This window comes from Ranitomeya variabilis, chromosome 2 (genome assembly GCF_051348905.1).
Source record: "Ranitomeya variabilis isolate aRanVar5 chromosome 2, aRanVar5.hap1, whole genome shotgun sequence".
Classification (NCBI taxonomy): Eukaryota; Metazoa; Chordata; class Amphibia; order Anura; family Dendrobatidae; genus Ranitomeya; species Ranitomeya variabilis.
Genome location: NC_135233.1, coordinates 256569063 through 256789438, shown reverse-complemented (window position 1 = coordinate 256789438; position 220376 = coordinate 256569063). Strand labels below are relative to the sequence as shown.

Genomic DNA, 220376 nt, shown 5'->3' with positions numbered 1-220376 from the left:
CAACGGATCTTGGCGATTCTGACATTGTTTTCTCGTGACATATTGTACTTCATGATAGTGGTAAAATTTCTTCGATGTAAGTTGCATTTATTTGTGAAAAAAACGAATATTTGGCGAAAATTTTGAAAATTTCGCAATTTTCCAACTTTGAATTTTTATGCCCTTAAATCACAGAGATATGTCACGCAAAATACTTAATAAGTAACATTTACCACATGTCTACTTTACATCAGCACAATTTTGGAACCAAAATTTTTTTTTGTGACGGAGTTATAAGGGTTAAAAGTTGACCAGCAATTTCTCATTTTTACAACACCATGTTTTTTTTAGGGACCACATCTCATTTGAAGTCATTTTGAGGGGTCTACATGATAGAAAATACCCAAGTGTGACACCATTCTAAAAACTGCACCCCTCAAGGTACTCAAAACCACTTTCAAGAAGTTTATTAACCCTTCAGGTGTTTCACAGGAATTTTTGGAATGTTTAAATAAAAATGAACATTTAACTTTTTTTCACACAAAATGTATTTCAGATCCAATTTGTTTTATTTTACCAAGGGTAACAGGAGAAAATAGACCCCAAAATTTGTTGTACAATTTGTCCTGAGTATGCTGATACCCCATATGTGGGGGTAATCCACTGTTTGGGCGCATGGCAGAGCTCGGAAGGAAAGGAGCGCCATTTGACTTTTCAATGCAAAATTGACTGGAATTGAGATGGGACGCCATGTTGCATTTGGAGAGCCCCTGATGTGCCTAAACATTGAAACCCCCCACAAGTGACACCATTTTGGAAAGTAGACCCCCTAAGGAACTTATCTAGATGTGTGGTGAGCACTTTGACCCAACAAGTGCTTCACAGAAGTTTATAATGCAGAGCGGTAAAAATAAAAAATCATATTTTTTCACAAAAATGATATTTTCGCCCCCAATTTTTTATTTTTCCAAGGGTAAGAGAAGAAATTGGACCCCAAAAATTGTTGTGCAATTTGTCCTGAGTACGCTGATACCCCATATGTGGGTGTAAACCATTGTTTGGGCGCAGGGCAGAGCTCGGAAGGGAAGGAGCGCCATTTGACTTTTCAATGCAAAATTGACAGGAATTGAGATGGGACGCCATGTTGCATTTGGAGAGCCCCTGATGTGCCTAAACATTGAAACCCCCCACAAGTGACACCATTTTGGAAAGTAGACCCCCTAAGGAACTTATCTAGATGTGTGGTGAGCACTTTGACCCAACAAGTGCTTCACAGAAGTTTATAATGCAGAGCGGTAAAAATAAAAAATCATATTTTTTCACAAAAATGATATTTTCGCCCCCAATTTTTTATTTTTCCAAGGGTAAGAGAAGAAATTGGACCCCAAAAATTGTTGTGCAATTTGTCCTGAGTACGCTGATACCCCATATGTGGGTGTAAACCATTGTTTGGGCGCAGGGCAGAGCTCGGAAGGGAAGGAGCGCCATTTGACTTTTCAATGCAAAATTGACAGGAATTGAGATGGGACGCCATGTTGCATTTGGAGAGCCCCTGATGTGCCTAAACATTGAAACCCCCCACAAGTGACACCATTTTGGAAAGTAGACCCCCTAAGGAACTTATCTAGATGTGTGGTGAGCACTTTGACCCAACAAGTGCTTCACAGAAGTTTATAATGCAGAGCCGTAAAAATAAAAAATCATATTTTTTCACAAAAATGATCTTTTCGCCCCCAATTTTTTATTTTCCCAAGGGTAAGAGAAGAAATTGGACCCCAAAAATTGTTGTGCAATTTGTCCTGAGTACGCTGATACCCCATATGTGGGTGTAAACCATTGTTTGGGCGCAGAGCAGAGCTCGGAAGGGAAGGAGCGCCATTTGACTTTTCAATGCAAAATTGACTGGAATTGAGATGGGATGTCATGTTGCGTTTGGAGAGCTCCTGATGTGCCTAAACATTGAAACCCCCCACAAGTGACACCATTTTGGAAAGTAGACCCCCTAAGGAACTTATCGAGATGTGTGGTGAGCACTTTGACCCAACAAGTGCTTCACAGAAGTTTATAATGCAGAGCAGTAAAAATAAAAAATAATATTTTTTCACAAAAATGATCTTTTCGCCCCCATTTTTTTATTTCCCCAAGGGTAAGAGAAGAAATTAGAGCACAAAAGTTGTTGTGCAATTTGTCCTGAGTACGACGATACCCCATATGTGGGGGTAAACCACTGTTTGGGCGCATAGCAGAGCTCGGAAGGGAAGGAGCGCTATTTTACTTTTCAATGCAAAATTGACTGGAATTAAGATGGGATGCCATGTTGCGTTTGCAGAGCCCCTGATGTGCCTAAACATTAAAAACCCCCACAAGTGACACCATTTTGGAAAGTAGACCCCCTAAGGAACTTATCTAGATGTGTTTTGAGAGCTTTGAACCCCCAAGTGTTTCACTACAGTTTATAACGCAGAGCCGTGAAAATAAATTCTTTTTTTTTTTCACAAAAATGATTTTTTAGCCCCCAGTTTTGTATTTTCACAAGGGTAACAGGATAAATTGGACCCCAAAATTTGTTGTCCAATTTGTCCTGAGTATGCTGATACCCGATATGTGGGGGGGAACCACTGTTTGGGCGCATGACAGAGCTCGGAAGGGAAGGAGCGCCATTTGGAATGCAGACTTAAATGGATTGGTCTGCAGGCGTCACGTTGCATTTGCAGAGCCCCTGATGTACCCAAACAGTACAAACCCCCCACAAGTGACCCCATATTGGAAACTAGACCCCCCAAGGAACTTATCTAGATGTGTTGTGAGAACTTTGAACCCCCAAGTGTTTCACTACAGTTTATAACGCAGAGCCGTGAAAATAAATTCTTTTTTTTTTTTTTCACAAAAATGATTTTTTAGCCCCCAGTTTTGTATTTTCACAAGGGTAACAGGATGAATTGGACCCCAAAATTTGTTGTCCAATTTGTCCTGAGTATGCTGATACCCGATATGTGGGGGGGAACCACTGTTTGGGCGCATGACAGAGTTCGGAAGGGAAGGAGCGCCATTTGGAATGCAGACTTAAATGGATTGGTCTGCAGGCGTCACGTTGCATTTGCAGAGCCCCTGATGTACCCAAACAGTACAAACCCCCCACAAGTGACCCCATATTGGAAACTAGACCCCCCAAGGAACTTATCTAGATGTGTTGTGAGAACTTTGAACCCCCAAGTGTTTCACTACAGTTTATAACGCAGAGCCGTGAAAATAAATTCTTTTTTTTTTTTCACAAAAATGATTTTTTAGCCCCCAGTTTTGTATTTTCACAAGGGTAACAGGATGAATTGGACCCCAAAATTTGTTGTCCAATTTGTCCTGAGTATGCTGATACCCGATATGTGGGGGGGAACCACTGTTTGGGCGCATGACAGAGCTCGGAAGGGAAGGAGCGCCATTTGGAATGCAGACTTAAATGGATTGGTCTGCAGGCGTCACGTTGCATTTGCAGAGCCCCTGATGTACCCAAACAGTACAAACCCCCCACAAGTGACCCCATATTGGAAACTAGACCCCCCAAGGAACTTATCTAGATGTGTTGTGAGAACTTTGAACCCCCAAGTGTTTCACTACAGTTTATAACGCAGAGCCGTGAAAATAAATTCTTTTTTTTTTTTCACAAAAATGATTTTTTAGCCCCCAGTTTTGTATTTTCACAAGGGTAACAGGATAAATTGGACCCCAAAATTTGTTGTCCAATTTGTCCTGAGTATGCTGATACCCGATATGTGGGGAAGAACCACTGTTTGGGCGCATGACAGAGCTCGGAAGGGAAGGAGCGCCATTTGGAATGCAGACTTAAATGGATTGGTCTGCAGGCGTCACGTTGCATTTGCAGAGCCCCTGATGTACCCAAACAGTACAAACCCCCCACACGTGACCCCATATTGGAAACTAGACCCCCCAAGGAACTTATCTAGATGTGTTGTGAGAACTTTGAACCCCCAAGTGTTTCACTACAGTTTATAACGCAGAGCCGTGAAAATAAATTATTATTTTTTTTTCACAAAAATGATTTTTTAGCCCCCAGTTTTGTATTTTCACAAGGGTAACAGGATAAATTGGACCCCAAAATTTGTTGTCCAATTTGTCCTGAGTATGCTGATACCCGATATGTGGGGAAGAACCACTGTTTGGGCGCATGACAGAGCTCGGAAGGGAAGGAGCGCCATTTGGAATGCAGACTTAAATGGATTGGTCTGCAGGCGTCACGTTGCATTTGCAGAGCCCCTGATGTACCCAAACAGTACAAACCCCCCACAAGTGACCCCATATTGGAAACTAGACCCCCCAAGGAACTTATCTAGATGTGTTGTGAGAACTTTGAACCCCCAAGTGTTTCACTACAGTTTATAACGCAGAGCCGTGAAAATAAATTCTTTTTTTTTTTCACAAAAATGATTTTTTAGCCCCCAGTTTTGTATTTTCACAAGGGTAACAGGATGAATTGGACCCCAAAATTTGTTGTCCAATTTGTCCTGAGTATGCTGATACCCGATATGTGGGGGGGAACCACTGTTTGGGCGCATGACAGAGCTCGGAAGGGAAGGAGCGCCATTTGGAATGCAGACTTAAATGGATTGGTCTGCAGGCGTCACGTTGCATTTGCAGAGCCCCTGATGTACCCAAACAGTACAAACCCCCCACAAGTGACCCCATATTGGAAACTAGACCCCCCAAGGAACTTATCTAGATGTGTTGTGAGAACTTTGAACCCCCAAGTGTTTCACTACAGTTTATAACGCAGAGCCGTGAAAATAAATTCTTTTTTTTTTTTCACAAAAATGATTTTTTAGCCCCCAGTTTTGTATTTTCACAAGGGTAACAGGATAAATTGGACCCCAAAATTTGTTGTCCAATTTGTCCTGAGTATGCTGATACCCGATATGTGGGGAAGAACCACTGTTTGGGCGCATGACAGAGCTCGGAAGGGAAGGAGCGCCATTTGGAATGCAGACTTAAATGGATTGGTCTGCAGGCGTCACGTTGCATTTGCAGAGCCCCTGATGTACCCAAACAGTACAAACCCCCCACAAGTGACCCCATATTGGAAACTAGACCCCCCAAGGAACTTATCTAGATGTGTTGTGAGAACTTTGAACCCCCAAGTGTTTCACTACAGTTTATAACGCAGAGCCGTGAAAATAAATTCTTTTTTTTTTTCACAAAAATGATTTTTTAGCCCCCAGTTTTGTATTTTCACAAGGGTAACAGGATGAATTGGACCCCAAAATTTGTTGTCCAATTTGTCCTGAGTATGCTGATACCCGATATGTGGGGGGGAACCACTGTTTGGGCGCATGACAGAGCTCGGAAGGGAAGGAGCGCCATTTGGAATGCAGACTTAAATGGATTGGTCTGCAGGCGTCACGTTGCATTTGCAGAGCCCCTGATGTACCCAAACAGTACAAACCCCCCACAAGTGACCCCATATTGGAAACTAGACCCCCCAAGGAACTTATCTAGATGTGTTGTGAGAACTTTGAACCCCCAAGTGTTTCACTACAGTTTATAACGCAGAGCCGTGAAAATAAATTCTTTTTTTTTTTTCACAAAAATGATTTTTTAGCCCCCAGTTTTGTATTTTCACAAGGGTAACAGGATAAATTGGACCCCAAAATTTGTTGTCCAATTTGTCCTGAGTATGCTGATACCCGATATGTGGGGAAGAACCACTGTTTGGGCGCATGACAGAGCTCGGAAGGGAAGGAGCGCCATTTGGAATGCAGACTTAAATGGATTGGTCTGCAGGCGTCACGTTGCATTTGCAGAGCCCCTGATGTACCCAAACAGTACAAACCCCCCACACGTGACCCCATATTGGAAACTAGACCCCCCAAGGAACTTATCTAGATGTGTTGTGAGAACTTTGAACCCCCAAGTGTTTCACTACAGTTTATAACGCAGAGCCGTGAAAATAAATTCTTTTTTTTTTTTCACAAAAATGATTTTTTAGCCCCCAGTTTTGTATTTTCACAAGGGTAACAGGATAAATTGGACCCCAAAATTTGTTGTCCAATTTGTCCTGAGTATGCTGATACCCGATATGTGGGGAAGAACCACTGTTTGGGCGCATGACAGAGCTCGGAAGGGAAGGAGCGCCATTTGGAATGCAGACTTAAATGGATTGGTCTGCAGGCGTCACGTTGCATTTGCAGAGCCCCTGATGTACGCAAACAGTACAAACCCCCCACAAGTGACCCCATATCGGAAATTAGACCCCCCAAGGAACTTATCTAGATGTGTTGTGAGAACTTTGAACCCCCAAGTGTTTCACTACAGTTTACAACGCAGAGCCGTGAAAATAAAAAATCCTTTTTTTCCCACAAAACTTATTTTTTGGCCCCCAGTTTTGTATTTTCCCAAGGGTAGCAGGAGAAATTGGACCCCAAAAGATGATGTCCAATTTGTCCTGAGTACGCTGATACCCCATATGTTGGGGTAAACCCCTGTTTGGGCACACGGGTGTCATGATCTCTGCAGGCAGAGATCATAGCAAGCCTATAGAGGGACAAGCTCTCGGAAGATGGAACTATACTGACCATGAACTAAGCCTGCCGCGCAACTAGAAATAGCCAGGTAGCATTTCCTATTTATCGCTAGATGCCCAGCTCTGGCCTAAGAACTAAATAGCTAGCAGAGGGAAATATAAGACCTGGCTCACCTCTAGAGAAATATTCCAAAGAAGACAGTAGCCCCCCACATATAATGACGGTGAGTTCAGATGAAACAACAAACGCAGCAGGAAAATAGTCTTAGCAAATTTGAGGTCCGCTTACTAGATAGCAGAAGACAGATAGTATACTTTCATGGTCAGCAGAAAAACACTAACAAAACACCATCCAGAGATTACCTTAAACTCTGGCATTAACTCATAACGCCAGAGTAGCAATCCCTGATCAACGAGAGCTTTCCAGACACAGTAACAAAACTTCAGCTGTGAACTGGAACAAATAGGCAAAACAAACATGGACAAAAGTCCAACTTATCTAGTAGTTGTCTAGAAGCAGGAACAAGCACTGAGAGGCATCAGATAACATTGTTGACCGGCAAGAAACCACCAGAGAAATGAGCTTAAATAGCGACACCCACTACTGATGGAACCAGGTGAAACAGGAAAGAGGATGACAAGTCCAATTCCACAAGCGGCCACCGGGGGAGCCCAGAATCCAAATTCACAACAGTACCCCCCCCTCAAGGAGGGGGCACCGAACCCTCACCAGATCCACCAGGGCGACCAGGATGAGCCCTATGGAAGGCACGAACAAGATCAGAAGCATGAACATCAGATGCATTGACCCAAGAATTATCCTCCTGGCCGTAACCCTTCCAGTTGACCAGATACTGGAGTCTCCGTCTGGAAACACGAGAGTCCAAAATTTTCTCCACAACGTACTCCAACTCACCCTCAACCAACACCGGAGCAGGAGGCTCAACTGAAGGTACAACAGGTACCTCATACCTGCGCAATAACGACCGATGAAAAACGTTATGAATGGAAAAGGACGCAGGGAGGTCCAAACGGAAAGAAACAGGATTAAGAATCTCCAATATTCTATAAGGGCCGATGAACCGAGGTTTAAACTTAGGAGAAGAGACCCTCATAGGGACAAAACGAGAAGACAACCACACCAAATCTCCAACACAAAGCCGAGAACCAACACGACGATGACGGTTGGCAAAACGCTGAGTCTTCTCCTGGGACAACTTCAAATTGTCCATAACCTGCCCCCAGATGTGATGCAATCTCTCCACCACCGCATCCACTCCAGGACAATCCGAGGATTCCACCTGACCGGAGGAAAATCGAGGGTGAAACCCCGAATTACAGAAAAACGGGGACACCAAGGTGGAAGAGCTGGCCCGATTATTGAGGGCGAACTCTGCCAATGGCAAAAAAGCAACCCAATCATCCTGGTCAGCAGAGACAAAACACCTCAGATATGTCTCCAGGGTCTGATTAGTCCGCTCGGTCTGGCCATTAGTCTGAGGGTGAAAAGCAGATGAAAAAGACAAATCTATGCCCATCCTAGCACAGAATGCCCGCCAAAATCTAGACACAAATTGGGTACCTCTGTCAGAAACAATATTCTCAGGAATACCGTGCAATCGGACAACATTCTGAAAAAACAGAGGAACCAACTCAGAAGAAGAAGGCAACTTGGGCAGAGGAACCAAATGGACCATCTTAGAGAAACGGTCACAGACCACCCAGATGACAGACATCTTCTGGGAAACAGGCAGATCTGAAATAAAATCCATTCTTCCGTCTAAAATTCTGTCGCTCGCTCCTGGACAGAATTCTATCACACTGCATACTTTCTGGCGTCTTTTCCATAGACACCGCCAGATGGTGCACCGGTTTGCGCTCCCGCAGACGCCTATCAATCTGAATAGCCATTGTCATGGACTCATTCAGACCTGCAGGCACAGGGAACCCCACCATAACATCCTTAACGGCATCAGAGAGACCTTCTCTGAAAGTTGCCGCCAAGGCGCACTCATTCCACTGAGTAAGCACAGACCATTTACGGAATTTTTGGCAGAAAACTTCAGCTTCGTCTTGCCCCTGAGATAGTGCCATCAAAGTTTTTTCTGCCTGAATTTCCAAATGAGGTTCCTCATAAAGCAAGCCCAAGGCCAGAAAAAACGCATCCACATCGCGTAACGCAGGATCCCCTGCTGGCAATGAGAAGGCCCAATCTTGAGGGTCACCCCTGAGCAAGGAAATCACAATCCTAACCTGCTGAGCAGGGTCTCCAGCTGAACGAGACTTCAGGGACAAATAAAGCTTACAATTATTTCGGAAATTCTGGAAGCTAGCTCTATTCCCTGTGAAGAACTCCGGCAAAGGAATTCTCGGCTCAGATACCGGAGCATGTACCACAAAATCTTGTAAATTTTGTACTTTCGTGATGAGATTATTCAAACCCGCAGTTACACTCTGGAGATCCATTATTGTCAGGTGCACACAGAGCCATACAGAGATTAGGAGGAGAGAGAGAAAAAAGACTGCAGCAAGGCAGACTGGAGGAAAAAAAAAAAAAAAAAATTCCAGCAGACTTCTTATAACTCTCCTTTCTCAACCTGGGTCTTTAACACTTTACTGGCCGGTCAAACTGTCATGATCTCTGCAGGCAGAGATCATAGCAAGCCTATAGAGGGACAAGCTCTCGGAAGATGGAACTATACTGACCATGAACTAAGCCTGCCGCGCAACTAGAAATAGCCAGGTAGCATTTCCTATTTATCGCTAGATGCCCAGCTCTGGCCTAAGAACTAAATAGCTAGCAGAGGGAAATATAAGACCTGGCTCACCTCTAGAGAAATATTCCAAAGAAGACAGTAGCCCCCCACATATAATGACGGTGAGTTCAGATGAAACAACAAACGCAGCAGGAAAATAGTCTTAGCAAATTTGAGGTCCGCTTACTAGATAGCAGAAGACAGATAGTATACTTTCATGGTCAGCAGAAAAACACTAACAAAACACCATCCAGAGATTACCTTAAACTCTGGCATTAACTCATAACGCCAGAGTAGCAATCCCTGATCAACGAGAGCTTTCCAGACACAGTAACAAAACTTCAGCTGTGAACTGGAACAAATAGGCAAAACAAACATGGACAAAAGTCCAACTTATCTAGTAGTTGTCTAGAAGCAGGAACAAGCACTGAGAGGCATCAGATAACATTGTTGACCGGCAAGAAACCACCAGAGAAATGAGCTTAAATAGCGACACCCACTACTGATGGAACCAGGTGAAACAGGAAAGAGGATGACAAGTCCAATTCCACAAGCGGCCACCGGGGGAGCCCAGAATCCAAATTCACAACACACGGGAGAGCTCGGAAGGGAAGGAGCACTGTTTTCCTTTTTCAACGCAGAATTGGCTGGAATTCAGATCGGATGCCATATCCCGTTTGGAAAGCCCCTGATGTGCCCGAACAGTGGAAACCCCCCAATTATAACTGAAACCCTAATCCAAACACACCCCTTACCCTAATCCCAACATTAACCCTAACCACTCCTCTAACCCAGACACACCCAACCCTATTCCCAACCGTAAATGTAATCCAAACCCTAACCCTATCTTTAGCCCCAACCCTAACTGTAGCCCCAACCCTAGCCCCAACCCTAGCCCTAACCCTAGCAATAACCCTAGCCCTAACTCTAGTCCTAACTCTAGCCCTAACCCTAATGGGAAAATGGAAATAAATACATTTTTTAATTTTTTTATTTTTCCCTAACTAAGGGGGTGATGAAGGGGGGTTTGATTTACTTTTATAGCGGGTTTTTTAGCGGATGTTTATGATTGGCAGCCGTCACACACTGAAAGACGCTTTTCATTGCAAAAAATATTTTTTGCGTTACCACATTTTGAGAGCTGTAATTTTTCCATATTTGAGTCCACAGAGTCATGTGAGATCTTGTTTTTTGCGGGATGCGTTGACGTTTTTATTGGTAACATTTTCGGACACGTGACATTTTTTGATCGCTTTTTATTCCGATTTTTGTGAGGCAGAGTGATCAAAAACCAGCTATTCATGAATTTCTTTTTGGGGAGGCGTTTATACCGTTCCGCGTTTGGTAAAATTGATAAAGCAGTTTTATTCGTCGGGTCAGTACGATTACAGCGATATCTCATTTATATCATTTTTTTAATGTTTTGGCGCTTTTATACGATAAAAACTATTTTATAGAAAAAATAATTATTTTGGTATCGCTTTATTCTCAGGACTATAACTTTTTTATTTTTTTGCTGATGATGCTGTATGGCGGCTCGTTTTTTGCGGGACAAGATGACGTTTTCAGCGGTACCATGGTTATTTTTATCAGTCTTTTTGATCGCGTGTTATTCCACTTTTTGTTCGGCGGTATGATAATAAAGCGTTGTTTTTTGCCTCGTTTTTTTTTTTTTTTTCTTACGGTGTTTACTGAAGGGGTTAACTAGTGGGCCAGTTTTATAGGTCGGGTCGTTACGGACGCGGCGATACTAAATATGTGTACTTTTATTGTTTTTTTTATTTTATTTAGATAAAGAAATGTATTTATGGGAATAATATATTTTTTTTTTTTTCATTATTTTGGAATATTTTTTTTTTTTTTTTTTTTTACACATTTGGAAATTTTTTTTTTAACTTTTTTACTTTGCCCCAGGGGGGGACAATACAGATCGGTGATCTGCCAGTTTGCATAGCACTCTGACAGATCACCGATCTGAGAGAAGTGCAGGCTGCTTCACAGTGCCTGCTCTGAGCAGGCTTCTGTGAAGCCACCTCCCTCCCTGCAGGACCCGGATCCGCGGCCATCTTGGATCCGGGTCTGGAGCAGGCAGGGAGGGAGGTAAGACCCTCGCAGCAACGCGATCACATCGCGTTGCTGCGGGGGGCTCAGGGAAGCCCGCAGGGAGCCCCCTCCCTGTGCGATGCTTCCCTGCACCGCCGGCACATCGCGATCATGTTTGATCGCGGTGTGCCGGGGGTTAATGTGCCGGGGGCGGTCCGTGACCGCACCTGGCACATAGTGCCGGATGTCAGCTGCGATATGCAGCTGACACCCGGCCGCGATCGGCCGCGCTCCCCCCGTGAGCGCGGCCGATCGCGTATGACGTACTATTCCGTCCTTGGGAAGTAGGGCCCACCCCACATGGACGGAATAGTACGTCTAATGACAGAAAGGGGTTAAAGGGGTTGTCGGACGCTACATGTCTACAGACACTACGTGTGAATCCTCAAATCGTGCGCACTGTGCGCTGTGAAGAGTTTCTGGTGCCGGCAACAGGTGGTCTTGTGACTGCAAGCATGCGATATATATTCCCAGCCACATTCCGACTAGACTGTTTTGGGCCTTGTTCAATACAGTTGCATTAGGCCATGCAAGTCTAGTCGGCATGTGACCGCATGTATGCAAATCACAAACTTACAGCCACACACCCGCCAAATGACCACAGCACTGCTAGCAATGTGAGAAGCACAAGTCTGCAGTCACATAGAATGACACAGACACACGCACAGCCCCACTGTATAATGACAGGCACACAGCCCCACTGTATAATGACAGGCACAGCCCCACTGTATAATGACAGGCACACGCGCACAGCCCCACTGTATAATGACACACACACAGCCCCACTGTATAATGACACACACACAGCCCCACTGTATAATGACACACACGCGCACAGCCCCACTGTATAATGACAGGCACAGCCCCACTGTATAATGACAGGCACACGCGCACAGCCCCACTGTATAATGACACACACACAGCCCCACTGTATAATGACACACACACAGCCCCACTGTATAATGACACACACGCGCACAGCCCCACTGTATAATGACAGGCACAGCCCCACTGTATAGACAGGCACACGCACAGCCCCACTGTATAATGACAGGCACAGCCCCACTGTATAATGACAGGCACACGCACAGCCCCACTGTATAATGACACACACACAGCCCCACTGTATAATGACACACACACAGCCCCACTGTATAATGACACACACACAGCCCCACTGTATAATGACACACACACAGCCCCACTGTTTAATGACATACACACACACAGCCCCACTGTATAATTATACACACGCACAGCCACCCTTTGTATAATGACACACGCACAGCCCCACTGTATAATGACAGGCACACGCGCACAGCCCCACTGTATAATGACAGACACAGCCCCACTGTATAATGACACATGCACAGCCCCACTGTATAATGACACACACACACACAGCCCCACTGTATAATGACACACGCACAGCCCCACTGTATAATGACACACGCACAGCCCCACTGTATAATGACACACGCACAGCCCCACTGTATAATGACACACACGCACAGCCCCACTGTATAATGACACACGCAAAGCCCCACTGTTTAATGACACACACACACACACAGCCCCACTGTATAATGACACACACGCACAGCCCCACTGTATAATGACACACGCACAGCCCCACTGTATAATGACAGACACACGCACAGCCCCACTGTATGACAGACACACGCACAGCCCCACTGTATAATGACAGGCACACGCACAGCCCCACTGTATAATGACAGGCACAGCCCCACTGTATAATGACAGGCACACGCACAGCCCCACTGTATAATGACACACACACAGCCCCACTGTATAATGACACACACACAGCCCCACTGTATAATGACACACACACAGCCCCACTGTATAATGACACACACACAGCCCCACTGTATAATGACAGGCACAGCCCCACTGTATAATGACACATGCACAGCCCCACTGTATAATGACAGACACAGCCCCACTGTATAATGACACACACACAGCCCCACTGTATAATGACACACGCACAGCCCCACTGTTTAATGACATACACACACACAGCCCCACTGTATAATGATACACACGCACAGCCACCCTTTGTATAATGACACACGCACAGCCCCACTGTATAATGACAGGCACACGCGCACAGCCCCACTGTATAATGACAGACACAGCCCCACTGTATAATGACACACGCACAGCCCCACTGTATAATGACACACACACACAGCCCCACTGTATAATGACACACGCACAGCCCCACTGTATAATGACACACGCACAGCCCCACTGTATAATGACACACGCACAGCCCCACTGTATAATGACACACACACACAGCCCCACTGTATAATGACACACACGCACAGCCCCACTGTATAATGACACACGCACAGCCCCACTGTATAATGACACACGCAAAGCCCCACTGTTTAATGACACACACACACACACACAGCCCCACTGTATAATGACACACACGCACAGCCCCACTGTATAATGACACACGCACAGCCCCACTGTATAATGACAGACACACGCACAGCCCCACTGTATGACAGACACACGCACAGCCCCACTGTATAATGACACACGCACAGCCCCACTGTATAATGACACACACAGCCCCACTGTATAATGACACACACACAGCCCCACTGTATAATGACACACACGCACAGCCCCACTGTATAATGACAGACACACGCACAGCCCCACTGTATAATGACAGACACACGCACAGCCCCACTGTATAATGACAGGCACACAGCCCCACTGTATAATGACAGGCACACGCGCACAGCCCCACTGTATAATTACACACACACAGCCCCACTGTATAATGACAGACACAGCCCCACTGTATAATGACACACACGCACAGCCCCACTGTATAATGACACACACACACAGCCCCACTGTATAATGACACACGCACAGCCCCACTGTATAATGACACACACGCAAAGCCCCACTGTTTAATGACACACGCACAGCCCCACTGTATAATGACACACGCACAGCCCCACTGTATAATGACAGACACAAGCACAGCCCCACTGTATAATGACAGACACACGCACAGCCCCACTGTATAATGACACACGCACAGCCCCACTGTATAATGACACACGCACAGCCCCACTGTATAATGACACACACAGCCCCACTGTATAATGACACACACACAGCCCCACTGTATAATGACACACACGCACAGCCCCACTGTATAATGACAGACACACGCACAGCCCCACTGTATAATGACACACGCACAACCCCACTGCATAATGACACACACACAGCCCCACTGTATAATGACAGACACGCACAGCCCCACTGTATAATGACAGACACACGCACAGCCCCACTGTATAATGACACACGCACAACCCCACTGCATAATGACACACACACACAGCCCCACTGTATAATGACAGACACACGCACAGCCCCACTGTATAATGATACACGCACAGCCCCACTGTATAATGACACACACGCACAGCCCCACTGTATAATGACAGACACACGCACAGCCCCACTGTATAATGACAGACACACGCACAGCCCCACTGTATAATGACACACGCACAACCCCACTGCATAATGACACACACACACAGCCCCACTGTATAATGACAGACACACGCACAGCCCCACTGCTTAATGACACACGCACAACCCCACTGCATAATGACACACACGCACAGCCCCACTGTATAATGACAGACACACGCACAGCCCCACTGCATAATGACACGCACAGCCCCACTGTATAATGACAGACACACGCACAGCCCCACTGTATAATGACACACGCACAGCCCCACTGTATAATGACACACGCACAGCCCCACTGTATAATGACACACGCACAGCCCCACTGTATAATGACACACACGCACAGCACCACTGTATAATGACAGACACACGCACAGTCCCACTGTATAATGACAGACACACGCACAGCCCCACTGTATAATGACACACGCACAGCCCCACTGTATAATGACACACGCACAGCCCCACTGTATAATGACACACACGCACAGCCCCACTGTATAATGACACACGCACAGCCCCACTGTATAATGACACACACGCACTGCCCCACTGAATAATGACAGACACACAGCCCCACTGTATAATGACAGACACACGCACAGCCCCACTGCATAATGACACACACGCACAGCCCCACTGCATAATGACACACGCACAGCCCCACTGTATAATGACAGGCACATGCACAGCCCCACTGTATAATGACAGACACACACACAGCCCCACTGCATATTGATAGACACACGCACAGCCCCACTGCATAATGACACATGCACAGCCCCACTGTATAATGACAGGCACATGCACAGCCCCACTGTATAATGACAGACACGCACAGCCCCACTGCATAATGATAGACACACGCACAGCCCCACTCTATAATGACACACACACGCACAGCCCCACTGTTTAATGACACACACGCACAGCTCCACTGTATAATGACACACACACGCACAGCCCCACTGTATAATGACAGGCACATGCACAGCCCCACTGTATAATGACCCACACACAGCCCCACTGTATAATGACAGGCACATGCACAGCCCCACTGTATAATGACAGGCACATGCACAGCCCCACTGTACAATGACAGGCACATGCACAGCCCCACTGTATAATGACAGGCACATGCACAGCCCCACTGTTTAATGACATACACACACCCACAGCCCCACTGTATAATGACACACACGCACAACCCCACTACATAATGACACACGCACAGCCCCACTGTATAATGACACACGCACAGCCCCACTGTATAATGACACACACGCACAGCCCCACTGTATAATGACACACGCAAAGCCCCACTGTTTAATGACACACACACACACACAGCCCCACTGTATAATGACACACACGCACAGCCCCACTGTATAATGACACACGCACAGCCCCACTGTATAATGACAGACACACGCACAGCCCCACTGTATGACAGACACACGCACAGCCCCACTGTATAATGACAGGCACACGCACAGCCCCACTGTATAATGACAGGCACAGCCCCACTGTATAATGACAGGCACACGCACAGCCCCACTGTATAATGACAGACACACGCACAGCCCCACTGTATAATGACAGGCACACGCACAGCCCCACTGTATAATGACAGGCACAGCCCCACTGTATAATGACAGGCACACGCACAGCCCCACTGTATAATGACACACGCACAGCCCCACTGTATAATGACACACGCACAGCCCCACTGTATAATGACACACACGCACAGCACCACTGTATAATGACAGACACACGCACAGTCCCACTGTATAATGACAGACACACGCACAGCCCCACTGTATAATGACACACGCACAGCCCCACTGTATAATGACACACGCACAGCCCCACTGTATAATGACACACACGCACAGCCCCACTGTATAATGACACACGCACAGCCCCACTGTATAATGACACACACGCACTGCCCCACTGAATAATGACAGACACACAGCCCCACTGTATAATGACAGACACACGCACAGCCCCACTGCATAATGACACACACGCACAGCCCCACTGCATAATGACACACGCACAGCCCCACTGTATAATGACAGGCACATGCACAGCCCCACTGTATAATGACAGACACACACACAGCCCCACTGCATATTGATAGACACACGCACAGCCCCACTGCATAATGACACATGCACAGCCCCACTGTATAATGACAGGCACATGCACAGCCCCACTGTATAATGACAGACACGCACAGCCCCACTGCATAATGATAGACACACGCACAGCCCCACTCTATAATGACACACACACGCACAGCCCCACTGTTTAATGACACACACGCACAGCTCCACTGTATAATGACACACACACGCACAGCCCCACTGTATAATGACAGGCACATGCACAGCCCCACTGTATAATGACCCACACACAGCCCCACTGTATAATGACAGGCACATGCACAGCCCCACTGTATAATGACAGGCACATGCACAGCCCCACTGTACAATGACAGGCACATGCACAGCCCCACTGTATAATGACAGGCACATGCACAGCCCCACTGTTTAATGACATACACACACCCACAGCCCCACTGTATAATGACACACACGCACAACCCCACTACATAATGACAGGCACACACATCCCCACTGTATAATGACACACGAACAGCCCCACTGCATAATGACACACACGCACAGCCCCACTGTATGATGACACACACACATGCACAGCACCACTGTTTAATGACATACACACACAGCCCCACTGTATAATGGCAGGCACATGCACAGCCCCACTGTATAATGACACACACATGCAGCTCACACACACATGCAGCTCACATGCAGCTCACACACAGCTCACACACAGCTCACACACACACGCAGCTCACACACACGCAGCTCACGCACGCAGCTCACACACAGCTCACACACACACGCAGCTCACACACACACAGGCACAGCCCCACTGTATAATGACATACCCACACAGCCCCACTGTATAATGACCCACACACACAGCCCCACTGTATAATGACAGGCACATGCACAGCCCCACTGTATAATGACCCACACACATTGCCCCACTGTATAATGACACACACACAGCCCCACTGTATAATGACAGGCACACGCACAGCCCCACTGTATAATGACAGGCACACGCACAGCCCCACTGTATAATGACAGGCACACGCACAGCCCCACTGTAATGACAGGCACACGCACAACCCCACTGTATAATAACACACACACGCACAGCCCCACTGTATAATGACACACACATGCAGGTCACACACACGCACGCAGCTCACACACCCACAGCTCACACACACGCAGCTCACACACACACGCAGCTCACACACACACACGCAGCTCACACACGCACGCAGCTCACACACACGCAGCTCACACGCACACGCAGCTCACACACACAAGCAGCTCACACACACACGCAGCTCACACACACACAGCTCACACACGCATGCAGCTCACACACAGCTCACACACACAGCTCACACACACGCATGCAGCTCACACACAGCTCTCACACACACACACCAGTTACCTCATACACACATCACACACTCTCCTCTGTGGTGCAGGGGCGGCTGTTGTCCATGTGCAGCTCTTCAGTTTCTCCTGCTCACAGCTCTGCACTGTCCCAGCGGCACCTCCCCCGTCTCTCCTTCTCTGCCGGGATAACAGATAAGAGCAGGAGAAGCCGGAGCTCCGTGCACACACAGGCCGGTATGCTGACCTTTCATCTTGGCTGCTGGCTCCCTCAGAGTGGCAGTGGCGCATAGGAGCTTGCTCATCACGTACCCCTGCAGCCTGCATGTCAGGGCTGCTGGCGGGATGACACCACCGCGCACTACAGGTGCGCTATGTATAACAGTCACTGCCAGTCCTCCAGCGGCCCTGTGCTGCTGCTTAGACACCGGCCCGGGGGGCATATGCATTTCTGCAACCCGGCCCAGCCCGCCCCTGGAACCAATCATCTTTACATTCAAAAGCAGGGGCGTACATAGAGATTACGGGCAGAAGTCCTGATGGCCCCCACAAAAAATAGTATTCAGCGGAGTCGCATAAGAGCACATTTCACATCTCAGCATTGCAAAGTAATGTTCCTACTCTTGGAGCTCAGGATTCCCCTCTCATTGCCCCCTAAAGGATGATGCCAACAAAAGTGCCAAACAATCCCTGTATGATCCCCCACAGTGCCCTCCACACACGGTGTGCTGACCCTCCTGTATCCCTCCGGCCAAAGTATGGTGACCCCAACACAGTAGGATGCCCAACTGTGACCCCACACAGCCCTCCATGCAGTATAATAGTTAATGAAACCAAGAAAAAATGCAGCAGCACTCACCAGGAAGTGTAGTCCAATCTTTTATTGAAGCATATTCATAGCCGCGTCTTCATGGCTCGGGGGAGTGCAGGAAAAAGGAGGTGAGCAGGAGTGACGACGATCGTTTAGCGCTGGAGCAGCGCTTCAATGGTCAAAGGACCCGTTGAAGCGCTGCTCCAGCGCGAAACGATCGTCGTCACTCCTGCTCACTTCCTTTTTCCTGCACTCCCCCGAGCCGTGAAGACGCGGCTATGAATATGCTTCAATAAAAGATTGGACTACACTTCCTGGTGAGTGCTACCACATTTTTTCTTGGTTTCACTCATTGTTACACTGTTTCCATGCGAGCACCTCCAGTCCTGACGTCGGACTCTCCATTCACATCATATGTGAACCACGGTTCACTCCAGGGAAGCTAGGCTGTGCAGCACCATTTTTTTCTTTTTTCTTGATATTTATCACAGTATAATAGTTAATACTGGACCTCAATAGAGGTGCAGGGAGAGTTCCCCCTTTAATAACTATAATTTTTTATTTTAGGACATCTTGTCCTTTATTAGATAGATGAAAAGCCTGCAAATGATCTGCTGCATACAGTATAATCACAGAGTGACAGGTTAGGCTACTTTCACACTGATCCGTCTGTACGGGCCCGTCGCCATGCGTCGGGCCGATGTCCCGACGAACGCTGTGAATAACTGCAAGACGTGGGCAGCGGATGCAGTTTTACAATGCATCCGCTGCCCATTCTGCAGTCCGGGGAGGAGGGGGCGGAGTTTCGGCCACGCATGCGCGGTCGAAAATGGCGGATGCGACGCACAAAAAAAGTTACATGGAACTTTTTTTGTGCCGACGGTCCGCCAAAGCATGATGGATGCGATGAGTGTCACTCCGTCGCAATGCGTCGCTAATGCAAGTCTATGGAGAAATAACGCATCCTGCGGGCAACTTTGCAGGATGCGTTTTTTCTCCAAAATGACGTAATGCGACGGTCGTCACACAACACAAGTGTGAAAGTAGCCTGAGACTATACATACAGTGCCCGCACCTCTGCTAAACAGACCTATTTCACCAACCTTGTATCTTCATTATCCTACAACCCAAAACAACTCTCTCCTCCGCCCCCACTGCCACCTCCAACTCCCCTCATCTCTGCCGTGGACTTTGCCACCTACTTCAAAAATAAGATTGACCAAGCAAGGCAAACCTTTACTGTTCCACCACCCCAACCACTCCATCTACCAGACCACTGCCCTTCACTAATAACCTCCCTCTCCATCATCACTGTCACGATAATGTAAAAATGCCATGTTCTGAGTAAATCTTTAGAAGGTACCATGGTGGCAGACACACGCTGTGGGCTCTCTGACCCCCCCCCCCCTTCTCTCTGCCTGTCAGCAAGGTGAAATTCTAAGTCGCTCTTTTCCCCCCTCCGTCAGGAATATCTTTCTTTGCAAAGTTCTGTGAAACCGAAAGTAAAGAGTAGCAGCGCATGGCAATCCCTTTGTGTAGCTACAGTGGTCCTTTAAGACTAAATATATAAAAACATGATAGTCACAGAAATAGGTAGTTCGTATTTCTGGAAACGGCATGGACCGGGCTCCCAACTGGTGGGTATTGGGAGCTCAGCGCTTAGCAGAAATTGAGAAACGCATTACTGCTTAACCGGGACTCCTAGCCAAGACGTGTTTACAATTAAACGAACCCTCAGGTCTTGCGGCGCATAGTGATAACTTTGAGAACTTTGTCTTTCTTCTACGAGGTTCATACACCAAGCTATGGATAGAAATGGCTTGTCATAACTTTAAGAAAGGGGAGTATTCAGCCTCTGAATGAGGTCACCACAGGGGGAGTGCCTTGGTTTTGGGCACAGGGATAAGTGAGACCTCAGTCTTCACTAGTCTTTGTCCAAGGAACGAGCTGAGAGTCACATCTTTGATGCACTGGGTTATATGCCCCTCCCCCGCAACACATGGTCTGCTATGAAATAATATGAAAGAACTGTAAGTCTATTTTTTTCAGTTAAGCCCTTTTTATTTGTAATTGTCTGTACACAGGATACTCGTCTTCTTTTATAATATTCTTTTACCCTTTTGTAAACACTGCCTACCTTTTTGGAGTAAAATATATAAAATTACTAGCTTTGTTTCTCCTTGCTCTATAACGTACTGTCACGTCCTCTGAAGTGAATTACACTACTAATTGGGTTGGCTTCTGACCCGTTAATTCAGAGATAGGAGCTGGTGGCAGCGGATTTGTCCTGCTCCTTTGGGAAACCTGGTAGAGAAGAATGGCGTTGATAATTATTGTTCCCGCCTGAGTGAGAGTAGTTATATCGCCCTTGCTGCAGTGTGCCCATTAGCCAGTACATAGTAAGGCAGCCTTTCTAGCAACTAATTATCCTAGGTGCAGTAACCTGTCTGACCTAAGGGTAAGGGGGCGCTAGAGAGCTGCAAGTTCCAAACCGGACCTTGGAAGTGGGATATAGATAAATTCCCTTCAGAAAACAACTGGGGTAACTAAACAACCCCGGTTCATGACATATTGGGGTCAGCAGGGTGGGATGATAAAGTTATCCCCCTGTGATTCGTGGCAATCACTGAAGGAGAGCTTACTCACCTCCTTTCCAAATCACACCTCACCAGCTGTGCACTTGACCCCATCCCTTCCCACCTGCTCCCCAACCTCAATAACACGCTCATTCCAGCTCTAACCCATCTCTTCAACTTATCGCTGTCTTCTAGTACCTTCCTCTCTGCCTTCAAACATGCCACCACCACACCCATCCTCAAAAAAAAACCTTGACCTAACTGCTATGCCCAGCTATCGCCCCATATCACTGCTCCCATTTGCTTCCAAACTCCTTGAGCAGCATGTCCATGCCCAACTTTCCTCCTACTGCTACAGATTTTTTCTTTCCTTAGCATCAAAGGCCTTGCCCTGTCCTGGATCGCCTCATACCTTTTAGCGTTTCCCACTCCCACACTACCTCCTCACCCCGCCCTCTCTCTGTTGGAGTCCCTCAAGGCTGTGTCCTGGGGCCCCTACTTTTTTCCAGCTATACCCTCGGCCTAGGACAACTCATAAAATCCCATGGCTTCCAGTACCACCTGTATGCGGACGACACTCAGATCTACCTCTCTGGCCCAGATGTCACCTCCCTACTGTCCAGAATCCCGGAGTGTCTATCGGCCATATCCTCCTTCTTCCCCTCTCGCTTCCTAAAACTCAATGTAGACAAAACCAAACTCATCATCTTTCCTCCATCTCGTGTATCTCCCCTACCCGATCTATCTATTAAGGTAAATCACGCTCTCTCCCGCACCTGTAATCCGCTGCCTCGGAGTAACCCTTGACTGCCCTGTCGTTCAAACCGCACGTCCAAACTCTTGCCACATCCTGTCGCCTCCAACTCAAAAATATTTCCAGAATCCGTCCTTTCCTCAGCCCTCAATCTACAAAAACTCTTGTGAATGCCCTCATCATCTCCCACCTCGACTACTGCAACACCCTCCTCTGTGGCCTCCCGCTAACTCTCTTGCACCACTCCAGTCTGTCCTCAACTCTGCTGTCTGCCTAATCCACCTCTCTCTTCCCTACTCCCGTTTTTCCCCTCTGCAAATCCCTCCACTGGCTCCCAATTCTCCAATGAATCTATTTCAAACTACTAACACTGACCTACAAAGCCATCCATAACCTGTCCCCTCCTTATATCTCTGAACTAATCTCCCAATATCTTCCCTCACGTAATTGTTGATCCTCCCAAGACCTCCTTCTCTCCTCCACACTTATTCGCTCCTCACCCAACCGCCTCCAAGATTTCTCCCGAATATCCCCCATCCTCTGGAATTCTGTGCCTCAACACGTCCGATTATCCACCACCCTCGGATCCTTCAGATGGAACCTGAAAACCCATCTCTTCAGGAAAGCTTACAACCTGCGATAACCATTCTGCCTCCTCACCACCCGAGCTGCCGCCTCACCACCACCCGAGCTGCCGCCTCACCACCACCTGAGCTCCCGCCTCACCACCACCAGAGCTGCCGCCTCACCACCACCAGAGCTGCCACATCACCACCACCCGAGCTGCCGCGTCACCACTACCAGAGCTGCCGCGTCACCACCACCAGCGCTGCCGTCTCACAACCACCGGAGCTACTGCACCCCCGACCTGTCTGTTTCCCATTATCCCGTAGAATGTTAAGTCCGCAAGGACAGGGTCTTCTCCCCTCTGTACCAGTCTGTTATCATAAATTTGCTTACTATAAACGATATCTGTAACTTTGTAACCCCTTCTCATGTACAGTACCATGGAATTAATGGTGCTATATAAATAAATGATAATAATGGCCCCCACATAGCCCCCATACAGTATAATGGTCCCGACAAACCCACCGTACAGTGTAATGGCCCCCACACAGCCCCCATACAGCATAATGATCTCCACACAGCCCTCCATACAGTATAATGACCCCCACACATCCCTCCATACAGTATAATGGCCCCACACATCCCTTCAAACAGTATAATGGCCCCCTGTACATTATAATGGCCCCGCACAGCCCTCCATACAGTATAATGGCCCCCATACAGTATAATGGTCCCCACAGAGCCCTCCATACAGTATAATGACCCCCACACATCCCTCCATACAGTATACTGTAATGGCCCCACACATCCCTTCAAACAGTATAATGGCCCCCTGTACATTATAATGGCCACCCACAATGGCCCCCGCACAACCCTCCATACAGTATAATGGCCCCCCATACAGTATAATGGTCCCCACACAGCCCTCCATACAGTATAATGGCCTCCACACAGCCCTCCATACAGTATAATGGGCCCCACACAGCGCTCCAAACAGTATAATGGCCTCCACACAGCCCTCCATTCAGAATAATGGCTTACACACAGCCCTCCGTACAGTATAATGGCCCCCACACAGAAGGAAGATGAGACACCAGACCCAACAATGCAGACGAGCTGAAGGCTGCTATCAAAGCAACCTGGGCTTCCATAACCCCTCAGCAGTGCCACAGGCTGATCGCCTCCATGCCACGCCGCATTTATGCAGTAATTGATTCTCTGGCCCAGACGTCACCGCTTTGCTGTCCAGAATCCCAGAGTGCCTATCAGCCATATCCTCCTTCTTCTCCTCTCGCTTCCTCAAACACAATGTGGACAAATCTGAACTCATCATCTTTCCTCCATCCCATAGATCTTCCTTACCTGACCTATCTATCGCAATCAATGACATCATGATTTCCCCCGTACCGGAAGTCCGCTGCCTCAGAGTAACCTTCGACTCTGTCCTGTCCTTCAAACCGCACATCCAAGCTCTTTCCACCTCCTGTCGCCTCCAGCTCAAAAATATCTCCAGAATCCGTCCTTTCCTCAACCGTCAATCTACTAAAATGCTTGTGCATGCCCTCATCATCTCCCGCCTTGACTACTGCAACATCCTTTTTTGTGGCCTCCCTGCTAACACCCTTGCACCTCTCCAGTCCATCGTTAACTCTGCTGCCCGACTAATTAATCTCTCTCCTTGCTACTCCTCCGCTTCCCCCCTCTGCAAATCTCTTCACTGGCTCCCATTCCCTCAGCGTATCCAGTTCAAATTACTAATACTGACCTACAAAGCCATCCATAACCTGTCTCCTCCATATATCTCTGAACTAATCTCTCGATATCTTCCCTCACGTAATCTCCGGTCCTCCCAAGACCTCCTCCTCTCCTCCACACTTATTCGCTCCTCATCCAATCGCCTCCAAGACTTCTCCCGAATATCCCCCATCCTCTGGAATTCTTTGCCCCAACACGTCCGACTATCAACCACATTCGGATCCTTCAGACGAAACCTTAAAACCCATCTCTTCAGGAAAGCCTACAGCCTGCACTGACCCCACTGCCTCCTCATCACTACCGAAGCTACCGCCTCACTATCACCGGAGCTGCAGCAACCCCCAACCTACTGTCTCCTTCCCCACCATCCTGTAGAATGTAAGCCTGCAAGGGCAGGGTCCTCGCCCCTCTATATCAGTCTGTAATTGTTAGTTTGCTTACTGTAAGTGATATCTGTAACTTGTATGTAACCCCTTCTCATGTACAGCACCATGGAATCAATGGTGCTATATAAATAAATAATGATAATAATAATTGATGCAAAAGGAGCCCCAACCAAGTATTGAGTGCATTTACTGAACATACATTTCAGTAGGCCAACATTTCGGATTTTAAAATATTTTTTCAAGCTGGTGTTATAAAGTATTCTAATTTACTGAGATAATGGTGCAACACCCCAGGTAACCGGTTGTTGCAATGATGTTGCCTTCCCTCCGAGGAGGGTGATGTCACGCTTGGAGGCAAGGGAGATTCTTTCTATCAGGTAAGGCACTCGCATTCAACACATCTGAATCTAGGCCAGGAGGGGGAGCTCAGGACCCGGATTCAGGGGAGATTCCTTACACTTTATGTATCCTGGTCTGGAGGAGGGGCCAGTCACATCTTAGCCAGTCAGTGTTAGACAGTGGAGGGGGACAGTTGGTCTCCAGGAGTGAGAAGAAGGACGTCTGGAGCAGAAGTGGGGGCTGAGCAGCTATGAGGGAGCTGCAACCCCTAGAAAGAGGACTACTGAAAGAGTTGAATTGTGGAGGAGCTTAGAGAGAAGAAGCACAGAGGAGGAAGAGGCTCAGCAGGGGAACAGCGGAAGGACACCCTGGGAGCCAGAGCACAGAACTGGGTACCGGGAGCCCAAGGCTATAGTGTGACTCTAGTACACTTAGCAGAACCGGTGGGCATAGGACTGTATGTCAATTGCCTGCATCAAGTCTCGGGTGAAGCAGTGACTTTAGAGCCTGAGTCATGATAGAGACCCTATAAACAGGCTTGCACTGCCTATCGTACAGACATCTGTGTTAGGACAGGAGAGAGGGGACTTGCACAAAGCTTCAAGCGGCAGGGACCTAATCAACTAAAAAGCGCAAGTAGGAAAGGCTTACGGACCTTACCTGGGAGAGGGATCTATTGCCTCCAAGCCGGCCGGACTACAGCTACCCTGCACTTGGTACCCTGGACTGAGGACTACTACCATCAGTAAACCAGGTAAAGACTGCAAACCTGTGTCCGCGTTCTTTCCTATACCATCCACCACACCATCGGTGCCCTATACTTGGGAAGCGCTGGGGACCCCGCTTCCCCTGTGGGAAGCGTGACCATCTTGCTGCATACATCACCCCAGAGGACCCCTTTAAGCAGCGTCGGTCCCCACTGACCGAACACCACAGGTGGTGTCACGAACATAGACTTTCACAATACCCCTTAAAAGACCGTTCCCCTTTAATGGGGCGCCCAAGGCCACGGACCGGTTCACAGCCACTGTGACATCCCCTTTAAGACCGGACCCGGTACCGAGTATCCCCAGTGCCCTGGTAGGGCGATTCAATGACGTTTGGGTTTTCATTGGCTGTAAGCCATAATCATCAACATTAACAGAAATAAACACGTGAAATAGATCACTCTGTGTGTAATGACTCTATATAATATATGAGTTTCACTTTTTGTATTGAAGAACTGAAATAAATTAACTTTTTGATGATATTCTAATTTTGTGAGAAGCACCTGTATGTCAATAAAGTTCTGTCAAAGCAAAAAAAACAGGAAGTGTCAAAAGCTAAGCAGCTTTATTTACAGCACAACAAACTAACAAGAGACCAAAAATGCAGGTAAAAAAGGCAAGCAACCTAATGTAACTAATAGGTGCAGAAATTCTGCCACATTAGGCCGGCGTCACACTTGTGAGTGCCATGCGAGAAGCTCACACGAGTCTCTGGCATCAATCACTCGGGTCCGGCGCATGAGGCTGTATTTCTATGCCGGCGGCAGTGCCGGGTACTGATGCCAGAGACTCGCATTCATCTCACAAGTGCCACCTGGCCTTAGTGAGCGGCCTACATGACTGATCAGGGGGCTTTGTATGTCTCATCGCTGCTTCCAAGGAGTCTTAACTTTTCCCTCTTCAGCAGCCATCGCTGGGGAAAGGGGGAAAAAAGCAATTATGGGAGTTCTTCGTAACTTTTTTTTTCCAAATAAAAAAAAGTGTAAAATCCAGGATTCCTCATCTATAGGACATGGTGATGAGCACCGCACCTGATCGTATCTGTACTACAGGGCCTGGGGGGTGAGCCTATAAAAGGCACGTGCAGCAGAATGAAGCCCCTAGAGACCATAGTAAAGGGGATCAGAGGTCACTGAGGTCATTACCCAGAAGGCCTGGGCCACACAGCGGCTCCTGCACTGGAGGACTTGCTGCGACCTGCACAGCTGCACACAGACTCCCCCCCCCCCCGCCATGGACCAATCATAACGGTGCATTTCTTTCTGCCGTCACCAGAGGGAGCTCACTGCACTTAAATGATGCAGCTCACCTGCTCCCCCTGCTGGCGGGTACCTATTATTCTACTACGTGACTGTTGAGCTGAGCGTGGATTTCGGAGCAGTGTCTCTGAAAACTGGAGCAGCGACCCTCCCAGAAGAATGATGCATTAACACTTTACTGCCCATGTAGCCCTTTAACAGCAAATAAATGATGTAGACCACCAGTACAACACTACAGACCCCGTACACGTCTCTGTATGAACCATATGAGGTCATTCACGTAAATAGTTGAGGTACTCCGTATATCGGAGGCCTGCGCATTCGGACCTCAAATAACCATAATAATCCGAAATGTCGCTGTGCAGGTTTTGGCCACCAGGGGTCGTCGTAGCACCTTTGCCCATTGGTCTCCGGTAAACCGTTATAATGCGAGATCCGCGCTCCCGAGCTGTCAAATCTGAGCCCGCCCACTGAGCACCGCCTCCTATCACATATTATATGAGGGTGGAGCCTGTTGTCATAGTGGAGACGAGAAGGGTAACGCCTCTTTTTCGGTTCTGCCACTGAGTGACTCGGGGCGGAGCCTGTTACCACAGCACTGGCAGCAGACCACGCCCACCACCAGGACGCGCATCTCTCACAGTGCGCGTTCATGCGGTTCCTCCCGTACTGGCAGTGGTCCAGCTCCTGCGCTCCTTCAGGGGAGTCGCTACACCCGGATCCCGCGGACACAGGCAGGAGACCCGGGGACACCGGAGGGACGCCCGACACTGACCCCGGAGAGGGCACCGCAGAGACACGCCTCCCCGGACACTGCCCGTTATCCTGCGGCACTGAGCGGGTGACGGTCCCCGCCGCCCCCGGGACACCATGAGCTGGGGCACCGAGCTGTGGGTGAGGGGACGTCTGTATATACCGAGTGTATCGGATATACCGCATCATATACTGTATAAACCTACTATATGTACCTCTATATACCACACATACACCCGTATACTGCACCATATACTGTATATACCACACATACACCCTGTACACAACACCATATGCTGTATACACCTCTATATACCACACATACACCCTGTACACAACACCATATACTGTATACACCTCTATATACCACACATACACCCTGTACACAATACCATATACTGTGTACACCTCTATATACCACACATACACCCTGTACACAATACCATATACTGTGTACACCTCTATATACCACACATACACCCTGTACACAACACCATATACTGTATACACCTATATACCACACATACACCCGTATACTGCACCATATACTGTATATACCACACATACACCCTGTACACAACACCATATACTGTATACACCTCTATATACCGCACATACACCCTGTACACAACACCATATACTGTGTACACCTCTATATACCACACATACACCCTGTACACAACACCATATACTGTATACACCTCTATATACCACACATACACCCTGTACACAATACCATATACTGTGTACACCTCTATATACCACACATACACCCTGTACACAATACCATATACTGTGTACACCTCTATATACCACACATACACCCTGTACACAACACCATATACTGTATACACCTATATACCACACATACACCCGTATACTGCACCATATACTGTATATACCACACATACACCCTGTACACAACACCATATACTGTATACACCTCTATATACCGCACATACACCCTGTACACAACACCATATACTGTGTACACCTCTATATACCACACATACACCCTGTACACAACACCATATACTGTGTACACCTCTATATACCACACATACACCCTGTACACAATACCATATACTGTGTACACCTCTATATACCACACATACACCCTGTACACAATACCATATACTGTGTACACCTCTATATACCACACATACACCCTGTACACAACACCATATACTGTATACACCTATATACCACACATACACCCGTATACTGCACCATATACTGTATATACCACACATACACCCTGTACACAACACCATATACTGTATACACCTCTATATACCGCACATACACCCTGTACACAACACCATATACTGTGTACACCTCTATATACCACACATACACCCTGTACACAATACCATATACTGTATACACCTCTATATACCACACATACACCCTGTACACAATACCATATACTGTGTACACCTCTATATACCACACATACACCCTGTACACAACACCATATACTGTATACACCTCTATATACCACACATACACCCTGTACACAACACCATATACTGTATACACCTCTATATACCACACATACACCCGTATACTGCACCATATACTGTATATACCACACATACACCCTGTACACAACACCATATACTGTGTACACCTCTATATACCACACATACACCCGTATACTGCACCATATACTGTATATACCACACATACACCCTGTACACAACACCATATACTGTGTACACCTCTATATACCACACACCACCCCATATACTGCACCATGTACTGTATATACCTCTATATACCACACATACACCCTGTACACAACACCATATACTGTGTACACCTCTATATACCACACACCACCCCATATACTGCACCATGTACTGTATACACCTTTATATACCACACATACACCCTGTACACAACACCATATACTGTATACACCTTTATATACCACACATACACCCTGTACACAACACCATATACTGTGTACACCTCTATATACCACATATACACCCGTATACTGCACCATATACTGTATATACCACACATACACCCTGTACACAACACCATATACTGTATACACCTCTATATACCACATACACCCTGTACACAACACCATATACTGTGTACACCTCTATATACCGCACATACACCCTGTACACAACACCATATACTGTGTACACCTCTATATACCACACATACACCCTGTACACAACACCATATACTGTGTACACCTCTATATACCGCACATACACCCTGTACACAACACCATATACTGTGTACACCTCTATATACCACACATACACCCTGTACACAACACCATATACTGTATACACCTCTATATACCGCACATACACCCTGTACACAACACCATATACTGTGTACACCTCTATATACCACACATACACCCTGTACACAACACCATATACTGTATACACCTCTATATACCACACATACACCCTGTACACAACACCATATTCTGTATACACCTCTATATACCACACATACACCCTGTACACAACACCATATTCTGTATACACCTCTATATACCACACATACACCCTGTACACAACACCATCTACTGTATACACCTCTATATACCGCACATACACCCTGTACACAACACCATATACTGTGTACACCTCTATATATCACACATACTCCCTGTACACAACACCATATTCTGTATACACCTCTATATACCACACACCACCCCATATACTGCACCATGTACTGTATATACCTCTATATACCACACATACACCCTGTACACAACACCATATACTGTATACACCTCTATATACCACACATACACTCCGTATACTGTATACAGCTCTATATACCACACATACACCACGTATAGTGCACTATATACTGTATATACCTCTGTATACCACACATCACCCCGTATACTGCATTATATACCCCTGTATACCACACACCACCCCGTATATTGCACCATATACTGTGTACACCTCTATATACCACACATACACCACGTATACTGCACTATATACTGTATATACCTCTATATACCACACATCACCCTGTATACTGCATCATGTACAGTATACACCTCTATATACCACACATGTACCCTGTAAACAACACCATACACTGTATACACCTCTATATACCACACATCACCCCATATACTGCACCGTTTACTGTTTACACCTCTATATACCTCACACCCTGTATACTGCACCATGTACTGTATACACCTCTATATACCACACATCACCCCGTATACTGCACCATGTACTGTATACACCTCTATATACCACACATCACCCCGTATACTGCACCATGTACTGTATATACCTCTATATACCACACATCACCCCGTATACTGCACCATATACTGTATACACCTCTCTATACCACACATCACCCTGTATACTGCACCATATACTGTGTACAGCTTTATATGTCACACATCACCCCGTGCACCACACCGTATACTGTATACACCTCTATATACCAGTACCACACATACACCATGTATTGTATACACTTTTATATACCACATATCACCTTGTATACTGCACCCTGTACTGTATACACCTCTATATACCACACATCACCCCATATACTACACCATGTACTGTATGTACCTCTATATACCACACATCACCACGTATACTCCACCATATACTGTATATACCTCTATATACCGCACATGACCCTGTATACTGCACCATGTACTGTATACACCTCTATAACCTGTAACAGCATATTTCTCCTGTATATAATGTCCCTATACAGAGGCGACCCCTCCCCTGTATACAGTGTGTGTCTCCTGTTTATAGTGTCCATATACAGAGGTTACCCCTTGTGTACAGCTTATATCTCCTGTGTATAGTGTACTTATACAGAGGTGACCCCCGTGTGTTCAGCGTAGATCTACTGTATACAGAGGTGACCCCCACCCTGCTGTATACAGTGTATTTCTCCTGTATATCATGTTCTTATACAGAGGTGACCCCCCCTGCTGTATACAGTGTATATCTCCTGTATATAGTGTCCTTATACAGAGGTGACCCCTCCCCTGCATACAGCGTATATCTCCTGTATATAATGTCCTTATACAGAGGTGACCCCTCCCCTGCATACAGCGTATATCTCCTGTATATAATGTCCTTATACAGAGGTGACTCCTCCCCTGTATACAGTGTATATCTCCTGTATATAATGTCCTTATACAGAGGTGACTCCCCTATATACAGTGTATATCTCCTGTATATAATGTCCTTATACAGAGGTGACTCCCCTATATACAGTGTATATCTCCTGTATATAATGTCCTTATACAGAGGTGACTCCCCTATATACAGTGTATATCTCCTGTATATAGTGTCCTTATACAGAGGTGACCCCTCCCCTGCATACAGTGTATATCTCCCGTGTATAATGTCCTTATACAGAGGTGACCCCTCCCCTGCATACAGCGTATATCTCCTGTATATAATGTCCTTATACAGAGGTGACTCCCCTATATACAGCGTATATCTCCTGTATATAATGTCCTTATACAGAGGTGACCCCTCCCCTGTATACAGTGTATATCTCCTGTATATAGTGTCCTTATACAGAGGTGACCCCTCCCCTGCATACAGCGTATATCTCCTGTATATAATGTCCTTATACAGAGGTGACCCCTCCCCTGCATACAGCGTATATCTCCTGTATATAATGTCCTTATACAGAGGTGACCCCTCCCCTGCATACAGCGTATATCTCCTGTATATAATGTCCTTATACAGAGGTGACCCCTCCCCTGTATACAGTGTATATCTCCTGTATATAATGTCCTTATACAGAGGTGACCCCTCCCCTGTATACAGTGTATATCTCCTGTATATAGTGTCCTTATACAGAGGTGGCCCCTCCCCTGCATACAGTGTATATCTCCTGTATATAGTGTCCTTATACAGAGGTGACCCCTCCCCTGTATACAGTGTATATCTCCTGTATATAATGTCCTTATACAGAGGTGACCCCTCCCCTGCATACAGCGTATATCTCCTGTATATAGTGTCCTTATACAGAGGTGACCCCTCCCCTGCATACAGCGTATATCTCCTGTATATAATGTCCTGATACAGAGGTGACTCCCCTATATACAGCGTATATCTCCTGTATATAATGTCCTTATACAGAGGTGACCCCTCCCCTGCATACAGCGTATATCTCCTGTATATAATGTCCTTATACAGAGGTGACCCCTCCCCTGCATACAGCGTATATCTCCTGTATATAATGTCCTTATACAGAGGTGACCCCTCCCCTGTATACAGTGTATATCTCCTGTATATAATGTCCTTATACAGAGGTGACCCCTCCCCTGTATACAGTGTATATCTCCTGTATATAATGTCCTTATACAGAGGTGACCCCACCCCTGCATACAGCGTATATCTCCTGTATATAGTGTCCTTATACAGAGGTGACCCCTCCCCTGCATACAGTGTATATCTCCTGTATATAGTGTCCTTATACAGAGGTGACCCCTCCCCTGTATACAGTGTATATCTCCTGTATATAATGTCCTTATACAGAGGTGACCCCTCCCCTGCATACAGCGTATATCTCCTGTATATAGTGTCCTTATACAGAGGTGACCCCTCCCCTGCATACAGCGTATATCTCCTGTATATAATGTCCTGATACAGAGGTGACTCCCCTATATACAGCGTATATCTCCTGTATATAATGTCCTTATACAGAGGTGACCCCTCCCCTGTATACAGTGTATATCTCCTGTATATAGTGTCCTTATACAGAGGTGACCCCTCCCCTGCATACAGTGTATATCTCCTGTATATAATATCCTTATATAGAGGTGAACCTCCCCCCCGTATATTAGGCTGACCCTTTGTTCTGCTCTCAGCCCAGACCTATATACTGCATGAGGGGACATGGAGATGACTGCAGCCCATGGGACCCCCAAATGTCAGCTCAGCATGTAACAACCGGGTGGTGGGATGTCTCCTTATATAGTGCCGGGTGCTTTATCCCACCCTTCGTGTCTGTGCCTTGTACTCCCCTTCCTTATGTGTCCATGTCCTTGGGGGGCCTCGGGTATGCCACCATTTGCCTTCCTGTGTTGCCCACAGTTATACGCAGAGATCTCTGACTACTTGCTCAGACGTCTCCTGCAGTTGTCAGAGCTTCCATCACTGTCTGCTCTCAGCTGATTAGGTGACAGCGCTTGGAGCGGCCCATTACTGCCAGGACTGTGAGTTATCATAGAGCTGACCTCTGACCTTCATGGCCCCCTACACCATGACTGCTGCCTGCTGGAGGGGCACTCATTAGGAGGGCGTGTCTGTTCTGTGTCTCTGGGGGGAGTGAGGGGGCTTGTTACTTTGTATCTCATCCTTTCTGTTTTCCAAGAAGTATCATTTCTCCTTATGGAGACTGGCGTGCCGAGATGAGGAGACTTAAAGCCGCAATGCTCCTCTGGGTAATATGCTAATTATGCAAATAGTCTCTTTAGAGAGGAAGAGAGCTAGAACTCTAGTGCCACCAATTGGAAGGTAGCAATCCTACAAGCCAATATTGACCCTTTAATGAGCCTTGTCACATGACTTAGGATAATAGCTAAACCAGAATCTTAATTATCTTAAGTCCTTTCTGTTTGAAATCATTTGATAGAATGTACACTGTATCCTGCAAAGTTCTGACCAATAGGAACAGTTGTTGCAGGGGTGAGGGGGGGCAGTTTCTATGCCCTGACTAATAGGGAGTTTCCTCACTAGGGGTTCCCCTCTTTTGCTAATAGCTCATATGCATAGAGGTTGGCACAGCGGGCACCTCTTTAGTAATTTCCTGATTTCACTGGTTTTGGTAATTCTTTCCTTTATTTACCTTCTACTGATCTGGAATCTTCTACTCCAGTCACATGCAGCATTACTCTTCACTTCTCACAAGTTAATAGTTGGTGCAGTGACTGAAGTCACTAAAGATAAGAGGTGTCACATATATTCACTTGATGCTGATCTTCAACAATAGCTGTGTATGGCGTAAGGACTGGAGTCCTTGTGGCCCTAGTGACAGCAGCTCTGGATATGACTGGAGGAGAAGACACGATGTAACATTAGAATAGTGACTGCAGCTCTGGATATGACTGGAGGAGAAGACACGATGTAACATTAGAATAGTGACTGCAGCTCTGGAGGTGACTGGAATATAAGCCATGATGTAAAGGCAGCATTTTCACTGCAGCTTTGGAGGCGATTTGAGTACAAGACATGATGTAAGAGCAGAATATTGACTGCAGATCTGGAGGTGACTGGCGGAGAAGACACACTGTAAGAGCAGAATAGTGACTGCAGCTCTGTAGGTGACTGGATGCACCCTGATAATTGCTGGAGTAGACCCCCACTGACATGGGGAGGAGGTTTTGGGTGCAGTTCATTATTAGGCCATATAAGTGTATATTCTCTTGTGCGAGAGAATCAGGTCTGATTATGCAAAAGACAATTCGCTCTAACTCACTGTGCACTGTGCTCAGATTGTTTCGCATGACAAACCTAAATTTCTGTTAGAGCCGCTCGTACGCTTGCTATAGAGGCAAATCAGAGCTTTACTGTACAAGACTTTCAGAAAGATTTAGACTTTGGGGTTTTGTTACATTCATCTACTGTTCAGAGACACCTGCACAAATATGGCCCTCATGGTAGAGTCATAGAAGAAAACCTCTCCTGCGTACTCACCATAAAATTCAGCATCAGAAGTATGCAAAAGAATATCTAAACAAGCCTGATGCATTTTGGAAACAAGTCCTGTGGACTGATGAGGTGAAAATAGAACACTTTGGCCACAATGATCAAAGATATGTGTGGGGAAAAAAAGGGCGCAGAATTTCAGGAAAAGAGCATCTCACCAACCATTAAACATGGGGTTGGATCAATCATACTTTGGGGTTGTGTTGCAGCCCATGGCACGGGGAACATTTCACAGGTAGAGGGAAAAATGCATTCAATGAAATTTCAACAAATTTTTGATGCAGACATAAGAGCATCTGTAAAAAAGCTGAAGTTGAAAAGAGCATGGCTTCTACAAATGGATAATGATCCTAACACACGTCATAGTCCACAACAGACGACCTCAAAAGGTACAAGATGAAGGTTTTACAATGGCCCTCACAGTCCCCTGATATGAACATCGTTGAAAATCTGTGGCTAGACCTCAAAATAGCAGTACATGCAAGACGACCCAGGAATCTCACAGAACTGGAAGAATTTTCCAGGAAAGAATGGATGACAATCCCTCAAGCAAGAATTGAAAGAGATTGGCTGCTACTAAAAGCGTTTACAAGCTGTGATACTTACAAAAGGGAGTGCTAGTAGGTACTAACCATTCAGGGTGTCCAAGCTTTTGCATCGGGCCATTTCCCTCTTTTCATTTTTAAAATGTAAGACAAGAAAATATATATATATTTTTTTGCCTAAAATACAAAGAAAATATTTCATCTTTAGCTTTACTCCTTTTAGAGATCATTTCATCTTTAACTTGCTTAACTGTTATAACAGTAATACTAATAACAAGAACAGTCATTTTGACCAGGGGTGCCCAAACTTTTACATGCCACTGTTTCTGCTGGGGTCTGGGAGGTGATATCTGTTGTGGTCTGAGTGGTGATATCTGAAGGGTTTGGGGGATGATATCTGATTGGAATCTTGGTGGTGATATCTGTTTGGGGTCCGTGGGATGACATCTGTTTGGCGTCCGGGAGGTGACATCTGGAGGACTCATGGGTTATATTTCATTGTGGCCCGGGTGATGATATCTGGAGGGTTCAGGGGTCATATCTGTTTGGGGTCTGGGAGGTAATATCTCTTGGGGTTTGGATGGTGCTATCTGGTTGTGATCTTGGAGGTGATATCTGGTTGGGGTCTGTGGGTGATATCTATTGTGGTATAGGTGGTGATTTCTGGAGAGTTCAGGGGTCATATCTGGAGTGTCTGGGGATGATATTTGGTTGAGTTCCGGGGAGTCATATCTGGAGTGTCTGGGGGATAATATTTGGTTGAGTTCTGGGGGGTCATATCTGGAGTGTCTGGGGATGATATTTGGTTGAGTTCTGGGGGGTCATATCTGGAGTGTCTGGGGGATGATATTTGGTTGAGTTCTGGGGGATAATATTTGGTTGAGTTCTGGGGGGTCATATCTGGAGTGTCTGGGGGATGATATTTGGTTGAGGTCCAGGGGATGATATCTGGTTGGCGTCTGGAGGACGATATCTGGTTGAGGTTTGGGGGATGATATCTGGGCTGGAAGGGGGTCCTAGTGTGATGTCCTGCCTCCCCTTTGCTTGAAATGACCTGTTAATACCACAATACAGGGGTCAGAGTCTGGATCTGTTTCCTGTGATGATTAAGGAATAATCCAGGGGCCGCCACTGTGATCTTAATGCTCCCCCCACCATCTGCTACGCATCATATAATAATGTATCATGTGTCGCCTTCATCATTACATTGGACCGTCTTCTACATTGGGCTCTGTATATTATCTGTATACTATAAATAAAGCTCAGATCGTTTCTTTATAGCAAACTGCCCCCTGGGAATCGCAATTTTATGAAAGGGGACAACCCTTTTAACTTGTCTGCATCCTCTGTCACACTGCCGCTGTGTGTAATGTGCCGGGTTTCCTCTTGGCTGTGGCTTGTCATTTTTTGCAGAATTAATTTTTGCTGCTTCCTTTCCTGACAAATGTCCAAACAAGATCGGCACCGACAACCCACATGCCACAGTTATGGCATCCAGACCTGCAGCAGAGGAGCTGCATGAGAGAGTCCTAGACCCTAAGAAAGACTGGAGAGTTGAGCTGCATAAGAGGGTCTTAGACCCTGAGACTGGAGAGATGAGCTGCATGAGAGTGACCTCGACCCGAGACTGGAGAGATGAGCTGCATGAGGGTCCTCCACCCAAGACTGGAGAGATTAGCTGCATGAGAGGGATCTAGACCCAAAACTGGAGAGGGACCTTGACCCGAAACTGGAGAGAAGAGCTGTGTGAGAGGGACCTAGACCCAAAACTGGAGAGAGGAGCTGCATAAGAGGAACCCAGACCCAAAACTGGAGAGATCAGCTGTTTAAGAGGGACCTAGACCCAAGACTGGAGTTGTATGACGGATAAAAAAAATTTGTACGTAGAGGGGAGCATGTTGGTAGATAATCTATGTGCAGGTGTTGGGGTGCAGATTGGTAGATAATCTGTGTGCAGGTGTTGGGGTGCAGGTTGGTAGATAATCTGTGTGCAGGTCAGTAGAAAATCTGTGTGCAGGGGTTGGGGTGCAGGTTGGTAGATCTGCGTGCAGGGGTTGGGGTGGAGGGCGGTGGATAATCTGTGTGCAGGTTGGTAGATAATCTGTGTGCAGTAGTGATGAGCTAATATACTCGTTACTCGAGATTTCCCGAGCACGCTCGGGTGTCCTCCGAGTATTTGTAAGTGCTCTGAGATTTAGTTTTCCTTGCAGCAAACTTGTGTTTAGAATCATTATCCATTTGTATTTAGCCAGCTTGATTACATGTGGGTGCATGTCGGTAGATAATCTGTGTGCAGGTGTGTGTGTGCAGGTCAGTAGATAATCTGTGTGCAGGTGTTTGGGTGCAGGTTGGTAGATAATCTATGTGCAGGTGATGGGGTGCTGGTGGGTAGATAATCTGTTTGCAGCTGTTGGGGTGGAGGGCAGTAGATAATCTATGTGCATGTCGGTAGATAATCTGTGTGCAGGTGTTGGGGTGGAGGGCGGTAGATAATCTGTGCAGGTGTTGGGGTGGAGAGCGGTAGATAATCTGTGCAGGTGTTGGGGTGCAGGTCAGTAGATAATATGTGTGCAGGTGTTGGGGTGCAGGTCAGTAGATAATCTATGTGCAGGTGTTGGGGTGGAGGGCGGTAGATAATCTGTGTGCAGGTGTTGGGGTGGAGGGCGGTAGATAATCTGTGTGCAGGTGTTGGGGTGGAGGGCGGTAGATAATCTGTGTGCAGGTGTTGGGGTGGAGAGCGGTAGATAATCTGTGTGCAGGTGTTGGGGTGGAGGGCGGTAGATAATCTGTGTGCAGGTGTTGGGGTGGAGGGCGGTAGATAATCTGTGTGCAGGTGTTGGGATAGAGGGCGGTAGATAATCTATGTGCAGATGTTGGAGTGGAGGACGGTAGATAATTTGTGCAGGTGTTGGGGTGCAGGTCAGTCGGTGACCTATGTGCAAATTCAGGTGTTTTTAGGGTGGTAAATCGTCAGTGTGAAGATTTTGGGGTTCAGGTCCGCAGATGACCTGTGTGCAGGAGTTGGAGTGTCCGTCTTCCTCTCACCCTGTGCCTTCCTCGCCCTCTTCCTCCTCTGGATTCGCGGTATGCATACTGATGAGGGATGTGAGGAGCGGCACATTCACAGGATTAACCTTCAGTGATGAGTCAGTCACTGTTCCTGCTTCTAAGGCCTCTTTCACACTTCCGTCGTTTGGCCAACGTTGCAATGCGTCGTTTTGGAGAAACAATGCATCCTGCAAAGTTGCCCGCAGGATGCGTTTTTTCTCCATAGACTTGCATTAGCGACGCATTGCGACGTATGGCCACACGTCGCATCCGTCGTGCAACGGATGCGTCGTGTTTTTGAGGTCCGTCGTGATGAAAAAACGTTCAATGTAACGTTTTTTCGTCCGTCGGAACCACCATTTCCGCCCCCTCCTCTCCCCGGAACTCATAATGGGCAGCGGATGCGTCTGAAAACTGCATCCGTAACCAAAAAAGCCCTAGGCGCACTACAAAGGTGTACACAAAATAGTATGGGGTGCAAGTGAGTGATAAATCAAATGAATAATGAGAGAAAAAGCATCACTCCAAATATGCACACCACATACACAAAAATAAGAGACATGATAATAAATCATATATGAAAAAAACAAGATTTTTATTGACACACAATATAAAACATAATTAAAAACAGCAAAGAGCCTTGTCCATACACAATCATATAAATCTGAGTATAAGAGTGAATACCCAACAAAATAGTGTGATAAGGACTACCTGAATGCAAGCCTGTGCAGCTATAGGCAAAAGGGGTTAATAGAAGCAAGCCAGAAAACAGTCCTTCAGGCAAGCAATATAAAGCCCCCTAGCAACCATGATAGTAACACACTGGGCAATATAACGAGCCAATACCTAGATGGCAAAAAACTGCACCTACGTGGCTCATGGGATAAAAATACACCAAACTATCTAGCAAATAACAGTGGCCAAATGAACTCCAACATAAGTCCCAAGGTCACCATGAATATGGTGAGGAGATGCAGCAATACATAATGAAAGACCCCAGAAAATGCTGAGGCCAAGTTACCCAGTGCGAGGTAGCAACCCAAAAGCAGATCCACAGGAGAGCAGGTGGAGAGGACAAGGCCCAGTGCAGCCCCACACGTATCGCCCTCACTGATAGGGCTTCATCAGGGGAGAAAACTGAATCCGCCGCCCACGTTGTGCACTATTTGCACAACGTCCGTCGGGCCGACGGTTTGCGACGGCCCCGTACCGACAGAAATGTGAAAGAGACCTAAAGCGTAAAGTGGGCGCTCCAGATGCTGCACCTGTGGCTCTGCTGGACTCCTTTGACTGTTCATCCTGGGCCTGCTGGTTCTTGAGTACAATGCTAGATCTCCAGTGTGGACTGACATAGAGAGCTGGGCTGTAGATATTGATGCTACGTACGAGGGGGTGAGGTGTCACCTGCTGACCTAATTAGCAGTAATCTGGGCAGGGTGTGTGTCTGGAGTGCAGGATCCCTCGCCCCATTAATATTCATGTAATTCCTAGCGAGTTTGACATATTACCGTAACCCACATGGCAGAGATCACATCCCCGGAGCCAAGACCGCTGGCAGCTGGGATAAGGATTCTGGTACCGGTCTATCATTAGAACCTCGCTGCTGATACCAGAGAGCAGTAGTTTTCACTTTGAAGCTTGGCGGTACCTGACCTGGCGGTACCTGACCTTGCATGGTGTCGCATCTTCCCCTCCCTGCCGATCCCGAAGTGTAGGAGTCTGGGGTTGGCTCTTTTAGCGGTGCAGATGCTCCTAATAGTTCAGATTCTTCAGAGCCAGTTCTGTTTTCCTGTGACCCTTATTTTCCTGGGGTGTTGATTAGTTTCACACATGTTTAGCAGATCCTTCGTTTTTGTACATCTTTATCTCACATAACATAAGCCACCACCGACCCACGCTATCACGTAAAGGAGCCATGGTCCTGGATTAAAGGGATCCCGCAGGAGCATTCTGTCTCTTCTGCATTTACTGTTCAAGGCATGACGGCTCATTGTCCCCAGATATCAGCCTTTATTGGGGAGAGGTGACTGTTGGACAAGTGGGTACAACCTATTACTCCCTGTGATCAGCCATTACTAGGGAGAGGCTACTGTAGCACAGGTGAGTACAATTATTACTCCCTGTTATCAGCCATTACTGGGAAGAGGATGCCACTGTATTGTTCATCATTGAAATGAGAGGCATGAAGTGTAGATGCCTCCTTGCCCCCATGACAAATACTCCATGTCACTTATCTCCGGTGATCTCTACCTATATGTGTGATTGATAAACACCACTCTAGAATTTATAGTTAACTAGATGGTAGCCCGATTCTAACGCACCGGGTATTCTAGAATATGTATGTAGTTTATTTATGAAGATTTTAGAATAATACATTGAATACACAGGATTCGGACGGCCGCGACCAATTAGCGAAGCGTGGTTCAAATCCCGCCCCATTTCGCGGCCGTACTGCGCCTGTCGCTGATTGTTTGCGGCTGGCCATGTAGTATATAACAGCCCTAATAGGATATAGCACAGCCACGTAGTATATAGCACAGCCCACGGAGTATATAACACAGCCCACGGAGCATATAGCACAGCCATGTAGTATATAACACAGCCCACTGAGTATATAGCACAGCCACGTAGTATATAGCACAGCCCACGGAGTGTATAACAGCCCACATAGCATATAACACAGCCACGTAGCATATAAAACAGCTCACGTAGTATATAACACAGCCCACGCACGCAGTGTATAACACAGCCCACGCAGTGTATAACACAGCCCACGCAGTGTATAACACAGCCCACGCAGTGTATAACACAGCCCACGCAGTGTATAGCACAGCCCACGCAGTGTATAGCACAGCCCACGCAGTGTATAGCACAGCCCACGCAGTGTATAGCACAGCCCACGCAGTGTATAGCACAGCCCACGCAGTGTATAGCACAGCCCACGCAGTGTATAGCACAGCCCACGCAGTGTATAGCACAGCCCACGCAGTGTATAGCACAGCCCACGCAGTGTATAGCACAGCCCACGCAGTGTATAGCACAGCCCACGCAGTGTATAGCACAGCCCACGCAGTGTATAGCACAGCCCACGCAGTGTATAGCACAGCCCACGCAGTGTATAGCACAGCCCACGCAGTGTATAGCACAGCCCACGCAGTGTATAGCACAGCCCACGCAGTGTATAGCACAGCCCACGCAGTGTATAGCACAGCCCACGCAGTGTATAGCACAGCCCACGCAGTGTATAGCACAGCCCACGCAGTGTATAGCACAGCCCACGCAGTGTATAGCACAGCCCACGCAGTGTATAGCACAGCCCACGCAGTGTATAGCACAGCCCACGCAGTGTATAGCACAGCCCACGCAGTGTATAGCACAGCCCACGCAGTGTATAGCACAGCCCACGCAGTGTATAGCACAGCCCACGCAGTGTATAGCACAGCCCACGCAGTGTATAGCACAGCCCACGCAGTGTATAGCACAGCCCACGCAGTGTATAGCACAGCCCACGCAGTGTATAGCACAGCCCACGCAGTGTATAGCACAGCCCACGCAGTGTATAGCACAGCCCACGCAGTGTATAGCACAGCCCACGCAGTGTATAGCACAGCCCACGCAGTGTATAGCACAGCCCACGCAGTGTATAGCACAGCCCACGCAGTGTATAGCACAGCCCACGCAGTGTATAGCACAGCCCACGCAGTGTATAGCACAGCCCACGCAGTGTATAGCACAGCCCACGCAGTGTATAGCACAGCCCACGCAGTGTATAGCACAGCCCACGCAGTGTATAGCACAGCCCACGCAGTGTATAGCACAGCCCACGCAGTGTATAGCACAGCCCACGCAGTGTATAGCACAGCCCACGCAGTGTATAGCACAGCCCACGCAGTGTATAGCACAGCCCACGCAGTGTATAGCACAGCCCACGCAGTGTATAGCACAGCCCACGCAGTGTATAGCACAGCCCACGCAGTGTATAGCACAGCCCACGCAGTGTATAGCACAGCCCACGCAGTGTATAGCACAGCCCACGCAGTGTATAGCACAGCCCACGCAGTGTATAGCACAGCCCACGCAGTGTATAGCACAGCCCACGCAGTGTATAGCACAGCCCACGCAGTGTATAGCACAGCCCACGCAGTGTATAGCACAGCCCACGCAGTGTATAGCACAGCCCACGCAGTGTATAGCACAGCCCACGCAGTGTATAGCACAGCCCACGCAGTGTATAGCACAGCCCACGCAGTGTATAGCACAGCCCACGCAGTGTATAGCACAGCCCACGCAGTGTATAGCACAGCCCACGCAGTGTATAGCACAGCCCACGTAGTATATTGCACAGCCCATGCAGTATATAGCAATGTGGACATCATATCCCTGTTAAAAAAAAAAAAAGAATTAAAATAAAAAATAGTTATATACTCATACTACGTCATCATCTCGCGAGACCGCAATGCATGGAGCGGTCACCGGAGTGTCGCGAGGAGCAGGAAAGGCCGGTTCTGGATCCGAGGGTCCGACGGACGGTGAGTATGTAACGATTTTTTTATTATTTTTAACATTAGATCTTTTAACTATTGATGCCGCATAGGCAGCATCAATAGTAAAAAGTTGGTCACACAGGGTTAATAGCAGCGGTAACGGAGTGCATTACACCGCGGCATAACGCGGTCCGTTACCGCTGCCATTAACCCTGTGTGAGCGGTGACTGGAGGGGAGTATGGAGCGGGCACTGACTGCGGGGAGGAAGGAGCGGCCATTTTACCGCCGGACTGTGCCCGTCGCTGATTGGTCATGGCCGTTTTGCCACGACCAATCAGCGACTTGGATTTCCATGACAGACAGAGGCCGCGACCAATGAATATCCGTGACAGACAGACAGAAGGACAGACAGAAAGACGGAAGTGACCCTTAGACAATTATATAGTAGATGGCCCCTTAAAAGATGGGAAAAGCTGCAGCTCTGGGGCCCTGTGTTGTGAGTTATCAGGGACCACATCCCCAGGACGTCACTTTGTTCTGTGCTTTCCTCTTGTCCAGATGTGATGGCTGCCATGTTGGTTATCACCCAGTTTTTCCCGGAGCAGATAAGATATGAAGTGTTTCCTGGGGTCTGGGGCAGTGAAGGTCCACTGATGATTTATTCATGACCCTATTACACAGTAGCCGTGTTTTCTTTGTGGCCGCTCAGCACTTCTGTAAATGTCGCTCATTTTCTGCCCTCCCACGTTCACAACGGGCGCATTCCTCTCTGGCCAGAAACAATAAACCGCCTCTGTCCGTATCCCTGGCACAACGGCGGAGCCCGGGACCCGTGACGCCACTCAGTGAGATAATGTTATTGCACTGGAAGCGGCCGGATCCGCTCCGAGCAGCAGCTATATCTGTGTTGGGGAAAGCCTGGTAACTTTCAGTGCATCTCTGGTTCTGGCTCGTGTACTGGCATCCACCCAGCTTTCCCAGGTTCCAGAATGTCAGTTTAATGCTTACAATCGGGCGCTGCATCCTCACATCTGCTTATTGTTCCTTTGCACGTGGAGGATAGCCTGAGTGGCAGACGCTGATCATAAAGTAATGTTGCCCCTTTGTGGTGGCGGCTGCATTGCCTTTGCATGAATGGCGCAGTCTCCGGAGAGCTGGCGTCTGTTTACAAAGCAAGAATTAGGAAAATACAAACGTGTGATGCGTTCCAGCACAGACTGATCCCAGCTGAGCGTGAGTCACCCCGCAGGCCGCCAACCAAGAGAGAAGAGTAATGTGTGCCAAGCGGAAACAGTGATGTGAGGTCAGGGCTTGGAGGGGTTAATATTGATAACACTTCATCCTGAGCCTCCTGGTGCATGCTGAAAATGCTAGAATAGCAGTAAAGGCTGCAGAGACCTGTGTGTCATAAACAGTGCCTTCCCCCTTCCCACCAATCCCGTAATGAAAACACCGACAGGCCTGGATGGGTTGAACAGGTCGGTCACAGTTTATTAATTTGATAAGCAGAGAAGGGCAATTACCGTATTTTCCGGCGTATAAGACGACCCCCCAACTTTACCAGTTAAAAAATAAAATCTTCTTAAAAGTCGGGGGTCTTCTTATACACCCTATGTCGTCTTATAGGGCCGGTGAATATGTGCCTTTTGGGGGGGGGGGGGAGTGATCCTGATGACGACGAGGGGGCATCTCACAGGAGAGTCAGTATCCCCCATTACCTTATCATAGCGCTGCAGCGTGGGGTCTCTGTGCTGGGAGCGGCGGCTGCTGTGCTGTGGTGCGGCGGCTCCTCTTCTGCAGTGTGGGGCCTCTGTGCTGTGGGGTGGCGGCGGCGTATCTTTATGCAGTCGGGGCTCCTCCGGCATCTCATTAAAGCCTCTGTATTAAAGGGACAATGAAGCAGGAAGTGCTCCATGCTTTCCAGCATGGTAGCGCAAGCCTCACGGGGACAATTCCTTTCCTCAGTGCTCCTGTACTTCAAATTGTCCCTCACATACAACTTACCTTGGAAGCAGCGCCAAGTCAAGTCCCAATACTTCTTGGGGATCCTGCTAGAATTTAACAAACTTAACCCAACCTCTAGATCCCGACTTGGGCAGTCCTTGAGGACCAATGGTTTCTGAAAATGCGAAAGCAAGACCCGCATGTCGAGGAGTTTCCTCAGGAGGGACCTCACTTCCCACATTCCCAGACCCCACCGGCGCATCATTTTCAGAACCGGGGTAACATAAGCTGGGAGATGCCCGTGCGGTGTGCGAAGATCCTTCAATCTTCCCCCTGTCTCCCATTCCTGGAAGAAAGGCTGAAACCATCCCTTGCAGGAGAATACCCACGGAGGAGCCCTCTCTTTCCAGAGGTTTGCCACGTTAACTTTCAAAAAGGTGTTCACTAGGAACACCACGGGGTTCACCATATTCAACCACCCTTGTCTCCTCGTGCGGTAAGTACGGTGCGGTAAGAGTAATAGATTGTACTCACCTGTTCTACAGTCACCTCCCCCAGTAATGGCTGATAACAGGGAGTAATAGATTGTACTCACCTGTTCTACAGTCACCTCTCCCCAGTAATGGCTGATAACAGGGAGTAATAGATTGTACTCACCTGTCCTACAGTCTCCTCCCCAGTAATGGCTGATAACAGGGAGTAATAGATTGTACTCACCTGTCCTACAGTCTCCTCTCCCCAGTAATGGCTGATAACAGGGAGTAATAGATTGTACTCACCTGTTCTACAGTCACCTCTCCCCAGTAATGGCTGATAACAGGGAGTAATAGATTGTACTCACCTGTTCTACAGTCACCTCCCCCAGTAATGGCTGATACCAGGGAGTAATAGATTGTACTCACCTGTTCTACAGTCACCTCTCCCCAGTAATGGCTGATACCAGGGAGTAATAGATTGTACTCACCTGTTCTACAGTCACCTCTCCCCAGTAATGGCTGATAACAGGGAGTAATAGATTGTACTCACCTGTCCTACAGTCACCTCTCCCCAGTAATGGCTGATACCAGGGAGTAATAGATTGTACTCAGCTGTCCTACAGTCACCTCTCCCCAGTAATGGCTGATACCAGGGAGTAATAGATTGTACTCACCTGTCCTACAGTCACCTCTCCCCAGTAATGGCTTATAACAGGGAGTAGAAGCTCCTCGGCGGTGCTGTGTGCGGCCCTCGCCACTGACCCCATACTTTGGTGTGTCTGCAGTTTGGCCGCTGCTCTTCATTCCTTTTCCTCCCTCTGATCTGGATGAGTAAACCTTGTTTTTCTCCTCGGAGCTGCAGATGTGTGATCCCGGCCAGCGCTGAAGACTTTACATAACCACCAGCCACCACTACTATAACCCCCACCATCCACTCTCTGCTCTCAGACTCTGGAGCTGCCGATAATTTGGAAGCAATGAACACAGCGGCTTCATGTCTTAGGATGGAGATGAACTACATGCCACCCATCACCTCCAAATATACTGAGTACTCGTCGGCCGGCTCACAGCCATGAGTCCTATTCGCCTGTCGGCATTGCTCATCAGAGCCATCAGTCATCACCCATTATAACCAACATCATAATTTCTCATTTTTTTCCCGGTTTGCCCCTTTAATATCAGGCCTTTTATGACGTATGTAGGTCACCCTGTGTTTCCTGGCCCAGGGGTCACCCTAGAGGTCAGCGCTGACTGTTATGGACGCGTCGGCTGAGCTGATCTTGGCCAAGACTCAATGAGCCGGGAATCTTCACAATACATTCCTTCTAGATAAACTCAGCTAATGTTCTCTGAGTCACTGAGCCGTCGGGTGCGGTGAGAAGACTCCTGCAGTGTCACCGCCGCTTCCCGCAATCTGCAAATATTAATCATAACTGATAGTATGCAGTGGCTGCGGAACTGCACATCCTGCGACCACGTGCACCCCATCATCTTCCACAGATATTGGGTCTCTATGCCAGAAGGGCCTGTCTGGTCGTGGGCCGCCTTGTCTGCTACGTTGTTAACAGAATCGGTGTTCTCAAGACACCCATACGGTTAAGAGTTGTGATGGAGCACAAAGTTGCTGACTCCGTCACTTACCCACAGGCCATGGGTATTATTAGAAATATTGGTCTTGTAGTAAATCTTGCTTTCCTCCATCCAGGGTAATATATCCCATCTGGTTCATGGGGACGGGGACTGTGTGATTTCACATGCCAGGACTGAATTTCAGCCCCAGTCCATACCTGAGAGCTGATGTAGGGTTTTGGATATCCCCCGTGGTGACATCCATATCGTCCTATAAGTGAATGCTGGGATACTTGCGGCCTTTTCTGCATGGTCTTGGATGCTTCTTTCATAGAAATCGTTTTCTCCTGAACCGATTAATTTACCTCTGCCCCCGCCATGCTGCAGAGGTCCAGAGATAAGTGCTTGCTGATGTAGGATTTCTTGGCTCGGAGCTAACCATTATGCTATGAGATGAGAGATCATCAGATCTCCTTCTCAATTCTGCAATACTGCATCTACAGACTGATAGGCACTGACATGTAAAGGGAATTCCACCTTAACTAGAGCTGCACTCAGAGTTACATCCTGTATTATACCCCAGAGCTGAACTCACTATTCTGCTGGTGCAGTCATTGTGTACATACATTACATTACTAATCCTGAGTTACATCCTGTATTATACCCCAGAGCTGAACTCACTATTCTGCTGGTGCAGTCACTGTTGTACATCAATTTACATTACTGTTCCTGTACTAATCCTGAGTTACATCCTGTATTATACTCCAGAGCTGCACTCACTATTCTGCTGGTGCAGTCACTGTGTACATACATTACATTACTGATCCTGTACTGATCCTCAGTTACATCCTGTATTATACTCCAGAGCTGCACTCACTATTCTGCTGGTGCAGTCACTGTGTACATACATTACATTACTGATCCTGAGTTACATCCTGTATTATACTCCAGAGCTGCACTCACTATTCTGCTGGTGCAGTCATTGTGTACATACATTACATTACTGATCCTGAGTTACATCCTGTATTATACCCCAGAGCTGCACTCACTATTCTGCTGGTGCAGTCACTGTGTACATACATTACATTACTGATCCTGAGTTACATCCTGTATTATACTCCAGAGCTGCACTCACTATTCTGCTGGTGCAGTCACTGTGTACATACATTACATTACTGATCCTGAGTTACATCCTGTATATACCCCAGAGCTGCACTCACTATTCCGCTCCTTGTCCTTTTGTATGTGTAGTTTGGTCCATGGTGTAGCCGTCGCCCTCAGTTCAGATGGTCACCGCTCTCCCTCTTCTTGTCATGACAGGACCAGTTTGATAACCTGGAGAAGCACACGCAGTGGGGGATCGAGGTGCTGGAAAGATATATCAAATTTGTGAAGGAAAGAGCAGAAATCGAGATCAACTATGCAAAACAGCTGCGGTAAGTTGTCTGCACCTTACATATGGTCGGGGGGGCGCTGCACGAGAGAAGTCAGTGTGTCTTTATCCATGTATCATGGGCAAATTCTACAGCACAGGAGCAATCACTCCCATCATCCATGACCACAGGAGCTCGCACTCACCATACATTACACGCTGTGTATCACTCTCATGATTCCCGTCCCCAGGAGCTTACAGTCTAACCTCGTACACTGCATCAGGGCAGAGTATTGTGCAGCCACTGATCCGGGGAGCTGCTTCCTTCTCACTTTCTGCGTTTTTGGTTTATTTGGTTTACTTTTTATTTTAACACATGAAAATTTCAGCAGTAAGTGTGTTGGAGAGGTTGTGGGCAAAGGGGGACACTGGGTCATATGTGGTGGTCATGTCCGGTTATAGCTTTAATGTTGGGTAGATGTTGGTGATCTAATACGAGAGGTCCTTGGGGTACGGTTGGTTTGGAGTCCAGTATGGGAGTCTGACGTATTGGCATAGATAATGTACCGCAGGTGCTTAGAGGTTCTTTCTCGCATATTTTGATAGCAGCCAGGTTAGCTCTGTTGGGTAGGTGGAGGGGGACGGGTTTGCCATCCGTAAAAAAGGTAATTGAGACAGTTAATATACATTGCCAGTATGAATTGGCTCATTCCATCTCAGCCAAAAAGAGAATCCCGGGTATATGAGATCCATGGCTGGATAGCCAGAGGTCAGCCCCTGTTCACTGAAGATGGAAAACCTTATTTGGCCCTATGAAACTTTCATTATTGGGATGATGTCATCATGCTTTAGCCCGGGAGCTCCCGTGATGTCCCTGTGGGACGGTGAAGAAGTCACCTTTTAATGAGTATTCGTAGAATGTGTACAGGTACCTATTGGACTTTGTTATTGTATGTGTTTATGGGTTTTGTTTGACCCTTTGTGTGTCCAAACATTTTCTGAAAATGTAATAAAAAATTAATGGTTAAAAGAAAAAAAACTTTCAGCAGTAAATGTATCCTCTTAAAGGGTCCCCAACACTAACTACCATTTACGGGGGATCATAGGTAAAATATGAGTGGTGGCAGTGGTTCAGCCCAGCAAACTCATCAGTATCCACATTTTCCTACAGTCGCCTCCAGAGCTGCAGTCACTAGTTTTCTGTTACATCATGTCCTATCCTCCAGTTACACCCAGAGCTGCGGTCTCTATTCTGCTTTTACTTAATTTCTTATCCTCCAGTCACCTCCAGAGCTGCAGTCGCTATAATATTACATTGTGTCTTATCTTCCTGTCGCCTTCAGAGCTGCAGTTACTATTCTGTGGTTACATCATGTTATATACTCCAGTCACCCCCGGTGCTGCAGTCACCATTCTATTACATCATGTCTTATCTTCCTGTCACTTCCAGAACTGCAGTCACTATTCTGCTGTTACATTGTGTCTTATACTCCTGTCCCTATTCTATTACATCATGTCTTGTTTTCCAGTCACCTCCAGAGCTGCAGTCACTTTTGTCCTGTTACATTTTGTCTTACACTCCAGTCACCTCCAGAGCTGCAGTTGATATAATATTACATTGTGTCTTATCTTTCTGTCACCTCCGGAGCTGCAGTCACTATTCTTTGGTTACATCGTGTCTTATACTCCAGTCACCTCCGGAGCTTCACTCTCTATTCTATTACATCATGTCTTGTTTTCCAGTCACCTCCAAAGCTGCAGTCACTATTCTTTGGTTACATTGTGTCTTAGGCTACTTTCACACCAGCGTCGTTTGGCCTCCGTCGCAATGCGTCGTTTTGGAGAAAAAACGCATCCTGCAAAGTTGCCCGCAGGATGCGTTTTTTCTCCATAGACTTACATTAGCGACGCTTTGCGACGTATGGCCACACGTCGCATCCGTCGTGCGACGGATGCGTTGTGTTTTGGCGGACCGTCGGCACAAAAAAAGTTCCATGTAACTTTTTTTTGTGCGTCGTGTCCGCCATTTTTCACCGCGCATGCGCTGCCGAAACTCCGCCCCCTCCTCCCCGGACTGCAGAATGCGTTGAAAAACTGCATCCGCTGCCCACGTCTTGCAGTAATTTCACAGGTTCCGTCAGCCCGACGCATTGCGACGGGCCCGTACCGACTCAAGTGTGAAAGTAGCCTTATACTCCAGTCACCTCCAGAGCTGCAGTCACCATTCTATTACATCATGTCTTATCCTCTTGTCTCCTCCAGAGCTGCAGTCACTTTTCTGCTTTTACATCGTGTCTTATCCTCCAGTCGCCTCTGGAGCTGCAGTCACCATTCTGTTACATCATGTCTTATCCTCCAGTCACCTCCAGAGCTGGCAACTTACAAATTTCTTCTGTTGAGTGTATGAATGGGCCTGCACCGACCGATGGCCCCCGTTATTACTCTGCCGATCACAGTTTGTTTGTGTCTCATGCTGTCACGGTGAGGGGGGCCCGAGGCGTATGAGCCGGCGGATCTGCGTATCCATAACACAGCGACAGGTGTGGAATAACCATCACCAAGGCTCACCTATAGGTTGAGTGTTAAAGGGACAGTATCAGAATGAGGCCCAGTGGGGGTCCGAGCTCTAGCACCCCCTTCTCTTTCACAGCTATCTGTTTGGCTTCTTTTTGCAGTGACATTGGGGGGTCCTGTTCCCCACCCCGTTGTTGTGATTTCCGCGACTTTCTCCATCAGTGGTGTCGTTCTCGTGTTGCATTGTCGCCCCTGCGGCGGTTAGACGAGCTGGGCTGCAGATGATCTCATGTCAATCATGTCAGCCACATAAAGACTGTCACAGCCATGGATAGGTGTGCTGTCACCAGCGCTGGTTAGTGGCGTCCACCCTTCTGTACCTCATTTACTAGAATGACTGGAATCCTGTTTCTTACAAAAATTCCGACAGAGGTCCCTAGGGTCCAGCTGCCGCCCCCCACGTGTTACTATTACCTGCCCCGGGCAACAGCACTGATCCTCCCAGATGATTGCAGCTCTGAAGATGCGAGCTGTGGTCATAATGAGCGCAATTGTTTAGTAAGTATCAGCAATGACATCATCCGAAGGGAAAGCTGAGTGTCGGCTAACAGCTTTCCCAGACTCCTATAGCCATTGACCAGCGAGGAGGGATCAGGGGCAGACCTGCCTGTCAGGGTTCTGGGAAAGCTGGGTTATACATTTATAAGAAGAGGAGGGGGCACTGGAGAGTCACACCGGCTGCCTACATTATTTACAGTGATGCTCCCCAGGATGTTAAGGGGTGTTCTGGTGGCGACTGGCGCACGCCTCTCTGCCTGAGGGTTTCCTGCTTATTTACTCATTTTCCATCAGAGTCCTGTTCTCAAATGTCTCCATCCACACCCTGCTCGTCACATAGTGCACCTCCAAATTCCCAAGGAAAACCCCAGAATCTGGTAAGTTTTTTATCCGTTCTTGGGAAGGTTGAGTGATTGATCATGTTTGGAAGGCTTTTATTCCAGCTCTAAAAGGGATAGGGTCACCTAGCTTTCCCAGGAGCTGCTAAAACTGATCTGATCTGCCAGAGTGCTCACTTGTGACTACAATTTATATTTGCTCTTCTAAATCTTGGGAAAGCTGGATTCCCTACCACTTAAAGGTGAAGGTGGCTTTTCCTTTATTATTCCACCGTACTCTTTGGATCATTCTTCCTGATAGGATATTACAATATACGAACAATCCCCCACCCTCCACAACCACCACACTTTAAGATGGTAAAAATTATATATGTGTTCTCAGGAAAGCTGGGTGACTACCACAACTTGTTTAGCTTTTAAGGGGCATACTGAATTTTCCTTTCAGTTATGTAATGACAGATCTGCCCAGTGCGCAGGATGGGCTGTGTCATTTCATAACTGGAGTGATTCAGCTTTCCTGCTTCTGGGAAAGCTGAGTGATATCAGTGATGTGCCCTTTTAATAGCTTTTAAAGGGCCAAACCCAGCTTTCCTAAGAATTGTCAGTTGTGAGCAGATCTGACAGAGGAAGATATATCATTATAAAACTAGGACATTTTGACACTCATGGGCCCTGGGAAAGCAGTGTGACGACCAGTATGGGATACTAGCATTGCGCAGAGGTCTGGTCAGGTCTGGACTTCACTGATAATTTCTGTCTTGAGTCATTGTGAAACTAAGAATGAGAACCTCGTCCCCCCCGATGGATATGGAGCACTCTGGCCAGGTGGAGGGGAACTTGACTCTTTTGAGAAGTTTCGCTGATTTTTCAAGTTCTGATCGCCTTTGTTTCTTCTTCTTTTTTTTACAGAAATTTGTCAAAAAAATATCAAACCAAGAAAAACTCCAAAGAAGAGGAAGAGTCAAAGTGAGTGGTCCGGCGGGGGGGGGGGGAGGGTGCAGCCGTACAGATAGAAAGTCCCCACACTGCACTGTCCCTTAAAGGGACATTCCCAGTACAGTTTTAGAAGGTGTCAAGAAGTGCTGACTGGTGGGATGAGTACAGGACAACTCTGTTTTTCACCATTGAAATTAAAGGGGCGTCTGTACTTCTATCATCTCTCCAGTGCATCTAAAATAAAACACTGCTACAAGTTTGGCAGAGTTCTCTGTCGCTGTGGTAACAGACTACAAACAATCCCTTCGTAGTCAGGGGTAATCCTGCAGACGCGACAGATGGCACGGATCAGACTGGACAGGATTTGTCTGCTTGCAGAAGTTTTCTCACCCTTTCAGTCGTGAATTCATGCATTTTCCCCAGCTTGCATTCCTTCCGGTGGGGAGTTGGGGGCACATTTGGGGGGGGGGGGGGGGAGGGTTGGGGGGGTGAGTAACTCAGGAGTAGTCACTGACCGGCTGCTGTCATATGACAGGTACACATCATGTAAAGCCTTCCAGACCACGCTGAACGAGATGAACGACTACGCCGGGCAGCACGAGGTCGTCTCTGAGAACATGACGTCCATGATCATGGCGGAGCTGACGCGCTTTGTGCAGGAGCTGAAGCAGGAGAGGAAATCGGTGAGTGCGTCACATCTGATTGGTCGGGAGGATCTGCCCCTTCAAAGAATGTTCCACAGCTTATCAAGCACTCTGCAGTTCAGATTCTCACTACTGTCAAGTTTGATGCTTGCTGTCAGTGAATGGAAACTTCTTTGTTTTTATCCGAAAGCTGAAAATCAGGCTGGACCTTATACTTCTCACAGCTGAAGGGTTGTTTCAGTTGTAGCCACTCTGTGAGCTGAACACATCTGCACCAGTCTCTCCTCTGCCCTGATAGCTTGTTACAATAAGTCACAACCTCCATAAGAATGAATAAAAATCTGTTTTTATTTATGAAAAAAAATGCACAAACACCATAAAAATGCCATGCTGACTAGTGAATGGCATAATGAATAAGGGAACAATATCCGTACAATAATGATAGAGGTTAACAGCTCAAAAACAGGAGGCACAGAGGAAACATGGAATATAAAGGTGAAAAAAGGTTGTTTTGTATAGCTTTCAGTTATAAAGCCTGGACGTATGCACCATGGACAGTCACCGAGGCATATATGTAGGCATGTACAGTGTATTTAAGGTTCAATGCCAGAGTATATATATATATATATATATATATATATATATATATATATATATATATATATATATATATATATATATATATATATATATATATTAGGTGGCACTGACAGTATTGCTGTAAAAATATAATGTATCCAGGCAATCCCTCACTATAGTGCTGATTCACAGCCCATTTGGGAAATGGGTCAGCTCTACCCCCGTAGAAGCCCACGCAGAATGTGTGTTGGGGTATTGTGGAGTACACCCTGGGACATGGGTAAGGCGGTCTAACCTTTTCTATATGTTATATAGCATGCAGATTGCCTGTGTTTCTGGATTGCAACAATACAGGTATATACATATATACAGTATGGGCTGTGAATCGACACTATAGTGAGGGATTGCCTCATTATATCTTTACATCAATATTGTCAGTGCCACCTAATATATATATTTTTCCTTTCTATATCCTCTGGCACTGAACCTCAAATACACTGCATATGCCTACATATATGCCTTGGTGGCTATCCATGGTGTATACATCCAGGCTTTATAACTGAAAGATCTACAAAACAACCTTTTTTCACCTTTATTCCCATGTTTCCACTGTGCCTCCTGATTGAGCGCTATCTGTTAACCTCATCTATCATTTTTGTATGGATATTATTCCCTTATTCATTATGCCATCTACTAGCCAGTATGGCATTTTTATAGTGTTTGTGCTTTTTTTTTATTACTTAAAAACTGATTTGTATTTATTTATTTTTTTGGGAGGCTGTGACTTCTTAGTCTTTATAAGTTATATTCATTGTTGAGTCCTCTCCTGATTTAATGACAATACTGGTCCTGAAATTCATCTCTGTAGCTTGTTACACTGTATCAATCTGGAGCTCACAGAAGGGCATGCAACTGTAACAAACCCTCAGCTGTGAGAAGTATGAGGTCAGGATAGATAGCAGAGGTCACACTCTGCAGCGTTCACCATGATCTGCAGGCCACACAGTGTGATAGATAGCAAACTTTATAGATTGTTACAATGTGTCAGTCTGGAGTCTGCACTGGATGCAATTGTAACAGACCCTCAGCTACAGACAGGTTTTCAGGCCTTGGATGCTGACATTCACTCACATTAAGCAGGGGTCATTACTCTTATGAGGGATGCATTACAGTGATGCAGCGCTGACATCAGGCAGCGATTCCTCCGCAGGGCGGTATCATTACAGCCGTTGTCTGTGCAGCGGCGCCTCCCACTGCTCATCCCTATTTGCTCCTCAGCCACAGAGCTGGCCTTGTTAACCCCTGCAGGGGTGGGGGTGGCGACTGTAATCTACTGCAGACGTGAAATGAGCGCGATCCTGAACCTGCCGCAGGACACTCTGAACAATCAGAGGATGACTGTGCGCCGGACCACCGGAGGGGAGAACCCTCACGTATCAGGATGGGGGAGGGGCGGTCATGCGAGGCCATTCACGTCCTCTCAGCTGCACATAATGCATCATCATACAATGGAGGGACCAGCAGAGATGCCGAGGATGGCGCCGCTTGTTACTGTCCTGTCCTGTCAGAGAAGGCGGATGCTGCCGACCCATTGTCAGCCCGCATCTGCTAGCTCTCTGACAACAGCCCCACACCGGGATCATAAATAATGCACATATTGACCATGCACCGCTCTACAGAGTGAGCCACCTCCTCCGTGTTATCCTGTTCTCACTTGCAGGGTCAGGGGCCTCCTCCGTGTTATCCTCTGTGCACGGTTCTGCAGGGTGAGGGGCCTCCTCCGTGTTATCCTCTGTGCACGGTTCTGCAGGGTGAGGGGCCTCCTCCGTGTTATCCTCCGTGCACGGTTCTTTAGGGTGAGGGACCTCCTCCATGTTATCCTCCGTGCACGGTTCTGCAGGTTGAGGGGCCTCCTCCGTGTTATCCTCAGTACACGTTTCTGCAGGGTGAGGGGCCTCCTCCGTGTATGGTTCTGCAGGGTGAGGGACCTCCTCCGTGTTATCCTCCATGCACGGTTCTGCAGGGTCAGGGGCCTCCTCCGTGTTATCCTCCGTGCACGGTTCTGCAGGGTGAGGGGCCTCCTCCGTGTTATCCTCAGTGTTATCCTCCGTGCACGGTTCTGCAGGGTGAAGGGCCTCGTCCGTGTCATCCTCCGTGCACGGTTCTGCAGGGTGAAGGGCCTCCTCCGTGTTATCCTCCGTGCACGGTTCTGCAGGGTGAAGGGCCTCCTCCGTGTCATCCTCCGTGCACGGTTCTGCAGGGTGAAGGGCCTCCTCCGTGTTATCCTCCGTGCACTGTTCTGCAGGTTGAGGGGCCTCCTCCGTGTTATCCTCCGTGCACGGTTCTGCAGGTTGAGGGACCTCCTCCATGTTCTCCTCCGTGCACGGTTCTGCAGGTTGAGGGGCCTCCTCCGTGTTATCCTCCGTGCACGGTTCTGCAGGTTGAGGGGCCTCCTCCATGTTATCCTCCGTGCACGGTTCTGCAGGGTGAGGGGCCTCTTCCGTGTTATCCTCCGTGCACTGTTCTGCAGGGTGAGGGGCCTCCTCCGTGTTATCCTCCGTGCACGGTTCTGCAGGGTGAAGGGCCTCCTCCGTGTTATCCTCCGTGCACTGTTCTGCAGGGTGAGGGGCCTCCTCCGTGTTATCCTCCGTGCACGGTTCTGCAGGGTGAGGGGCCTCCTCCGTGTTATCCTCCGTGCACGGTTCTGCAGGGTGAAGGGCCTCCTCCATGTTATCCTCCGTGCACGGTTCTGCAGGGTGAGGGGCCTCCTCCGTGTTATCCTCCGTGCACGGTTCTGCAGGGTGAGGGGCCTCCTCCGTGTTTTCCTCCGTGCACGGTTCTGCAGGGTGAGGGGCCTCCTCCGTGTTATCCTCCGTACACGGTTCTGCAGGGTGAGGGGCCTTCTCCGTGTTATCTTCCGTACACGGTTCTGCAGGGTGAGGGGCCTCCTCCGTGTTATCCTCCGTACACGGTTCTGCAGGGTGAGGGGCCTCCTCCGTGTTATTCTCCGTGCACGGTTCTGCAGGGTGAGGGGCCTCCTCTGTGTTATTCTCCGTGCACGGTTCTGCAGGGTGAGGGGCCTTCTCCGTGTTATCCTCCGTACACGGTTCTGCAGGGTGAGGGGCCTTCTCCGTGTTATCCTCCGTACACGGTTCTGCAGGGTGAGGGGCCTCCTCCGTGTTAGGCTAGGTTCACATTACGTTAGGGCAATCCGTTTAGCGCTAGCGGATTGCGCTAATGCAATGTATTTGTAGGGGCCGTGTTTAGGGGTCGCGCTAACGTCCCCGCTCTCGCAGATCCCCGATCTGTGAGAGCGGGGAACGGACCTCGGGCGCGCCGCGGACGCTGCAAGCAGCGTCCGAGGCGCGCCACAAAAGAACGGCACATCGCTAGCGCGAGCCGAAAAAGGCACGCGCTAGCGATGCGCTTCAGGCTGAAACAACATTGCTGTCAATGGGTGCGCTAACGGACCCGTTGCACGGCGTTAATTGCGACATTTTCGCCGTGCAACGCTGTCCGTTAGCGATCACCCACTAACGCAATGTGAACTTCTCCGTGCACGGTTCTGCAGGGTGAGGGGCCTCCTCCGTGTTATTCTCCGTGCACGGTTCTGCAGGGTGAGGGGCCTCCTCCGTGCACGCTTTTACAGGGTGAGGGGCCTCCTCCGTGTTATTCTCCGTGCACGGTTCTGCAGGGTGAGGGGCCTCCTCCGTGCTCGCTTTTGCAGGGTGAGGGGCCTCCTCCGTGTTATTCTCCGTGCACTGTCCTGCAGGGTGAGGGGCCTCCTCCGTGTTATTCTCCGTGCACTGTCCTGCAGGGTGAGGGGCCTCCTCGGTGTTATCCTCCGTGCACAGTTCTGCAGGGTGAGGGGCCTCCTCCGTGTTATTCTCCGTGCACTGTCCTGCAGGGTGAGGGGCCTCCTCTGTGTTATCCTCCGTGCACGGTTCTGCAGGGTGAGGGGCCTCCTCCGTGTTATTCTCCGTGCACTGTCCTGCAGGGTGAGGGGCCTCCTCTGTGTTATCCTCCGTGCACGGTTCTGCAGGGTGAGGGGCCTCCTCCGTGTTATTCTCCGTGCACTGTCCTGCAGGGTGAGGGGCCTCCTCTGTGTTATTCTCCGTGCACGGTTCTGCAGGGTGAGGGGCCTCCTCCGTGTTATCCTCCGTACACGGTTCTGCAGGGTGAGGGGCCTCCTCCGTGTTATCCTCTGTGTTATCCTCCGTGAACAGTTCTGCAGGGTGAGGGGCCTCCTCCGTGTTATCCTCCGTACACGGTTCTGCAGGGTGAGCCTCCACCTTCCGCCCTCGGCTTTTCTTAGAATACCGGCTGCGTTTCCTGCATCGTTTTATGGCTTCCTGTTTGACTTTTGCTATTCTCGCGTTTCCTTGCACCTCGCGCTTCTTCTGTGTCCTGCATCAGGTGCTGCTCATCCTGAGCTTTTTTCCCTCATGAATGAACCTTACCCTTGCACATAGCGGGTCTTGTTTTGAAGTTAGGTTTTATTAGTTCTTCACCATATTCATCATTTTTGCTTTCTGTAAATTTTGGTTTCCTGCTAAAGCAGCATTCTGCTCACACAGCTGAGGGTTTGCTCGAATTCCATCCAACCCAGACAATCCTGTGAGCTCCAGTCTGGTACATTACACCTACACCGATATATTGTCACAAGCTGTCAGCAGGAGAGATTGATGCAGATGATTGCCTACAGCTGATACAATTGTCACAAACGCTCAGCTGTGAATAATGACAACTGGATCAGGAAATTTTTTATAGCCACAATGTATAATCTATTCACTGACAGCAAGTCGACATCTTGTAAATGATGATGTAACAAAATCTTACTCCGCCTTCACCATGTTTTCTTCAAGAGTGGAGAAATGCGACCAGCAGAGACCTTTTTTACGGTGCACTGGCCCTTTAAATACACTTGATCATTGTTCGCTTTTTCACCTCTGTTCTTTGCAGAGTTTTCCCCAGTTAGTTGCCGAATAATGTGCAAATCCATTGTGCTAGGTGGACCTAAAACTCTGTGCCTAAGAATGCTGGGAGTGATGGTTCGATCTTCCCACAGGGATTCAGTGATTGTTCCGCTCTCAGTGTGATGTCACATCGGCCGCTTGTCCTGTCAGTGCTCTGCAAATATGAGCAATCGCTGAGCTAATATTTACCATCAGCCTATTCTGTAATAATGTAATGGCTCTGGTGGGGATGGGGGTGAGGGCGCCGGTCTGTGAGGATGGGGGCGATGGCGCCGGTGGGGATGGGGGCGATGGCGCCGGTGGGGATGGGGGGGCGAGGGCGGGGATGGAATCGAGGGCGCCGGTGGGGATGGGAGCGAGGGCACTGGTGGAGATGGGGCAAGGGCAGTGGTGGGGATGGGGGTGATGGCAAAAGTGATGGTGAAGGCTATGGTGTTGGGGATCGGGGCGTGTGTGCAGATGGGGGGGGGGGTGATGGTACCAGGGAGGGTGGAGGCTATGGTTTTGGTGAGGGTAGGGGCAAGGGCGCTGGTGAGGATGAAGGTTGGTGGGGATGTGGGTGATGGCACCAGTGAGGGTGGAGGCTATGGCTTTGGTGAGGATGAAGGTCGGTGGGGATGTGGGTGATGGCACCAGGGAGGGTGGAGGCTATGCACAATAAAAAAAAGCAAAGAATCCGCACCACTGCAACAAGGGTTCACTGCACCTCACACTCACCACAGCCATGTGCCATAAACACCCCAAAAGGATCGGGAGCTCAATCTGAGAAAAGTATGCAGGAAAATTCCAATGAAAGAAGAAAACTGAGAGCACTCACCGTCCTAAAAATAGTCCTTTATTGCAATGGAAAAATCTTTAGCAGGGGAGAATGTGAATAGTGACAGACGACGGCCGTTTCGCGCTGCTGCGCTTCCACGGGTCCTACAGACGAAAGGAAGTGGAGAGGCTCCTATACCTGTTCAGGCATGGAGGTCGGTGGGGATGTGAGTTATGGCACCAGTGAGGGTAGAGGCTATGGTTTTGGTGAGGATGAATGTTGGTGGGGATGTGGGTGATGGCACCAGTGAGGGTGGAGGCTATGGTGTAGGTGAGGATGAAGGTCCGGTGGGTGATGGCACCAGTGAGGGTGCAGGCTAAGGTTTTGGTGAGGACAAAGGTTGGTGGGGATGTGGGTGATGGCACCAGTGAGGGTGGAGGCTATGGTGTAGGTGAGGATGAAGGTCGGTGGGCATGTGGGTGATGGCACCAGTGAGGGTGGAGGTTGTGGTGTAGGTGAGGATGAAGGTCTGTGGGGATGTGGGTGATGGCACCAGTGAGGGTGTAGGCTATGGTTTTTGTGAGGATGGTGGTCGGTGGAGATGTGGGTGATGGTACCAGTGAGGGTGGAGGCTATGGTTTAGTGAGGATGGAGGTCGGTGGAGATGTGGGTGATGGCACCAGTGAGGGTGCAGGCTATGGTTTTGGTGAGGATAGAGGTCGGTGGGGATGTGGGTGATGGCACCAGTGAGGGTGGAGGCTATGGTTTTGGTGAGGATGGAGGTCGGTGGAGATGTGGGTGATGGCACCAGTGAGGGTGGAGGCTATTGTTTTGGTGAGGATGGAGGTCGGTGGGTGATGGCACCAGTGAGGGTGGAGGCTATGGTTTTGGTGAGGATGGAGGTCGGTGGGGATGTGAGTTATGGCACCAGTGAGGGTGGAAGCTATGGTTTTGGTGAGGATGGAGGTCGGTGGGGATGTGGGTGATGGCACCAGTGAGGGTGGAGGCTATGGTTTTGATGAGGATGGAGGTCGGTGGAGATGTGGGTGGAGGCTATGGTTTTGGTGAGGATGGTGGTCGGTGGCGATGTGGGTGATGGCACCAGTGAGGGTGGAGGCTATGGTTTTAGTGAGGGTGTGGGTGGAGGCTATGGTTTTGGTGAGGATGGTGGTCGGTGGCGATGTGGGTGATGGCACCAGTGAGGGTGGAGGCTATGGTTTTGGTGAGGATGGTGGTCGGTGGCGATGTGGGTGATGGCACCAATGAGGGTGGAGGCTATGGTTTTGGTGGGTATGTGGGTGATGGCACCAGTGAGGGTGGAGGCTATGGTGCTGATGAGGTGTGTCTGTGAAAATGGGGATGGTCAGGATTAGGATGGTGGCGCTCATAATATTATATTAGGGAATTGTTACTTATGCATTTTTCTGCTAGACTACTAATAAAGTTCCATCCACAGTGGCGTTCCATTTTAAATGCCGCGGTACTGTGTCGGCAGCCTGGTGAACAGACCACCCTCCCCTCACCCCGGCCATAGGAAGCTCTGCAGGAAGTGACAGCGGTCACACTTTGGTTTTGTAGTGAGCGGCTGCAGGAAATGGATGATGAGAGTTGAAAGATGCCGATGGCGGGTTTGTCTAATTAAAGGAGAACTCTGCTCTGAGATTTCAGGATTTATCTCTTGCTCTACTAATGACTGACATCAGTGCTGACTGTTTTATGCAACAGGAGGCACTGGATGAGCCCAGCTATCCCTCCCTGCTAGTAGAGCGAGTTTTCATGTGTCTGCTATTTCTGGGCCTCGGTGATTAGATGCGCGGCCGCCATTGGTTCTGGTTGTTATCTGTGGAGTGTCCCCTGGAAGTGATGATGTATTCAGGGTCCAGGGGTCTTAAGTTTTCCTCTGTAACACGAGACGGTCGGACCCTGAATCCGAAATAGAAGAGAAGGAGGCGCTGTGCTGAGTAATTATAGACCCTGAGTCACAGCCAAGAAGAGCAGCGACAGGTTCCCTGAAGTGTTCACTGCCCCAAGCTCCAGCAATGATGGGGGTTATCTCTTAAACAGGCAGTCATGCCATAGTACTTCATATGTTGTGCATTTATGTGGAAGCTATTGTCCCCTGTTATCAGACATTCAGGCCTTAAAGGGACTCTGTCAGCACAGAATGACTGTTCTAAATCCCTCTGCTCAGTGCATAATGGTGCGGCCAGTCATGCACACCTGCTTGTTTTCCCTCTTTCTTCACCTCCTCTTCCTTGATTGACAGCTCTGGCTTCATAGAGCAAGAGAAAGGTGGAGATGGATGGAAAACAAGAAGGTGGGAAGGGGAATATAAATCAATGGCCGCACCATGGAGCGCCGAGCGCCTGTACTTTGTATGAGCAGTCGTTCTGTGCCGACAGTCCATTTAAAAGGACTGATTTTTGTATAAATGACCACAATCTTTTACTCCGTTATCAGCCATTACTGGGGAGATGTGACCATAGGACAGGAGAGTACAATCTATTACTCCCTGTTACCAGCCATTACTGCGGAGAGGAGACTGTAGGACAGGTGAGTACAATCTATTACTCCCTATTATCAGCCATTACTGGGGAGAGGAGACTGTAGGACAGGTTAGTACAATCTATTACTCCCTGTTATCAGCCATTACTGGGGAGAGGCGAATGTAGGATAGGTGACTACAATCTATTATTCCCGGCTATCAGCCATTTCAGGCTGGTACCATCCTGTACTGTATGCAGGTGTTGTATACCCTCCCCATGGTGGCCGTCTGTCACCGGTGAACCCCTCAGGCTGTGTGTGATCAGCAGCTGACACGTTTTGCTCTCCTATTGTTTGATCTGTACCCAACAGACTTCTCTTCACACCAGTGTCCCCCTGTCTGCGCACTATAATCCAGCCATGTCGCCTCCTTCCTGACACCTCATCATTATATCAGGTGTGGACAAACCGGATCAGTTCTGATCTAGTATGTGAATGACACTGGATGAGGCGCCACTATAATTTTGGTAAGAACACTCTTGTTCCTGCTGTCACATTACCAGGAGATGGAAAATATTTAATGTCTCATCCAGCCGCTGCACACACCGCAGATATTCTTGAGGCTTCACATCCAGATCTGCAGTCAATCATCTGTTAGATCAATTCACACACTCTAGTCCCTCCCAGAGCTGCCGTCACAGTTCTGCAGGTTCCTCACTCCTGCCCTACTAGTTCAATGTCTGCTCAGAGCTCATGCTATATGGAGATGCGGTGCTGGACTGGGGGTGCTGTAGGGCAGTGCTGCATGGGGGTGCTCTAGTGCAGTGTGATTCTGTACGAGGGGTGCTGTAGTGCAGTGCGATGCTGTAGGGGAGTACTTTAGTTCAGTGTGATGCTGTACAGGGGGTGCTGTAGTGCATTGCAATGGTGTGCAGGGGCTGCTGTAGTGCAGTGCAATGCTGTTCGGGGGTTACTGTGGTGCAGTGCGATGCTGTACGGGGGTGCTGTAGTGCAGTGCGATGCTGTATGCGGGTGCAGTGTGATGCTGTACAGGGAGTGTTGTAGTTCAGTGCAATGGTGTACAGGAGGCTGCTGTAGTGCAGTGCCATGCTGTACAGGGGGAAGCTGTAGTTCAGTGTGGTGCTGTACAGGGGGAAGCTGTAGTGCAGTACGATGCTGTACGGGGGTTGCTGTAGTGCAGTACGATGCTGCACGGGGGTTGCCGTAGTGCAGTGCGATACTGTACGGGGGTTGCTGTAGTGCAGTGCAATGGTGTACGGTAGTTGCTGTAGTGCAGTGCGATGCTGTACAAGAGGTGCTGTACTGCAGTGCTCTACAGGGTGTGCTGTACTAGAGATGCTGTAGTGCTATGCAGTTCAGTACAGGAGGTGCGGTGCTGTTCAAGAGGATGTTGTGATGCGGTGCTGTTCAAGAGGATGTTGTGATGCGGTGCTGTACAAGAGGATGTTGTGATGCGGTGCGTACGGGGAGTGAGGTGGTGCCGTGCGGGGTACGGTGTTGTACGGGTGTGATGTAGTGCAGTGGTGTACGAGGGTTGCTGAAATGCGGTGCTGTACAAGAGGTGCTGAAGTGCGGTGCTGTATGAGACGTGCTGTGGGGTGCTGAAGTGCACTGCTGTACGAGAGGTGCTGAAATGCACTGTTGTACAAGAGGTGCAATGCTGTATGAGAGGTGCTGAAGTGCAGTGCTGTATGAGAGGTGCTGTGCTGTATGGGGGTGCTGAATTGCAATGCGGTGCTGTACAGGGGTGCTGAAGTGCAGTGCTGTACGAGAGGTGCCGAAGTGCGGTGCTGTACGAGAGGTGCCGAAGTGCGGTGCTGTACGAGAGGTGCTGAAGTGCGGTGCTGTATTGAAAGGTGGTGTATTGTATAGGGGGTGTTGAAGTGCAGTACGAGAGGTGCTGTGCTGTACAGGGGGTGCTGAAGTGCAGTGCTATACAGGGGGTACTGAAGTTCAGTGCGGTGCTGTACAGGAGGTGCTGAAGTGCAGTGCTATACATGAGGTGCTGTGCTGTACAGGGGGTGCTGAAGTGCAGTGCTATACAGGGGGTACTGAAGTTCAGTGCGGTGCTGTACAGGAGGTGCTGAAGTGCAGTGCTATACATGAGGTGCTGTGCTGTACAGGGGGTGCTGAAGTGCAGTTCTGTACTGTACAGGGGATGCTGAAGTGCAGTGCTGTACAAGAGGTACTGTGCTGTACAAGGGGTGCTGAAGTGCAGTGCTGTACAAGAGGTACTGTGCTGTACAAGGGGCGCTGAAGTGCAGTGCTGTACGAAGGGCGCTGAAGTGCAGTGCTGTACGAAGGGCGCTGAAGTGCAGTGCTGTACGAAGGGCGCTGAAGTGCAGTGCTGTACGAAGGGCGCTGAAGTGCAGTGCTGTACGAAGGGCGCTGAAGTGCAGTGCTGTACGGAGGGCGCTGAAGTGCAGTGCTGTACGAAGGGCGCTGAAGTGCAGTGCTGTACGAAGGGCGCTGAAGTGCAGTGCTGTACGAAGGGCGCTGAAGTGCAGTGCTGTACGAAGGGCGCTGAAGTGCAGTGCTGTACGAAGGGCGCTGAGGTGCAGTGCTGTACGAGAAGTGCAGTGCTGTACGAGGCGCTGAAATGCAGTGCTGTACGAGAGGCGCTTAAGTTCGGTGCTGTACAAGAAGTGCAGTGCTGTATGAGGTGCTGAAGTCAATATACACAGATGACAACGAAGCATGGTAAAATACATATATATCAAAAATTAGTAACCATGCAAACGACAGGACATAAATAGCCTATCATCAACTACTACATAGAAAACCCCACACAAAGATGATTAGAAGGCAATATATAATATAATCAAATTTAATTTTATTAAAGTATTACAAAATTTTAAAAACCATATTGACAGCTTTGGGGAATAGGACAATATCCCTCTCCCATTACCAATGTTGACGTGCAGCAACAGGTGAAAAACAGGGTACATCCCATATCGGATGTTACAATAGGAAGCATTCACGCCATTAATAATTCAATAATAATTTAATCCATAGTAACCTCGTATAGTTCATCTATGACAGATATGCATCCATATATATGTACACCCTATCTCGCCCCACTCAGTAAAAAGTCTACACCGCTACCATAAATAAGGCACTAGCTATGTAAGATGTTACCATACAAGTAATAGGCGGTCAGAGGACCGGTATAATTACCTATTCCGAGGTAGAGACTGGGATGTGGGCTCCCCGCTGTCACCTGGACCCGCACGTCTGCCCCGACGCGCGTTTTGGACTCCTTTTTCAAGGGGCCCCTATATTGATATTGTCCTATTCCCCAAAGCTGTCAATATGGTTTTTAAAATTTTGTAATACTTTAATAAAATTAAATTTGATTATATTATATATTGCCTTCTAATCATCTTTGTGTGGGGTTTTCTATGAGGTGCTGAAGTGCAGTGCTGTACGAGAAGTGCAGTGCTGTACGAGAGGCGCTGAAGTGCAGTGCTGTATGAGAGGTGCTGAAATGCAGTGCTGTATGAGGTGCTGAAGTGCAGTGCTGTACGAGAAGTGCAGTGCTGTATGAGAGGTGCAGAAGGGCGGTGCTGTACAGTTTGTTATGTAGTGCTACGCTTTCTGCCGCGTGTGGACAGGTAATTGAAGGCTTTCCTCTGCGTCTTCCGGTGTCATTGTGGTTGGGGACAAGTGAGTAAATTATAGGTCGGCAATGACTGCGGTCACCACATGAGCATCTGGCGTCTGTTCACTGCAGGCTGCACAATCAATGCTGATCGATTCCTGCAGCCCCTGACATGTCCTCGTTTCTCCTAATAAGTCCTACGAATATATTTCACTAATTATAAGTATATCTGCTTCTGAGCTGCCCAGACTGTGCACTAATGATACATTGTAGCAAAGCATCTGCACAGAGGATTAACTAGACTAGAAGCAGCGTAACAGACCCTCAGTAGTTAGGTCAGACTAGGGTTAACAGTAGAATGTAAATAACATTTTTCCCATTCACTGACAGCAATCAGACTTATTCAAAAATGCCTAAGAATTGAAGGACATTAAGAAACTGATGTAGCAATAAAAGCCCCCTGGTGTCAGACCCACCACACGACCACAGAGCGTCTGCGTGTATATGAAGAATGGGGAAACTCATCCCCATCCAGTGTCCCAGTCCAATCGCCTGTCCCACTGCCAGCTCCGAGCAGCGCTGCCTTTTATGGAGCCCGTTCTCCTCCTGCCAAGAGCCTCAGTCATCCAAATCATCCAGAGGGAGTAACAGATTGTAGTCACCTGTCCTACTGTCGCCTCTCCCCGGTATTGGCTGATAACAGGGAGTAATAGATTGTAGTCGTATCTCCCGAGTAATGGCTGATATCAGGGAGTAACAGATTGTAGTCACCTGTCCTACAGTCTCCTCTCCCCAGTAATGGCTGATACCAGGGAGTAATAGATTGTAGTCTCATGTCTCATTATCACTCTCTGGATGCTGTGTGACTGTATGTTGGGGGGGATGTAATATTCAACTGTAGTCACCAAATATTGTGGGATTTCAGCTCTGAAGCAGAAGAATAGTGAGTGCAGCTCTGGGGTATAATACAGGATGTAATTCAGGATCAGTACAGGATCAGTAATGTAATGTATGTACACTGTACAGTGACTGCACCAGCAAAATAATGAGTGCAGCTCTGGGGTATAATACAGGATGTAATTCAGGATCAGTAATGTAATGTATGTACACAGTGACTGCACCAGCAGAATAGTGAGTGCAGCTCTGGGGTATAATACAGGATGTAATTCAGGATCAGTACAGGATCAGTAATGTAATGTATGTACAGTGACTGCACCAGCAAAATAGTGAGTGCAGCTCTGGGGTATAATACAGGATGTAATTCAGGATCAGTAATGTAATGTATGTACACAGTGACTGCACCAGCAGAATAGTGAGTGCAGCTCTGAGGTATAATACAGGATGTTACTCAGGATCAGTACAGGATAAGTAATGTATGTACACAGTGACTGCACCAGCAGAATAGTGAGTGCAGCTCTGAGGTATAATACAGGATGTAATTCAGGATCAGTACAGGATCAGTAATGTAATGTATGTACAGTGATTGCGCCAGCAGAATAGTGAGTGCAGCTCTGGGGTATAATACAGGATGTAATTCAGGATCAGTAATGTAATGTATGTACAGTGACTGCACCAGCAAAATAGTGAGTGCAGCTCAGGGGTATAATACAGGATGTAACTCAGGATCAGTACTGGATCAGTAATGTAATGTATGTACACAGTGACTCCACCAGCAGAATAGTGAGTGCAGCTCTGGAGTATAATACAGGATGTAACTCAGGATCAGTAATGTAATGTATGTACAGTGACTACACCAGCAGAATAGTGAGTGCAGCTCTGGGATATAGTACAGGATGTAACTCAGGATCAGTACAGGATCAGTAATGTAATGTATGTACACAGTGACTGCACCAGCAGAATAGTGAGTGCAGCTCTGGGGTATAGTACAGGATGTAACTCGGGATCAGTACAGGATCAGTAATGTAATGTATGTACACAGTGACTGCCCCAGCAGAATAGTGAGTGCAGCTCTGGAGTATGCAGGATGTGAGAATTATTTGTGGCCACTTTGAAGCCTCCGGCCTTCTCTGCTGGTGTCTGATCTTGCTTTTCCTGCTTTGTTTTCTGTTTTTCCATGTAATGCTGTCTCTTTCCTTTGCAGAATTTCCATGAAGGTCGGAAGGCGCAGCAGCACATGGAGACCTGCTGGAAGCAGCTGGAGTCGGTGAGTTGGGGAAATGCAGGTCGGGGGTCAGCACGCAGGTCACATGACCATACCACATATAGAGAAGAGGGCAGAGGATGAGGAAGGTCTGATGTAATGATCTGAACACTTCATCTGCAGGCGTTTCTCTATTTCTGCTGTTTACAATGTGTTAGTGCAGACTAGATGCCATTGTAACAAACCCTGTGCTGTGTGCAGCGGCGTCCAGTGTATATAGTCCTCTGTGAGCACAAGGCTTATATATACAGTGTAACAAATGATCGGGTGTGAGTATCTGGCAGAGCAATGACACGCTGCAGCTCGGTCCCGAATCTCACATTTCAGGATGGGGCACATATTTGTCTCCTCGGTCACTGAGCTCAGTCCTGTCAGCCGATGACCTGCAGAATTAGTGACTGCAACGGTCTGATCTGCGGCCTCCCCTCTCGCTGCTCTGCTGTGTTGCATTATGGGAGTTGTAGTGTTTTGTCTGTGTATTGCATGCAGGTCTGAGACCCTGGCCCAGCGGGGCACCCTGGCATGTGTGCAGTCAGCACGGGGGGGGGGGGGTGGACTACAATGGTCATTGTGTCCTGTGATTTTGCTTCTCATGTTTGGTGAATGCGGGCAGAAATCTGTGGTTTACTGCAGCTACAGAACTGTGTCACGTGCATGGAAGAGACCTCGAGACACACTGCAACGAACCCTCCCCTGTCAGCAGGAATATAGTGACCAGGATCCCTGGTAACAGTCCTCATCTGACCCCATGCTGCCATTATGACTGCACTTCCTGTAACAAACAATTTCCTGCAGTGATTAGTAATCCCCTCCCCCGTATCGGGGTTTATGTCTTATGTGTCTCAGATAATGAGCGCTCCTCTCCCTCCAGTGGCAACTACTAGGGATATGTGAAGGCTTGCTTGGAGTAGTAGTTCTCCCAGACTCACCGTCTGACATGGCGTGGGCTGCCTACATGAAAAGACAGACAAGCCTCTTTCTCTATTATGCAGGTCTGTGGGGAGCGATTGTGATAAGCTCTGCCCCTGCCTACGTACTTTCTAAGCCCCGCCCCAGAGGAGGCCTGATGGGGTACCAAGGGCGGAAGAAAGAAGCGTTCACACCATGAGGATCCTGCATGGAATGGTTTTAATGTTTTCATTTCATTTGTGTGTTTGTCGTTTTTGCTCAGAGTAAAAGAAGATTTGAGCGGGACTGTAAGGAGGCGGACCGGGCCCAGCAGTACTTCGAGAGGATGGATGCCGACATCAACGTCACGAAAGCAGATGTGGAGAAAGTGAGTATTAGGATTGGTCATGTGACCAGGGTTCGGAGCAACCGGTGGGTGACTGGCTTGCCCCGTGGTAGCCCTTGGGTCCTCTGTATAACAATCTCCTTATGTGTGCTGAGAGATTGGTTCGTACAGATGCTAGATGGTGTTGTCGGAACTTGCAGATGGTGTGGCGCCGGTGTCTGGTTCAGTGCATTGTATGTTGTGTGGGCAGGGTTGACTGGGCTGTGTGGGCAGGGTTGACTGGGCTGTGTGGGCAGGTTTGACTGGGCTGCGTGGGCAGGGTTGACTGGGCTGCGTGGGCAGGGTTGACTGGGCTGCGTGGGCAGGGTTGACTGGGCTGCGTGGGCAGGGTTGACTGGGCTGCGTGGGCAGGGTTGACTGGTTTGTGTCCACAGGGTTGGCGGCGCTGTGTCGGCAGGAGGGTGGCGGCGCTGTGTCGGCAGGAGAGTAGCGGCGCTTTGGCGGCAGGAGGGTGGCGGCGCTGTGTCGGCAGGAGAGAGTGGTGGCGCTTTGGCGGCAGGAGGGTGGCGGCGCTGTGCCAGCAGGTTGACGGCGCTGTGCTGGAGGGTAGATTTGATTGTTACCGGCTGTCACGGTTGCAGTGTGTGTGGCTGATTATCACACATATTTGATTGTACACAGCAGCTGTCCGTTATTGTTATCTGGTGTCTGTGAGGAGTTTCCTGGGGGTTATGATAATGATGGCGCAGGCGGTGCCTCTCAGCCTATGAATTGTGACTGATCGTGCCAGGGGGCGCAGCATGTGACCCCGTCGTTACATAACCCCTTAATTCAGCAGACCGGTCTGATGAAGGACTCATGTAAGCTTCCATTGTTCCTTGCGCCGCCGGATAATCACACGGATTGTGCGCTGCCCACGTGACTGTGCTGTCAGTGTCACCCCCTCACTCTGGCAGCAGGGACCCCCTTCATTTAGACAATGGGCATCCAGTCCTCCACATGAGATCATCAGCAGTTCTGCTCCGTGTTATATACTTAGCATTTTTAATTCCTTACATTTTTAAAAATCTTTGCTGTCAGTGAATGAAAACCTTCTAGTTTCCAATCTGAGTTGGATGCCGGTCCTCAATCTTTTCACAGCTGAGGGTTTGTTGCAGTTGTATCCTGTGTAGACAACACTTTGTGGACTCCAGACTGATCCATTGTAACAAACTGTCAGGGCAGGATTTTGGTTCTGATGGCTTCATCTCACAGAGAGTTGTCCAGACTAAAAACCTTGTGACAAGCCCTCAGCTGTGAGCAGTAGAATGTTCATCAACTGTTAAGAAACATGAATGTTTCCCGTCCCTGACAGAAAGCAGACATATTGAAAATGGTGGGGAATGAAATGCAAGTTCCTTTTTTATCATATAGTGCTGCCCTTTCTCACCAAGGTGGAGATGTCTGTTTGCTGTAAATGAATGAAATCTAATCCTGACCTAGTCCTGCTCACAGAGCTGAGCGTCTTGCTACAATGTCTCAGTGCCGCTGCCACCTCTTGAAAGGGGGAGATAATGTTCTACACTTGTTTTCATTCGCTCACAGCAAGCAGAATGGGCTTTATCCACGTGCTGCGTGAGGAAACCATCCTGTGTGAGAGGCGTAGAAGTTGTGTCAAAGATGGCAGCGTCTTCCTGGAGTGTATGTTGGGGGTTGTGACCACATCCGTGGCTCCAGTTCGTCTTCCTGTCACAACGGAGTCCTCCACTAGCTCCTCGGAGAAGCCGCTCCTGTGACTTGGCGCAGCTGCTGCAGGGAGGGGGCGCTGTGATGTCTATGTACAGTATAGCAGCTGTATGTACTACGGGAGGCAATGACCTGCCGTCTTATAGCGCCTCCATATACTGCAGCGCAGACACACAGGAAACATGCAGAACAGCAGGAACAATCCCTTGTGCCAACCCCAGGAGCTTACACTCTACAGGTAGGAGATGAGCCCGGCCCTGTGATAAAGCACTGTGCGAGAGGCAGCGCCCCCTGATGTCAGACTGAGTGGTGACTACTGCTGCTCGCTGAGCGCCCAGTGTAGGATCACAGGGCTCTCCGTGCACCTCATCAACTATCTATGACTATGAATTATCCATCAGAGCAGGCGGCGCTGTGTGATTACCCGCAGAGATGCCGTGCGGATCACCGGCGAGCGGAGACGACCTTCCATGTGCTGCCCATTATCTCATCGCTGATCGGTGATGCCACTTAACTGTACACTTTACCATTTTCAAGAGCTTTGTTTGCTGTAAGTGAATGAAAATACCCAGAGATTGAAAGCTATAGTCCAGTTACAATACTGAGTGTTTGTTCTGCTAGTTGTCAGTGCTGCAGGTTTGTTACAATGTACCCTGAGTTCTCATGGGATGGTAGACGAGATACAATTGTAACAGACAATCATCTGCGAGAAGTTTTAGTATTCGGGCAATTGGGGCATCTGGATGTAAGCAAGAAAGAAGCTGCTATTCAATGTCAGCAAACCGAGATCTTAAGACATTTAATTAAATGGGCAGTAACCGAGAAATCCAGAGAGAAGGAAGGGAATTGTGGACACTTCTAGAGGGGAACCTTGTGCAGGAAGATAACTCTCATCATCCCCCCATCCATAATCCATACTCCCAGATGTAATGGGGGATTCTATAGGACCCCACGAGGTGTGGAGGCTTTCATCTGCAGCTCTCCAGAGGGAGCCATTGTTTTCTGAACATTGACCAGAAGCCGCACTGATGTGTGGTCACCTTCGACTGACCGCATCCTCCACCGCCAGACAGCCCCGATGTGAGCTGTGCCTGCACAGTCACGGATGTCACCAAAGGGCAACTCTGCCTGGGCCGCAGTTAAAGGGCCCCTCCTATATAGGCCACCTTAACAGGCCCCTTCACCTGTGGTTTAAGGGCCCCTCAGACTGGTTAAAGGGCTTATCCCCTTTTGAAATACCCATATGTCGATGTACTTTGACAGTGTGAGTGGTATACAGGGGGTCAGGCCGACCTGTGCTGTGGACTGCAGGCCAGGAGATGGGGCACCACACAATCTGGCAGGGGAACATTAGCTGCCAGCGAATTGTTATATAAGCAGAGCCCTCGTGCCGGCCCCCAGTTGGAGCTGCACTTTAAGCAATGCCCGTGGTGTTGATGCCAGACACAGGGGTAAACGTCTTGTATGTATCATGTCTGCAGTGGAAGTGTTAATCCGGGAGGCATCGTCCTCCTGTAATCTCGTCTCATGAGCAGCGCTGCTAAATCTGGGTCTCCTTAATTAAAGCCATGCCGGTAATTAGCGAGCGGATGACTCTGCGGTAATCTCAGGAGGCCACAAACGCAGCATGTGACTGCTGGTGACGAGGCTTTAGGTCTCAGCGTCCCTGTAATCACCGATAGAGCTCATTTCTGTCCCTTTACTGAAATCCTCTGTGCTGCTGTGTGGCTCTGCTCTTTCCATTATCACCTGTTGATCTCTCATGAAATCATATCTTATAACCTTGTTACCTGAGTGAGCAGGTCACTACCTCCGACAATATCTGCTCACTGCACTCCTGAAATCCTCTGTGCTGCAGGCTGCACATATAGCTTTCCCTGCTGCCATCACATTCACTTGTCTGCAAGTGCAGAGACCTTTACATCACACGTGACTAATATCAGCCCATGACTTTGTGTTTTCTGTCCCCTTAAATCCTGCAGTGTGGCCGAGGAGCAGTCTCCAGTGGCGGGTACACGTTTTGTAATCACATAATGGGGGTTGTCATTCCCATAGCCTCGGCCACCTCAGATTTAGGGGTCCTGCCGGCTGATCCTCTTGCTCAGTCTTTTGAGTGTCTGTGCAGATGTTGGCTTGGACGCTGGTAATTGGCAGGCGGCACGGGCATGCTGGGCATTGGTATGCAGATGAGGTGCAGATTCCCACTCTCCTTGCCATATTGCTTCCTCCCGACCACAGCAAAGTCTTTTCAGAGCTGCGGGCCGCTGGCACAGGATTTGGGGCCAGTGAATTCCTTGCACACAGATCAGTGGAGCAGCCGCTCTGTGCCCATACAATGCCAGCATTACCCCCCGCACATAATGGGTAGCATTCAGCCACGGCTCCGCTCATCCTCTCACCAGGGTAATGAGGCAGGTATGTGGAGAGCAGCGGTGCCCGGGGCGCAGGGGAACAGGGGAACCTCACTCACATTTATGGAGGCAGACAGTTAGATTTATAGTGTTCAGCCAATCTGGCATCCCGGAAAGCTGGGTGAGCGGTGCGGTGGACGCTCAAGTCCATCAGGCGTCCTCACCCAGCAACAAGGCCGCTGACACCTGCAACAGGATGACATGGCGTGTATGGAGATAAGCGTCTGCACGGCTGTCCCGCTTCTGTCTGACCGCACCGTCCGTCTGTCGGGGAGACTGCTGTTTTCCCTGTATGTCGCAGGTGCCGTGCTCCGCTGGTAGCGATGCTGTAATTTGTGTGCCAGCTCCTCACATCCTCCGCAGTTACCATGTGACAGTAAATATTTGGGTCGGTACATATGTCTCCAGGGTTTGTGCCAGACGCCATTGAGCCCGGAGGATCGGCAAAGCAGTTGCCATAGCGACTCCCCGTGGTGGCAGCGGTAGCAAGGCATAAATCTCCATTCCTCAGTGAGAATTCGCAATACACGAGGCCGAGGATGTTATCAGGCACCGATACACAGTAACAAAGCTTCACCGATGAGAGCAGCATAGTGTTTATGACCATCGTCCTCCCCTTATATGTATGATCTCCATCATCCTCCCCTTGTACGTATGATCCCCATCATCCTCCCCTAGTATGTATGACCCCCATCATCCTCCCCTAGTATGTATGACCCCATCATCCTCCCCTAGTATGTATGACCCCCATCATCCTCCCCTAGTATGTGTGACCCCCATCATCCTCCCCTAGTATGTATGACCCCCATCATCCTCCCCTAGTATGTGTGACCCCCATCATCCTCCCCTAGTATGTATGACCCCCATCATCCTCCCCTAGTATGTATGACCCCCATCATCCTCCCCTAGTATGTGTGACCCCCATCATCCTCCTCTAGTATGTATTGCCCCCATCATCCTCCCCTAGTATGTGTGACCCCCATCATCCTCCCCTAGTATGTATGACCCCCATCATCCTCCCCTAGTATGTGTGACCCCCATCATCCTCCCCTAGTATGTGTGACCCCATCATCCTCCCCTAGTATGTATGACCCCATCATCCTCCCCTAGTATGTATGACCCCCATCATCCTCCCCTAGTATGTGTGACCCCCATCATCCTCCCCTAGTATGTATGACCCCCATCATCCTTTCATAGTATGTGTGACCCCCATCATCCTCCCCTAGTATGTGTGACCCCCATCATCCTCCCCTAGTATGTGTGACCCCCATCATCCTCCCCTAGTATGTGTGACCCCCATCATCCTCCCCTGGTATGTGTGACCCCCATCATCCTCCCCTAGTATGTGTGACCCCCATCATCCTCCCCTAGTATGTGTGACCCCCATCATCCTCCCCTAGTATGTGTGACCCCCATCATCCTCCCCTAGTATGTGTGACCCCCATCATCCTCCCCTAGTATGTGTGACCCCCATCATCCTCCCCTGGTATGTGTGACCCCCATCATCCTCCCCTAGTATGTGTGACCCCCATCATCCTCCCCTAGTATGTGTGACCCCCATCATCCTCCCCTAGTATGTGTGACCCCCATCATCCTCCCCTAGTATGTGTGACCCCTATCATCCTCCCCTAGTATGTATGGCCCCATTGTTTGCTCTTGGAGTGTAAGACCCCCATCATCGCACACATGGGAGCGGCCGCTCACGGAGTCTGTCTTTTTGGATTGTCTGTAACTTTCCGCTGCTGTTTTGGAGATTAGTAGTCCGTGCCCGCTCTGGCTTTCACTGCCCCTGACTCAGAGCGCCAATCGCCAGCAGATAGGGCAGAGATGCCACTGTGTGACTCCGGAGTCTTAGAAACCTGGGTGAGAACTTCTGTGCAAGAATCCCTTGTGTTGCAGGTTGTCAGGTGTTGCTACGTCTCCTCCACCAGTGCGGCCTGGGAATCTTGTTTGCCTGGCTTCTGGATTGTTGGGTGCTGGTTTATCGGATGCCCCCAGCGATTATATGTTTATGATGGTGGATTGTATCTGCTTCCCTCTCACTAATCCGGCTATTTACCTCCCGCAGGCGCGGCAGCAGGCGCAAATACGTCACCAGATGGCAGACGACAGCAAAGGAGATTACTCCTCCGTGTTACAGAAGTTCAACCACGAGCAGCAGGAGCACTACCACACGCACATCCCCACCATCTTCCAGGTGACTCTGTGCTTCACTTCTCATGGAACCACAAGTCTCAGCTGCCCAAATACCCAGTGTATAACAGCTGTACTGTCTACTCCCAGGGATGCATGGCATGCTGAGACTTGTAGCTCTAGCTCAGTTGGAGACTGTGTACAGCTGTGCTGTCTCCGCTCTGCTCCCAGGTGTAAACCCATCCACACACTGCAATGTATCATTCTGGAGCTCAGAGTGGATTGTCCAGACCGGACACATTGTAACAAACCCTCATCTATGAGCAAAACAGGATCATCCTCCTAATTGTCATTCCCCATAATCTCATGTTTCCCCTTAGAAACTGCAAGACATGGAGGAGAAGAGGATAGTGCGGATGGGGGATTCACTGAAAACCTATGCAGATATCGACCGCCAGGTGATCCCCATCATCGGGAAATGTCTGGACGGAATCACAAAGTCAGCAGACTCTATCAATGGGAAACAGGTATTAGTCAGAACATCGAGCGCAGCTCTGGAGAATAATGCAGAACATGTAATGTATGTAACTACTGACTCCAGTAGAATAGTGAGTGCAGCTCTGGAGTATAATACAGGATGTAACACATGATTATTAATGTATGTACACAGTGACTCCACCAGCAGAATAGTGAGTGCAGCTCTGGAGTATAATACAGGATGTAACTCTGGATCAGTACAGGATCAGTAATGTAACGTATGTGCACAGTGACTGCACCAGCAGAATAGTGAGTGCTGCTCTGGAGTATAATACAGGATGTAACTCTGGATCAGTACAGGATCAGTAATGTAACGTATGTGCACAGTGACTGCACCAGCAGAATAGTGAGTGCAGTTCTGGAGTATAATACAGCATGTAACTCAGGATCAGTAATGTATGTACACAGTGACTGCACCAGCAGAATAGTGAGTGCAACTCTGGGGTATAATACAGGAGGTAACTCGGGATCAGTACAGGATCAGTAATGTAATATATGTACACAGTGACTGCACCAGCAGAATAGTGAGCGCAGCTCTGGAGTATAATACAGGATGTAACTCAGGATCAGTACAGGATCAGTAATGTAATGTATGTGCACAGTGACTGCACCAGCAGAATAGTGAGTGCTGCTCTGGAGTATAATACAGGATGTAACTCTGGATCAATACAGGATCAGTAATGTAACGTATGTGCACAGTGACTGCACCAGCAGAATAGTGAGTGCTGCTCTGGAGTATAATACAGGATGTAACTCAGGATCAGTAATGTATGTACACAGTGACTGCACCAGCAGAATAGTGAGTGCAGCTCTGGAGTATAATACAGGATGTAACTCAGGATCAGTAATGTATGTACACAGTGACTGCACCAGCAGAATAGTGAGTGCAGCTCTGGGGTATAATACAGAATGTAACTCTGGAGCAGTGCAGGATCAGTAATGTATGTACACGGTGACTGCACCAGCACAATAGTGAGTGCAGCTCCGGAGTATAATACACAGGATGGCAATGCAGAGGCAGCTATGGAGGCCGTGCTCCTATGTGCTTCTACAGCCGTGTTGTCATGTGCGGTGTATGACCTCGGCCATTTTTCCTCTGGGCCGTCCACCAGGCTGCAGCCTCCATCCCTGCCATGGATATACCTGTATCAGTGCCAGACCTCCGGTTTCCTTCCTGAGCGCTTGGTGGAGATGTGTTTGTCGCCGTGTCTTATCTGTTGTTGAGTCCTGGGAAATCCTGCAGAGCGCTGAGGATGTGACACCTATCGATCAGGGAAAAAACATGATATGGCTCTCTGCTGTTCCAGCGCGCCCTGCTTTCCTGTTATTAGGTCAGCGGATTATCACCCCCATTATCTGCTGTTATTCTACTGTGAGGATCATTTTCCACTCATCTGACACTATTGCACATACGTTCTCATGTGTATATGCAAATCCACCATTTCATCATGTGAAATGATGACTGAGACGCTCCTCAGCACACTCTTCTCCTGAAATACTCTGTGCTTCTGCCACTAAGTAACTCTCTTGTAGCCTCCCACAAGGTGCGCACGCTCCCCTCCTGAAATACTCTGTGCCGCTGAAGGACGGTATTTCTTCCACCACTCCGTCTCTCAGTCATAGATGTGCCGAGTAGCTGAACCCCTTTTTTGCTCTGTGCACATGTGGATCTCATTACTATAAAGCCATGTTTAGTAAGAGCAGGCGTGCTGGGGACTGCTGCCCCTTCATTCCTGGTCACTGCCCCCCACTCATGTCAGTAGAGATTCCAGTGTAATGACACAATCCAACTTCTCGGGGGTCATTTCTCCTTTAAGACAAATTTTCCGGCAGCGTCTTATCATGACCGCAGAGCAATCTCCAGATGTTGGAGCCTCCATCACATGGACTGGAGACAGATGTGTTGAGATGACATCGCTGCGGTGGCGGCTACAATACGTCGCCCTCGTCCTCCATTATCCAGACCCTGAATACAAACCTCCCCTGTGGATGTCACTGTCACGAAGCCCCAGCAGTTGTAGCATCCAGTGATCCAGATGTCATATGCTGATGGAATATAGTATGAAATAGCACTACTTCTCCCATCATGTCGAGCACATGTGTAATGCCTCTTATAGAATCGGGGGAGGGGATGCAACAGCACATATATACGTCCCATGAGGTTCTTTTTTGCACTTTAGGGAGGCAGTGAAGAGTCAGTGCCTTTTCTCCTGGTTAATGGATGCTGCAAACCTGGAGCAGCAGCGACCTCCACAGGGTTCGGGATCATTGCAGTTGACATCTTCTCTCCATCATGTATAATGAGAGGGTAGAAGCTCCTAATCTGACCGCAGTGTGAAACAAGAAGCACACGCGGCTGCCATCACCCCACTGCTCTCCAGCTGTCCTGCAACACCTCCCCTGGGGGATGGGGTCCTGGCACTGCTCCTGGCATTGTCCCCTCCACCAGGCATCCCACTATTTATTCTCCATGTTTCTCATGTCACATTCCAGAAATGGTTACAGATCGTTAACGAGCGAGCGGCAATGATAGCACCCTGGATCGCTGCGCTCCAGCCAATGATAGCACCTCACAGTCTCTGGATCGCTGCGCTCCAGCCAATGATAGCGCCTCACAGTCTCTGGATCACTGCGCTCCAGCCAATGATAGCGCCTCACAGTCTCAGGATCGCTGCGCCCCAGCCAATAATAGCGCCTCACAGTCTCAGAATCGCTGCGCCCCAGCCAATAATGCCCCACAGTCCCAGGATCGCTGTGCCCCAGCCAATAATGCCCCACGGTCCCAGGATCGCTGTGCCCCAGCCAATGATATTGTCTCACAGTCCCAGGATCGCTGTGCCCCTGTCAATAATGCCACACAGTCCCAGGATTGCTGTGTCCTCGGCCAGTAATGTCCCACAGTCCCAGGATCGCTGTGTCCCAGCCAGTAATGCACCACAGTCCTTGGATAACTATGACCCGGCCAATAATGCCCCACAGTCCCAGGATCACTGTGTTCCGGCCAGTAATGCCCCACAGTCCCAGGATCGCCGTGTCCCTGGCTGTAATGCCCCACAGTCCCTGGATCGCTGTGCCCCAGCCAATAATGCCACACAGTCCCAGGATCGCTGTGTCCTCGGCCAGTAATGCCCCACAGTCCCAGAATCGCTGTTTCCCAGCCAGTAATGCCCCACAGTCCTAGGATAACTATGACCTGGCCAATAATGCCCCACAGTCTCCGGATAACTGTGCCCCGGCCAATAATGCACCACAGTCTCCGGATAACTATGACCCGGCCAATAATACCCCACAGTCTCAGGATAACTGTGTCCTCGGCCAGTAATGCCCCACAGTCCTAGGATCCCTGTGTCCTCGGGCAGTAATGCCCCACAGTCCCAGGATCCCTGTGTCCTCGGCCAGTAATGCCCCACAGCCCCAGGATCCCTGTGTCCTCTGCCAGTAATGCCCCACAGTCCCAGGATCCCTGTGTCCTCAGCCAGTAATGCCCCACAGTCCCAGGATCGCTGTGTCCTTGGCCAGTAATTCCCTACAGTCCCAGGATCACTGTGTCCTCAGCCAATAATGCCCCACGGTCCCAGGATCGCTGTGCCCCAGCCAATGATATTGTCTCACAGTCCCAGGATCGCTGTGCCCCAGTCAATAATGCCACACAGTCCCAGGATCGCTGTGTCCTAGCCAGTAATGCCCCACAGTCCCAGGATAACTATGACCCGGCCAGTAATGCCCCACAGTCCCAGGATCGCCGTGTCCCTGGCTGTAATGCCCCACAGTCCCTGGATCGCTGTGCCCCAGCCAATAATGCCACACAGTCCCAGAATCGCTGTGTCCCAGCCAGTAATGCCCCACAGTCCTAAGATAACTATGACCCGGCCAATAATGCCCCACAGTCTCCGGATAACTATGACCCGGCCAATAATGCCCCACAGTCTCCGGATAACTATGACCCGGCCAATAATGCCCCACAGTCTCCGGAATAACTATGACCCGGCCAATAATGCCCCACGGTCTCAGGATAACTGTGCCCCGGCCAATAATGCCCCACAGTCCCAGGATCGCTGTGTCCTTGGCCAGTAATTCCCCACAGTCCCAGGATCGCTGTGCCCTCGGCCAGTAATGCCCCACAGTCCCAGGATCACTGTGTCCTCGGCTAGTAATGCCCCACAGTCCCAGGATCACTGTGTCCTCGGCCAATAATGCCCCACGGTCTCAGGATAACTGTGCCCCGGCCAATAATGCCCCACAGTCCCAGGATCGCTGTGTCCTTGGCCAGTAATTCCCCACAGTCCCAGGATCGCTGTGCCCTCGGCCAGTAATGCCCCACAGTCCCAGGATCACTGTGTCCTCGGCCAGTAATGCCCCACAGTCCCAGGATCGCTGTGTCCTTGGCCAGTAATGCCCCACAGTCCCAGGATCACTGTGTCCTCAGCCAGTAATGCCCCACAGTCCGAGGATCGCTGTGCCCTTGGCCAGTAATGCCCCATAGTCCCAGGATCGCTGTGTCCTTGGCCAGTAATGCCCCACAGTCCCAGGATCACTGTGCCCTCAGCCAGTAATGCCTCACAGTCCCGGGATCACTGTGTCGTCGGCTAGTAATGCCCCACAGTCCCAGGATCACTGTGTCCTCGGCCAGTAATGCCCCACAGTCCCAGGATCGCTGTGCCCTTGGCCAGTAATGCCCCACAGTCCCAGGATCCCTGTGCCCTCAGCTAGTAATGCCCCACAGTCCCGGGATCACTGTGTCCTCGGCTAGTAATGCCCCACAGTCCCAGGATCACTGTGTCCACGGCCAGTAATGCCCCACAGTCCCAGGATCACTGTGTCCTCGGCTAGTAATGCCCCACAGTCCCGGGATCGCTGCGTCCTCAGCCAGTAATGTCCCACAGTCCTAGGATTGCTCTGCCCTTGTGTATTATCAGACAGTGATCAGGTTTCTGCCTGGCTTGGAGCAGTGATGATGTATCTACAAGGCGTTGTACCTCAGGGGCAGTGACGTGTGCACTGTAGACCCTAACAGACCATATCACCCCATGTTGTTCCTCCTCTGACATAAGGAGGTTACAATGGAGGTTCTCTGGGAATTATTTCCTGCGCGGTTCCTCCCCTCCTCGTGGTGCTCTTCTTCCCCTCGTGATGTCTTCTCTTTGGTTTTCATGCTGCACAGAGCAGTAGGATCGATCACCTCACGCTGCGGCTTCTTTCCGTTTTCCCTCAGGACTCTCAGACGGTCATTGAATCCTATAAGTCCGGCTTTGAGCCTCCTGGAGACGTTGACTTTGAGGACTTCACCCAGTCCATAAAGCGCACGGTCTCCGACACCAGCCTCACCAACAGCCGGGCCGATGGCAAGAGCGACCCCAAGATCTCCAGCAAATCCCGCGGCAAACTGTGGCCTTTCATCAAGAAAAACAAGGTACTGTGCGCTGGCTCCTGGACCGGTGCACCGTTACTGGATTTATTATGCTTTATTTATTTTTACATTTTTTTGTTGTTGATTTTCTTGATTGTTTTACCACATTTTCTCATCTTCACCATTAATTTAGATTAATCGCTATTAATCAGCGTTCCCCATCAGCATGCTAACAGCCCTCACCTCTGGGTACGGTTTATAGCAAGCGCTATAAACCCTGGATCTCTTCTCTGCATTTCATGGCACAAACCCGGGTGTTCCCCAGTCTCCACAGCTTGTAAAGTCAGGGCTGAAAGGGTTAATAATGAGTCTCACCGTCCCACATAGTAGAGGCTTCAGCTGGATCCCCGGGGTGTGACATCACAGTATGCAGTGGCCACTCCTCCCATTTCAGTGATATCATCAGTTTGATGCATGTTTATTGGCTGCAGGGTTGGGGGGCTATCGGACCATCGCTTTATGCCATGCTGATATTCTGGTAGACTTTTCCTACTTATACTTGATCTTGGTTTTGCGCGGTGCATGCTGACGCGCGCCATTCACCGCTACAGAAGTGTGGGGGAGGGGTGATATTTAATAGGGACCTATCCTACAGTCTCACCCCAGGGACTGATCTGCAGACCGTGCTGCAGGACTCTGTCCTCTGTGTAGCTCTTAATCGGAAATAAGGGAGACAGTGCCCTTAATTAAAGGGGTTGTCCAGGATTAGGAAAAGAAGGCTCTGTTTTCTTCCTAAAACAATGCCACCTCTAGGGATTATGGCTGGTATTGCAGCTTAGACGCATCAAAGTGAATAAGAGTAAAGTACAATACCGCACCGTTCTTAAGACGCAGTGCTGGACATCTTTTCCTTTAATAAATGTAAAAGGGTTACAAACACAGTGGGTGATACCTGATTACAGTAGCGAGGAAGTGCAGCAGGGCTATGAGTAGATGGTGTCCGCGGCATGCACACACAGGTGGCAGGTGCCGTTCAGGGAGGGGGGGGATGCTGCTGCAGGAAGTTTGCATGGCTTTGGAGCAGTTTCTTCGCGGGGTATCGCTTCTTCTTCTAACATTGCCGGCTTCCTTCCTCTGTCGCAGCCGTCACCACCTCCATGGAATCGCCTTTTTTTAAATTATTTCAGTTTGTCCTTTTTCTTGATTTGATGTCATTGGTTCGGATTTCATGTTGTTTTTAACCCTTTTGGTTTTGTGTTTTTATTATTTTTGTTTCTTTTGCTTTGGTTTCTCTTCTGTCACTGCTCCTTCTCTTACACATAGCTTATGTCCCTCTTAACGTCCCCTCATCAGCCCCCTCCTCCGCCCCCGGCCTCTGCCTCACCCTCTGCTGTTCCCAACGGCCCCCAGTCTCCCAAGCAGCAAAAGGAGCCCCTCTCCCATCGCCTCAACGACTTCATGACCTCCAAACCCAAAATCCACTGCTTCAGGAGTCTAAAGCGCGGGGTAAGTCGTGCTTTGGTGTGTCCCCTGTATGCTTCATCTGTACCCTCATCACCCGCGACTAACGATCACTCATCACTGTGGCCACCGGCTAGCTGAATGGTAATAGTGGAGAGCGCAAGTACTGGGCTGAGGTACTGGTGTGTAAAACTTAGATCACTGGCTGAGAATACCGCCTATCCATCACTAGAGATCAGCGGTGACATCACTGAGAATGCCTCCTATCCATCACTAGAGATCAGCGGTGACATCACTGAGAATGCCGCCTATCCATCGCTAGAGATCAGCGGTGACATCACTGAGAATGCCGCCTATCCATCACTAGAGATCAGCGGTGACATCACTGAGAATGCCGCCTATCCATCACTAGAGATCAGCGGTGACATCACTGAGAATGCCTCCTATCCATCACCAGAGATCAGCGGTGACATCACTGAGAATGCTGCCTATCCATCACTAGAGATCAACGGTGACATCACTGAGAATGCCGCCTATCCATCACTAGAGATCAGCGGTGACATCACTGAGAATGCCTCCTATCCATCACTAGAGATCAGCGGTGACATCACTGAGAAGCCTCCTATCCATCACTAGAGATCAGCGGTGACATCACTGAGAATGCTGCCTATCCATCACTAGAGATCAGCGGTGACATCACTGAGAAGCCTCCTATCCATCACTAGAGATCAGCGGTGACATCACTGAGAATGCCTCCTATCCATCACTAGAGATCAGCGGTGACATCACTGAGATTGCCTCCTATCCATCACTAGAGATCAGCGGTGACATCACTGAGAATGCCTGTTATCCATCACTAGAGATCAGTGGTGACATCACTGAGAATGCCTCCTATCCATAACTAGAGATCAGCGGTGACATCACTGAGAATGCTTCCTATCCATCACTAGAGATCAGCGGTGACATCACTGAGAATGCCGCCTATCCATCACTAGAGATCAGCGGTGACATCACTGAGATTGCCTCCTATCCATCACTAGAGATCAGCGGTGACATCACTGAGAATGCCTCCTATCCATCACTAGAGATCAGCGGTGACATCACTGAGATTGCCTCCTATCCATCACTAGAGATCAGCGGTGACATCACTGAGAATGCCTCCTATCCATCACTAGAGATCAGCGGTGACATCACTGAGAATGCCTCCTATCCATCACCAGAGATCAGCGGTGACATCACTGAGAATGCCTCCTATCCATCACTAGAGATCAGCGGAGACATCACTGAAGATCAGCGGTGAAGGCCCGCCAATAGCTCAACCCAGTACGCAGCTCCCTTCACTCAGTGATTTTGCTAATGTAATGATATTATTTTCAAATTGGGGGATGGAATGAGGGGTTGGGGGTCTGTATTTCTTACGTCGTTGAGAAGCCGTCGTCCTCCTCCTGGTGACGGACACCACGGTGCAGAATGTGAGGACCTCGCTGAGTGCAGCACAGACACACTGTATGATAAGCCACGCCCCTGAGGAGCTGAGCCTGGCAGCGTCTTCCTGCAGCTGTAGTCACAGCTGTGTCCTGTCTTATATGATCACATACATAGCTGTGGCTGTTGTCTTCTTGCAGAGCTGTGGTGCCTGTACAGTGTGACAGTGTGTCCCATGGAGACAGCAGGACTTCCCACGCATCACCCTGCACAGCGTTAGGTTACTGACATTACTACATTTTGTGCAGTTATCTCTTCATTTTCTGGTCTTGGGAAAGCTGGGTGACCAGTAATATGGACTGGAAGCAAATTGGCCCCCCGACACCACCAACCGGCAGGTGCTGGCGACCACCCTAACGCCTTTTTTGTTTTTGCTTTTGTCTCCTCGCTCACTCTGCCGCAGACTCAGTCTTTGTGTTTTCACAAGACAATGATGAAGAGGACGCTAGGAAAAGCCACGTGCGCCTTTGAGGCTAGGGACTATGTCGTAAGTGACGCAACGGCGATAGACCGGCGGCCGGCTCCTCCATTCACTGTGCTGACTGATCCGAGGAGATGAAGGGAACCGTGCGGCCTCCTGGATGTAAAGCGCCATCGCTGCCACTTTCTTACATTCTGCACCTCATGTTCATGCTCATTTCAAGACACCTGCTTGCTGTCATTGAAAGGAAGTATTTTTGTTTGTATTCAGCCTTGAGTTCAGCACAAGTCTCCCCCACTTCTTGACAGCAGGTTACCTTGTGCCCTCCTGGGGTCCGCAGGGGATTGTCCAGGCCGGATACAATTGTAGCACATCCTCAATTGTGAGAAGTATTCAGCATTGGGATGTGACAGTGTTCTCATTCTCCGACAGCAAGCAGTGATCTTAGGAGTGGTATGAAATAAATACACAGGGTGTGTTAGAAAGCTTTCTTCAGTTTTATGTCGATATGACAGGAGACCCCTCTAACACAAGTTTTTGCAAGCCGGCATGGACAAGACTGTTGTGCCATGTGATTTTGGGAGCTGGCGTATGACTCTCCTCATCGTTCTAGGAAAAGACGCAGTGTTCTGCAGACCTCCTGATCAGCGCCCCCACCGGTCAGTTATGTTTTGATTATTGCAGTGGGATACAAGGCGCGGTCGGTGCACATCATCAATAGTTATTTTTGGTTCATAAATAAAGTTGTAGAGCGAGGCATACAATGGGACCCCGATGTGTCTCATCACCTTTAATTGGGCTGGGAAGGTCTGCTCTATTTGAGCACCTTTAATCCTCCTTCCGCGCACCTTGGCGCTATCCTGCCACTTGTCACTGAATGTGCGGAGCCGGCCATGTCTGGACTATCACCAAAAGCTGAAATCCCTGTCCGCCATGACAGCCAAGAGGTGGAAGGTCCTGAAGGGCTCTAGAGCAGGCGGAGTACGTGTTCTCTGCCCCACATTAACACTTTGCTTGCAGAGTACGCTGGGTAGTCTGTGCGCCGCACTCCGTGTCTGCATCCTGCAGATGGCTTTGGACAGATTAGACGCTATTCAGTCCTCCCCTCCCTGTCCCGCCATAGACCGCGTTGTCACTCTCTCAGGGACGGGCCACATTTCACAGCTTGTTAGATGCGTGTTGGACATCTGCCCGCCATGTGCTCTCCATGTGAGGCCTGCACACATTGCAACATGCCTTTAAACGTGTCTGTGTGGCCCAGTCTTGAACATTGCGGGACCGGTGGCATTGACGTGCGGGTGGCGCACAAGCTCCGCAATTGCTTCGTAGGCAATTCCCAGGACATGTCCGCCTTCCTGCCATGTGTCTGTGCCCATCTCTGTCTGGATCTAGAAATGTGTTGAGCCGAGCCAAAGTTCACAAGCAGCAACAGCGGGCAAAACAACGGAAAATGATGGGATTTAGCCCAAAATGTGCCCTGTAGTGTTATACTGAGACAACGGGAGCTTATATCACAGCGCTGCACCAACTAATCACCCACTAATCCCGGGAACCCACAGACTAATCTATCACCCCCATCATCCCTGACCCCAGGAGCTCACAATCTAATCTATCACATAATGTATCACTACTCCCATCATCCCCAACCCAGGAGCTCACAATCTAATTAATCACACAATGTATCACTACTCCCATCATCCCCGACCCAAGAGCTCACAATCTAATCAATCACACAATGTATCACTACTCCCATCATCCCGACCCAGGAGCTCACAATCTAATCAATCACACAATGTATCACAACTCCCATCATCCCCGACCCAAGAGCTCACAATCTAATCAATCACACAATGTATCACTACTCCCATCATCCCGACCCAGGAGCTCACAATCAAATCAATCACACAGTGTATTACTACTCCCATCATCTCTGACCCCGGAGCTCACAATCTAATCAGTCACACAATGTATCACTACTCCCATCATCTGACACAGGAGCTCACAATCAAATCTCCAATCACACAATTTATCACTACTCCCATCATCCCCGACACCGGAGCTCACAATCTAATCAATCACACAATGTATCACTACTCCCATCATCCCGACCCAAGAGCTCACAATCTAATCAATCACACACACAATGTATTACTACTCCCATCATCCCGACCCAGGAGCTCACAATCTAATCAATCACACAATGTATTACTACTCCCATCATCCCGACCCAGGAGCTCACAATCTAATCAATCACACAATGAATCACTACTCCCATCATCCCGACCCAGGAGCTCACAATCTAATCAATCACACAATGTATTACTACTCCCATCATCCCCGACCACAGAGCTCACAATCTAATCAATCACACAATGTATCACTACTCCCATCATCCCGACCCAGGAGCTCACAATTTAATCTCCAATCACACAATGTATCACTACTCCCATCATCTCTGACCCCGGAGCTCACAATCTAATCAATCACACAATGTATCACTACTCCCATCATCTGACACAGGAGCTCACAATCAAATCTCCAATCACACAATTTATCACTACTCCCATCATCTCTGACCCCGGAGCTCACAATCTAATCAATCACACAATGTATCACTACTCCCATCATCCCGACCCAGGAGCTCACAATCTAATCAATCACACAATGTATCACTACTCCCATCATCCCGACCCAGGAGCTCACAATCTAATCAATCACACAATGTATTACTACTCCCATCATCCCCGACCCAAGAGCTCACAATCTAATCAATCACACAATGTATCACTACTCCCATCATCCCGACCCAGGAGCTCACAATCTAATCAATCACACAATGTATCACTACTCCCATCATCCCAACCCAGGAGCTCACAATCTAATCAATCACACAATGTATCACTACTACCATCATCCCGACCCAGGAGCTCACAATCTAATCAATCACACAATGTATCACTACTACCATCATCCCGACCCAGGAGCTCACAATCTAATCAATCACACAATGTATCACTACTACCATCATCCCCGACACAGGAGCTCACTGTCCTGCACTATCAGTCCCATCATCCTCCAGACCTGGCCTCTCCGGTGTGCACTGATCAGTGGTGGGGTTGTAGTTGGCACATATCCCCCCTCTTCGTGCAGCATGAGGTGGTGACCCCCCAGGCATCACTTGATGTGGGAGGATGGTAGATATTTCCCAGATCTCTGTGCCAGGCTGAGTGCCCACTCTGCTGTGTTTTGTATTCTCCTCCTGATGTCACTGCAGCGAGCTGTCACCATCTGTCACCCTGTGCCAGGAAGGTCACTGGCTGCAGAGCGCCCCCTGTCTGCAGGAGGTGGGGCCAGCAGTTTGACGCATCCCTCAGCTGTGCAGCACTGCTCACGGAGGATGGTCGCAGATGATGGTATTCCTACAGCAGTGCTTGCTGTTCATGAATGGAATGCCATAAGCGCAGTATCTTCTGACATCGGTAGAGCTGCAGACGATCGATTGGGAGGGAAGGATAGCAATCTTACCCTGTAGGTTTTATCCCCATGGCTCTTTCATGTGCTCTGTTTGTAGGTTGCGTTGTATTTTCAGCTCTGGGGGATTGATGCTGTGGAAACGAGTACGCTGCAGCAGCACAAGCATGTCCTCCAGTGATGACTCGCCCTGGCCTGCGGGGGGTGCTGTGCGGCTCTTGTGAACTTTGGCGCTGGCTATGTTTGGTGTGAGGGTCGGTGGCGACATTCATCCCTCTCTGACATGCACGTTCTCTTTCTCCTCTTTTTTTATCATTGTTTCTCTGATCTCCCGTGAAGCTTTCTCTGAAGTTGGTAAGAAATGTCTCAGCATGGACCCCAACACCCACGTCTAGTCCCAGAGGCACAAGCAGGCGCCTGTCCTCTGTTACCCACTGACCGCCCATGAAATAATGACATTGGCAGCTCCAGAGATTGATGCCATCCTCTAGTCACACCTTCCGTTGCTGGGACAGGCATGTTTTCCAGACAGCAGATTCTGCTGTGCATTCTGGGAGTTGTAGTGCTCACAGCAGGCACTATACATCCTCCAGGGGCTGGTGCAGCTCTGGATGTGACTGGAGTAGAATCATGTAATCATTACGTTTCCCTCAATGCAGCATAGCAGACACTGAACAAGCAGCTGCGCTGGGATGTGAGCTCCGCAGCTCTGGATGTGACTTAAACAGGTTATACTCGACAGTATTGGGATTCACACCTGGCGGGCCGCCTCATGTGCCCATGGCTGCTGGCACTTGTTGTTCCCCAGGGCAGTGGCTCGTGGCCTGCTTGTGCCTCTGGCGATGCCCCCTCACCCCTGATCATACATTTGCATGTGTCTGGTGTGTGTTCCCCTTCTCCAAGTGCCACCACCTTGTGTGTCCTGTGACCTGTAATCCACCGACTTCCCCAGTAAGTGTCATCAATGGGTGTGGCCATTAACGCACAACACAGACAGTCTGAGACTTGTAGTTCCCCACAGGCTGCCTTCAGAGCACAGAGAGGGTTGGATCTGTAGATACAATACATCACAACCAAATCTTATACTCCAGTGCCAACCAAAGCTGCATTCACAACTTGAGGACTTTTCAACAAAGTCCCATATAAAGAGGCAAAAATCCTCGTTCTCTGATAAAGCTTTACAGAGCAGCAGCCATTTTTGATGTCCCTCAGGTAGTTCCTCCTGGTGCTGTTTTACCAATATTACGTAATAAGATGGCGCATATAGCCAGCAATATGGCCGCCCTCTGGATGACAAGTTCATTATAAGCTTCATGGAGCAGAGGAACAACGTCAGTGCCTCCTAGAGGTCATTGTAGAAAGTTGCTTTATCTGAAAGGCCAAGGTAATAAATAATAATAAATATTATACCCATATGGAACATGCACATTCATTCAGAGGTCATAACTCTAAACTACAGGAACATGAACACGGCAACACCCAGAGTATATAAAACCAGAAGTCTTTATTAATATGTCATTAAAATCAACAATAAGTAGAAACATAGTGCTGCTATGAGCTTAAGGGATTCTGTCATCAATATTGCATTAAACCCCCATAAAGACCACTTTGCAAAATACAGTAGTGGATTTAACCCTTGGTCCAAAATATCACCTATGGTTACACATAGAAGAACTTCATAAATTTCACCATGTGATTCATATGGAGCAAAAAAAACGGCCACAATGGACAATAAAGTGGCAATTAAACATGCATGTACATATAAAGTGTTGGCATAAATAAGACACGCGTGATTAGTGTCTAAATAACAGGCCTATATAATACACACAGCTCTTGTTACAAAATTAGAATATAAGGTGACAAGTGGTAAAGTTAAATATAGTGAAGGTAAAAGCCATGGGTATAATCACTTGGTAAACCTAAGGCCATGTGCACACGATGCGGATTTGCTGCGGATCCGCAGTGGATTTTTCCACGCAGAAATGCTGCAGATCCGCACTGTGATTTACAGTACAATGTAAATCAATGGGTAAAAAAAAAGAAGTTGTGCAGATGGTGCGGAAAAATCAGTGCGGAATTGCTGCGGATTTAAAAGAAGTGCATGTCACTTCTTTTGTGCAGATCTGCAGCATTTCTGCACCCCTCCATGATAGAAATCCGCAGTGGCAAAAACTGCTTTAAAATCCGCACAAAATTCGCATCAATTCCGCGACAAATCCGCAGCTGCGGATTCTGCCAGGAGATGCGGATTTTGTGCAGAAAATTCTGCACCACATTTCCTACGTGTGCACATAGCCTAAGATGTGCCATGATGAGCACCAGCGATAGTGAAGTTCGGAGTAAACAATTACACTTTTGTGAGTAGAAGGTGGTGAGTAGGAAGCCCCCTCCACCCCAGCGCACGTTTTGCCCGCTCTTCATTAGGGGACTTGTGTTTAGGAAGAGTACTCAATCACAGTGTGCATAAAGTAATCCTCCACGTCTGTTTGCAGATGATGCTCTAGGTTAGTGGCACATGCATCATTGGGATCTGCCCTTCTGTGTATGGATATTTCCATTGTCAGGCCTGTGAACCGCAAGCATACCACCATTGCTATGCAACAACGCATGCACAGGTGTCCACCTCAGCTGCTTCCAAAAGATACATGGTTATCTCAACCGGGCATCTGCATAACCAAGTGTGTTCATCTGAAGGGGAAGTGCCGAGCTAATACATGTATTACATTCTAGAGTTGATAGTAACTATATAAGCCATATAGGCCATAAAACAGGCGTGATTGTTAATAACTCATTATGTAATGAGTCTGACGTAATAGTAAATATATTATACAATACATATTGTCAAGTATTGTTTTCTGCTATGTCTAAATCAAACAAAATAAACATTGTATGACTTAGTGCCTGCATTTGTCCATTATATAAATTCATAAGTCGAACATAATGGGTTATTATATTGATTTGGCTATTATGGTTTCATTGGTCATTGAATGTGTGTGTCGTGTATGTGTGTGTCTGTGTGTGTGTGTGTGTGTATGTATATATATATATATATATGTGTATAATATATATATATATATATATATATATATATATATATATATATATATATATATATATATATATATATATATATATACCGTGACATATGGTAATGTTTTGTAGTTGATTATTAGTGATATGTGTATGTAAATTAACTGTTTGTTTTGCATAATTGTAAGACCATTGATTTGTACCTGATACCAATGGCAGACCTCTCGGATTTTCAAAGAGGCCAAATTGTTGGTGCTCCTATGGCAGGCGCTAGTGTAACAGAAAGTGCCCGAATGCTTGGCGTGTCAAGAGGTACTGTCTCCAAAGTAATGACTGTGTTTGAAAGAGAAGGAAAAACGTCCGCAGCAAAGCACAGGTCCGGCCGAAAGTCAAAGTTGACTGAGAGAGACCGTCGGACTCTAAAGCGAATTGTGAGAGAGGATCGCAAGACCACAGCTCCGAAAATCACTGCTGAGCTCAATGAACACCTACAGAACCCAGTTTCCACGAAAACTGTTCTTCGGGAGCCGCACAAATCTGGATTCCACGGAAGAGCTGCAATTAGAAAACCGCTGCTCTCAATGACAAATGTTTCCAAGCGTTTAGAGTGGTGTAGAAACCTCCAGAATTGGTCCCGCGAGCAGTGGAAACGTGATATTCTCAGACGAATCATCGTTTACCCTATTTCCGACCTCCGGCCCAGTGTACGTTTGGAGACAGCCGAAAGAAGCATTCCATCCAGACTGCCTTCTCCCAACCGTAAAACATGGTGGAGGTTCTGTGATGATCTGGGGTGCTATTTAGTGGAGATCCGCCGGGCCAAAGATATCCCTTCATGGAAGAATTAACAGCCGAGATTATTTAGGCATTTTAGGCGACCAAGTGCATCCAATGGTTCAAGCACTGTTCCCGGAGGGGAACACCATCTTTCAGGATGATAATGCACCAATTCATACAGCTAGAATCGTTAAAGCATGGCACGAGGAACAATCTAATGAAGTTGAGCATCTCATCTGGCCCCCACAATCCCCAAACCTCAACATTATTGAGCATTTATGGTCAATTTTAGAGATTCAAGTTAGACGTCGATTTCCACTGCCGTCGTTGCTCAAAGAACTGGAGGGTGTTTTAACTGCAGAATGGGCTAAAATTCCTTTGGAAACAATTCACACCTTGTATGAATCCATACCTCGGAGAATTGAGGCTGTAATCGCCGCAAAAGGTGGACCTACACCATATTAAACAAACTTTTGTTGATGTTTCTAGGTGTTTCCATTATTTTGTCCAACCCCTGTATGTATGTGTATGTATATATGTGTGTGTGTATATATATATATATATATATATATATATATATATATATATATATATATATATATATATATATATATATATATATATATATATATATATATATATATATATATATATATATGTGTGTATATATATATATATATATATATATATACACACTCACTCACTGGCCACTTTATTAGGTACACCTGTCCAACTTCTTGTTAACACTTAATTTCTAATCAGCCAATCACATGGCGGCAACTCAGTGCATTTAGGCATGTAGACATGGTCAAGACAATCTCCTGCAGTTCAAACCGAGCATCAGTATGGGGAAGAAAGGTGATTTGAGTGCCTTTGAACGTGGCGTGTTTGTTGGTGCCAGAAGGGCTGGTCTGAGTATTTCAGAAACTGCTGATCTACTGGGATTTTCACGCACAACCATCTCTAGGGTTTACAGAGAATGGTCCGAAAAAGAAAAAAAATCCAGTGAGCGGCAGTTCTGTGGGCGGAAATGCCTTGTTGATGCCAGAGGTCAGAGGAGAATGGGCAGACTGGTTCGAGCTGATAGAAAGGCAACAGTGACTCAAATCGCCACCCGTTACAACCAAGGTAGGCCTAAGAGCATCTCTGAACGCACAGTGCGTCGAACTTTGAGGCAGATGGGCTACAGCAGCAGAAGACCACACCGGGTACCACTCCTTTCAGCTAAGAACAGGAAACTGAGGCTACAATTTGTACAAGCTCATCGAAATTGGACAGTAGAAGATTGGAAAAACGTTGCTTGGTCTGATGAGTCTCGATTTCTGCTGCGACATTCGGATGTTAGGGTCAGAATTTGGCGTAAACAACATGAAAGCATGGATCCATCCTGCCTTGTATCAACGGTTCAGGCTGGTGGTGGTGATGTGCAGCCGACAAATCTGCGGCAACTGTGTGATGCCATCATGTCAATATGGACCAAAATCTCTGAGGAATGCTTCCAGCACCTTGTTGAATCTATGCCACGAAGAATTGAGGCAGTTCTGAAGGCAAAAGGGGGTCCAACCCGTTACTAGCATGGTGTACCTAATAAAGTGGCCAGTGAGTGTATATATATGTATGTGTGTGTATATATATATATATATATAATATATACACACAAATCCATTTGTTCACTGAAAACCCTCTAGATATATTTACATGATTTGTAGATACAAATATAGATTTATTTCTATGTAAGGTATATAAATGTGCATAAATAATGGAGTATGAAATATGTTACATATGGGGCCTAGATAGTGTCATAATATGATAATACCTGTAATAAGTGCAGTTATGTAGTGAAAGTGCTGCAACACATAGTGTGAAAATTGTACTAGGTATAAGTTTGACGTCGACATGACCCCTGTGTTGTGTGAAGGAAATAAAAACTGCCCTAGAGATAATAGAATATACCAAGTACATATAGTGACTGAGTAAGGTGCATGAAAGTGTATAAAAGTAAATATGTGCAGATCAATACGAAAATATTAGTAAACGTATTTAAAGAGAGTTTAAAACATATGGTATGTATTGTCCGTATTAGAGTATGGAAACAATTGCATAGAGGTTAATCACCATAGACCTATATCGAAAACATCGATATGATGATAGTACAAGGACCCGTTGGGATCTGGCTATTCATCATCTCATACGCAGCATGAAATGGCCCCGTCGGGACAAGGCTTCTTATTGCTTCCCAAATGGTGTAAAAGGCAATAATGAGGCCAATCATTTTTTTATTATAATTATGCGCCTTATTAAAAATCAGATGCGTTTAAATAAGTATTATGTTCATCTCAAAAGCCGATTATAAATCTGATCGCCTGCCAAAGTAGATCTTATACATGTGCACAGTAGCTCAAAAGAGCTGCTGCAATAGTAATAAGTTTTTCATAATATAAAAATGTCCTCCAGAATAAATAGATATAAGCCAATGAGGATTGTCCAGGCTCCAAGACGTAAAAAAGTTCTTAGCTGCCATCATCTGCGGATATCCCTGATGCATGGACCAGACGATGATGTCTCATTTCAAGCAGACGTATGTCTTATTGATGCCATCACTTTATGTGTGATGTTTAATTGCACCCGACACTTTATTGTCCATTGTGGCCCTTTTTTTGCTCTATATGAATCACGTGGTGTAATTTATGAAGTTCTTCATGTGTAACCATAGGCGATATTTTGTACCAAGGGTTAAATCCACTACTGTATTTTGCAAAGGGGTCTTTATGGGGGTTTAATGCAATATTGATGACCGATCCCGCAGCTCATAGCAGCACTATGTCTCTACTTTATTAATTTATCATTAATATCAACATTTAAAGACTTATGGTTTAATATACTTGTATTCATGTTCCTTTATCTGAAAGGATATCTGATTTTTTGCACATAACCACTTTCCCTTTAAATGGCCCCTTAGTTACCGGACCCCCTATACCCCCTCTAATCATGTATCAGCCATGTCTTCTAATAATTGCCTGGCTATTAATGGACTCCTGTATCATACATGTAACCTGGGCAGGGATAAGAACGTTCCCCCACCCTACAGTGATGCCGGGCACCGAGACGGGCCGGGGGTATCGGCACAGAGCAGAGGCCGGCCAGGAATATGGGGTGACCCAGGGGGACAGAGGCTAGAAGACAAAGCTATTGTTCTCTGTCCTGCTTTGTGTCTGGGGTGTAGTGACACAAGATTCCGCGTGGACGGAGCGCCACCTAGTGCTGCGAGCCACTCACTGCAGCCACACACTGCTCAGAATATGTTATACCAATCAGGACACTGTTACCACCTGCCGCCTGGTGGGCAGATTCTTACTTTAACCCGTTCAATACCAGAAAGATCCTGCCAGCAGCATAAGGAGTTAGGAAGGGACGCCACCGCGCATGTGCGCAGGGAGGGGGTACTCAGTGCACTCTCCCCAGGCAGGTGAAGAGGAATGTTGTGTCACTCCGGTACTCAGCCGGGATACCGCCATGATGCACGCAGGAAACTGTGTCTGATCCTTGTATAATGGACAGTCCTGCTTGTAAGTCCAATCTTCTGAGCTAAACAGATGCAGGGCACCTGCGCTGGTACACTGTAGCAGACTACCATCAATGTGTGTACACGGCCCATGACTGTGACACTTAAGCTGCGGTGAAGTTTATTACAATGTCTCAGTCTGTAGTGAAGGCTGAATGTCCAGACTGTATTCAATGGGAACAATCCCTCCGTGCTGAGAATTGGGTCAGTGTCCATCACGGACAGGATGCAGGGATCTGGAGAATAGTGAAGAACGAAGTCTGGGAGTTAGACAGGCACAGAACATTTCACTACACAGCCACTCCCCAAGGTCCTATAGTCAGCGATGTGCAGAGTCCGGGCTGCAGGGACAGGAGGAATCCGCGCAGGAGGGGACAGCGCAGGAATACTTGTGTTTCTGCCACCTCTACGCTGGGTTGTGGTGGGCGCCTTCTCCTCCACTCCTGATTCTCCTTATTGCATGCGGTGCATGGGTGTAGTTGTGCATGCCACCTGAACGGATGGTAGACATGACATTTCAGTGTTTCGGCTTCCACCAGGGGGCGACACCGGAGGACTTCAGCAACCTGCCTCCCGAGCAGAGGAGGAAGAAGCTACAGCAAAAGGTGGATGAGCTGAACAAAGACATCCAGAAGGAGATTGACCAGAGGTGAGCAGAATAGTGAGTGCAGCTGTGGAGTATAATACAGGATGTAACTCAGGATCAGAAATGTAATGTATGTACACAGTGACTGCACCAGCAGAATAGTGAGTGCAGCTCTGGAGTATAATACAGGATGTAACTCGGGATCAGTACAGGATCAGTAATGTAATGTATGTACACAGTGACTGCACCAGCAGAATAGTGAGTGCAGCTCTGGAGTATAATACAGGATGTAACTCGGGATCAGTACAGGATCAGTAATGTATGTACACAGTGACTGCCCCAGCAGAATAGTGAGTGCAGCTCTGGGGTATAATACAGGATGTTACTCAGGATCAGTACAGGAACAGTAATGTATGTACACAGTGACTGCACCAGCAGAATAGTGAGTGCAGCTCTGGAGTATAATACAGGATGTAACTCAGGATCAGTAATGTAATGTATGTACAGAGTGACTGCACCAGCAGAATAGTGAGTGCAGCTCTTGGCTATTTACATGATAAGAATTAACCATTTCAGCTTACATCTGTTTTTGTCTTATACAGAGATGCATTGACAAAGATGAAGGACGTGTACATGAAGAATCCGCAGATGGGAGACCCCGCCAGTGTTGCACAGAGACTGATAGAAATCAGTAACAACATTGAAAAGCTTCGGGTCGAGGTGCAGAAGTTTGAGGCGAGTACGCATTGTACATTGCTCTGCCACAATCTCATCAATGACTGTTCTACCTTTTATTGATAACCCATCACTAGGACTGATTCTGTTACATTAGGATACAAGCATTGTGTGACCCCCATTCTCCTCGTCTCCACCTCTTGGTGCTGTTTCCCCTGGGCTCATTACATGAAATTGGGTCAGTCCTGGCTAGGATCATATTCACATTGTGTTTGAACCACCATTTCTCCAGGGGTGGCTAGCAGAAGTTGAAGGGCGGCTCCCTGCTCGCAACGACAACTCGCGCCGGCAGAGCGCTCTGTATGAAACACAGAACACCACGATGCCCGTCAGTAACTGCGCACAGGACCGCGAGAGGTACAGTATACTGGGCGTGAGGATGGGGGCTCTGATCCTGTCTCCTCAGGGGTTTGCCACCCAGCCAAAGGAACGTTTCATTTGCTGCATTATTTGGGGCCATGCACCAGGAGGGTCAGGGTGAGCAGTGCAGTTACTACGTATATGTACAGCTAGGTCCAGAAATATTTGGACAGTGACCCATCTCTGTGATTTTAGCTCTGCAGGCCGCAATTTTTTTTTTAAATGAAACACCTGAGATGTAATTGAAGTGGAGACTTTCAGGTTTAATTAAAGGGGTTGAATAAAAATATCCTGTGAAACATTTAGGAATTGCAACCATTTTTCTACAAAGCCTCCTCATTTCAGGGGCTCAAAAGTAACTGGACAAATTAACTTTACCATAAATAAAATGTTCATTGTTAATACTTTGTAGAGAATCCTATGCAGGTAATGATGGCCTGAATCCATGGACGTCACCAGACACTGGGTTTCCTCCTTTGTGATGTTTGCCGCATTTACTGCAGCTGACTTCAGTTACTTGTTTGAGGGTCTTTCCGCCTTATGTTTTGTCTTTAGCTTGTGAAATGCTGTTGGATGGGGTTGAGATCTGGTGATGATTCGGCCATTGCAGAATATTCCACTTCTTTCTTATAATCATAGAATGTTAGAGTTGGAAGGGACCTCCAGGGTCATCTTGTCCAACCCCCTGCTCAATACAGGATTCACTTAACCATCTCAGACTGATGTCTGTCAGGCCTCTGTTTGAAAACTTCCGTTGAAGGAGAACTCACCACCTCTCGTGGCAGCCTGTTCCACTCATTGATCACCCTCACTGTCAATAAGTTTTTTTTCTAATATTTAATCTATATTTTCTCCCTTTCTGTTTCATTCCATTGCTTCTCGTGTTTCCATGTGCAAATGAGGATGATCCCCCTACATTGTCACAACACTTCAGATATTTGAAGCCCTCTATTAAGTCTCCTCTTATCCTTCTTTTTTGCAAGCTAAACATTCCCAGGTCATTTATCCGTTTCTCGTAGGACATACAAGTGCTTCTCACAAAATTAGAATATCATCAAAAAGTTAATTTAATTCTGTTCTTCAATGCAAAAAGTGAAACCCATACATTATATAGAGTCATTACACACAGAGTGATCTACACTCACCGGCCACTTTATTAGGTACACCTGTCCAACTTCTTGTTAACACTTAATTTCTAATCAGCCAATCACATGGCGGCAACTCAGTGCATTTAGGCATGTAGACATGGTCAAGACAATCTCCTGCAGTTCAAACCGAGCATCAGTATGGGGAAGAAAGGTGATTTGAGTGCCTTTGAACGTGGCATGGTTGTTGGTGCCAGAAGGGCTGGTCTGAGTATTTCAGAAACTGCTGATCTACTGGGATTTTCACGCACAACCATCTCTAGGGTTTACAGAGAATGGTCCGAAAAAGAAAAAAAATCCAGTGAGCGGCAGTTCTGTGGGCGGAAATGCCTTGTTGATGCCAGAGGTCAGAGGAGAATGGGCAGACTGGTTCGAGCTGATAGAAAGGCAACAGTGACTCAAATCGCCACCCGTTACAACCAAGGTAGGCCTAAGAGCATCTCTGAACGCACAGTGCGTCGAACTTTGAGGCAGATGGGCTACAGCAGCAGAAGACCACACCGGGTACCACTCCTTTCAGCTAAGAACAGGAAACTGAGGCTACAATTTGTACAAGCTCATCGAAATTGGACAGTAGAAGATTGGAAAAACGTTGCTTGGTCTGATGAGTCTCGATTTCTGCTGCGACATTCGGATGGTAGGGTCAGAATTTGGCGTAAACAACATGAAAGCATGGATCCATCCTGCCTTGTATGGAGCATCTTTGGGATGTGCAGCCGACAAATCTGCGGCAACTGTGTGATGCCATCATGTCAATATGGACCAAAATCTCTGAGGAATGCTTCCAGCACCTTGTTGAATCTATGCCACGAAGAATTGAGGCAGTTCTGAAGGCAAAAGGGGGTCCAACCCGTTACTAGCATGGTGTACCTAATAAAGTGGCCGGTGAGTGTACATACATACACATATACACACACACACACACACACACACACACCCACACACACCCCACCAGACTCAGGCTTATAGCTCTCCCAGACTCCAATTACCAGTACAGAGCCCAACACTGTAGAATGTAATGTCATTTTACAGCACTGGCTCCAGTACGGATATGGAAATAAAGAAGACAGAGCAGGACACAAGACTAATGCAGAGTTAGGCCTCATTCACACTTTCGTATTTTGGTCACCATTCAGCATTGGGATTTGTAAGACAAAACTCAGAGCTGAACCCACACAGAATATAATAGAAAGATTCACATTTATTCTTCAAATTACTGACGAAAACATGTCAGTGCAGATGAGGCCTAATAAGCAGCTCACCGCACAGACCAGGAACTATATTTTGTGGGCTCGCTCACACAAGGGTATAACACGGCCGAGAGCTATGTGATGTTGTATTGGATAGCACTAGGCCCAGTATTCTACTATGGGATAGTGCAGATGTGCAATTATGGCAGCAAGGTGCAAGTGTATCTGATATTCGGATGACACGTACCCATACAAGTCTATAGGTGCATGCAGTAGTGTAACTAACGATAGGGGGCAGATTGTGCTGTTGGCCTGGGCCCCGCACTCTGAGGAGCCCACCTGGAGCTACACTACATTTAACTATTGGTGTGCACACAGCGCCATTATAGTTAAACTCTGCGACAGAGCGGGGAGAGTTTGAGTCGGACCAATTCTTTTGAATGAGAGAATTGATGGCCGTGTGAATGAACCCTGAACCTCACGATTGAAGATGTAGAGAACCCTGTTCCTAAATGTGAACATCAAGAAAACAATGACATCCCATCTATAAAAACATGAATGATCATTATTAATAATGGAAACAGGGGCACTACTCACAATTCTGAGGCTGAGATCTCAAAATTGAACTCACCCGTTAGATTGTCTGGTGTCGGCTCACTGTGGCAAGAAAAAGATAGAAGTAAGCAGAAAACAAAATACAGGTTCACAAGTTCAAGTTCCTGACATAATGACATTAGGCTTCCTATACAGGGTGGGCCATTTATATGGATACACCTAAATAAAATGGGAATGGTTGGTGATATCAACTTCCTGTTTGTGGCACATTAGTATATAAGAAGGGGAAAACCTTTCTCCCACTCTTGACACACTGGTAGCAACACCGCAGAGGAAATGCTATCACAGGCTTCCAGTATCTGTTGTCTCAAATGCTGCCCATCTCGTATCTTCACAGCATAGACAATTGCCTTCAGATGACCCCAAAGATAAAAGTCTAAGGGGGTCAGATCGGGAGACCTTGGTGGCCATTCAACTGGTCCATGACGAACAATCCACTTTCCAGGAAACTGTTCATGTAGGAATGCTCGGACCTGACACCCATAATGTGGTGGTGCACCATCTTGCTGGAAAAACTCAGGGAGCGTGCCATCTTCAGTGCATAAACACATCATCATGTAGCAATTTTAGATATCCAGTGGCATTGAGGTTTCCATTGATGAAGAATGGCCCCACTATCTTTGTACCATCTCATATACCACCCCATACAAAGATAGTGGGGCCATTCTTCATCCTCTTCTATGTTAGTGGGAAAACGTTCTCTCCCCCAGACGCAGAGAATGCCCCCTTGTGCCCGTCACCTTCCTTGGTATAAACAGATCCTCGGAGAGATATTTGTATTGTCCCCTTATATACTTATACATGTTATTAGATCGCCCCTCAGTTGTCTTTTTTTTTAGACTAAATAATCCTAATTTTGCTAATCTCTCTGGGTATTGTAGTTCCCCCATCCCCTTTATTAATTTTGTTAACCCTTTCATGATGGGGAAATTTTCCAGCTTTGAACTCCTCTAGTTTTGTGCTTCATTTTTTTTTTCCAAGAGCCATCATTTTTATTTTTATGTCCATATAGACCAGGGGTGGGCAATTAATTTTCCCAAGGGGCCACATGAGACCGTGGCTGCTGTGGAGGGCCGAACCAATAGGCCAAAATTAATTCTGCTCAATTTTAATATCAATATATTATAATTATTATACTATTGATCATTTTATTAATATTAATTGTATCACCTAATACTGAGCAGAATTAAGTTGATTAATTATGTTGACATCCCCCTATATATCATTTGAACCTGAGCACAGCCCCTTCTGTATATCGTATGAGCTTCCCATAGCCTCCCCCATATGCGGCATGAGCCCCACACAGCCTCCCCATATACACTGCTTGTCACCCCCATAGCCTCCCCATGTGCATCATGTTGCCCCCATAGCCTCCCCATGTGCAGCATGTTGCCCCCATAGCCTCCCCATGTGCAGCATGTTGCCCCCATAGCCTCCCCATGTGCAGCATGTTGCCCCCATAGCCTCCCCATGTGCAGCATGTTGCCCCCATAGCCTCCCCATGTGCAGCATGTTGCCCCCATAGCCTCCCCATGTGCAGCATGTCATCCCCATAGCCTCCCCTTGTGCAGCATGTCGCCCCCGTAGCCTCCCCATGTGCAGCATGTCGCCCCCATAACCTCCCCATGTGCAACATGTCGCCTCCAAGGGCAGCACCATGTGCAGCATGTCACCCCCTTATGCAACACCATGTCACCCCCTTATGCAACACCATGTCACACTCCCCATGCCCACCCAAATAGCCCATACACATGAGAAAAAAAAAAATGAACACCACATACTCACCTCGGTCCCGTTCCCTGGCGCTCTGCTTCTCTCCCTGCCTCCAGTGCGCTGACTCTTCGGGGTACACAGCTGACGCAATGAAGTGACATCATCGCATCAGCTGTTTCATACGCTGATTGGTGGAGGAATTGGCAGGAGGCCCCTCCTCCATCAGGAGTCAGCGGCGCAGCGCAGAGCCACAGATGGTGAGACAGTGAGCGGGCGGGCACTGTGTGGCCCATGGACCTCTGATTTCCAGCCCCACGGCTGTCTTGGTCCGCAGGATGGACTGAGACAGCCAGAGGGCTGGATGTGGCCCATGGGCCTCACTTTGCCCAGGTCTGAAATAGACATATGAGGGCTTGTTTTTTGCAGGACGAGTTGTACTTTTGAATGACACCATTGATTTTTACACATAGTGTACTTGAAAAAGGGAAACAAGTTCCAAGTTCAGTGAAATTGTGAAAAAAAAAAAATTCGGATTTTTTGTTTTTAATTGGGCATTTTGTGATAAAAATGACCTTGCAATATCATTCGGCTCATCAGTATGATGACGGCGATACCAAACGTCCATTTCTCCTTCGCCTCATTGGGGGACACAGACCGTGGGGTGTATGCTGCTGCCACTAGGAGGCTGACACTAAGTGATACAAAGAAAGTTCGCTCCTCCCCTGCAGTATACACCCTCCTGCTGGCTCTCAGCTAACCAGTTCTTGCTTAGTGTTTGTAGGAGGCACATGGGTCTGTTTCAGACCCCAACATTTTTATTTTATTTTTTACTTTTCTGTAAATTTTTATTTTTTTAATTAACGGAGTGAAGGGGGCGACGGTTCCTTTCAAGGTTCCGACCTCCCCCGAATCATCAACAGGCGAGCACGGCGAGTATACCTCCCCGTACCTTTCCTTTCATGGTCCCGATCTTCCCACACCAGCAACAGTCGACCACATGGAGTGTCGCCTCCATGTATCCTCTCCTGGAGCCAGGCCTAATGCCGGACAACTGGCCCTGTCCACCCGGGGGCTGAACTCCGTGGATGTACAGAGGCCCCTCTCTATGGCGTCCGAGCAGCCCCCACTGTCCCACCACTGTAAAAGCGGATGGCACAAGGAGGCGGAGGGTTCCTCTCCACCTCCCTAACAAAGGGATGGTCGATTGAGGTTTATCCCTGCACTGTCCACGCTGCACAGAATAGCGCTGAAACCCACATCCGCGGCGGCTCCATGCCGGGACACGCACCGTTGGTGAGTGGATTCATCTTCAGAGGGATATCTGACAGGCAGCCTCAGCCACTTTCCTGTGGCCCACCTCTCTGAGGTAACGCTGGCCGGCTGCAAAAATTTAGCCCCTGGCTTCGGCCGATGTGTAGGCCGCATCCCGGAAGTCTTGCCTAGAACGCCCCGCTGGTGTCGCCCGCCGGCTACAGAAATTTAGGCCCCGGCTTGGGCCCATTCAACATCGTGTCCGTGGCTCCGCCCCCGAATTGGCGCTTCTCGCTCTCTGCGAGATTTTATCAACTCTGCAACTCCCGGTGGCCATCTTGGTCCACCCGGCCGGCTCACACTGGGGCGACGGTTTTTTGCATTAAAGGGGCACATCCACTTTACATCAATTCCCTGGTCTTAAAGGCACATGACAGTATTCCCTGGTCTTAAAGGCACACGACCAGTATTCCCTGGTCTTAAAGGCACACGACCAGTATTCCCTGGTCTTAAAGGCATATGACCAGTATTCCCTGGTCTTAAAGGCGTATGACAAGTATTCCTTGGTCTTAAAGGTGCATGTCCAGTATTTTCTGGTCTTAAAGGCGCATGTCCAGTATTCTCTGTTCTTAAAGGCGCATAACCAGTATTCCCTGGTCTTAAGGGCGCATGACCAGTATTCCCTGGTCTTAAAGGCGCATGACCCGTATTCCCTGGTCTTAAAGGCGCATGACCAGTATTCCGTGGTCTTAAAGGCGCATGACCAGTATTCCCTGGTCTTAAAGGCGCATGACCAGTATTCCGTGGTCTTAAAGGCGCATGACCAGTATTCCCTGGTCTTAAAGGTGCATGTCCATTATTTTCTGGTATTAAAGGCGCATGACCAGTATTCTCTGTTCTTAAAGGCGCATGACCAGTATTCCCTGGTCTTAAAGGCGCATGACCAGTATTCCCTGGTCTTAAGCGTGCATGACCAGTATTCCCTGGTCTTAAAGGCGCATGACCAGTATTCCCTGGTCTTAAAGGCGCATCACCAATATTCCCTGGTCTTAAAGGCGCATGACCAGTATTCCTTGGTCTTAAAGGCGCATGACCAGTATTCTCTGTTCTTAAAGGCGCATGACCAGTATTCCCTGGTCTTAAAGGCGCATGACCAATGTTCTCTGTTCTTAAAGGCGCATGACCAGTATTCCCTGGTCTTTAAAGTGGCATGACCAGTATTCCCTGGTCTTAAAGGCGCATGACCAGTATTCCCTGGTCTTAAAGGCGCATGACCAGTATTCTCTGTCTTTAAAGGCGCATGACCAGTATTCCCTGGTCTTTAAAGGCGCATGACCAGTATTCCTTGGTCTTAAAGGCGCATGACCAGTATTCCCTGGTCTTAAAGGCGCGTGACCAATATTCTCTGTTCTTAAAGGCGCGTGACCAGTATTCCCTGGTCTTTAAAGGCGCATGACCAGTATTCCCTGGTCTTAAAGGCGCATGACCAATGTTCTCTGTTCTTAAAGGCGCATGACCAGTATTCCCTGGTCTTTAAAGTGGCATGACCAGTATTCCCTGGTCTTAAAGGCGCATGACCAGTATTCCCTGGTCTTAAAGGCGCATGACCAGTATTCTCTGTCTTTAAAGGCGCATGACCAGTATTCCCTGGTCTTTAAAGGCGCATGACCAGTATTCCCTGGTCTTAAAGGCGCATGACCAATATTCTCTGTTCTTAAAGGCGCATGACCAGTATTCCCTGGTCTTAAAGACGCATGACCAGTATTCCCTGGCCTTAAGGGCGCATGATCAATCCGAGGAACCCTCCACCGCCAACCCCAGCTTATCCTCTAGTTCCCCTCAGTGGACTTCGTCACTGACCGCAATCCATGGTTCTCTGACCAAGAGATTGAATCCCTCTGTGTACCCTCTGTGGCTCGGAGTGCTCGCAGGACCGATATACATGGTCCCTATCCTACATGGGAGCCGTCAGCTAGCAGGGGCCGCAAGTATTCTAGAAACGTACAGGTGTCTAGAAACATACAGGCATCTAGAAAACGGAAGTTTTCATTTCCTGCTCCCTCAACAATGATTTGATGACAACAAGTCTCTGAATATGGATTGGATATTGCCTGAAATTGCCAGAGCTTCAGAGAAGAGTAACCAATCTCGTTACATTGACGAAGACTCTGGTTCTGCTCTAGACTACGCAGTGTCCCTCAGAAGGAGACTAAACTCCCTCGTAGAGCATTTGCCATTCAGTTCGGATAAGCGATTCAATGGACAGAAGCCTCTACGTGTGATGCCATGCCTGGCCTGATTTTTAAGGGCGACGAGTCCTTTAAAGGGCACCGATCTCCCCACACCCCCCTCTGCATCACCACTATTTAGCGGATGATGCAAGAAGGCGGACAATTCCTCTCCAATTCCCTGTTAAGAGGTTGATGGATCGAGGGTTCCTAATTTTTATCTCTGCACCGTCAAAAGAGAGCGGCGATGGCAAGAGTCTATGACCTGCCGGATGCAGCCGCACATTCTGCCACGGGGCAGATTAACCGGGTAGAATCTCCTGTGGTATACCTACCAGTATCTCTACCCGATGGGTCATCAATTACAAATACCACGGACTGTCAGATAGAAAATCTGGTTCGTTGCGGCTTCGAGTTCAGCGTTCTATCCTCTCTAGCCGCCGCATGGATTGCTAGAGCAATGGTCTCCTGGCTGGAGACCTTAACTACCTTGATTCACACCAGTAACAACTGGCCAGTCAAATCTTTTGAGCGGGAGACTGACAAAGGATTGTATAAGGATTGTCCAGCACAGTCTAGATCTAAGGGATCTTGGTTCCAAAAAGGGGAACGAAAAGTAAAACCGACCCTGGACCTCCAACGTCTAACAACCTTTGACATGGTCCTCCTACGGATGGAGTTCCTCCCCTCAGTCATTACTTCAACAGAACAAGGTGCAGTTTCCGGCATCCATCGACATTCGGGATGCTTACCCTCTTCAAAAATTCCTTCACCTTTCCATTCGTGAACAGCATTTTCAAGTCACAACCTTGTCCTTCTGCCTTGCTTCCGCACCCAGAGTGTTCGCACGGGTCATGGCTGATGTCATGTTTTCTCTTGCACCCTAGAGGTGTGCTCGTCCTGCCCTGTTTGGTCAACTGTCTAGTCGCCCTTCCAGGACTACGCTAAGTCGTCTATATCACTTGCGATACCCTCTCACCTGGGCTGGCAGCTATACTTACACCTCCTCATTTCCAGCCCAGCAGTTATCCTTTTTGAGGATGATCGTGCACACTTCTAGAAGGATAGTAATTCTCCCTCGAGACAAGGTCATGGCCCTTCAACAGGGGGCTCACGCAAGGAGAGTTCTGAGGACTTGATTACTCTCCCCCTCATTTCATTCGATTTGCTAGGAGAGTTCTGAGGAAAAATGGTGACGACAATGGAAGCGGTTTCCTTCTCTCCGCTCGTTTTCAGCAAGTCAAACAGACTTTCAGACGATAGTCTCTGAGCCCCTTCTTCATCCAGGGCCTTTCTCCCGGTTCAATGGTTATAGTAACTACCAATGCCAGTCTTCTTCTCCCTATCATTGCTCTGGAGATCCGAACGGTAGTCCTACAGCAGGTCCACTGCCTTCTGGCGGGTCACCCTATCCGAATTCAATCGGATAATGCCACGGCGGTGCCATACGTCAATCATCTAACAGGTTCCCACGGTCAGGCGCTATGACTGAGGTACCTCACTTTCTCTGATGGGCCGAGATCTATCATTCGGTTATCTCTGCAGTATATATCCCAGGAGTAGAACTCTGGACGGCAAACAAATTCAGCCGTCTGGGTTTCGCCTCAAGTCAGTGGGAACTTCTCCCCGAGGTCTTCCATCAGATCTGCCTTCACTAGAGCTCTTCAGTTGTAGGTCAGATGACGTCCGGACTGAATCACAATGTACTCGTGTTCGTGGTTCAGCCTCGAGATCCAAGAGCCATCGCACTCCATGCTCTGGTTCTGCCGTGGTACCAGTTTCCATTCCTCCCGTTCCACTACTTCCAAAAGCCTTTCGGAAGCAGAAAGGGGGGCCCCAGTGATCCTCCGAGATCCGCACTGACCACGTTAGTTTTTGTTTGCGGTGCTAGTGTCTTCCCGCCTTATCGCAGCAAAACTGCAAGTAGGGACTTTCTCACAGGAAGTTTTCACATGTAGTTCTTCCCTATCGCATACCGTTAGATCATTGAGACCTTAATGGTCCTAGGAGCCTTACAGTAAACTCCTTTTCATTCGGGCAGACTTTACTATCAGGGAAAGTCACCCCTTTTTTCTCAGCAATATCCTCACTCTGACGAGTCTTTGGAGCTAGCTGCTCTGCTCTTTCAGACTTTTTTCCCTTATTACCTTCAAGGCAAGGTTGTCCTCAGGTCATCCCCATCCCTTGTTACCAAGGTGGTAATGTATTACAACTGTTATGAGGGCATAGTTCTTCCCTCATCTTTTTCGGCACCAGTCCACAAAATGGAATGAGTTCCCCATATTCTGGACGAAGTGAGTGCTCTGAGTAGGTACGTCTCGAGGTCGGCGTCCTTCCGACGGTTGGATGCTTTATTTTGGCTTCCTGACGGTAGAGGAAGGCTTCCTGACATTTTCAGGAAGGGTTTAGCCGTTTCATCTGCCATGATAACATGGTGAATTTGTTTCACCATCCAGGAGTCCTTCCGTGCTAGAGGTCAGCCTATCTCCCTGTCTATCGAGGGTTCTAGGCACCAGACGTCGGCAAGGCACGCCTGCAAGCTTGCGGATTCGTCCAGTCTGCATGCATTCCTGAAGCACTATAATTCCCACACTTCCACAGATGTGAGTCTGGGCAGGCGGACTCTGCAGGCCGCGGTGGCGCACTTGTAAGTAGCGGTTACACAGGGCCTGATCTGATGTCCCCACCCAGGGACTGCTGTGGGACGTCCCACGGTCTGTGTCCCCCAATGAGGCGAAGGAGAAATAGGGATTTTTGTGTACTCACCGTAAAATCCTTTTCTCCGAGCCAATCATTGGGGGACACAGCTCCCACCCTATTAGCTTGTGCTTGGTTTTTATATTCTGACATGCTATACTCTCATATATAATATGACATGCTATATGCTCATATGTTGTTATTGATCTCCTACTGCTTTTGCACTGAACTGGTTAGCCGAGAGCCAGCAGGAGGGTGTATACTGCAGGGGAGGAGCTAACTTTCTTTGTATCACTTAGTGTCAGCCTCCTAGTGGCAGCAGCATACACCCACGGTCTGTGTCCCCCAATGATTGGCTCGGAGAAAAGCATTTTACGGTGAGTACACAAAAATCCCTATTTTTGTTATTATTTTAGTAGTGAAAAAAACAGAAATTTGAGAAAAAAAAAGATTGTGTCACCTTTTTTTAACTTTTCACTGTTATTGTTATTGCCCTTGGGGGACTTAAAAATGCAATTGTCCGATCGCTTCTGCTGTTGGCAGCAATACCAAAGCATCGCTGCATAATGCAGGAATCAGTCTCCTGTGGAGTTTCAAAGGAGCTCCGTAATGACAGGCATAGGGGTTATCAGCTGACCCCTTGCTGTCATGGCAAAACATCGGCAACCTGCGTTCATGTAACAGGTGGGCCGATTTGCAAGAGAATTATGCGCACGCATGTCGGCGTCTCATGTTAAATGCTGCTGTCAGAGATTGAAAGCGGCATTTAACATGCGCCATACATGTAAGGTGGATGTTGTGAAGGGGTGAAATACCTGAGGGCCCACTTCCCCAGTGTTTCACCTAATTTCCTGAAGGCCCCCTTCCCCAGAGGTGAAACGGTGGGGGAGGAGGCCCACAAGAAATTAGGTGACACAGGGGGGAGGGGGCCCACAGGAAATTAGGTGACACAGTGGGGGAGGGGGCCCACAGGAAATTAGGTGACACAGTGGGGGAGGGGGCCCACAGGAAATTAGGTGACACAGTGGGGGTGGGGGCCACAGGAAATTAGGTGACACAGTGGGGGTGGGGGCCACAGGAAATTAGGTGACACAGTGGGGGAGGGGGCCCACAACAAATTTGGTGACACAGTGGGGGAGGGGGCCCACAAGAAATTAGGTGACACAATGGGGGGAGGGGGCCCACAGGAAATTAGAAATTTACAGTGGGAGCCCCACACCCCATGTCACCTTTAGGCTGCATGGGGCCACCCTCCCTAACTGCCTCAGTGGCTGGAGTAATAGTTATGCTGCAGGCATCATATATTTTACTTACAGGTACTTGCAAGTCACATTGCTGCAGTCATAAATGTTCCTCTGCTTCTCTATGATATCGCTGTGCTGCCTGCGCAGGACAGCCAACCAGTCACAGCACAGCTCCTTGCCTGAGCTGTGCTGTGATGTCACACAAAGAAAACTAATGCTGATTCGCTGCATTTCAGCCAATCAGCATTAGACCACCTCTGTCCTCGGTTTAGAGGATGAACAGCCAGAGACACCGCACAGGAACCAGGTGACTGCAGCGTGGGCTTGTTGTGTGCCTCCTCTGACTCAGCCTCACACAGTCAGCTGTACTGCCTCTGACTGTGCTGGCCGAAGTGAGGACTGCACACACACGCTGCGCACAGTTCTTAGCTCATCATCAATAGAAGCCGGCAGCAGCAGCAGCAGGTGATGTGAAGGAGCTGCCGCGCGGCTGCACTTCACATCATTTGTACAGCCTGCTCGTTGGTGCCAGCTATAGAATAATGTGTGCAGGGATGAATGAAGGAGGCTGGGGGCGGGCCCACCGGAGGATTCTCCGGTGTCCCGGTGCCCCAGTCCGACCCTGTTGGCTGTAAGCCATAATCATCAACAATAACAGAAATAAACACGAGAAATGGATCCCTCTCTTTGTAATGACTCTATATAATATACTGTATGAGTTTCACTTTTTGTACTGCGGAACTGAAATAAATTAACTTTTTGGTGATATTCTAATTTTGTGAGAAGCACCTGTAGCTCACAGTTCTCTCACCATCCTGGTAGCTCTTCTCTGAACTTGATCCAGTTTTTTTATGTCTTTTTTTTTTTTTTTTTTTTTTTAATGTGGTGCCTAGAACTGGATACAGTATTCCAGATGAAGGAGGAGTAGAAGGGGATAATTACTTCACGTGATCTAGACGCTATGCTTCTCTTAATACATCTTAGAACTGTATTTGCTTTTTATTCTTCTGCATCACACTGTTGACTCATGTGTAGCCTGTGATCTATTAGTATACCCAAATCTTTTTCACACGTGCTGTTGCTTAGTTCTGTTCCTCCCATTCTGTATTCTTGCATTTCTCCCTACTGAATACCATTTTGATTAGCCTGCTGCACATTGTTCAATCTTATCTAGATCCTTCTGAATCATTTCTCTCTTCTCTAGTGTTAGCTATCCCTCCTAGCGTTGCATCCTCTGCAAATTTTATCAGTTTAACTTTACTTACCTAGATCATTTATAAAAATGTTGAACAACCCTGGGGCCAGGACAGAGCCTTGTGGTACCCCACTTGAAAAACTCTTACAATTGGATGTGCAACAATTTATTACCATTCTTTGAGTTTGATCACTGAGCCAGTTATGAATCCACCTAACCGTAGCCTTGTCAATCCCATACTTGGTAATTTTTTCAATAAGGATAGTATGAGATACTTTATCATATGCTTTGCTGAAGTCGAGATATACTATATCTACCGCATTTCCCTCATCCACACCGTCAGCGATTCCATCATAGAAGGAAATTAGATTAGTCTGGCATGACTTGTTTGCTACAAACCCATGCTGGCTTTGGTTAATTACTATATTCTTATCCACGTACTTACATAGATTCTGTTTAATAACACAGGTCAACAAAAAAAAAAAAATTTTTCTGGTGTCCAAAATATTTTAATGAATTTGGGGTATTTTTGGGGTGCTGATTCTGAATATGTCATCAGTTTTGCCAGATTGGCTCAAGTTTTTGAGATTTTTGGTATCTTATTTATAGCACTTGTTGGTAAATGCGACGCATCATCTCATTAATTTCTTTGGATTAGTACTTGAACTGAGCAGTTCTCAATATAGTTTTGTGTTAATTAGTGTTCTAAAAGTTTGTTCATAGCTTGATTTTTGCACTAACTTTATGTTGTTGTCTGTTTTCCAGTGAAAAGCATGAACTCATCAAGAAGAAGTTGTCTTAACGATCCAGACTCATTCTGTTACATTTGTGGTGAATACACACTGCCAAAACATAGAAGAAACATAACAGACTTCGTAAAAAAAGTGTATTTTGCCTATTTTGGGGTTATGCTTGGGGACCAAGACAAGTTTTGGGCACCACACATAGTGTGCAAAGCATGTATCGAATTATTACGAAAATGGAGCAAAGGACAAAGAAAAAGCTTCAAATTTGGTGTTCCAATGGTGTGGAGAGAGCCAAAAAATTATCATGATGACTGTTATTTCTGTGCAGTGCAAGTGCAAGGATTCAATAAGCATAAGACACGAAAATGGGAGTAACATGGAATCTGCAAGAAGGTCTGTCCCTCATTGTGAAGATGTGCCTGTACCTGTGTTTACCATAAATAACAGTCATCATGATGATTTTTTGGCTCTCTCCACACCATTGGAACACCAAATTTGAAGCTTTTTCTTTGTCCTTTGCTCCATTTTCGTAATAATTCGATACATGCTTTGCACACTATGTGTGGTGCCCAAAACTTGTCTTGGTCCCCAAGCATAACCCCAAAATAGGCAAAATACACTTTTTTTACGAAGTCTGTTATGTTTCTTCTATGTTTTGGCAGTGTGTATTCACCACAAATGTAACAGAATGAGTCTGGATCGTTAAGACAACTTCTTCTTGATGAGTTCATGCTTTTCACTGGAAAACAGACAACAACATAAAGTTAGTGCAAAAATCAAGCTATGAACAAACTTTTAGAACACTAATTAACACAAAACTATATTGAGAACTGCTCAGTTCAAGTACTAATCCAAAGAAATTAATGAGATGATGCGTCGCATTTACCAACAAGTGCTATAAATAAGATACCAAAAATCTCAAAAACTTGAGCCAATCTGGCAAAACTGATGACATATTCAGAATCAGCACCCCAAAAATACCCTAAATTCGATGAAATATCTTTGGCACCAAAAATGCTGTTGACCAGTGTAATTTGTTTAGCAAAATCTTCCATCCTTCTAGGACATTTCTGTCCTTTAGAACATCCAGCTATTGGACCTTTCCTTCCCTTTTTGCGAGTCCATTAAAATATGCTTTTCTGAGGTCCAGCCTTAAAGTCTGAGTCCACGATGGTCTTCCTCCTCTTGTAATCCAAATTCGAGGATAGCATGATATCTGCCTCCTAAATTTCCAGCCAAATTTACTTACTCAACTACTCCTCTGTTGGTAAGAATTATGTGCTAGATTGCAGATCCTCTTATTCTCTATTCTACATTTTGAAAGATAAAGTTGTCAGCAAGAGAAGAAAAATTTTCTGGACCTGTGAATTTTTCCAGAAAGATATTCCCAACAAATATCTGGATAGTTAAATCTCCCATTATCACTATTATTATTATTATTTATTATTATAGCGCCATTTATTCGATGGCGCTTTACATGTGAGGAGGGGTGTACATAATAAAAATAAGTACAATAATCTTGAACAATACAAGTCACAACAGGTACAGGAGTCATACTTTTTTGAGAACAGAGACATCTAATGTAAAAAGAGTTAATTCATATCTTCATTCTGGCCAGATGGCATACAGTAAACACCGACAATAGTGTCCTTTCTGTGCTCTCCTTGAATTCTTACCCAAACAGTTTCTACAGAGCTACCAGTCTCTTAAGCTTGGATCTTTATGGAGATATACATTTTCCTAACATACAATGCAACACTTCCTCCCTTCTTGTTAATCCTGTTTCTAATAAATAAGTTGTAACCTTCAAGATTTGTATTCCAATCATGTGTATCATCCCACCAAGTTTCAGTGATGCCTGTGACATCATATCTCTTTTCCTCCAATTCTCCTTGTTTGCTTGCTATGCTCTGTGCATTTGCATAGGCACATTTTAGTTTGCACTCTATTTTCATTCAGAATTTGTTGTTTCTTTCTTTATTTCCCCTTTTAATAGCAGGGTTATCAAAAGAATTCATTAGCTGCATATCTCTTCCTGGCCGTATATATTTCTCATCCCATATTGCTCTTGTTTAAAGCTCTCCTAATGAGTGTAGCAAGGTGTCTACCAAACATGTGTGTTCCTGTTTTCGTAAGATGCAACTCATCTCTAGCAAGGAGTCCATCATACAGGTAATTCACTCCATGGCCATGAAACCAAAAACGTTGCTCACGGCTTCATCGACGTAGCCAATTGTTCACCTGTAAAATCCTGTTCAATCCCCTTGGTTCATATCCATCCATTGGATGGAAGGATGAGAAGACAATCTCTGCTCCCAGTTCGTTCACTTTCTGACCTAGGTCTTCAAAGTCTCTGCAGATAGTTTCCAGGTACTTTCTTGCGGTGTCATTTGTTGCTACATGTATTAATGCACTTGGGTAGTCGTCTGTAGCACTGAAGAGTCTTGATACCCTATCAGACACATCTTTGATTTGACAGTCAAGTGTATTACAGTCTCTGGGGAGCACAGAGGAAGCAGGTAGGTCGGATGGAATGAAAGGTCCACCGCAGCTCCAGCCGTGTGCTTCCAACGCAGGATGGGTGCAGTAGTAGAATGAAAAAAACGGTCCGAGGAGCGCTAGGAACTTGTCTGGTTATGCAAGCATGCATAACACTGTTGAAAGCATGTGTGTAGATTAAAATCCCATAAGCAGATCCTGCCACCAGAGATATCCTGGATATACCGTTCCTGCAGTAAGCAGCGTTATCCAGGTGGATATCTTTGATTTGGGCGCCTAGAAGACAGCACACTTCTCGTGAGGTAATGTCCAGTTGGCAGATGGAGACTTCTGTTCCTCTCAGTAGGGAAACCTCCACGACCACCACTCTCCTTTTGCTCTTCACCATGGCACTTCTTTTTTTCTCCTTTAAGAGTCTTATGATTTGGTACAGGGATGTTCTTTGTGGGCAAAGCTCTTTTTTATGTACATCTTCATGCTCGTCATGCGTGAGCGCTGGTATCGGTTCTTCAGCAGTATGGGTGATGACTGTCCTCATCCTCCTGCTTCTTTGGGTCATAAGCGTCCATTTCTCTTCTTCTGCAGGTACATTGAAAGATGCTTCTCTTCGAACATTCTGAATAGTTATTTCTACTCATTAGCTTCTACAGGAACACTGCAAAGTTCTTCTCTTGCAACATTCTGAAGAAAGTATTCTGCTCTGTCAAGGAAATCCTCATCTTCTTTGATGGGCTTCAGTGTAGCTATTCTCTCCTGAAGACTTTGCACCTTTTCCTCTCGGAGTCACAAGCTTGCATTTCTGGCATGTAAAATTTGTCTTTTCCTCTGGCAAGTCTGTAAACATATAGCACAGACTGAATCACACCATATGGGTAATCTCCTCCATGTTGAACAAAACGAATTTATATAGAATTGCTGTGAAGGTTTGACGATGTCCTCCAAGCAGCTCGATCCTGCTACCCCCAAAGATCCTCAGACTTGCAGCGACTCTTCACTGTTCCCAGAATGCACCAAGAATATGCATATTATCTCCCACAAGCTTCAGTTCCTTTGCCTTCTCCTGTGTTGCTTTCTCAGCATGTTTTGGGTCATAGTCCATCTGTGTTGTGAAGTGCCGTCCAATCAACCTTCCTGCATTTACTTGATTCTGAGCAGAAAGTATCGTCCTGTACACTCCAGAATTAATCTGGCTTCTTCTATCTTCAGTCACATCATCAATAAACACTAATGACCCAGCGCCATTGGAAGTCATACATGCCAGCGCCATCACACGGCCTCCACCATGTGTTACAGAGGGTGTGCTGTGCTTTGGATCATGAGCCGTTCCCAGCCTTCTCCATACCTTCTTCTTTTTAACATTCTGTTACAAGTTGATCTTAGTCTCACCTGTCCAGAGAATGATTTTCCAGAAATGGGCAGCTTCTTTAGATGATTTTTTTTGGCAAAGTGTAATCTGGCTTTTCTATTTTTATGGCTGATTAATGGTTTGCACCTTGTGCTGAACCCTCTGTATTTGCTGTCATGAAGTCTTCTCTATAATATAATAATTTTATTTATTTAGCACCAACATATTCCGCAGCACTTTACAATTAAGCGAGGACACGTACAGACAATAAAGACAATAGAAAGCAACACATTTCACCAGTTCCAGGAGGAGTGAGGGCCCTGCTGCTTACAAGCTATAAGGATATGGGAAGACACAATAGGTAGAACGTGCTGTTATGTTCGGTCCGCCCTCATTATAATAAATAAGGGTTTTCATATAAAGCTGTATGATCTGGTCATCAGGCAGGATCTGTCAGAGTCTAGTTACTGTGTGCTATTAGGTGCATGGAGGATGTGGAGACAGATTAGTAGGAGGGAGCAGATTATGATTAATATTTAGAAGGGAACAAGGGAGAGTTAGGTGAGTTGATGTGATAGGCTTGTCTAAGCAGATGTGTTTTTAAAGCACGCTTAAAAGCATGGGGTCTAAATATTAGTCGGATCATTTGGGGTAGTGCATTCCAGAAAACTGGCACAGCACAAGAGAAGTCTTGGAGATGGAGGTGCAAGGTTTAGCATTATGGATGATGTTAGTCTTGGATCAGTTGCAGAATGGAGCATGTGTAGGGCGATAGACAAAAATGAGCAATGAGATATGGGGAGGTGCAGAACTGTGGAGAGTGTGGGTGAGAGAGATGTTTGTATTGTATTCTGTAGTGAATGGGTAACCAGTGCAATGACTGGCACATGGTAGAAGCATCAGTGAAACGGCCTGATGTAAATACAACCCTGGCTGCTGCATTCAGGACAGATTGGAGAGGAGAGAGTTTGGTTAGAGAGAGACCGATCAGAAGAGAGTTGCAGTAGTAGGGATGAGGGTGAATAAGAGCGACAGTAAGAGATTTTGTGGTTTCAATGGTGAGAAAAGGTCAACCTCCGCAGGCACTTAGGCTAAGCATTCGACATGATGCCCCTGCTCAACGACGGCTGTCTCTGGTGTCCCCTAAAGTGAATACACATACATTAACAAAAACACATACACACAAACAATGGATACCAACATTAGTGCTCCAATATCTCTCAAATTACTGATTTTGTACAAATGTGTTAATAATAAATGTATTGATAGATAATGTTTTAGTAAACAGTGAAAATGACCAAACTTGTGTCACTGTCCAAATATTTGTGGACCTAACTCTATGTGTGGATATGTAGAGAGTGTAGGGCTCGGACAGGGGAGCCCCCTGCTGGCCGTGGGGTGTATTGCTATAGTGATTGTATGACTTTGTCTCTTGAGCAGTCCAGATGGGAGTTATACAGAAGATCAGAGCCAGGAGACGGAGGTGAAGGTGACGCCCACGGAGTTTGACGACGACTTCGATGACGAGGAGCCGCTCTCTACCATAGGAACCTGCAAGGCCTTATACCCCTTTGATGGTAATGTTTGTGCCCCCTCCCTGCATCGTGCGACCGTGTCATCTGACCGGATTGGTGCTGACACTCGGTCTTGTCCATCCAGGTGAAAACGAAGGAACCATCTCCGTGTCGGAGGGAGAAGTCCTGAGTGTCATTGAGGAAGACAAGGGTGACGGCTGGACGCGGATCCGCAGGAACGAGGAGGAGGAGGGCTACGTCCCCACGTCCTATATCGAAGTGTACCTGGACAAAAACGCCAAAGGTGCTAAGACCTATATCTAGGCCTGTCTGCCTGTGCAGGGGAGGGGAGTGGCACCCCGCCATTAAGACTCTGCGTTCATGGCTGCAATAATAACGGAGCAAAGGCTGTAAGTGCCCAGAATTGCCCCTAAATCCATAGCTCTGCCCCATAGTACCCCTCTCAGCCCCACTTCTCCAACATGATCATAGCTCGAGCTGGTAATGTTGGTGGGACGCACATATCCAGAAAAGTCTGATAATCTGCCATTCATCTCAACACGAATTACTGGAAATGTTGTGGCTTGGCGCGGACACGGTTGCATACTATAGTGCGCCTGTGAGACATGGTATTAAATGTGCGTTGCCGAGGACTCTGTGGCACCAAAAAAGGAGCCATTGTTAATGCCCACTGTGTGCGGCTGCCCGTGGATGCTCTTCGTACCCCGGGATGATGAGCGTATGAGGCTTAGTATGGACAGACGTCGTCCCATAGCAGAGGATCAGTGTTTCCGGATTATTGGACTGTGTATATGTGTATATTGTGCAGACAGGAGCGTATAGTGAGTCTTGTCATCGCCGTCCCCGAGCCTCTGCAGCATGTCTGCCCGTCTCTCCATGTTTGTTCTCGGTGGTCTTGCCATCCTTTGTGTAATATTGTGGCTCATAGTTTATTTTTTATCAAGGGGGCGACTCATCCAGCCTCATAATAAAGGACGTTATTTTTTACACTGGTCTGCAGATCATCGCTCCGAGGTAATGAAATGTAACCTCTATGCCAACCCTCCAGAGCTGCACTCACAATTCTGCCTCAAGATCAGTGCAGAAAAGGGGGCGCAGCATCAAGACAATGCACTGCAACATTTACCCTTTTAAGGTTTACCCTTGAATTGAAGTTGTAGTGTTCTTTGTGTTGAAGATCTCTGCTTGTTGTCAGTGAATAGAACAGGTCTTGGTTCCATGCTGAGGCCGATGACCCATCCTGACCTAACATTTTCTTGCAGCTGAGGGTTCATTACAGCCATGTCCAGCCTGGAATCTGAAACCATGTAACAAGCCATCATACCCTCAGTGAGGGGTCAGGGCAGGTTCTCCGACTCTTCCACTCACTGACAGCAAGCAGAGATTATGTCCGTGCTGTAAAAGTGCTGGCCGTATTGTGAGGCACCATGGCACCGATGACCAGTTGTTTTTGCCGCTCTCTAACATATTTCACGTGTGTTTTGTTGTAGATTCGTAGAGGTGTTGCTGATGTAAGGACCTCGGGGCGAGCAAATACAGGAGGAAAATAAGACCCCACACTCCTCCATATCAACCCGACTGTTGGACCGAGTAGCCAAATAACCCTCCTGACATAGGAGAATCCCGCAAGCGACCAGCGATACCGTAAAACGGACGCGGTTATCAGTGTTACAATGTATCCTGGTGCGGACCCCTCTATAGTTACCCCAAAATAACGCCCCACCCACAATACTGGGGGGTCACCCCTGTGTCATATAGCAGCAGACTGCAGGCTTTGCCGCCATGTTTAACCCACTAACCACCCCGACTTTATTTCCCCTCTCGTCTCCTCTTTTTCCCACCTTTTTTCCCCTTGCTGCTCCTTCCAGCTCCGCACTTCCTTTCTAGTCACTGCCCCTTTAAGGGCCGCTCTTCTTACACTTTGGTCACTCTTTTTTTTTTCCACCTGCATGCTCGCCCTGTCTCCTTGTCTATGCGCACCTTTAAGGGGCATCTCACCCTTAAATTTATTTTGGATTCTTCTTAACCTAGACCTGCTGCTGCATGTGCGCTAAAAAAAAAAAAAAAAAATAAGCATTCTCTTCTAAATCAAAAGCCCCCTGTTGAATTAAAGGGGCGGGGTGAGAATATTTTTATATCAATAGTTGGACAATGATGGCCGCCCAGAAGGGGCTGCAAATCAGAAGACAGAGGCGCGAGGTATCGTAGCCTCTAGACCGCACCTTTATATCATGGTCCTCGGATGAACCACTATCCTGTGAAGACAGGACTTCTGCTGCCTGTGTCCGTGTGCTTCGCCGTCACCGCCAAGATGGTGGCTCAGTCGTCCTCTCTCCGTTTATGTGCCGGCGGCTGGACTGGAGCTGCCTCTGTTGACTTAAAGGGCACCTCCATCTTTGCAGGAAATGGCTTAAATAGTTGTAGCCTTATATGGTGTAAATAGCAGAATGGCTTCCTGAGACCTCCAGATCTATAGGAATTGTCCTGTTTGTCCCCTGCAGGCTGCCGTAGTGTCCTTAGCACTGAAAGCCTCAGGTGACTTGCCTCCTGGTCTATGTTTTTTCCGCTCTCACGTCCATTGGGAGCAAATCTGTTACTAAAAATATATTAGGAAATCGCTACTTAGGTCCTTTCCTAAAATATTCCGCAGAGTGCCACGAAGGCAGGAGTGCCCCTTTAACCCCTCCCCTGCCAGCCCTTCCCCCTATAGCGTGGCTATTGTTAGTGTTTTAGCACGGCAATGACCTCTCGAGCTTCCCGTAGGTTCTGTGTCTCGGTGGACAGTATATTATTGTCAGCACTGGCGGCATCTCCAAGCTTTAGCGCTATACTCGTGTCTCATCGTCTACAGAAAGGAATAAAAAAAACACGTATCCTAATCTACAGAATGTAAAAAGTATAAAAATAGAAACTATTAACCCTGTCCCCCTCATAATGTGCACTGCACCCCTCCCCCGTGTGCACAGGATGCGATACCCTCGTCACGGCTGTTACATGTTCAGACTTTTGCGCTGTTTTATGTCTCGTCACCGGTTGTTTTTTTTCCACTTTTATGTTATTTTTAGAGATTAAAAAAAAAAAATCGTTTATCTATGAAATTACTGCCAAAATGTATAGATCTATTTTATTCTCCATGATCCTGAGTGGCCGCGCTCATCCCGTCCCCCGATAATTATCCACGTGCCATAAACCGTAAGATATAAAAACTCTGCTGTTCAGTGTTCCTGTGCCAATTAGTACTGGGCCCCGCCCCCGAGGAGCCAGGAGGTGGGGCTGAAGATGCCAGGAGTGTGCCATTACCCAGAGACCTCTGCATCTTGTGCGTTTCATTGTGTATCCGTAGAGCGCTCCCTCTTCACTTTCTGCATCTCTGTGGTAGAGACTGGGCCCGTGTACCCCAACAACTGCACCCCGACTGTTCGCTGGCACAGAGAAGCTTCCAGAAGTTTCCATCCGCATGATACAATATGCCATTCAGTTCTGAGAACTGCTGTACCGCTGGAAATAAAACGACTACCAGAACCCCCCCGGACCACGTCTCTTATTATCTGCTGGGTCTGATTGGCTACATTTACAGGACCCTCCACTAGGAAAAGTTTGTAACTTTATAAATACTTTGTAGCTTGTGCTTAGTTACATTTTGTCTTTTACTCCAGTCACCTCCAAAGCAGAAGCATCACAAGTCATGTGGGCTCCCACAATGCACTGCTCTCCAGCTCTGGATGTGACTGGAAGGTAAGAGGCATTATTATTGGGCTGCATAAATAAAGCTCGATGAGGTGAGCTCCCCCTAATGGTGCTTGCCGGTAGTGAGAACTTTTTTCAAGTAACTGCAAGGGATTTGGAACTGTGTGTCAGAATAATGAAGCTCCGATCATTACACATACTGGTGGCCTATGCATAGAAAAGATTCATTCAGCTGATAGGTGGGTCCCCGGGGGGGTCGGACCCTTGTCGGTCACATAAATCATATTTTATCCCAAATAACCCCCCTCCCCGGGATAATTATTGTATTTTGTGTTCATTTTATTCCCATTTTCAGGATCTCTGCTTGCTGTCAAAGGATGAACATTGCTTGTAACTGAATACATCTTACAGCTGAGGGTGTGTTGCAATTCTGACCCGAACTTGGCAGCATAAATCTTCGTCATGTTCTGGTTTGTTACAGTGTGTCAGACAGGATGCAATTGTAACAAACCCTCAGCTGTCTGTAGGCAATGTTAGGTCCAGACGGGTGTTGGTGTTTAAGGAATATTTTTTGATTCACGAACAGCAAACGGTGATGTTAAAAACATTGTTAATTGGAGACAAAAAAAGGAAAGGGAGTTGCGTCATACAATATTGGGGGGGGCGACACTGACTGAACATTGGCCGCATTGTGCCCCGCTACCTCGTGGTTGCACCCTGCTGTTTGTTTTGGGGGTCACTTAGTGGCCACAGATTTTTGGCCTGAAACTTGCAGATTCCTGGTTACGTAAGCGCCTGCCGGAGCCGTGCTGGTAATTATCCTATTACGATCAGTGTGCCGGATAACTGCTAATAGGAAGAGACAGCCGCTGCCTCGTCTTATCCGGAGCATCACGTCTCCCCTCACGCCCAACACCTGAGAATTTGGGGCGAGGACTCCGCAGCTGCTGTTTACAGCAAAGCAATCACCGTGATTAATGGGGTGACCGGAGGTCTCGCTCCACTCACCTGAGAGGTAAGTGCTTCTGTTTTTGGCCTTCACTGATACACCGGGACAACCTTGCAGCTGGGAATAATATTTGGTCTGTCAATGTTTTCCGTTGTTACAATTCACTGGCAGCAAGCAGAGATCATTAAAAAAAAAAGTGAGAAACCCAGAAGCTATAATAAAAAAAAGCGCATCCTTTTTCATTACACAGGAAAATTCCTTTAATCTGGCACAAATGAGACATACTATCAGTTATTCCAGATTATGGGATGGTCCTAGATAATGGTCCAGAAGATCGGCAGCGATTTCTCTGCTTGGGCTGAAGCCTCCAGATTATCAGATGCTGGAGTCTCACACGAGAGTATCGTCTGTGATCGGGTTATGGTACATGGTGGGGGTAGTGGTGGGTCTGAAGGTTACGCTGGGATTTGGGGCTGCTCCAGCGCTGTTGTAACCTGCTGACATGTCTGTCATTCTCAGGTGAAGTCAGATGACAGCGGCGGCAAACAGTGAGTGGCCTTGACACGGGACAACAGAGACATGATGTATCATCAACTAGAATAAAGGGGGGTTGTAGTGAGAATAGTGGGGAAGTTACTGCTCTTCACATCACTCATCCCATAACACAGTGGTCCCACATCCAGCTCCCACCCCCTCACAGTAGTGGCAACCAAAGCCCCCATTACAGGTATATAGATGACAAAAGCTTTTCCACAGAAATCACTCCGAGACATAGTAACATAGCAAGGCCGAAAAAAGACATTTGTCCATCCAGTTCAGCCTATATTCCGTCAGAATAAATTCCCAGATCTGCGTCCTTTTAAAGAACCTAAAAACTGTAGGATACAATATTGTTACGCTTCAGAAAGACATCCAGGCCTCTCTTGAACCCCTCAGCTGAGTTTGCCATCACCACCTCCTCAGGCAAGGAATTCCAGATTCTCACTGCCCTTAACCGTAAAGAATCCTCTTCTATGTTGGTGGGAAAACCTCTCCTCCAGACGCAGAGAATGCCCCCTTGTGACCGTCACCTTCCTTGGTATAAATAGATCTTCAGAGATATTTATATTGTCCCCTTATACTTATACATGGTTATTAGATCGCCCCTAAGTCGTCTTTTTTCTAGACTAAATAATCCTAATTTTGCTAATATCTCTGGGCACTGTAGTTCCCCCATCCTCTTTATTAATTTTATTGCCCTCCTTTGTACTCACTCTAGTTCCATTATATCCTTCCTGAGCACTGGTGCCCAATACTGTACACAGTACTCCATGTGCGGTCTAACCAGGGATTTGTACAGAGGCAGTATAATGCTCTCATCATGTGTATCCAGACCTCTTTTAATGCACCCCATGATCCTGTTTGCCTTGGCAGCCGCTGCCTGGCACTGGCTGCTCCAGGTAAGTTTATCATTAGCTAGGATCCCCAAGTCCTTCTCCATGTCAGATTTACCCAGTCATTTCCGTTCAGTATGTAATGGTGATATTGATTTCTTCTTCCCATGAACCTTACATTTATCAATGTTAAACCGCATCTGCCACCTTTCGGCCCAAGTTTCCAACTTATCCAGATCCATCTGTAGCAGAACATTATCTTCTCTTGTATTGACTGCTTTACATATAGTTTTGTATCATCTGCAAATATCGATATTTTACTGTGTAAACCTTCTACCAGATTGTTAATAAATGTGTTGAAGAGAATAGGTCCCAACACCGACCCCTGCGGTCCCCACTGGTCACAGCGACCCAGTTGGAGAACATACCATTTATAACCACCCTCTGCTTTCTATCACTAAGGTTTCTTTTACACATACCGCAAAATCGGCCAGCAAAAATTCCACCGTATGGCCATGAGGGCCATATTTGCAGCCGTGAAAAAAGATTGAGCCTCCTCGATCTCTTTCACGGCATACGGACACGGCCCCCATTGAAAATCAATGGGTGCTGCAAAAACAACTTGCGTTGTTTTTGCGGTGCACCGTCACTTCCGGTTCTGTAGAATGCCGTTTTTTTTCCCAATACTTCTTCCATAGTATTGGAAAACTGAAAAACGGCAGTCCGTTATTGCGGCAGACCGCCTTTTTTGCGACGATACGGGCCGCAAAAACACGGCAAGTGTAAAAGCAGCCTAAGCCAGTTACTTACCCATTTACACACACATTTCCCTCCAAACCCAGCATTCTCATTTTGTGTACCAACCTCTTGAGTGGCACGGTATCAAACGCTTTGGAAAAATCAAGATATACCACGTCCAATGACTCACCTTGGTCCAGGCTATAGCTTACCTCTTCATAAAAACTGATTTGACAGGAGCGATTCCTCATAAACCCATGCTGATATGGAGTTAAACAGTTATTCTCATTGAGATAATCCAGAATAACATCCCTCAGAAACCCTTCAAATATTTTACCAACAATAGAGGTTAGACTTACTGGCCTATAATTTCCAGGTTCACTTTTAGAGCCCTTTTTGAATATTGGTACCACATTTGCTATGCGCCAGTCCTGTGGAACAGACCCCGTCACTATAGAGTCCCTAAATATAAGAAATAATGGTTTGTCTAGTACATTTCTTAGTACTCGTGGGTGTATGCCATCCAGACCCGGAGATTTATCTATTTTAATCTTATTTAGCCGGTTTTGCACCTCTTCTTGGGTTAGATTGGTGACCCTTAATATAGGGTTTTCTTTGTCTCTCTGCAGTTCACCTAGCATTTAATTTTCCACCGTGAATACCGAGGCAGAATACTAACATCCAGGAGGTCCCACAGTACCCCCATTCAGTTTTCTCCCACCACACTGTCACATCGAGCATCTTCCGAGCCCCAGCTCACCAGACTTACATTATCTGTTAACCGTAACGCCAGTATATGTGCATCCAGATCTGCTCCTCTGTGCCGGCTACTCACAGTTCACCACTCAGATCTGCTCCTGTGCCGGCTACTCACAGTTCACCACTCAGATCTGCTCCTCTGTGCCGGCTATTCACAATTGACCACTCAGATCTGCTCCTCTGTGCAGGCAACTCACAATTCACCACTCAGATCTGCTCCTCTATAGTGGCTACTCACAATTCACTCAGATCTGCTCCTCTATAGTGGCTACTCACAATTCACCACTCAGATCTGCTCCTCTGGGTCGGCTACTCACAATTCACCACTCGGATCTGCTCCTCTATGGTGGCTACTCGCAATTCACCACTAAGATCTGCTCGTCTGTGCTGGCTACTCTCAATTCCTCTGTGCCTGCTACTTACAATTCACCACTCAGATCTGCTCCTCTGTGCCGGCTACTCACAATTTACCAGTCAGACCTGCTCCTCTGTACCGGCTACTCACAGTTCACCACTCAGATCTGCTCCTCTGTGCCGGCTACTCACAATTCACTACTCAGATCTGCTCCTCTGTGCCGGCTACTCACAATTCACCACTCAGATCTTCTCCTCTGTGCCGGCTACTCACAATTCACCACTCAAATCTGCTCCTCTGTGCCGGCTACTCACAATTCACTACTCAGATCTGGTCCTCTGTGCCAGCTACTCACAATTCACTACTCCAGATCTGCTCCTCTGTGCCGGCTACTCACAATTCACTACTCAGATCTGGTCCTCTGTGCCGGCTACTCACAATTCACTACTCCAGATCTGGTCCTCTGTGCCGGCTACTCACAATTCACTACTCGGATCTGGTCCTCTGTGCCGGCTACTCACAATTCACTACTCGGATCTGCTCCTCTGTGCTGGCTACTCACAATTCACCACTCGGATCTGCTCCTCTGTGCCGGCTACTCAGTTCACCATTCAGATCTTGTCCTCTGTGCCGGCTTCTCAGTTCACCACTCAGATCTGGTCCTCTGTGCCAGCTACTCACAATTCACCACTCAGATCTGCTCCTCTGTGCCGGCTACTCACAATTCACTACTCGGATCTGGTCCTCTGTGCCGGCTACTCAGTTCACCATTCAGATCTTGTTCTCTGTGCCGGCTACTCAGTTCACCACTCAGATCTTGTCCTCTGTGCCGGCTACTCACAATTCACCACTCTGATCTGTTTCTCTGTGCCGGCTACTCGCAATTAACCACTCTGATCTGCTCCTCTGTGCCCGGCTACTCGCAATTAACCACTGAAATCTGCTCCTCTGTGCTGCTCCTCTGTGCCGGTTACCCACAATTCACCACTCGGATCTGCTCCTCTATGGTGGCTACTCTTAATTCACCACTCAGATCTGCTCCTCTGTGCCGGCTACTCACAATTCACCCTCTCAGATCTGCTCCTCAGACCTGTCTGCTGGACCTGGAGCTAATGCACCAAGCTGGCCGACAGCCACAAGCCACCAGCCATGGGACCACGAAGTGAGAAATATGTGGCTCCTGAGCAACAGGATGGGGACCCCTGCCATGAAAGAATACTGCAGTCTTTCACCAGTAATGGCTGATAATAGGGAGTAATAGATTGTACTCACCCGTCCTACAGTCACCTCTCTCCAGTAATGGCTGATAACAGGGTGTAATAGATTGTACTCACCTGTCCTACAGTCACCTCTCCCCAGTAATGGCTGATAACAGGGAGTAATAGATTGTACTCACTTGTCCTACAGTCACCTTTCCCCAGTAATGGCTGATAACAGGGAGTAATAGATTGTACTCACCCGTCCTACAGTCACCTCTCTCCAGTAATGGCTGATAACAGGGTGTAATAGATTGTACTCACCTGTCCTACAGTCACCTCTCCCCAGTAATGGCTGATAACAGGGAGTAATAGATTGTACTCACTTGTCCTACAGTCACCTTTCCCCAGTAATGGCTGATAACAGGGAGTAATAGATTGTACTCACCCGTCCTACAGTCACCTCTCTCCAGTAATGGCTGATAACAGGGTGTAATAGATTGTACTCACCTGTCCTACAGTCACCTCTCCCCAGTAATGGCTGATACCAGGGAGTAATAGATTGTACTCACCTGTCCTACAGTCACCTCTCCCCAGTAATGGCTGATAACAGGGAGTAATAGATTGTACTCACCCGTCCTACAGTCACCTCTCTCCAGTAATGGCTGATAACAGGGTGTAATAGATTATACTCACCTGTCCTACAGTCACCTCTCCCCAGTAATGGCTGATAACAGAGAGTAATAGATTGTACTGACCTGTCCTACAGCTACCTCTCCCCAGTAATGGCTGATAACAGGGAGTAATAGATTGTACTCACCTGTCCTACAGTCACCTCTCCCCAGTAACGGCTGATACCGGAGAATAACAGATTGCAGTCACCTGTCCCCAGTAATGGTTGATAACGGAGATTAATTGTGGTGCCCATTATACAGTTCTGCAGAAGTTACAATAGATATGACTCATGTAATGTAAGAAGTGAAATCTTTGGCATTGTACTATGCCTATATTTCTTATCTGCGCATCATGAATTTGTGGTTTGTGTTAAAGGGGCCCACTAAGACTCTTTGGCCCGGGGCCCATGAAAATCTGGAGCCAGCTCTGTCTACAGGGCCAGAGTATGAATTTTGGGTTCCTACGTACTCCGGACATTGGCTCCCAGGGTCACCAGCTTATTTCCCAATTGCTGGCATCTTGCACAACCTAGTGGCACGCGGCCGGGCCCTGTTTGATCTGCAGTCACATTATCACCCGCTTCTTTCTAAATCTCACATCACATGATTGGTGTCTCTGGCTGTGGGGTCAGAGGTCACATCAACTGGGAGATAAAACAAGTGAAGGAGAGACGTGACCCCTAAACTGCAGGGAATCCAGAAAATCCCCCCATCTGTAGACTGATACATTGTAACACACTGTCAGGGGAGAGCTTTGTGGTGCGGATCTCTGGGGCACACAGGGTTGTCTGGACCAGATACAACTGTGACAAACCCTCAGCTGTGGGAAGTAAGAGGTCAAAATGAGAGCACAAATAATTCCATTCACTGACAGCAAGCAGTGGTCTAGAAAATAGTGACATCATGAAACATAAAGTATGTGAAAAAATGCCAAAAATAATTGAACTTTAATTGTAGAAGACGGGAGACCCTTTGGAGGCCAGGGACCCCCACCTACACACTACGTGATGCGCTGTTATGGGGGAGCTGTAGATGTGCTGTTATGGGGGATCTGTGCATGATGACCTGTTATGAGAGGATCTGCAGTTAACATGCTGTTATGGGGATTTGTGGGTGAGACACTATTATGGAGGAGCTGTATGTACTGCACTGTTATGGGTGGGGGATCTGTGGATGAGGCTCTTGTTATTAGGGAATCTGCGGATGACTTCCTGTTATTAGGGATCTGTGGAAGATGTGCAGTTTTGGGGGATCTGTATGTGATCCACTGTTATGGGGATCTGAGGATGGTGTGCTGTTATGGGGGATCTGCATATGATGCCCTTTTATTGGCGATCTGTTCATGGCGCTCTGTTATGAGGGATCTGTGGATAATGCGCTCGTATGTATGATCTGTATGTGACGCACTGTTATGCGGGAAATGTGGATGTTGCACTGATGTGGGGGTTCTGCAGATGATACACTGTTATGGGGGATCTGGGATCACGCACTGTTATGGGGGATCTGCAGATGACTCACTATTATAGGGGATTTCCGGATGATGCCTTGTTATGGGGAATCTGCAGATGAAACATTGTTATGGGATCTGTGGATTATGCATTTTTATGGGAAATCTGCAGATGGTGCACTGTTGTGGGGGATCTGTGGAAGGTTCACTGTAATGGAGGATCTGCGAATCATGCACTGTTGTGGGGGATCTGTGATGACGCATTGTTATGGGGGATCTGTGGATAATGCACTGTTACAGGGGGTCTGCGGATGACACACTGTAATGGGGGATTTGTAGATAAGCATTGTTATGGGCAGCTGGCTGATGAATGCTTCCAGGCAGGACGAGGTTAATATGATGATGAAGACTATTCCCAGAACTGTCCCTGCTGCCTGAGACTTTCCCAGGTGACCCCCCCCCTTCTCACTGGGGCAGGTACTGGGCACATGACGTCACACACACACCCCCGGCCCTCCCCTGCCCGCCTCTGCTATAAGGAACTACAGAAGGCAGCAGCACATGAGCCAGCAGCAGCACTAGCACTGTGAGTATTCTGCCCCTCTGTGTGCCCTGCTGTATCTGTCTCTGTGCCCGCCTGTATCTCTGTGCCCTCCTGTATCTCTGTGCCCTCCTGTATCTCTGTGCCCTCCTGTATCTCTGTGCCCTCCTGTATGTATCTCTGTGCCCTCCTGTATGTCTCTGTGCCCTCCTGTATGTCTCTGTGCCCTCCTGTATCTCTGTGCCCTCCAGTATGTCTCTGTGCCCTCCAGTATGTCTCTGTACCCTCCAGTATCTGTCTCTGTGCCCTCCTGTATGTCTGTGCCCTCCTGTATCTCTGTGCCCTCCAGTATGTCTCTGTACCCTCCAGTATCTGTCTCTGTGCCCTCCTGTATCTATCTCTGCGCCCTCCTGTATCTCTGCGCCCTCCTGTATCTCTGCGCCCTCCTGTATCTCTGCGCCCTCCTGTATCTCTGCGCCCTCCTGTATCTGTCTCTGCGCCCTCCTGTATCTGTCTCTGCGCCCTCCTGTATCTGTCTCTGCGCCCTCCTGTATCTATCTCTGCGCCCTCCTGTATCTATCTCTGCGCCCTCTGTATCTCTGCGCCCTCTGTATCTCTGCGCCCTCCTATATCTATCTCTGCGCCCTCCTGTATCTCTGCGCCCTCCTGTATCTCTGCGCCCCCCTGTATCTCTGCGCCCTCCTGTATCTCTGCGCCCTCCTGTATCTGTCTCTGCGCCCTCCTGTATCTGTCTCTGCGCCCTCCTGTATCTGTCTCTGCGCCCTCCTGTATCTATCTCTGCGCCCTCCTGTATCTATCTCTGCGCCCTCCGGTATCTCTGCACCCTCCGGTATCTATCTCTGCGCCCTCCGGTATCTCTGCACCCTCCGGTATCTATCTCTGCGCCCTCCTGTATCTATCTCTGCGCCCTCTGGTATATCTGCTCCCTCTGGTATCTCTGCGCCCTCCTGTATCTGTCTCTGCACCCTCCGGTATCTATCTCTGTGCCCTCCTGTATTTCTGCGCCCTCCGGTGTCTCTGCGCCCTCCGGTATCTCTGCGCCCTCCGATCTCTTTGCCTGTCTGAGCTGCTCTCATGTAGCATTGCGCGACACCTGACATATCCGCCTCCAGCTGCTTACCTCAGACTTTAGCCAACCTGTAGGTTTTCAGTTGCCATGAAGCTACTGATCTCATCATACATGATGCTGCATCTTCTACTTCTCCCTGGGAAATTTTGCAACCGTTCACAGGATACAATATAATGGAAGGAATTGTGATAAATCCGGGAATTGCTAGATAAGCGATTGTCTCCTAAGTCGTGGTCTGTGGCTCCTCACAAGGGATAGAAAGTCACTTCTATAGCATGTCAGTGCATGTGTCCTGCGCATTGTTTGGCATTTTAAGGGTTACTAGACCTGATTTTCTTGTCTGAGTTCAAAGGGTTTCTGGGTAACCGCAATTTCTAAGAATAGTGATTAAAAAAAATTCCCAGAAAAAACAAAGGTAATTACAGCACTTCCCTAAAGACAATGTTATTTCCTCCCCATACTTGTGAAAATAATGTATACCAGCAGCCACCACTAGGGGGAGCTCCCTGTATAGAGACATATAATAATATTCTGTTTGCAGCCACCACTAGGGGGAGCTCGCTGTATACCGATACATAAGATTCTGCTTTCAGGAAGCTCCACTGAACCTTATAATGTATCTCTGTTTGCAGGATGCTCCCCCTAGTGGTTATTGCAGACAGAACCGTATCATATATCTCTGTATACAGGGAGCTCCCCCTAGTGGTGGCTGCAGACAGGATCTTATCATGTATCTATATACAGGGAACTCCCCCTAGTGGTGGCTGCAGACAGAATCTTATCATGTATCTCTGTATACAGGGAGCTCCCTCTAGTGGTGGCTGCAGACATAATCTTATCATGTATCTCTGTATACAGGGAGCTCCCCCTAGTGGTGGCTGCACACAGAATCTTATGTATCTCTGTATACACGGAGCTCCCCCTAGTGGTGGCTGCAGACAGAATCTTATCCTGTATTTCTGTATACACGGAGCTCCCCCTAGTCGTGGCTGCAGACAGAATCTTATCATGTATCTCTGTATACAGGGAGCTCCCCTTAGTGGTGATTGCAGACAGAATCTTATCATGTATCTCTGTATACAGGGAGCTCCCCCTAGTGGTGGCTGCAGACAGGATCATATCATGTATCTCTGTATACAGGGAGCTCCCCTAGTGGTGGCTGCAGACAGGATCATATCATGTATCTCTGTATACAGGGAGCTCCGCCTAGTGGTGGCTGCAGACAGAATCTTATCATGTATCTCTGTATACAGGGAGCTCCGCCTAGTGGAGGCTGCAGACAGAATCTTATCATGTATCTCTGTATACAAGGAGCTCCCCCTAGTGGTGGCTGCAGACAGAATCTTATCATGTATCTCTGTATACAGGGAGCTCCGCCTAGTGGAGGCTGCAGACAGAATCTTATCATGTAACTCTGTATACAGGGAGCTCCTCCTAGTGGTGACTGCAGACAGAATCTTATCATGTATCTCTGTATACAGGGAGCTCCCTCTAGTGGTGGCTGTAGACAGAATCTTATCATGTATCTCTGTATACAGGGAGCTCCCCCTAGTGGTGGCTGCAGACAGGATCTTATCATGTATCTCTGTATACAGGGAGCTCCCTCTAGTGGTGGCTGCAGACAGGATCTTATCATGTATCTCTGTATACAGGGAGCTCCCCCTAGTGGTGGCTGCAGACAGGATCTTATCATGTATCTCTGTATACAGGGAGCTCCCCCTAGTGGTGACTACAGACAGAATCTTATCATGTATCTCTGTATACAGGGAGCTCCCCCTAGTGGTGACTACAGACAGAATCTTATCATGTATCTCTGTATACAGGGAGCTCCCCCTAGTGGTGGCTGCAGACAGGATCTTATCATGTATCTCTGTATACAGGGACCTCCCCCTAGTGGTGGCTGCAGACAGGATCTTATCATGTATCTCTGTATATAGGGAGCTCCCCTAGTGGTGACTGCAGGTACACTGAACTCTGCACCCTCTTCTTTTGTGTTATTTGCCATTGAATTTTTATCTAGTTGGAGAACTAGTAATTGCCTTGTATAACATTATCACTGGAATATCTATGTCTTACGAGCCTCTATATTATAGATGGAATTATACTAGTGGTTTACCACTCTGCCTGTAGTTCCTTCTGTCAAATAAATAAGGCAGCACGCTGTAGCGCTAAAACATGCAAACATGAAAGTTGAACTGCATTACTGCACTAGAAATATGAAAAAATGAGCGCGTTTAGCGCATAAATTGGCCAATTCATGTGTACCTGGTAGCCACATTAGGGCATCTCTCGTATACCAGGTCCTACACTTTGCTTTGCTCTTTTTGAAACTTGTAGTTCCTTCTGTGACCTCCAGATGGGGCTGTAGAAGGCTGTAATTTGTCAGCTCCGCGGGGCAGGCGTTTTGTATACCGCATCTTGTCGCTGTTCTCCCCTCACTCGCCGTATTTCTTTGAATCACTCTTTTCTATGAAGTTGGGAAAGTTTCAGCTGCTTTTTAGTCACTTCTGGGTCACTTGTTTATGAGGTTAATATTTGGCGCCGAGGTGTGGGTTAGTGGGGTCCGGGGGCCCGTTCCCTCTGCTGTTATTTCCAGATGAGTCGCTGTGTTATGGTTATTGCTCATTCTGCTCTAGCCCCTCACACGGACACACGTCCCATCGTCCTGACTATAATGTGAGCTGACATGTGCCATAGACTACACATGGCCGCCACTGGGGCTGCACCACCAGACATCACAAATCTACCTCCAGGCAATGTGCCCTCCGAGCTTTCATAGCTGGTGATCAAAGTGGTTTTGAGTCCGGGCGCTGATCCATCTAAGCCGAATAAGAAGCTCATGAAGTCCTAACTGTTAGCTGACAGGCAGGACAACATACCATCCACATGGAGCGTTATCGTCTACAGCCCTGGTGGTCTAGGACCCTGTAGGGGGTAATACAAGAATTACTTGTGGTCTAGGGCAATGTGGCGTTATATGTGAGGTGGTTTAGGGCTTTTTAAGGGTTAATGTGACTCTTAACTGTGGTGTAGGGCGGGTTTTATTGTGTATCCCTGGTGGTGTAGGGGTTAATATCAGCATCTTAAGCAGTGTAGAGGTTAATGTCAGGATATAAAGCAGGGTGGGGATTAATGCGAGTATCCCTGATGGTCTTTGGCAGTGAAGGGGTTAATGTCAGGATTTCTGGTGCTCTATGCATATAAACATAACTTACAGAATAGGAAGTAGCTGCAGTACCAGATGCGGCCACACTGGTACATGCGGTGCTGTGCTGGGTTACATAGTGACTGGTGAGTGCTGGGGCCCCTTTGTTCTGCTGATCTGGGGCGCCGGGGCCATGTATGTGTATATAGATCCCTGTATGATCGCATGTGCAGTAATGCTGCTGTGTGGTCTCCCTCGTCGTCCCCTTCCCGCTCTTTGTAGTTTCCCCTCCGGGTGATGGAGCGATCAGGGAATGTAATCCGTTTGCACTTCTGGTGTTTTATCCGGAAGCTCCACCCGGCACAGACCACTGCAATAGCTGGCGATTACCGCAGTGTCCCTGGTGGTCTAGGGCATTGTAGGGGTTAGTCCAATAGCTGGCGATTATCCCACCACAGTCACCCAGCTTTCCCAGACACAGGTATACTGAGGAAACTTATAGAAGACGTGAGGTCGATGGCAGATGGTAACCGCTGGTTCTCACTGGTCCCGGACCACCACAGTGACGGACGCGTTCCCCTCTTTTTTTTTTTTAGGAGGCCGGTGATCACACAGCTAATCAGTGAGAAGACAGATCATCTCCAGGCGCTAAGATCTGGGTAAGTTGTAGCAGAGAAGATGGGTGGGGGAGATGAGGTACATGGACACCTGAGCGGCAGCTCCTGCCAGGACGAGGCCAGTGTGCACAGGAGCTGACGTGCCCGCAGTATATATATGTATATGTGTGTGTATATATATATATATATATATATATATATATATATATATATATATATATGTACCAGAGAGTGCCCCGGCACCTGTACAGCAGAGACCCCCACTCACCCTTATTACACTGGTCAGCGTCCCATACCTGGGGGGCACGTGGCCGGTGGGTGCTCTGTCCGTGGCGCAGTTGCCAGTTCTCCGGTCACTGCTCACGTCTTGGCGCACGATGCTTATATTCCGCAGTCACAGCCGCTTGTACCTCATCACACTTGCTTAGATGTGGGATAAATAACGGCGCCATATTGCAGAGTTTCCTCCTGTCTCTACTACAGGCGAGATGTCGCAGAGTAAAGGCACGGTGGTCCTGGCGTACAGCGGTGGGCTCGACACCTCCTGTATCCTGGTGTGGCTGAAGGAGCAGGGCTATGACGTCATCGCTTACCTGGTGAGCGGATGGATTTTCCCTGAAGTGGGGGGGCGCTGGGTGACCTCATCATGATTTGTGGCAGGTTTGCCATTCAGGACCCTGGGAAAGCTGTGTGCTGGGCCCTGCAGGACCAGTGCTGGGCCCGACCTCCCCTGTCATAAGTGTGTACAAGTGTCGCCTGCCAGCTGTCCTGGGATCCTGCTGTCTCTGCAGATCTGGAGATAAACATTCACCTTTGGGACCAGTCTCACATTTGCTGTGCTGTCACTTTAAATAGCAGATAACAGAGGGGAGTTGCGGGCAGTTAAGTCTGAGCATGGGTGAATATTGGGGTCCCATGGCTTGGGGTCGCCCTCCTCACACCTTGATGCCTCGTAGATCCCATAAATCTGTCACTACTAAAGAGAGAGATCAGTTCCTGAGGAGCGGGGGAGGGGAAGTGACAATTAGAGAGTGCCTCAGTATAGCGTCTGGGGTTGTCAGCTTCTGATTAGATGTGGGGGAGGGGCGGCTCTGCAGTGTGGATTTTGGAGGAGCAGTAGCTGTGAGGTTTGGGCTCCACAATGAGGAAGCTGAGTCATTTCTCCGGGGCGGGAGCGGCGGACTCATTTCCTTCAGGTAAATCTTGGACGCCGCAGTCTGTACAGATGCCAGCGGGGAGCGACAGCCGGGCACCAGCAGGCTTGTGTCACAGCTCCCAGTGTCCTCTCGTCCCACGGTTCTTTTCATTAGTTTTAGTGCTGTTAGTGTTAATATTCCGAGTCTGAGCCGAATTCTTTTCACAGCTGAAGGTTTGTTACACTTGTACCAGCCTGCACAATCCTCTGTAAGGAACATCCAGAGCTCCCCCTTGTCCCCAGAGTCTGGACACTGATGTAACAAACCTCCACCTGTGAAAAGTACTGGGACAAAATGGCTTCTCAGCCTCTGAATGTAAATATTAACGTTTCCATTCAGTGACAGCGAGGAGAGATCTGGGCCACGGAGACCCCGATTCACGGAGACGTTTACTGGTGGAAGAAATGCTTAAATGTGGCCAGAATTCTGCGCGGGTCAGAAGTGCGGCAGACACTGTGCGACACTGGGCGTTTATCCCACCCAGATCCGCCGATGTAGGTGGGGCATAGGCAGAATGGGGCGTGGCTAAGCCCACCCGTATAAGTTGTGTCATAGGTGGGATCAGAGTCACCACTGTGGAGGCGCACGGCAGTAATAATGGCGGCACAGTACATGTCGCTGCAGAGAGGCGACAATCTCCCCATGCTGACCTCTGGTTGGCGAATATAGGGACAGGACCCCCATAGTTCCCCATAGGACAGAGGGGGGTCTCAATCAGTACTAGCCTAGGATTATGATGACTCCATATTAATCTTTGCCGCTGCCAGAGATCACATGACTCGTTACTAATTATCTGTCTCCACCACAGGCAAACATTGGGCAGAACGAAGACTTCGAGGAGGCGAGGAAGAAAGCACTGAGCCTGGGGGCGAAGAAGGTGAGACCACGAACATGACATAGGGGGCCGCTAACTAGAGATCAGAGGGTCCGGTCCAACATCCAGGTCAGTGGCACCGAGATGAGAGGCCCCCAAATCTCTAACCTTCTGGTGCATCACATTGCACATTGTGCCAGCCCCGACAAATACCGCACCGGGGACACCGGGAGGTCAGAGATTCCCAGGCCTCACATCTAGCTGCCAGGTGTCACTGACCCCAAATACTGCTCATCTCTCCCGGTAACTTGTATAACAATGCAGGGCCGACTGATATCACCCGGCCTCCAGTGGCTGATAACAGGGAGTAATAGATTGTAGGTCTTTTATTAAATAAAAAATACTTCACGTGACACTAACTATGATACATTACAAATAAAACACAACAGAACAAAACATAAGAACAAAGCTCTAATCAGACACAAATCACAAAGAAATAAACCAGAAACGGAAACAAAATGGAGAAAGTTCATGACCTACAAATCATGGACAGGAAAGAAAAAATTCATATAAAATAAAGAAAAAACAAAATAACTACAACTAAATACAATACAGTGTACAAAAATAACTTTTTTTTTTTTTTCCCATTTATTATTATTTTTTAAATATATATAAACACACACCTACGCTAACTATCCCGCCACCACTGATCCAGCTCTGGCCACAAAGTTCAGGAATTATCCGAGCTAGGATCAGGCCCCAAAGTTTTTCCCCAGGCGGGGCCTGGGCCAGGCCAGATCAGTCTCTTATCACAGCCGTTGAACCCTCCAAATCCCCCCACCCAACCTAACTAAGACCCTCTATTATACACAATATATACAATACATACAATACACTATATACAATATATACATAAACCAACGTCACAGAACACAAACTGCGTACTCATCACCCAAGGCTCAAGTTCGATGCTTGGAAACCTTCTATTCAGGGAACAGAAATACAAAACAAAAATCTAGGGTGTAAAGACATCAGCCCACCACCAGGATATAGGAGCGCTAACGGACTAAGGCACCCAGAAGGAGAAACCCCTCCAGAGATGGGCTGCCCTCCGGGCACCCAGTCCTCCGCACTCCAGAGAACGCACCTTCACCAGGGCACCTAGGATGCTGCTACAAACTTCATCTACACGGAGGATTTTACTCGAAAACTAAAACTCGTGCGTTCCACGTGAAGTACCTGACCACTGCGCTGACTGAGAATAAAGTGGCTCGGTCCCTTCTCCCGAGGTCTCTGAACGCTCCATAGGCCCACTCGGCATAGGACAGAGTGGCCAGCTGCGGCCAACCAATTGAAGCGCCCACCCTGTTGTACACCTCTGTATTAAAGGGACAACTTAGCAGGAAGTGCTCCATGCTTTCCACCATGGTAGCACAAGCCTCACAGGGACAATTCCTGTCCTCAGAGCTCCTGTACTTAAAATTTAACTTCACATACAACTTACCTTGGAAGCAGCGCCAAGTCAAGTCCCAATACTTCTTGGGGATCCTGCTAGAATTTAACAAACTCAACCCAACCTCTAGATCCCGACTTGGGCAGTCCTTGAGGACCAATTGTTTCTGAAAATGCGAAAGCAAGACCCGCACGTTGAGGAGTTTCCTCGGGAGGGACCTCACTTCCCACATTCCCAGACCCCACCGACGCATCATTTTCAGAACCGGGGTAACATAAGCCGGGAGATGCCCGTGCGGTGTGCGGAGATCCTTCAATCTTCCCCCTGTCTCCCATTCCTGGAAGAAAGGCTGAAACCATCCCTTGCAGGAGAATACCCACGGAGGAGCCCTCTCTTTCCAGAGGTTTGCCACGTTACCTTTCAAAAAGGTGTTCACTAGGAACACCACGGGGTTCACCATATTCAACCCCCCTAGTCTCCTCGTGCGGTAAGTGACCTCCCATTGACTATGTTCAGTCTATTCCCCCATAACATCTGGAAGAACAGACTGTAGACCCGTGTCCAGAGAGGCTCTGGCAAGACACAGACGCTGCCCAGGTAGATTAGCAAGGGGAGCAGGAAAGCTTTGCACAGGTCAACCCTTTCCCTCAGGGTCAAAGACCAACCCTTCCATTGGTCCACTCTTTGGGCGACACCTTTGATTTTGCCTTCCCAGTTTTTCGTGGGGTAATCGCCCTGGCCAAATTCGATGCCTAGGACTTTGGCATGTTCTTGGGGTTCGGGGAGGGTGTCCGGAAGATCAAACGTGGGATCCCTTCCTCCCAGCCAGAGACTCTCACACTTGTCCTGGTTGACCTTGGACCTGGATGCCTCCGAGTAGCTCTCTACTTCTGACATCACCAACATCGCCTCCTCTTGCGAAGAAACAAAGGCGGTGACGTCGTCCACGTAGGCCACAACCCTCAGAATAGCCTGCGGCGCCACCCCTGCCACCGGTCCACAATCGACCCTTCTGAGGAAGGGATCGATCGCAAACGCGTGAAGCAAAGGGCTAAGAGGGCAGCCCTGGCGGACACCAGAACATACCCCGAAAGGTTGTCCAATCCACCCGTTTACCAGATGGAAAGTCATAACCCCTGCAAACAAGGTCTAAAGCCAGTCCACAAACCCTCCAGGCAGACCATACCTCAAAAGAGTGGACCAGAGGTACTCGTGGTCGACCCGATCAAAGGCTTTTGCCTGATCCAGGGTCAGCAAGAACCCCTTCCAACGGCCCGCCCTGCCTTGCTCCACGGCCTCTCAGACACCCAGAACAGCACTGAAATTGGTATGGCAAGGAATGCAATAGTGCTGGGCCTCCGAAAGGAGCCGCGGTGCAAACTTCACCAGCCTGTTGAAGAGTATCTTAGCCAGAACCTTCCTGTCCACATTGAGAAGTGCTATGGGACGCCAATTCTCAATGCGTGACGGATCCTTACCCTTTGACAAAATGATCAAAGCTGACCTGCTTAATGATGGAGTAATAGATTGTACTCACCTGTCCTACAGTCACCCCTCCCCAGTAATGGCTGATAACAGGGAGTAATAGATAGTATTCACCACCTGTCCTACAGTCACCTTTCCACAGTAATGGTGGGTACATTCACCCTTGTACCTCAGCTCCTGCGCTATGTGCCCCCTTGTATCTCAGCTCCTGCGGCATGTGCCAACTTGTATCTCAGCTCCTGCAGTATGTGCCCCCTTGTATCTCAGCTCCTGCGCTATGTGCCCCCTTGTATCTCAGCTCCTGCGGTACGTGCCCCCTTGTATCTCAGCTCCTGCGGTACTTGCCCCCTTGTATCTCAGCTCCTGCGGTATGTGCCCCCTTGTATCTCAGCTCCTGCGGTATGTGCCCCCTTGTATCTCAGCTCCTGCGGTATCTACTTCCTTGTATCTCAGCTCCTGCGGTATGTGCCCCCTTATATCTCAGCTTTTGCGGTATGTACCCCCTTGTATCACGGCTCCGGCAAAATGTACCCCTTGTATCTCAGCTCCTGCTGTATGTTGCCCCTTGTATCTCGGCTCCTGCCTTATGTGCCCCCTTGTATCTCAGCTCTTCCAGTATGTGCCCCCTTGTATCTCAGTTTTGCTCCTTCTTCCCCTGCAGGTCTTTATTGAGGACATACGGAAGGAATTTGTGGAGGATTTCATCTGGCCGGCGGTCCAAGCCAACGCCATCTACGAGGACCGCTATTTGCTGGGCACCGCACTGGCCCGTCCTTGTATCGCCAAGAAACAGGTGGAGATCGCCAAAAGAGAGGGGGCAAAGTATGTCTCCCACGGGGCCACCGGGAAGGTAAGTATTACTGCTAATATTTCATTGTAGCGACCCTCCCCCCCCCAGATCACATCCTGCAGGACTTACAGGACAGGCAATCATTCCTGATCCCCTGACACCCCAGAGCATTGACCCGACACACCAGAGCGGTGCCCGCCCCTCGACACCCCAGAGCAGTTTACCCCTTTCCCTCCCCCCCGACACACCAGAGCAGGGACACCCCCTCCTTCCCGCCCGACACCCAAGAGCAGTGACTCCCCCCCCCCGACACACCAGAGCAGTGACCTTACCCCACTCCTCCTCCCCGACACCCCAGAGCAGTGGCCTCCTGACACCACTGATTATCTAATACCCGTGGACCTAGCATGAAAAACTCAAGTCATGTAATGCCTATGAGTGGCCACCAGATGGCGACGCAGATTAGCATTTCGTTTTCAGTTTGGCACATTAGAAGTCAAGGAGTGGTTCTCTCTTGAACAAGTACTGATTTATGTATAGGCTTACATAGCACCCGCTATATTATTTATATGTATATATCTATATCTAATATATATATATATATATATATATATATATATATATATATATATATATATATATATATATATATATATATATATTTATATACTAGATGGTGGCCCGATTCTAACGCATCAGGTATTCTAGAATATGTATATACAGTATGTATGTATGTATATAGCAGCCGCATAGTATATAGCACAGGCCATGTAGTATATAGGAGGCATGTAGTATATAGCAGACAAATAGTACGTGGCCTGTGCTATATACTATGTGGCTGCTATATACATACATATTCTAGAATACCCGATGCGTTAATACAGGCCACGCAGTACATACCACAGCTCATGTACTATATAACACAGCCCACGCAGTATATAGCAGCCACGCAGTATATAGCAGCCACGCAGTATATAACACAGGCCACGCAGTATATAACACAGGCCACGCAGTATATAACACAGGCCACGCAGTATATAACACAGGCCACGCAGTATATAACACAGGCCACGCAGTATATAACACAGGCCACGCAGTATATAACACAGGCCACGCAGTATATAACACAGGCCACGCAGTATATAACACAGGCCACGCAGTATATAACACAGGCCACGCAGTATATAACACAGGCCACGCAGTATATAACACAGGCCACGCAGTATATAACACAGGCCACGCAGTATATAACACAGGCCACGCAGTATATAACACAGGCCACGCAGTATATAACACAGGCCACGCAGTATATAACACAGGCCACGCAGTATATAACACAGGCCACGCAGTATATAACACAGGCCACGCAGTATATAACACAGGCCACGCAGTATATAACACAGGCCACGCAGTATATAACACAGGCCACGCAGTATATAACACAGGCCACGCAGTATATAACACAGGCCACGCAGTATATAACACAGGCCACGCAGTATATAACACAGGCCACGCAGTATATAACACAGGCCACGCAGTATATAACACAGGCCACGCAGTATATAACACAGGCCACGCAGTATAAAACACAGGCCACGCAGTATATAACACAGGCCACGCAGTATATAACACAGGCCACGCAGTATATAACACAGGCCACGCAGTATATAACACAGGCCACGCAGTATATAACACAGGCCACGCAGTATATAACACAGGCCACGCAGTATATAACACAGGCCACGCAGTATATAACACAGGCCACGCAGTATATAACACAGGCCACGCAGTATATAACACAGGCCACGCAGTATATAACACAGGCCACGCAGTATATAACACAGGCCACGCAGTATATAACACAGGCCACGCAGTATATAACACAGGCCACGCAGTATATAACACAGGCCACGCAGTATATAGCACTGCCCACGCAGTATATAGCACAGCCCCCGCAGTATATCACACTGCCCATGTAGTATATCACACTGCCCATGTAGTATATAGCACAGCCCTCGCAGTATATCACACAGCCCATGTAGTATATAGCACAGCCCTCGCAGTATATAGCACAGCCCCCGCAGTATATCACACTGCCCATGTAGTATATCACACTGCCCATGTAGTATATAGCACAGCCCTCGTAGTATATAGCACAGCCCTCGCAGTATATCACACAGCCCACGTAGTATATAGCACTGCCCACGCAGTATATAGCACAGCCCCCGCAGTATATCACACTGCCCATGTAGTATATCACACTGCCCATGTAGTATATAGCACAGCCCTCGCAGTATATCACACAGCCCATGTAGTATATAGCACAGCCCTCGCAGTATATAGCACAGCCCCCGCAGTATATCACACTGCCCATGTAGTATATCACACTGCCCATGTAGTATATAGCACAGCCCTCGTAGTATATAGCACAGCCCTCGCAGTATATCACACAGCCCATGTAGTATATAGCACTGCCCACGCAGTATATAGCACAGCCCCCGCAGTATATCACACTGCCCATGTAGTATATCACACTGCCCATGTAGTATATAGCACAGCCCTCGCAGTATATCACACAGCCCATGTAGTATATAGCACAGCCCTCGCAGTATATCACACAGCCCTCGCAGTATATCACACAGCCCTCGCAGTATATCACACAGCCCTCGCAGTATATCACACAGCCCTCGCAGTATATCACACTGCCCATGTAGTATATAGCACAGCCCTCGCAGTATATCACACAGCCCACGTAGTATTTAGCAGTGTCGGCACCATATCCCTGTTAAAAAAATAATTAAAATAAAAAATAGTGATATACTCACCCACTGGGATCCACTGAAGCTCTAGCGATGCGCGCGCGGCTGCCGCCATCTTCCGTTCCCAGGATGCACTGCGAAATTACCCAGAAGACTTAGCAGTCTCGCGAGACCGCTAAGTCTTTTGGGTAATTTCGCAATGCATCTCTGGGAACGGAAGATGGCGGCAGACGTGTGCGGCTCGGCGGACTACGGAGGGTGAGAATAGCATGTTTTTTTTATTATTTTTAACATTACATTTTTTTACTATTGATGCTGCATAGGCAGCATCAATAGTAAAAAGTTGGGGACGCACAGGGTTAATAGCAGCGGTAATGGAGTGCGTTACCCGCGGCATAACGCAGTCTGTTACCGCTGCCATTAACCCTGTGTGAGCGCTGACTGGAGAGAAGTATGGCGCGGGCGCCGGGCACTGACTGCGGGGAGTAAGGAGCGGCCATTTTGCCGCCGGACTGTGCCCGTCGCTGATTGGTCGTGGCCGTTTTGCCTCGACCAATCATCGACTTGGATTTCCATGACAGACAGAGGCCAATGAATATCCGTGACAGACAGACAGATGGAAGTGACCCTTAGACAATTATATAGTAGATATATATAATCTCCACTGTAGCACTTTCAGCACCACTGTGTGGACAGTTCCCAAAGGCACCAAAGCCAAAACCATCCTCCTGCCCCTCATTTACTAGTGATGGACAAACCCGAACAGTAAACTTCAGGGTCCGTGCACAGACCCCAAACCAGGACTTCTCCTAGTAGTCCGTGTTACTGTTCGGGTTCGGCAGCCCGAACAAAGCTTGTTGAAACCATGCAGCACAGCCAATCAACAAGCTTTTCCTGTGTAGGCACTTCCGGCTCCACTACAGCCGTGTATTATGGAGTATTGGCATGGCTGTGATTGGTCGGCACAATATGGGTCCCCTCTATTTTTTTTAGAACAAGCACAGGTAAAACAGACAACTGTGGACAGCAGCCCTCAGCTGTCTGGTTTATATTGGTTGGTTATCAAAAATAGAGTGATCTCCAAGCCATTAAAAAAAAAAAAAAAAGTGGGGTCCCCCCTATTTTTGATAACGAGCCAAGGTAAAGCAGACAGATGGGGGCTGGTATTCTCAGGATTGGAAGGTCCATGGATATTTGACCCTCCCCAGCAGAACAACAGCGGCCCACAGCTACCCAGAAAAGGCGCATCCATTACATGTGACAATTCTGTTGCATTGCCTGGCTCTTCCCACTTGCCCTAATGCGTTGCTAAGCGGGATAATGGTTTTGTGATTGATGTCCACCGACATCAAGCCGAGGGGTTAGTAATGCACAGGTTAATATAAGACACTTTCATTACTAACCCCGCAGTCAAAAGCAATAAACACACACATACACAAAAAAGTCCTTTAATTGTAGAAAGTTCTCCCTGACGCTCTTTTACCCATTTATTACCTTTAAAAAATAAAATAATCCAATGGGGTCCGTCATAAATCCATCCCAGGTTCCACGATGATTCCCGACTCTGCTACATCCGAATGCAGTGCTGAGCGGTGACCTCAGTAATGTGACTGCTCAGAAATGCTGCCTGGAGACCCTGACAGTAGCGTGTGAATCTGACTGCTGTGCTGAGCGGTGACCTCAGTAATGTGACTGCTCAGAAATGCTGCCTGGAGACCCTGACGGTAGCGTGTGAATCTGACTGCTGTGCTGAGCGGTGACCTCAGTAATGTGACTGCTCAGAAATGCTGCCTGGAGACACTGACGGTAGCGTGTGAATCTGACTGCTGTGCTGAGCGGTGACCTCAGTAATGTGACTGCTCAGAAATGCTGCCTGGAGACCCTGACGGTAGCGTGTGAATCTGACTGCTGTGCTGAGCGGTGACCTCAGTAATGTGACTGCTCAGAAATGCTGCCTGGAGACCCTGACAGTAGCGTGTGAATCTGACTGCTGTGCTGAGCGGTGACCTCAGTAATGTGACTGCTCAGAAATGCTGCCTGGAGACCCTGACAGTAGCGTGTGAATCTGACTGCTGTGCTGAGCGGTGACCTCAGTAATGTGACTGCTCAGAAATGCTGCCTGGAGACCCTGACAGTAGCGTGTGAATCTGACTGCTGTGCTGAGCGGTGACCGCGGTGACCTCAGTAATGTGACTGCTCAGAAATGCTGCCTGGAGACACTGACAGCAGCGTGTGAATCTGACTGCAGTGCTGAGCGGTGACCTCAGTAATGTGACTGCTCAGAAATGCTGCCTGGAGACCCTGACAGTAGCGTGTGAATCTGACTGCTGTGCTGAGCGGTGACCTCAGTAATGTGACTGCTCAGAAATGCTGCCTGGAGACACTGACGGTAGCGTGTGAATCTGACTGCTGTGCTGAGCGGTGACCTCAGTAATGTGACTGCTCAGAAATGCTGCCTGGAGACCCTGAAAGTAGCGTGTGAATCTGACTGCTGTGCTGAGCGGTGACCTCAGTAATGTGACTGCTCGGAAATGCTGCCTGGAGACCCTGACAGTAGCGTGTGAATCTGACTGCTGTGCTGAGCGGTGACCTCAGTAATGTGACTGCTCGGAAATGCTGCCTGGAGACCCTGACAGTAGCGTGTGAATCTGACTGCTGTGCTGAGCGGTAACCTCAGTAATGTGACTGCCCAGAAATGCTGCCTGGAGACCCTGACAGTAGCGTGTGAATCTGACTGCTGTGCTGAGCGGTGACCGCGGTGACCTCAGTAATGTGACTGCTCAGAAGTGCTGCCTGGAGACACTGACAGTAGCATGTGAATCTGACTGCTGTGACGAGCGGTGACGTCAGTAAGGTTATTGTAGTTCTCAGCTGATGAACTGCGGAAACCTTACTGATGACACCACTCGCAGTGTGAGAAATTTCATGGGATGATTTATGGTGGACCCCTTTGGATTATTTTATATTTTAAAGGTAATAATTGAGTAAAAGAGGGTAATTTTCGGGGAGTGCTTTTAACAATTAAAGGACTTTTCTGTGTGTGTTTATTGCTTTTGACTATGAGGTCAGTAATGGGGATGTCTTATATACGCCTCTCCATTACTTAACCCCAGGCTTGATGTTACACAGCTGACAACAACCCCAAAACCATTACCACGCTTGCCAATGCACCAGGGCAAGTGGGAAGAGACGAGGCTAAGCGCCAAAATTGGTGCATCTAATGGTTGCGCCATTTCTGGGGCGTCTGAGGGCTGGTGCTACTAGTCGGGTAGGGGCCAATATTCATGACCCCTTTCCAACCTATTAAGGGTACGTGTCCACGTTCAGGAAACGTTGCGTGTTTGACGCTGCGTGGGGCCGCAGCGTCAAACACGCAGCGTCCAGATGTTCCAGCATAGTGGAGGGGATTTTATGAAATCCCGTGTCCACTATGCGTGGAAACACGCATCCGTTGGCCCTGCGACTCCGGACATGCTGCGCATCTTTTCAGATCGCAGCATGTCCGTATTCCTTGTGGTGATGCTGCGCCGCCGCAAGACATAACACAGGGCCCTATGCGAGGAGTGCGATGATCCCGGATGTGTACAATGAACACATCCAGCATCATCGCGTCCCAGAAGGGGGCGGGGCTTAGCGCCGAGCGGGTTTGCCGCTCCGACGATACCGCCGGCCATCCTGAACGTGGACACGTACCCTAATAGCAGCCCGCAGCTGTCTGCTTATCCTTTGCTGATTATTAAAAATAGGTGGGGCCCCACGTCATTTGTTTTCGAGTGAGGCCCCCTTTTTAATAACCAGTAAAGGCTAAGCTGACAGTTGTGAGCTCTTATTAATAGGCTGGGAAGATCCATGGATATTGGCCGCTTCCCAGAATAATAACACCAGCTCACAACTGTCTGCTTTCCCTTGGCGTTTTTTTTTCATTTATTTATTAGTAATGAATGAAACAAACAGCGAGGGCCCCCATATTTTTAATAATCATCTAAGGGAAAGCTGACATCTGTTGGCTTATGTTAATAGGCTGTGAATGCCCATAGTTATTGGGCCATTCACAAACTATAAATATCAGCCAATTGTGGCACTTAGCCTCAGCTCTTCCCGTTTGCCCCGGTGCAGTGGCAATCGGGGTAATTGTTTTCGAGGTTAATAACGGAGGCGTCAGTCAGACATCCACATTACTAACCCAGTAATAAAAATAAACACACCACACACACAGAAAAAAAATGTATTTGAATAAAGACTCCCCCCACACTTCATATACCCATTTATTAATAAAATGATCCCTAGAAGTATTCCCCATTCCACTTCCATCTTCTTTGTCTCCAGCGCCTGTGAATAGCAGTAAAGCTACCACTATGCACAGGCGCCGGCTGGTGAATATGATCATCAGTGTCACCTGCTTTCGCTGCTATCAGCAAGAGCAGGCGATGCTGATGACAGTAGTCATCAGCCGACGCCTGACCAGTGGTAACATCTTCGCCGCTGGTCACAGGCGCTGGCTCACACACTGTCCTCTGGGAACCGCAATACCCAGCGGCAGTGACTTCATTAAGGTTACCGCCGGTCAGCGCTGGTGTTTCCTACGCTGTCACAGCGTGGGAACCGCCGGATGTTTGGGCCCCTATTCACTTGAATGTGGCCCGGGTTCAGGATCAAATTTGGGTACCATTGTGGTACCTGAACCAAACTTTGTATAAAGCATGGATAAACCCGAACATCCACCAGTCCGCCCATCCCTACTCATTACACAGCTGAGAAAAATACAGAAAGAAATGCGTGAATAGCAATTCTTCAATAACTTCTTATTAAAGGAATATTGATTCTCTCTGTCATCCTGGCAAATTAGGATAACCTGTGCTCTGACTGTGGGACCTTAGACACGGAATCTTATAAAATATCCAATCGCTACCGATGGGGTGCAGATAACCTCCATATTGTCAGATCCATCCTGCATATAGATGGGATTCTTTCATCAACAGCCTTTGTGCAGTGTCTCAGGTTATATCATGATATGACCACTAGAGGGAGACACAGACCACTCACCAGACAATTCTCTAATCTCAAGGGGGGTAATAGATAATGTAGTAGATGTCACCTGCAGTCCTATGTAACACTACAGATAACAGTGATAACTCTCTGAGAACAGATAATGTAGTAGATGTCACCTGCAGTCCTATGTAACACCTTAGATAACACCGTGATAACTCCAGTCTATGCAACAACACAGATAACACTCAGCTCTATCAGTACAGGGCACCCTGTGTTCTCATTTCAGCTCATTTTCTTGCAGGGGAATGACCAGATCCGCTTTGAACTGACCTGTTATTCTCTGTATCCAGAGGTGAAGGTAAATGATCATCATCCAATACGATATATAGGAGAGAGAAAATCCTTACATATTCTTTTTTGACTTTTTTTTCCCCTTTCCTTGTAGATCATTGCTCCATGGAGGATGCCAGAATTTTACAACCGTTTCAGAGGACGTACTGATTTAATGGACTATGCCAAGGTACAGAAATGATCTACTATATACATATAATGGGGCAGTATTATAGTAGTTACGGTATATTCTTGTACATAGGGGCAGTGTTATAGTAGTTATATTCTTGTACATAAGGGGCAGTATTATAGTAGTTATATTCTTGTACTTAGGGGCAGTATTATAGCAGTTATATTCTTGTATATAGGGGCAGTATTATAGCAGTTATATTCTTGTACATAGGGGGCAGTATTATAGTAGTTATATTCTTATACTTAGGGGCAGTATTATAGTAGTTATATTCTTGTACTTGGGGGCAGTATTATAGTAGTTATATTCTTGTACATAGGGAGAAGTATTATAGTAGTTATATTCTTGTACATAGGGGGCAGTATTATAGTAGTTATATTCTTGTACATAGGGGCAGTATTATAGTAGTTATATTCTTGTACATAGGGGCAGTATCCTTGTTATATTCTTGTACATAGGGGGCAGTATTATGGTAGTTGTATTCTTGTACATACGGGGCAGTATTATAGTAGTTATATTCTTGTACATAGGAACAGTATTATAGCAGTTATATTCTTGTACATAGGGGCAGTATTATAGCAGTGATATTCTTGTACATAGGGGGCAGTATTATAGTAGTTATATTCTTGTACATAGGGGCAGTATTATAGTAGTTATATTCTTGTACTTAGGGGCAGTATTATAGTAGTTATATTCTTGTACATAGGGGCAGTATTATAGTAGTTATATTCTTGTACATAGGGGGCAGTATTATAGTAGCTATATTCTTGTACATAGGGGCAGTACTATAGTAGTTATATTCTTGTACATAGGGGCAGTATTATAGTAGTTATATTCTTGTACATAGGGGCAGTATTATAGTAGCTATATTCTTGTACATAGGGGGCAGTATTATAGTAGCTATATTCTTGTACATAGGGGCAGTACTATAGTAGTTATATTCTTGTACATAGGGGCAGTATTATAGTAGTTATATTCTTGTACATAGGGGCAGTATTATAGTAGCTATATTCTTGTACATAGGGGCAGTATTATAGTAGTTATATTCTTGTACATAGGGGCAGTATTATAGTAGTTATATTCTTGTACATAGGGGCAGTATTATACTAGTCATTTATTCTTAGTAATATGTCATGTTTAGGATGATGATAGTGGTTGTGGCAGTTGTCCTATGCACAGGTTGTGTCGGTTTCACCTGACTGGTCTCTGTGCTGTATATGTGTAATGTGGATCAGTCAGTGACTGTAATGAATCCAGTGATCAATCATCATTAGTGAGGATTGCAGTTGTCATTGACTCCTCTCACCCCTGCTCCTGGCCGGGCTGCTACTGTGTCACATCTAGGGGGTCATTAGCTCTCATACAGATGATCAGTGAGTGGTGGTTGCAGGTTTTTTGTCTGTGTGTGGGATTGTGATGAGCTGGTGTCAGGATGTGACAGATTTGCCCCCTGGCACAGCCCGAGACCGCTGATTATTACCCATTCAGAATAAACAAAGGGCGTCATTAATTGACTAACAAGCTCTTGAAAACTAATGAGTCCAGAGCGGTGGAGCCGCTGGAGCGCAACGCTTTTCCAATTCTCCCTGTGTTACAGCAATGCTACAATCCGCTGCCCTGTCCCATCTGGGGTCCACACTGCCGGCCCAGCTGTGACATTCAAGTAAAAGAATGTCAGTCATTTCTTATCTCTGTCTGTTCCTAGGAAAGCTGGGTGTCGTGTAAGCCGGCCACCATGCTTTCCTGAGCTATCCACCTGTCCCAGAAGTAGATCAGTCTAGTAATTTAGTGAATCAGTATAACGGTATAATGTGGGCATTGTATAGTGGTATTATTTGGTAATATTATTGGAGTACGGTATAATGTGGGCACTGTATGCCAGTATTAGCTGAGTTTGAAAACTACTAGGAAGTAAAAAGTGCACAATATGGTGATATCCCAAATAATGTGGTGATCGAATGGTTGTGCCGCTCACCTGGTAGGGTTGTGAGACCCAACTCTGGTAAGGTAGTAAATAAGGTCTCAGCTGCTGCACCACCTCTGGGTGATAAATTCAGCGTAGTATTGTAGGAAATGAGATCGCGGGCGTTCGGCACTGTTGTTGTGCAATTAATAATGGGCGCGGAATCAAGACAAGATACAGACAGTGCGGTTTAATATCGACACATTCTGCTCTATTACAACTTCTTCTTCAGGAAGACCATTAAGATCTCTGTGGTTCTCCTGAAGAAGACATTGTAATACTTCGAAACGCGTCGAGATTAAACTGCACTGACTGTATCTTCTCTCGATTCCGACTCCTTATGGATTGCACAACACCCGCAATCTCCTTTCCTACAATATTAGGTGAGTATAGTACTTTGGTAAAATAATGTCTCTATACAGTGTCACACAATATCATGGTGCAATACCCACAGAACACTGCCATGAGATTTCCAAATTAAACCTTTATCCAGTTCCTCACCATATAACTAATACCTTTTATATAATGCCCTAATTATACCGCCATGTAGCCACGAATACTACCACCACAATGAGATATTATGTTTCTTTTTACAGAGGCATTATTTGGCCACCATATGGTGGTAGTATGGCACTGTAAAGTGATATAAATTGGGTAGTGCTATTGGGGTACAATATAACGGGATAATATTGGCCTGGTATGGCAGCATAAGTTACATAATAACATATTGCAATGCGGTACTTCGGGACACTATATAAGGCACTCTGCACGGTATGTCGGTATTATTTGGATACTGAATACTAATGGTTTATGTGCACTATATGGTCATTTCAATCCTATAAAGATTAGAGATCTTCCCCCCCCACAATGTCCTGTCCAGCACCCCCCCCCCCCCCACCCCACACACACACACAGATTGATTTGGTCCTGGATGAGTCGTGCATTACGAGTGCTCTATTGGAGTTTTCCATGTGAGGTAAAGTAAGTACCCCCAGGCTGCCTCTTATCACAGGGATATGAGTAGTGGGCTTGCAGATCGCTATCGGTAGACCCTCCTTATCTTTACAGGGTCTCACCCCCCTCATAATTGTTGTCATTCTGGAAACAGATAAACTTAAGTGTTCTGTCAGCACCCCGGGGCCTCGGATGAGTAAAAGCCCCTAAGTTAACTCCAAGCCCGGCTTCTGATTAACTGTTCGGGATCACACTGGCCCGGTGGCCTTTCACTGCATTCCTAGGGGCTTCCAGGCCATTCACCGCAGGGACAATACATTCACCACAGCAAGAAAAGATACAAATTGGAGTTTTGTTCTCAGCCGGTTATAAAAACCACAGAGGAACAATGAGGAAAAGGAAATAAAGGCAGCCGCCATCGAAATGGTCCCGGCGGGAAATGTCACAGCCCAGGGCATAGGTACGTTATGTTATATGGTACCACAAGGTATCTGTGTCCCGAGGATAGGGATCCATTACATTACAAGGTACCACAATGCTTCTGAGCCATAGGCATGGGGATACGGTATATTATATGGTACCACAAGATATCTGATCCCTGGGAATAGGGATATGTTATATTATATGAGACCACAAGGTATCCGAGTGATCCCTGGGCATTGGGATATTACAGGGTATCACAATGTATCTGATCCATAGGTATACAGATACGTTATATTGCAAGGTATCACAAGGTATCTGAGCCCTGCGCATAGTGATACGTTTTATTATACGGTACCATAAGATATCTAAGCCTTTGGCATAGGGATACTTTATATTACAGGGTATCACAAGGTATCTGAGCCTTTGGCATAGCGATGCGTTATATTGCAGAGTTTCATAATGTATCTGTTACCTGGGCCTAGGAATATATTACATTACAAAGTACCACAATGTATCTGAGCCAAGGGTGCATTCAAGCACCAGACATAAGGACACATTATACTACAGGGTATCCTAGGGCTTCTCATAGGAAGGTGTTATGTTACAGGACACCATAATGAATGTAATTTTCATGTATACGGAGTGGTTAGTGTGACTCAGTGGTTAAGATGTTGCCACTCGATCAATAGATTCCAGATATTAAAATAAAGGATAATGCTTCATAAGGGATAAGATATGCAGTTTTCCAGGGTGTAGTGGCTAGGTCTTACTTCTTTTACGAGTGTACATTTACCCACTGAGCCAGATGACACAAGCAGTGCGCCTTATTACTTTTGTTCGCTTTTAAGGTATTTGGCACACTGAGACAGAGATGCATGCATACCAACTTTCTACTTGTGTTGGTATCTGTACTCACTGAGCCGGGGGGAGAGCTCATGTACTTTGTCTTGCTAACTTTGCTGGTAGTGTGGGTTGTTTTACTCAGTGAGCCAGGGACACATGCACAGCATCTTGCTGCTGTGAGGGGCGATCATCGATGCGTTATAATGAAGTGAATAGGACAATGAAGTGTCTTCCCGATGGTGACATCTTCATTATTTCAGCCCTTTATATAGTGTCAGCTCGTTAGTATGAGCGCTGCTCTGGGGGCCGCGCTGCTGAACATCACCTACCGGCTTTTATTCTATGTGTGGGTGGCGTCGCTCCATTAGCCGGAAGCTTTGGTTTCTTTGTTGTGTTCATCATGGGTGCATTGCTTACCCCTCATTGCCTCGCCCAATGGAGGAGGGGATGCATTTGGAGAAGCCTGTCGACCACCTATGGGGGTCCTCCGAGGCCCCAGTCGGGATCCTCTTTTTCCCGTGATGGGTTTGTTAACATATTAGGGTCCCCACTGAGACAAAAGCGGCCCTGAGTTATTCTGATGCTCCGGCCCAGACGGGGAAAATGGAGATTTTTACGGATTTTCTGTGGGAAGGGAGGAATACATTTTCTGGCGATTCCGTGAAGTGTGAGTGTTTTTCGCTTGTCATTAAATTCGACCGGTGTTTATAATGCATAGAATCCATCTGTCTGCTTGCTCGCTTGTACATGACGTGCGGCCCTTCGGTGCTGGAGGCGCACTATGTCGGCTTTGTGCTTCCATTTACTGCACATTTGTGGAAATGTAAAAATGTCCAAACAGAGGGTGAATTCATACATTCTGATCAGTGGCAAGCAAGAATTCTCCAAATCCACCACGTACCCATCATGCGGCTCTTCAGGCCGGGGCCCTTTCAGTGCTGTAGGGCCCATGAAGAAGTGATCTATCCTTCCCTACAAGGGCCCCATCACCATCATTGGTACCTCTGACTGTATACATGGCCCAGGTGACACGCCTCACACCGCCATACTCATCCTATACCCAATAGCCCCCATTGAGCCCATTATCCAGCCGTCCCAGCCCCCATAAATCACCCAGATTACTTATAAACCAAAGAACAATGGCTGCCACCACAATGACAGATTGACTGGGGAAGACACAATTCATTTTATAGATTTGGTTCCTGAAATGTTGTCATTGGGGACCTCCCCCCCCCCCCGAGCCTCAATAGACCCCAGGATGCACAATAAGCGACATTTGTGCTCATGTATATGGGAAGATGGCCACACAAAGCCCCTTATAGAGTAATATAATGGACCATGGTGGAAGCTGAGATGATCACACAGGCGATGCCAGGTATCTGATATCTTAGGTTGTAGGCCGCAGCCTGAGGCTGCTGTGCTGATAGTCTGATGTCAGAGATTGTCATAGCAACCCTCTACATCAGTGTACAAACATGGCTGCCGGCAGGACGTACACAAGGCCTACATGTAGACGATGAAGCTCGTTATTTAGGATTTATTGAATTTTCATAAAATATCTGCCTCAAAATAATAATGAATATATATCCTACAGAAACATGGCATCCCCGTGCCGGTGACCCCAAAGAGCCCCTGGAGTATGGATGAGAATATCATGCATATAAGGTAAGTGACACCAACATGACAGTCGGGGTGCGGGATAATGATGCTGACATTTGGGGTACAGGATAATGACGCTGACACTTTCAGTACGGGATAATGACGCCAGCACTAGGGGTACGGAATAATGGCGCTGACATATGAGGTAGGGGATAATGATGCTGACACCTGGGGTACGAGATAATGACGCTGACACTCCGGGTGCAGGATAATGATGCTGACACCCGGGGTATGGGATAATGACGCTGACACTCTGGGTGCGGGATAATGACTCTGACACTCGGGGTACGGGATAATGACGCTGACACACCGGGTGCAGGATAATGATGCTGACACCCGGGATACGAGATAATGACGCTGACACTCCGGGTGCAGGATAATGATGCTGACACCCGGGGTATGGGATAATGACGCTGACACTCTGGGTGCGGGATAATGACTCTGACACTCGGGGTACGGGATAATGACGCTGACACTCCGGGTGCAGGATAATGACGCTGACACCCGGGGTACGGGATAATGATGCTGACACCCGGGGTACGGGATAATGATGCTGACACCCGGGGTACGGGATAATGACGCTGACACTCGGGGTGCGGGATAATAACTCTGACACTCGGGGTTCGGGATAATGACGCTGACACTTGCGGTGCAGGATAATGACGCCGACACTCCGGGTGCAGGATAATGATGCTGACACCCGGGGTACAGGATAATGATGCTGACACCCGGGGTACGGGATAATGACGCTGACACTCGGGGTGCGGGATAATAACTCTGACACTCGGGGTTCGGGATAATGACGCTGACACTTGCGGTGCAGGATAATGACGCCGACACTCCGGGTGCAGGATAATGATGCTGACACCCGGGGTACAGGATAATGATGCTGACACCCGGGGTACAGGATAATGATGCTGACTTTGGGGTATGGGATAATGACGCTAACACTCAGGGTGCGGGATAATGACACTGACACTCGGCTTGCGGGATAATGATGCTGACACTCTGGGTACGGGATAATGATGCTGACACTTGTGGTGTGGGATAATGATGCTGACACTTGGGGTACGGGATAATGATGCCGACACTCGGGGTACAGGATAATGACGCTGACACTCGGGGTGCGGGATAATGATGCTGACACTCTGGGTGTGGGATAATGATGCTGACACTTGGGGTACAGGATAATGATGCTGACACTTGGGGTGCGGGATAATGATGCTGACCCTCGGGGTACGGGATAATGACGCTGACACTTGGGGTGCAGGATAATGACACAGACACTCCGGGTGCAGGATAATGATGCTGACACCCGGGGTACAGGATAATGACGCTGACACTCGGAGTGCGGGACAATGACGCTGACACTCGGAGTGCGGGACAATGACGCTGACACTCGGAGTGCGGGACAATGACGCTGACACTCGGAGTGCGGGACAATGACGCTGACACTCGGAGTGCGGGACAATGACGCTGACACTCGGAGTGCGGGACAATGACGCTGACACTCGGAGTGCGGGACAATGACGCTGACACTCGGAGTGCGGGACAATGACGCTGACACTCGGAGTGCGGGACAATGACGCTGACACTCGGAGTGCGGGACAATGACGCTGACACTCGGGGTGCGGGACAATGACGCTGACACTCGGGGTGCGGGACAATGACGCTGACACTCGGGGTGCGGGACAATGACGCTGACACTCGGGGTGCGGGACAATGACGCTGACACTCGGGGTGCGGGACAATGACGCTGACACTCGGGGTGCGGGACAATGACGCTGACACTCGGGGTGCGGGACAATGACGCTGACACTCGGGGTGCGGGACAATGACGCTGACACTCGGGGTGCGGGACAATGACGCTGACACTCGGGGTGCGGGACAATGACGCTGACACTCGGGGTGCAGGAGAATGACGCTGACACTCGGGGTGCAGGAGAATGACGCTGACACTCGGGGTGCAGGAGAATGACGCTGACACTCGGGGTGCAGGAGAATGACTCTCACACTCGGGGTACAGGATGACACGCTGCGTGCAAGATAATGATATTTGGGGTGATTGCAGATAATACATGTTATCTTCTCTCTTTCAGCTATGAGGGGGGGATCCTGGAGAACCCCAAGGTGAGTGACAATGTAATTATGCACTGGTTGCTATCGGTAACAGGCCGATTTGTGATCTGACAGTCTTCGGCCTCCTAGATCTCCGCTGTGTGACTCCAACTCCTATAGCCTATAATACCATGCGAGGTGGTTACGTCCTCTGTCCCAGGGAGCTTACAATCTACCATGTGTTCCTTCAGTGTGCGGCACTGATGGCGGCTTCCCCAGATGGAGCTGACATTTTTCCTGCAGCGACTGCCATGTCTGACAGTAGTGAAAACAAATGAGCTGTCAGCAGTAATCAGGATGAGCGCCGGCAGGGGATGGCACCGCTGCTCCCATGGGCCACAGCCTGAGGGCAGGATCCACTTTGCTCCAGTATTGTGATAACACTTCAGTGTTTGATCTCTGTCACCTGAGCGGCCCCTGTGTGGCACATGTCTGAGCAAGTAATAGAACAAGTGATTTCTCAAAATTTGCATTAAGATTCCACTTTTACTAACTCCCGCAGTCTCACGATTAGTCACTTCTTCTTGACCAACCTCTTAAGCACTTACTGACCCTTTGGCTGTTATAACCTGCTGCTGAAGTGCTGCATAGTCGGCATTTCTGAGGAATCCTGTCTCATTCCTCATGGGCAATGGCTTCCAGTTCACTAATATTGGGTTGTCAAGAGAGTGGTCCAAAAAGAGCAGAGAAGAGATCATTGCACAAAGAAGAAGGATACGAGCTGCCGCAGCAGAGACTGTTCCTACAGATATAGCAGGAATCAGTGGTTCCATAGAAGCACTATCTGGACTTAGCAGGAAGAGGAGGCTATCACTGCGAGTGACTGCAAGACCTGTAGCAAGATCCAATTGCAACCAGCGCTTAGAGCTCAGTTTCTACAGCGCGTACTAAAATCTGACGATCTCTGTATCCAAACTCCAAGATGTCCCGTCTACTATCTCACAAGTACAATAAAAGTTGCCTCCAATGTGCAAAACCATAGAAATAACCTCAGAAGTTCTGTGATTCTGTTCTATGGAGCGATGAAATAAAACTGGAACTTTTCTACAGATCACCAGAGCCTGGAGACAAAAGAATGAAGCATCCGCTGGAAAAACACCCTACCTACAGCCCTACAATGAAGCATGGCAATGCCTCAGTGATGTCTACAGTAAAGCATGGCAAGGGCTCAGTGGCGACTATAGTGAAACACGACGGGGACTCGGTGATGCCTACAGCCGTAAGCATGGTGGGGGCTCCGTGATGTCTACAGTAAACCATGGTAGAGGCTCATTGATTTCTACAGTAAGGCATGGCAGGGGCTCGTTGATGTCTACAGTGAAGCATGGCGTTGGCTCGGTGTTGTCTACAGTGAAGCATGGCGGGGGCTCCGTGATGCATACAGTGAAGCATGTCGGGAGCTCGATGATGCCTACAGGTTAGCATGGCAGGAGCTTAGTGATATCTACAGTCCTAAGCATGGCGGGGGATCAATGATAAATACAGTGAAGCACAGCCAAGGCTCAGTGATGATTAAAGTGAAGCAAAACAAGGGCTTGGTGATGCTGACAGTGGATAATGGCAGGGTGGGCTCAGGAAGCCTACAGTGAAGTGTGGTCAGGTGGTTTGGTGATGTTCTGGAGCTGGAAACCTGCAGTGTGTGGTGGAGGACATAATGTGTGCAAACAAGTATTAGGAAATCCTAAGTGAACAACTCACATCTTCTGTGAGGAGCTGAAGCTCTGGTGCCATTGGACTTTCAAACAGGACAATGATCCCAGCTCCTCACAGTCCACCGAGGCTTGTTGTCAGAAGAAGTCCTAGGAGATTCTAGAGCCGTTGTCACAGTCACCTGGCCTAAACCCCATGGAAAATCTTTGGTGGAAAGTGTAGAAGGCCGTGGCAGCAAACCCAAGAATATTGGTGACCTGGTTGTCATTACCGATTAGAGTGCTGCCAGAAGCAGGTGTCTGGAGAGGTAAAGCTATGTGCACACGTTGCGGATTTTGCTGCGAATCCGCAGCGGATTTGACGCTGCAGATCTGCAGCTGTTTTCCATGCGTTGTACAGTACCATGTAAACGTATGGAAAACAAAATCTGCAGTGCACATGCTGCGGAAAAAAATGCGCGGAAACACAGCGGTGTATTTTCTGCAGCATGTCAATTCTTTGTGCACATTCTGCAGCGGTTTACACCTGCTCCTCAATAGGAATCCGCAGGTGTAAAACCACAGGTGGAATCCGCACAAAAAATGCGGTAAATCCGAGGGTAATCCGCGGTGCGGCTTATCTGCGGATTTTGCAAAAACAGTGCGGAAAAATCCGCACACCAATCTGCAACGTGTGCACACAGCCTTACCCTTCTGCAGCAGGTTATAACAGCCAGAGGGGTTCTACTAACTACTAAAGACATTGGTCATGAAGGGAGGGAATAATGGTGAGACTGCTTGGGTCAGGTAAAGTGCCATTTTGTGGTGAGTTTGGAGAAATCACTTGGTATATTAGTTGTTCAGAAATTTTCATTGTTCTTATTTCATTGGTTTATTACAAACAGCAGAAATATTTAAATTGTACTAATAAACCAAATTTACAATGGAAGGGTGGGGACAATTGTGACTGTGTAATATCCATTTATTTTTCTTTCCCTCCTTATCATCTTTTTCTCGTACATCGTCTTCCCAACTGCAGGGATTTATAAAAAAAAAAAAGGACAAAAACAGATGGTTGGGCCATTTTCTGCCTTCATGAGACGCGATTGAAGGGCAATGAGGCGTCCTAATGTTAGAAAGATAGAAATTTACTTGCTTTAACTTCATCTGTCGCTTTGAAAGAGTTCATTCAGCCTCGGACACAACAAGATCAGCGGGTGAATAAAGCATTGACGGCCGCGCACCCTACACCAGCCTTTACTTCACGCCCCATTTCCTCCTAACCTCTTTCTCCTCTTCTCTCGCCCTCTCCTGTACAATGCCGCTCTCTTCCACGGCACATTTTATCACATTTTCTACATTTTTGTATCTTTATTTTTCTGAATAGTTTTTATATATTTTTTTTTCGTTTACCTAATTTCTCCGTGACATCTGTTATAGCCACCCTGCCGGGCCAGATAGATGGGAAGGCTTGTGATGGCGGCCACTAGCCTGATTAACTGATGCCTCGAGATCAGCTACAAAAATGTGGCTGTCAGGAAGGCGACAAAGTTGTTTTATTTAATGGGATCTGGGTCAAGAAGTTGGCTCGGTGTGACTTCCATTTCTGGGGTTTAGTAAACGGGTGAGAATCCCATAACTTCCTGACTTTAACCTGACCCTGTTAATTAGCCCAACCCCATTACCTAAGTAGCCACAACCCTCAACTGAACCCCACATTTAGCCCTATTTACTCACATAGTATGATCCCCTAATTAAGTCTGGCCCCTTTTTTCTTATCCCTATTTACTTAGCTTAAATCCATAACATAGTCCAAATCCCTCACTTAGTCCGACCCTCTTGCTAAGCCCGACGCCCTGACTTAGCCAGGGTCCGTCACATCATCTGACCCCCCCAACTAGTGCCAGGTGCCACTCACTTGGGCTGAGTCAAAGTGACTATGGATCTGGACTGTCGGAGGGGCTACTGGACAACAGGAAGCCTGTGCATTTATTCCGGATTATTGGAAGGCCCAGTAATATAGAAAATGACATCCTGTCTAGAGATTCTGGGATGCCGTCCCCCCGTTCGGGCCCCTGGTAGTCCCAGTTCCGGCCAATGCTTCTCTGGCACTTTTTTTTTTTTTTTTTTTTAAAGGTGTCTGTGGTTTTTCCAAGCGTGGAACACAGGGTGCTGGAGTGATTGACTGCCATCACCACGCCCACAAGTCAGGGACCGCGAGCAATCAAACGGCCACCGCAGATTTCAGCCAGTAACCCAGAAAGGGCGTGAATGATGAGCGCGGAGAGAAGGCGCCTTCTCATTGTGCCGCTGCCAAGGCTGGCATTAGGCTGATCTGTTTTTAGATGAGTTTCTGCTTTGTTCCTCTCCGCTCCCCCGGATGTATTAACCTCGGGGACACGGTACGAGTGCGTTCCTGCGGAGCACCTGCTGGGGTCACCCGCTCTGATTTCTTTCTGGATTTCTGCAGAATAAACTGCTGTGATAGACGCGGCTCATACATCCGTTATGGGCGCTCGCCCCCTCCCCTGCTCGGCCTGCGCTTTTACCATTATGTCACTTATTACAGTTATTAGAGGGACATTACAATGGAGGTGTGCTTATAAGTAACCTGTGGCACCCCAGCAGGTGTGACACTACAACTCCCAGCATGAGCTGATGGCCTACTATAATAACTAAACATAGTGGCTAGTGCGGCCAATCAGATTGTAGCTTTCATTGTTTTTGCACAAGTTTGAAAATTAAAAAAAATAATCTCATTGGTTGTTGAGGGATGTACCTACCCCATAGGACCCATCCATAACAAAAAAAAATAGCCCAAATCAACCAATCAGAATTTTTAGAAATTTGTAGAAATTTTAGAAGGGATCTGATTGGTTGTTAGGAGGGCCACCTCAGTAAGTGCCCTATTACTAATAGTAGTGTCGCCCATAGCAACCAATCAGTTCCTTCTTTCACTCTTTCAGAACTGGCTTAGGAATGAAAGAAGTGATCTGATGGGTTGTCAGGGGCAGCATTTGACTGAAAGCCTCTTCCATTACAGGATAATCTGTGTTAGGCATAAAGACCTATCAGATTTATTCTTTCATTTTTAAACCTATTCTGGAAGAATGAGAGAAGCAATGTGATTGGTTACAAAGGCCAATAGACATTAAATGGAGAAACAGGCCAACTAATGGTCTTGCAGTGAGGCTGCGGATTGGTTGTTATGATTATCTGTGTCCAATTTGGATATCCCAGAAATTCCCAAAGTCATCAAGTGTTTTTATTTTCGAACAGAACAATGCACCGGACGGGCTGTTTGTGAAAACGAAGGACCCCAGTGCCTCCCCAAGCACCCCCGACATCCTGGAGATTGAGTTTAAGAAAGGTGGGTGTCTGTGAGTTTCCAACAGTCCCAAATTTTTGTAAACCATCCTGGAAAAACTGGAAAGGGCTTGGTTTACCTGAACTCTGCCCAGGGGTGGCATTCCCTTCATTCTTGTCGTTTCTGATGGAGTCCGGGCGTAAGAATTAAATATTGTAATGTTGCTAAATAAGCAGATGCATTGTGGCCCTAGTGCCTGCGGGGCCCCAAACGCCTCTCGTGTGTGGAGCCGGGTCTAATGCTGGGATCAGAGCCAGCTCCGATCACGGCACTGTAACCTCTTGGATGCCGTGGTCAATCGTGACAGCAGCATTTAGGTGGTTGTACATGAAGGAGGGCTTCCTTTAACGCCCGTCTGCCCCACGGAGCACAATGGGGGGGCCTCCTGAATGCGCCCGTGTCTGCCATGTACAAACGATCATGTGGTCACAGGTTCACATGACAATATAAAATGTTAAAGCGATACCTAAACGAAATCTGAAAAATAATCAGTGACCACATTTGGTAACGTCGTACGTGTTCCTGTCTGACCGAATAAAATGGCAGAATATTTCAGTGAACGTGGAAGCTGTAGAATTGTTTGTTTTATCACGCTGCTTCCCCAAGAAAATGGAATAAACAGAGATCATAAAGTCATACAGACCCTAAAATGGTAAAAAATACAGCTCGTACCACAAGAAACAGGCACCCATTCAGCGCCACCGACCGGAAAATACAAAAAGTGATAGATCTTGGAAGATGAGGAGGGAACATCTGAAATGAAGAGGGGCCTCTGGGATTCTGATGCCCAAGGGTCCCGCATACACCTGATCATTAATATAATATATATATAATATGATAATGCCGAGTCTATAGCGCAATATGGTGTAATATAATCACGTCTATAATGATTACTAATACACAGAACACCAGTAATAACTTCATGCACTATAATATAATTTTACTCCTATTAATTGTCTATTACAACAAATGTAATTATTATATACTGATATAACATTTATTAAATATTTTTATATATTGTTTTTTTTTTTAACTTTTATTTTCCCCATCCGCCACCTCACGCTTTCGATAATATTGACAATATTGACCCTCACTATGTGAAATGATATGCATCCATCATATCTGAATCTGAACATCCATCTCCACCCCCCCACCATTCCCAAATCCATTACTGGAAAGCCCCATAATGTATAAATGCAGGATTGTGTGCGGATTGATTGTCGGTGCTGTCTCGGTACACTGCTGCCACCTCTTCTAATACCAGACTGGCAGCTGCTCGGAGCCTGCGCCGTCACATCCACGGACTCATTTACACGTGGCATTATAGCACCTTATGCTATTGTCACGGAATTATCCCCGAGAAATTAAAGTCCCATCGTCATTCCAGCCGGGACAATGGCGTCTCCATTCAGCCGCAGTCCGTCAGATTTATCTATTCATCTCCCGCGCTTTATTTATTTGAAGTTTTAATCTAATTATTGACTATTTGAAAACTATAAGCTGCGGATCAAGTCCAGGACGGGCAAAAGTGACTAGCAAAATACGGGTCCCCCCCCAAAAAAAAAAAAAAACATTCCCCCATCCAGAAAAAAAACCCCTTTAAATCTAAATAGGATCTGCAGACTGATGAAGGCGGCTTAAAGTTCATTATTGCAAAGAATTACATTTAATAGCATAAGAGAGCGAGAGTGCTCTTGTTAAGAGGTGATTGGCATTGAATGGTGCAATCAATACTAATGGGGGCAACAGATGGAGAAAAGATTAAGCACAAAACTAGTCCCGGCTCCGCTTTGTGGCAAAACAAGCCCTTGTCAGATTGCTGATACATTTATTGCTCATTTCACTTTGCAAAAGAATAATGCGGCCTTTCTTTTCATAGTCTGTCCTCTCCCTCCCACCCGTAGCCCTTCCACCCGAAAATCCCCCCTCATCGCCCTCCCCGTACACCACACCCTTCCCTCTGCCTTTCTTGTGGAAGGTGTAATAATTAATTCATGGGGTCTCGATGGCTTTAACTTCTTACTGGCGGACCCCCTCCATTATTCCCTCTTTGAGTGTTGACAGGTCTAGAACTTGGTTGGCGCTCATTGAAACAGACATTATGGGGGGATTGGATGGATGGGTGGGTCGGAAACCCACCGAGCAACTGGCCACCAGCTTCCCCCTCCTCTGTCCCCATTTGTCAGGCTCAAATCTCTGAGTGGTGAGACAGAAGGTGCCGGGCCGTAAGACAATGGGGGACCGTGAAATGCAATTAAGAATGGGGCTGGTGGCAATTTCACAGTGTATGAAATGAAAGACCGGGTGACAGTAGAGACAGGCCCTGGGCCCTGGGGGCTTAGAGGGGCTCATTTTATTGCAGTTTCTATTTTACCCTAAATCTGTAAACTCTCCCCCCTCTTCCCTTCTCTTCCCCACCACCTTCTGGTTCTTAAGGAGTTATTTAGAGTTCATATCTGTCTCATCCATTAAGCGCTGCTGTGTGGAGGAGCCGCCGTCTCGTTGCGAAGCGTTTAGCCCATTCTCTAATATATATATATATATGTATATACCCAATTTATATTGTTTTTTTTCCTAAATTACAGGTGTCCCTGTGCAAGTCGCAAACATCCGTGATGGGAGCCGGCATCACTCCACGCTGGAGCTTTTCACCTATCTCAACGAAGTTGCGTAAGTCAGAAATGAAGAACTGGTAAAGTGTGAGATGTAAAACTATGCACTGTCACTTTAAGAAGGGATCCTGTTTGGGGAGCATCGGGACTCAGGTTAGGGAATGCCGTTACCTGCAAACCCCTAATTAGGCAATGCACCTGCAATCTAGACTCTAAAAGTCTCCACTGAGGCATTCAATTGGGATAGGGTCCAGGGACGTGGACCTGTCCGCGGCTTCTCTCCATCATTGTTCTGTGTTACCCATGATCACAGCAGCAGCCTCCATGATGTCCCCACAGGTTAATGCCATATACCTTCCTTATGGTGTGAGCCTCGGCCCCACTCCTCCTCCCCACATACACCCCAACAGTTGGTGGAGCATACGGGTACATTTTTACTTTAAGACGCTGGGACCGTCATGCCCCCTAGCCCTGCATCTCCCAGCACCTCTGACTCCTAAAATCCTTGAGTTATCTTGGGCCCACCCAGGAGCCTACCTATAATCAATCATTTGGATAGCAGTGTGCCCTATCAACAAGTTGCAAGTTTCCATCAGATATGTTGTAAACCTCTGGACCCTCGTACCATTATTGAGTCATGGCCAACTAAGGGGTCTTCTGGTCCTATGATAAACCAGCACCACCTTGCCCCCCACCTCAGGTGACTTTTCTTGACTTGTGACATGTACAATGGTTTCTTCATGCCTCGTGGTACTGAACACAGACATGAATGTACAAGACCACCATTAGGGCTGTGACCAGACCCCCACCCCTGGAAAATGACATCAGGCAATAAGTGCAATTAACCCAAGGTCTCTATGACCCTGCAGCCACCTATTAACCTGTGAACCTTCAATGCCACTTTACATTACAGCACGGCTTCCATGGTTCTTTCCAGAAACAATAACTGTACCAGCCTTATAGTGCAGCAGAGAGGAGGTTATAATGCACTTTTATACTGCGGAGGAAATGAAGAGCCGTCACAATAGCAGATCAACCTTGTAATGAACGGCCTATTGTGAATCAAGAGCCTTGTCTTCAGCTGTGGCTGGTGAGTGCCCCCTACAGGGGGATAAAGCCACTGCGCCTAGTCTGACTGCGGCCTCAGGGAGGACCCCTACTCCATATATCCATTATATAGTGAACGCCCCCTACAGGGGGATAAAGCCACTGCGCCTAGTCTGACTGCGGCCTCAGGGAGGACCCCTACTCCATATATCCATTATATGGTGAACGCCCCCTACAGGGGGATAAAGCCACTGCGCCTAGTCTGACTGCGGCCTCAGGGAGGACCCCTACTCCATATATCCATTATATGGTGAACGCCCCCTACAGGGGGATAAAGCCTCTGCGCCTAGTCTGACTGCGGCCTCAGGGAGGACCCCTACTCCATATATCCATTATATGGTGAACGCCCCCTACAGGGGGATAAAGCCACTGCGCCTAGTCTGACTGCGGCCTCAGGGAGGACCCCTACTCCATATATCCATTATATGGTGAACGCCCCCTACAGGGGGATAAAGCCACTGCGCCTAGTCTGACTGCGGCCTCAGGGAGGACCCCTACTCCATATATCCATTATATGGTGAACGCCCCCTACAGGGGGATAAAGCCACTGCGCCTAGTCTGACTGCGGCCTCAGGGAGGACCCCTACTCCATATATCCATTATATAGTGAGCGCCCCCTACAGGGGGATAAAGCCTCTGCGCCTAGTCTGACTGCGGCCTCAGGGAGGACCCCTACTCCATATATCCATTATATAGTGAGCGCCCCCTACAGGGGGATAAAGCCACTGCGCCTAGTCTGACTGCGGCCTCAGGGAGGACCCCTACTCCATATATCCATTATATGGTGAACGCCCCCTACAGGGGGATAAAGCCTCTGCGCCTAGTCTGACTGCGGCCTCAGGGAGGACCCCTACTCCATATATCCATTATATAGTGAGCGCCCCCTACAGGGGGATAAAGCCGCTGCACGTAGTCTGACTGCAGCCTCAGGGAGGACCCCTACTCCATATATCCATTATATAGTGAGCTCCCCCTACAGGGGGATAAAGCCGCTGCACCTAGTCTGACTGCTGCCTCAGCAAGGACCCGTATTCCATATATCCATTATATAGTGAGCGCCCCTAGAGGGGGATAAAGCTGCTGCGCCTAGCCTGACTGCAGCCTCAGGGAGGACCCCTACTCCATATATCCATTATATAGTGAGCGCCCCCTACAGGGGGATAAAGCCGCTGCACCTAGTCTGACTGCAGCCTCAGCGAGGACCCCTACTCCATATATCCATTATATAGTGAGCGCCCCCTACAGGGGGATAAAGCCGCTGCACCTAGTCTGACTGCTGCCTCAGGGAGGACCCCTACTCCATATATCCATTATATAGTGAGCGCCCCTACAGGGGGAAAAAGCCTCTGCGCCTAGTCTGACTGCGGCCTCAGGGAGGACCCCTACTCCATATATCCATTATATGGTGAACGCCCCCTACAGGGTGATAATGCCTCTGCACCTAGTCTGACTGTGGCCTCAGGGAGGACCCCTACTCCATATATCCATTATATAGTGAGCGCCCCCTATAGGGGGATAAAGCCTCTGCGCCTAGTCTGACTGCGGCCTCAGGGAGGACCCCTACTCCATATATCCATTATATGGTGAACGCCCCCTACAGGGTGATAAAGCCTCTGCACCTAGTCTGACTGTGGCCTCAGGGAGGACCCCTACTCCATATATCCATTATATAGTGAGCGCCCCCTATAGGGGGATAAAGCCGCTGCACCTAGTCTGACTGCTGCCTCAGCGAGGACCCCTACTCCATATATCCATTATATAGTGAACGCCCCCTACAGGGGGATAAAGCCTCTGCGCCCAGTCTGAATGTAGCCTCAAGGAGGTCCCCCTACTCCATATCTCTTTTTTATACAGTGAGCGCCCCCTACTGGAGGATAAACCTGCTGTAGAGGTTAGAATCTTATGACCGCGACCTTAGAGAGGACCCCTACTTCATACACCCCTCGGTATTTTTCATATTGCCATGTTAATAGATGAAATGTTTGTGATCCATGGATGTGTTTCATCTCTACAGGGGTAAGCACGGTGTGGGGAGAATCGATATCGTGGAGAACCGATACATCGGGATGAAGTCACGTGGTAAGTTTCCTATTAAAGGGATGAAAAATAAGGTTACACTGCCAAGATCTGGGCTTCCTATACCGCTGCCTACCACTCCTATAAATGCATCCTCTGCCTACACTACTGTGATTATATCCGCAGCAATATAAAGTTGTCAGCACTTCCCTCAGTTGTCAGAAGGATTTGCTGCATGTCTGCAACTTTCTTTCCCGATTACAGAATGAATGGCCGCTCTGGAGCACAAACTGCTGACACATTCACATACAAAGGCTCAGAAACTCTATGCATAATAATCGCCATATCTGGAGCCATTGCAACTCTGCTTCTTGTAGGGAATTGCAATGTAAGCTCTCAACTACTAATCATCTCTTCTGTCCATATCCTATAAACCAGTTTGGTGGCAGGGAAGAAGTTGAATAAGTTCCTAATTTTTGGGGAAAAGTTGATAAACTTTATAAAAATTAAAAAAAACCTTCGGGCCGATTCATTCATTAAACAAGATTTTTTTTCCCCAGAATTCTGATGTAAAATGGTTTCAAATATTACAAATTTTTTTTTTACTTGCTCAAAGATTTTGGGACTTTTGCCTTTTTTACACCAGTCCCGGACAATGGTTTGAACGGTGTATAAAATGCCAGCGTGGATGTCTCTGGGTCTTTGTGTATCAGTTACCCGACCATTTCCAATATCTCTGCTTGCCATCAGTGAATGGAAACACCATAGATTACATACTGAGAACCCCTGTGCCTGATGGAACACTTCTTACACCCAATGTAAACCATCAACCCTGGGGACGGATTTATTGTAACAATCAGGCAGTAGATGTTTGTAGATCACTGTAACAAAACCTCTGCTGTAAAAAGTATTAGGCCTGTACAGGGTTTTCAGCCTCTGGAAATAAATAAAATGACAATATTCTCTATTACTGACAGCAAGCAGAGTTCTTGAATATACAGAATTAAGAAACGGAGACGGCCTGTGGACTGTGTGGCGGGGGCAGGGCTCGCTCTGTGTGCGGCGCTCGCTCCGCGCCTCTGACAATAGGCTGCTCCCTGCTCGGCGCTCGGGCCGCTGAAATTACAATAGATTTGATGCATATTCCGTCTTTTCACAACCTCATTATCAAATTATGTTTTTTTGCACTGAAGGAGGCCTAATTAAGTCAAGTAAATTAAATCTGTGGGAGGGAAAAAGTGCGGCACACTTCAGCCTTTAATTCTGCCAAAAGAACAAAGGCGATTTCTTTTTTTAATTTCTTTTTTTTTTATGCTTTAATTTCTCTTTTTATCTCCATTTTCCGTTAAGACAAGCGGCAATAATTTACCGTCTGAATGGAAAGAAAAAAAGTTTCTACAAAGTTTTGTTTTGTGTTAGGGTCATCCCGAAGGCGGTGGGTGGTGGGGTGCTGTGTAATTCCTTAAAATGGCACCTGAGAATTTGCGTTTTGTTTTTTGTTTTTACTTTGTCATACTAAAAAGGAAATTTGTGGGAGAATAATTTATTCTGCCTGGATAGATCACTGTGGGAGGGTTGTACTGATTGTCCTAGGTTAACGATTATTCCTGGTGGTCTATGGTGATCTGAAGGACAACACCTAATATTTTTCATACGGAATGGTGATTGTATTTCTGGAGATCTGGAGTGGTTTATTGGTTAATGATATAGTTTGGCCTTTGGTATTTTTAAAGTTTAATCCTATTTTTCCCTGGTGGTCTAGGGGAGTAAACAGGCTAATTAATCTTCCTTAGTGGACAGAGGGTACGAGCCCACGATAAAGAATTCCTGCAGGTTTGAAGCGTTCATCCCACAGCGGCCAGATCTTACAGCATAGTGGAAGGTATTTCTAGAAATCCCATGTCCACGATGTGTGCACAGACACCTGCGGCTCACCCGTGGAGACTGACATGTGGCGCGTCTTTCAAGACCGCAACATGTCAATTTCTCTCGAGAAGATGCTAGTCTCCGCAAAAGAAATTCCATCAATAGAAATGTATTGAATGCGGTAAATCCGCACGGTTCAGTGATCACATGCGGATCTACCTGCGTTCAATAGACAGCAGCGTATTGGACACAGCTAAAATACGCTGCATACAAAGCGCTGCTACTTCCGGATCATGGGCATATAGCCTAGGAGGTGGGTGGAAATGAACCTTGTCATCTAGGGTTGTGAAATGGGTTAATGGGAACATTCCCTAATGGGCTAGGGAAGATAATTGTTTAGTTGTAAAGTCCCTGATGGCCTAGGGCAAAGAAGGAGTAAATTTTAGTATAGTAAGGAAATATATTATAATTCCCTGGTTTTCCACAGAATAGAATGGGTTAATTCTAAAGCCCCTTGATATTTAAAGTTTCAAAAAGGGGGTTCAGATTATTCTCACTGGGGGTCTAAAGTGATATAGCGGCCCTTGTGGTCTAGAGTCATGGGTTAATGATAACATCCTCTAATGGTCTAGTGAAGAAAATGGGTAAATGTAATTTCTCTGGTGGTCTATGGTTGTGAAGGGGTTCATTTTATTCTCCTTGGCGGTCTAAGGTAATAAAGAGGTTGGTGTTAATGGTCCCTGTGGTCTTGTGAAAGGATTATTAGTAACATCCCTTAGTGGTCTAGGAATGGGTAACTGGAAATGCTTTGGTGGCCTAGAGTCATGGATGAGTTCATTTTATCCTACCTTGTAGCCTAACCTAATACCCTTGGGAGGCACCTGTAACATCCCTAGTGGTCTACAGAAAAGAATGGGTATGTAATTATCCTGGTGATCAAGGGGAGTGAAGGGTTACTGACAACATCCTTCTGTGGTCTATGGACTAGAAAGTGTTCACTTTTAGGTCCCTGGTGGTCTTGGGTAGAAAAAGCATAGATTATAATAACCCAATGATCCCGGGCACTGAAGAGTTTAATAGAAACATCCCTGGTGGCCTAGAGTGGTAATAGCTGCCACCAGGGATGTGGATTTGTCATCTCCGCTCAGTTCTGTCTATGGTCCGTATAGGAGTGGCTAGCAAGTTGGACCTGCGGGGTCCCAGGCATAGATCCCCGTGCAGCCCCTCTGATTGGTGTGACATCGCCCTTCCACCGCCGCCTCCTCTCTGCTCTATTTCTGCTCTCCGCTGTATAATGAGTTCCACTCGTCAGCTCGGATACAGCGGGGAACAACATGTTTATTCATCAAACGGTAACAATAATTCAGCCGAACGCCGAGCTTGTAACCGAGCCAAAAATCTGATAAATTACACCCCAAACACGAAAATATGAAGTGCTACCAAGTATAAGGAGCCGATGGGAAGGAGCAGCCGCAGAAACCCCCAGTTACCCTACTGTACTGTATGCCAGGACTCTACTGCTGAGCCGTGTATCTAATCTCATCATGTGTGATACTGTCTGCTGAGCTGTGTATCTAATCCTATCCTGTGTGATACCGTCTGCTGAGCTGTGTATCTAATCCTATCCTGTGTGATACCGTCTGCTGAGCTGTGTATCTAATCCTATCCTGTGTGATACCGTCTTCTGAGCTGTGTATCTAATCCTATCCTGTGTGATACCGTCTGCTGAGCTGTGTATCTAATCCTATCCTGTGTGATACCGTCTGCTGAGCTGTGTATCTAATCCTATCCTGTGTGATACTGTCTGCTGAGCTGTGTATCTAATCCTATCCTGTGTGATACCATCTGATGAGCTGTGTATTTAATCCTATCCTGTGTGATACTGTCTGCTGAGCTGTGTATCAAATCCTATCCTGCGTGATACTGTCTGCTGAGCTGTGTATCTAATCCTGTCCTGTGTGATACTGTCTGCTGAGCCGTGCAGTGCATCTAATCCCATCCTGTGTGATACTGTCTGCTGAGCCGTGCATCTAATCCTGTCCTGTATGATACTGTGTGCTGAGTTGTGTATCTAATCCCATGATGTGTGATACTGTCTGCTGAGTTGTGTATCTAATCCTATGATGTGTGATACTGTCTGCTGAGCTGTGTATCTAATCCTATCCTGTGTGATACCGTCTTCTGAGCTGTGTATCTAATCCTATCCTGTGTGATACCGTCTGCTGAGCTTTGTATCTAATCCTATCCTGTGTGATACTGTCTGCTAAGCCGTGTATCTAATCCTATCCTGTGTGATACTGTCTGCTGAGCCTTGTATCTAATCCTATCCTGTGTGATACTGTCTGCTAAGCCATGTATCTAATCTTATCCTGTGTGATACTGTCTGCTGAGCCTTGTATCTAATCCTATCCTGTGTGATACTGTCTGCTAAGCCATGTATCTAATCTTATCCTGTGTGATACTGTCTGCTGAGCTGTGTATTTAATCCTATCCTGTGTGATACCATCTGATGAGCTGTGTATCTAATCCTATCCTGTGTGATACCATCTGATGAGCTGTGTATTTAATGCTATCCTGTGTGATACTGTCTGCTGAGCTGTGTATCTAATCCTATCCTGCGTGATACTGTCTGCTGAGCTGTGTATCTAATCCTGTCCTGTGTGATAGTCTGCTGAGCCGTGCAGTGCATCTAATCCCATCCTGTGTGATACTGTCTGCTGAGCCGTGCATCTAATCCTGTCCTGTATGATACTGTGTGCTGAGTTGTGTATCTAATCCCATGATGTGTGATACTGTCTGCTGAGTTGTGTATCTAATCCCATGATGTGTGATACTGTCTGCTGAGTTGTGTATCTAATCCTATGATGTGTGATACTGTCTGCTGAGCCGTGAATGTAATCCTATCCTGTGTGATACTGTCTACTGAGCCGTGTATCTAATCCCATGATGTGTGATACTGTCTGCGATACTGTGCTCTGATCACACATATGACAGGCGTGTTCCCGCACGCAGCCATGTTTGCGGGGTGCAGCGGTGAGGCAGCCGCGTGTTCTGGGGCCGTGTCACTTCGCCGCCATCCTCTCGTGCTGGCGGGGGGCTGCGCCTCCAGTGCTGTCAGCGGCTTCAGCGCACTTTCTTTTAACTGTTGACAGATGTCATAGCAGAGAAAACATGTAAACAAGAACCCCCACCATCCGCTGCCGAGAGGGACGATCACACAACAGCAAGCGGTGTGGATGGCAGCGCCAGGAATGGTCATGGGCCCCCACACCTGCACATGTTCCAGGGTACTGGGGCCCTACAATATCCGGGCTGTCAGCAAGACAGACCCCAGTGTTTATATACATGGATCAGGAGCACACAGAATAGGATTAGATACACAGCTCAGCAGACAATATCATTCAGGATAGGATTAGATACACAGCTCAGCAGACCATATCATACAGGATAGGATTAGATACACCGCTCAGCAGACAGTATCACACAGGATAGAATTAGATACACAGCTCAGTAGACATTATCACACAGGATAGGATTAGATGCAGCTCAGCAGACAGTATCACACAGGATAGGATTAGATACAAGGCTCAGCAGACGGTATCACACAGGATAGGATTAGATACACAGCTCAGCAGATAGTATCACACAGGATAGGATTAGATACACAGCTTAGCAGACAGTATCACACAGGTTAGGATTAGATGCAGCTCAGCAGCATGCTGCCTCTGGTCCCGGCTGTCTCCCTTCCCTCATGCTCGGACCTGTCATCGCTCTCCATTACCAGCACTTCATTTTGCACAGAATTTCCAGGACTGTAAAGGGAGTAATTTTGGAGACAGTAGAAATGAGAAGATGTCGCCCTGCTCGCCTGCAGATTACTTGGTTGGTTTGCCTCTTGACGACTCCCGTCCATAAGGCTACTTTCACACATCAGGTTTTTGCCGTCAGGCTAAATCCAGCTAATTTTCAAAAAACCAGATCAGGTGAATGTTGCCTCCGGATCAGGTTTTTTTCCCATAGACTTGTATTAGTACTGGATTGCATCGGATGACATTGCATTTTGTCCGGTTTTCGCCGGATCCGGCAAATCTGCCGCTTCCGGTTTCTTGAAAAAATGTCCATTGCAACGCTTTTTTGTCTCCGGCTGTTTGCTACAATGAAAGCCTATGGGAGCCGGAAGGTACCGGTTACGGAAAAAGGCGGATCCGGAGGCCTGATCCGTTTTTTTAAACTGAGCATGCTCCAATTTTTTTTGTTATCCAATACTCTAGATAGGCTAGCCAGATCCGTCAAAAAAACGGATCCGTCGCATCAGTTTTTCACAATCTGCGCCGGATCCAGTTTTTCCAACATTCGCCGGATTTAGCCTGACACTGAAAACCTGATGTGTGAAAGTAGCCTTATAAACTTTCAGGATGAGGGTTACACCCGAGCTGTGCCCCCACGGTCCCCAGCTGCTGGGCTGTCTCTATGGTATGGACTGTGGCACCTCTGGCACATGGCGAGCGGGCAGGGCTGCAGTTACCCCATCCATGGCGCAGACCATCAGTCGCCCGTGTTGCACTGCGACTCTCATCCTTCAGAGAAAGTCACATGAGGCTCCGGCCACCAGAGGGTAAAGGGGCCTGTACTGAATGGCTTTCTGGCCTCACTCACTGCAGGAGCCGATGAGGACAAGGGAACCGAGCTGAGCTGCAATACAGGACACAACCTGTGGACAGAGGTGGCGCTGTTTGAGGAATAAAGCAGCTATTGTTTTTAGAATTTTGTGCAATCTATTTAAAACTAGAGTGTAGGGTATGACATCTCTGGGGCAACTTTAAATATATAGAAAGAGAGTGATCTCTTAAGGGATTTCCTGCCTTTGGAGACTATTTTTTTTTTATCTACAGTGTATATATATATTTGGGGCTAAAAATCATTTTTGCAATTTGTTTTCAATGTATTATTATTCAATAAACCTTTCTCGCTGTTTGCCTCCTATAGCCTCTGTGTTACACTGTCTACTGCTGGTGAGTTACCCGAGAATCTGTCAGCGAGCTCATTCTGAGGGCCCACTGGGACAGTTTCTACTTTTATCTGTTTGTTTTTCTGAGCTCCTCTCAGCTGATCTATGACCACATCAAAGATGAATGTGCAGGGAAACAAAGCGCCTGGAAAAGCAAAACGATGCAACATTTTTAACTAAACCCAATTGCAAAACTGATTTTTGGCTGAAAATTCATGCAGTTCAGTAAAAACAACTGCGAGTCCCTAAACTCCTTTTGAAAGGGGAAATGACACGTCCTGCCCCGATCAGGCTGGATCACAGGCCCGGATGGCTTTCTTATGTTTTCCACCGTCCTCCCTGCCGCCTCTCCAGACCGGCGCTGGCGGCTCAGAACCCAGCAAGTTACAGGCTTCGTGTCCAACATAGTTTAACATTGTTCTGACAGGCGGAGAATTAACCTGTCACTCCGCTCGGCTGCCTTCCAAAGCCGGCGGACACTTATCTAAATGAGCAGTTATCCTTGAGAGGGAGATACTTTCAGCTTTGTTGCCTGGCGTATCGCTCTCCATCACGGCGTGAGCCGGCGCTGCTTCCAATCACGGCTGTTTTAAATAGTATTATTTCCTAAGCGCTTATGCTTGGCCGAAAGTGAGAGTGAAGTAGGGGAATAAAGGGAGGGGAGGCGGGGAGGGGGGTCCATACAGAACTGTTATTTCAGGCCCTTCTCCTCCATGCCTCCTCTCCTTCTCCTTGGCTTTAATTACAGCCTTTCTGCGGGAGTCCGGTGGGCTAGAGACGGTGAAGCGATCAGTTCTTGAAACCTGTCATTTCAGCCTCTTCAAAAAAAGAGGAATCTACACATTTTCACCACAAGGTGCGAAGTGGTCTGTCTTTGCCCCCAGCGGGGTAGTAATGACACACACACTTTGCTGCAAGCTGAGAGTGAATGAAGTCCGTCTGCAGCTCTGCTGTCACGGGCCTCATTAATGGTGTCATTTGACAGCAATTTGGGCTTCATGTATCCTTGTCTTTATTATTTTTTTTCTCTATTTTTTTTTTCCTCTCTCCCTCCCCCTGCCTGGGAAAAACATCTGACTAGGTATCTACGAGACGCCAGCAGGAACCATACTGCACCACGCTCACTTAGACATCGAGACGTTCACCATGGACCGCGAGGTGCGGAAGATCAAGCAGGGGCTGTCGCTGAGGTTCTCCGAGCAGGTCTACAATGGTAGGTGACCCGTGCCTCGCCCGTGTTACCCGTGTCACTGACGCGATAATAGGGTGATAACATCGTAGAGCAGCGCCCCTTGTAATTTCTGCACACCAGCAATGCAGACTATGGGGATTAAAGAAAAGCTTCACACAAAGCTCAACGTGAAGATGCACATATAGGTGATCTAAAATGTCACAATGATAAATATAATATTGGTTGGAGATCTGGTTGGTAAACTGAGAAATGCATTGCCATAGAGAAACAAAGTGAGATTCTGCCTGCAGCCACCACTAGGGGGAGCGCTCTGTATGCAGAGATACATGATAAGATTCTGCCTGCAGCCACCACTAGGGGGAGCTCCCTGTATACAGAGATACATAATAAGATTCTGTCTGCAGCCACCACTAGGGGGAGCGCTCTGTATGCAGAGATAAATGATAAGATTCTGTCTGCAGCCACCACTAGGGGGAGCTCCCTGTATACAGAGATACATGATAAGATTCTGTCTGCAGCCACCACTAGGGGGAGCTCCCTGCATACAGAGATACATAATAAGATTCTGTCTGCAGCCACCACTAGGGGGAGCGCTCTGTATGCAGAGATAAATGATAAGATTCTGTCTGCAGCCACCACTAGGGGGAGCTCCCTGTATACAGAGATACATGATAAGATTCTGCCTGCAGCCACCACTAGGGGGAGCTCCCTGTATACAGAGATACATAATAAGATTCTGTCTGCAGCCACCACTAGGGGGAGGTACCTGTATACAGAGATACATGATAAGATTCTGCCTGCAGCCACCACTAGGGGGAGCTCCCTGTATACAGAGATACATGATAAGATTCTGCCTGCAGCCACCACTAGGGGGAGCTCCCTGTATACAGAGATACATGATAAGATTCTGCCTGCAGCTACCACTAGGAGGAGCTACTTGTATACAGAGATACATGATAAGGTTCTGTCTGTAGCCACCAGTAGGGGGAGCTCCCTGTATACAGAGATACATGATAAGGTTCTGTCTGTAGCCACCAGTAGGGGGAGCTCCCTGTATACAGAGATACATGATAAGGTTCTGTCTGTAGCCACCAGTAGGGGGATCTACTTGTATACAGAGATACATGATAAGGTTCTGTCTGTAGCCACCAGTAGGGGGAGCTCCCTGTATACAGAGATACATAAGATCCTGTCTGCAGCCACCACTAGGGGGAGCTCCCTGTATACAGAGATACATGATAAGATTCTGCCTGCAGCCACCACTAGGGGGAGCTCCCTGTATACAGAGATGCATGATAAGATTCTGTCTGTAGCCACCAGTAGAGGGAGCTCCCTGTGTACAGAGATACATGATAAGGTTCTATCTGCAGCCACCACTAGGGGGAGCTCCCTGTGTACAGATATACATAAGATCCTTTTTGCAGCCACCATTAGGGGGAGCACCCTGTATACAGAGATACATGATAAGATTCTGTCTGCAGCCACCACTAGGGGGAGCTCCCTGTATACAGAGATACATGATAAGATTCTGTCTGCAGCCACCACTAGGGGGAGGTCCCTGTATACAGAGATACAAGACAACATTCTGCTGCCACCACTAGGGGGCGCTCACTGCATACAGAGATACATATGAATGTACCTTCAGTCTGTTGATGTTTCACAGCGACTCCCAGAGCAGGCACAATAGTCAAATGATTAGAGATAAGCAAATATAACGATCGCCAAATCTGAATGTGCCTTATTCGTGTCATATTTATACCATATTTGTGCCGAATTTATGTTTGATAATCATTTCCGAACATATTTGCTCATCTGTACTCCCATTGACTCCAATGGCGTTCGACTATGTTCGGCGAATATTGCAAATATGGCAATGGTAATCTGAATGGAAGCAATGAGAAATGTGGTGGTTTGAAGGAGAAAAAAATAATAAAAGCTGTATTTGTTTATTTATTCTTCTTATTGATTTCGATCAATATTGTCAAAATGAATAAATCAAGTGAAAATAAATGAGAAAGCAGTTTGGCCAGATATGAATTGAGTTTCATAGACAAGTCACACAGGATCAGAAAAACATGGCTGCTTTCTCCAAAAACTATGCCCCCCTGTCCACAGGTTGTGTGTGGTACTGCAGCTGAGACTAATTCACATCAATGAATCTGAAATATCCTACACAACCCAGGGTCAGACGTGGTGCTCCTTGAAATAAGCAAACAAGTTATATAAAAAGAATATGTTGTACAGACTCTTTAAATAAAACAAAACCTCCTGAAAACCATATGGTCCTCCCCTGCTGTTAAATTAACCATCCTTTTTCAGGCCTAAACATTATGACTGCCACTAGGTGGCATTGCCCAGATTGCTGAGTGGCAGCCATTGTCCACTGGTACTACAGGTGACAAGCCCTGTGGGAGCTTGAATTTTGGCCATACTGGTTGTCGCCCCCAGCATTCCCTAGGAAAGATACAGCTAAGCAAGGTGGATGTGCCTTCTTAAAGAAGCACTATCATCAAAGTTTTATCCTTTCAATACACTGCAATTATCATATTATATTGCACTGTGTACTTACAATTGTCCATTTTGCCTTTCTACCCAGTAAATTCTTCTCTTTTGTCTGCTCTATGTAGAAACAGGAAGTGTCTTGTGCTTGCAGAAATCATTCCCCTATTCACCTCCTGACCCAATTGCTCCCTCCCCCTGCCATTGACTTTTGCTGTGACTTATGACTCATACAGGGAAAATTGTCCTCCTGTTTCTACATAGAGCTTAGAAGGATTCAGCTCGTCAGTTATTAATCACGTGATGTCATAGACCTAATGGAAACCTGAAGAATTAAGTGGGTAGAAAAGCAAAAAGATCAATTGTAAGTGCACGTTGCTGTATAATAGGATGATTGCTATATATTCATGGGATACAAATTTGGTTGGGAGGAGTGCTTCTTTAAGGCCTTTTTCCTTTTACAAAAATGAAGCCCCTTTAATGTTAATGCTCCAGTTGCACGGTTAGTTGATGACGTCTGCATAGCCCAGGGGAACGGCCGGAGATTTAGGGACAGATGTGCTCTGGTATTCCTTTCCCGGAAGGAAAGTTGAAGTCCTTTCTTCTGCCTGTGACTAATGTTACCTTCGGAGAATGCTATGGAAGGTGAGCTCACCTGAGCCGGCTCCCAGCGCACACGTCCATATGGTCTCTGATTCCTGACCCTGATAAGGCGCGGGGTCAGGCCGCAGCCTGGCGTCTTTCATGCAGGGAGCAGAGTTATCCTGTGCGGCCCCAACACTGCCTATAGATCCCGGCTTTTCTAGAATTACCATCCAAACGTTTCAAGTCACCGCCGCGGTTCCTCCTGCGGTTCACGGACGTCGATAATTAGAGCACACAGCGCAGTCATGCATGAAAGACGGGAAGTTATCAGGAGCGATCTCCAGCAAATAACCCGCGCTCACATTTCATGACAAAGAAAAAATAATCACTACCCCTCAATTTACGTAAAGTTAGTATTGGTAAAATTCCCAAAATCCGGCGTGCCATTCTGGACTATTGAGCTTACTGGACAATTGGATCTGATTTATTACTCTATACAGATGGCTCTTTTTCCAGAAAATGGTGGTAGTGCTTAGTACATCACATTGTATGAATGGACCACCAGGCCACATGAGCAAATGCCCCATTTTCCAAGCTGCCTGCTCTGTCCTCTTAGTGTCTGTAACCACTCTGGCCTGATCAATGCCCTGGTCTCATTTCTGCAGGTTTCTGGTACAGCCCTGAGTGCGAGTTCGTCCGTACCTGTATCTCCAAATCTCAGGAGCAGGTGGAAGGCAAAGTGCAGGTGTCTGTCCTGAAGGGGCAAGTTTATGTGCTGGGCCGTGAGTCACCGCAGTCTCTGTATAACGAGGAGTTGGTCAGGTAAGACCCCATCTGAAATTGTCTGGGTGCTACCATCACTTCTGATCATTGCCTCATTACATTGCAGGAAGCTGCAGTATAGAAAACGCCCAGATTTGCAGTTATCTGCTCCTCTCAATAAAATCTGTGGGGGGGGGGCGGCTCCAGACTACCTAAGGGTCAATCTGTGTAGTCTGACCCCGCCCCATGACATGTATTGTGCTGCTGGAGTCGTGCCCTGATAACACTAGAGTTTGGCCATATACTGAGGCCGCCAAAAACCACACTGACATGTGTCAATACAATATTCAAGCTGATTGTTAATGCCTGTACAATTTAGCAGATAAACCGCAGTTTTACCTCTAAAGTAGTGTGGCCGTTACCAAATTGCAAAAGGCAATTTTGACACAAGAGGATCGGATTGTGCATAGGGCCAGTGTAGGCAACAGTGTAGCTACCAAGTCGGCCACGATCCCCGAGGGCCTTATTATCTTTGGACAGGCCTGCCAAGAGTAAGGGCAGCGCTGCCTGAAGCCGATACCCCACCTGTATTTATTTTACCTGAGCTCTCATATTATCTCCACCATACCCCATCCCTCCTCCCATCTGTTTCCAAATCAGCAGCTTCTGCATCCGAATCCAGCCCCTCTCATTATGTCACTTTCGCTCTCTCTCGGGGAGATTAGATGAATAAAGTGAAAAGAGGAGAAAAAAAATACCAACAACTCGCTAAAGCGAGCGCGATCAGTGGAGAGCTGGCTTTTATACTCGCTGCGGCTCCAACCATTTTGCCTTTCTTCTTCATGACTTTTGCATCTTTGCTTTGAAAGCTTTTGAATGACAGCGTAACGGGATGCAGGGGGAACGAGCGCGCCGTTGCAACCAGCGCCGGGTGGAAATGCCTCCGCTCAGTGGGTATAAAGTAATGTAATTATAGAGCAGGGCACAGTCACTTCAATGAGCAAAAATAAAAGGCGACGCTTTTCTTCTGTGTCTTTCCTTCATACTTTACTTTCACGTCAGGGGAGGTAAAATCGTTCTGGGAGCGGTTTTTTTGGTGGTAATTTCTATGATGGGGGTAGGAGCAGTGCTGGCAGGGCACGCCGGCGGTTCGCTTTTACAATTCCCATGTTTCAATCTCCCCGTAATTGTAAGTTTGATATTAACAGCGAGTAGGGAACGGTAGGGACATAGAGATGGGAAAAGAGGGGCAGGGGGCATCTTAAAGGACCTTACTTTTATATGTGGACGCCATTGTTATCCGACTTTCCCAGAATTTTGAGTAGCCAGCTTTGTTTGCTTTGCTTTGATCAACCTCTGTCCCTACATCAGGGTCAGTTGCAGACCTGACAACCTAGGGTCAGTTGCAGATCTGACAACCTGGGGTACTGACACTCCTCTTTCTCTCCGCAGCATGGACAAGCAGGGAGATTACGAGCCGTGTGACGCGTCTGGATTCATCAGGATTAATGCTGTCAGGTGAGGCCCATTCATTTTTTGGAGGGGGCGTACGTCTGCTGCCATTTAGGGTATGTGCACACGCTGCGGATTTTGCTGCGGATCCGCAGCAGTTTCCCATGAGTTTACAGTACAATGTAAACCTATGGGAAACAAAATCCGCAGTGCACATGCTGCAGAAAAAAACGCGCGGAAACGCAGCGGTTTATTTTCCGCAGCATGTCAATTCTTTTTGCGGATTCCGCTGCGGGTTTCCACCTGGGCCAATAAAAATCTGCAGGTGAAAACCCACAGAGGAAACCGCAAAAGAAACCGCGATAAATCCGCAGTGAAAACCGCAGCGGTTTTTCACTGCGGATTTAGCAAATCCGCTGCGGAAAATTCCGCATTGGAATCCGCAACGTGTGCACTTAGCCTTAAAGCGTTATCCTGGTTGCTAGGCAACAAGGATATGGGATGAGTCTGATGGTGATAGCCTGGAGTAGTCACACATGACAACCAATCAGGTTCAAGCTTTCACTCTTCCGACGCAGGTTAGGAGTTACCTCACTGGTTGTTAGGACGACATGTCCAGGTCTTATCAATCACTGCAGCCGTGCCAACACTTTCCGTAGCTCCTGTATAAAACACTGCCTTGTCTCCTTCAGTCTCGTCCATACCGGACCCCCTCCTTCACATTTATTCTGTTTCCAATACATTAGGTTTCATGTGTCAAACTCCTCTACTAGGCCTCGTCTCCCATAGCGACCAGTCAGAGGGCAGCTGTCATTTCTTACCTTGCTCTGTTACCTGTGCTGTGATTGGTTGCTGCTATTATTTGGGTTTGTTATTTCGTAGGTCTTAGCAATCAATCACAGCGGAGTTTTACAGAGCAAGATGAGAAATGAAAGCTGCCATCTTATTGGTTTCTAGGGGAGATGAGGCCGATTACATGGATTTGACAAATGTAGTCCAATATATGTGTAGACGAGAATAAAGCTGAGGGTTTTATGATGAAGGGGTCCAGTAATCATGATATTGAAGGAAGCAAGTTAATCAACAGCTGAAAGTAGGCAAAGTTACCTGTTGGTGACTGCAAAAATTCCAGGATCACACAGAGCTGACCACAATCAAACTTAAAACGGCTTTTAATAGAGGTAGAGAGCCCCTTTAACGTGTTTTATAAAGTGCCCTCCACGCGGAGGTGAATGGATCCAAACACTTACCTCGATTTATCACCATACATAGGTTAATAGTTACTAATACATTTGTACCACCACCTCCACACCACCCATATATGTGCTATATGGAGAAAAGTACTGGGCCCCACATCTTAATCACTAAATTCCAGTTTCTTTTCCGGTATCATTGTCCTTGGTGTAAAGCATCCAGCCCTGTCCCCTGCCTCGAGTATAACATCCGGCCCCATTGCCCCCAGTGTATAACGTGCGGCCCCAGAGTATAACATCCGGTCCAATTGCCCCTGGTGTATCCCACCCAGCCCTATTGCCTGTCGGAGTATAACGTCTGGCCCCATTGTCGCCGATGTATCGCATCCGGCCCCATTGTCCCCAATGTATCGCATCCGGCCCCATTGTCCCCGGTGTATGACATCCGGCCCCATTGTCCCCGATGTATCGCATCCGGCCCCATTGTCGCCGATGTATCGCATCCGGCCCCATTGTCCCCAATGTATCGCATCCGGCCCCATTGTCCCCGGTGTATGACATCCGGCCCCATTGTCGCCGATGTATCGCATCCGGCCCCATTGTCCCCAATGTATCGCATCCGGCCCCATTGTCCCCGGTGTATGACATCCGGCCCCATTGTCCCCGATGTATCGCATCTGGCCCCATTGTCCCCGATGTATCGCATCCGGCCCCATTGTCCCCGATGTATCACATCCAGCCCCATTGTCCCCGGTGTATCGCATCCGGCCCCATTGTCCCCGATGTATCACATCCGGCCCCATTGTCCCCGGTGTATAACATCCGGCCACATTGTCCCTGGTGTATCGCATCCGGCCCCATTGTCCCTGGTGTATAGCATCCAACCCGGTTGCCTGTCGGAGTATAACATCTGGCTCCATTGTCCCTGGTGTATAACATCCAGCCCTATTGCCTGTCGGAGTATAACGTCCAGCCCCATTGTCCCTGGTGTATCGCATCCGGCCCTGTTGCCTGTCGGAGTATAACATCCAGCCCTATTGCCTGTCGGAGTATAACGTCCGGCCCCATTGTCCCCGGTGTATCGCATCCAGCCCCATTGTCCCTGGTGTATCGCATCCGGCCCCATTGTCCCCGGTGTATCAATAATAATAGTGCTGTGCAAAAGTTTTAGGCAGGTGTGGAATAAATGCTGTAGAGTTAGAAGCGTCAACATATAGAAGTGTTACAATAAGCTATTAAACAATTAACAAAATGCAAAGTGATTGAACAAAAGAGAAATTTAAATCCCATCAGTATCTGGTGACCGCCCGTCGCCTCCATCATCAGTATCTGGTGACCGTCCGTCGCCGCCATGATCAGTATCTGGTGACCGCCTGTCGCCTCCATCATCAGTATCTGGTGACCGTCTGTCGCCTCCATCATCAGTATCTGGTGACCGCCCGTCACCTCCTTCATCAGTATCTGGTGACTGCCCGTCGCCTCCTTCATCAGTATCTAGTGACCGCCCATTACCTCCATCATCACTATCTGGTGACTGCCCATCGACTCCAACACTTCTTCTCCTCACTTGCACACAGGTTATGAAGGAACTCCGCAGAAGGTTTTGCTAAACATCTTGGAGAACTGACCACAGATCTTCTGTGTATGAGGCTTGTGCAGATCCTTCAGTCTCTTCATGTGATCCCAGGCAGACTGGATGATGTGAGATCGGGGCTCTGTGGGGCCGGATCATCACTTCCTGGACTCCTCATTATTGATGACATTAGTTGGATCTTGGGGTTGTTTGGAGCCATTCCGATGCCTCCCTGTTGGTATTACATAATGGGGTAGTATCTGCTGGGATTTCTGAACATTCAGGACATCATTAAATCCTGACCAAATCCCTGTTTGCTGTAAGGCAGCCCTAGACTTTTAGGACCCTTATGATAATGCAGCAGATGAAAGACATAATGAAGTCCTCAAGCAGCGCCGAGTTTCCTTGGCCGACCACTGTGTCTCCAGGTCCTCAGCATTGTCCATTTCCTGGTGCTACTCCAGTAGCATGTCATGAACCCCAGTGTGTTTGCCTGGGAGACACCTTGCTGATGCAGTGTAACTACCTGTTTGGTAAAATGGTTTATTCATACACACGACTCTAATCCTACAAAATCCCTGACTGTACAAGTGACCTAGAAGAAATGATGAAGGCGACAGGCGGCACCAGATACTGATGGGATTTACCACTCTCTTTTCTTCATTCACTTTGCATTTTGTGAATTGATAAACTATTAACAATTCTTCTATTTCTGAAAGCTTCTTCCTCTGCAGCATTTTTTTCTATAGCTGCTGTACTGCAGGTCTGAATGACCACGCTGATAGGGTTAACCCTGTCAGGTCCTGTATGAGGTCTCATAGGGTTCCCGCAGCATTTACATAAAAGGCTTTCTCTCCATTAATTGACTGTGATCTGCATTCACCTTTGTGTCCTCCAAGGCGTTTTGGAAGAATAATACCCCCCTCCCCAAAGGACTCCGCATCCATAATAAAGCGCTTACCTGACTTATTAACAAAAAAATTGACCTTGTAACTCGTTGCCATTGATTTACATGAATGACATCGACCTTTCGCTAATTTACTTTTTCCCTCCCCCACCTTTGTTTTCTTCTCTTTCTACAGATTAAAAGAATATCACCGATTAGGGAAGAAGGTCACAGCTCCTGCGAAATAAGAACAGGAAGAAAAGGAAAAAAAGAAAGAAAAGAAACAAAGCCGCGGCGATAGAAGAGGAGAGCGGCGGCTGCCTGCGTCTTATCCTCATCCCGTCTCTCCTTCCTCTCACTGATTGGTCGCCGTGATCAATGAAAATGTTTAGCGCAGTAAATCGCAGGTTACATGAGTCTACGAGCAGCAATTACCAGGAGGTTGTGCAGGACGGAAGGGGTTAACAGCGCTGATATTAAAGGAAATCATTTCTGTAGAGTCAATTAAAAATAAATAAAAGCTGTGTATTCAGCAAGATTGTAAGCGACGGTGGCTTTGGTGTGTTACTGACAGGTAATGGGCTGTGCGGAAGATTACAGCACAAAGCTGCGGTGTATTAAGAGTACAGGAACAAGGGGATTTCAAGTAGAGGTACATGACACATAAATAAAGTAGCAGAATAGTGAGTGCAGCTCTGGGGTATAATACAGGATGTAACTCAGGATCAGTAATGTACTGTATGTACACACTGACTGCACCAGCAGAGTAGTGAGTGCAGCTCTGGAGAATTAATACAGGATGTAACTCAGGATCAGTACAGGATAAGTAATGTATGTACACAGTGACTGCACCATCAGAATAGTGAGTGCAGCTCTGGGGTATAATACAGGATGTAACTCAGGATCAGTAATGTACTGTATGTACACAGTGACTGCACCAGCAGAATAGTGAGTGCAGCTCTGGGGTATAATACAGGATGTAACTCAGGATCAGTAATGTATGTACACAGTGACTGCACCAGCTGAATAGTGAGTGCAGCTCTGGGGTATAATACAGGATGTAACTCAGGATCAGTAATGTAATGTATGTACACAGTGACTGCACCAGCAGAATAGTGAGTGCAGCTCTGGAGAATTAATACAGGATGTAACTCAGGATAAGTAATGTATGTACACAGTGACTGCACCAGCTGAATAGTGAGTGCAGCTCTGGGGTATAATACAGGATGTAACTCAGGATCAGTAATGTAATGTATGTACACAGTGACTGCACCAGCTGAATAGTGAGTGCAGCTCTGGGGTATAATACAGGATGTAAATCAGGATATGTAATCTATGTACTCAGTGACTGCACCAGCAGAATAGTGAGTGCAGCTCTGGAGTATAATACATGATGTAACTCAGGATTAGTACAGGATAAGTAATGTATGTACACAGTGACTGCACCAGCAGAATAGTGAGTGCAGCTCTGGGGTATAATACAGGATGTAACTCAGGATCAGTACAGGATAAGTAATGTAATGTATGTACACAGTGACAGCACGAGCAGAATAGTGAGTGCAGCTCTGGAGTATAATACATGATGAAACTGAGGATCAGTACAGGATAAGTAATGTAATGTATGTCACAGTGACTGCAGCAGCAGAATAGTGAGTGCAGCTCTGGAGTATAATACATGATGTAACTCAGGATTAGTACAGGATAAGTAATGTATGTACACAGTGACTGCACCAGCAGAATAGTGAGTGCAGCTCTGGGGTATAATACAGGATGTAACTCAGGATCAGTACAGGATAAGTAATGTAATGTATGTACACAGTGACAGCACGAGCAGAATAGTGAGTGCAGCTCTGGAGTATAATACATGATGAAACTGAGGATCAGTACAGGATAAGTAATGTAATGTATGTCACAGTGACTGCAGCAGCAGAATAGTGAGTGCAGATCTGGAGTATAATAACAAAATTATTCCATGTGAATGAATCACAGGGTTAAGTGCAAATGTAATATTCACAGCCAAATATATGTGATGTATTAGTTCTAGAAAACATCAGGGTGAGGTGGCTTTTTCCCCTTTCAATAGAATCTATGGAAATAACTGATAATTTCCTGTCATACAAGGGCAAAATAAACCTCTAGGAAGGGCACCAGTATCAGTCGGTACTGGACATGATATATATCTCCCTCTCTTCACTGACCTCCCATATCTGTTTCTGGAATTCTATTCATGAACCAGGTAGCTCAGGATGAAGACCACAATATGTCCGCCCAAATAACGGAAGGCTGCTGTGCACAGCACCATGGGAGGATATAATACAACAAGAACACCAGCTGGGATCCCCCTTATTATCACATAGATGGTCATTAATAGGGTTTTGCCATATGATCAGATATACGAGGGTCCTAAGAGGCTCATCCGCTGACACTGCCTGATTAATATAGTTAGCATTTGTAGGTCACTGGTTTTCTATGTGAACATAACATAAAAGCATAAATTCAAAATAAAATTTTTGTATAAAAAAAAAAATTATTTTCACTATATTTGAAAGCAAACAAGATTTAAAAGGATTGTGCCAATTTCTAGTATTTAGCCAACAGGCAATATTCTGAAAATCCAGTAATCCGCCACTTGTTTCCTGCACGGGAGTTGAAGATCAGAAATGAGACTCTAGCCATTCCTGTCCTATAATCCAGAATATCTGATCATACAGCCTCTATCTGGGTTTTGTGGTGTAGTGCAGTGGGGTGAGAGCAGTGTGACAGGCAGTGACCACAGGGAAAGTTCACAGCAAAACATGTTTAATGTCAAAAACTCACACAGTGTACAGCATTTGGTATCCTCCGGATCGCAGCCGGGAAACGAGACCGTCAATAATAATAAATAATAATCTTTATTTTTATATAGCGCTAACCTATTCCGCAGCGCTTTACAGTTTGCACAAATCATCACTGTCCCCGATGGGGCTCACAATCTAGATTCCCTATCAGTATATCTTTGGACTAAATGCGTCCTGTTGCCGAGGGCGACTGCACCACAGTATCACGCTGCGGGTGCCAGGAGTTCACTCTGCTGGGCTCTGTGTTAGCCCGGGGTCACACTTGCGAGTGTGATGCGAGTTTCTTGCATCAATACCCGGCACTGCCACCGGCACTCGGGACCGGAGCGTTCAGCTTCATATATTTCTATGCAACCGCACACTCCGGTCCCAAGTGACGGCGGCAGTGTGGGTATTGATGTTGAGTTTCTCGTATCACACTCGCAAGTGTGACCCCGGCCTTACTCTCACACAGGCTGAGCTTTTGCAGAGCCAACTGCTCGGCTCGCTGCAAAACTCCACTCTCACCGACACACCCAAACCCTGCTGTGTTATGAAGTCGGTCTTTTCCTTGGTCGACTCTATAAGCGGCACCTGCCAATAACCCTTGGTCTGATCGAGCGTGGTGAAGTACTGGGCCTGACCCAGGAGCTCGATCAGCTCGTCTACCCGGGGCATTGGATAAAGGTCAAACTTTGACACCTCATTCAATTTTCAGAAATCATTACAAAATCGTAATGACCCGTCCGGCTTCAGGATTAGCACAATAGGGCTAGCCCAGTCACTCCGGGATTCCTCAATTACTCCCAGCTGGAGCATTTGTCTCACCTCACTCGCAATGGCTTGTCTCCAGGCCTCAGGCACCCGGGGTTTCATTCCTACCCTTACGTGAGGCTCAGTGACAATGTCATGCTGGATGACGGAGGTATGAACAGGTAATTCCCAGAATACGTCTGCATTCTCTTGGACTAATTTCCTAACCTCTTTACGCTGTTGTTTCAAGAGTGTCTCCTATTTTTACCTCTATCTCAGCCTCGGCCGGTGACAGAGGGTCCCCTGCTGGTATGACCGGGGTCACCCCCTCACCAATCATTCCCGATCCTTCCACGCTTTCAACAGGTTGACATGATACAGCTGTTTGGGTTTTCTTCTACCGGGCTGGTGAACTGTATAATTTACTTCTCCCACCTTCCCCCATATAATAATAATAATCTTTATTTTTATATAGCGCTAACATATTCCGCAGCGCTTTACAGTTTGCACACATTATCATCACTGTCCCCATTGGGGCTCACAATCTAAATTCCCTATCAGTATGTCTTTGGAATGTGGGAGGAAACCAGAGAACCCGGAGGAAACCCACGCAAACACGGAGAGAACATACAAACTCCTTGTAGAGGTTGTCCTTGGTGGGGTTTGAACCCAGGACTCCAGCGCTGCAAGGCTGAAGTGCTAACCACTGAGCCACCATGCTGCCCTTATATGTCTTGCCACTTGGCCATAAGCTTGCTCTCCGCGGTAGGCACTAGTACCAACACATGGTCCCCTTCTTTAAAGGTCCTGTCGGTGGCTCTTGTATTATACATGCGGCTCTGCGTGGCCTGGGCATCCATCAGATGCTCCTTTACCATGGGCCGTACTGCCACAATCTGGTCCTGCATGCTTGCCACGTGCTAGATGACACTCATGCGGAGTGAGCTCCTGTTCCCATGTCTCCTTGGCTATGTCCAGTAGTCCACACGGGTGCCTGCCATACAATAGCTCAAATGGAGAGAACCCCGTGGACGCCTGCGGTACCTCGCGGATAGCGAACATCAGATAGGGCAGTAACGTGCCAATCCCTCCCTTCCTTGGCGACCACCTTTTTAGCATAGATTTGAGGGTTTTATTAAATCTCACCACCAACCTGTAAGTTTGTGGATGGTACACCGACGTCCGTAGCTATTTAATCCGAAGCAGTTTACATAGCTCCCTGGTTATCTTGGACATGAAAGGAGTACCTTGATCTGTAAGAATCTCCTTTGGTAGCCCAAGGCGACAAAACACGGCAAATATATTGCGGGCTATTAGCTTGGCCGAGGTGTAGCAGACAGGTATTGCCTCGGTACTGTGTGGTATAGTCCACTATGACCAAGATATGTTGATGGCCATGGGCGGATTTCACTATGGGGCCTAACAGGTCTATTGCTATCCGCTCAAAGGGTACCTCTATGATGGGCAGTGGTACCAATGGACTCCGGTAGCTTGCAGTGGGTGAGGATAGTTGGCATTCCGGACACGTGTCACAGTACCTCTGGACCTCTGCGTAGACCCTAGGCCAAAAAAAACGCTGCAGAATACTCTCCTGCTTCTTTTTAGCCCCCAAATGCCCTCCTAGCATGTGAGTGTCAGTCATGTCAAGCACCGTCCGATGGTAAGATTGGGGTACCACCAGCTGTTCCACCATCTCATTCCAGACTGTATCCACCCGGTATAACAACTCCTGGTGGATATCCATTCAGGGAAAAGCTGTCTCAGCACCTGGTTGCTGAGCTACTCCATTTATTTCAACCACCCTTTCTTGTGCCAGGGCCAGGGTGGGATCCTGAAGCTGAGCGGTCCCAAACTTAAAAGGAGCCACTTCCAGCTCGGGGATTGGTGGGGACTCCTCAACCTCTCATGCCAATAACTCTAGGGGAAGCCTATCGGGGCTACACTCTGTCCCTATGCTGGGGACCCCTATGGCAGGTATCCCTGATTCGGGATCTTTGGGTTCCATGTCCACTATAGCAGTTACCTTGGGAGGGTTAACCCTGGTCTTCCACCGAGACCAGAACAGGCGGAAGTCTCTGCCCAATACAGTCCCATACGGAAGAGTCTTTACCACTCCCAAACGTAACCTCCGCGGTCGGGTACTCTCGGAGCTCCCCATGTATGCACACCACCCCCACTTTCCGTCCATTGGGATTGTTGCCAGCAACAAGGGACCCATAAAACAGAGTCACTAAGCTCCCAGAGTCCAAGATAGCATCCGTCTGGTACCCGTTAGTGAGTACCTTGCAAAGTTGGGATTTGGTACCGACAGTGCCTGTGTTGGCGGTGCAGATGGCCTGGCCGTACATAGACACACGGCAAGTATACCCGCAGTCCATAGGTTCAGCTATCGGGCAGTTGGCAGCCACATGTCCGGGGCCCTGGCACCCCCAACACTTGATAGCTGCAGCGCGGCTGGACCTTGGGGCCGTTTTAGGGCACACGGGTCTGCTGTCACTCTCCCTTCGGGATATTCCCTCAGACCGGGCTTGTTCCTGATTGCCTCCAGTGAAGGGACGCTGACTTTTCAGGCAGCACGGTGGCGCAGTGGATAGCTTTTCAGGCAGCACGGTGGCGCAGTGGATAGCACAGCAGCCTTGCAGCGCTGGAGTCCTGGGTTCAAACCCCACCAAGGACAACATCTGCAAAGAGTTTGTATGTTCTCTCCGTGTTTGCGTGGGTTTCCTCCCACATTCCAAAGACATACTGATAGGGAATTTAGATTGTGAGCCCCAACGGGGACAGTGACGATAATGTGTGTGCAACCTGTAAAGCGCTGCGGAATATGTTAGCGCTATATAAAAATAAAGATTATTATTATTATTACTTTTCCCAGGTTCCTTGGCTGGTACTGCCTTACGTGACAGCCGAAGTAGAGCAGTGTCCCGTATAAAGTCCTGAATGGCTGTATACCGCTCCACCAGTCCAACCACCTGGTCTAGAGTGCCCGGGTCCCCTTGCCCCACCTAATCCGGTATGGCTGTGGGCAGAGCCCTCAACAGCCGGTCGACCACCACCCTCTCTACCATCCGTAACGGGGGTTAAGGTCTCAGGCTAGAGCCATTTTTTATCCAGTTGCAGCAAGTCATAGGCCTGAGACCTGGCAGGGCGAGACTCGGAAAAGGACCACTGGAACACCCGTTGGGCCCGCACATATGTATTAACCCCTAGTCTGGAAAGGATCTCAGCTTCTCGTAGTCCAGTACATCATCCTGACTGAGGTCCAGGTAGGCCTTTTAGGCACCTCCCGTCAGGAAAGGGATCACCACTACAGCCCACTGGGTCACCGGCAAGCTCTCCTGCTCTGCAGTGCGTTCGAAGATTGTGAGGAAGGCCGGCCTCCATGTTGTCCTCAGGCGCCATCTTCCTCAGTGCTGACCGGACTTTGTACCGGACCTCCAACCGGAACGTAGTCGCTGGGGTGGGTGCTTCACGTAGGTTATTTGCTGCAATTGGTTCTGATCCTGCTGCCGTTGCTGCAGCTCCTGCTGCTGTAGCTGCTACTCCTGCTGCCATTGTTGCTGCTCTTGCTGCCTTTGCTCCTGTTGTGGCAGCAGGAACTGCAGCCAACTACTTATGCATTTCCTCTATCTTTTCAGCAAGCTTGAGCTGTAGTGTTGCAGGCTTGATTACTGACATGCAGCACGCTTTGGGATATGCCTTAGTTCACACTGTCCGCATTCTCCACCATATGTAGTGCAGCGGGGTGGGTGCAGTGTGATAGGCAGTTGGAGCGGCCCCCAAGCGCAGGGCAGCGGGGTACTCGGTACCGGGTCTCACTCGGTTCTGGGGATGTCACGGTGGCCCGACCCGGTCCGTGGTCCTGCTAAGGGGCGTCCAATTAAAGATGTAGGTGACGATGTAGGTCGCAGTAAATAACGAGGACACAGGATTGCAGTCTCTTTACCTCTTTACTGAAGGCTTCGGCATCCGCAATCCAGAGCACTGCTAACAGGGCTGGCTGAGACCGGCCGGTCCGAAGGCACATCCAGAGTTCCCTTTGCAGGTGGAAATCAGTAGCCTTCCTACTAGTGCCTGGGTGTTGTAGTACTTCCCTGCTGAGCACCACGGGATAGTCCTCACAACTGTCGTGTATGTTTCTGTTCTTTCTCTCTGTCCCCCAGATGATATGGATAGGACGCACCCGTATGACGGGGTAGGCCTGGACTTATTTTATAGGGACCCTGGAGACGTCCCTCTCCCACAATTGCCTCCGTTGTCTTCATTAGGTGTAAAAGGTGAGACAGCCAACCTAAAGTTAACTGCCCTGCCGTAGTTCAAAGTAATGCGTAGAGTCTATTACTTCCTCGGCGTTCCGGCCGCCGGCTACGCGCCTCAGAAGGATGTTGCCGATCTCGGGGCACGACTCCTTCTGGTTCTATCGCCTTTGTGCTGTGATCTCGTTTCTCACTTCTCCACAATATACTTTGTTTCGTGTCCTTTCTTAAGATGCTGCCGCAATGAGGTGCAGGCACGGCTCCGTAACGATCTGTCCTTGTGCTAGGCCACTGTCAGGATCCCACCCCTGACAGGGACCCCCCTGAATCTTCCCAAGTAACGCTCTCTTCTCACTAGATGTTACCTGGGCAAAACCCAGTCAGCTTCTCCCTAACTTCCTATCCAACCCCCAGTTTTACCAGAGTGTGAGGAGTGGCCTAATACATAGAACCCTTTGCTCCCCCTGGTGGCCGGAGTGTGAAGTGTAGTGTGTGACTGTGATACCTGGTCAGGTGAACTCTTTTAGTGCAATGAGACGTACCATCATTCCCCTTAGCGGCAAAGCGACGTTACTGCAACGACCAGGACTCTGGGGCGCTGCACTGTGACCACAGGGAAAGTTCACAGCAAAACATGTTTAATGTAAAATACTCACACAAGTGTACAGCACTCTGTATCCTCGGGAAACGAGACGGTCCATAAATGTGTCCGGTTGCCGACGGCGACTGCACCACCGTGTCACGCTGCGCGGTGCCAGGAGTTCACTCTGCTGGGATGTTACTCTCACACAGGCTGAGCTTTTGCAGAGCCGACTGCTCTGCTCGCTGCAAAACTTCACTCTCACTGACACACCCAAACCCTGCTTCAGGGGTCTTTTCAAACAACCTGTGGCCATAGGCCACATGGAAAACCCGGCCTGGGGGAGGAAATGGACCAACCCCACTTCCTTCCAGTAGTCCGTTTTTATTCTGCATTGCAACCACAGCTATACCTGTGACTGCAATACACTCCCACGGCCTTAATACGCTTCTGAGCGCATTTTGGGGGACACAGTGACCCTTGCAAATAACACCGCTGCCTCACAGTGGGTACCGGATAAGAGGGATTTTACCTTTTACAAATATTTTCCCCGTGTTCTACATCATCGTACCGCTAAGTGGGTAAAAATTAGAAAAGTGATCAAACTGAAAAGGGGTGAATCTGACAGAACCCCAAATTATCCTGGTTCTTAAAGGGCCACAGTACCTTTTTTCACAAAGCAGTCGTTGCTCAGGACTATATGATTGCATGTAATAATGAGTGCGAACATGTGGAGCAAAATAGTGATATGATGATGGATACATTGACCTTTTCACACTGTATTGCGCCCCCCGCTGCCTGCTGACAGCTCCTGCAGAGCACCACTGACATGTCATCAGGAACATCATATTCTTGCTGCAGGTTCCCTTTAAGACTTTGCTATAATTGTTGTGCAATGAAACATTCTGCACTTCTCTAAACCACCTCGGGCCCGATTCATCATTTACCATTTATTGAAGTCACTTTTCCATTTTTGTTGTCTTGTAATATTCGCTTATGATATTTTTGCTCCACATTCTTCAGAATGGCGCACACGTTTCTTAAATTCGTCTAACATCTGAATAAGCAAAGTTGTCGAGGAAAAATAAAAAAGGCTTAAAAGAAAAACAACTTAAAAAGTGACGCAAAACTTGTAGAGAATAAGGAGCAAATACTAAAAAGCAGCAAATTACTCCAGAAAAGTGAGCAAAGAGCAATGAAGGCTCAGGGCCCCTGAATTTCACTTCTTCACCATTTTCAAGATCGCTAAGGATGAGCGCTTCTATTCACTGACAGCAAGTGGCGGTTGGAAAGTAACGCTGCTCACAGCTGAGGGTTTGTTATAACTGGATCCAGTATAGACCATTCTCTGTCAGCTGGCTGGTTTGTTACAATGTATCGGTGCACGTTACATGCATCAGGATATTTAGGCTGGATACAATTGGAACGACCCCTCAGCAGTGAGACATATTCCATCAGGACGGGTTTGGGCTAGAGATGAGTGAATGGACTTGCAGGAGCCTGATCTAGAAACTAGGTCAATAGTCCGGGAGCCTCGAGACCCACATGGAACGGGCCGGGATCCCTGAATCTAGTTTTCAGTAGTCGGCCCTGCATCATCTTTGCAGCCAAACAGGCTCAAGAAGTCAATCAAAAGAGTCACCAGAAATCCCACCATGTAGGAGGCGGTTTGCAGGGCTCCGATCCGACAGCCAAAGACTACCGATGTCGCCCCTGAAATTATTATTACAGGTGCCGATCAGCGAGCGCGGCAGACGGAGTTACGTCTTTGCTCTTTAGGCTGAGGAAAGGAGCAGTTGCGCGGATTCTGTGGAGCGACAGACACAGGAGCGGGAGGTGCCGCACGCGGGGACAGTACGCGGCTCTGGAATCGTCATTTTCTTGGTTATCACCCACGACTTGTCCTATTATCGGCCCGCTGCAGAGCAGGTCATGGCCCCCCGCTGGCGCACATCTCGCCTCCCGGCGCGGCGGATTCCCAGGCTGATCTGTAAGCGTGTCAGGCCTCGTAAGATGACCTCGATCAATATCTCATCTCTGGGCCTCTCCTAGCGGAAGTGATAGTCTATTGCCCGGCTCTAATGGATCCTCTCTACTGGAAAAGGCTAATCTCCCTCAGCTGCTCCATCACCGCAGGTGTCCTGGATCTTCACAAGGTGCCACTGTCCTCACCGGAGCCGCCAGGGGGGAGAATAGGACATCAGCGGCCGCCCGGCGACAGCCAACCGAGGCGCAATGACAGCGGAGGCAGCCGACCAGATAACACCTTCTTAATGGCTGCTCTATAGGATAACCCTTCATCTGCTAGAGAGAAATCTGCACATCTATACATTCTGTATGGGAGTCCGGCGACTGAGAAAAGGCCAAAAATCCTAAAAAATAACCCCCCTTCCCTGGGTCACATAATAGTACAGAATCTAGTCAGAATATCTCCTGGAAAAGTGCACTACCGAGCTGTGTATCTAATCCCATGATGTGTGATACCGTCTGCTGAGCCATGTATCTAATCTTATACTGTGTGATACTGTCTGCTGAGCTGTGTATCTAATCCCATGATGTGATATTGGCTGCTGAGATGTGTATCTAATCCTACCAAGTGCGAAACTGTCTGCTGAGCTGTGTATCTAATCCTATCCTGTGTGATACTGTCTGCTGAGCCGTATATCTAATCCTAGTGTAAAATAAAGTCAGTAAAAGGTGGATTCTTTAGGAGCGCTGGATAGGTAGCCCTAGTGAGGGGAGGGCGCACAGTCCCCCCGCAGCTCCAGCCGAACACCTCCGAAGGAGGACAGAAACAGAAAAAGGGTGAAACTCGGTCAAAGGTGCGCCGAAAGGAAACTCTGACACCAGAATGGGGTTTAAGCCACAACGCGTTTCAACGGAAGTACCGTCTTCATCAGGTTGACATTTGATGTCCACCTGATGAAGACGGTACTTCCGTTGAAACGCGTTGTGGTTTAAACCCCATTCTGGTGTCAGAGTTTCCTTTCGGCGCACCATTGACCGAGTTTCACCCTTTTTCTGTATCTAATCCTATCCTGTGTGATACTGTCTGCTGAGCTGTGTATCTAATCCTATCCTGTGTGATCCTGCCTGCTGAGCCGTGTATCTAATCATATCCTGTGATACTGTCTGCTGAGCCGTGTATCTAATCCAATCCTATTTGACGTTTCTGCTGAGCTGCTATATCTAAGCCCATCATACATGAGCTTTAGGGACCCTTGGACATGTTCTTCCTAGTACAGGGTCCTGTGCAGAAGTTTCGGCACCCTCCTGTGTACAGGCGGTCTGTGGTCACATGCTGCTCTGTAAATGATTCTAACAAGGTGTCTTTGTGTGGGCTGTGGTGCGGCGTCTCCTTCTCCTTCTTCTCAGGCCCTGTAACCAGTCCCTGAAAGGACACATTATGTGATTGCCTTGGGGACAGGCGGCCGTGGGGGGGTTTGGTCCTTTTAAAGTGAGATGAGAGGTTTTGCAGGGTAAATACACACACACCAGTCCACATATCAGAGGCCGGCCGCCCCGGGGGACAGCATTCATACATACAGTGTACAAAGATGACAAGGACTTCATAGATGGAGCAGGGGCTGAGATGCCCATCTGGATCCTGAGTGTGAGGGGCTTAGAAAACACTCTGACAGTTCCCAGCCCCTCTTACCTGCCCTTCTGACCTGGGGGCAAGTGGACAGGAGGGGGAAGGGGACCCTCTACTGAGAAGTATTAGACAGGTAGCATTTTGTACCTTTTGTATAACAACACAGTAGGTAATGATGGAGGGGCAGAGGTCACACCTGCTGACCCCAGACCATACAACACCCTCATCACTGCCACTAATTCATGTTCCGAGAAACCTTAACCTGCAGCAGGTACACTGGCCATTATGTTACTTCCATCATGTATGATACTCCAGAGCTGCGTTCACTATTCTGCTGGTGCAGTCACTGTGTACATATATTACATTCCTTATCCTGTACTGATCCCGAGTTACATCCTGTATTATACTCCAGAGCTGCACTCACTATTCTGCTGGTGCAGTCACTGTGGACATACATTACTGATCCTGTACTGATCCTGAGTTACATCCTGTATTATACCCCAGAGCTGCGTTCACTATTCTGCTGGTGTAGTCACTGTGTACATACATTACATTACTGATCCTGTACTGATCCTGAGTTACATCCTGTATTATACTCCAGAGCTGCACTCACTATTCTGCTGGTGCAGTCAATGTGTACATACATTACATTACTGATCCTGTACTGATCCTAAATTACATCCTTTATTATAATTCAGAGCTGCACTCACTATTCTGGTGGTGGTCACTCAGATTTACATTTCTAGCGGGCTGCTCATTTATGCAGTCGCCTGGTGAATTCTTAACCAGCAGAACTTGTACTCGTCTCAGCTCTGGTCGCAGTTAACACCGGCACATCGTCATTATGTCAGATTACATTGAGGATTAGGCTCCTGGGCCTGGCCGGTGCTGTCAGTCATAACACAGATTTACGGTCACACATGAGGCATGCTGGGGTCAGGAGTCACGCCAGCCTTCCCTATCCCAATATTGATCTGTTTTTACCGTCCTCTTCTCAGGCTTTCTGCCCCCCAGTCCTCGGTCCCCTGGAGCCGTATCATAGTACACTGAGGACTGCCCTGTACTGAAGGATGCCCGGGCTGGGATGCCAGGAGACAGATGTGAGGCCAAACCTCTGACCTGCAGCAGTCTCTTGGCCCATCGATCGCTCCATAAGGCGCAGGGGAGGCTGGAGATCACACGTCTGAGGGTCCGTTACTATTGATCTGACCTCTTACATTACTGTTTATGGAGCTTTAGATCTTTAACCCACATTGTTTACAAATATCAACCTGCAGTGCAGAATGCAAGCTATTACTCACAGCTATCAGATATTACTGGTGGTGGCGACTGTAGGACAGGTGATTACAATCTATTACTCCTTGTTATCAGCCATTACTAGGGAGAGGTGACTGTAGAACAGGTGACTAAAATCAGTTACTCCCTGCTAGGAGCAGCACCTGCTCCAGGACTTCCAGGAGGATGACCAGAGTCTGCCTCTCTCCTCCCCAAGGAGAGGCAGGCTTCCTTGGAGGCCGGCATGGCTTCCCAGGCTTCTGTTCCCCAATCTGTGCCAGTGGGGGACAGGGAGCAGCAGCAGCAACCGGCCCAAGAGGGGGTGAGGAAGATCATACCCACCTACACCAACCCTGAGACAGCTGAATGTCCGCCCAGAGAGGGAGGCAGGGGCACTTCAGGCCCCAGGAAGAAGAGCCCAGGAACATCTGGGGGGAGATGAGCTTCAGTGAGACCACAAATTACTTCTCCCGTGTGGTCGCATGTAGCACGAGTACGAGGACGCTGGTAAAGCACTAACCCAGTTGCAGGAGAAGCTGCGGGAGGCCTAGGTCCTAAACACCCATGACCTCCAAGAGGTTTAAAGCCCTTAGAGATGAGGTGGTCCAGTTAGTGCTCCTCCAGGACGGGATTGAGAAAAGCACAGGTACCTTCCTGGGGAGGTTTAAAGGGAACCTGTCACCCCGTTTTTTCCGTATGAGATAAAAATACTGTTAAATAGGGACTGAGCTGTGCATTGCAATAGTGTATTTTGTGGACCCCGATTCCCCACCTATGCTGCCGAAATACGTTACCAAAGTAGTCGTTTTCGCCTGTCAATCAGGCTGGTCTGGTCAGATGGGCGTGGTGTCTTCCCCCAGATCTTGCTTAGTTTTCCGTTGGTGGCGTAGTGGTGTGCGCATGTCCAAGGTCCCGAATCCACTGCACAGGGGAGTGAAAAGAGCGCGATGTGTGCTATTTCATTGGTGATCGGTGGGGGCGGCCATCTTCCTTTGGCCGCGCGTGCGCAGAAGCGGCGCTCTGCTGGCAGCGGCTTCAGGAAAATGGCCGCGGGAGGCCACGCGTGCGCAGATGGAGATCGCGGTGGCCATTTTCCTGAAGCAGAGATGCGAACTCTGCTTCAGGAAAATGGCCGCCGCGATCTCCATCTGCGCACGCGCGGCATCCCGCGGCCATTTTCCTGAAGCCCCGGGCAGCAGAGCGCTCCATCTGCGCACGCGCGGCCAAAGGAAGATGGCCGCCCCCACCGATCACCAATGAAATAGCACACATCGCGCTCTTTTCACTCCCCTGTGCAGTGGATTCGGGACCTTGGACATGCGCACACCACTACGCCACCAACGGAAAACTAAGCAAAATCTGGGGGAAGACACCACGCCCATCTGACCAGACCAGCCTGATTGACAGGCGAAAACGACTACTTTGGTAACGTATTTCGGCAGCATAGGTGGGGAATCGGGGTCCACAAAATACACTATTGCAATGCACAGCTCAGGCCCTATTTAACAGTATTTTTATCTCATACGGAAAAAACGGGGTGACAGGTTCCCTTTAAGAACCAGCGGCGGTTCTCAGAAATGAAGGGGTTGCATACCACAGGAAAACGCCAGCCGGCGTCCTAAGCGAGGAAGAGGACAAAGTCGTGACTGGAAATATATAATGAACAGCGCTCAATCCAGGTGTAAAATCTTCAAGATGAACTTTATTTAAGCCATGGTTCAATGCGACGTTTCGACGACAACATGGTCTTTATCAAGCATACAATAAATCACAAAGGGCTGTCTTAAGTAGTGTGGATGCCACACTGTGCACCAATCACCACTCAGTACCGCCCATCTAATACAATTAACAAATATCGTAAAAACAACAAACAACAGTGGTATATACATACACATAATAGCAAAAATTACCAATACAGTGTATAAAACTTATCATGCCTCATCAAGATCGTAGGTTGATCTTCACGTATTTACACCCGATCGGTCAGCTGTCATTATTTATTTACACCATTGCCATGGGGACAGACCAACCCTCAATAGTCTCATGGTGTATCACATCGTCCAATCCTGGTTCATTGCGCCAAAACAATCAGCAACCAATACATGTGTCCAATATAACCCACCCCAAACAGAGACACCAATCAGAGGGATTCTAACACAATTGAGAGCCCCCATCCCTGTGTTCCACCACCGGGTCACCCGGGACTCACCACCCACATCATCAGGCCGCGTCGGCGCAGGAGGAAGCAGCGAGCCCACATCACATGACCGGAGCGGCCGCCCGTTACCATGTCACCGAGCGCAAGCGCCAACCATCGGACACCCACCAATAGGGCGCCGGAGGAGAGCGCACGCGCACAGCGCACGGCCCGAGCCGCACCTCATGACCGCAATGCCGGCCCGCCCCCACCACCCGCGCAGGCGCCTAGACCATCATCAAAGGTGCAGATGGTCTAGGCGCCTGCGCGGGTGGTGGGGGCAGGCCGGCATTGCGGTCATGTGGTGCGGCTCGGGCCGTGCGCTGTGCGCGTGCGCTCTCCTCCGGCGCCCTATTGGTGGGTGTCCGATGGTTGGCGCTTGCGCTCGGTGACATGGTAACGGGCGGCCGCTCCGGTCATGTGATGTGGGCTCGCTGCTTCCTCCTGCGCCGACGCGGCCTGATGATGTGGGTGGTGAGTCCCAGGTGACCCGGTGGTGGAACACAGGGATGGGGGCTCTCAATTGTGTTAGAATCCCTCTGATTGGTGTCTCTGTTTGGGGTGGGTTATATTGGACACATGTATTGGTTGCTGATTGTTTTGGCGCAATGAACCAGGATTGGACGATGTGATACACCATGAGACTATTGAGGGTTGGTCTGTCCCCATGGCAATGGTGTAAATAAATAATGACAGCTGACCGATCGGGTGTAAATACGTGAAGATCAACCTACGATCTTGATGAGGCATGATAAGTTTTATACACTGTATTGGTAATTTTTGCTATTATGTGTATGTATATACCACTGTTGTTTGTTGTTTTTACGATATTTGTTAATTGTATTAGATGGGCGGTACTGAGTGGTGATTGGTGCACAGTGTGGCATCCACACTACTTAAGACAGCCCTTTGTGATTTATTGTATGCTTGATAAAGACCATGTTGTGGTCGAAACGTCGCATTGAACCATGGCTTAACCCCTTAGTGACAGAGCCAATTTGGTACTTAATGACCGAGCCAATTTTTACAATTCTGACCAGTGTCACTTTATGAGGTTATAACTCTGGAACGCTTTATCGGATCCCGCTGATTCTGAGATTGTTTTTTCGTGACATGTTGTACTTCAAGTTAGTGGTAACATTTCTTCGATATTACTTGCGATTATTTATGAAAAAAATGGAAATATGGCGAAAATTTTTAAAATTTTGCAATTTTCAAACTTTGTATTTTTATGCCCTTAAATCAGAGAGATATGTCACAAAAAATAGTTAATAAATAACATTTCTCACATGTCTACTTTACATCAGCACAATTTTGGAAACAATTTTTTTTTTTGTTAGGGAGTTATAAGGGTTAAAAGTTGACCAGCAATTTCTCATTTTTACAACACCATGTTTTTTTTAGGGACCACATCACCTTTGAAGTGATTTTGAGGGGTCTATATGATAGAAAATAACCAAGTGTGACACCATTCTAAAAACTGCACCCCTCAAGCTGCTCAAAACCACATTCAAGAAGTTTATTAACCCTTTACGTACTTCACAGGAACTAAAACAATGTGGAAGAAAAAAATTAACATTTTACTTTTTTTTGCAAACATTTTACTTCAGAACCATTTTTTTTAATTTTCACAAGTGTAAAAACAGAAATTTAACCACAAATTTTGTTGTGCAATTTTTCCTGAGTACGCCGATACCCCATATGTGGAGGTAAACCACTGTTTGGGCGCACCGCAGAGCTTGGAAGTGAAGGAGCACCGTTTGACTGTTTCAATGCAGAATTGGCTGGAATTGAGATCGGACGCCATGTCGCGTTTGGAGAGCCCCTAATGTGCCTAAACAGTGGAAACCCCCCACAAGTGACACCATTTTGGAAACTAGACCCCCCAAGGAACTTATCTAGATGTGTGGTGAGCACTTTGAACCCCCAAGTGCTTCACAGAAGTTTATAACGTAGAGCCGTGAAAATAAAAAATCGCATTTGTTTTCACAAAAATGATTTTTTCGCCCACAAATTCTTATTTTCACAAGGGTAACAGGAGAAATTAGACCACAAAAGTTGTTGTGCAATTTCTCCTGAGTACGTCGATACCCCATATGTGGAGGTAAACCACTGTTTGGGCGCACCGCAGAGCTTGGAAGTGAAGGAGCACCGTTTGACTTTTTCAATGCAGAATTGGCTGGAATTGAGATCGGATGCCATGTCGCGTTTGGAGAGTCCCTGATGTGCCTAAACAGTGGAAACCCCCCACAAGTGATACCATTTTGGAAACTAGACCCCCCAAGGAACTTATCTAGATGTGTGGTGAGCACTTTGAACCCCCAAGTGCTTCACAGAAGTTTATAACGTAGAGCCGTGAAAATAAAAAATCTCATTTTTTCTACAAAAATGATCTTTTTGCCCCCAAATTTTTATTTTCACAAGGGTAACAGGAGAAATTAGACCACAAAAGTTGTTGTGCAATTTCTCCTGAGTACGTCGATACCCCATATGTGGAGGTAAACCACTGTTTGGGCGCACCGCAGAGCTTGGAAGTGAAGGAGCACCGTTTGACTTTTTCAATGCAGAATTGGCTGGAATTGAGATCGGATGCCATGTCGCGTTTGGAGAGTCCCTGATGTGCCTAAACAGTGGAAACCCCCCACAAGTGATACCATTTTGGAAACTAGACCCCCCAAGGAACTTATCTAGATGTGTGGTGAGCACTTTGAACCCCCAAGTGCTTCACAGAAGTTTATAACGTAGAGCCGTGAAAATAAAAAATCTCATTTTTTCTACAAAAATGATCTTTTTGCCCCCAAATTTTTATTTTCACAAGGGTAACAGGAGAAATTAGACCACAAAAGTTGTTGTGCAATTTCTCCTGAGTACGTCGATACCCCATATATGGGGGTAAACCACTGTTTGGGCGCACCGCAGAGCTTGGAAGAGAAGGAGTGTCGTTTTACTTTTTCAATGTAGAATTGGCTGGAATTGAGATCGGACGCCATGTCACGTTTGGAGAGCCGCTGATGTGCCTAAACAGTAGAGACCCCCCACATATGACACCATTTTGGAAACTAGACCCCTTAAGGAACTTATCTAGATGTGTGGTGAGCACTTTAAACCCCCAGGTGCTTCACAGAAGTTTATAACGTAGAGCCGTGAAAATAAAAAAATCGCATTTTTTCTACAAAAATGATCTTTTTGCCTCCAAATTTTTATTTTACCAAGGGTAACAGGAGAAAATGGACCCCAGAAGCTGTTGTACAATTTGTCTTGAGTACGCCGACACCCCATATGTAGGGGTAAACCACTGTTTGGGCGCATGGCTGAGCTCGGAAGCAAAGGAGCGCCATTTGACTTTTCAATGCAAAATTGACTGGAATTGAGATCGGACGCCATGTCGCGTTTGGAGAGCCCCTGATGTGCCTAAACAGCAGAAACCCCCCAAAAGTGACCCCATTTTGGAAACTAGACCCCCCATGGAACTTATCTAGATGTGTAGTGAGAACTTTGAATGCCCAAGTGCATCACAGAAGTTTATAATGCAGAGTCGTGAAAATAAAAAATATATATTTTTTAACAATAAAGATTTTTTAGCCCCCAAGTTTTTATTTTCACAAGGGTAACAAGAGAAATTGGACCCCAAAAGTTGTTGTCCAATTTGTCCTGAGTATGCTGGTACCCCATATGTGGGGGTAAACCACTGTTTGGGTGCACGGCAGAGCTCGGAAGGGAAGGAGTGCCATTTTAGAATGCAGACTTTGATAGAATTGTCTGCGGGCGTTATGTTGCCTTTGCAGACCCCTAATGTACCTAAACAGTAGAAACCCCCAACAAGTGACCCCATTTTGGAAAATAGACCCCCCAAGGAACTTATCTAGATATGAGGTGAGAACTTTGAATGCCCAAGTGCTTCACAGAAGTTTATAATGCAGAGTAGTGAAAATAAAAAATATTTTTTTCCCACAAAAAAGATTTTTTTAGCCCCCAAATTTTTATTTTCACAAGGGTAACAAGAGAAATTGGACCCCAAAAGTTGTTGTCCAATTTGTCCTGAGTATGCTGGTACCCCATATGTGGGGGTAAACCACTGTTTGGGCGCACGGCAGAGCTCGGAAGGGAAGGAGCGCCATTTTGGAATGCAGACTTTGATAGAATTGTCTGCGGGCGTTATGTTGCCTTTGCAGACCCCTAATGTACCTAAACAGTAGAAACCCCCAACAAGTGACCCCATTTTGGAAAATAGACCCCCCAAGGAACTTATCTAGATATGTGGTGAGAACTTTGAATGCCCAAGTGCTTCACAGAAGTTTATAATGCAGAGTAGTGAAAATAAAAAATATTTTTTTTCCCACAAAAAAGATTTTTTTAGCCCCCAAATTTTTATTTTCACAAGGGTAACAAGAGAAATTGGACCCCAAAAGTTGTTGTCCAATTTGTCCTGAGTATGCTGGTACCCCATATGTGGGGGTAAACCACTGTTTGGGCGCACGGCAGAGCTCGGAAGGGAAGGAGCGCCATTTTGGAATGCAGACTTTGATAGAATTGTCTGCGGGCGTTATGTTGCGTTTGCAGACCCCTAATGTACCTAAACAGTAGAAACCCCCACAAGTGACCAAATTTTGGAAACTAGACCCCCTAAGGAACTTATCTAGATATGTGGTGAGAACTTTGAAAGCTCAAGTGCTTCACAGAAATTTATAATGCAGAGTAGTGAAAATAAAAAAATATATTTTTTTCCAACAAAAAAGATTTTTAGCCCCCAAGTTTTTATTTTCACAAGGGTAACAGGAGAAATTGGACCCCAAAAGTTGTTGTCCAATTTATCCCGAGTACGCTGATGCCCCATATGTGGGGGTAAACCACTGTTTGGGCGCACGGCAGAGCTCAGAAGGGAGGGAGTACCATTTGACTTTTTTAGCGCAAAATTGGCTGTCGTGTTTGGAGACCCCCTGATGTACCTAAACAGTGGAAACCCCCCAATTCTAACTCCAACCCTAACCCCAACACAGCCCTAACCCTAATCTCAACCCGATCCATAAATACTGAAATACGTGATACGTGGCACTTTGATACGTGGCACGTGTCACTTAAATACGTGGCACTGAAATATGTGGCACGTGGCACTTTGATACGTGGCACATGTCTCTTAAATACGTGGCACGTGGCACTGAAAGATGTGGCACGTGGCACTTTGATACGTGGCACGTGGCACTTTGATACATGGCACTGAAATATGTGGCACGTGGCACTTTGATACGTGGCACGTGGCACTTTGATACGTGGCACGTGGCACTTTGATACGTGGCACGTGGCACTTTGATACGTGGCACATGGCACTTTGATACGTGGCACTGAAATATGTGGCACGTGGCACTTTGATACGTGGCACGTGTCACTTAAATACGTGGCACGTGGCACTGAAATATGTGGCACGTGGCACTTTGATACGTGGCACGTGTCTCTTAAATACGTGGCACGTGGCACTGAAAGATGTGGCACGTGGCACTTTGATACGTGGCACGTGGCACTTTGATACGTGGCACGTGGCACTGAAATATGTGGCACGTGGCACTTTGATACGTGGCACGTGTCTCTTAAATACGTGGCACGTGGCACTGAAAGATGTGGCACGTGGCACTTTGATACGTGGCACGTGGCACTTTGATACGTGGCACGTGGCACTGAAATATGTGGCACGTGGCACTTTGATACGTGGCACGTGGCACTTTGATACGTGGCACGTGGCACTTTGATACGTGGCACGTGGCACTTTGATACGTGGCACGTGGCACTTTGATACGTGGCACTGAAATATGTGGCACGTGGCACTTTGATACGTGGCACGTGTCACTTAAATACGTGGCACGTGGCACTGAAATATGTAGGACACGTCGCACAAAAAAGTTACATGTAGTTTTTTTTGTGTCGACGGTCCGCCGAAGCACGACGCATCCGTCGCACGACGGATGCGACATGTGGCAATCCGTCGCAATGCGTCGCTAATGCAAGCCAATGGAGAAAAAACGCATCCTGCAAGCACTTTTGCAGGATGCGTTTTTTCTCCAACGACGCATTGCGACGGAAGCCAAAAAACGCTAGTGTGAAAGTAGCCTAACCCTAACCCTAGCCCTAACCCTAACCCTAAATTTAGCCCCAACCCTAACCCTAACTCTAACCCTAACCCTAACCCTAATTTTAGCCCCAACTTGTCTTCTCCTGCCGGCCGGCAGATGGCAGCAGATAGCGGGCGCACTGCGCATGCGCCCGCCATGATGAAAAAGCCGGCTGGCAGGAGAAGACAGAAGAGGACCCAGGGACCCCGGGTGAGTATGATAGGGTCCCCGAATCCCCCTATTTCTCTGTCCTCTGATGTGCGATCACATCAGAGGACAGAGAAATAACTGATCGCTTTTTTTTTTTTTTTTTTTTTTTTTTTTTGCGGTCGCCGGTAAACTGTTAATTACCGGCGATCGCAAAGCAGGGGTCGGTGCAAATCGACCCCGATCATGTTCTTTGGGGTCTCGGCTACCCCCGGCAGCCGAGACCCCAAAGAACATCCGGGTGCCGGGCGGCGGGCGTACTGCGCGTGCGCCCGCCATTTTTTCCCGGAAAAAAGATGGCGGCGCCCATGGGGAGACACGAGGAGCACCGGGGGAGGTAGGTAAGTATTGGGGGGCTATTGGGGGCCATCGGGGACCACATTTCTCTGTCCTCCGATGTGCGATCACATCGGAGGACAGAGAAATTAAACGGCAAATCGCGTTTTTTTTTTTTTTGTTGCGACCGCCGGTAAACGGTTAATTACCGGCGATCGCAACTCGGGGGTCGGTAAAAACCCCCCGAATCATGTTCTCTGGGGTCTCGGCTACCCTCGGCAACCGAGACCCCAGAGAAAATCCGACTCTGGGGGGCGCTATTCACTTTTTCCACAGCGCCGTTAATTAACGGCGCTGTGGTTTAAGTACCCTTAGCGGCCGCCGTTAAAAGGCGTATCGGCGGTCGTTAAGGGGTTAAATAAAGTTCATCTTGAAGATTTTACACCTGGATTGAGCGCTGTTCATTATATATTTCTTGGTCTGCTGGAATCCAGGATGGTTCCCTGGATGTGGAACGAGCGCTCTATTGAACAGTGAGTGCTGTCAGTCTTTTTTGCTTTTTTGTGGAAAGTCGTGACTGGAGTCTCACGTGCTGGAACAAGCCGGGAAAGTGAGTCGCAGAGCCAACAACAGGGGAGCGGCCTCCCGGCACGGCACAGGACTCCGACAACACAGGCTGGAATGTCAGCTGAGGAAGAGTGTGGTCTGCTAAAGGAGATCCGAGAGCTGGAGTCTCCTGTGAACCTGAATCGCTTTTCCTTTGGTGAGGACGAACCAGTGGAGGAGAGCAAGAAGAGGAAAAAGATGAAGGAGACTGCACAGGAGGTGGCGAGTTACAAATATGTACCGATGGCTGATGTTACACCTACCACCTCCTGTGTAAACCCCACCAAACCTAAAGGCACTGGCTCTGCTGTGAGTCCGAGGCATAGGCAAGGTGGGGAGAGGAGGAGGACATCCGGCGATGCTGCCGTCTGTGTGGGGAACAGTGCAGGGGACAAGGTTGTGGAGGTACTCACGGCGCCGGACATAGGGGACCTCGTGGAGTTTCTGTCAATCCCTCTGCGGGTAAGCCGGTTATCACCGAGGCCAAGGAAGGCAAGGGGGATGTCCACTCCATTGCGAAAGGGGGACGGTGGGGGGAGACTCCATCCCTGCTCACTGCAGCTGAGCCGGCCGACGCCGGGGCTGTGGGGGCAAGGCCGAGGAGCATGGTGTGGTGAAAGGGGGGTGCACTGTTGTGACGGGAGCGCAGTGCGCCTCAACGGAGAAGAAGCGTGTGGCAGGGACAGGGGAGCCGCGTGTCAAGAAAGTAGATAAGAAGCAGAAAGTAGATAAGAAGCAGGAAAAACCAACTGCGAAGAACACTGGGAGCACTGCCGTGACAGGGGGCAGAGTGTCCCAGCGCCCAAATGTGACACTAAACCCCTGAAATCTGTGGCTACAGAGAAGACGGCTCAAAAACATTCTGCCCAGGACAATAGGGGGCAAACTGCTGCAGTATGAGGGCAGGGCGATCCAGGGACACAACAGAAAGCTAGCACTGATCAGGATAAAATGGGTGTGGTGCTGCACCCCTCCCCCTGTCCAGCAGGTGTGAGTGCAGAGACACCAGACACAAGTGAGGAAGGAATGGATGTGACTGTGGAAGGTGCGGAGAACAGTGGGACAAATGGTAGTGAGAATAGTGGTAATGGGGCAGGGCCGGCGTTAGGGGCAGGCAGACTAGGCAGCTGCCTGGGGCCCCCACTGCCCTAGGGGCCCCCAGCCAGGGGCAGACATACTGTTGATGGCACTGCTCCAGGGCCCAGAGGTGGAGGGGGCCCCTGCAGGTAGGCCCGGTATCATGCAGGATCGGGCCCCTCTCACTCCCTCCTGTAATCATGTTACATCGGGTGCCGGGGAAGAGAGCGGGGCGCGAAGTGCAGGAGATCAAAAAGGGGGCGTGTCATGCAGGGAGAGACGCTGGCCAATGAACGCTTTCCTTACCTCACAGTGACCAGACTGAGGAGAGCGCTCACTGGCTGCCGTCTGTCCCCCTGCATGGAGCGTCCCAATCGTGAGTACTCGCCTACAGTCAGGGGCCCCAGGGCAGCACAGCACATAGGGACAGCAGTGGAGGAAGAGCAGGACTTACAGGGGGTCTTCTGCTCCCTCCACTGTTCTGTTCAGAGCAGGCTGCAGCGTCTCCTCACAGAGAAGAGATGGGGGAGGAGCTCACTGCACGGCAGCAGCAGGGGGCCGATATCAGTACTGCCTGCTCTGTGCCCCATCCCCCACAGTGGGGTCTGCAGCCTTCTCCAGCTGAACTGACCTGCAGGGCTCATCTGATCACCTATACAAGATTAGTATGTATGTATGTATATGCTTGTATATGTATGTGTGCATCTGTGTGTATCTATGTGTATGTTTCTATCTGTGTGTGTGTGTGTGTGTATCTGTGTATGTACAGTATATGTGTGTATGTATGGTATAGTTGTATGGCTGTGTGTGTATGCATGTACAGTATGTGTGTATCTGTGTATGTGCAATAAATTTGTATGGATATATGGTATATATGTATGTTTATGTGCATGTACATACAGTATATGTGTATGTATATGTGTGTACGGTATGTGTATATACTGTATGTGTGTATGTACAGTACGTGTATGTGTATATGTTCGGTATATGTGTGTGTATGCATGTAGGGTATATGTATGTATGTACGGTATGTGCATTTGGGTGTATTTTATATGTATGTACGGTATGTGTGTACTATATGTATATAACTGTATCTGTGTATGTACGGTATATGTGTGTGTATCTGTGTGTATGTTCGGTATATGTGTGTACGGCATTTGTGTGAATGTACGGTATATGCATGTGTGTATGTACGGTATGTGTATGTATGATGGTATATGTATGTGTATCTGTGTGTATGTATGGTATATGTATGTGTTTGCATATACTGTATTTGTATGTGTATCTGTGTGTACGTACGGTGTATGTATGTGTATTTGTGTGTATGTATGGTATATGTATGTACGGTATGTGTATACTATATGTGTATATAACTCTGTGTGTATGCATGTAATGTGTATGTCTGTCTGTGTATGTACGGTATGTATATCTGTGTGTATGTACGGTGTATGTATGTACAGTATATGCCGGAACAAAAATCATTGTTCTCATCAGCACATCGCCCAGTTAAAACTGCAGATATTCTGCTAAGATGATACTGTATGGGGACAGATTGATTTACTAGTGATCATTCTGTCCCCAGCCAGTGTAAAGAGGCTGGAAACAAGTGGCGAATGACTTCAATATTGTTGATCACGCTCGTTTAGTGGCCTGAAATCAGCGCATGTAGCTACAACCAAAATGTTTCTGTTGGTGCAATATGTTAGCATTTGGGGCCCCATTTTAAACTTTTGCCTAGGGCCCCACTTTGCCTAAAACCGGCCCTGTAATGGGGTGATGGGAGGTGGCAGTAATGATAAGGGGAATGAAAGGAGCTGTACATAAAATGATGGTAGTAGTGGAGTGAATGAGGAGCGCACTGGTGTTGGTGGAGGGGAAGTAGATAGTGGTCCCACTGCCCCCCAGCGGTGGCGGGGGCTTCAGCCCCAAGCTATTCAGGAGCGGTCACTGCTGGGGGTAGTAGTGCTCCCTTGTCTTGGGACCCTGGGGACGGTGACTTGCAACAGCGCTTCCTGGATGCCCTGAGGAAAGGGGAGAGCTCCATCGATTTAGAGGGGAGGGAGGTTGATCTGTCTTTCTGGATAGAGAGACACGGTCTTTTCGCCTTCCGAGATAGAGGGGCAGAGACTGTCGTGTCTCTGCCGACACCGATGCAGAGGAGTAATCGTAAGAATGTGGCCCGTCTCCTGTGGGTAAGCAAGGATGCCTGTTCTGATCGGTCGAAGGTGGCTGAGCTCCTGCTGGTGATGGGCTTCACAGCATATGACATCTTTGCCTTGATCCATACCTGTGGGACCTCGTACTTCGATGGCAGCTTTGTGAGACCGGAGGGCCTTGAGCTTTTCTGATCTCGCCATGAGCTGCCTCGGGGTCGCCTCGAATGGCAGGGTTTCTTTCCTGTTGCAATATCCCGCCAGAACTCAGTCAGGAAAGTGACCATTTTGACCAGTAATGAGTCACTTTCCTGTATGAACATCTCCACCTGGGTTGGTCGATACGCCGACATCATCGGTATTCCCGAGAAGACCTCTGATGACCATGGTATCCGGTCAGGGGCCTGGACCATCATATCCCTTAACATTTTTGGGGAGGGACAGGACCTTGATTTTCTACCGGGGGCAGCCTAAGGTCTGTCACAGGTGCGGCAGCCCTACACACTTTAGTGCACAGTGTACCACCCAGAAATGCGCACTGTGTGGGGACCTCAGCCATCTCGCTGCTACCTGTGGCAGGATTAGGTGTAACTTGTGTGGTGACCTTGGTCACCCGTTCAGTCGCTGTCCGCGTTCCTTTGCCAATGCAATCCTAAAAGCAGCGAGTGCGGGACAGGTGAAAGCCAGGACTAATCTTGCCGGTGAATGGACCAGTAGGGGCGAAGGAGGCAGGGAATCGGTGAGGAACAAGCTGCTGCCATCCAATATCAGGTGGCAGGAGCAGCGCCATGGGAACAGGGGATAGGGAGTAATGACCATAAACTCTGACCTGGGTACTTCACTTGCAGCTGAGGATCTTAAAGACAGCGAATTGAGTGAGAAAGTCAACAGACTTTAAAGGGAGGAGCAAAAGGACACCATGTATTCCCAGGAACCTTCATCAGGTGACAGTCTGGATAAGGGAGTGGTCACAGCAAAAGAAAAAGGGTAACCGGAAAACAACTGAGGATAAGACGGGGTCCGGGTCTCGAGCCTCCTCCTTGGAGTGTGACCCCTCTGACTCTCTAGCCCTCTCTAGCAACACATGGAGCTGCACGCTCCACTCCCAAGTGCCGGCGCCACAGCTTGGTTTTCACATGCGATACACGGACGTGTTTCTCGCAAATGGAAAAGAGCCCTTAAGCTGACTAAAAGCTCATCATTGTCAGAGGAAGAGGGTGAAACTGTTGGGGGTGGGAAGAAAAAGGCTATCTAATTCAATCAATCATGATAGCGGCACCCACCCCTTTAACGTTGGCAACCATTATTGTTGCCAGCATAAAGTCAGAAGTGGCAAGGTACATGGCCTTTCTTTTTCTCAGCCAACTTGATGCAGACATTTGGTTTTTGCAGGAGACCAGGTTAACTGACCTTGACCTATCAACCATGCAAAAAGGTGGGAGTGAAGGCTTGGGCCCTACTACTGGTCTTTTGCGGCCGAGCCGTATAGCGGGGTGGCGGTCCTTTTTAAGACCACAGCGGTTGAATATAGACGATGAATCGAATTAGAAATGGGGAGATGCTTGATCCTAGATGTCTCCATGGGGGACAGGAGCTTCGGCTCATTAACATCTACGGTCCCCAGTCCAGGTGGGTCTGGAAATGTCTCTTCATAAAGATCAAACCTTTCTTATTTTCGAGTCAGCAGGTGGTCTTTGAAGGGGATTTCAACAATGTCACGTGACCATGTGATAGAGGAGGTTCCGGAGATGGGCTGGCTTACGATTGCGTTGCGCTAAACAGAATAGTAAGTGAGGCACGCCTGGTGGATGCCCACATCCGGCACAACACAGGCAAAACGGGATTCACTTTTTTTAGAGATAGTCAGTGCAGGTCTAGGATAGACAGGTTTTATTTGAAGGAGGAGGCTGTCTCATCGCCGTTGTCGGTTGTGGAGGTGGAGTTCTCTGATCACTGTTTGATTGTTTTCTCTGAATGTTACAGAGACTCCTCGGATGAGAAGAGGTTATTGCAAGCTGAATTCCGGCATAAGCTCTAAGACGGTCCTTTGAGGAATTTTTTTAGAGCCAGGTATCGCTGCTGGGAGGGAGATGTTCAAACATCAGGTGGCAAGATTCTTACAGCAACTCTGGAACCTCAGAAGCCTGAACAGGGATCACCTATATAAGAGCCTGAGGAGGAAACTCAGGATATGTGCACGTCAGGATTTCTTGCAGAAATTTCCTGAAGAAAACCGGAAATTTTCTGCATGAAATCCGCATTTTTTTTTTTGCGTTTTTTTCCCGTTTTTTTAGCATTTTGCAAGCGAAATTAGCTTGCAGAATGCTAAAGTTTTCCAAGCGATCTGTAGCATCGCTTGGAAAACTGACTGACAGGTTGGTCACACTTGTCAAACATACTGTTTGACAAGTGTGACCAACTTTTTACTATAGATGCTGCTTATGCAGCATCAATAGCAAAAAGATATCATGTTAAAAATAATAAAAAAATAAAAAAATGGTTATACTCACCCTCTGCAGACAGTCGATCTCCTCAGTGGCGTCCGTTCCTATAGATGGTGTGTGCAGGACGTCATCGCGGTCATGTGACCACGACGTCATCGCAGGTCCTTCACCACACCATCTATAGCATGCACCGCTGATAGGCGGAAAGACTCCGGGGGCCATCGAAGGTGAGTATATGACTATTTTTTATTTTAATTCTTTTTTTTTTACCAATTATATGGTGCCCAGTCCGTGGAGGAGAGTCTCCTCTCCTCCACACTGGGTACCAACCGCACATGATCTGCTTACTTCCCGCATCGTGGGCACAGCCACATGCGGAAAGTAAGCAGATCAATGCATTCCTAGGTGTGCGGAATCCCCGCAATTCCGCAAATTTAATGAACATGTTGCTTTTTTTTCCGCGATGCGATTTTTTTCGCGGAAAAAAATGCAACATTTGCACAAGAAATGCGGAATACACTTAAAATAATGGGAGGCATATGTAAGCGTTTTCACGTTTTTATCACGTTTTTATAGCGAAAAAACGCGAAAAAAACGCGAAAAATACTGAACGTGTGCACATGGCCTCAAGCATCTCGACTGGAGGTAGCCGCGAGGAGATCTCCAGTGTGAAGTCCTTGCTGAAGAGGTGTCAGTACGATAAGCACGCATCTTTGGTTTCTGAAAGGGACTACGGGAAGTACTACTTGCCCGACCCTTACAGAAGCCGCAAGATGTCAGTGACTAGTAAGATAGTGACGGGGCTGATAGACAGTACGGGATCCCTGAGAAGGTCCAGATCAGGGATCTTGGAGGTCATCAGTTCATACTACTCGCACCTCTTGGGAAGGAGGGAACTGGATCGTGACAGGATGTCGGCTTTCTTGGCTGAAGCTGTTCCTGAGCCAGGGGCTGACCACTCGCTGGACAGTTTGGCAGAAGCAATCAAAGAAGAGGAAGGGAGACTGGTGATCGATGGGCTCAGCCCCCCCAAAAAAAAAAATCAGCAGGTCCGGATGGCTTAACATCTGAGTTCTTTAGGACCTTTAGGGACTCCTTGGTCCCCCTTTTGACTCAGGTGTATGAGTGTCTCTCCTCAAGCACTCTGCTGAGATCATTAAGGATTCATCACACATTGAGAATTGGCATCCCATAGCACTTCTTAATGTGGCAGGAAGGTTTTGGCTAAGATACTTTTCAACAGGCTGGTGAAGTTTGCACCACGGATCCTTTCAGAGGCTCAGCACTGTTGCGTACCTGGCTGTAGCACTTTCAGTGCTGTTTTAGGTGTCCGTGAGGCCGTGGAGCAAGGCAGGGCGGGCCTTACTAAGGGGTTCTTGCTGACCCTGGATGAGGTGAAAGAATTTGATTGGTTCAACCACGAGTACTGCTGGTCCACTCCTTTGATATGGTCTTCCTGGAGGGTTTGTGGACTGACTTAAGACCTTGTACGCAGGGGCTGAGTCATTACCTCTGGTAAACAGGTGGATTGAACAACCATTCGGGGTAGGATCTGGTGCCTGCCAGGGCTGCCCTCTTAGCCCTTTGCTTTACGCGTTTGCGATTGATGCCTTCCTCAGAATGGTCTATTGTAGATAGTTGGCGGGGTGAGGATGGGTGGGGTGGCGCCAGAGGCTATCCTGAGGGTAGTGGCTTAAGCAGGCGTTGTCACAGTCTTTGGTTCTTCGCAAGAGGAGGCGATGGTGGTAATGTCAGAAGTGGAGAGCTAGTTGGAGGCATCTGGGTCCAAGGTTAAGCAGGACAAGTGTGAGAGTCTCTCTGGCTGGGAGGCAGGGATCTTCCAGACACCCTCCCCGAACACCAAGGACATGCCAAGGTCCTAAGCAATTAATTAGGCCAGGGTGATTACACCATGAAAAACTATAAAGGCAGAACCAAAGGTGTCGCCCAAAGAGTGGACCAATGGAAGGGTTGGTCTTTGACACTGAGAGAAAGGGCCTGTGCAAAGCATTCCTGCTCCCCTTGCTAATCTACCTGGGCAGCGTCTGTCTTGCCAGAGCCTACCTGGACATGGGTCTACAGTCTGTTCTTCCAGATGTTATGGGGGAATACACTGAACCTAGTCAAGCGGGAGGTCACTTACCGCATGAGGAGACTAGGGGGGTTGAATATGGTGAACCCCGTGGTGTTCCTAGTGAACACCTTTTTGAAGGTTAATGTGGCAAACCTCTGGAAACAGAGGGCTCCTCTGTGGTTATCCATGGAGCGTTCGGAGACCTTGGGAGAAGGCACCGAGCCACTTTATTCATAGTGCAGTAGTTGGGTACTTCACGTGGAACGCACAAGTTTTAGTTTTGACGCAGAGTAAAATTCTCCGTGCAGATGAAGTTTGTAGCAGCATCTTGGGTGCCCTGGTGAAGGTTCGTTTTTTGGAGTGCGAAAGACTGGGTGCCCGGAGGGCGGCCCATCTCTGGAGGGGTTTCTCCTTCGGGGTGCCTTAGTCCATTAGTACTCCTATATTCTGGTGGTGGGCTGATGTCTTTGCACCCTAGATTCTGTCTCCTAAAATAGTAGGTTTGCAGGCTTCGAACTTGAGCCTTTGGTGGGGAGTGTGTAGGTTATGTTCTGTAATGTTGATTTTCTGTATATGTGTATATTGTATATAGTGTATTGTACATATTATGTATAATAGAGGGTCTTAGGTTAGGTGGGGGGGATTTGAGGGGAGGGGTGTTCAACAGCGGTGATAAGAAACTGATCTGGCCTGGCCCAGGCCCCGCCTGGGAAAAAACTTTGGGGCCTGATCCTAGCTGGGATAATTCCTGAACTTTGTGGTCAATGCTGGATCAGGGGTGGCAGCATAGTTAGTGTAGGTGTGTGTGTGTGTGTATATATATATATATATATATAAATAAATAAATAAAATAAAAATAATAATAATAATAAAAAGTTTGAAAAAAATATATATACATAAAAACAATTGTGCTAATTTTGTATATTGTGTTGCATTTAGGTTTGTTGTAGGGTTAATGTGGTGATGCAAGGGGATGGCTGTAAGGTAAGGCAGTGGGACCAGTAGGTGTTTGTTCTATTTGCGGTGTCTTGTATAACATTCGGTTTAGTGTAATGTGTTTATAGTGTTTATATTGTATATAGGACGGTGTGAATGTAGTTTGGGGTTTTATATAGTAGTATGAATGAACCTCGGCCGGGGGTTTTACATGATTTTACATTATTTATTATTTTAGGGGAGATATTCATGTAGTTATAGTTATTTTGTTTCTTCACTTTTAGTTTTATTTTCTTTATTTATTTTTTAATTCTAATTTCTGTTTTTTTCCCGTTTAGTAGGTCGAGAACTTCCCTCCATTTTGTTTCCATTTCTGGTTTATTTGTGATTTGTTTCTGATTTTATGTTGCCTGATTGGAGCTTTGTACTTTGTTTTGTTCTGTTGTGTCTGATCCTGTAATGTATCGTAGCTGTGTCATGTGATGTACTTACAGGTGCTTCTCAAAAAATTATATAATCAAAAAGTTAATTTATTTAATTTCTTCTATACAAAAAGTCCAACTCATATTATATAAAGTCAAAATGGTATTTAGTAGGGAGACATGCAAGATTCTACATCTGGGGCAGAAAAACGAAAATTATATCTACAGAATGGGAGGAATAGAACTAAGCAACAGCACATGTGAAAAAGTCTTGGGTATACTAATAGATCACAGACTGCACATGAGTCAACAGTGTGACGCAGCAGACAAAAAGGCAAACACAGTAATAGGATGTATTAAGAGAAGCATAGGGTCTAGGTCACGTGAAGTAATTATCCCCTTCTACTCATCCTTGGTTAGATCTCATCTGGAATACAGTGTCCAGTTCTGGGCACCACATTTTTAAAAAGACATTGAAAAACTGGATCAAGTTCAGACAAGTGCTACCAGGATGGTAGAGTTGCTTCTCACAAAATTAGAATGTCATCAAAAAGCTAATTTATTTCAGTTCTTCAATATATTATATGGAGTCATTACAAACCAGAGTGATCTATTTTAAGTGTTAATGTTGATGACTAGGGTTGAGCGACTTTAATTTTTTTAAGATCGAGTCGGGTTTTGTGAAACCCGACTTTGTCCAGAGTCGAGTCGAGTGCAGTCGGCCGATTATCGCTAAAAGTCGGGGATCGACCGAAACACGAAACCCAATGCAAGTCAATGGGGAAGCATAGTCGACAGTGAGTGGAGGCCAGGAAAACACCTACAGTGCCCATTTTAATGCCAAAAACATCCATTCTTGTTTCTGAAGCTTGTCAATCTTAATTAACTTTATAATAATAGTTGGGCATTGGAAATTGGGGGTCATTTGGCAAATTTGTGGGGGGTAGGGCTGGTTCAAGGTTTTAGTGGGCCCAGGAATCGTGGACTACGTCACGGCGGTGGAGCAGGGAGAGGAAAGTATTTCAACGTTGCAAGTGCTGTGATCCTGAGCAAGCAGGGGGGCACACTTGTTCGCATTGGCACTGGCACAGGGCCCCTCAAAGTACAGCGGTGTGTCTGCACGGCGGGGGCACCTCCCACCAGCAGCGACACTTTTGCGTACTCTGAGGGGCCCTGTGCCAGTGACGTCGCCAACGAGTATGCCCCCCCACCTGATGAAGGAACCTGCACTTTCATCTGCACCTTCCTCTTTGTCCCTGTGTAAGGTGGTATAACATGCGGAAGGGGAACCTTACTTTCAGCAGGGTCAGATTCTGGCTGTGTAGAGTGCAAGGGGAATGTAGTGGTCTAGGTCAATGTACCAGCAGACTCATCTAGCAGTGGCTGGGCAATGGGCAGGATGAGGAGGAAACAGATATAGGGCCAAAGAATAAAGTAGGCTAAATGCAGTTCAAAATTGGTAACAGGACAGGACTAAACAGGCGGCATTGCTTTGTTCAGTGGAGTAGCAAACCCAGGAGCAGCAGACACTGTTTTAAGGGCCCAACCACACTAGTAGGCCAAATGCAGTTTAATATCTGATACTATAGGCCCAAAGCCAGAAGGTTGAAGCTCAGCTTTATTCAGTTGAGGGCAAACACCAGGGAGGGGCAGACACCGTTAGTAGGCCCTAACCACCAATTTTTAAAATAACAGCACTTAATGAGAGCCAGAAGGTTGAAGCTCAGCTTTATTCAGTTGAGGAAAAACACCAGGCAGGGGCAGACACCGTTAGTAGGCCGTAACCAAAGTTAAAGGCCAAATGCAGTTTAATATCTGATACTATAGGTCCAAAGCCAGAAGGTTGAAGCTCAGCTTTATTCAGTTGAGGGCAAACACCAGGGAGGGGCAGACACCGTTAGTAGGCCCTAACCACCAATTTTTAAAAACACAGCACTTAATGAGAGCCAGAAGGTTGAAGCTCAGCTTTATTCAGTTGAGGGCAAACACCAGGGAGGGGCAGACACCGTTAGTAGGCCGTAACCAAAGTTGAAGGCCAAATGCAGTTTAATATCTGATACTATAGGCCCAAAGCCAGAAGGTTGAAGCTCAGCTTTATTCAGTTGAGGGCAAACACCAGGGAGGGGCAGACACCGTTAGTAGGCCGTAACCAAAGTTGAAGGCCAAATGCAGTTTAATATCTGATACTATAGGCCCAAAGCCAGAAGGTTGAAGCTCAGCTTTATTCAGTTGAGGGCAAACACCAGGGAGGGGCAGACACCGTTAGTAGGCCCTAACCACCAATTTTTAAAAACACAGCACTTAATGAGAGCCAGAAGGTTGAAGCTCAACTTTATTCAGTTGAGGAAAAACACCAGGCAGGGGCAGACACCGTTAGTAGGCCGTAACCAAAGTTGAAGGCCAAATGCAGTTTAATATCTGATACTATAGGCCCAAAGCCAGAAGGTTGAAGCTCAGCTTTATTCAGTTGAGGGCAAACACCAGGGAGGGGCAGACACCGTTAGTAGGCCGTAACCAAAGTTGAAGGCCAAATGCAGTTTAATATCTGATACTATAGGCCCAAAGCCAGAAGGTTGAAGCTCAGCTTTATTCAGTTGAGGGCAAACACCAGGGAGGGGCAGACACCGTTAGTAGGCCCTAACCACCAATTTTTAAAAACACAGCACTTAATGAGAGCCAGAAGGTTGAAGCTCAGCTTTATTCAGTTGAGGAAAAACACCAGGCAGGGGCAGACACCGTTAGTAGGCCGTAACCAAAGTTGAAGGCCAAATGCAGTTTAATATCTGATACTATAGGCCCAAAGCCAGAAGGTTGAAGCTCAGCTTTATTCAGTTGAGGGCAAACACCAGGGAGGGGCAGACACCGTTAGTAGGCCGTAACCAAAGTTGAAGGCCAAATGCAGTTTAATTTCTGATACTATAGGCCGAAAGCCAGAAGGTGGAAGCTCCGATTTAGACAGTGGAGGACAATTTGAATTAGGGACTGCAGACAGACTTAGTAGGCTGTCCCCTGTGGACCATGCATCCAACACATTAACCCATTGCGCCGTAATGGACACGTAATCTTCCGTGGCCATGCCTACAGGTCCATGCGTCTGTTGTCAGGTGCACCTTTGTACTCACAGATTGCCAGAGTGCATGGACAATGCGGTCTTTTACATGCTGGTGGAGGGTTGGGATGGCTTTTCTCGCAAAAGAAGTGTCGACTGGTTAGCTTGTAGCGTGGTACAGCGTAGTCCATCATGGCCTTATTAACCCCTTTCCGACCCATGACGCCTATGTGGCGTCATGGAATGATCGCGTCCCTGCAGATCGGGTGAAGGGGTTAACTCCTATTTTACCCGATCTACAGGGAGAGGGGGAGTGGTACTTCAGCCCAGGGGGGTTCACCCCCCCCGTGGCTACGATCGCTCTGATTGGCTGTTGAAAGTGAAACTGCCAATCAGAGCAATTTGTAATATTTCACCTAAAAAACTGGTGAAATATTACAATCCAGCCACGGCCGATGCTGCAATACCATCGGCCATGGCTGGAAAACCTGAAGTGACCCCCCCCCCACCCCACCGATCGCCCCCCCAGTGCTCCGTTATGGGGTCCGGTCCCCTCCGTCCTGTGCTCCGCTCCCCCGTCCTCCTGCCCGCTCCCCCCCTGCTCCTATGTCACCCCCCGGTGCTCCGACGCCCCCCCTTCCTTATACTTACCGAGGTTCCCGGTGTCGGTCCGTCTCCTCGCTGGGCGCCGCCATCTTCCAAAATGGCGGGCGCATGCTCAGTGCGCCCGCCGAATCTGCCGGCCGGCAGATTCATTACAAGTACATTTTGATCGCTGTGGTAGGTTCTATCACAGCGATTAAAATAAAAAAAATAATAAATAAACCCCCCCCTTTATCACCCCCATAGGTAGGGACAATAATAAAATAAAGAAAATATTTTTTTTTCTTTTTCCACTAGCGTTAGGGTTAGAACTAGGGTTAGAACTAAGGGTAGGGTTAGGGTTACGGGTAGGGTTAGGGTTAGGGTTATGGCATGTGCACACAGAGCGGATCGGCCGCGGATCCGCAGCGGATCGCCCGCGGATCCGCAGCGGATCGGCAGCGGATCGGCAGCGGATCCGCAGCGGATCGGCCGCGGATCCGCAGCGGATCGGCAGCGGATCGGCAGCGGATCGGCAGCGGATCGGCAGCGGATCGGCCGCGGATCCGCAGCGGATCCGCAGCGGATCGGCCGCGGATCCGCAGCGGATCAGCAGCGGATCCGCAGCGGATTGGCCGCGGATCCGCAGCGGATTGGCCGCGGATCCGCAGCGGATTGGCAGCGGATTGGCCGCGGATCCGCAGCGGATTGGCCGCTGCGAATTCGAAGCAGTTTTCCATCAGGTTTACAGTACCATGTACAACTAAGGAAAACCAAATCCGCTGTGCCCATGGTGCGGAAAATTCCGTGCAGAAACGCTGCATTGTATTTTCCGCAGCATGTCAATTCTTTGTGCGGATTCCGCAGCGTTTTACACCTGTTCCTCAAT

At 47.9% G+C, this 220376-nt stretch overlaps 2 protein-coding genes and 1 long non-coding RNA gene across 21 annotated transcripts; 2 read left to right on the top strand and 1 right to left on the bottom strand.

The window, feature by feature from the left end:
• The first annotated feature begins 28227 nt into the window (after positions 1-28227).
• FNBP1 (formin binding protein 1) lies at positions 28228-121337 on the top strand. Of its 18 annotated transcripts, none has more exons than XM_077284741.1 (17): positions 28232-28542; positions 49507-49622; positions 53878-53934; positions 54440-54587; positions 69068-69130; positions 70299-70403; positions 76566-76694; positions 77011-77157; positions 82380-82577; positions 83838-84020; positions 89692-89706; positions 97243-97370; positions 97910-98042; positions 98275-98399; positions 117708-117847; positions 117930-118088; positions 119296-121337. In XM_077284741.1, the coding sequence occupies exons 1-17, from the start codon at positions 28519-28521 to the stop codon at positions 119301-119303; spliced, it is 1878 nt and encodes a 625-aa protein (XP_077140856.1). In that variant the 5' UTR covers positions 28232-28518; the 3' UTR covers positions 119304-121337. The 18 variants fall into 18 exon arrangements, with proteins under 18 accessions (XP_077140860.1, XP_077140855.1, XP_077140854.1 ...); XM_077284743.1 differs by having other exon boundaries at positions 28233-28542; positions 117711-117847; XM_077284745.1 differs by lacking the exon at positions 119296-121337 and having other exon boundaries at positions 28228-28542; positions 83868-84020; positions 117930-118792.
• On the bottom strand, positions 98406-110625 carry LOC143805423 (uncharacterized). Its single transcript, XR_013221236.1, has 3 exons — positions 110556-110625; positions 101335-101394; positions 98406-98968 (listed from the first exon to the last, which is right to left on the bottom strand). It is a non-coding gene; the product is annotated as an uncharacterized LOC143805423 (long non-coding RNA).
• A 987-nt stretch (positions 121338-122324) lies between the features above and the next one.
• On the top strand, positions 122325-184632 carry ASS1 (argininosuccinate synthase 1). Of its 2 annotated transcripts, none has more exons than XM_077284738.1 (16): positions 122325-122507; positions 134356-134418; positions 134860-134972; positions 136381-136449; positions 139986-140174; positions 148164-148220; positions 148308-148382; positions 154160-154230; positions 156324-156354; positions 161250-161340; positions 163923-164007; positions 167071-167135; positions 175028-175159; positions 178888-179044; positions 180437-180502; positions 184285-184632. In XM_077284738.1, the coding sequence occupies exons 3-16, from the start codon at positions 134865-134867 to the stop codon at positions 184334-184336; spliced, it is 1248 nt and encodes a 415-aa protein (XP_077140853.1). In that variant the 5' UTR covers positions 122325-122507; positions 134356-134418; positions 134860-134864; the 3' UTR covers positions 184337-184632. The 2 variants fall into 2 exon arrangements, with proteins under 2 accessions (XP_077140853.1, XP_077140852.1); XM_077284737.1 differs by lacking the exon at positions 122325-122507 and adding an exon at positions 129500-129569.
• The last annotated feature ends 35744 nt before the right edge of the window (positions 184633-220376 follow it).

What these genes read in the sequence shown, in the direction of transcription:
- FNBP1 (XM_077284739.1), top strand. Translation starts at nt 28,519, where the DNA reads ATGAGCTGGGGCACCGAGCTGTGG. An exon ending in GCTGGGGCACCGAGCTGTGG is followed by an intron (nt 28,543 to 49,506) that starts GTGAGGGGACGT and finishes TTGTCATGACAG; the next exon opens with GACCAGTTTGATAACCTGGA. An exon ending in CGAAAGCAGATGTGGAGAAA is followed by an intron (nt 70,404 to 76,565) that starts GTGAGTATTAGG and finishes TACCTCCCGCAG; the next exon opens with GCGCGGCAGCAGGCGCAAAT.
- ASS1 (XM_077284738.1), top strand. Translation starts at nt 134,865, where the DNA reads ATGTCGCAGAGTAAAGGCACGGTGGTCCTGGCGTACAGCGGTGGGCTC. An exon ending in ATTTAATGGACTATGCCAAG is followed by an intron (nt 148,383 to 154,159) that starts GTACAGAAATGA and finishes TATATCCTACAG; the next exon opens with AAACATGGCATCCCCGTGCC. An exon ending in GGAGATTGAGTTTAAGAAAG is followed by an intron (nt 161,341 to 163,922) that starts GTGGGTGTCTGT and finishes CCTAAATTACAG; the next exon opens with GTGTCCCTGTGCAAGTCGCA.